The sequence below is a fragment of the Dromiciops gliroides genome, chromosome 4, assembly GCF_019393635.1.
Source record: "Dromiciops gliroides isolate mDroGli1 chromosome 4, mDroGli1.pri, whole genome shotgun sequence".
Taxonomy (NCBI): Eukaryota; Metazoa; Chordata; class Mammalia; order Microbiotheria; family Microbiotheriidae; genus Dromiciops; species Dromiciops gliroides.
The window spans coordinates 44,656,753-44,945,110 of NC_057864.1; the positions used below are offsets into that span (position 1 = coordinate 44,656,753).

Here is a 288,358-nt window from a genome sequence, read left to right on the forward strand (position 1 = left end):
TCATTCATTCATTCATTCATTCATTCATTCATTTACCTATCTATATTTATTCTTTTCTTCTTGGTACTGTTTTTCTTATTAGTGCAATATACAATTCAATTAACTTTTCTTTGCCTTTTCATTTTCTTTTTTGTTTGTTTTTAATAGTATTTTATTTTTCACAGTTACCATGTAAAGATAGTTTTCAGCATTCATTTTTGTAAGATTTTGAGTTCCAAATTTTTCTTGCTCCTTCTCTCTCCTCCCCCTTGCCAAAACCAGCAAACAATCTGATATAGGTTATACATTACAATCATGTTAAATATATTTCCACATTAGTCATGTTGTGAGAGAAGAATTAGAACAAGAAAGAAGAAACAACAACGAAGTGAAGATAGTATGCCTCAATCTGCATTCAGATTCCATAGTTCTTTTTCTGGATATAGAAGCATTCTCCATCATGAGTCTTTTGGAGTTTTCTTGGATCATTGCATTGCTAGGAAGAGCTAAGTCTATCACAGCTGATCATCACAAAATGTTGTCACTGTGTGTAATATTCTCTTGGTTCTGCTCACTTTACTCAGCATCAGTTCATGAAAGTTTTTCCAGATTTTTATGAAATCTGCCTGTTCATTTCTTACAGTAATAGTATTCCATTATATCATATACCACAAACTTATTCAGCCATTCCCCAACTGATGGGCATATCCCCTCAATTCCAATTCCTTGCCACCACAAAAAGAATAGCTCTAAATAGTTTTGTACATGTGGATCCTTTTCCCTTTTTCATGACCTCTTTGGGATATAGACCTAATAGTGGTATTGCTGGGTCAGAGGGTATGCACAGCTTTATAGCCTTTTGGGCATAGTTCCAAATTGCTCTCCAGAATGGTTGGATGAGTTCAGAACTCCACCAACAATGCACTAGTGTCCCAATTTCCTCACATCTTCTCCAACATTGATCTTTCCTTTTTTTTGTCATATTAGCCAATCTGATAGGTGTGAGGTGGTAACTCAGAGTAGTTTTAATTTGCATTTCTCTAATCCATAGTGATTGAGAACATTTTTTCATATTCACCTTTTCATTTTTATAACACAAACCCATTCAGAGCTCCAACTTTCCTTTGGATAGGTAGAAAAGCAAATGGTTTATGTGGCAATTCTTATGTTGAAAGTAAATGGGGGGGGCAGCTAAATGGCGTAGTGGATAAAGCACCGGCCCTGGATTCAGGAGTACCTGAGTTCAAATCCGGCCTCAGACACTTGACACTTACTAGCTGTGTGACCCTGGGCAAGTCACTTAACCCCCATTGCCCCGCAAAAAAAAAAAAAAAAAAGTAAATGGGAATCAAAATGACTAAAGATTATCCAGCTAAAGATGCACTAACCTCTGCTTGATCTTGAATCTTGGCAGATGTTACCTGTGATTCAGTTGTGAGAGCAAATGCTTTTTTTGTCATTAGTTTCATTTGAGATATAACTCAACCCAAGAACACCCAGGACAGGACCAGCATATCAATTTTTCTAAAAAATGATCATGTCCAGATAGGACTTTCTTCCCAGAGAGCTGAAATTCATTGTTGGTAACACTGGCTGTGTGACCCCAGGAGAGTTACTTAACTTCTGTCTGCCTCAATTTCCTAGTTTGTAAAATGGGGATAATAATAGTACCTGTCTCTCAGGGTTATTGTATCAAATGAGGTAAAAAGTGTTTTGTACAAAAAGCCCTATACAATTGCTAGCTATTATGAATGTTATAGTACAGTGGATAGAATGGTGGACCTGGAGTCAGGAAGATCTGAGGTTGAATCTTGCTTCAGCCATTAATAGCAAGTCATCTTTCTCTACCTCAGTTTCTTCATCTGTAAAATAACAGCACTTCCCACAAAGAGTTCTTGTGAAGACCCAATGAGATGAAATGCAAAGTGCTTTACAAATGCCAAAGCACTCTATAGATGCTAGCTATTGTTGCTAAGTTGGCCTGGTGCCTGGTAACTCTTTAAAATGTAACTTGCTGAGCAGAGGCCAGCTTTCATTGGTAAAGAGAATGTCCCAGTACATTTCTATGTCAGGTCTGGTCCAAATAAAACAAAAGCCACCCGTCAATAAGACTTCATGGCTTATCTACAGACCGATGTCTACAATTTAATCATTAATAACCAACCACTGGTATATTTGTTGAGATTGTAGCTTCCAAGGTCTTTTCAACCCAAAAATACTGACTAAAAGAGGGAAATATTTAATGAATTTGACTTGAGTCAAGCAATGAATGCAAAACTCTACTTTTTCCAGGTAAGCAACCTTGATAAAAAAAAAAAATCACTTCTGACCTTGCTAAACTTGAACTCAAAAGCAGGTTCTCTGAGTCTAAATTATGTGGGGATAAGTTTCTACTTTTACTTGTATAGAAAGGGTACAGTCCTACCCCAAAAGTTGATGTAATTTTTTTAAATAAAAAAAAATCCAGACATATTTGTTTCTATTACCTCCCCCATTTCAGTCTACAAATTGTCCCCCAAGAAAACGGCTCATTTATATAGTTGTAATTATCCTCATTTGGTCCCTCCCATTGCTAGTGAAGACCTTCCATCTATTCTGTGTATACAAAGTATACACATAGATGTCTGCATATTGTATCCTCCATTTGAATGGTTCTAATCTATTTGAATATGCCTCCTCACTGGGGGCAGGAACCAGGCTTTTGCTTTTCTTGGTGTCCCCAGTACTTAGAGCAGTGCCTGGAGCACCGAGAGCACTTACTAAATGTTTACTAACAACAATCCTATAAAGTAAGTAGCAGTAGAAACCCACATTTACAGATGAGGAAACAACAGCTGTACAAAGGAGTGGCTTGCCAAAGACCATAGATAATAAAGAATCAAAGCTAGATCCTAAGTCCTCTGATTCCAAGTGGATTGCTCAATCAACAAGTATTTATTGAATACTTTTTTGGGTACTCAGAGGGTCATACTATGAGCTAGAGGGGACTTTAAAAGTCAATTCCCTTGTTTTACAGAAAAGAAACTGAGGCTCAGGGAGGTTTGTGATCTCCCTATCCAAAGATAGGAAGTGCAAGGACCAGGATTCAACAAAAATATAAACTCCTAGAAACTGGACATCTTAAAACACCAGCAACTTAATAATAGTATCTTAAGTGTATATAGCACTTAACATAATGTATTTTCACATACACAGTTTTACATGCTACTAACAACAACCCCGTGTGGAAAAGACACACTAGGAATTATTGTCTTCACTCTACAGATATGGAAACTCAAGTTCAGCAAGCCATCAGTGACTTCTCCAAGGTCATATTGCTAGTAAATGGTGGTGCTAGGACTAATGGCTAGGTCTTCTGACTAGTCCACCATGCTACCTCTGACAGATGAAGTGTTGGGTTTTGTTCTAGGCACCCCATTTTAGCACAGATGTTGAAAAGCTGGAGAGGATACAGGAGAAGGCAACCAGAACAGTGATGGATCTTGACTTGAGTCCCTGCCGTATGGCCTAATAGATCTAGGAAAGGAAAAGACTGGAGGGCAAAGAGGGAATGACACTTTCCTAGAACATACATACAACACATTAGCTGTCTTCAAGTACCCAGAAGGCTATCCTAAAAAGTTGTTCTTGTTCTTCTCTTGTTCTGTTTGATTTCAAAGGGAAGAACTAGGAATAATGAGTAAAAATTGCAAAGAAGCAAAATTGATATGAGAAAAAAAACCCAGGTTTTCATAGGCAATCCCCTTTTTGTTTTCCTTTGCATATGGGAATATTTGTATGGGTTGTTCAATACAAAATAAAATTTGCCAAAGAACAATGGAGCTATTCCAAAATGGAATGAATCAGTTGTCTTGAGATGTCAGAAAATCATAGAGTTGGAAGGGGCCAATCTTCTTCAGCATCAGATAGGGAATAGAGTCTTTAAGTGACTTGCCCAGGGTCACACACAACTAGTATCTGAGGTAGCTTTTGAATCCAGGTCTTTCTGGTTCTAAGTTCAACATTCTATGCACTCTACCATCCTACTCTCTTGAGGGTCTTTGAGGAAAGCCTGGATGACAACTTTTGGTATGTCATGTAATGGGGAATCTATTTTTGCATGTAGATTGGATTAGTTTTCCACTTAATTTACAATGTATTTTCATGTTCATGACTTTACATTTCTTGGAATGACCCAGTGAAGGAGACAGAACCAGTATCAGTACCAGTACTTTACTTATGATTTTCCTTTTAATTCTGAAATTCTGTGATTCTATGATTTTATGAATAGCAGGGCGAATAGTACAACAGCTTTGCTAGTTGTTGCACTGGCCCATGGCCAGTAAACATCACTTTTCTGTTACACTTTTTCTCAGCCAAAGCAATTTTGATTATTATATATGGAAACTAACTAGTTCAGTGGGAAAAAGTGAACAATTCAGGGGAGCAAATTAGCCTTTTAGGCCCTTACTTTTTTGCTCATTAGCCTTTGTGTGCTATAAGAGTAATGGAGGAATTCACCTTCATCATGATTATCCAAAGGCTTCCATTTCTGTACTTAGAAACCTAACAAGAATAAAGGAGAATCGAGCGCAATGTGTTTGGAGAAAGAAGAAAGAAAGTACACAAAGTACAGCAATCATTATGATTTTTATAATGTGGACTATTCTGAAAAGTCATAAAAATGGAGAAAATTATTATTGGTTATGAAAAGAAAGTTTCACCTTCCTCGTCAGTTCAGCTGGTTTGGGCACAGTGGCGGGGGTGGTTGGCCATAAAAACTGCCCAGGTTTCCGCAGGTTTCCACTGTTTAGCAGCTGGTAAGTATACACAAAGTATACCCTTTGAGAGCCTAGCCAATGTTGAACAAAGGATATTTTTTTAAATATGGGAATTAACTGTGTTCCTAGTCCATTGATGTACTTTCTAAATGTTTCTCAAAGTAAAATAAACAGAATTTGATTAGGGCTTAATATCTATGAATGAACTCAATTCTCTCTTTTCAGTTGGAGAGGCTAGATCTAACAAGATGAAATGTAATGCATTTAAAATATCCAGCCTCTAAATGGAGTTTACATTATAGAAGGTGGGTAGAGCATAAACAGAGAGCTCCAGCACTCAATAGTTATATAAGTATATTGGGGAATTAAAGAACAGAGTGCAATGTGAGATCTAAGGGGAATGGTTGATACTGGTGGGGAGATGGCAGGGAAGGGAGAAATCAGGAATGGTTTCCTGGAGGAAAAGAATCTGAGTTGGGTTATAAATGATGAGTAAGGTGCCATGGTCCCCACCACTATCCAATTAGCCAGTGGGAATGGCAAGAGAGGAGACATAAAGGAGGGAGAGCACTGGACGTGCTCTTAGGACAGAGAGTAGTTTGGAGCATATTTCAGAGGGTGTAAGAAGTGAAAATGTGCATAATGTACAGAGTGGCATGGGACTTCTCCAGAATAAAAGACCTGAGTTCAAGTCTCACGTCTGGAATTTATTACCTATTTTATCTTGGGAACCCAGGCTTGAATTTTCTCTTCTGTAAAATGAAGGGATTAGCCCAGATGGTCTCTTTGGTCCCTTTAAAGCTCTACATTTGTGATCTGATGAATGTCAGTCAAAAGTTGTTGACCTTTATTCAGTAGGCAGCAGGTTGAGGCTTTGAGCAAAGAGGTGATAGGAGCAGATGTATTTACTGGAAAAATTATTCCGACTGGGCAGCTAGGTGGTACAGTGGATAGAGTGCCAGGCCTAAAGTCAGGAAGATTCATGTTTCTGAGTTCAAATCTGTCCTCAGACATGTCTTATGGGTGTGAACCTGGGCAAGTCACTTAACTCTGTTTGCTTCAGTTTCCTCACCTGTAAAATGATTGGAGAAGGAAATGGCAAACCACTCTGGTATCTTTGCCAAGAAAACCCCAAATGGTATTACAAAGAATTGGATGTGACGGACATGGCCAAACAACAAGATTTTTTTGATAGTATCATGAAGGATGGATTAGGGCAAGGGTAAAGTGAAGGCAGGTGTCCATACAGGTGGTTTCAAAGACTTGTATGAGAGTTTTAACGATGGAAATAGAGAAGAGGGGACAAATAAGAAAAGCTTTGGAGACAAAACTGACTGGAGTTCATAACTGATTACACACAAAGGGCAACAGAGATGGAAACTTTTAAAAAAACTCAAGAATCTGAACATGAGAGATAGTCTAAAATACTGAAGTCTGAATGAGGAACCAATTTGGAAGGTGAGATGAGAGAAAAGATAATATGGCACTGGATTTAAAATGGAAAGACCAGGAGAAAGAATCGCTAGATGGACAGAGTTCATATGAAAAGGACCTGGAGGTGTCAGTGATCCACAAGCTCAACATGGGTGAATCATATTATATAGAAACCAAAAAGATTCTGCTGCCTTCAGTTATGGTGAGAGGCCTATGGAGATGCTTGTGGTTGTTGTTTCAGTTGTGTCTAACTCTTCGTTACCTCACATGGGCTTTTCTTGGCAAAGATACTGGAAGAGTTGGCCATTTCCTTCTCCAGCTCATTTTTATGGATAAGGAAACTGAGGCAAACAGGGTTAAGTGATTTGCCCAGGGTCACACAGCTAGTAAGTATCAGAGGCTGGATTTTAACTCAGGAAGATGAGTCTTCCTGACTCCAGGCCTAGAACTTTATCCACTGCACCCCCTAGCATGGAGGTGCTAGACCCTCTTTAATTGGCCCTGGTCAGAACACTCTGGAAAATTGTTTGGTTCTAGTCACCACAGGGATCAAATGAAGAACATCTAGAGAAGGGCAATAATATGGTGAAAGGACTGGGCACATTGGACATGGCATAGAGAAGACTTGGGGATAACATGATAATAGTCTTCAAATATTTGACAGGCCGGCTGGCCATCATGTAGAAGAGGGGTTACACTTGGAGGGAAGAAATAAGAAAAATGGAAATTGCAGAAGGGCAGATTTAGGCTCTGTGTAAGGAAGAATTCCCAATGATCAGATTTATCTAAAAAGTAGTGTATTGGGGGGATACTGGGTTCCCTCTCAGCAGAGGTCTTTAGGCAAAGACTGAATGACCATTGGTCATGTATGTTCTCAGTAGAATCTTTTTTTTAGGTGTAAGTTACACACCCGATATCCTCTGACTGATTTTGGCTATATAGGGTTAGGGTAGATAGCTTCCAGTTGGCAGGTCTCCTGGGGACAGCTTTCAAGAAGACTAGATTTGAGTCAAGTTGGATTTGGGAGGCAAAGAAGGAAGAGTCCTTTCCTACCCTGGCATAATGGCTGAATCAGGGCCCTATGGACCCAAGACAGAACTAGCCAGACTCATACCAAAGGCCCCTGGTTGCCAGAGAGGTTGCTGTTATAGCCGCAGTAGAAGGATTGGACTTGAGACAAGGAAGGCACCCCCAGAAAATGTGATCTTCTTTAGATTTCACTGAGCTGTTTGACCTGACAATGCAGGTGAGGAGGTGAAATGTAAGCTGGCTAATTGAGCAGCTTTGCAAACACTTAGGTATTAGCCTTCAAACTGATCATATTAATATAAGTAGCTAGATTCTGTTGTAATAACTCCATGATCTTTATTACTAAAGCATTCCATTTTCTGGGTGGGAATAAACTGTTCTATACCTGATTTTGTACATTGGGTACCATTTTTTACCCCACCTATTATCCTGTTCCTTGGGAAAACCCTAGACTTTGAGCCCATATAATTAGCAATTCTATATATAGAGATACATCCGTGTGTGTGTGTGTGTGTGTGTGTGTGTGTGTGTGTGTGTGTGTGTGTGTGTTGCTCTGAGATCACCTGACTTTTCAGCAAGGGATTTAGGCTCCCTGTGCTTCATTCCAATCAACTTTCCTCGAGAAATCTGAGGTGGCATTCGAATGAAGCAAGGGGAACCTAATTTCCCTACTGAGAAGTCAGGCAACCTGAGCAATGAACCCAGCAGACAACCTAATGAATGGGTACAGAATAGGAAGAAGTGGGTACCATGAGCCTCTGGGAGTCTCACAAGAAGTTGCCTCTATACTCTCTGTCAGAACTCTCTAAATGTAAATTACTATGATTAATAATTATACCTTTATTGAAGTCATTAATAAAAAATGTTAAACAGTATCAGGATACTCACAGATTCCTGGAGCTCTTTACTGTAGAAATCTGCCTGGTTGATCTGAAACCTGGTTTGTTCATTCATCCAATAATGAATGCATCTAATTCTACTATCATCTAGCCCACATCTTCCTGTCTTCTCCACCAACAACATAAGAAACTTTGCCAAATGTTCTACTAAAAATGAGAAAACTATATCTAAAGAATTTCTGGATCAATAGGTTTAATAATCCCTTTAAAAGAGAAAACAAGGTTAATCTGGCGCAACCTTTTTTTGATGAAGCCATGCTGTTTCTTGGTGATAACTGCTTCCTTTTCTAGATGGTCACTAACCATCTTTTTAATAACACATTCCAACATTTTGCCAGGGATTTAAGTCAGGCTTACTGGCTTATCATTTACAACAGCCACCCTTTTTTCTCTTCTGAAAATCAGAACATATGTTCTTTTCCAATTCTGTAATTCCTGGCCTGTTCTCCAGGCTACTTTTGTACCTTGCTCCCTTCCTCCTTTCTTTCTTTTCTTCCCTTCTGCCTTTCTTTTCACCCTCCCTTTCTTTTCTCCCTTCTTCCCTCCCTCCCTTCCTTTTCCCCCTTTCTCCCTTCTTTCTTTCTTCCTCCCTTCTTCCTTCCTTTCTCTTTTCTTTCCCCCTTTTCTTCCTTCCTTCCTTCCTTCCTTCCTTCCTTCCTTCCTTCCTTCCTTCCTTCCTTCCTTCCTTCCTTCCTTCCTTCCTTCCTTCCTTCCTTCCTCCCATCCAGGCCTCCCCATCTCACCAAGGCTATTAATGCAGTCACTATTCACAGGCCTATTGTTGGTCCACAGAGAAGCTTTGACAAGATGTTGTTTTCTGATCAGGGCAACTTCATCCCTCCTTAGACAACCTATTGGCCCTGCACTCTCAAGGGGCTCACCATATTGGTGCTGGACTTACTGTGAATGCACTTGGTCCATTTTGGCCCTACTGCTGTTTAGAACGTTTGAGCTCAGATCCAGCCTCCCCAGTAGCAGGTGGGCTCCACCACCACCAAACCCAGGCTCCACACAGAGTGACAAGAGCTCAATAATTACATCTTCCAGTTCTTTCAGGTCCCCAAAGATGTTGCTCATCTGGGCCTGGTGACCTGAACTTACCAAGAGCAACCAGGGCCTCTATTTTATCTCCCTACTTATCTTGGCTATCACTTTTTTTCTACTAGCCATTTTCATGCTTGTTCTTGAGCACCCTTTGTCTTCTCTTAATCATTTGTGATCACTGTCCCACCAAACCATCAACATTCATTACCTACTTATAGGCTAGACACTGTGCTAGGCCTTGGAAGATACAAATATAAAAGTGAAAGGGCCTCAACCCTCAACAAACTTATGTTCTGTTCAGGGGATACCACATGTTCATAAGTAAATAGATGTATGGTGTCCCAAAACTCTTAGTGCAGTTTTAAGCTTTAATAGTTTAAAGCAATTAGTCTTAATGAGGTTTTAAGTTTTTAAAGCTTATTGGGAGTTGGGGTATATTAACAAAGGAGGGAATTAGGAAAGATCAATAAAAGGAGGTTGGGACAGCCAGGTGGCACAGTGGATAGAGTGCTAGGCTGGGGGAGTCTGGAAGACTCATCTTCCTGAGTTCAAATTCAGTCTCAATCACATACTAGCTGTGTGACCCTGGGCAAGTCACTTCACCCTGTTTGCCTCAGTTTCCTCACCTGTAAAATGAGCTGGAGAAGGAAATGGCAAACCACTCCAGTGTCTTTGCCAAGAAAACCCCAAATGAGGTCATGAGGAGTCAGACACGACCAAAACAAATAAACAACAACAACATAGAAGGTGATGGCATAGCTGAGCCTTTGGCAGGATCTAGGCTCCATGAATCCTGAAAGGATCTGGAGACAGATTTCATGGGGTTTTGTGGACTTAGATGGGGAAAAATGCCTATTTATGTTTACTAACCTGAAACTGAAACCTAGCATTCCCTTCATTTATTAAAAAAAAAATTCTTCTGAGAAGGGGCATAGGCTGCCCAAAGGGTCTATGACAAAAAAGGGTTAAGAACCTCTGCTTGAGGGGTTCTCAGAGGTGGAGTGATTGGGGATGGGCTTTGGGGGGCCATGTAAAGTATCAAGGTAGGAGATGGAATGTTGCCTAGGGAGAAAAATAGTTCAGTTGGGTTGTGGCAAAGAGTGCAAAAGGAGGAGAAGGAGTGGAATATGGGCTACTTATTACCTGTGTGTATTTGGGTCAGTCATTTAACTTTTCTGGGACTCAGTCAAGATGATCTCTGAGCTGACTCCCAGCTCTAATACCAAACTGTTTGGAGATTAGTTGTGAAATGCAAGTTAGTCATTGTGAGGTTCAAGCTTAAAAATGAGCTCAGAGAAAGAAGACTTGTATATGGACCTGAGAAGGGAGGACTGGACTCTGGTGGGTGGGTGGGTGGGGCCACTTACAAAATAAGCAGGATTTGAATAAGGCAGAGCAGAGGAAGACCAACATTCCAGGTAGAGAGAAATAACATAAACAGGCTGGGAGGCCTCTTAGACAGTGAGGCCAAGTGGGAATTAGCCTGTTGTAATATACTTATGTGTGGATAGTTTACTTTTAAAACAAGCCCTAGATCCTCTTATCTAATGGAAAGAAAGAAACATTTCACTTTACTGGTAAGGAATTTTGGATGGGGATGGGGTCGGGTGAGGAGGGAGTTAAGGGAGTAGGAGGAGGGTAGGAACTGGAACCATCCTGCTCCACATTCTCTGCCGCAATCTCCTGGTCTGGGGTGGCTCCAATCATCTGTGGCTGCTCCAGTTTTTCCGGGTGAGTCGTCCACGCACCTCATCAGGCTTCCTGATTCTTGGGCTGATACGGATGGGCAACGGTCAGAGCAGGCAGAGTCGGCAGGTGCACGGCTCTCTCTAGACCTCACACCTGGCCATTTGTCTATAAGGAGGTGCTCTCAGATGCTTGTTAGCTGGGTTTCACCGCGTTGGCCTCAGTTTCATCATCTGTAACACGAGCTGCAGAAGGAAATGGCAGACCCCTGCAGTGTCTCGGCCAAGAAAACCCCAAAGGGGTCATGGAGAGTCAGCCCCGACTAAACAATAAAACAGGGCTAACAACAGCACCGGCCCGAAGCTGCGGTGAGGCTCCAATGACGCGACAGATGCGGAGAGCCTGGCACCTGGTGAGCGCCCAGATCATCATTAGCCGTTGTTATTATTGTGAATACGCGTCCCAGTCACGACAGCCTGGTACAGACGCCGGCTATTCCGGGCCGGGAGGGCGGTCGCCAGGCTGGCCAGTCCCAGTCACTGAATCCATCAGGAAACATCGATGAGGCGCTCGCCATGTGGCCGGTGCTACAGGGACACAAGGAGGGGCAGGGCCTGCCCGCCAGGAGCTTCCCTTCGCACGGGGAGACCCGCGCATAAGCTACAGAGGGAACCGAGGAGGGTCATGCGGGGCTGCTAGCACGGGAAGGGGAGCTGGGGCGCGCTCTCCCCCACACTCCCCGGACGGGGCGGGGAGGAGAGCCTAAAGGACGGCCGGGGCGGGGCTGGGGCGGGGCGGGGGCGTGGCCGAGTCCCTCGTGACCGTCCCGTCCGCTGCCGGGGTGTTTGCTGAGCTCCGGTGGGGTCTAGAGGAGGAAGAGGAAGATGCCCCGGGAGGAGGAGAGGCCGCAGCTGTGCGGCCTGACCCTGGCCTTGGCCTGGACGCTGCTGCTGCTGAGCCTGCCCCGCGCCGGCCTCGGCGCCGCCCCCGGCCCGCTCACCGAGCCCTGCCCCTGCGAAGACCCGGCGCTGTGCCGGCCAGTGCGAGGCCGCCGCGACTTCGAGGTCAGCGCGGGGTCACGTGCCCCGCGGGGGGAGGGGCGCTCCATCCCGCCCAGACCCCGCCTTACAGAGGGGGAAACTGAGGCCCGGGCTGGAAGGGGCCCCAGAGGCCGCCAAGCCCAGTCCCCACCCCCGCCTTTGGCAGAGGGCGTGTTGAAGGCCTGGTGCCTACTCTCGAAACCAGTCTTTTCAGTCTGGAAATGAAGAAGCTGAGTCCCAGAAAGGGGAAGGGACTAAGGGCAGAAAGGGGCCCCAGGGACCCTGTGGGGGGCCCGGGCTTTCATTTTACAGACACAGCATCCCCGATTAGGGAAGGGACTTTGGAGTGGACACGTTAGGTCATCCAGTCCAGCCTCCTCCTTTCACATAAGAGGAGCCTGAGCCCCAGAGAGAGAAAGGCAATGATCACTCCCACCCCCTGGCTGAATTTGAACCCCGGTCTTGCCACTCCAAGCGCGTTCTCCCTGAGATCGATGGGGTGTTGGCTCAGAAATCCTCTCTAGTCTTTCTCAGCCTTCAGTCCCCACCTCCCCCCACCCCCAATCCCCAGGTGACAGGGGGGAGGGAGTCAGTACCCACTGGTGCTGATTCAGGGGGGCCGGAAAGGGTCAGTCATTTGGATTACGTCATGGGGCTGGTTTGTGTCTTCTCTCTGACAAGCTCCTGCCAACTGGGTTACCCTCCCAAGGAGGACCTGGTGTGGGTGCAGAACTCAGGCGGTCAGTTATAAGGCCCGGCCTCCCTGCCCCCTTCATTTGTCCTAAACTCTCCTAATCTGCTGTCCCAGTCGCCCCCCCCCCCTCCTTACCTCACCCCCGGCTTCATTCCGGCGTAAGCTTGGACAGCTCACCCTACAATCGGATTCCTCGTGTGCCCGGCTCTGGACCGAGACATCTGCCCTCATTGGTTAGGATGTTGATGGACTGGCCAGGCAGCCAGAGGACATTGTAGGGAATGGGTCCAAGGTTCAGGTCCCGGCTTGTGAATCTCAGCTTTGATGGGACCTTGAGTGAGAGACTGGACCCCTCCAGGCCCCCCAAGCCTCCTCATCCATAAAATGGGACCCTTGGACTAGGCCAGCTCCAAAGCCTAGGATCCTAATGTGTGTCTTTCTCTAAAACTCTGGAGGCTTGTACCAGGAATTTGTTATTCTCTCCGTGAGGTTGAGAGGCCAAGTCTGAAGGACAGCCTGGGGTAGAGATGCACTATGGCAGTAATCTAATATGACATTACCCAACATTGATTCTGTCAGTGGGCATTAAAATCACCTGTAAACAAAATTTTTATAACTTGCTTAAGAGACAAGAGTTGGTGAATGTTTAACTATTACTGGAAACACTGTAGTCTGGGAAGCACCGCTTTATTAAATACTAAGTGATCTTGATCTATACTGTCAATTTCCCAGATATCAACTCCTTCTGGGTAACTTTTCCAGGATACTAAAAGGCCACTGACCTGAAAGCACATTTCATTAGTTTAAGCAGCAGTTGCAGGCTTCCTGAAAAGGAATAATTAAAATAAATGAAATTTATGTTTATGGTAAATTACTCTTTCCTCTTATTAGGTTCTTCATTTGAAGCCTTTAGTACCAGAATTAGATTAGATGCTTCTCTTTTGTGTCATCCCTTCTCCTTCCAGGTTAAAATCAAAATCAGGCCATTTTTTAAAAGTTTTGTATTATAAATTATCAGCCATATCTTGTTCAGTTATGGGGACATTTTTACTCCGATTAAGGTGCTATCCCCAGGCTCCATCATGGCCTCGAGCTTTAGACAATCCTGAGTTTTGGTCACCAGAGTAAATACACACACATACATACATACAATATACGTTCGATTAATCAATTATAGCATTTTAAATAATTTTTAAGCTCCAAATAATCTCCTTCCCATTGAGAAGGCAAGCAATATGATATCAATTGGAGTATATACTTTTAGAGAAGGGAGCTCTGTAATTCAGGGGTGAGCCTAGCTGAATAAGGAAAAGCTAGCTGATCACCTGGTTGACCACAGAGCAATAAATTTTTACAGCCAAGCATCCTCAAAGATCTTCCACTGTCAGTGAAAAATTGTGGCCAGTTGAGGGAGTACTCACACCAGGGAAATCATAGATCCTAGAGGTATATATAAATTTAACCACTTAAGTGCATTCCCTGCAACGGACCTTAAAAAATGGTGCACTGTGATAGTTTCATTTAAGTTTGAATTACAATTTCTGTGCCTGTTCTCCTAATTTTCAAAAGGAAAAAAAGAAAGAGAACACACTATGTATGTAGCTTCCTATGGTAAACTTGAGTTCAATTCCTGGGGAAAATCTCGTTAAAAAGTTGCTTACTGAATATCTAGAAAAGGAAGCAATGATTACCAAGAGTCCACACAGCTTCATCCAGAGTGGGTCATGCCACACTAACCTTTATTCCATTTTTTGACAGGGTTATTAAACTAGCAGAACACGGTAGTGAAGGAGGGATGCTATCAGTATAGTTTACCTAGATGTTATCAAAAAATTTGATATTAAGGTTTCTCATACTATTCTAATAGGATAGATGGAAGGATATGAAGTAAATGATAATTCAAACTCAGTAGTCATTAAAGAAAGGGTTCATATGAAATGTGGTAGGTCTTCAGTGCAGTGTCCCTCAGATCTGTGTCTGTTCCTTTATTGTGTAAAGATTTTTATCAATGGCATGGATAAATACAGCATGCTCCTCAAATTGGTGGGAGACACAAACATGGGAGGGAAAGCTAACACACCAGATGACAGAATCCAAAAAGATCTTGGCAAATTAGAACCCTGGATTCAGATTAAATCCTAGAATCACATTAAATCCAACAAGGATAGAGGTAAAGTCTTGAGTCTATGAATTTGATCTTTTGAACTTCTGTAGAGAAAGGCAAAGATGTTAGATAAATTGACTGAAAAACATCTAGGGGTTGAATAGACTGAAAGCTCAATGTTAGTCATTCATGGGATGTAGCAGCCAAAAAAAAAAATCAATTATGGGCTACACTGAGAAAGTCATAACACACCAGAATAAGGAGTTGGTCAATGCTCTGGATTCTATCTTGGTGAGGCATTTGGAGTATTGTGTTTGGTTTGAATAATAAATTACTAAATTTAAATAATAATGTTTATTGATGGTTTTTTATACCACAATTTTAAAAGGACAATGACAAACTGGATCACATAAAGAAGAGCAACCTGTTTAGTAAAGGGCCTTCAGTCTCTGAGACTCAGTGGAAGGGATTGGGAATGCTTAGCCCAGGAAAGAGAAGACTTGGGGGTTGGGAGGTAGAAGTGGAAAGTGGCATGATAATAGTATTTGGAGGGCTGTCCATTGTTCAGTTGAGTAAACAGGGCCAGGCACTGTTGTTTGTGCTTCATTCTCGAAGAGGACCTATGTATGATGTCTAGGTGGTGCTTTGGATAGAGTGCTGGGCTTGAAGTCAGGAATATTCATCTTTGTGAGTTCAAACCTGACTTCCTCATCTGTAAAATGAGGTGGAGAAGGAAATGGCAAACATTCCAGTACCTTTGCCAAGAACACCCCAAATGGGGTCACAGAGAGTCGGATGCGACTGATATGACTGAACTGCTGTTTATGAGACAATAAAGTGTCTTAGGTAAGAAAGAGATGAGACTTGTTCTATTTTGGCCTCAGAAGATAAAACTAGAAGCAACAGGTAGACGTTGCAAAGATGCTCATCTGGACCAGATGATCCTCCACAATTAAACTTGTCCAGAGGTGGAATGGATTACAGTGGGAGGTGGCGGGTTTACCTCCTTGGAGGTCTTTGAGCTGAGGTTAGAACAACAGACTGTTGAGTATGTCACTCTGTGGGATCTTTTTAGGGATGAGTTGAAATAAGTGACTTTCCAAAATCTCTCCCTCTAAATTCTGTCATCTTGCCTTTTCTGTTGTTCTTGACAGGTTTTTGTCTTTGATGTTGGAGGAAAAGCCTGGAAGTCTTATGATTGGTCTCAGATCACAACAGTGGCAGTTTTTGGAAAGTATGACCCTGAACTTTTGTGTTTTGCCCATTCCAGAGGCTCCAGGGTAGTGCTTAAAGGTTAGTGACCAATATTATAGGGACTTGGGGGAGGGGGGTGGTGCATGGGAATCCATAGACAGGCTGTAAGAATCATAAACTGTTTCGACCTTTGGATAACTTTAAAATTTTTTCTCCTTGTGTCTTTAGAAATGTGTCTCACTTCTAGGTTTTCTTTCTTTATTCTTACTCTCTGATGTTTTCAATAATTATAAAAATTCTCCTAGGATACTGTCTGATTCATTTCACAAATTTGAATCCTTTTAAAGGGTTGTGTAACTCATTATATGATCCCAAGCACTGTGACTGTACCTAATTAATATGACAACCTTTGTCTAGGCTCTTAGCCCACAGTTTCTCTGTTTTTAAATTGTGCTTAGTGTCTGGATGGGTTATTTTGTAAATTAATGAGATATAGGCTCTATTCTTTTGGTATATCATTTCCCCATGTGGAGAACTCTCAAAGAGAAATAACTATTCCAGAATATTTGTGGTGTCCTTAAAGGACTTTGATCTCATAAGGTTCTAGAGAGTATAAAACAGATGCCATTAAGAAGTGGAACTACTTTTGGATAAATATATGTTTCTGACTTCCATCAACTGAAGCTGAGTGAAGTGAGCAGAATCAGGAGAACATTGTACAGGGTAACAGTTGCATTGTGTGATGATCAGTTGTGATAGACATAGTTCTTTTCAGCCATGCAATGATCTAAAACAGTGCCAAAGGACTCATGATGGAAAATGTGCTCCCCATCCAGAGAAACAACTGTGGAGTCTGAATGCAGATGGAGGCATCTTATTTTCACTTTTGTTTTTCTTTCTTGTGGTTTTTCCCTTTTGTTCTGATTCTTCTTTCACAACATGACTAATGTGGAAAATGTTTAACATCATTGTGCTGTATAACCCATGTCAGATTGCTTACCATCTTGGGGAGGGGGGAGGGAAGGAGAAAAATTTGGAACTCAAAATCTTACAGAAAAGGATGTTGAAAACTATGTTTACATGGAATAGGGAAAAAATAAAATACTATTAAGAGCAAAATAAGTAAGTATGTATATCTTCCATAGGCGATGTCCCCTTAAAGAATATCATTGAGCCTACTTTGAGAGAAGCCTGGATAATGAAACAACTCAAATTGGCCAAAAACCAACACATGGATGGAATTAATATAGACATAGAACAAGACGTTGAAGAGTCATCCCCTGAATATTACGCCTTGACAGCTTTAGTTAAAGAAACGACAGAAGCCTTCCATCGGGAAATTGAGGGATCACAGGTGAACACAAATCCTATTTTAATTTTTGAAATCCAATAATTACTCAGTCAAGCACAGACAGCCACCCCCTTTTGCAGGGTGATCTATAGAATCTCACCGTTAAAGTCTGACAAAGGAGGAAAGTTATTTTGGTCTGTGAGCAGTGAGAGTAGCAGGGGAAAATAAAGAGATGCCAGGTGCAGGGGCAGGGACATTGTGCCCGAGAGAGTACCAGGTTTGGCATTAGGAAGATCATGGGGGGATCCTGCCTCACATACCTACAAGAGGTGTTACCTGGCTGCATTTCTTGGAGATAAAAACTGGCTATGCTGCTTCCCTCACAAAATTGTCATGAGGTGAAATGAAAGGTGATCCAAGAAGCACATTTTTAGGCAAACCTTAAAACCTTATGTATGTGATGGTGATGATTGTTGTTGTTGATACCATGGCCAACTTATTTGTCAATGCACGTCAGAACCCTACCTGAGCTTAATGCCCCATAGGCGTCATTATGTACCAAGTGTTGATGGGACCCACTCTAGTGACGTTATTGCTGTTTTAAGGTTATCTCCTCCCTCACTGCACTGTCAACAACACCCAACTCAACTACAGCACCATCATAAACACTTTAGCAAGCCCCTGATATGGGCAAGGCCTGCTGGGGCCTATAAAGTATTGTGTCTTCTCCCTAAGGAGTTTACAGTTTGGTTGGGGGAATAGGACACACACTTTAAAATGTAACTAGGAATGCCAGGTAGATGAATGGGGCAAAGTCCTAAATATCAGAGCAAGTCATCCTTTCTATGCCCAGGATGCTCCAGTCTCATATTCAAGTTGAACCTTGAAGAAAAAATGGGTTTAAGTAAACTGAGTAGGAGGGGTGAAGTTCTAAGTGGAGGAAAACAGTATAACTGCCATAAAAATCACCGGCATTTCTGTAGTACTTTAAGGTTTGCTGGGAGCTTCAGAGATAGTATCTCACAACCACCCTGGGGGGTAGGAGCTATTATTATCCCCATTTCACACGAGGAAACTGAGGCAGACAGGTGAAGTGACTTGCCTGTGGTCACATAGCTAGTCTTCCTGACTCCACGTCCAGGACTCTGTGCACTATACCACCTAGAACTTGTGAACAAAGGCCTAGAGGTAGAAATACACTAATACACAGAGTACTGTGGGCAAGCCACTAACATTGGCTTGCACTGTGGGATTAGGTAGAGAGGTTGAGAGTGGAAGATTAGGTTAGATTAGGGGGAATTTACAACCCTGAGGATTTTTGGATCAGGACAGTGACTTCTCATAAAGCAGTATTTTAGGAGGGTTGTTACATAACTGTGTAGAATGTTGTGGAGTGGGGAGAGATTCCTAGCCTGGGGGCATCTGGTATCTCCACAGACTGTCAGCCCAAGGGCAGGACTATATGGTTTCCTCCTGGCTAGGTCATACTTTCCATGTCCGGGGTGCTCCAGTCTTGGACTGAAGTTGAACCATAAAAAAAGAACAGCTCTAAGTAAATAGTTGGTTGAAGTACATACTTTGTACTTAGTAAATGTTGAATGGAAGGGAATTGACCAAGGGGATGAAGTCACAGATCAAACTAGGAGACTTTCCCAAAAGTGACTTCTGACAATCTTATGAGGAAGATGCATCTTAAAAACACTGCTTTTCAGTTAATTTCTCATGAACAGTCTGATTTGAAACCTGAACTACATGTTGTAATTGTAAACTTCCTAGCAGGACAAGGGAATGTGCAGACCGGATCCTTTGCTGGGCTCATGTGTGTTTCTTGCCGACAGGTCACTTTTGATGTTGCTTGGTCTCCAAAGTGCATAGACAAGAGATGCTACGATTATAAAGGAATTGCAGACTCCTGTGATTTCCTCTTTGTGATGTCTTATGATGAACAAAGTCAGATCTGGACAGAGTGCATCGCAGCAGCCAATGCTCCCTATAACCAAACCTTAATGGGTAAGGATCTAGGAAAAGGTTACTCACCACCAATATTATTCCCAGTGCTTCAGATGCTGAGGGATCTTTTGGATTTTCTGATTCATCTGCATGTCCTTTCCATGTTAGTGCTTTCTCCAAATAGGTAGGCTGCTTTTTGCTATAAAATTTGTTAACTACCACATTGTCCTGAATGGGGACTGCTCCCTTTGCCCTTAAAATAAGATGATTTCAGATATTAAAGCTTTAATTGCACTAAGACTTTTGGGACACCTGTACAAGGTTAGGGACTATGTCTCCTCTCCCTTATAGCATAGCACTTTGTACATTCTGGTAACTTGGGAAATAATTGTTGAATAGAAACTGAATTGGCTTAAAATATAAAATTAGAGAATATTGTATTGGTAGTACACATAGTATTCAACCTGGCAAATAACCAAGTAATGGTCTAATTTCAAAAAAAGTATCACCTACACATATGAACAGAATTATATTTAGAATAGATATTTGGAGTATGCATGTTTTGGGCAGGTTCTGTGAATGAGTTGAATGGGCAGCAAATGGTGAAATGTTGTTAGTTTGATTTTCTAAGTGTAAAATCCATTTTAGTCATCTCATAAATTTGTTACCAAATCACTTCATTGGAGTTTGAACAAATTAGTAAAGTGGGGATAGTAGAACGTCTCAGTTAATTTTGAAAGCTGACAAGGGGCTTGAATAAGGCTCCCCGGAGGAGGTACTTATGGATGAGAAATCAACAGGGGAAAAGAAGGAGACATGCCCAGCTTAGGCAACACTGAGCAAAAGCCTGGAGAATCCAGTTTGTCTTGTTTGGCCGGAGGAGAGGCAGATTCATTTATCTTTCTCATGACACTATAGAAATCAGAGCCCAAGGGGGCCATCTACTAGTGGTCATCTAGTCCAGTCCCCTCATGGACAGATGAGGACACTGAGCCCAAACTAGAGGAAAGGACGTAGGTGAAGTTGCACAAGAAGCAAGCTGATGTGCAAGCCCGGACCTTCTGGTTGTAATTCTAAGGTTTTTCCCCATACCAGGTAGCCTTTCATTGGAAGTCTGCTGCTAGGCAAGAAGGGAATTGGTAATTCAAAGACTTAAGCTGTTCACACTCACATACACACACATTTATAAATTGGATGGGGCCTAGATTCACAATGAGATCATTTCCCAAAGATTCAGCTTACTAGCCTGATTGTGATACTTGAGAATGAAGACTACCAGAAGATGATGTCTTACAATTTGGTGGACAGGGTTTGTGTGCTTTCCTGGAATGTTTTATTCTTCTCAGCACATGTGTATTTTAGTTTATTTAAGTCAGTAGCCTGCAGTTTTTTGAGTAGACTAATGAAATTTAATCTCGTTTTAATGAACTTTTCTATTCAAAGAGAAGTTTTTTTAAAAAAAATGAGACAAGAAGGAATTGATCATTATTATGTAACTACATCTAAAAGGTCATATTAGACAAATACAGTATTATTAATTTACATATACAGTACCTCTTTTGACATCCTTAGGTTTGGAGAACTCATGGTTATAATGTCAAGATAGCATGGGTTTTATTGTGTCTTTTTCTTTTTAATTAGGATATGAAAGCTATCTCAAGATGAACATTGACCCTAAGAAACTTGTAATGGGTGTTCCCTGGTACGGCTATGACTATCCTTGTCTGAATTTATCTGAGGTAAGAGGAGTTCATTTCATATCAATTCCAAGTCATACTTCTTTCTATTCATACTGTCTCCTTTTTCTGTGTGCTTTCTTTCACAAAAAAAGTAAATAAAATTCAATGACTTTTCCACATAGGGTTTTAAACTGAGTAGTCTGAGTTTCTAGAGAACAGATCATGGCATCAGGTTTTTTACAAATCACCTGCACAAGGAGAAGGTTGGAGGAGGCTTGCTTAGACAGCTTGTCTGACAAAGATCTAGGGGTTTTGGTAGATTGCAAGGTCAGTAGACCTTGTGATATGGTAGCCAAATAAAACTAATTGATCATGTATTACATTAAGGGAGACAGAGATCCCAGAAATAAGGTGATGGTCCCGTTGTACCCTGCCCTGTTCAAACCATATCTGAGATAGTTTGTTCATTTCCAGATGCTCAGATGTTTAGGAAAGATATGGTTAAGCTAGAGGGCATCCAACATGAAGGGGAACTAAGATCAATTAGTCATTCACTAAACATTTATTAAGCCCCTGCTGTTTGTTGGGCATTGCACTAAGCATAGAGGAGATTTCCTCCCCGCAAAAAAAGTAAAAGAGCTTTAAGTTCACTTTATATGAGTATTGGTTGAAGGAACTGGAGTTGTTTGACCTAGAAAAGACTCAGAGGGGACATGTGAGTTGTTTTCAGTTCTGTGAAGAGAGAGTAGACTGGTTCTGCCAAGAGGCAGATTTAGGCAACTGTGTGTAAGTGGCATGGACCCTTGGGATCTATTCAGTTTCATTTTGGGGGGAAAAGAGTTGAAATACCAATTACATCTACCCCTAGACTCAGTATCAATCAGATTTCCAGGCTTATCTTTCTGGGAACTTCTATGGAGTTCAGAGTGATGAATGCTCAGGCTCTTGCTCATCATCAGGATCACATCTGCACCCTTCCCAAAGTGCCTTTCCGTGGAGCGCCATGTAGTGATGCTGCAGGCCGCCAGGTGACCTATAAAGCCATCATGGGTCAAGTGAGTAGTTCCATTTCTGGGAGCCAGTGGAACACTCAACAGCAAGCCCCTTATTATAATTACAAGGTGAGACATTTTAAGTCAGTAAACGTTATTTCTTAGAGTGTGTGTATGTGTGAGAATTTACAGGACATTTACATCAGTTATTTTAGTAGATGAAACATGATATCCATCTTCTTAAAGACACTAGAATCGAACTCTGGGCAAAAGAGGACTTTCAATTTCTTTGCTTAATAATTCAAGCTATTTGAAATAATAAAAAGACACTAAACATTATGATATTTGTCATTTTAAATGATGATCAAAAATTTATAGATCTTAGCTGCAATTGCTAGCCTTTTCTAATTGGCATAAAAGGGGCTGTCTTTGGACAGAACTGTTTCCATTAAGTTCCTCATTTGTACGTTGTTGGTTTTTTAACCCTTTAATCCCTTACTGTGCTTTTGCTTCATAGTATCAAATAGCTTCAGAGTTTCAGCTTGAATCTTGGTCAGATTCAAAGGAAGAAAAATTAAAGTTTTGCTTTTTAATCTACAGAATTAAGCTTTTTCCCTTTTAGTCATAAATTTTGCATATTGATTTATGATCTAATATCCAATATATGTGTATGTAAATATTTAAATGAATATAATTTATATATACACAAATATTCACAAATATATAGAAATAAATATTTCTATACATATGATATTAATACTTCTATAAATATTTTATGTAAAGCATATATATAATATGATTTTGTGATTTCTAAGGATTTTTAATCCTTAATATAAAGTATGGAACAATTCCACATAAATACAATCCAGGGTATGCTAAAGTGGTGCTGCTTTTTCTTTCAGCCATACCAGAAATTAGCATCCAAATGCATATTGTTCTCTAATTGTAGGAGGCTGTATACTTTATTCCTGTGCTACTGCAGATATTAAAAACATTGGGAAACACTTTTTCTTTTTGAAATTGCTTTTGAAGATACTTTACTAGATACCTACCATAGTCCCCTCCTCAAAACAAACAAACAACTAGTAGTCTCATTATTTTCCAATCAAAACCATCTTTCCTTGGTCTTCCCTTTCATTCTTAGCAATAATCTTTCTCTGCCCTACATATTTGGGGTAGCTAGGTGATGCAGTAGACAGCACTGGCCCTGAAGTTGGGAGGATCTGAGTTCAAATCTCACCTTAGACACTTAGTAGCTTTGTGACCCTGGGCAAGTCACTTAACCCCAATTGCCTTAAACATCTGGGACTATCTCCAGTGTTCTTGATGTATATCTCGCCACTGGACCCAGATGGCACTGGAGAAGAGAGTGAGGCTGGTGACTTTGCATAGCCCTGTCTCACTTAAATACGATTCACTGCAAGTCCTTTTTGAGAATGAAGGACAACAACATCACCCATATTTGAACCAGAAGCCTGAGAAGCTCTGAGACCCTGCTGGTGTTAAAAGGCGCTAAGAGATCCTGGTGGGGGCTGGGCAAAGTGGGAAAGGTGTCCCAGAGCCCCATTGAGGGAAATGGGAATGAGGAGGGGAAAATGTAGAGGTCCTTTGTGGACCATGTGTAATGACTGAAAGTTTGAATGACTGCCCATTAACAATGGTAGAACCACAAAATAACAGACCCTCTGATGATGGTGCCTTCTCTTTGGGTATTTAAAAAATGGAATTTGGTTTTATCTGTGACTTTATTTTGATGTTCCATATTTCTGTATTTGTGTAGGATGCTGATGGCCATTTTCACCAGGTGTGGTACGACAATCCAAAGAGCATTTCTTTAAAGGCAGCATTTGTAAGGGATTATGGTTTACGGGGCATTGGGATGTGGAATGGAAACTGTCTTGACTACTCTGGGGATGCAGTAGCCAAACAGCAAACTGAAGACATGTGGAGGGCTTTAAAGGTAAATGGGGAAAAGGACTAATGAAAAAATGCTGCTTAAGTATACAGTTCAAGAAGTCATTCTGTTTGCAGTTATACATCTTATTTCTTGAAAAGATAAATATATTCATTATGTTTTCTTTCCAAATATTTCTGTTCTGTTCTGAAACATTTTAATATTTGGTGTACTAATAGAACTAATTGGATTGTCAGCTTAATGCCTTTAAGTTGCTTTTCAAACATATATTTTGATAATTTAAGAAACACAAAAGTTGAGAGATGAGTCTATCTTTCAGTATGAAATAATCTTCTTTATTTTATAAGATGTTTTATCTGTCACTTAATAAACCGTTATTTTCATAATTTTATTATGTTCATGTCTTTTGTCCATGATATTAACATGTATGCTTACATATTTATAAACTATGCAAAAAGCTCTAAAACTTGTAAAGGGAAACCTAGTTTGCTTAGGACAAATTAAAAAAAAAAACAACACCTATTCTCTGAAAAGCAATTGATTCTGTAATTTTATTTGTCCAACAAACCTAATATTAAAATTGAGATCGATTGTCTTCTCCTTAGGGCCAATGCACTGTAAAAGGGAGGATGGGATATTGGCTCAGTGATTCTTCTCCCAAAGTAACACCTCAGTGCCCTGTGAGATTTGCTTTTGCTTCATCCCAACCTCTAGACAAGTGATTCTAAGATAGAAGATATTAGAGTTGGCCTAGGGAATTTAAAAAGAAAATCTTTTAGACTAGTATGGTAGTGTTTCCTAAATTTTCAGCTAAATTATGCTTTTGAGACAGATATTTTCAAGAAGAATTTTATTATTATTAAATTTACTATAGGGATAACTTAGTGGATAATCTGATATTATTCTTATGCTATTCTTGATGAAACAATTCTCCTAAGATCCTTTTCTGTGCATCTTTAATTTATTCATCAACAACCTTATTGCTTAGTTTTTTTTATAAATTTACAATATTTTCCCACGTTGGGATTTTGCTTTTAATTTTAACCTCATGACATTGGTTTATGAAGTGATGTTTCTCTTTCTAAAATACAGTAGTAGTTTAATGTTTTGAACTTTCCTAAAGCTTTAGCCAGGTTTCACTTCACTTTCTGCTTTTTCATATGGCAAATTATAAAGACAACAGCATTATGTCAAACTTATTATTTACATTTTTATAGCACTGGCTGTATTACTGTCTAGGGATATTACAAACCTGTTCTTTTGAACCTTGGACTCACATAAATCTAGTCTTTCTTAACTGTTTTTTGTGTGTTTTTTTTCCTGTAAATCAGAATAAAGCAGATAAAATTTGACCATCCTTTCTGAGCCTAGGTCATATGTAAGATCTCTGCTTCCAATTTACATGGTTGCTTATGGCAGAGGACCTGGAGCATCCAATCAAAAGGATGATGTTTCATATTCTATTTTCAATTACCGATGGTTTCTATGCTTCTAAAATATGTTAATAAGGCAGTTCTTGGATACTAATCCCAGGAGTTTCCTCTGAGTGCTCCAAATGGTAAACTCAATTTCCTGAGTCTTAGATTCTTAGGCTGCTGTTTAGTTAAAATAAAAGTATTATTCTTTTAATTATCAAGGTTACATTAAAAAAATCAATGCAGCCTTTTGTACCAAGACATGGTGGTTTGCTAAGACTAATAATGGACCTTTATTCTTAACTCTAGATGAATTATTTTTAAACCCAGCAATTTAATAATGAAATACTTTACTGTAAAATGAAGTCCAGTCATCTTGAAATACTCAAAAATAACTAAATAATCCCCTGAACAAATTACTTGACTTTTCACTGCCCTTTCTCTCTCTTCCTTCTTTCTCTTTCTCTTTTCTTTCTTCCTTTCTTCCTTCCTTCCTTCCTTTTCTTTCTTTCCCTTTCCTTTCCTTTCCTTTCCTTTCCTTTCCTTTCCTTTCCTTTCCTTTCCTTTCCTTTCCTTTCCTTTCCTTTCCTTTCCTTTCCTTTCCTTTCCTTTCCTTTCCTTTCCTTTCCTTTCCTTTCCTTTCCTTTCCTTTCCTTTCCTTTCCTTTCCTTTCCTTTCTTTTCCTTTCCTTCTCTCTCTCTTCCTTTCTTTTTCTTTCTCTTTTACCAAAGCTACTCTCAAAATTCATCTCCCAACTTGTCAAGGGGGTGTGATCTGTCTTAGTGGAAGGAATACCCACTCTGACAAAATCACAGATCCTCATAGTATTGAAGTATATTCTGCTTGAAATTTCATGAGTTACTTTATAAACTCAGTATGAAAAATAAAGGAATAGAAACACAAGGCTTATAAAGAAACACTGGCAAGAACAATGGATGGACAGTCTTCAAATAAGTCTAAAGAGTTGGAAAACTAAGACAGTTCTAAGTAAATACATTTGATTGTGAGCTTAAAGATGCCTTCATTTTCTTCTGTTCCAGTTCCATTTTTAATGTTCGTATGTCTGAAATTGCTTGTTTTCTCATCTGCAAAGAAGAATTGGAAACTGTAAAGGAAGGCTCCCAGATGAAATCTGGGCTGACATGATTTTAAGTACCTTTCAAAGATTAATTAAATCCCACATTGGTATTCTGAAGACAATCACAATAGTCATGCAATACAGTAGCTTCCATAATTAAGTAGCAGTTCCAATGGCCTTCTGTGTTCTCATCCCCTAATACACACCATTGACCTCTGTCTACTGCCTTTAGCTTCCAGGGGAAAAGAACTAGGTAGTTGAACAGCAAAATTTTACTATGATATTCATAGCTAGTTTTAGGCTTCACATGGCATAAAGAAATAATATTACATTTTACTAAAAAAAAAAATTTTACTCCCACAATGAAAGACCAGATACCAATTTTTTTATATTCTGTGCTCAAATTCCAAATTGAGATTTCACTAAATGACAATCTTATTATAATAATAATAATAATAATAATAATAATAAACATCCAATATTTAGATAAAGCTTGAAAGTTGATGGAATGATTTACATATGTTATCTCCTGCCCATTTAACATACCAGAAGGTAAGGATTTGTCATTGGAATTTACACTGGAATAAACGACCCCGAGTCCTATTGGAATGCTTTTTCTTGCCATAGAGATGGCATCCTCTAAGGCCCTGTCAGTTGATCAGAAGCTTGGGCTAGTACCACCATGTTGGAGAGGGTTCAAGTGTTGGCTTGGTGGTGAATACCGTCTAGTCAGAAGACCAGCCTTAGACAATTTAGAAACTAATTGCCAGGTTGGCCACGAGATGATAATCAATTTTTTCCCTCAACAAGTCCTGAAAAGAGGAGCTTTGATCTGCATCATGGAGGGAATATCCCCAAACCAGTGAAACCAGTAAAGTAATACAATGTTACTTAAAACTAGATAAAAAACACCTTTATTGTGGGGCTGCTACAAAGATCTTTATAAATAAATTTCTTGCTGAATCAATTTGGATTGTGGCTCATAATTATTTAAACTTTGAATTTCCCAAAGTACTTTGCTCACATTCTCCCCCATGAGGTACATGGTAGAAGTATTATCTGCATTTTACAGATGAAGAAACTGATGCTCACAGTGGTTGTGACTCGTCCTTTAGTGAGGCAGTATTGTATAGTAGATAGAGTGTCAGACTTATTAGAAAGTGTCCTTACTACCTGTGTGACCATGTGCAAGTCACGTAAGCCTTCTGAGTCTTAGTTTATTCATTGTAAAATGCAGATAATACAAGTATTACCTAGTTCACAGGGTAATTATGAGGCTCAAATGAAAATATCATATTTGGGCATTCTGTGAGTAAAAATCAGCCAAGATCTGAACCCAGGCCTTTTGACCCGAGGGCCAGTGCCCTCTTCCATACCACAGTGCATTTCATAATATTACAGCTGAACTCAGGCCAGATATTTATGGTTAAAATATTTATCTTCACTGGATGACCTCACTAGTCATGGTGATTGACAAATCATTGATTTGACCATATGAGTCAGTACTGATTCTAAAGAAAGCCCCGCGGCGAGAAAATCTAAGAAAAAAAAGGTGTTTTCTTGCCAGTTATATCCTGATACACATATGCCAGGATGAACTGGTTTGGGGTAACATCAAATAGAGACAAGTGTACCCTCATGTTCGGGGGTAGCTGGGTAGAGCACTAAGTCTGGAGTCTGGAAGACCTGAGTTCGAATCCAGCCTCAGATACTTCCTAGCTCTGTGACCCTGGGCAAGTCACTTCACCCTGTTGGCCTCAGTTTCCGCATCTGTAAAAACAGCCGGAGAAGGAAATGGCACTGCCGTGTCTTTGCCAAGACAATCCCAGATGAGGTCACAAAGAGTCCAATACAACTGAAACAACTGAACAACAACAAACACATGCTCAGTCCCTGCACTACTAGTCCTTGTTTTAATATTATATTTTTTAATTCTTTGGAGAGTGGTGAACTAAGTATGGTATACGTGACAATTCGATCTTGTGCGCTCAGAATAAGTCCCAAATCTCTACTTGGTAAAATTCCCCATGCAGAGTATGCTACAAACTTAAAAGTAGTAAAACTGCATTTCTTAAGGGAAAATAAAAGTCCTGCAGCTCGGAAGTTTCACTAACTAAGATGGGCTTTCTGCCTCAGTCTCTGCTAAATAGTGAGCTTTGACTGCTAGACTTTGATCTTTTTGGCCCCAAACTCCCCAAAATCAGCACTTGTTTGTTGGGGAAGAGTGAATCTTGCTAGATCACAAGATAATCAACCCTAAGTATCCTCATATTCTTATAATACAAAGCATGAAAATGTTTTAAGGAATTATTTATACTATGAATAAAACAAAATTACCTTAATTTCTATCATTAGTTTCATTTTGTCAGTGTCCAGTTTTCTTTTCAGTTGGTCGATTGCATGCTGTACTTCAGTGATCTGGATTATAAGATTATTCTGTGAAATAGACAAACACGCACATCTTTACTTATCCCAGAATCACAGAATTTAGAGCTAGAAAGGAACCTTTAGAGTCATTTAGCCCAGCCTTCCTCATTTACAGGCAAAGACAGGCTTAGAGATATCAAATAATTTGCCCAACATGCGAGTACAATGTGTCTATATGAATGACTCTTATTTATAATTAGTTGCTACAATCCTTGACAACTCTTATAATGCTCCTGTTGTCTCTGATTTTGGAATTCCTCCACATGTCCCACGGAACAGCTCACTTCCCTCTTTTTTTCTTCTTTGTTGCCAAAGTTAATACTATCTCCTCAAAAGAAATTGCATCTAAATTAATATTTGGGGTCATTTTTCAGGATTATTTCCATTGTTGACATGTAACAACATCTGATGTGATATGATGTATAAGTAAAAATGTCCACCAAGCCCTTAAATATGTGATTGGAATTCAGAGAAAATTCAGTTCTTGATATCTGGATTTGGGAATTGTCAACACAGATGATAATTGAAGTTAGGAGAGTTGATGAATCCTTACAGGGAGAACAGGGTAAAGAACTGAGGCTTGTGGAACACTGACATTTAAGTAGTAGTAGTAGCAGCCAGTAAAGAAGTGGAAAAGTGTTGGGGAAAAAAGTTTTAAGAGGAAGTGGTTGGTTAAGCTATCAAATGCTTGAGAAAGATCCAAAAGAATAAAGCCTGGGAAAGGCCATTTTATTTAACAAGTAGGAAGTCACTGACCTTTCTGAGGAAAGTTTCAGTTGCAGGGACATAAATCATATTCAATATAAATTACTAATTACGAATCACGTAGCTTTTTGTATAGTCTGAGATAAAATAACTAAAATAACTAATCAAGTAAATATGAAGCACCGTACTACCGGAAAACCTGCCACTGACCGTCACAGATTTTCAAGGACCTAAAATGTTGCTTACTGCCCTTAACAATTCTCCAAGACTAAACTAAGTTGAAGATAAATTGGCAACCTACATCCTTGGTGGGTATCTCCTATGTAGATGAAATCACAAAGCCTGACTAAAAAAATAACCCAAACCATAAGACATATGTAGCCATGAACTCTGTCTCTAGTTCTCTGTGTTAATTGGGATGTTCAACATTGAATCAAGCAGTTGAAAACAAAGTGATAAGATTTCTTAGGGAAAACTAGTAGTAGAGTCAAAGTCAGCAGACTTCATTGTTAGGACAGGGGGAAGTCTTTTGGGTTTTTGTTGTTGTTGGGTTTTGTTTTGTTTTTTGTGGGGCAATGAGGGTTAAGTGACTTGCCCAGGATCACACAGCTAGTAAGTGTCAAGTGTCTGAGGTCGGATTTGAACTCAGGTCCCCCCGAATCCAGGGCTGGTGCTTTATCCACTGTGCTACCTAGCTGCCCCCAAGTCTTTTGTTTTAAAGGGGAAAAGACAACTATGAGGAAAGTTGAGTGGAAATGTATGCCGAACTCTATCTTTTAAGCAATTATACAAGTGGGAAGCCTTGCTGTTCAGAAGTGCTAGGTGCCATAGGTTTTGTTTTTCAGTCACGTCTGACTCATTGTGACCCCATGGAACATAGCACACCAGGCCCTTCTATCCTCCCAGAGTCTGTTCAGGCTCATGCGCATTGCTTCCATGACACTCTCTATCCATCTCACCCTCTGCTATATCCTTGTCTTTTTGCCTTCAGTCCTTCCCAACATCAGGGTCTTTCCCACTGAGTCTCATCTTCTTGTTATGTGGCCAAAGTATTTAAGCCCCAGCTTCAGTATTTGCCCTCCCATTGAATAGTCGAAATTAATTTCTTTCAGTATTGACTGATTTGATCTCCTCACTGTCCAAGGGACTCTCAGAAGTCCTCTCCGGCACCACGATTCAAAAGCATTGATTCTGTAGCACTCAGCTTTTTGTATAGTCCAACTAACACCCATACATTGCTACTGGAAATATGTGGGGATATAATAATCAAGGCATCACAACTGAACTAACGGATGGCAATGTGTTCTGATCTTAGGTAACTTATCTGGAAAGAAATAGATTCCTAAGTTCTAACCTTGCAAACCCAAATTATAAAGCTATTATGAATGGAATTGTGCAGGAGTGGGCAGAAAGCTGGTCTTGGAGTCAGGAGGACCTGAATTCTAGTTCTGCCTCTTCATTCATACTACTTGGGTTAATACAGGCAAGTCTTTTAACCTCTCGGTGAAAAACTCTACATTACAGTTATCCACTAGTATTAGGAGAGGAGGCTTCCTCGTCAGGGTGTTCCCTACATCAATAAAATCACAGGTGTAAGCTAAAAAAGAAGGATTACCAAAATTAAAGCATCCAAAGGACTAATCATGAAATTGGATTGTACCACAAGAGAAAATGTAAGTGTTCTGGTTCAAGCTAATCAAAGTCAACAACTATTAATTAAGCACCTACTACATGCAGGTCACTGTGAAGATTCAGAGGACACAAGGGGGAAAATGATCCCGTCTCTGAAGGGCCTCCATTCTGCTGGGTGGAGTATAAGATAGAAGCCAGTGGCGCCCAATCCCTTACGGTGTTTTGCGGAGGTAGAGGGCACTTTTTGCTGGGGTAAACAAGGCAGGTTTCACATAGGAGACATTCCTTGAGTTGAGCCTTGAAGGAAAAGGGTTTTAACAGGCAGAGATAGGGAAGGAAGCCCAGGAATAAAGCATGGCCCTTGTGAATGCAGAGATGGGAGAAGATATCCATCAGCCCGGAACCTTGCCGATAAATGGAAGGAATGTGACCCAAGGCTGTAAAGGCAGACTGTGGCCACACTAAATCCCAGACTAAGGGGTCTGAATTTTATTCCATGGACAACAGGGAGGCCTGGGAGGTACTCGACTGGGAGTCACAGAGTTGTGCCTGTGTCCTAGGAAATGACTGACAGCTGTGCTAAGCCAGTATGGGGGGGGGGTAGTTATCAAGCTGCTCATTTAGTTGTCTCCTAAACACTTTTTAAAGGAGAATGACCATAAGGTTTGGGGACCATTTCCCCCTTGGTTCTATTGCTTTTTCTCCTGTATTCAGGATTCCTCCTCAGTGTGCAGGCCCTGTACCAAGGCAGGTGCTGGAGCCCATGCAGGAAAGGTATGGGCACAAAACCTGAATCATTTGGGGAAGGAAACCGTGTCAAACCAATAGTGTGAGCTCCCTGATGAGGCACTTTGTGGAGCCTGATCTGCCAGCTTCATTTCATGCCTGTACATGAGTGACTTCAGAACATTTCCTGGCTTCTAACCCCAACTCTCTTCTTGGGATTGTTTGCTTATTACACTTAACCTTCCTTGCACTTCCTTGTCTGTCTTAAACCTGACTCTGTATTACTGTTCTAGACTTAGACTGCTAAGATGGTGAATGTGCCCAGGTCATGATGCCTTGTCAATTCTCAAAGGGACTCACACCATCCAACCTGGATGCACTCACCATCTGAGACTGGCACTTCTGGCTATTAATCTTAGATCACCCGGATAAATTACACTAGTCCCTAGTCTTCACTAAGCTTTATTTAATGGAGGATATAACCTGGTGGACATCTGCTATAGGGAATGGATGGAAAGTGTCCTTACAGACAAAATCGAGGTAATCTGGACATTGGCTCATCCACTTTGGACTGTGAGATCCTCCCACTACCTTTCAATAGTTTATAAATACCAGACATGCTTATCCAGAGTGTCATCATTTATCCAGAAGACATCTTCATATACAAGTCAAAGCCTGGAAAGCATGTGCAGTTAGTTGTTCAAGGATGAAGCTGCCACAAGACCGACCATTTTAAAGCCAAACTAAAAAAATATTAGGAAAAAAGAGCCAAATTTAAGAAAATAAAAGCCAAAACTCGAAAAAATTCCAACAGAATAAATTAGGAATTCTTGGGCCATATTGCATTGAGACGGAGCTGCAGAAATCCTAATGCTAATCAGGGGCGCTGACCAATGAGTCACAGAATCACTGAGGTGGAAGGTACCTCAGGTCCTCTAAGATCGCTTCTCTCTGCACAAAAGCTGTCTCTACAATGGAACAGATAAGTGATCAATTAGCCTTTGATTGCTATCCTTCAGTGCTGAATCCCACTCTGCTTTTACTCAGCCCTAAATTGTTAGGGAGCTTTACGTCAGACCTAACTCTGCCTCGGCAATTTTCAATCAATTCACCAAGATTTTATTAAATGCCTACAATGCGCCGGGCACTTTGCTAGGTGCCACAGATGCTGTTTTTCAGTCATGTCTGATTTTTAGTGAGCCCGTGAACCATCGCCCTTCTATCCTCCCAGAGTCTGTGGGAGCTCATGTGCATTGCTTCCATGACACTCTCCATCCTTCTCACCCATTGCTAAACCCTTCTCTTTTGTCTTTAATGCTTCCCAAAATCAGGGTCTTTTCCATTGAGTCCCATCTTTTCATTACGTGGCCAAAGTATTTAAGCTTCAGCTTCAGTATTTGACCTTTCAGTAGATAGTCTCAATTAATTTCTTTCAGTCTTGGCTGATTTGATCTCCTCGCTGTCCAAGGGACTCTCAGAAGTCTTTTCCAGCACCACAATTCAAAAGCATTGATTCTGCAGCACTCAGCTTTACTTACAGTCCAACTAACCCCCATACATTACTACTGGAAAAAGGCATAGTTTTAATTATACAGACCTTTGTCCTCAAGGTGATGTCTCTGCTTCTCAGGATGCTGTCCAGATTTGCTAACAGCTTTCCTCCCAAGGAGTAAACATCTTTTAATTTCGTGGCTGCAGTCACCATCTACGGTGATCTTTGAGCCCAAGAATGCAAAATCTGATACTACTTCCATTTCTTCTCCCTCGTTTGCCAGGGAATGATGAGACCAGTCGCCACAGTCTTACTTTCGTTTGTTTGTTTTGTTTTAATGTTAAGCTTCAAGCCATAGAGACAGGGTGGTACAAAAGTTATGAAGGTGGGGGGGGGGCTAAGGTTTTAATAACTTTTTGAAAATTATTTTTCTTTATTTCCTATATATACTTACACACATGTATATATATATATATATATACTGTATAAGATGCTATGGTTTTGTAAATTAAAAACAAAAAGTAAAGGTATTATTAAATATTGAAACCCCTTCATGACTTCATCTCTTTTGGCCAACCCTACACAAAGGCAAAAACAAAACAATTCCTCCCATGAAGGAGCTTATATCCTCCTGGAAGTCTGGTTCCCACATACTGCTCATTCCCACATACTGCTGCCCCCTAGAGCCCAAAATAACAAATCCATTCCTCAGCCACACAATGTCTCTTCGAATGCTTGAAGACAGTGAGCATGTCCCTCTGAATCTTCTCTAGGTTTAATATCCCTAGTTCCTTCAACTGATCCTTATACTGTCTAATGTCAAGGCTTGGTCACCTTCACGTGGATGCTCCACACTTAGGAATGACCTCTATAAAATACAATACCCAGAACTGAACACAATAATGTCCAAACTATGCCTGGCATTTCTCTTCATCTCTATCACAAACTCTAGGATGGAATGAGTGGTCACGGTCACTTCTTTACAAGGTTCCCATCATTTCTACTGCTTCTGTTAGTTCTTCCAGAATAGAGTTTCTCCTCAGCAATTCCTCTATCTTTCAAAGGAAGATATTGTTTTTAAGGGAACTGAGAAATTTTTAGCTGCTCTGCCTTAGCCAGAGATCCAGTGGATGGCCAGAAAATTGAAGCCCTAATTCCCTACTAATACACATCTCCACATTAGGCTTTTAATTTTGTTTTTCAAACTCACCTATACTCTGCCTTGCTTGTCCATAGTAGATTCTGATAATACAATTCTCCTATTTCTACCTCTGACCTTCAATTTCTGGACATCTTCTGAATATACACATAGGATCCTGCCCTTCCTTACTCTGCTCCTGTGGACTCAAGTCTCGCCTTCAAGAGCCATATTCTAGTCCTGGGGCTTATCCCCCCAGGTCTCAGTCAGACCAGTGAGATCAAATCCTCTTCCTTGCTTTGGATCTCCAATTCCCTTTGCTGGCTGGCTGTCCTTAGGGTATTGCTCTATACATATCTGATGCCAAGGATGGTTGTTCTGGCTCCTTTCTTGGGTTTTATCTCTTGTCTTCTCTCCATTTCCCTATACATATATGTAGCCGCTCTCTGTGGTATCCAGCTTGGTGGGTCACCTTCAGGGGTCACCCAACAAAGAGAAGGGCTTTCAGAAATGGTGGTAATAGTTTACTATGGCAGCCCTCTTTGCCTCTAACATGCAGGTACACTGTGACCCTTGGGAATATCCTCAACTGGGGAAGTCTGTGGTCCTTTATCACCTTATTGCCTTCACTCACCACCTTTCAGCAACAGAGCTCACTTTGAGTCAACAAGTATTTATTAAGAGCTTATGCCAGGAATGGTACTAAGCCCTGGACTTGCAAAGAAAGGCAATGACACACTCTCTTCCCTTAAGAAGCTCACTCTCCAATGGGAAAGACAACATGCAAACAAGATCTATGCGGGGTAAACTGTTAGTCATCCCAAAGGGAAGGCACTACCACTAAGGAAGGCTAGAAAAGGACTCTTGCAGAAGGTGAGATTTCAGCTGAGACTCGAAGGAATTTGGGGAGGTGAGGACATAGAGAAAGGAAAGGGAAAGGTAGGGAATAAGTGCTTATCTAGTGCCTACTGTGTGCCAAGCACTTTATACACATCTCATTGATCCTCAAGACACCCCTGCAAGAGAGATGGTATGATTACTCCCATTATACAGTTGAGGAAACTGAGGCAAAGCAAGACTCAGTGAGCTGCCAAGGGTTACCCTGCTAGGGCCTGGGGTCTGATGTGAGCTCAGGAATTCCTGATTCCAGGCCCAAGGCCACCAGCTGCCTGGAGAAGAAGGAGATAGTTCCAGGTATGTGGAACAGCCATTGAAGAGGAATCAGGAGATGTAAGGTTGTTTTTAAGGAACAGCAAAGAGGCCAGTGTCACCAGACAATAGAGCACACCAATGGGATGAGGGTAGATGAGGATTGTAAAGGTAGGAAGGGTCAAGGTTATAAAGAAAGGCTTAAAAAGCCAAGCTTTTTTCCCCCTATTTGATCTTAGAGGTAAAAGAGACACCAGAGTTTACCGAATAGGGGCCATGGTCAGCCTGACTATTCAGAAACTCCCTTAGGCAGCTCTGAGGCTATTACAAAAGGCAAGGCATAAGGGGATGAGGTCATGCCCCAGAGGCACCTGTGTCACAGCACAAATTCAGAACCAAAGAGAAGGAGCCATCTGTGAGGCCTGGAACCATCACCTTAAAGGAGGACAACCTGTGGTCCTTAATAGGTGTGACCACTAGAATCAACACACCAAGTCAGAGGAAGGTCCGATGGGATAGATTCTGTGTCCAATGACATCTATCTTCTACTACACCATAGGGCAACAACATGTAAGCAGAAACATTCACAAACAGGAAGTTTTGAAAGGAAACCCCGTGTAGACTGGACTAAGGAGCTTCCAAGAATCTGTGATTCTGTTTCAATAAAACTAAATTTCACATGTAGAATCTTATTTTCCCATTGACCTACCTATTCCATGTCAGTCCAAATATAGGCTGTTCCCTAAAATGAGATCTCTTTGAAAGGAAAAATGATATGTGATATATACAGTAGAAAACAATATTTATGCTCTCCACCAAACTATACTCCAGTGTTTCACTGTGGCACTGAAGGGACCGTGGATTCTTGACAGCTATAATAGTATATGGTATAATATAATACCTTATCATCACCACTATGCTGGGAACTAGGGATGAATTTTTTAGGAATGGCAGCCCACGAAACAAATAAAAACGAAAAAAGACCCCTTACCCTGTGTACCTTCTTTCTCCTGCTGCAGTGTTAATGGCATAACAATAGAAAGGGGTGGGGAGAGGGGCAGAAGAGTGTTAAGAATCACATCATCTTCAAAACCACATATAAACATGAATGTAAAAGTTGGTCCTCTAAAGGAGAGATCTTTGCCCAATGACCAGTGAATTCACACACCACTGGAAGAACTGAGCTCCTGCAACAAGTCCATCTAATTGTACTGTTGTCCAGCCCACCCCTCTTCTTCTTCTGCAAGAATACCATGAGATCCCTTTATCAAGTGATTGTCTAAACTGTATTTTTACATTCTTCTCAATCGGGTTAGTCAGTCACGACATTTCTTGATGAAGCCATGCTCGCCTTGAGGTGCCACTGATCCTTTTTCTAGTTGTTGACTAATCATCTCTTGACTAAGAATTTCTAGAATTTTGCCAGGAATCCAAGTCAAACTTACTGGCCTATAATTTGCAAACTCCATGTTCTACCCCCTGTTAAAGATCAAGACAATATTTCCTTCTTTTCCGTCCTCTCTAATTATCTATGATCTTTTTGAATGTCATTGATAAGAGTTCATCTGGGCCAGCTGACTTGAATTATCCAGGGCAGCCAAGTATTCTTTTATGACCACCTTCGTTGAAGTTCTTTCACGTTCTAATTGTGTCCCACCCACCCCCATGCTTAAAATAGAGAACTGAGCCTCCTTCACTGTTAGGATTGAAATTGGGGTAAACTGAAGCACAGAGTTCTGAACATAATTTATGGACAAAGCATAAATTTGCTAATAAACAGGGTCTCAGCCCCCTCAGAAAAGCTAACACCCTGAATGAGGGGGACAGCTCTCTTATAGACAAAAGGAGGAGCATCCAGAATAGAAGGCAGCATCACAGATGGGGAAAATAGTATGATTGTTTATAAAGCTTATAGCATCATAGGCATGAGGAATATGACTGGCTGGAAATTGGGGATGAGGGCCTAGCAACACCCCCTGTCTCTAGGAAATGTCCATTTTTGAGTAGTGGCCAGACTACCTTGGATAACAGACCAGACTGCCTGGAGTCCACCTGCATGCTTCAAGGATAACAGATCTTCTTGTGGCAAGACTACAAGAGTGATTAGCAGGAGAACTGGACTTTTTAACTTAACTCAGATAAGGAGTGACTGACAGGAAAGCGGAATTTCCAAACTTAACTCTGAGACAAGTGAAATGTAACTTAGGCAGTTACAAACAAGTCGCCAGTGATACAGAACGAAATCAGTAACAAAATGGAATCAATCTGATTTTTCCAATTGTCATCACTGGCCTGAGGTTCATATTGGCAGGAATTCTCTCCCTTCTCAGGTCTATCTCCTGCCTTCCTTTAAGTCTCAGCTAAAATCCCATCTTCTATGACAAGCCTTTCTCCATCTCCCTTAAGATTAGTCTCTTCCCTCTGTTGATTATCTCCATTGTATCTTGTATCTACTTTGTTTGCATGTACTTGTTTTCATGTTATTTCCTCTAGACTGGGAACCCTCACAGCAGGGAGTGTCTTCTGTCTTTTCTTTGTATTTCCAGTACGTGGCACAGAGCGGGTACTTAATGAATGCTTATTGACTGGCTGACTTCAACTTCCCTCCACTATTCTTCAAAATACTTTTGCATCCCATGCTATCCAATATTGAAAACCCTGGTGTTAGCTTTGACTTTCTTCTCCCTCACTTCTCCAATTGTCAAGTCTGGCGGACTATGTCTCCAAATTATCTCCGATATCTATCTCCTCTTTGCTCTTCTCACTGCCATTCTCAAGTACAGGTCCTCATTATCAAACATCTGGAGTTCTCTGATAATAACTACTCCTGATAAAGTTTCCATTTCTACCCTTTCCCCCTCTAATCTGTCCTTTGTCCTGTACTAGACTAATCACCCTTATGGATGGCTCTGATCATGCTACTCGTACTGAAAACTCGTCACCGGTTCTCTAATATCTACCACGTAAAATTCAAACTCCTTCATCTGGCGCTCAAGGTCCTGTATGCTCCGACATTTCCTAATCTTTCCCATCCTACCTCATAACACTCCTCTTCATCACATCAGACACCAGTCAAACCGCGCTGCTTCCTGTCTGCCGACTCTTCCATGGATTTTCCCACCCATAGGCTTTTGACCATACTATTCCTGTGCCCGAAATGTCCTGTTCCTCCTAGACAGTTGAATTTGTATATATCTTTTAAAACCCAACTCAAATGCCACCTCCCCCATGAAACCCTCCCTGAGCCTCCCTGTTACACAACAATCTTTTTCTCCTTACATTTCAGTACTACTTTTTTATGCCCTTTTAATAAATATATCGTGGATTATTATGTTATTAATACATGTATTAATCCTCATGCTAGACTATAATACTCCACAAGAACACACACTAGTTATGTATCTTCCCCCCGGCGTTGAGCATAGCTCTCTACATATAGTAAGTGCATAACAAGTGTTTGTTGAATTGAAATGAATTCCTTCCTTCCGAGTCAAGGCTGGATCTTGGTTTGTGTCCCTTTTTCAAAGTGGATAGGCACTTTGGGAGGATAGGTCCCCTTCTCTTGATCTCAACAATCAGTTTTTATATACATAGCAGATGATATCCTTGTTCAGACAGAAGTGGGAATACATGGCAAGTCTGAGGATGTACAACTCTGTTAGGCATCTGTGAAGCCTGCATAATGGTTCTGAATGGCAAATCTGGCAATGGATATATAGAAGCAATGGGAAAGACTAAAGAAATGAGTACACAAAGTAGGTGGTAGGACTTTTTTTAAGGACCCCAACCTGGTTGACCAGAGGCCTAATGACTCCTCAGAGAGCACCGAGGTACAATGGAGTTTGTGCTGTGGCTATCCGATGACAGCCAAATCACAAGTAATAGTCTGTGTAATTCATTCCTATCTCCCCCGGCTGCCCATCCCACTCTGATAGCTCAAAGCATTAGGAAGTTTTTTCATGACACCAATCCTAAAATTTGCTCTTTGTACTCTTCATTCATTGCTTCTAGTTCTTTCCCTGTAGGTCAAGGAGAACAAGTCTGTTTCTCATGAGGCAATGTTATGGTTAGTGGAATAAATTAATAAATCACATTGTATAACAATTTAAAGTTTGCAAAGTGTTTCCCTCCCATCTGGCACACAGGTGGTGCTTAATAAGTTCTTTTGGCTGACTAACAACAACCCAGTGGAGTAAAGTAAGAAATCATTTATAAGGAACACAAACTAAGATCTATCCTTGGCTTACTGGGAAGAAGTTAATTTTGATTCAGCAAATATTTATTAAACAATTCATTTAATCCTTGGAATAGGTGTAAAAGAAACACATTCATGAGGAAGAGCCTTGCTAAGAATGTTTACTCCTGCTGTTGTCAATAATCATTATGAAAGGGGATAAAGGCATCAGACCACAACCTCCAATCTACTAAGAGTCAAAAATTCCATTTAGTGGAACTATGGGTTGAGCTAAGTGAAAAGAAACATTCAAAAATCAATTAAAATGTGGTGTTATCAGATCACAAACATGTCCCCAAGCAGGAATATTAGCAGTTCTAATGGACATACTCTTAAAAAACACACATCTGAAATAGAAAAATTACCAAAGGGGCATAAAATATTGTACCTTTGAATCTTCCATGTTGGCCAGATTCTTTGGCCGCATTTTGATTTCCCTAGCTTCTAGCTGCATGAGCAATTTTTTATAATAAAGTTCTAAATCTTCTTGAAGTTTAGTTAAAACTTCCTCCAATGAAGCTGTGATTTTCTTGGTTTCAAAATATTTTTTCTTCCAAGCTTCCTGGGCTATGAATAAAAGCAAAATTGGTATTTAATTTATCACAGAATCACATACTTTTAGAGCTTAACAGTTTAATAAAGGAGCTTATTTATAATTAGAATAATTGATCCACTTCTTGTTACAGATGAGGAAACTGAGGTACATAAAGCTTAAGTTTTTTGCCCATGCTCACACAGTAACAAAATTAGGACCAGAACCTGAGACTTCTGACTGAATCCTATGCTCATTTACCTATGTCATACAGTCCTTTCTCAAAATTTGCTATCACCAATAGCAAATACTAAAAATGGTCATTATATTGTAAGTTTTTTAATACTGATTTTTTCATAAGTTAGTTTGATGGCATTATCTATCTATCTTATCCCATGAAAGTAAAAGATATTACCCATTCCTGGGCAGAGGGGTTCATTAGAATTCATCACAGTTGACTGGCTGTGTCTGTTACTGGATTATCTTTTTGGAGGCTGGATCTTTTTTCCTTTGACATTGTTAATGGCCTATTTTTGTGAAGTTAACTGATTTGGCACTATGGTTTATCTAAGAGGAATGTTAAAAGTAAAAACCTCTATGATGAGTATTTTGGGGGTTCCATTTTATCATGGTATAAACACTGTTGAAGTGGATGGATATTCATATTTCCAAGATGGTGTTGTATTATTTTTTTTTTCCCTGTTTGTCTTCTATTTACTTTCTCACCAAGACTTAATAAGTTGGATCCCAGTAATAGTGCTTTATGTGGTATTATACTTAAAGGACTATTTGTTAAGGAATAGCCATTTCAGCATATGATAAGAACTTAAACAAATACTGTTGCTGATCCTTACATACATAATTTGTGCTCCTGGGACTTGGATAAACTTCTAGATACATAGGAGCAAGTATCTTACTACAATCTACTGTAAGTCTTTGACAAAAACTTTTTTCTTAAATTTTTGAGAGATAGGGTATTGCAATAAATAGAGAGTTGACTTTGGAGTCAGCAAGCCATGGGTTCAACTCTTTCCTCTGTGATCATGGGCAAGTCTCTTAACCTCTCTCAGGGACCCAGGCAGCTTTAAACGACAACAAGGTACAGAAAAGTTGCCAGTCAACCCCAGAGGAGAGAATTTCCACATCAAAAGTTTCAAAGAAATCAGTCCTAGACCCTACGTACTTTACCACCTCCTCCATTTTAAAATATAATTTCACTTTTTTAGAACCTTTGTGAGATTGCAAGAAGGAGATGTATTATCCACATTTTACAGAAGGGAAGAATGTTATAAAACAAAACATGTTTAAAGTCACATAACTATTTGGGAATTTAGAACCAGATCTCAAATGTTCTGTGAATTGAATTACATAAAGCAGTTTACTAGAAAATAGGTTTAGAGTAACATCTTCTACCATCTACTACAATAATCCCCAAATGGACCAAAAAGGTCATATCATTTTATATACTGTATATACTAGAAGCTGTCATTTTATATATTATATATATGTACATATGCATACATATTTATATGCAGAGAGGAGAGAGAAAGAAAGAAAGAAAGAAAGAAAGAAAGAAAGAAAGAAAGAAAGAAAGAAAGAAAGAAAGAAAGAAAGAAAGAAAGGAAGGAAGGAAGGAAGGAAGGAAGGAAGGAAGGAAGGAAGGAAGGAAGGAAGAAAGAAAGAAAAAGAAAGAAAGAAGCTAAGTTTCAAATCTGTGATTAAAGGAAACATTCTTAATTAAACATGGGATGGTGGTAAACAAAGCAAATAAAGTGGACAATTTTCATTACGTAAAACTGAAAAGCTTTTGTGGGAACATAATATAACTAGAATTAAAAGGGTAGTTAACTGGAAAAAATCAAACGGCAGGTATTTCTGACAAAATCCATTCCCCAAATAATAAATGGTGAAAAGATATTAACAGGCAGTTTACAAAAGAAGAAATGCAAGCTTTCCACAAAAAAGGAACAATAGGAAAAATATCTCCAAGTTATTAATTAGAACAAAGAAAACTCTCAGATTTCTCCTTAAACCCATCAGATTGGTAAAAAAAAGACAAAAGGTAAAAATGTCAAATTTTGGAAGGGCTTTGAGATGACAGTCATACGAATGTACTGTGGGTTGAGCTGTGATTTGTTCAAACAGTTTTGGAAAAACAATTTGTAATTCTATCTGAAGATTCACTAACTGCATCACACCCTTTAAACCAGCAATACCCCCCAGAAGGGCTATACTCCCAAAAGGTCAAAGACAAAGGCAAAGGGTCTATATGTACAAAAACATTTAAAGCTGCACTTTTTGTGATAGAAAAATATTAGAAACAAAGTGAATGTCCATCAGTAGGACTGCCTGAACAAATAATGAGAAGTGAAAACGATACAACATTATTGTGCTATAAGAAATGATGAATGTGAAAATCCAGAGAAATTTGGGAAGACTTGTGTGAACTGATGCAGATTTAAGTTTAGCAGGACCAGGAGAACAACTGATAGAGTGACTACAATAATGTACTGGAAAACAACTTGAAAGACTTCAGAGCTCTGATCAACGTAGTGACCAATTATGGCTTCAGAAAATTTGGGGTAAAGTATGGCTCTCACTTACCAGCAAGAACTAAAAGGATGTATTAGAGACACAAAATAAGTCCTATGTTTTCAGATATGGGGAATGTGATAATATGTTTTGTTTGTATTTGTTACAAGGGTGGGTAGACTATATTGGGGTAAAGGATGTGAGGCAGAGGGAAACTATGAGAAAAAAGAGAATTTAAAAAATTTAAAAAATTTAAAAGAGAAGAAACAAGGCAATTTTTACTACGTTGTTAAATTTAATATACTTTTTAAAAAACCTGTAGAGAGCAGATGTTTAAAACTTCATGCCAATCCTTCCCTCACCACCTCTTGTATGTGTATTTGAATGTTTCTGTTTGTAGATGATTATGTTCATAATAAAAGTCAACAAGTAGTTCTATGTTCTTTTCACAAGACCTTTTAGTGACAAACAAAACTATTAAATTTCTACATGAAAATAAAAATTCTAAAAAAATACATTGCACCTTCCTAACCTGAATGGAAACCTCAGTTTAAGGTTGATATTTATTGAATAGCCTTGTCTTCATAATATAGTAGAATGAAACAGATTTATAGAAACCTAGAACCAGAAAGGGCCTTAGAGATTATCTATTATACTCTTCATTTTATAAGTGAGGCAAATTACTTGCCCAATGGTGTAAAACTGACAAACGTGGCAAAGCAAGGCTATAAATAAAATTCAATATTTTTGTTAGTGGATACTATGTACAAGGGGACAGTGATATACACTGGGGCTATAAAGAAAACATTTACAATCCCTGGCCTCAGGGAACTTACATTGTATTGGTGTCTAGATTCTAGTCTAGACTCATTTCCAGTTACATGCAGCTGGTGGCACAGTGGATAGAACACTGGGCTTGGAATCAGGAAGATATGAGTTCAAAATTCAGCCTCAGACACTTATTAGCTGTGTGACCCTAGGGAAGTCACTTAACCTTTGTTTCCTTGAGTTCCCTCAACTATAAAATATGAATAATAATATCACCGACCTCCCAGGATTGCTGGCAGGCTCAAATGACATAATAATTGCAAAGCATTCAGCATAGTGTCTGACAAATAGTAAGAGCTATATCAATATTAGCTACATATATATATATATATATATACATACACACATATATGTGTATGTGTTATTACATACACATATGTGTGTGTATATATATCCATGCATGTGTGTATATATATCCATGCATATATGTATATATATAGTAGCTTTATTTCAAAGAGGAATTTTCAGAGAATTTCAGATTTGGAAAGGATCCCAGCAGCCAACTCATCCAATCCCTAGCTTTAAAAGAGTCCCCACTCAAAAAGAATACTTGATAAGAGGTCATCTCACATTTCCTTGAAGATTACGGGTGCTATGGGGGTTAGGAAAACCTCCCACTTCATAAGACGGCCCAGTTCACTTTGGGATGGTTCTAGTGTTTAGGCACTCTAGCCTAATCTTAGACATTCTACCCATTGCTCCTACACCCACCCCAGGGGAGTACGTGGTGTATTTCTGATCCCTCTTTCATAGTACAGCCCTTCAAATACTCAAAAACAGCTGCCATGTCTCTTCTCCCAGTTCTTCCATCCCATCCTTATGTAGGATGAACTTGATGCCATTCTAATTGTCCTTCTCTGAATATTCTCCAACTTATCAATGTCCTTTATATACCATGGTGTCCAGAACTCAATAAAGTTCAGGTGTGGCCTGACCAGGACAGAGCACAGGGGTGACCTCCCTATTCTTGAAAGCTATACCTCTCAATTCAGCCAAACATTGGATTCTCTTTAAGGGCTTCGATACCCCACTGTTGATCATAGTGAGCTTACAGCTCACTAAAACACCCAGATCTTTTTTTAACAACCATGATTACCTCATCTTCTACCTGTAAAGTTGGTTTCTTTGAGCCCAAATAGGAGATGTTACATCTCACATTCTGAGATTCTGCTCAGTGATCTAGCCTGTCAAGTGATTTTTGGATTCTGATTCTGTCTTCCAGGCTGTTAGTGCACTCACTGATGGGCATTGTTTCCACCTCTGGCACGGACGCTGTCTGTGCACCTGTGTCTAAATCACTGATAAACATGTCAGATGGCAGAGATCAAGAACAGATCCCTGGGGCATAAGATTAGACACCTTCTTGCCCAAGGTCACATTGAAAAGGCCTTTGCTGACTGCTTTGTCCACTAGAGAAACAAGACCATTGATTCCAAAAGTGGTACACTGACTTCTTAGGGAAAATTCTATTTTGAGGGCATTAGATTTTCACATATCACTTCCTGATGACAATTACAATATTCCCATATAACATATTTCTCATACTTTTAAAAATAAGATGAAAGATTTCATTTAACATTTATCACTAGCTTGTGGTTTGAATCTGGATTCATAAACCATTACTATGTAACGTTATTTTACTTTGAGTCTGTATTATCTCTTGGAAGGCTACTGAGAGAATGACATGGCAAAATATGAATATCATGTTTTATCTTAGACCCCAGTAGAAGAGGTGATGGGGTCAGGGGAGTACTTCTAAACTTCACTAGGTGCAACTATTTTAATCTTGTACCAAATGTTCTAATACTAAAAACAATGAAACACTAATTATAATTTATATTTATTTTAACAGTGCAAGCCTTAAATATTTTGTTTATATAGTTATAAGGTATCTAATAAGCTATACCACGGTATCTTTTCAGTTTGCTTTGTTCAAATAAAGTTTTAACTTTTTTCATCAGTTCTTCTCTTGTCTCTTCCAAATGACATCTTTCTTCCTTTACTTGCTTCATTTGTTGCATAATCTTGAATCCTAAGGAAACATAAACCACATTCATCAATCTCTAGAAGCTAAAGGAGGGCAAAATCTTCACCATTAGAAAAACAAACCACACCTTGACAGGTATTTTCTTTGTGACTGTACCATATTTACCTCCATGGCAAATGTTCCATCTCAGGTTCTGAACATGATATATGAAAAATAATACACCAAGGGAAGCTGAGAACCTTCCAGATGAATACATTTGCATTCATAGCATTAAGCACACATACTGAAAGTACATTCTAATTCTCTTCTTTAAAATGCATATATGCAACTACAAAGGCAATCACAAATTGAGACACTGTGTCTTGATGGCAAGTGGCCTTGCTTACATTTTTAAAATGAGTTAGTTACTTTAATAAATCTTGGGGTGGAAAATATCAGACTTTAAGGAAAATTAGATTTTAGCATCTATTTTTAATGTAGCAACATTATAGACTAATAATGGTTTATAATATGAATAGAATATTAAAAGGTCATTTCTTTGAGCTTCATTTCTTAGAATTAGTCACCCACATGATGGAATCTCACATTACTTACTCTCATTTTGTAACACAGAGGATTCAAGTATTCCTGGAGCGAAAGCAAGGAGTGGTAATGAAGGAGGAGCAGAAGGACCTGGGGGCTTCTCATAATCTTCATCACCTGACTGTAACCAAACAAAATGCACAGCAGGGGTCCTTTGTGAAATATTTGTCAAGAGAAAAAATTACTCATTAACAAATTACCCAAGTTGTTACTCAGATGCAAAATGTCTGTATTATTGCCCAGCTTCAGTCATGTTAAGTAGCTATGGTACAGGCCTATACATCGGGTATAGGCAGTACAGACAACATTCCAGAACACTTGTGATCCATTTGGCTTTCAGAGAGTGTACTTTAAAGGGAAATATGTTTCACATACACAGTTAGTTGTGTGACAGTCATTAGCCTCTTTGTGATGGTATTAAAACAGTTTGTTCTGAGGTAGGAGGGTGACCTCACAGCGTGCTGATACATGTAAAGCATCAAAGAGGAGACAAAACAGCCCGATGCCACAGCCTGTGTTGCATGTGCACCCCCAAGAACCTGCTTCTAACCATTTTCTTGCCCTCAATGACCAGATCCAAAAGTGCTGTCAGGGGTGGGAAGACTGGCTATCAACACTTAAAATGAATGAATTTCTTCTCTTGGATTATTTCCCTCTTACGCAAAGCAAATATATTAAAACCAACTACATTACTTCAAAATTACAGAATCAAGGAATCTTTGAAAGGTGTGACATTTGCTATTATAATGAATGCAAAATAAATCACTGTTGCAAATATACTAAAAACTGTCCCAGTTTCTGCAAACATCCTCCAAAATAAGTTGCCTCGCCAGACACTGTGTATTAACTGCATTATGCATTGACTTTTTTTCCTATGAGCTTGACAAACGTTACCACACATGATAACTTACACATATAAAGAATAAAAAAGGAATATATAACAAAACCATGAATCTCTATTTCATACAGGTTGTAATTTTTAAGCACATAACAAATCAACTCAGCAGGTTCTAAAACTGTGCTGCCTGTCTTTGCTTCCCCCTGAACCTCCTTCAGTTCCACCAATTTACTAATTGACAGTTTAAGTAAGGGTACTATTAAAAACATCTTCCTTCTTAGAAGAATTTATGTGGTAAGAGAAAACCATTTGAATTCATTCCCCTGGCCTTCTACTCCCTGGCAGGGTGAGTGTCATGCACCATGAATTACTCCACCATACATGTGCACCAAAATGAGGGATATACCTGCCTTGAATTCTACCTCCTGTGCCTAAAGGAAGGAGAACATTTAGGAGTAGAGTGGACTAGAAAAGAATTTATATTTCTTTGCTTTCAAACAAGGTCAAGATTGAACTGAATATCTTCTTTACAACTAAAATACCCCTTTGTAGTAACGAAGAAGAAAGGAAAACTGGAACAGAAAAGTTAAAATGGTCTTTTCAAAGTCATGTAGGTTTTGCAGTAAAGGTTAAAATAGAATCCACAGCTCTTAAGTGCCAATCTTGTGTATTATCCAGCTATACCATTATGATCCCTGATAAACATACCTCATTTAACTAAAACTGTTCAACACCATGATGTTTCAGATAAGTGCATTTTCCAGATAAATAAGGCTTATTTTTATTATTGCTGTTGTTAATTCTTTTTTTGGTTTTGATGGAATCTTCCTCAAACATGTTACACATTTCCATGCTTTTGGCATGGAAATATTATGGTATATTATTGGCATATTGAACACAATTTAACCTCTTCTTCATGCTCTAGTCATCATTAGGAAAATTATTATATTATGCTATATCATAAGAGTATGACCTTCTATATCACAGGAAATCAAAGAGACTATTAAAATGTAGATGGCTTAGATTGCCCTTTCTGTGGATTTTTCTATCATTTCCATTACTGTCAACAGGCTACCTGCCTTCTCTCAGATATACCCCTACTTTTCTGATTCTAATTTGCTATGCATTGAAATTAGGGAAGAACTAAAGACTTCCAGAAGAAACCAAGAAAACAAGCATTTTAAGTCAATAGTCTTAATTTTATGTCAAATCTTGCTATCTTTCAACTTTTTTCCTAACTCTGAGTTTACAGGTTTGTTTTAGGGGGTAAAGATTGCCAAAAATTTGAGTGTTATATAAGTGGAACAATGTTGTATTTGTCAATACAAAGAATTCTGCTGTCCTTTTGGGGTACATATACAGGTGATGCAGAGAACATGTCAAGTGAGATGACTACTGTCAACTTGTTCTCATTTCTTTCTTTTTCAATTTGATGGGAACAAGGAGAAGTGAAGAGCTAGAAATGAAATGAATGAAAGAAAGAAAGAGACTCCAACTGAGAAATGGTCAAAGGATATGAACAGGCAGTTTTCTGATGAAGAAATCAAAGCTATCTATTGCCATATGAAAAAATGCTCTAAATCACTATTGATTAGAGAGATGCAAATTAAAACAACTCTGAGGTGCCACCTGACACCTATCAGATTGGCTAATATGACAGAAAAGGAAAATAATAAATGTTGGAGAAGCTGTGGAAAAATTGGAACACTAATGTATTGTTGGTGGAGCTGTGAACTGATCCAACCATTCTGGAGAGCAATTTGGAATTATGCCCAAAGGGCTATAAAGCTGTGCATACGCTTTAACCCAGCAATACCACTTTTGGGTTTTTTCCCCAAAGAGATCATAAAAAAGGGAAAAGGAGCCACATGTACAAAAATATTTATAGCTGCTCTTTTTGTGGTGGCAAGGAATTGGAAATTGAGGGGATGTCCATCAACTGGGAAATGGCTGAACAAGTTGTGGTATATGAATGTAATGGAATTCTATTGTGCTGTAAGAAATGATGAGCAGGAAGAGTTCAGAGAAACCTGGAAGGACTTGCATGAACTGATGATGAGTGAGATGAGCAGAACCAGAAGAACATTATACACAGTATCATCAACATTATGTGTTGATCAACTGTGATAGACTAGATTCTTCTCACCAATCCAATGGTAGAAGAAAATTCCAAAGAACTCATGATGGAAAAGGCTCTCTAAATCCAGGGGGGAAAAAGGAACTGTGGAATATGGATGTTTATTGGACCATACTATTTCTCTTGTTTTTGGTGCTGTTGGTTTTCTGTTTTGAGGTTTTTCCTTTTTGCTCTGATTCTTCTCTTATAACATGACTAATGCAGAAGTATGTTTAATGTTATTATGTATATATAACCTATATCAGATTACCTGCTGTCTAGGGGAGGGAGAAAAATTTGAAATTGGAAATCTTATATAAACAAATGTTGAAAACTATTTCTACGTGTAACTGGAAAATAATAAAATGTTTTTATTTTAAAAAAAAAAGAGAGTGAGGGAAGGAAGGAAGGAAAGAAAGGGAGAAAAGAAAGAGTTAAATAAGAAAAGTGGGTCATTGAAAAATGTTTTTAAATGCCCAGAAAAGAATAGAAGGAAGGCCAGAAAGAATCATAAACAATCAGGAAATTATTGAAAGTAACATGTTAAATTTATTATATATTTTAAAGGAAAATCATATACATAAAAGTTTTAGTTTTCTCTACAATCCTCTATATTCTATTGGGTATTTGGAAGTCTTCATTTTAGTTTACTTTAAATTCTTACTTTAAAATAAGAATTTTTTAAACCAAAGAATAGCAGCTAATAATTTATTGACTTTCATGAGGATGATAATTTCATTCTCAGAAGCATATAGGAACAAAAAAAGGGAAAATTCCATTCTGGAACTGTCTTACCAACAAAGAAGTGCTGTCTGGTTGAGTAAAAATGATGGGAACCATGAGATATGACCACCACATTTTAGAATTTGGGATAGAGGGATGGAAAGTAGGTGCTACTTTGACAAGTGTCTTAGATTTGGGGGAAGAGGTCACAGAAAGTTTATAGAAAGGATGGGCAAGATTCAATAGACTAAAATTCCATAAGGGGAGTAAACCTAGAGGGGAAGAAAAGCTCCCAATAATGATATTCTGAAGACAATAAAGAGAAAAAATTACACTGAGGGAGAAAAGGGACAGCTGTACAAAAGAGACTGGTGTAGATCAACAGGGCGCCCCATGGATCATCAGCTTTAAAAACTGAATGGAGGGTGGAAGGTAACAGAACAAATACAAAATCAAGGCAGGGCAGTAATAGTGGTGCCAGGCATATGAAATCTGAGAACACTGAGGACAATAACAAGGAAAATAAGTGAGAACAAAAAGGGGTTTTAGAGCTCTACTAAGAAAAGGCCTAGGAGCAGAGCAGGGTTCGGACTGCTTTAGGGCAGATGCTATGATGATAATTGAATACAGAGGGAAAGAAGAATTGCCTATTATTTCACTTGGTAATCTTTGGATTGGAAAGGACAGGATGAAAATGCGAATAGCTTAGATGCAATTGCTAAGCTATTGTCAGGGATTTCTGAAAGACTAAGGAGAATGGAAGGCTGGCACAAAGAGGTGGATGAAAAAAGTGATGCATGTCCCAGCATTCTTGGAATAAAGATAACTGAAGGAGGAAACAGAGCAAACCTACTTAACTCCTATTTTTCTTCTGCTCTTCCTCTACTAGAGATAATGATCTTTCAGATGAAAAAAAAGAACAAAAATGGGTACAAAATAGCTTACAATCAATCAAGAAGCACCTAGGATGTACCGATCGCTGTACTAAGCTCTGGCTATACAGAGACAAAATTCAACAGTCCCTTCCCTTAAGGAGCTTACAGTCTATTCAGGGGAGACATGCACATGTATATACAAAATAAATAAAAAGTGAACACACAGTGATTGAGGAGGAAAGGCAGGCCCAGTAGGGATGAACAGGAGAGGCATATAGAAGGGAGCCATGAGGGACATTTTAAAGAAAAGTAAGGTTTCTAAATAGAAGGTGGAGAGCTGAGAACGCATCACAGGCACTGGGAGCAGCTCACCGGGGAGCCAGAAGATAGTGTTGTCTGTGAAGAATAGCAAAAGGCTAGTGTGGATGGACAATGGCGTGAAGGGGAGTGATGTGTGAGAAGCCCTAACAGCTCCGCGACAGCCTCCAGCCAGGTAGAGGGGTTAGTCCTTAATCCCAAGAGTCAGTGGGGGCCGTTGTAGTTTACTGAGTGGCTGAGTGACAAGTTCAGATGTATATTTAAGGAAAGTCACTTAAGCAGATTATGAGGGATAGACTGGAAAGAAAGAGAAACCAGAGGAAGTGGGACACATTAGGAGATAAGTAAAAGGATAATAAGATATTACTTAACTGACTTTAGTCATAATCACCTGGTCTGGATGAACTAAAATAACACCACCAAACCCTCAAAGCCTAACCCATCCCCCACGGTGGGGATGGCAAAGCAGAGAATTACAGCCAGGGTGATGGACATCAGGGACCTTGTGGACCCCAAAACTGCTACAGTAGTTACGAAAGTTTGCCCACAATCCTGCGACACTGGTGAACTGAGCTCCCAGCAAAATGACTGGCTGGGCAGCACCTCAGACAGCATGAAGCACCTGCTCTCAAGTCACAAATATAGTCTGGGCAGCTTAGGGTTGCAAATTTGTCCTTATCAGGACCATTGTCATAATCAGCTCTACAGGAGAAGAGTGGAATGTGCCCCTTGCTGTTCTCCTACTACAGGGAAAGACACACCAGAACTCACCAGAAACAGCAAGACTCCACCTGCTGGACACCACAAGTGAACACAAAGTGGACTGAAGGTTTGGACCCTCTTAGTACACGCCAGTCCTCTATCATAACAAAACTGGAAATGGATCAGACCAGTCATTGGTGAGGGCTTCATACGGCTGTTTATAAATGGCACTCTCACAAAGTAACATTATAAACCAACACAGAGCAGTCCTAAAGATGAACTTCATCCCTAAACCCAGATTAGATGAAATAAAAGCTGAAATCAAGCCGTTGTTAAAATCTGAAGAGGGAAAAGTTGAGAAAACTAATGTCATTGAAAACTTCTCAACACAAACTCTAGAAATTCTAATAATGAAAACGATGGCAAAAATCATACTCATGACTCAAATGATTTTCAGAGGAGATCGGCATACTAAGGGGGAAATTTCTCAAGAGTACTCTTTGCATTTTATAGAACGAATCCAGATAACAGACCAACTATTCCAGACCAGAGTCATTTAAAAATCTGGCGTCTGCAGTGACTCATTCTCCTATAACATGTGACAAAAGGTACAAGAACATTCCACGACCTGCACACGACAGAGATGCAGCAGCTGTTGCCATAGTAAGAACCATAAGAAGAGAGGGGGATCTATCAAGGAAAACCCCTAAGGACAGGTACCAGACACCACCAGGGCAGGAGAGGCTTGAGGAAGCTGCTGGAGGCCTGTGGACAGAGAGCGGAAGACCGAATCGATGTCTACCTGTTATATACAACAGAAAATCTGAAGGCCCTATTGCCCAATTAATGGCAAAAAAAATGTGTAACAGAATTCAGATAACAAAATCGATCAGAAACTCTGGATTCTCCTAACTAGACCGAAAGCCAGAGCGCGATACACAGTGAAAAGAATAAGTTAAGTCATTTAAATTAAATGAAGGCTGAGAAAAGGACCTAGGATTGGATAGTTAAGAGATCACTGGAAATTTTGGAGAAAGTGATCATTTCAGAAGCCAGATTGCAAGGGATTGAGAAGGAAGTGAGTAGAGAGGAAGCAGGGCAAAGACTGTAGATAATTTGTAGGCTATTTTCCCCCTGAGGGGTGGAAGAGAAAGAGAGACAGACAGATAGACAGAGACACACAGAGAGACACAGAGACACAGAAACAGACAAAGAGAGGGCACACACACAAATGTGGAGGGTTCATTCTTGGTGAGAAGAAAAGCCACTTCTTCAGAGACTGAAATAAAGGAATAGAGCATTGGGGGGGGGTGTAATGTTAAGGATTTTTTGAGATGATAAGTAGCAGAAAGGAGAGAACCCACAACAAGTGGTTTCTTTTTTCTCCATAATGTGGTCTCTGACCAAGAGAGTCAGGGCAGGATCATAGCATCCTGGAAGGCCACCTAGTCTAATCGCATCACTAGATGCCTAGACGGGTTCTATGACTTGCATAATCTCACACAGGCAGGAAATGATGGAGGAAGGTTTGAAACACGGTTCCTCTGACTTCAAGAGAGGAGAGAAGGTTGGCAATTGCTTATGCAGAAATTCCAACATAAACAACATAAAGTTGATTAGAGAAGAGTGAAAGGATTGCCTTCTGCTGGTAAATGCACTTGGAAGGAGTGAGGTCACAAATGCTTGTAGTGAACCTTGTCAGTACTAAGGTGTGATGACCTCCCATACTATTCAGCAGCACTGAGAACTGGAGCAAAGGCAGATGATGGCAACAATTCTGGTTTGGGATTTGGTAAGTCATGAAGATTTATGTTTAGCACAAAAAGAACAGAGTAACATTAAACTGGTTAGCAATAGGATGAAGCTTGGGAAGGGAGGAAAGCAGTGACGGCGCGAGTCACAGCCTGGAAAAGAACTGAGGAATGAGGCTGGGCCTGGAAGTCATGGTGAGGATGAGTGAGGCACAAGGGAAGATGAAAAAGAACACAAAATGGAAGGAACAGGAGATCACTCCACCATATTCTACCCTGGTCAAACCAAATGGGGAGTATCTTCTTCTGTTTTAGGCCTGATATTTTGGGAAGGAGATTAAGCAGCTGAAGAGTGCACAGAGAAGGGCAAAGGCTGGCAGAGAGCTACAAGACAATGACATATGCAAATCCATTGAAAACCATGGGGATGTTCAAACTGTCTTCAATAATCATTTCCGTGCAGATACTCATATATATATATATAGGTAGGTAGATAGATAGATAGATAGATATCTTTCCAGGTCTTGTTTCTCTCCTAATCTCTGGTTCTCCATCACCAATAGACTATTGAGCATTTTACACTGAATATCCCACAGGTATCTCAAACTCAACATGCCCCAAACAAAACTAGTTTGCTTTTCCCCCAAATTTCCCCTTCTTTCTAACTTCTCTCTTTCTGTACAAAGTACCAACAGCCTTCCATTCATTCAGGTTCACAGACTAAACTCCTCAGTCTGACTCACCTTACATAATCAATCGGTTGCCAAGTCTTACTATTTCTGTCTCCACAGCATCTCTTACATGTGGCCTGTTGTCTCCATTCACACAGACACTAGCCTAATTTGAGTCTTTATTACTTCTTGCCTGAACTATTACAATATGCTCCTAATTGGTCTTCCTGCCTCTGATCACTCCTCACTCCCACCTAGTATCTATGTAGCTGCCGAGTGATTTTTCTAAGACGTAGATGGATCTCGCCATGGTACCCCTCCATGAATGCCATTGCCTCCCTATGAACCACTAGGATGAAATATCATTTCGACATGATCTTTTGTTTGACACGTAAAGCCCTTTCACAAATTCATCCCTTTTTACTCGTCTAGTCTTATGCTGTACATTCATTCCTATCTTCCATGTACTCTACAGTCTCCTCATGTGGGACTGCCTGCTTTTCTTTGTGAATGACACCATCTTTCTACATATGGCTTTACACTTGATGCCCGGAACCCTGTCTCTGCTCATTTCTGGACCTGGCAATACCGGATTGCCCTTAAGTCTTAGTTTGAGCCCCACTTTTTCCAGGAGCCCATTCTTGATCCCTCTAAATGACAGTGCTCTTCCCACTGGGTTACTTTGTGTTTGGCTCATAAATGGTTTGTATGTGCCTACAGATGTACGGGTTCTCTCCCTGTCAGAACACAGATTCCTCGAAGTCACAGACCATTTCACTTCAATATCTGTATCCTCAGCACCTCATGGAGTGCCTGGTGCACAGAGGCTTACTGATTGATGTCATCTGGGTACAGGGTCATTCCTGGAAACAGTCTCCCTCTCTGCTCCTAGGCACAGACTGTACTTCAACACAGACTGATGATGTGAGCCTCCATCTGATGTGGATAAAACTGGCTCAACAGCAAGAGAAATGTATAGTCCCCCACTTACTTAATAGCCTTCTCAATGTCAGTTTATGTCATTTAAAAAAAAACACTACAGTATAATACCCCTGCAAATGCAAAGGATAAAATATGATATGTTTTAGTATCAGAAACTTTGCTAAAAGATGGAATATAATAATGACACAGACATTCATTTCATAAGATAGATACCCTTCTTGTCAAGCAGTATTGGGACATTCTCCTCCCTCTCTCCTCCCTATCCCCAAATATAAATGAAATAAACCATCCCTACTGAGCCACCCAAAAGTAAGACAGAAAGTATTCTTGCCTCTTTCCCTGCTGTGTATTACAAAGTGCTGGGACATGGGAAGCATGTAGCATGGTTGAATAAGCTAGAAATAATGTAGTTCAATTATTTCATAAACTTTAAAGAACATTATAAATGTCAGTTAATGTTGTCATTGTTGTTATTTTGTCTTGGGTCTGTAGCCCTCCCCTCCAGCCAAGCCACAGCCCACCTACAAAGATACATGCATGAAGTAGTAGCCTTGTCTCCCCTTTCTTCATTGCTACCATTCTGGACCAAGGCCAGGGAAAATCAAGACTTTTTTCCCTAAACCCACCAGAACCTAGCAGACTTTGTTGAAAGGAAATTTATCCTTTTATTTATTAATGACGATAACATTACATGGAATTCTTTGTAGCCACAAAAACTGACAGCCCAAGGTGAGTGATTTTCCCCTTGAACTAAGGATAAGACTGGTTTGAGCAAAGAATTCAAGAGGGATTTGGTGAGAATGGTTTTTACCTCTCTCTTTTCATTAGTACATGTTGTTTGTTTACTCCCAAATGCAGAATAGAGAATTCAGTTCATATTAATGATAATGAAATTAGAAGAGTTTTATTAGTAGAAACAGAAATTTTAATCTGCAATGCTGCACGAATTTTAACATGAGCACTGCAATAATCTGTCATATTTTAAAAAGTATTAAATCGTACCGTATCTTCCTTTCTTCTATTGGCATCAGTTATCTTGTCACCGTTTTCCCACGAGAATTGGCTGAAGGAAATAATATACATTTGTAAAGAGTTGTCAAAAAGTACTTCATTAATATCTTTTTTAATTTAAAAAAATCTGTTCTTTACAATTTTCAGTAAACATTTATGTATAATATAAATAAATGGACTTTGTTCAGAAACTTATGTATTCCTTACTCATGATCAACACAATAATAGTATGTGACATTTACATAGCATTTTAAGGCCCAAAGAGGGTTTTAATATATTATCTCTCATTAATTCAGTATTAACAGTCCAGAGTAAAATCAGATTTAATAAAGGTGTTATAGCTAAACCCAGATATGTATTAATAGCCACAACATGAAAAGAACAATGAACAATTTTATGAATGAGGCTTCTAGTCTTAATTCTATTGTTAAGGATAATCACTGAAGCACCTTTACCTTGATTATAAATGACAATGTATGAAATCATTGTCTGAACCTTGGAATCTGCTATGAAATTTGAGGGTTTGGGGTTGTTGTTTTTTTAAATTTATGGATGCTATGTTCTACTGGAAGAAGAAAAAATTAATTCAGACAAATGAGTAAAATTGAAAAGGACAAACAGCTTTTTAATAAAATTGCTAATTATTCCTCCTAGCTACAGAAACTTTTATATTACTAGGCTAACCCTAGTGACATGGGAAAACTAGAGCAGAAATAGTGTCCTTTACTATGAAGTTAACAATGAATCAGTATGAAGGTAAGTTTGACAAAAGTATATCTAAAAGGTTTTTTTTTTCTTCTCACATATTTGTCCTAGTTAGAATCTCTTTAAACAATATTCTTTACTTCTCTTGGATTAGTGCTGCTATAAAATGTATGATTAAAATGTATGACAATTACCTTTTTTTGTTTTGGGCATGTAAAATACGCTTATCGTCTAATGCTTCTAGAAATCCATACTTTCTTGCTGGGTATTTTTTAATCTTGTTGTCTTTTAGGCTGACTTTTTTTCCCCCAAAGTTCATACCAACCAATGTTGATTTTCAGTCACATGAAATAAAATTAAGAATAATTAGAATTTATTCAATACAATTTTGCCTATATCTCAGTCACATATGTACCATAACCCTGTCTAACCCATGTACAAGTTATGCATTTAAAGTATATCATATCAGACATATTCTCATATATATTTTCACTTTAAAAATCTCTTCTTGAATAGAATTTTACATTCTGGAAAAGTACAAAACTCAACTTTAAGGCCTTAACATTTTAAAAGATTCCATTAATGCCTACTTTGAGGCTTCTTAATGGAGGGGAAGTAACTCTGGGTTTTTTTGAGACCATGCCAATGAAGTAAAAACTCTGGTGGGTTTTAGCCATATAGGAAAGGTTTCAAAGATGATAGGTGAAATGTGCAAGTGTCTTGATATGTGTATCTTGTCTATGGATGAGTCTACCTGGTAATGAAAAAGTTCATCTCCATATGATGAAATATGAAATGAAATATTTGGCCTTGTCAACCCAAGAAATGGACAAAAACAAAGATAGCTGTTTCTGCAAAGATGAGAGAATGGCAGGAAAAGAACCAGAAATAAGAATCACAAAGTTCTTAGACCATTTCCACACATTATTATAACTAGTGGCACTATAAATGACCTTTGTCTAACCACCAATAAAATAGTATACTATAGGAAGAACCAAATATACTAGTTAGAGATGAAACAAGAATATGTAAAGAAGCTGGAACTAAATATAAGAATGGCTCACAAGTTCTTCTTGTAGAAATACATGAAGGAATCATGGCGTAGTGCAGAGTATCAGACTTGAAGTCAGGAGAATCAGTTACTTCAACTATAAAATTATAAAATGAATTATTATTGTGCGTCTAGAGGCAAAGAGAAACAACTTTTCATGGGCTACCTGCTTTTCTTGCTTTGCTGAACAACGGTGAACAAATGCATAAAGATCATTTCAGTTTACGTACCAACATTAATTGTAGAGGATAGAATTGAATAAAGGATGAATTAATTATAGAGGAAAGAATTTCATATAATCCTCCAAATAAATAAGTTTATATTTTAATAGGGTAAAATGATTGTGAAATTTGGCTAAGGAGGACAGTCAAAACCATCTTGGAAAATATTATTCAGTATAAAAGAAGTCAAAGATTAGATTATTCACAAGACTCCCACCTAAACATTATGACTACTTTTTTAAGTAATAGAGTTGGAATGTGTTGAATGCACTGAACACTTAATGATATTTGAAAAGCTGATTGTATTCTAACAGCTAGGAAGTGATTCATAGAGCAATCACTTCATAATCAGCTGCCACTATCAGTACAATCAGATCAATAGCTTGTTAGGACAAAGTCAAAGTGAACACCAAATTAAAAGAGAGAATAAAGATGAAAAAATGCGATGTGTAATTACATAAATTTTAACTCAACTTGTTTTTAAAAGTTGACAAAAGTAAAGATAGTCACTTCCTAGAGAAACTTAACCTATATAAAAATTGCTACCAAAAAAATAATGAAAAAGTTCAGAAACCAAAACAACTAGCAACCACTTGGTTGCCATAGATAACACTAGTTTAAAGTACAAGCTCACTTGCAAAATACTATAAGGTGTATGACAGAAGTGAAATCAAAATAAGAAAATAAAATATGACCAAGGGAAAATCACAACCCCCAAGTAAATAGAAAGACATATCAGAACCAACTTATTAGAACCATAGTTACACACTAACATGAGAATTTAAAAGAAATAGGATTATTTTTTAAAATGTAAAATATCCAGATTATTAACAACACCCAAAAGAACTTAAATAATCAAATTATAGAAAAGGAAATTGAACTAGCTATAAAGAAACTATCGAAGGAAAAACCCTTGGTCTAGATGGATTTACAGGAGAATTCTATCAAACTTTTAAATAATAATTAATACTAATACCATATAAATTATTCTCAAAATGTAAAAAGAAAATACCCTACCAAAATCCTCTTATTCGCCAAATACATTCCTAATTCCTAAAACGATGAAGGATAAAGCAAAGAAAGGGAATTATGGACCAGAATTATTAATAAATATCAATTCAAAATTTTAAAAATAAAATTCTAGCAAAAGGACTATAGAAATTTATCCAGAAAGTCATTCACTCTAATCAAGTTGCATTTCTATAAAGAATTTTCAACATTAGGAAAATAATATAATTAACCAAATTTAAAACTAAGTCATATGATTATATTAATAGATGCAGAAAAAGTTTTATCTAAGTACAACACCCATTTTTGCTTAAACAATAAAATCTACAAAGTTAAGCATAGAAGAATATTTTAATAGAAAAAGTATATAGAACCAAAAGCTAACATTATATGCAATAGTGAAACACTAGTTTTCCTAAAAAAAATAAGAGTAAAGCAAGGATGCCCATCTTTCCCTATTATTATTTGGCATGTGTATAGAAATGCTAACAATAGCAGGAAGACAAGAGAAAGAAATTAAATTCATTAACAAAGGCAAAGAGGAGACAAAAGCTATGCTTATTTGCTGATGATATGATGTTTTACTTAGGAAATCCTAAGGAATCAGCAAAGAATCTAAGACAATAGCTTCAGAAAAATTTCAGGCTACAAAGTAAAACCACAAGAATCAAGAGTATTTTTACATAGTCAAAACAAAATCTGGGAAGCAATATTAGAAAGGGAGGTAGCATTCAAAATAAGTACAAAATTAATATAACCTCTAGGACTCAATCCACCAAAGATTACATATACACAGTTACAAGGCACTCTTTAGAGAAAAAAAGAATAATTTAAGTATCATGGCTAGGCCTTGCCAATATAATAAAAAGGACAATACTGCCAAAATGACTTTATAGATTTAGTGTTATGCTAACCTAACTACCACAAGGCAACTTTACAAAGCTAAAAAATAAAATAACAACAAATTTACTTAGAGAAATGAAAGATCTAAAATGTCAAGGGAAATAATGAAAAAGGAAAAAATGAAGGGGCAATGGTAATCTCAGAGCTCATACTATGATATAAAGCAGGAATCATCAAATATATTTGGTACTTGTTAAAAAATAAACAAATAGATTAATGGAACAGACTAAATAAGGATCATCAGAAATAATCAATAGAATAACCAAGTGTTCAATAAATCTGAAAACATGAATTGCCCAGAAAAAAAATCCCTACTTGGCAAGAATTGCTGGGAAATTTGGAAAATGTCTAACAAAAATTTTGTTTAGACCAACATCTCACCATATTCCATAGAAAATTCAAAAGGAATACATGAAATGAATATTAAAGATCATATGAAAATTAGAAGAGAAGTAAAACTTTCACGTCTAAGAGTTCAAGGTGAGTTCTTAATCAAACAAGGTAAAGAAACAATTACAAAAGGTAAATTACATAAATTTGATTCCATGAAATTGAAATGCTTTTGCATGAATAAAACAAGTGCAACTTGGATAAGAAGGAAAGTGGCTGACTAGGAAAAAAAATCTTTGTTTCAAATACATCTAATAAGGATCTGATAAATAGACAACAGAAATATGGAACACCAAAAAAGTCATCTGAGAGACAAGTGGTTCAAGAATGTAAAAAACAACAACCCAGTTCTCGAAAGAAGATTTGCAAACTATTAATTAACATATGGAAGAATACTTCAAATCATTAATGCTAAGAGAAATGCAAACCAAAACAACTCTTGAGAGTTCACTGTATACCGACAAAATTGGCAAAGATGACAAAAGATAGGACTAGTCAGCGCTGGAGGGGTTGTGGAAAGAAAGGCACAATATTTGAAGTGTGTTACATATTGGTAGAATTGTAAATTGGTCCAACCAATCTGTAAAGCAATTTGTAATTAAGCAAAGAAAGTAATTTAAATGTCCATAAAGGTTAATTCAGATATTCCCAAGGAGGCCAATGACAAAATAGAGAGGTTCTGTATAGACCAAAATATATACAGCAAAAATCTGGGAAACTCTAAACCCCAAAGCTACCCTCAGCCACAGGACAAACAAAAAGTCCCAAGAAAAAAACCGTTGACATTAAAAATGAATAGGAGATTAAAAATTCCAGAGATTAAAAATTATTTGGGATTAAGTTATAAATATTACAATATATAACTAATCAATTCTAGATTGCCTTCTCTAGGAATTTAGTCAGAAAAGGGAGAAGATATATAGGATAATAGTTACTAAGGAAATAATGGATCAAGTGAGGGGTTTTTTTTGAGGATAGTGGAGACATGGGCATGTTTGTAGGCAGTAGAGAAGTAGTCAGTAGACGGAAAGACTGAAGCTGTGAGAGAATAGGGATGATAGAGGAAGCCTTCTGCTGGAGAAAATAGGATGGAAGGGGATCACTTGGGCATGTAGAAGGGTTAGCCTTGTAAAGAAAGGCCACCCCTTCATATGAAACAGGAATGAAAGAGGAGAGCATGGCAGGAGACATCTTAGAGATTTGAGATAAAAAGGGGAGAAGAGAGACCGCAGCAAATGGCCCCAATTTTTTCACGGAAATATAAGGCAAGGTTCTCAGCTGAGAGAGTGGTGGTAGGGGGGAGGCCATGCGAGGTTTGACTAAGGATGAAGAGATTTGGAAGAGCCTCCTTGGTGAGACAGTGAGTCAGTTAGGGAGGCACAAAATGACTACCTTGCTGCGGTGAGGGCCTGGTTGAGATTATGTCACATACATTTGTAGAGGATCTAGTCAGCACGGTTTTTAAAAAATTTCTCCAACTTTGTTCAGCACCACCTGTTTAAGAGCCAAGGAAGTGGATGGTGGAAGTAATCGCGGGGTAAAGCTTGGGAGAACAAGATTTTCGATAGCACAGGTAGGCAAAGGACCCCAAAGAAAAGATGTAGCCGTCCTCTTCTTTTGAAGCTAAGATGGCTCACGGGGGGATCAAGATAAGATAGAGAGGAGAATGTAACCAGGGTAGGCGTGAGGGGCTGCACAAGAACTGAAGGGTGGGGAGATAGGAAGTCATATTGAAAAGGAAGTTTGGGAGTTATAAGGCAGAGAGAGGTAGAAACATGGTGTTGAGATAAAGGAACATCAGAATCCATGAACGTGGAAGTGGTACATCTCTGGGTGATGATCAAGGGTATAACCATGCCTCGTGTGTAGCTGAGGTAGGAAAGAAGAGAAGGTCATAAGAAACTAGTAAGTTGAAAAACTGAGAGGGCTAAGGTGTTTGAGGGAGTTTCCTGTCTTCCAACTTCCCGACATGTCTATTTTTACCTAAATTGATCAATGAGCTCCGTGTTTATCAGTATCAGTCTCTTTAGAAAATCTCCCTTTTTGGGACATCCATCAATTGGGAAACGGCTAGACAAGCTGTGGTAATAGAATTATTATTGTGTTATAAAAAATGACAGGCAGATTTCAGAAAAACCTGGAAAGACTTACGTGAACTGATGCTCAGTGAAGTGAGCAGAACCAGAAGAACACTGTACACAAAAACAACAACACTGGGAGATGATCAACTATAAGTGACTTAGCTTTTCTTAGCAATACAATGATCCAAGACAATTCCAAAGGGCTCATGATGGAAAGTGCGATCCACATCCAGAGAAATAATTGATGGAATCTGAATGCAGACTGAAGAATAGTATTTTCCCTTTCTTTATTTTTTTCAAGTTTTTTTTTCTTTTGATCTGTTTCTTCTTTGACAACATGACTAATATGGAAATATGTTTTACATAAATGCACACATATAATCAATATTAAATTATTGTCTTAGGGAGAGGAAAGGTGAGGGAAAAATTTGGAACTCAAATCTTTTTTTTTTTTTTTGGTTTGGCAATTGGGGTTAAGTGACTTGCCCAAGGTCACACAGCCAGTAAGTATCAAGTGTCTGAGGCCGGATTTGAACTCAGGTCCTCCTGACTCCAGGGCCAGTGCTCTATCCACTGCGCCACCTAGCTGCCCCAGAACTCAAATCTTTTAATGAATGCTTAAAATTATCTTTACATGTAATTGGAAAAAATAAAATACTATTTATTTGGGTTTTTGGAGGTGATTGAAGTTAAATGACTTGCCCAGGGTCACACAGTTAGTAAGTGTCAAGTGTCTGAGGCTGGATTTGAACTCAGGTCCTCCTGAATCCAGGGCCGGTGCTTTATCCACTGCACCACCTAGTTGCCCCCAAAAATAAAATACTATTTAAAAGAAAAAGAAAATTTCTCCTTTTGCTCCTCATCAGAACCGTCTCTGTTTGCATCTTTAGAATTTCATTCTCAGAAGGTTCAATTCTATTATAGAACTTTAGGCCATGGAGTCTTATCAACTCCCTTCCTGAAAACTTTGAAATTTTTGTTATACAGAAATCTAAAGTGCCAGACAGAACTGAGATTCAAAAAGATTTCACCATGGGCTGATGATGGGTTAAGTAAGTAAAACAAGATAACGTTTCATGATGAAAATGATAAAGTTCTCTACCAGGGCACAAAACCCCAGCTGTACAAGGACAGAATACCAGAGATATGGCTAGACCATAGTTCATGTGAAAAGTATCTGGGTTATAATGAAAGGTCACTGAATCAACAATGTGATCAAGCAAGCAAAACAATATAACATCATTTTAAGTTGCATTGACAGAGACATAACATTCTCCTTGAGGGAGATTATTATAGTTCCACTGTACTTGGCCATTGTTAGAACATGTCTGGGGTATTGTGTTGCATTCTGGATGGTACGTTTTAGGTAAAGCAATAACAAATGGAGGGCCTTTGAGGAGGGCAATCAAGATGACAGTGAAGGAAGACAGACCCCTTGTCATGAGAGGATTGGTTGAAGCAACCCGAGATATTTAGTCTAGAAAAGAGAAGACTTGGTTGGAGAGAAGGGGATTTTAATGATATAAAGGGCAATTACTTGGAAGTTAGACTAGTCTTCATCAGCAGAACTAGAATGATAGCAGAAGCTAGGGAGAGACAAGTTTCAACACAATGGAAGGAAATCCTTCCTAACTACATGTCCCAAAGTAGAGGCGATGAGCCCGGTGTCACTGGCATCTTCAATCTGCATCCAGAGAATCACTTCACAATCATATGTTAGAACTTAACTGGGTTTGGACTAGAGGGTGTCTAAGGTCCCTTTTCAATCTGAGACCCTATAATTCTATTCTCTTTCCTCAGTTTAACTGGGCTAGACTGGAAAAGTGAATTAAATGATACCTCTTCTTTTGAGCAAAATGTGAGCACTGTTTCTTTGAGCCTGATCCTTGACACTGTTCCAAGGCAAAATAGTATTACAATCTTCCCAAATTTCATTGGGAGACATTTTTATACAGACTTTGGAAATGGCTGAATTGTTTCCGATTTCTGTATTTGCAAGACTTAAATCATCATACACATGAGACTCAACAGGTTCTTCTTCCTTATTCTTTTTACCTAACAGAAAAAATAACTTAATTAAAATGGCAAAGTTGAACTCATGATATTTTTAGAGATATTAGTCCCAGAGTAGTTTAAAATATGTGGTGAATGCAGACTATTTATCATATACTTTATTTCTTTAGAGGCTCTAATGAAGACTTGTCCTTATGGAAAAAACACTAAAAAACAAAATATAACAAAGGCAGTCCACATGAAAACATATACATATAGACATATATATATGTATATATAAACATATATATATATATGTCTATATGTATATGTCCTTGTCTTTAACCTGCTAAATGAAAACTAAAGATAATGGAAATATTTGATGCCTTTTTGTTGAAAAGAAAATAAGTAGGAATGGAAGGGAAGAAGGAACTAAGGAAGAAAACTAATAGATTGGGATCACATAAAATAAATTAGAAGAGAATTCAGAAGTTCATGTATCTTTCCATTACACATTCACAAGTCACAGAAAGATTTTTGGAATGATAAGAGGGTTTTTTATTTTGTTTGATTTTTTGTTTGTTTTTGTGAGGCAATTGGGGTTAAGTGACTTGCCCAAGGTCACACAGCTAGTGTCAAGTGTCTGAAGTCACATTTGAACTCAGGTCCTTCTGACTCCAAGGCCAGTGCTGACAAGAGCTTTTTTAACTTTTTCTGCACATGACCTCCCTGAAGGATCCGGTAATTCCCCCAATGTCAGGAATCACTCCTCCTGAGCCTCAAAAACCAAACAAGAAAAACAAACCATATAACATGCTAACAACAAGCATGGCAGGAGTTCCAGGATATCCAGAAAAGGAAAGGGCAGTCTCCAGTACTTTTCCTTGTTTTATGTAGAAGAGGTGTGAACAAAGTTATAAACATGTATTCAATTCAACACACATTAAGCACCAAATGTATGTTTAATAAATATGCAATTCATTGAGGGAGATACAGAATATACTAATTGAATTCAGTTTCAGGAATTCTGATAATCTCTAAAAATACAAAGACAAAAAGAAATAATCCTGGACTTCAAGAAGTTTATCTTCTACTTGTGTGGGGAGAAAAAAAACACATGGATGGATGAATGGATAAAGAAAAATACAGAAAATCCTATCTATGGAGGATATTTCTCCATATGTAGTTATATAAATATAAACTATATATTTATATGTGTGTGTGTATGTATGTATGTATGTATAAAATAAGTTTAAAATAATGGGATGGAAACTAACACCTAAGGAAATTGAGATTCTTCTAAGTGGTGGCACTTGACCTGAGCAGGATTAGAACGTGTCCCCTGACCTCACAACACCTCCAATACAGGAAGGAGAAAGATTAGAACCTTATCACAGTAGAAAGAACATGACAACAGTAACAAAGAATGTGTTTCTAACTAATAAGGAGGAACTTCTTAATAGAGGTATAATTGATAGGAATTTTGGGAAGTAATCCCTACACCATCCTAAAAGAGAAGGAGGGGACTGACTACTTACATAATCTATCATGTACCATAAACCATAGGAAAGCAGAATTCAGAGTTCATTGTTGGAAAAGGTAGCATATTGTAGCCTGAAAGTGTAAAAGAAGTTAGTTAAAGTCGGATCTACTGAGGAACAAAATTCTGGGGACAAAGTTGCAAATGACTGCTATGAAGAAAAGGGTTAGGGTTAGGGTTAGGGTTAGTTACTGAGACTAATGTGATTGTATCAGAAGCTCATAAATTAGCTCAGATTTTAAAAGGATATATACAGGGGTCAGAAATGAGGGGAAATAACCAAGGATTATTTTTTAAAGGGAGCACAAATAGTATGAGGAAGGCTAAACAAAGCCAAGTATGAGCTGAAGTTTATGATAAATGCTAAATACAACAACATAGTTACTTTAGCATTGCTGATGGAGGTAAAGGATATTTTCTTGATGTGATGGGAAGAATAAAACAAGAGAAAGAAAAGAAAATATTTAACTCTTCCTTTGATTCTGTTTTCTCTACCAAGGAAAATGGTCACCAAATTGAGGGGAAAAAAAGAAAAGGCAACAAGGGAATTAAAACCGAAGATTAGTGAGCAGCTCATAAGAGTTACACATAATTTCCATCAATGGGTTCGAGTTATTTGGCACAGATGTACTATATCCTAAGGTACTAAAAAACTTTATCTGTAATTTTTGAAATAACAAGGAGAAAGGAAAAGATGGCACAAGATTGGATAAAGGCAAAAGCACCAATTTTCAAAAAAGGGAAAGATAAATATTTTGACACCTAGACTGATGAACTTGATTTCAATCACTGGCACAATTGTAGAACAGATTGTTAAAAGGATTGTTTGTAACTACTTAGAAATAGAAGATGTTATTACTAAAATCATTAGTTTATTTAAAGATGAGCCATATCTGACTTGCCTAATTTCCTTTTTATTTTAAATACAATTACTAAACTTCAAAACTGGGAAAGCTGTAAACCTATTGGTATATATACTTTGCAGCAAAGCAGCTGGCAATTTCTCACTTTGTGAATATAGATGATGTGGATAAAGAAAATCCAGTTGGTTTTGAACTAGCTGAAAGCCCCAAGGAGTGAGATGTCAACCTGGAGGGAAAGCTCCCCTAGAATACAAAATGTTTCTATCCTTGGTCCTATTTTTGTAACGTTTTTATTAATGACCTAGATGAAGGCACGTATGGGATACTTATTGAAGAGACAGAAAACTGAGAGGTATAGTCAGTCAAAAAATATTTATTAATTATATACTATATGCCAGGTATGGTGCTAAGCCCTGGGGGTTCTGTGATGCCCTCAAGGAGAAAACAATATGCAAACAACTATGTACAAGCAGAATACACATAGGATAAATTGGAATAGTCTCAGAGGGAAGGTACCGGCAAACCAGGAAAAGCTTCTTGTAGAGGATGGAATGTTAATTGAGACCTGAAGGAAGCCAAGAGGCAGAAATGAAGAGATAATACAGCCATGAAGAACAAGCCACTCAAAGTGTCCAGAGCTGGGAGATAAGTGTGTTCTGTGCAGAGAACAGGGAGGAGAGTAGTGTCACTGGATCTCAGAGTACATGAAGGGTAGTGGGGTGAGAAGATGGAAAGGTGGGATGGAGTCAGGTTATAAAGAACTTTAAAGGCCAGAGATTTTATATTTGATCTTGGAGATAACAGGTAGCCGCTGAAGTTTATTGAAAAGGCAGGGTACCATGGTTAGACTTTCACTTTAAGAAGATCAATATGACAGCGAGGTGGAGGATAGATGTGAGTTGGGAGAGAATTGAAGCAGAGTGACCAACCAGCAAGCTACTGCAATCATCAAGGAGTGAGGGGATGGTGGCCTGCACCAGGCTGGGTGGGTGTCAGAGGAGAAAAGGGGGTGGATAAGAGAGGTCCTATACACCTGGAATGCCTGCCCTCCTGACCTCTTCCTCACTGCTTGTATCTCCCTTCTGAGAATATCTTCCATTTATACTGTATCTTGTATGGAAATAGTTGTTTGTATGTTGTCTCCCCCATTAGAGTGTAAGCTCCTTAAGAGTAGCTACTGTGATTTTGCCTCTTTGCATCCCCAGAACAGCATCAAGCCTGGTACCTAGTAAATGCTTAATAAAGGCTTATTGATTGACTGGCTGGAAGTTAGAGCGCTGCCAATTTGGTTCAGCCTCAGAAAAACCTTGTTAATAAACAGAACTGCTACAAAATAGAATAGGCTGCCTCAAGGAATAGTGAGTTCCTAATTCATGAAGGCATTTAAGTGGAAATTAAATTTGGATGTTTGAGATAGGATTTATAATTTGGGTAGAGACCAAACTAGGCAACCTTCCCACCCAACTCCAAAATTCTATGATTCTAGGAAGGAATAGGAAATCATTCTCAGTTAAAATGGAGATGGATTAAAACTGTAACCTTGCCAAACTAATTCCAAGAATAACAACATGGGGACATTTTTGTACATAATCAGCCTTAGGAGATTATCACTGGGAAATATCACCTCACAAAAAATGTCTCCCTCAACCATTGGTCATATTGTCTGAAATTCCACATTGGTCATTTATTCCATTGGCATAATAAGAAGCATCCCCTTTTAAATACCAGTGTCTCTAGAAGCAATTTTTAAAAATTAGGATTAGATCTGTTTTCTTGGATGTGATTCTGACCCTTGACCATGTTTTAAGATTTTAGGCTACAATTCTTCATCGACAGTATTGAAACATAACCCATAAAATTCCCAGATTCAGATATGAGACATGAAGTAAGTAGCATAGATGCATTTTCCTTTTTGATTTATGAAAAAATCTCAAAGTTAATCTCCCTTAACAATGTGTTCCTAAAAATTGAGGTTATATTAGTATTAAAAAACAAAAATATTGTGTATGTATAATTCCTGAGCTATTTTAGTAATTCTTGGCTGTATTACCTTAAATTTGCTTTTTTCCCTACCTAGTTGGAGTATTTCTGAAAACAACCTAAGATGTTCCAAACTGAATTGTATTTTTCGGTCAACATGAAAAGCTTTTTCAGGACTTTAGGTTTGCTTTGGTCTTGCCTTTAGGACTGTAGCCCTAAAAGGCTATAATCAACTTTTTTCCCCCACTATGGCATTTGAAATCACCTTCTTCCTGATTCTTGAGGGGAGGAGCTTTAGTAATATTTTCTAAAAGGCTTGGATCTTTTTCAGGTTTCTGGTTTGAAGAAGTTTTGCAACTATCTAGTTGCTGGGCAGCTTTATCATCCTCAGAAATATTAGAATTATTCTGCTGTATATCTCCCACAGTAGATGATGATGAAGAAGAATAAATATTTCCTAAGTGGTCCACTATGGGAAGCAAATATAATTCTGGTTGAAGAGCCTAAAACATATAGGAAATGGTTTAACAGAGAATAAATTTTAAAAAGATCTTTTTAAACAAAAGTTTCTAATTGTGTTACATACATATGGTGGCGCAAATGACTTGAGTTTCAGTTCTTTTTCTTGCTTTGTCTTTACCTAAAATATAAACATGAAAAATCAAACAAAACTTTCATGATTTCTCATTTATTTACCTTGAATTTTGCAAAGAACATATAGAGAACTAAACTGAATTTTAAAGCTAATAGCAAAACTGGATTGAAGATATTGTAGAATACAAGTTTATTATATGAGTGCATCAAATATAATTGAATTCATACATCTTTCAATTATGCAAATGTTAGTTTTCACATACTTCAGTAGAGTTCACCTATTGATAAAAGAGAGTTCTAATAGAGGGTGAGACTAAGGGAATAGTTTCATTTGACCAAATGTTACAGCAAAGAAATAGTTCAGTATACATAGCTAGAGAATTCACTGACTCTTTGTTCATCATTCCTAGTTAAAGATTTGAACGATGATTATTTTAATAGTTTTTCTTTATATTTTCTTTCTCTCAGAACCCAAATCTAGAGTAAATAATATGAAACAATTGAGTACAGGTATACATAATTACCATTTCTTTATATATTTGAATTTATTATGCCCGAAAGAAAAATAACTATAGGATTCTCCATTTGAATTTTCATTCATTCTCTTGACAGGCATTTAAGTGCCTATTATATGTCAGACACTAATTGTAGGTATTAATTTATTCTAACAAAAATATAATCTCAAAGAAAGAAAACCAAACACGTGAAAAAATGTTTCACATGACTAATAATTAGAGAAATCCAAAGTAAAGCAACTTTGATGTTCCATTTCACACCCATCAGATTGTCAAAGATGACAAAAGGGAAAATGACAAATGCTGGAGAGGCTTGAGGGGAAATGAGCGTGCTGATGCACTGCTGGTAAAACTGAATTGGTCCAGCTATTCTGGCAAGTAATTTGGGCCCACTCCTAAAAGTCACTCAATGTATGTATATCTTTTGCTCAATGATACCACTACAAGATATATATCCCAAAGAGATTAAAGAAAAATCTATTTAATATATGTAAATAAGTATTTATAGTAGTTCTTCTTTTGGTAGGAAAAAAGGAAATTAAGGGAATGCCCATCTATTAGGGAATGGTCAAACAAATGATAATGGAATATTATGCTATAAGAAAAGATCAATTGGAGAGCTTCAGAAAATTCATAGGAGTTGTCTGAACTGATGCAGAGTGAAGAGAGCAGAAACAGAAAACCCTGTAAGGAAATTATCTCTTCCATTGAGTAAAGTATGTGTATAGAAGAATTTAATATTTAAGTGGGGAAAGAAAAAAAGAAAAGAACTTTGTAACTCAAGTAATAGTGGTAATAGGTGCTTTTATTTTTAGTTAACTGTGAAAATGAAAAGTTATGACTAGCGAGGTCATATGTATATATAATATGTATAATGTATATATAATATGCCCTGCCATTAATCAATGAGTATGTATTTATTAAATACCTTGTTATTGTTTGTACTTAATTCTCTAAGAGGACTGTGACATCAGGGTGAGTTAGTGACTTGAAGTTAATTGGATTTAAGTGAGGGAGAACTGTGCAAATTCACCAACTTCACTCTCTCCTCCAGAGCCATCTGGGTCCTGTGGCAAGATATATATTGGGATTACTGGAGATGGCTCCAGAAGTTTAAGGCAATTAGAGTTAAGTGATTTGCCCAGGAACACACTGCTAGTAAGTGTCTGAGGTAAGATTTAAATTCAGGTCCTCCCGACTTCAGTTGGCCCTATTAAACATCTATTATGTGGTAGACACTAGGAATACAAAGCCAAAAATTAAACAATCCCTGTCCTCAAGGAGTTTAATATTTGTGTGACAAAGCACCTTTTGGACTTTGGACATGTATGAGCTGGCAGCAAAGACGATGACTGGGCATCTTGGACTTGGCTGTGTCTCTATTTTTTTTTCTATCCATTCATTTACATATGAAAACAGAAAAGACTTGAGAGTTTGAAAATTGGGGAATCTCCAGAGGAGCTTGGGAAGTATTAGGCAGATAACCATTCCCTAGACTAGTTTATAGCCTAGTCTTCAGATACTGATAATGGGAAATATATGGCATAGTGATGACAAACTGGGGTGAGGGCCTTGGCCAGAGTCCTAAGGCCAAACTAGGAGGAGGAGTCTAAAGAAAAGTCAGAGCTTAAGGGCTCTCCTGTGGGGAAATAAAATGTTAGTAGCCAGACTCTGAGGGAATAAGACATTGGAGAGCATCCCAGAGCATCCCAGAGCAAAGGTTTTTCTGACTCTTCCAAAGAGCCAGGGCTAGGGGGTGGGAGCAGGGAAGGGAAGGAGCCCAAGCTAATAGAGTGAGAGTTAGCTGTGGGTTTGGGCTGTGACTCACCGGGGGAGGCCAGGAGACCAGAGAAAATAGTCCTGCCCTGTACATAAATCCAAAGCAATGCAATGGTCTTGGCAGCAGCACGAGCTGCACCTCCACACAGAGGCCTGGTCGCCCATGCTCCCCGCACGTTCCTCTGGATGCACTACCCAAGTGTGTCCGCTCTTCCCACTGATGCTCTATTTGGTGGAGAGTGGGCTCCAGCGTCATGAAGGAAACATTACACGGCTAATTTTCTTACTATGCATTTTACAAACTAATTGGTCAGCAAGGATTTGCTAAGTGTTTACTATGAGTTGAACAATATGCTTCTACTGGGGATACAAAGAAGAAAAAACAGCTCCTGTTCTCAAGAACCTTCCATTCTAATTGGGAGCATATACACACAAACAGTAAATACAAAAGAACCTCAGCAGAGAAGGCCCTGGCAGCTGGGGCGACAGGGACAGGCCGCCTACAGAAGGGGACACTGGGGCGGCCTTAGAGGAAGCTAGGGAGGAGAAGTATTCCAGGGCTGAGGGACCATCAGTGCCAAGAACCAGGCGTGAGGGGTGGGGCACTGTGGAAGATGAAGAGTAAGTGGTCCAGTTGGACTAGGCCTGGGAGGGGTCAGTAAGAAGTCACCTTGGCAGCTGTGTAGAGAATGGACTGAAGTTGGGGTGACTTGAGGAGGGGAGGCCAATTAGGCAGCTGCTGCAATATGCCAGGTGGGAGGTGCTGAGGACCTGTATTAGTGCCCTTTCTGTGTGAATGGAGAGAAGGCATTTGCTTTGAACTACTTATGTCCTCTGGTTGACTCTTTTTTTTGGTAGGGCAATGAGGGTTAAGTGACTTGCCCAAGGTCACACAGCTAGTAAGTGTCAAGTGTCCGAGGCCAGATTTGAACTCAGGTCCTCCTGAATCCAGGGCCAGTGCTTTATCCACTGCACCACCTAGCTGGCCCTGGTTGAACAATTTCAATTTCAACAAAAGTATATAAAGAAGCTACCTGGGGGCAGCTAGGGTCAGTGGATGGAGCACTGGCCCTGGAGTCAGGAGGACCTGAGTTAGAATCCAGCCTCAGACACTCGACACTTACTAGCTGTGTGACCCTGGACAAGTAACTTAACCCCAATTGCCTCATGAAGAAGAAGAAGAAGAAGAAGAAGAAGAAGAAGAAGAAGAAGAAGAAGAAGAAGAAGAAGAAGCAGCAGCAGCTACCTGAACAATTCTATAAGTGGGAAAAGTTCCTCAATCAACCCGACAGAATTATAGGGTGTTGGCCATTGCATGGAAGCAATTAATGGGACACAAGGAAATTCTAGTGAGTGGTTGTTGTGACCTGTGTAAAAGGGATGATCTGGCCCTGGGCTGGAGCCTCTCAGGGTCCTTCTAGAAGTGGGCAAGCAATGGAGGAAGGGAGGAGCTCTTGAGTTTACTCTCCCATTTCCCTTGGCATCTCTTAAAAGAGGAGGCAGGGATTTATCTCTCCTACTGCTCTCCAGTGTCTCATACCAGAAGGATATGGCTAGATGACACCAACAGCAGAGTCAAAGCCATTTGCTGAGGTCAGAAGAAAAAGTCTTTGCTGTTTAGACATGTCAAGATTCAGGCGTGAGACTAAGAGAAGAGAACCAGAGAAGAGCCTGCTGATTTTAGGGTAAAGGTCTGACTATTTACCACCTCACCCTCATTCACCCTGCCTACCTCTACCCCCACCCCATGGCACAGCAGTACCCTAACCCGGGATTTCTGCTGAGCCCAAAGCTGGAAATGGTCAAGACCACAGCTAAGCATGAGTGGAAAGCATAACATTCTATATAAGAAACCACAAGGATACCACGAGAAGATGTAGGAGGCCTGGAAGCACTATGATGTGATAAACTTTGGCCACATGTATACCCAAAGCTTATGTCCTTCTGTGAACTCTAGACATGTCTGCTCTTCCCACTGACATGGTGCGTATTTTAGAAGAGCGTGCTTTGGGTTTCTGGGGGTATCGATATTCTATTTCCACATAACCCTGCATCAGAATCAACTTGGAGTTTAGAGACACTGCCCAGAATCCGCCAACACTAACACTGTGGAAGCGAGGAATTGTAAGCACAGAGAATTCTGTGAGGAAGGTGCTGGAAGGAGGCGAGCACGCCATTCTCCTTCTGTGAATGTGGGAGGACGCTGGCTTTGATGTGCCCCCTCCCAGATCCTCCCTTCAGATGCTACAATGGCAAACCACTGAACGGGAGCTGCTATTGCCTGTGAGCTGGAGAAAGACCCTACTTAACTAAGTTAACTGTGCAACTCCCCTGAAGTATTGCCCTCCGAAAGAGAAGGAAGTAACCTAATGGAAAAGTCATTCGTGCTTCTGTGCTCAGACACCTGGCACTGCCTGATGGGAAAGCAAAGAAACTGCCTCACTTGGGCCATTTTGCTTGAGCCCCCACAAACACTTAATATGGATTAGGGTCTCCTTCCTGCATTTATGGGAGTTTAAGGTTTCATTCAGCTTGGGAGAGTAACAAAGCTCCCCGAGAGGCTGCCTTCACATAGAATACAGGGAAACACATTTAACAAATTGTTGGAACAGAGATGATCAAAAAGGGGGGGTTTAGAGGAGCCCTTCACCAACCCGTGAGCTGCTGAAAGGAGAAGTAGGTGTAGGGGGCCACAAGGTAAATACCAATAAAGAAATACAAACAGGAATTTACACAGCATATACAAAAGGCAACCTCTTTTCTCCCTTTGTCCTGGACTAGTCTGAGGGACATCTCTCATCTGGGGAATTTTTACTTCAGGTTGGAAATTTTTTCCACACTCCTGCAAATCATGTTTGAGATGGCCAATGGATATGACTGCAGAGTGACAGAAAATGTTCGTGATCTCTGACAGGAGGAATCATTACTCTCATCGCTACACTAGAGGCTGGATATGTCTTCCATTTTTCCCAGACTAATCAGTTTCCCGAACCTCTATTTATGTCACTGGCATTAATTATGTATCAAGGGATAGGAGTTAATTTATTTTCTATAAAAGAGAACAGACAACACAACCGCAGAGGAGAAAACAAAAGGATGAAAAGGTAGTTTTTTGGATACAATATTAATTAGCTCTAGGTTCTTCTAGTACAGGTAGAACCCTTCCTGACTACAGAAATAGGAAGTGGCTTGTTTGTTTATATTCCTTTTCCCTCTTAGGAAGGAAGAGAGAAAGACCTCGGAGGAGTTGATAAGTTAGTAGAGTAGTTTTTCCCCACCCCAGAGGCATGGGAGAAGGGGTGCTTAAGGGAAGTCACAAATGGTTGTCTTTATCAACACAGCAAACACCCTAGCCTCAGAAGCTACAATTCAGTGATTTGGGAAGAGTTTGGAGGGGAAAAGGCAAAATGCCAAGGCACTGAGTACCAACCCCCATGCCACACAAATTCTGAATTTACTCTCTTGCGCTTCTCTTTTTGGTGTTTTTCTGTCCAGAATTCTTATCAGTATGATAATTTCAGTATTGGTTAATTCTGGGAAAGCATCTCTCTTCTCTAAGCTGATTCCAACTCAAGGTTAAATTAGCAAATGTCCTTGCTTTAAAACAACTATGTTTGCATAGCATAAGCAAGCACTTAATAAATGCTTATTGAATTGACTTAACTCTGAATACTTATTCAAGGAGAGTACATCTGTGGGAACTTGTAAACTACAGTTTTAAGAGTATAGGACCGGGGCAGCTAGATGGCGCAGTGGATAGAGCACCGGCCCTGGAGTCAGGAGGACCTGAGTTCAAATCTGGCCTCAGACACTTAACACTTACTAGCTGTGTGACCCTGGGCAAGTCACTTAACCCCAATTGCCTCACTAAAAAAAAAAAAAAAGAGTATAGGACCACAGAGGACCTTGAACCTATATATTCAGGGACCTAACGCTGAGTAAGAGTTGGGGAAGGAGGGAGTATAGTAGAAGCATTGTGTGTGTGTGTGTGTGTGTGTATAAAATATATGCGTAGTAAATCAAGATAACTTAAGGAAGAGGGGAGGTATCCACAACTGAAAGGATCAGGAAATGCCTCATGTAGAAGAGGGTGGTTTCTGAACTGTGCTTTGAAGAAAGTTAAGGATTTTAGGAGACAGAAGAACATTCCTGGCAAATCTGACAGAAATGCTTGACTGGAAGTTCTAGGTATGACAGCTTTCCATCTCCTATAAGAGCTGGGAAGCAAGAAAACCCTTCCAACTTCCTAAAGACCAACAAGGGGTTAAATGGACCCAGACTGCAGAAGGTAGGTTGGGCTCCAAGGCAAGCCTGGGATGGAAGCCTAAGGAAATCAGACCTTACTGTATCAAGCTGCTTTGTCCTGTTTCTCCTTGGGTAGTTTTCTTTTCTTTTTTTAAGGCTTTTCTCCCATTAGCCTTTTTCCTGTTGTGGTGTTATTGGGGATGGGAGTTATGGGAATAGGGTAGAAGATACAAGATTATATTAGTGGAAAGAGTAAAAGATTTGGAGTCAAAAGCAGGTTTAAATCTAGGCTCTACTTACCTATAGGAACCTGGTCAAGTAACTTTCTCTAGGCTTGAATTTCTTTATCTATGAAATGAAGGGACTGAAGAAAGCTTGGGTTCAGATCCTAGCTCTGCCGCTTATCTTACCTATGTAAACTAGACTAATTTAATTTTTTTAGTTTCCTCATCCATAAAATGAGGGGTGTTGAATTAGATAACTTCGAAGGTTCTTTCTATCTCTAAATCCAATAATTCAATGAATCTATGATGTCTGGTTTCCAGTCTTTGTCCCTCAACTCTTTACTACAATGAGTAAAGCACTGAAGATGCTATCAGCACACCCAACTTCAACTCCTGGTTCTGCTAGTCACTCTGTCTGAGACCAGAAGGGCAATTTAACCTCTCTGGGCCTCAGCCTCTTCACCGGCAAACTGAGAGAGTCAGATTAGGTGTCCCCAGGGTCCTTTCCAGCTACACGTCTGATGCTCCTGTTTCTAGACAAAAGGATTCCTTGGATCAATGCTGCATTCAGACTCCATTCAGTGAGGTGTAGCTCAGGAAGAAATAGCTGAAATACCCTTCCTTCAAAAACTCTAAAAATCAGGGGCAGCTAGGTGGCGCAATGGATAGAGCACCGGCTCTGGAGTCAGGAGTACCTGAGTTCAAATCCGGCCTCAGACACTTAACACTTACTAGCTGTGTGACACTGGCCAAGTCACTTAACCCCAACTGCCTCACTAAAACAAAAAACAAACAAACAAACAAAATCTCTAAAAATCATAACCTCTACTTAGAAAAATCACCACTATAAGTTGTTATTTTCAATTCATGTCTTCTTTTTGTTTCTAAGGAAATTCACATACACAAAGATACACACATGTCTGGCTCTTGTTCCCTAACAACGGGAAAAGTGGGGGCAATCAAATCTTTCTGATTCATACAATTTCTTAGTGATATTTCAAATTCATAAATTATCTCTATAGTTCTGATTATATGTCAAGTACAGTTCCAGTTGTAGATTAAGAAGTTGTATGAAGAAACAATTAGAATATGTGGCTTTTTTTAAAGTGAAAGAATAAAAACAGTGGGAAATAACTTACCACAGCTAAATTGTTTCCTATGCATTTCAAAAATAAAAATTTTTCTGCAACAGCCTCCTCGCCCAGGAACTCACCCAGCTGCTCCCTCAGGGCTTGTAAAGTAAGATGAGGTGATACCCTGAAACAGGACGACGCGTTACTCCATCTATAATATTAAACTTATGGGGGTTTTACATAACTAAAAAACTAATAAGGGGTTAGTTTCTGTCATATTGTTGAGGCTCTAGAATTACAGATTCACCAAAATCCATTTAGCTTAATACACTAACTTTGATGGTATCTCTTTTTAAGAGGAGTGCTGACTTGGTGAAATCGACATAGCTGTAATACAATAACCCAGAGTTACGATTCTGGGGCATACCTGCTCTTTCCTCAGGATGCTGGCATTCTACTATCATCCAAGAGTAGTAAAAGGAAAGCTCTCCCTACCTGGCATCTTGATATTCCCTTCAAAATGCCATTAGGCCAATGTCATCAACTTGTGCTGTCTGTCACTAAGGGTAAGTTCTCATTCATCCAGATTTCCTTCAGACCCATGTTTTCTTCATGCATCATTTTTTTCTCTGGTTTGGCCAAAATTTAGACTATGATTTGGCTCCATCTATGAAGTTCATCTACCCTCTGCAATGATATTCAAATCTATAATGGTCTCCTAATAATAATTAGAATTTATCAAACACCCCTAATACAAATATTTCCTGCCAACATGAAACAGAGGACAGAGGTGGTTATCTACAAATTTTAACCAAAAACCCCACATGGTTATTGTATAAATAATGAAGGTAATTTTATAAACCTCTGTTTTGCTCTGGCTGTGTTCTATTGAAAGGCTCTTCAGTAGATGCCTTCTAGAAATAGAAAAGACTGTTTCCTTTGTCATTTTAAGATAAAGGATTTTGTCCAATTTACACTATTTACAAAAAAAGCTAAACCCAGGCTGCAGAGAGAACTTGGTAACAACAAGTAAGTTATTATAGTGTCTAGACTTAGGTAACTGAATGAAGCAATGGAACATAAAATGAAGGTTCCCACTGGATCTGGGAGCTGGGAAGGCCTGGATTCAAATCTTGCCTCAGATACTTTCTAGATGTGGCTATGAATAAATCACTTAACTTCTCTTGTTTCACTTTGCTCATCTACAAAATGGGGATATTAATATCATTTACTGTGTGAGGGTTAAATTAGATAACCTAAGAGTATTTTGCAAATCTTAAGACTCTGTACAAATGTGAACTCTTACCATTATTACTATAATTAGGATCATAGACTTAGATCTAGAAAAGGCCTTAGAGGCCATAAAGTCCAATCTCTTCATTTTTCATATGAATAAACTGACGCTGAGAAAGGGTAAGTGACTTGGTCTTAGAAATTCCCCAAGCTTAATAAAGTTCTATACCTTCTTAGAACCCAAGGGAAATTTACTTATGGATAGAAGACATTAAAAAAAAATTCATCCACTCCAAAGCAACTTAGAGTAAATTAGCTACAATATTATGCTTTTAATCTGCCCTGAGGGTAGCTGTGCAAAAATAATCATTATAAATACTCATTAGTCTGGAAATCAGAAGGAGAAAGCATCAATGGAAAGCATTTGGGTGAAGGTCAATGGAGGGAAAAATGGAAGGAATTTCTTTTCACTGGAGTCTACTACAGACCCCCTAGACAGATAAAAGAAATAGATAAGGAGTTTGGTTAACATCACAAGTCCAGAAAAGAGGAATGATAAGAGTAGTGATGAGAAACTACATTTATTTTTTCATCTTCTGAGTTGTTCTTTCTGCCAAAAGAAAGAGAGCAGTTCAGAATTTCTTGACTACCTTCATGGAGAAGGACCAATAAAAAGAAATTCTATTTTGAATCCAATTCTCTCCAAATGATGAAATGATGGGAACAATGGGGAAGGTTTCCATTCTCTTCTGGAGTTTGTGATAGAGAAAAGGAAAGCCAAAAAGGCACTGTAGATCTTAAGAAAGCATATTTCAAATACTTCAATGAAAGAATAGATCCCATGGATTAAAATTCTTTAGGGGAAGCCAGTAGACAAGAGAGAGGATAAGTTAATTCTGGAGACACAAAAGGTAAATTCCAATAAGGAAGTGTTGTATGAAAGGAGAGAAGGTTAGCACTCCCCTTGATAAGGATGGAAGAGGTCCTAGTGGCCTTTACAACACATATACGGTTAAGGCATTGCCACCTACTCTGTGGCATCTAACCATGTTTTTGTATATATATATGTATATGTATAGAGATATAGAGATATAACCTATATCAGATTACCTGCTGTCTAGGGGAGGGGGGAGGGAGGGGAGGGAGGGAGAAAAATCTGAAATTGTAAAGCATGTATAAACAAAAGTTGAGAACTATCTTTACATGTAACGGAAAAAATAAAATATCTCATAAAAAAAATTCCAATAAGGAAGAAAAGGGGGAGTTGTTTGAAGTGTACATTGATACAGACAAATCCCACCAAATCAACTCAGATTTTTTAAATATATGTCCAGAAGAAAGAAAGGGTAGATAACAGATGCTCAATAAAGAAACATGAGGCAATACTGTTACCGAAAGTTCTGGATTCAGGAAAACCTGAGTTCAAATTTTGCCTCAGACACAAGACACTTACTAGCTGTGTGACCATGGGCAAGTCACTTAACCCTCACTGCCTGGCAAAGAAAAAAAGTTCCAAAGTTCTAAATTATCTAAGAAGGAAAAGTTAAGGCCAACAAAAAAGCTTTAAAATAAATTCTATTTCAGGGAACAAAAGGAGGTTCCAAGAAAGAACAAGGCAGCCACTTGAGGTGTATGGAGCAATGATAACTGATAAGGGAGTTGTTTGGTTTTTACTTTGCTCCTGTTTGTCAGTGAGAACAACTTTGGACTGAGGACAAAAATCAAAATGACTAATAGGGTGCTGATAATCAAAATGGAAAGAGTCAAAATAAGGTGCAAGAACACCTGCCTGCCTTTACAACAGTCACCTGGTCAAGACAAACTTCATCTGTGGTTACTGTAGGTTTCCCACTAATGTGATTGTTGAACCACAGTCAGGGTCATTTGAAAGATCTTGGAGAAGATCTGTGAACTAGAAGCCAGTGAACTTGACTTTGATTGCGGGGAAAATTCCATTACATATTATTAAAGAAATAGTAAACACTTGAAAAAGTTAGCAATAATTTCTTTTTTTCAAGTTGTTTTTCTTCATTTATTTCTTTTGTATGAATTTTTCTCCTTATTTTAAGTCATTATCTTTTTTTCCCCTGTAACTGAGGCTTTCCTTATACTGCTTTGATGCATCTATTCCTATATTCCCCATTTTTTCCCTGATCATATGCCTCATCCCAAATTCTGATTTTATTTAAATCACTTTCTTTGATTTTGTATGCCCCCCCTTTGCCCTCTGCCTAAGTGTGGTTCAAAACTTTTCCTACTCCTACCCTCCAAGTTCTTTATTCACGTGAGAAAACTGATTTCAGCAAGCTAGTATGGCTTTGTCAAGAACATATCATTTCAGATGAATAATTTCTCTTTTCAATTGAGTTATTAAATGATTAGATCAGAAGAAGGTTGTAAATATAATGTACCTAGATAGTGGAAAAGTGATAAAAGTAACTCATATTATTTTTGTGGAAAAGATAGTAAGATGTAGGCTAGACTACAATTAGAAAGAATTAGTTGAATGGCTAGATTTATGTCAGAGATCCCAGATCCCAGAGATCTGTGCTTGGCCCTTTGCTGTTTAAAATTTTTATCAATAATTTGGACAAATGCATAGATGGCATGTGTACAGAATTTGCTGATGACACAAAACCAGGAGGGTTAGTTAACACACTGCATGACAGAGTCAGGATGCACAAAGTCTTTTCTTGGAGAGGCAAGAATCTTGAGCTGAATCTAATAGGAGAAAATTTCATATGGATGAATATAAAATTTGACAGTTTGGTTCAAAACTCAAGAAGACGTGGTTATAGAGCAATTTGAAAAAATGGGGTGTTTTAATGATATGAATCAACAATGTGATAAGGTGGTCAGAAAAACTAATGCAATCTTGAGCTGCCTTGGGAGAGGAGGCAATAGCTCCTCTCTATACTGACTTGGTCAGAACACATCTGAAGAAATGAATTCAGTTCTAGAAACGAAAGTTTAGGAAGGAATCTGATAAACTAGAAGACATGTAGAAGAGGGTAACCACAATGGTAAAGAGTAAATAGTAAAAGCCTAGAGTTCATGCAATAGAAAGATCTTTTAAAGGAACTGGGGGCATTTAACCTGGTGAAGAAAAAATTCAGGGTAATACTAGCTGTCTTCAATTACTTGAACTCCTTCCATATAGAAGAAGGATTAGATCTATCCTGTTTGGCCCCAGCCAGTCAAACTAGGAACAATAGATACAAGTTGCAAAGAAGTAGATTTAGTCTGGAGAGAAGTGAAAACTTTCCCCAAATTATAGCTATCCAGAAGTGGAATGGACTATCTCAGATGATAGGGGGTTCTTCATCATTGGACTTTTGGCAAAACCCTCTAGGGTCAACTGTCAAATATGTTGTGGTGGATATTCTTTTGGGCTATGAGTTAAACTAAATCTCTGCTGATGGTGCCTTCCAATTCTGAAGTTATATAATCTTGGGATTACATAGAAGCAGCATGTAGTAGAAAAAAAGCACTTAGGAATCGAAAAGCCTAAGATCTAACATCATCTTTGCCATTGATTAGCCTAAGGTTAAATGAGCTCTTTAAGTCTCAATTTCTTCATCAATAAAGTGACATCTGTTATGCTAGGGTTGTTGTGAAGATCAAATTAAATAATGTGTGTAAAAACATTGAAAACTAGGCATATTTCACTTAACATCATTAACTGGTTCTAAGAAAATATATGGTTTAGGTGAGTGATGTTTCAGGAGGCAGTTTCATAGCAATATTATAAAGGGAAGAAATATTTTGGAGCCAAAATTCCGATTATAAAAAGCCAAGAAATGTTTATTTGTTTTTTTTTAAAAAGAGATCTAAAGGGGGCGGCTAGGTGGCACAGTGGATAAAGCACCGGCCCTGGATTCAGGAGTTCCTGAGTTCGAATCTGGCCTCAGACACTTGACACCTACTGGCTGTGTGACCCTGGGCAAGTCACTTAACCCCCATTGCCCCACAAAAAAAAAAAGAGAGAGAGAGAGAGAGATCTAAGACTTATATAAGGCTAGTCTAGGTAGGGAGCCTAAGACTAGAATAGCATAGGTTTGGAAAGGACTTCTTAGATACTTTAAGACATATGGAGGCTTGATGTACCATCATCAACTGGACCTTTGAGAATATTGAAATTGGGGTGGGGGGAGTAGAGGGTTTGGGAAGATATAACTTTATCTCCCAAGAATCTCAATTTCTAGTCTGGGACTATCAATTTATTGACCATTTCTGCATCTGAGCCAGGTAGGGTGGGTATAGTTCTTTAGTTTGAATCAAATTAAGCTATAGGATTCATTTTTACACTGCCCTTCAGTCTTGCAACCACACTCCCCCTTCTCTTGTCCACATCCCCACCAAGTCAATGACTTTAGCTTCTTAGGTGGTAGAAACACTTAGCTACAAATATCTCAAAAGATGTAGCGAGAGGTGACGACTCTTGAGTGAATTTGGATATTGATTCATGAGGAAAAAATTTCAAAAAACTGTCTATATATTGTGGGATTAGAGATGGGTAGAAAGAAGGTATGCTCTTTCTCCCCAAAGCAGTATAAAAGGACTCTGCTGAACTACCATATGAAAAAGGGGAAGAAAACTGTTTCTTTTCCCTTGTTTTTCATGTGTCTCAGGCTGTATAACATAATGGGAAAGATTACAGGATATTGAGTCAGAAGGCCTGAGTTCAAATCTTACCTCAGATACTTAATAGCTATGTGGCTATGGGCAAACCACTTAAACTTTCAATCTGTTTCTGTCCAATGGGGATGATACTCACAAAGTAATACATAAATATGATTAATATTTACTTGAAGTTTTTCTGCACTGATTAGAACTACCGCTATTAATAGTAAACCATTGATCAGGTCATTCTTTCTATGAAGTGCTTCATATCTGTATAGTAGTTGAATGGCACTAGGTTTGAGCTAAGTTCCTAAGGACATTATAATGGAGAACCCAACTTTAGGATGGGACTTACTGACAATGTATTAATGATGTTACAAAATGCCACTGGTCATATAGGAGGCAGGATATACCTATAAAGAACTAGAAAAATCTAACTAATAAAATGAGTTAGATTTTTTTTACTTCTAAATACCTATTTGCAGACTGCAATCCAGTGTTCTGATCTAAAGAACACAATTTTCTTTATTTTTTAATACTAGTCGTTTATTCTTACTTATAATCATTTACTTTGAAACTCTTTTTATCAAATAACTTTCTTAGGATAGAAATCTATACAGAGATAAAAATAAAATGAATTAATTTAGCTAGCAAACATTCCAGAAATTATTTGTATATTATTTGTATTTGTAGCTATCCCTACAAATTGATTCTAGGTCACCAAATACTCCAGGCACAGGCCGCTAAAGACTTCAAGACTTTCAAGGCTTCAAGTCTTGGCATATTCATGAAACCTTTAATAAGTAGCCCTTATGAATGAGCCCAAAATGCATGAAACCTGTCTACTATGGGTCCAGGCAAAGAACCATTGGGAAACCCTGACCATTAGCAACCCAGAATACTTGGAAAAAAATAACTGGTTAAGAAGCTGATTTCGGGGGCAGCTAGGTGGCGCAGTGGATAAAGCACCGGCCCTGGATTCAGGAGTTCCTGAGTTCAAATCTGGCCTCAGACACTTGACACTTACTGGCTGTGTGACCCTGGGCAAGTCACTTAAACCCCATTGCCCCGCAAAACAAACAAACAACAACAAAAAAAAAAATTAAAGAAAAAAAGAAGCTGATTTCAGATGAAGAATTTTGGATTTCTGGGTCATGGCTTAAAAAGATGTGCCCTTGGCCAAGAACTCAGTGTGCCTAAGCACCTGGCAAAACTGTATTTTCCTATTATCTTACAAATCTATTCAAAAAGCTTTTAAAATTAAAAAGACAAAGTGAAGGAGAAATGCTTAAGAATATCTACCAAGTTAGATATCATCAAAGTAGCTACGATATAAACAAAATAGTAACATTTGGAGCATCTGGAAATTCATGGGTGACGAAATCCAAGAAAGGAATCAGCAATGAGATTCATCATGGTATCAGAAGTCCATACAGAAATGCATAAAGGAAAGGTAACAAGTAGGATAACACGATAAGGTAAATTTGACTTCATATAGATCTCCGAGATTTGGTGGCACGAGACTCATGACTGAAATTACTCTGGAAGGGAATATCTATTAAAAAGAAGGGACAAGTAGACTGGGACGGTGATGATAAGATTATCTATATGTAGCTGTATAATGAGGAAGCCGAGGTTCAGAGAGGTTTTGCTTTGGCCACGGCCCCAAACTGAACTCATTCTCTTTTCCCCTAAACACCCCCCCCCTTTCCTATTTCTCTACCAGCATGTTTGTAGGCATCAGGAAACATAGTGGACAGGTGGCCATCCAGCCTCTGTTTGAACACCTCCAAGGAGGGGAGCCCCTCACCTCTCCAGCGAATCCATTCTACTTTCAGACAAATCTAATTGTTATGAAGTGTTTCCTGACATTGAACCTAAATTCATCTGTTTACAACTTCCTCCTGCTTTTCTTGGTTCTGCCTTTCAGAGCCAAGCAGGAAGTCTGGCCCATCTTCTATATTGCAACTCATTAATCAATCAATGATCATTTATTAAGCGTTACCATGTGCCAGGCACTGTGCTAAGCGCTGGTGATACAAAAAGGGGCAAAAGACAGTCCCTGCCCTCGAGAAGCTTGCCATCTAATGGGAGGAGGTAACATGCAAGCAATATATGGGATAAATTGTAATTGACAGGGGGAAAGAAACAGAATCAGGAAGAGCTGGTGAAGGCTTCCAGTAATAGAAGAGATTTGAGCTGGGACTTAAAGGAATCCAGGGCGGTCAGTAAGTGGATCAGAAGACAAAGAGAATTTCAGGCACGGGGTACAACCAGAGAAAAATACCTGGAGCAAAATGTCTTGTTTGTGGAATGGCCAGCAGACCAGTGTCATTGGATCAAAGAGTATATACGAAGGACTAAGTTGTAAGAATACTGGAAAGGCAGAAGGAGGGCAGGTTATGAAGGGTCCGAATGTCAAACAAAGAATTTTGTATTTAATTCTGGGTGCAACAGGGAGCCTGGCATGGTAGAACCTACACTTTAGGAAAATCACCTTCATAGCTGAATGGAGCATGGATTGGAGTGGGGAAAGACTTATGGCAGACAAACCCATCAGCAGGCTATTGAAATAATTCAGACAGGAGATGATGAGGGCCTGTACCAGGGTATGACAGTGCCAGAGGAGAGAAGGGGGCATATTCAAGAGATGTTGCAAAGGTGAAATCGCTAGGCCTTGACAACAGTTTGGATATTGGGGATAAGAGATAGTGAGGAGCCCAGGATGACTCCTAGATTGCAAGGAGGGACTGGGAGACTGAGGTGGCCCTTTACAGTAATAGGGAAGGTCAGGGTGGGGATGAGGAGAGTTCAGGTCAAAGACAGAGTTGCATTTTGGACTTGTCGAGTTTAAGATGTCTACTGGACATCCGGTTCAAGATGTCTGGAAGGCAGGTGGAGATGCAAGATTGGTGGTGAGCAGAGAGTTTCAGGCAGGATAGGCAGGCCTGAGAGTCATCAGCATAGAGATGATCATTAAATCCATGGAAGCTGATAAGATCACCAAGTGAAGTAGTATAGAGGGAGAAGAGAAGAGGCCCCAGGACAGAACCCCGAGGGGCACCGACACTTACAGGCAGCTAGCATGATCCCCCCTCCTCTGAGTCTTCTCTTCTCCAGGCTAAACATCCCCAATTCTTTAAACTGATCTTCATTGAAAATAGATTCCAAGCCCTTCACAATCCTGCCTGCCTTCCTCTGGACATTCTCCAGCTTATCAGTGTCCTTAAACCATGGTACCTAGAACTGAAGATGGTACTCCAAAGGAGATCTGATAAAGGCATAGCACAGTCGGACATTCACCTCCATATTCCTGAGGGCTATGCCCTTCTGAATGCCACCGAGACCACAGGAGCTTTTGGGTACCACATCAAAGTGCTGACTCACATTAGGTTTACAGTCCACTGAAACTCCTGGATCTTTTTCAAAACCATTACTGCCCTTTTATACTTGTAAAGCTGATAAGTTAATTTTGGGGGGGGTGCAACTACAAGACTACACTTATCCCTATTGAATTTAATCAAATAACCAATAATTTCACAAGACTTGTCAAGAGAAGAAACTGCCAGCCCACTTTTGATGATTCGTGTGAGCGTTAATGTACAGCCAGAAGAAGCCAGAAAGTGTGCATGAGTGTCAAGACTTGGGCAACAAACTAAGACCACAAATAGGCAAACAAGTTGTTTTCTTCAGCTTGTTATTACCATTGAAGGCAAGAGATGCAGAAGAGAAAAGTTGATTTGGGAGATAAATGGTTGGTTAAGGAGATGATGTTTGAGAGTGGAATATGAATTTCTTGATCATGGCTTAACATATTAGAAATGACAGACTCTTGGCCAAAGATAGACTACGCATAATAAAAGCTGATAAGATTATATCTGCCTGATGTCTTATAAATCTAATCAAAAGAGGTATAAATTAAAAAGGATGGGAAAGAAGGAAAATTGAATATTCACCCAGCTAGATACCAAATGTAAAAATTAGGGAAGAATCACTGTTGAGGCACCTAGAAGTTTATTGGAGGAAAAAAATCAAAGCAAGGAATCAATAAGATTCACAGTTTTAAATGTCTATACACAAATGCATGAAGTTTAAGCATTAAGAGGAACTAGAAATCCTTTAAAAAGAAGGCCAAGGGGCTAGGTGGTTCAGTGGATAAAGCACCGGCCCTGGATTCAGGAGGACCTGAGTTGAAATATGACCTCAGAAACTTGACACTTACTAGCTGTGTGACCCTGGGCAAGTCACTTAACCCTCACTGCCCTGCAAAAAAAAAAAAAAAAGGCCAAAAGTGATATTTCACAGTATAACTTAGGCCTGATGAAATGAGACCCATGGTTGGAATATAGCTCTGGAAGGGTATACCTTATTCAAAAGAAACAGAATAAGTAAAAGGGGTGGAGCTTGATAGCATCATTAAAAAGGTATATTCATAGAAGAAATCCAAGAACCAGGAGAAGGCATGGTGCAAAACTTTTGATAAAAATTCTCTCATGCTATTTTTCTGAAAAGATTGAGCTGTGGGTTAGATAAACATATAATCACATGGATTCAAAACTGATTGAATAGCTGGACTTAGTCACCAGGAATGGTTTGCCATCACACTGAAAGTAGGTGTTATGTGGAGGGCCCTCAGGGATCCAAGATTGACTGAGTGTTTTTAAACGGTGTTATCAGTGACCTGGGTAAAAGCCAAATGAGACATCATGCTTATCAAATCTTCAGATCACACAAAACTCACTACAAATCAAAAATGATACAAGAGAGCTAACGTGATCTTGACCTAATGGAATCAAGAGAGGCCTACTGACCAGGACTAGGGCTATGATGGACTTATTTTACTCTGGTTGGGTCAGCCTACATCTGGAATACTGTGTTCAGTTAAGAGAGACAGACTTTTGGATAGACACTGATGAGTTAGAGAGTGTCCAAGGGAATTCATGTCATAGGAAAATGGCTTGAAGTTACTAAGGATATTAACCTTAGGGAATAGAAGACTTGGGGATGACAAGGTGATTGTTGTCTAACTGAAGGGCTGTCAAAGGAATTAAGATTAGACTTGTTCTGTAGAGCTGTGGAAGAAAGGAAGCAGTGGGTTTGTTTTCCAATGAAAAGTTAGATGACAACTTTTTAGGTATGTTGCAGAGAGAATTCTTGGTCAGATACGACTTAAGATGAATGGCCTCTGAGCTCCGTTCCAACTGTGACATTCTGTGATCAATGGCTTTCCCTCATCCACAATAATTTTCAGGATCCAGGAATTGACTTTGTCTAATCTCTGTGTTGCCTGGACTTTTCAGAAAATTATACTCAACTTCTCACTTTTTCTCCAACATTGTTTCTGGAAAAAGATTTGTAGAAGGGATATGTCTGCCCATCCACCTCTTCCACTGGGAATTCCAGCGTCCATTATTATGAATGAATGAAAAGCATTTATTAAATACTTACTATATACAAAGCACTATGCTAAGCACTGGTTATAAACATAGAAAAGTGACAGTCCCTTCTCTCAAGGAAATCACATTCTAACAGGGTAGGCAGCACATAGAGGTTTCAGCTGAAGGGCACATGGAAAGGTCCAGTAGTCTTGGATACAGGGTCAAGGAAGATAGTTATGATCTTCTTGGTGTTATTTCCAATGATAAAACCATACTCATTTCTGATGTTGAATCACTAGACAGTGCCAAGAACTTGGGGAGCAAGACTTTTCTGAGTCTTCACAATTAAAGGCAGCCCATGATCCCCTAATGGCTCAATACAATAAATTTTTTCTATAATCACACCTTTTATCCTCTTTAACCCCTGGATGATGCTCACTCTCCGCTTCTGGATATTCCTTCCTCCCTGGGTTTTCATAAAACTACATTCCAGGTTTTCCTTCTGCCTGTCTAACTACTTCTTCTCAATGTCTTTTGTTAGATCATCATCCATGTCCTGCCCTCTAAACATGGGTATGCCCTAGGGTTCTGTCCTGGGCTCTATACTCTTCTTTCTTCCCATTCAGTGAGCCGTCTCACCAGATCCTGGTAGTCCAGTTATTAACTCTCTGTAAATGACTCCCAAATTTACACATGCAGCCCTCATCTCTCTCCCAAGCTGCAGTCTTACATCACCAACTACCTATTAAACTCTATCTACATGTGCCATAGGTTATCTCAAACTCAACATGTATAAAATGGAACTCATCATTTTTCCCCTTAATATAACCCTCCTCCAAATTTCCCTATTCTTGTCAAGGGTACTGTGATAGTAAGTTACTCACATTCACAACAGCCAAGTCATCCTTGACTCTTCATTCTCTTACTACCCATTCCATTTGTCACAGTAACCAGCTACCAAGTCTTATTCACTCTTTCTTCACAAAATCATTTGTAACCTTCCCCCTCTCTCTCTACTCGCATGACCCTCACTCTATTTCAGGGCCTCATGACCTCTCATTTGGATTATTATAACAGCTTCCTAATTGCCTTAGATTGTTCTCTCTCTCTCTCTCTCTCTCTCTCTCTCTCTCTCTCTCTCTCTCTCTCTCTCTCTCTCTCTCTCTGGCTGGACAATGAGGGTTAAGTGACTTGCCTAGGGTCACACAGCTAGTAAGTACCAAGTGTCTGAGACTGGATTTGAACTCAGATCTTCCTGAATCCAGGGCTGGTGCTTTATTCACTGCACCACCTAGCTGCTCCAGATTTTTCTTCTCTCAGATAGATCCTAAAACAGTTGCTAAATAATCTCCCTATACCACATCATTTTCCTGGTCAGCAGTTTCAGTGGCTCCCTATTGTCTCTGGAATAAAATATAAAACTCCTTTTTTTGATATTTAAAATGTATCTTTCCAGATTGGTCTCACATTATTCCCACTGTAGGTATTCCTTGGATAGGACATTCAATTAATTACCCACGTCCAAGCCAGTTGTTGCCCATGCTTCTCCCTTTTCACATTTGACAATACCTAGCTCCCTTCAAGGTTTATTTCAGGCCTTTTTGATCTCTCTAGTTGTTAGTCATCACCACTCCCCCGCTCCACAACTCCCCCCCCTCCCCCAGTCCCCTTAATCAATGTCTTTCTAGTTTGGTAGAATCTGTCAGGGCTTGTACTTTGCTAGTAGGGCTTCAAAAGGCTTCAATGGCTTATATCCATGCCAGGATAAGAAATCAGAACCCTTTAGTGGATACATTCTGTCCATGTTTCCCCCAACGTCCCCTTTCTCAAAAAGTATGATTTCCACCTCAGATTTTTCCCAGCCGCCACTGCATGCACCAATGTCTATTTGGCATAAAACTATCTGGGAGAAGCTGGAAGCTGCCTAGACTGATTTATATAGACCACAGTGGAGGCTGTTGCAAACTACAAATACATAACAACTGCTGCCAGACTTCATAGGAATCCTTATATAGTGGGCTGAACACTTCAAGTCTTTGCTTCAACTCTCAAGAAAGATGAAGGCTTACACCTTTTGTCCAGATACCATCACACAGAGATTAAGTCCCATGCTCTTTCAGCTATAATTTGGCAATTAACTGAAAATCCATTTTCTATTCTAGTGGTCACTACAAAGCAAAGTTTACCCAGAATTCAAGTTTCAGCCACAATAATGTCTGACTTTCACTGATTCTAGTAGAGCATGGGGATATCTTAACTGGTGATATCAGATAGAACACTTGGTCAGTTAAGAAAGCAGTAAAGCAGAAGACTGTGTTTAGGAGTCATCAACAATCTCCAAGCCCTGAGTCTGGCTAAAGAATTCAGCCAATAATTCTTTGCTCCACAACCCAGGTAGCCTCCCTGGAAGAAGAAATGCCACACCAGTTTTGTTAATTAGCTCTTTTTTTACTTCAACTGGGGACATGGACACAAAAAACACATATTTTTGTTGTTGTTAGGTTATTTGAAGTTGTATCTGACCCTGTGATCCCATTTGGGGTTTTCTTGGCAAAGATATTGGAGTGACTTGCCATTTCTTTCTCCAGCTCATTTGACAGATAAGGAAACTGAGGCAAACAGGGTTAAGTGACTTGCCCAGGGTCACATAGCTAGTGTCTGAGGACAGATTTAACTTCCTGATTCTTCCTATTCACTGTACCACCTAGCTGCCTGAAAGCAAAGTTTCTTAAACTGTGGGTTTCGACCCCCATATGGGGTCGAGTAACTAATGGGGGGGTGTCACAAAAAGTTTGGCAGTAAATGTTTGATTTGTATACCTATTTTATATTCCTATATGCACAGGGTTGTGTACAAATTTTTCAGGTGAAAAGGGGTGGAGAATAGAAAAAGTTTAAGAAGTCCTGCTCTAAAGCACATCTCACACTCTATATTTCATCTGTGAAAGAATATCTGAATTGTGATCTACTCCTATAGCTATGTTTCCTGTACTGTATTTTGCTTTATTTTGATTCAAGACTCTAGCTGCTCCTATGATTTCTCACTTCATCTGCAGAACTGCCTGGTTTCAACTAACAAGATGCCCCTCCCAGGATAAACTCTTTACTTCTAAACTAACCACCAAGCTGCTAAATCAAGCCTTAATTGACACTACCTCCTTTAGCCTTCCCTCCCCTCCGGTTGGATGGCAGGAGGGTGGAGCACCAAACTCCTCCCAGTGCCTTCCTTTAAGGAGGGCAATCATTGTTACTCAGCCCTGAGCATGTCGCATCTGCTTCTCAGCCTGGTTTCAGCTCCACGGAAGAAGACATCCTGTGGCTTTCCCCCACCCACCCCTTTCCTGCCTGTGTGTTGCTGCTCCCCTCCCCCCATTAGATTGTAAGTTCCATGAAGGGAGGGACTGTCTTTCCTTTTATCAACTGTATCCTCATGGCTTAGCACAATGCTTGCACATAGCAGGCATTGCTATGATTGCAAAAAATGACTATTGGACTGGATTGAATTTCAGGACATGGACAGCCTATCCACTCTTTGATCATTGTTATCTTCAGTAACCATAGATCCAACTTAATTTGGACCTATGTCTCATGTTGTTGTTGTTTATCCTTTTTCTCAAAGAGGACCAAGACATTGGGGTGATGTCATGATTTGCATTCAATTGGATTTAGGTGGGGGAAGGCTGTGCAAAGTCACCAACCTCACTCTGTCCTCCAGAGTCATCTGGGTCCACTGGTGATTATCTATATCTATCTATCTATCTATCTGTACAACTGAAGATAACCCTGGATATTTAAGGCAACTGGGATTAAGTGACTTTCCCATGGTCACACAGCTCATGTCTGAGGTGAGATTTGAAATCAGGTCCTCCCAAGTTAAGGGCCAGTGTTCCATCCACTGTACCATCGATGTCTCATAGAATTTCCTCAGTGGCCCCAAGTGCCTGCCACTACCCCAGGTTTAACACCAGCTACAGTGGATAAATACTCATCCTCGCCCTGTTTAAAGGTGAAGTACTCAGCACTAGTTGAGAGACCAAGGAAGGCTCAGTGGGTTCCAAAGTAAGTGCTGGAGGTAAACTTCACTTGTCACTACCTTGTGAGAGCTCCATCTACCTATCTATGAGTGTGGTATACTTCCCAGGAAAAATGCAAGCTTCTTGAAGGTCAGGGGCTATTTGTTTTTGTTTTGGTTGTTTCATATCCTTAATGCTTACTTAGCACTTAACAAATAATTAATGTTTAAAGAATCGAAAAAAATTTAACTGGCTTGATTAATGTTCATTGGTCTTCAGATGTTCTTAAGTGATTAACCTCTTAAATGTTTCACCACAGCAGCCCATCAAGGAGAAATTTATTGTCTGGGTTGTAGCACTATGAAAAGAACACCACCACTTCCTATGGCTCATGCCATACAGTTAAGCCAGGGACAAAGTCCAGACCATGGCAGGAGGTAGCCCACTTCCATTCTTAACTGAATGAAATTTTAGGAAAGGAAAAGGAAAGGGGAAGAGAAAAGGGAAAGGGGTAAAAGAAAGAAGAAAGGGGAAACAGGGAAACAGGGAAAGGGAAGGGGAAGAGAAAGGGAAAGGAAAGGAAAGGGAAAGACAATAAATCCCTTCAATGAACATATTTCTACATGACTTTCAAAATACTTGCCTTATAAATCCAGCTGAAATAAATTTACTGACTACTTCTATTGAAATGGTATTTAGCTTATAGTTCCATGATCCTTCAGGGACATAAAAAACATGAAGTTCCACCAACTGAATAAATTGAGAAGAGTTTGTCAGATAAAGGTATCTTAAACATTGAAAACACTTGAAATTATATTTAAATAAAACAAGTATGAATGTTGAAGAACTGAGATAATAATCAAAAGATCTGACATAAATATGTAATTTTCCAAACACAGACATCCTTTGAGCTAAATGGAAATAAAAAATGAAGAACTTTTAAAAAGTGTCCACATTATAAAGGGATTTTAACTACATGAAATTAAGATAATCCCCAACTCTCAAATGGTGCAAACTACAAAGATTGAAAGTTTCTTGTTTCAGACATTGGAACACATTTATTCAAATTAGCAATGTTACAAACAGTGGTTAGACTTACATATCTACGAACAACAGTCAATTTAACCCAAACACTACCTGAAATGGTACTATACTTTGGCTAAGTTATGGGTTGAAAAATCTCTAGAGTAGGAGTAGTTAACCCTTGATTTGTGGACTATCAAAGGGTTCACGGATAGATTTCAGAGGGCCTGTAAATTTAAAAAGTAATATTTTGATAACTGTATTTCAATATAATTGGTTTCCTTTGTAATCCTATGTATGTCCTTTTATGCATTTTGAAACATTATTCTGAGAAGTTCATCAGCTCTACCAGACTGGCAAAGGTGGTGCAGGATACACACACACACACACACACACACACACACACACACACACACACACACACAAACACACACACACACACAGAGTTAAGAACTCCTGCTCTAGAGGGCTGGGAATTTAAACATTTATGGCATTGTTTCTATGGGCAAATGGGTCCCCTGAATTGGAACGACTTATAAATGTTCTTCCTTTACCTTTAATCACTCAAGAAGAAAAGAAAATTTAGTAATTCCATAAACCTATATTGACCTTAATTTTGAGTATGTGGAAAAAAGTACACAGGAAAAGGAACTGAGGGTACCTTGGGGGAAAAGGTCATATAGAAGAAAAGAGTCTCAAAAGTAGCTTAAGGGACAATTATTGCTCTCCAGGGCACTTGAGAGAGCCCACTTTCATCCCTAGAACTGCAGATAGGGGTATTTAAAAGTTAAGTGGTGCCCATTAATACTCCTCCTTATTATGCCTATATTTCTATTGGTGTTTTGTTATGGCATAGTATGCATTTTGCTATGATATACTACTTATGACTATACATTGTATGCTATCTTGTGAAAAGATAGGATATTAAAATTACTATAAAACAATAATTCTTTAAAAAAAGACAAGTCTAATAGCAAGATTTTCATATGCCATACAGTGAAAATCAAAACATTTTTCAAGATTATTACCTAAGTACTAAAATTTTCAAAACCTTCAAATTTTGATTTGTACATAATTTCATATTTTTCTAGTAGTATTTGTTAATATTGTCCATGAGATAAAACCATGTTAAATGAAATAAATATGTGACACAAACACTTTTTCTAAATTAAATTAATTGCTCTAATACATTTGATGACAGTTGTGGCCAAATCCAAAATAAGTGTGTCTTATTATTTACAATATGTTCTATAAATGAATAGATAACCACTACAAGGAAACTATAGTTAATTCATACATCTTTGTAACTCAGAAGCAATTTTATATTGTAAATGAACAATATCAATTTTTCTGTGATAAGTTATCACAGACTATTTACATAATTTGTACTTGTCTTTAAAAAAAACACTGATTTAGACAAATGTTGACAAGCAGGTTTAAAAGGTTTTTCATATAAAAAGAATTTTTTACCTCAGATGAAGAAGGTCGACTTGGATTGAATGACGTAGTCATTGATGCCTGAGTAAGGTAATAATTACTTGGGATTGCTTCTTGGCACTCTTATTTTTCATTTAAGCATTACTTAATGGTAGGGGTCACAATACAGATCCTCTAGTAGACTTAATGATAGCATTCCATTCATCTTTTGTAGTCAAGTTATGTAAATGCCAGCTAAAAAGAAAAAAAAATGGAAGAAATTATAAAGAAGATGAATACAGAGAAGCCTGGAAAGGTTTACATAAACTGATACAAAGTAAGTACAGCCAAGAAAACCATATACACAATAACTACAAAAATGTAAACGTTTTCAACAACCACAACCACAAGACAATAAGAAATGAGTAATACAAAATTAGAAAGAACAAGCTTGATCTCAAAGAAGAGATAAATGAAGAAACCCATCCCACATTCCTTTGCAGAGATTGGAGGATAGGCCTACATTTGCATACATATTATATACATATATTGTCATTTTCAATATATTGACCACTTTTGCTGATTTTTATCTTCTCTCTCTTTTTAAATTTTTAAAAAAATATATGGCATGGGGGGCAGCTAGGTGTCGCAGTGGATAGAGCACCGGCCCTGGAGTCAGGAGTACCTGAGGTCAAATCCGGCCTCAGACACTTAACAATTACTAGCTGTGTGACCCTGGGCAAGTCACTTAACCCCAACTGCATCACTAATATATATATATATATATGGCTCTCTGGAACAGGTAAGTCGAAAAGATATAGAAAGAAATTCAAAACAAAAGATATTAATAAAATTATTTTAAAATAAAACTTTAAGGAACAGATTTTAAAGTTGGTTTAAAAGTAGAACTTTAGAATGAAGAAAAATAATCTATACTAAATGAAAAGTACTTAGTGGGTAGGGCTGTCAATTCCTATAGAGGGAAAGCATGCTCTTTACAATTATCATCAAATGATCTAATAAATTCTTTTTATGAGGGCATGATCAAGAATTGATTTAATATTCAGAGAAATTCATCTCCCCTGATTTTCAGCAAACAAATGAAAATGTACAATCTTTTACTTAAAATAGATTTTGTCAGTGGAAAATTTAAGTTTGTACAGATAACTATCTGGAATGATATTATCAGAATCTCAACACATGGATTTCTCCCCAGGCACGGATTCCTTTACATCTACAAAGAATGAATGAATGTTTCAGATGGGACTAACAACCCTGAATTTTGTCAGGATATAAGATCCCAGTTAATTCATGCTCACAGATAAGTCATTTGTCATCCTCGAAGGCAGTTACCAAGTAGCACTACACTCACCCAGTGTATTATTAATGATAAAGGAACCATATGGATGATTCTAAGAAGTTCTATTATGCACTTTGAACTGCTTGTACTACATTAGAAAAGTTAGTTAAGTTCTACATAACAATACTGCTGCCACAGTGGAATAGGGGATGGCCTTAAGAATTCCATTTTAAGGAGAGTAGTGACTGATTAACTTTCTTCTTCTTCTTCTTCTTCTTCTTCTTCTTCTTCTTCTTCTTCTTCTTCTTTTTCTTCTTCTTCTTCGCAATTGGGTTTAAGTGACTTGCCCAGGGTCACACAGCTAGTAAGTGTTAAGTATCTGAGGCCGGATTTGAACTCAGGTCCTCCTGACTCCAGGGCCAGTGTTCTATCCACTGCACCACCTAGCTACCCCAATTGATTAACTTCTTGGGGTATTATACAAACTCCTGAACTTGTCTAGCTTGATGTGACATAAATCATTGTGTGAATCAACTCACATCATCTTCCTATGTTAAAGTGCAAAATGCAATCATTTAAAAATGACAAATATCGGAATGTTGGAGAAACCACAGGAAAATAGGTACCATAAATTTGTATAGCAATTAGGGAAAGTTCCCCTAAGAATTAATAAACTGGGGGCAGTTAGGTGGCGCAGTGGATAGAGCACCAGCCCTGGATTCAGAAGGACCTGAGTTCAAATCCGGCCTCAGACACTTAACACTTACTAGCTGTGTGACCCTGGGCAAGTCACTTAACCCCAGTTGCCTCACCAAAACAAAACAAAACCAAAAAAAGAATTAATAAACTATACAGACCTTTTAAAAAGCAATACCACTATTATGCCTATATCCAAAGAGAAAGGACCAACATGTAAATATATAGCATATATATCAACATAATAAACGTAAATACATAATATATACACATATTTTCTGTATATCAACTCTTTTGGTGGTGGCAAAGAGGTAGAAACTAAGTGAGCATCCATTAATTGAGGAATGAATAAAGTATGGAACATAAATGTAATGGAAATGGTGAAATGAAAGCAGGGAAGATGACAGTCAACAAACATTAATAAGCACCTCATACATGCTCCGCACCATGATAAACTCTGGGGATACAAAGAAAGGCAAAAAGCATTCCCTATTCTCAAGGAGCTCACAGTCTAACAGGGGAGACAACATGAAAATAACTACATACAAAAGATATATACCAGCATGAGGAACAGCCCCAGGAACTGTCCAGGTCTGGAGATGCAGTTTCTACCTCCCATGAGTGTCGGGCAGAATTGGGGAATTATATGAACTTGATACAGAGTTAAGAGAGCAAAGCCAAGAGAACAACTTATAATAACATTGTAAAAGTGAACAGCTTTGAAAGACCTCAGAACTCTGACCCACGCAATGACTAACAGTGACTTCAGAAGACCAATGATGAAAGATGCTGACCAACCCTAGACAGAGAGAGGAAGGACTAAATATGCAGGAGACACATTTCTGGTTGTGACCAATGTGGAAAATGGTTTTGCCTGACCATGCACATTTGTTACAACGGTTTTGTTTTTCTTTTTCTCCTGAGGGTGAAGAAGCTTGAAGAGAAAAAATGCTTGTTAATTGAAAATAAATAAGTAAATAGATAGAAAAAATGCAAGTGTTCTAAATTATAAGACCTACTAATGGCTGCCTTTTATTACAGCACCTTAATGTGTGCATAGCACTTTACATGCATTCTGTCACTGATTTTTTTTAAAACAAACCTATGAGGTAGGTTCTGTTACCTGCAATACCTGTTTTATATAGGAAGAAACTGAGCCTCACAGAGGATTAGTGGTTTACCCAGGGTCACTCAGTTAACAAGTAGCAGAGGCAAGATTTAAACACAGTTCTTTCCTAATGCTTAAGTCCAGAGCTTTTTGTTCCCTTCAAATACCAGAGGACATGTACACTGTCCACTCTGTCCTGCCTCAGTAATCATTAAAAGTATGTAACATTTCTGGGGGCAGCTAGGTGGTGCAGTGGATAAAGCACAGGCTTTGGATTCAGGAGGACCTGAATTTAAATCTGGCCTCAGACACTTGAAAGGTACTAGCTGTGTGACCCTGGACAAGTCACTTAACCCTCATTGCCCTGCAAAAAAAAAAAAGTGTATAACATTTCCATGAATGTTTGCTTTCAAAAATACTACAGAAATTTAAAACCCTAAAACGTAGAGAATCTTATATAGGATTCTTCTTGAGCAGCACAAAACATACTAATAAAAATCTACATACATAAATTATATATATATGTATATACATGTGTAATATCATTTTATCAGTCTATCAACAAGTGTTTGGATGGTTGTATAGCATGGCACTGGGCATTTGTTAATGGGAGTAAAAGAATTCAAAAACAGTTCATCTCAAATGGAAAATGCATTGAGGCATCGACAAATAGAAAATCAGTTCAAAAGTGAAATGATTATGAAATGAGGTAGATTCTGTTTTGGGAGCAGACCATGTCTGAGAGAATATCCAATAGGAGCAAATCCCATTCTGTCTTGTGTGATTTTGATTCTGTGACCTGCATGAAGCTAACAAAGAGAGCATAATCACTTCTTTTAATTGCATGGGTTTCCATGTAGAAATGGGAGTGAATAAGTCTCCATTGCATGGAGAAAGATTATATACCAAGTCATATACACTTTCAGGGGTAGAACCATAGCCCTTCTGCTTCTCTATTCTGTGGTGCACCCAAAGTATCTAAGATCCCACTGCAAAAAGAGATTTTTTTAAAAGTCTCTATTTTTTTCAGAAGATAACGAACACTGCACCATAAAGGACTTTATTTTAAAAATCAGTGAAAGGGGTAGCTAGGTGGCGCAGTAGATAGAGCACCAGCCCTGAATTCAGGAGTACCTGGGTTCAAATCCGGCCTCAGACCCTTGACACTTACTAGCTGTGTGACCCTGGGCAAGTCACTTAATCCCAATTGCCTCACCAAAAAAAAAAAATCAGTGAAAATAGAAATTCAAAATTAAGTTTGATTTCGAGTCTTCAGCTGTCATTTGATACTTCATTCATTGGAAGTGGAATCCCAAATTCACACATTGGTGAAGGGGCCTTGTGCAGCAGCCCCACCTCCCCCCACAACCCCAACCACTCACTATCCTGTTTACAACCCAGTCCTTCTAGCCATAGTCCTGGGAAGCAACTCCTGTGGAGGAGACTCGACCTGGCAATTGCTCCTACAGGGTCTGCAGCCGCAGGTACTAAAGATGCAGAAAAGGAAGTTCTTGGCACCCAAGTCCTCGGCACTGACAAACAGTTCGACATCAGAAACTAATAGAATTTTAACGGTGGAAATGACATGAAAGAAGAGGCTTCACTGTCTGCTTTGCACTAAAAAGTGCTTAACAAGTGTTTTATTGATTTTTCTTCATTCATATCCTCATTAATTTTGTTTTTCTTCATTCAAATACCAATGAAAATATGCTATGAAGTTATGCTACAGTTTCACGCTATGGTATGTGACATCATTCGTATTATAATGAGGCCCTGTAATTAACTCCTTGAGCATGACCCAAGATAGGCCAATTTTGCACCAATTTCTATGCTCCTGAGTTATTATGATTCCAATGTCATTATGACTACATGACAATAAGGAAAATTATGTCAGTATGGCTATCTTTAGCTGGTGAATACTGGATTGCTATCATTCATACTAGTTTTGTAGGTAAATTCTTAGGAACATTTGTTGAACAAATCTGTTTACTTCTTTGTGTTTTACCTTTTTAACCTAGATTGTCTAATAAGAAGTAAAGTATAGGGGCAGCTAGGTGGCGCAGTGCATAGAGCACCGGTCCTGGAGTCAGGAGTACCTGAGTTCAAATCCCACCTCAGACACTTAACACTTACTAGCTGTGTGACCCTGGGCAAGTCACTTAACCCCAACTGCCTTACCAAAAAAAACCCCCCAAAACCAGCAAAACAAACAAAAAAAGAAGTAAAGTGTGTTTTCATGATTGAAATGGGTTATAAAACAAAATACTATTACTATAACATTATACAAAACTTGAATTAAATAAAACAATAAAATTTACATTTCTGCAAAATTGTGATTAGAAAGTAATATTTCAGTGTTTTAAAAATTTACAGTAAATACACTAAGAACCAAGTAATACATCAATTCTTCAACTAATTATACTTGAAATATCTCTAACTACTCACATTTGTAAAGTAAACTTAGAGCTAGACTATCCTAAAGGATAATAGGTTATTTTCAAGTATATTCTACATAGCAATCTATACTTTTCCATGAAGGAAACGACAAGCATTGATTCAGTCTATTTTGTGGAGTCAGTTTAATCATGTCTACTGTATGGAAAACTTAATCCAGAGGTTCTTAATCTTTTGGTGTGTCATGGATTCCCCCAACTCCCTTGGTAATATATTGAAGCCTATGGTTCCCTTTGCAGAATAATGTTTTTAAATACATAAAATAAGGGGCAGCTAGGTGGCGCAGTGGATAGAGCACCGGCCCTGGATTCAGGAGGACCTGAGTTAAAATCTGACCTCAGATACTTAACAATTACTAGCTGTGTGTGTGACCCTGGGCAAGTTACTTAACTCCCATTGTCTCACCAAAAATACATACATATATAAAATAGATCAGCTCACAAAGAAAACCAATCATATTGATGAAGAAACTAAGGACCACACAGGTGAAATGACCTACTCTAGGGCACACTTAGTTTATGGCACAGTTAGGGTTAGAATCCAGGTTTCTAGCTTCCCAAGTCCAGAATTCTTTCTATTCTACTACACGGCCTCCATGACTACTGAAACTTTACTGACCACTGACTCAAATACAAATGATTAAAACTTTTCGAAGGGAAGAAAAAAGTCCATAAAAAAGGTAATTAGTGAAAAACACAGTACAAATCACCCCTCCCCTCATATACACATTAAAAGAGCAATAAAGCAATGGAGTCAGAGGCCACTGTTAGGAACCTCATTTTCTGGAAATCCTTACAGAAAGGATTCAGGGATCTTAGAAGTCAGATGCTAACTCTGGGAGGAGAAAATCCAGTTAATTATTCCCCAGAGTTATTACAAGAGTTACAAGGGAATTGTCTACGGTTTTCCCAGTCACTGTTGGGATTTTAATGGTGGGAAAGATGGGTATTACATGTGATAAAAGACACTGACAAGCTGAACAGTGGCTAAGATGGTGATCCCCAAAGTCATGCCATCCAAAAGGGGTCAGTTCAAGAAACTGGGGGTATGAAGTTTGGAGAAGAAAAGACGTCTAAGCTGGATATAGCAGTTGTTTTCAAATTTTTGAAATGCTGTCCTGGGGAAAGGGATTAAATTTGTTCTGTTTGACCAAATAGTACAAAAGCAAGGTTCTTTTTTTAGGCTTGATATAAGGAAAAGCACACTAATGCTCAATGTTTCCCAGAAGTGAAATGGCAGCCCTTGGAGAGAGTAGGCTGCTCATCCTTGGAAATCTCCAAACATAGGCTAGATACCCACTTGTCCAATGTGTTGTTGACAGTTCTTGGTCAGCTTGACTTAGATAGATTCTGGGTCCCTTCCAACTCTGACAGTTTGGGAAATAGTGGTAGTGGTGGAGGAGGCAAGATTGGGGAAACCACACTGGCTGGCCAGTGGGGAACAGTGGCTAAACTCACAGGTATTAGACAACCTGGCCTTGCCTATATGATCTTGGGCTTGCCCGATCTGGTCCTTTCCCCCATTTGTAAAGTTAAGGAAGTTGGGTTAGCTGACCTCTACGGTCCCTTCATGCTGGGAAAGCCCAGTGGTTGGTTGGTAGCAGTGTACGATGGCTAAAGTATTGGGCCTGGATTTGAATTTGGCCTCTACTACCCTACTCCCTCACCTGCAACTCTTAGCTTTCCGGACTTCTTTTACAACTTGGCTCAAATCCCACCTATTCCAGGAAGCCTCCCCCTTCTCCCCCTCCCCAGGTGCCAAATCCTTCACCCCTCAGAGCCTCTCTCATCTACTCTTTACATATCTTGTGTCTACCTAATGGATAATCTTTTGTGATTCACTATATCCCCAGAATTTAGCATAATACTTAGCATACAGCATGAGCTTAATAAATGCTTAATGACAACTTGAATTTGGCCTCTGCCATTTACTCTCTGGGTCTCAGTTTCCTCATGTGAGGGGATAGGACTGGATCAGAGTTGCCAAACACACAGACCACAACAGTCCCAGATTAAAATGTAATTGGATAGAGCACCGGCCCTGGAGTCAGGAGTACCTGAGTTCAAATTCGGCCTCAGACACTTAACACTTACTAGCTGTGTGACCCTGGGCAAGTCACTTAACTCCAATTGCCTCACTAAAAAAAAAAAAAAAAGAAAAGAAAAAAATGTAGTTGGGAAATATTTAGCAAAATAGAAATACAATAAAACAAACATAATGTTTATAAGCGGTTATCTAAGGCAACTGCAGGGATCTTTACTAATGACTTCATTCTATTTGAGTTAGATGCCACTGGCCTAGAAGACTCCTTAGGTCCCTTCTTCTTCTTGAGAATTGGGGATAAGGGACAGTAAGGGGAAGCAGTGGGGTACAGTGGGAAAAGCACCGGCTTTGTTCTCAGAGCACCTGGGTTTGAAGCTGCCCTTTGCCACTTATCCTTGGTAGGTTGTTTCCTTTTGTGAAAATGAAGGTATTGTAGTAATGACCACACACTCTCTAAGGTCTCAGGTTCCTCCTGTAGCAAAAGTATTGACTGTTTACTGAATCTTGGTCTCCATTTATGTCAAAAAGTATTGGAGTGGGGGCAGCTAGGTGGCGCAGTGGACAGAGCACAGGCTCTGGACTCAGGAGGACCTGAATTCAAACCCAGCCTCAGACACTCAACAATTACTAGATGTGTGACCCTAGGCAAGTCGCTTAACCCCAAATGCCTCACCAAAAAAAAAAAAAAGTACTGGAGTAGTGACCACTCCATTCCTGTGCCTCAGTTTCCTCTTGTGTCAAAGGGGATATTGGAGTAATGACCACTTAGTCCCTGAGGCTCAGTTTCCTCTTGTGGAAAAGGGTATTGGAGCAGTGACCACTTCGTCCCTGAGGCTCAGTTTCCCCTCATGTCAAGGAGGGTGGTGGGGTAAGGAGCACTCGGTCCCGTGCCTCAGTTTCCCCCGGTGTCAGAGGGTACTGGAGGAAGGACCGCTTACGTCCTTCGTGTGCCTCAGTTTCCCCCGAGTAAAGAAGGGGCGGCCTGGGTGGCCTCCCAGGTGGCCGCCGGTCTAAGGTCGGGGGTCCCCCCAAGTCAGTCGGCGAGTGCCCCTCCCCCTTCCCCCGGGCCGGTCTTCTGGCGGGGGAAGAGAGGGGGGGATCCCGTCTGTGGGTCAGAGTCTGCCCGGGCTCTTACCGCTCCCCTCCCTCCCGGTCGCTCGCTCGCTCTCTCAGAAGGAAGGCTCAGGGGAGGAAGAGGAGGGGGTTGGGGCTTCGAGCCAGCCGCGCACACGCGCGCGCGCTCCCGAGGCGCGCCCGGCCCCACCGTCCGCCCGCGGCCCCTTGCAGCCAGCGCGCGCAGTTCCCGGAGCGGGGTGGGGGGTGGGGGGAGCTGCCGCAGAGGAGCAGGGGCGGGGTGGAGGAGAGTCCGGGAGGGGCGGTAGCGGGTGGAGGGCCCGGCGCATGCGCGCAGCGAGGGTGGCGGTACTTGGCGGAGCACCGGAAACTTAGAAACAAAGTTCCGAGCAGCGCCGCCCCCTCCCCCAGCGCCCCCCCCCTCGTCTGTCCCCCCTCCCGGCGCGCACACCCTCGGGTACTTATAGGCACCACACGCCCGGCACTCCACCAGACCCAGCGAGCGAGGGAGCGAGCGGACGTCTGCCCGACCACCCCGACCACCCACCACTCGCCGCTGACCACCGACTGCCGACCCCGGCTCCTTGCGCCATGTCCAGCAGCTCCAACGTCGTCGCCATGCGGAAGGTGGTGCAGCAGCTCCGGCTCGAGGCCGGGCTCCACCGCGTGAAGGTGAGCCCCCTCCCCAAATACCCACTGCAGCCCCGGGAGGGTCTCGGATCCCAAACGCCGAGACCTCATCCCTCCGCAGACCCCAAACCCCGAAGCCCCATGCCTCCAGAGACCCCAGACCCTGAGACCCCAGTCCCTCCAGAGACCCCCAACCCCGATATCCCAGCCCTCCAGCGACCCCAGCCCCTCAGAGACCCCAGCCCCAGGCCCCCGGGCGGCCTCAGCACACTTGGGTTAACAAGTGTCTGAGACTGCTCCAAATTTTCCCGGGGGTAGGGAGGGTACCCTTCCCCAGCCCCCCGACTCCGCGTCATTGTAAGGACCATCCTCCCGACTCTCGGACTTGGGAGATCCTGCCCGAAGTGACACCCGGGTGCGGTGGGTGGGGAGGACGGGGACAAAGACACTTTCGTGATTTTTTGAGCCTTGCCCCGCGCTCTTTTTGTTTCTGTCTCAGATTCCCATGTGCTGCCCTGTACGATGTCGCTTTCCCCTTCTTTTCCCTTGACCCGCCCCTTCTCTGCCTCCCCCCCACCCCGACAAACGTCTCTCCCCTACAAGAAACCTATTCCGAATCTCCTTTTGCCCCGTTTTTAATTGAGTTCAGCATGTATACTCTCTTCAGGTCTTAAGTTCTTCCTTCTCCTGAGAACAGGAAGAAAAACTTGAGCTGATCTTTTACAGGTTCCACTTTTTTTTTAAACTACCATTCTTGCTAAGGAAGGAGAAAAATGAAATTAACCCGCCCTAGTGAATCTTTGATTTGCTTTTTTTATGCAGGGGGTGGGGAAAGAAGGGTGGGAGTGAGAAAGAGAAAGAGGGATGTGTGTGTGGGGGGGGCACTAAGGAGATGAGAAAAAAAATTAAAAAGGCAGCCTTTTGGGACATGAAATAGTCAGCTTAGGCTAGGGGAAAAATAGCTTTCATGTATAGAACACTTTCTAGTTTACAAAACCTTTGTGCTGTCCACTCTGATGCAGTTGAGTGGATAGTAAGAAGTGTTCCCCACCTCTGAGCATTTTGACATGTGTGACCTTGGGCAAAGAATTTAACCTTTCTGGGTCTCAGTTTCCTTGTGGGTAAAACGGGGAGACTGGACTCAAGGACCTCTAAGAACCCTTCTGTGACCCTGATATTGCCCTTCCTAAGACTGAAACATTTATTCATTTAGGTCAATCCACCTTGCTACCCTGGGATAATCTTCAATTTGTAAACTGCCAGTCTATATGCCAACCATCTTTCAAGCTCTAGTTCAAATCCTCTCAAGAATTTGTCTTTGTTACATACTAACCATTTTCTAATCCAGCGCTTTATTTTATCAGGATGTAACAGGAAAGAGCTGAGGAAAACCTTCATTAAAATATTTTCATCACCTAACACTTTGTTGTCTATTTGTTATAAATAGGTTTCTCAAGCTGCTGCTGATCTGAAACAGTTTTGCCTGCAAAATGCCCAAAATGATCCCCTGCTGACTGGGGTATCCTCTAGTACTAATCCTTTCCGTCCCCAAAAAGTCTGTTCATTCCTGTAGCAAGATGATCTTAAGCTACTTGGGAAGGGTAAGTTACCTTAAAAGAAAAGGAAAAAAAAAAAACCCAAACAGTTCCATTTTTGAGTTTCCCAGATGTATCTACTTGTACCTTTTCCCAATGGGTTCCAGTTCTCTCTGCTGAATAATACAATATCTAATTACTCTTTAACTTAGCGGTGCTGCACTTCTATGTAGTTGTCTGGTAAGATGAATATTCTTTGGCTAAGCATACACTAAAAACTGGCCCAAGAAGACCATTACTAATTTTGGCTGGATGGAAATTAGTACAGCAAAATACCAACTTTTGAATTCATAACTTGTTGGATTTTCTGGAATTAACTGAGTTAATCAACTTGTTTGGATAGTGAGCCAGAGGATTAGAAAACTAATGATTAAAAGGTAAACAAAGAAACTTAATCACTTCATATAAAATATGTACATATAGGCATTTGCTAAATTATCTACAGAAAATGAAACTGCATTTAAAACTAAATGACCCTGACAATCCAATAGGAGTATCTTTTTATGCATTCTGATGCTTAAATGACAAAACCTGGTTTTTTGTTTTTGTTTTTTTTTTTTAGTTAACCTACAAATAGTTAGCCCAGAAGAAAATGTTATCAACTAAAATAGTAAAGGAAATAGTTCAATAGGATTAGTTAAAAGGAAAATAAGTAGCCTTGGGCTCTATTTGACTTTTCCTTGTGTAATGAGTGTTAACAGGTCCACCCTTTATAGAAATTCTGAAATCTTCAGTATTCTGGAAGTTGTTTCCTGAAAATACCATGTTCCAGTTGTACCCTCCCTAACTGCACTTTCTTTGTAATTTGGGAGTGTACAAACAGAAGCCCATGTAGGTATTCAAAAAGTAGCCACCACAACTGTGTAAGATGCTGCAGCACCAGTCTAAAGTATTTTTAATAGAAAAGGTTCTTTCCATTACTAGTTACAGGCATGTTCTACAATGAACATTGTGTTAGAATCTTGCTGCATTCACAAATCAGTGAAGAATGGGCACACACACAAGTTATTTGATTCTCACAACTCTTAGAGGCACTTGTCCATTATCATCCAGGTGAGACTCTGGCTATGAATTTTTAAAAGTTCACAGGACAGCAAAAGATAGAGCAGGAATTGGAATCCACGTCTTCCGATTCAGTACAAATACTCTACTATATTCCACATTTCTGGTGTGTCCTGAGATTGCTTGCTTTTATATAGTTATAATGTATGAATGTATTCCTCTTTAAGAATAATCGTTCTCCTGTGTAAACTTTTTCTTTTCAGATCTCCGAATCCAGTCTTCATTTGTGGATCTGTGACGTGATGTTCTGTGATGTGAATTGTGACCATTCAAAGGAGAGAGAATTCTAAAGCCTGCACAAATATTTAATCTATATGTGTAACAACAATGTGCCAAGTTAATCATCCAAATTTCAACTTGTGTCAGACTTTCTCATCTACCTCTCCGAAATTTCATTGATTTCTGTTTTGTACACTGGCAAGAATACAATAAAGTATTCAAATGAAAATCACATTTGTGTAGTTCTTTAAGGGTGGTTAATGGGTTTCAAAGAATCATGAGATAAAAATAAAATAAATGGGGGGGGGGGTAGAGATATAGGGTAAGCCTGGAATCAAATGGAGTACATTTATTTCAACGTACATAAACTTGATTCAGTTCATACAGGTGTCCTTTGAGTTATTTCTTTTTTAAAACTATTGCCAGCTCTCAGTACAAGGTGAAAGTTATCTTAAAAAATGAATATATAATATACTCTGACACACTTATTATTTCTACATAGAGCTGATAAATTTAAAGAATAATCAATCAGTGGAAGGATCATCATTGACAAATATATGGCTGAAAAGTGAGTGTGTCTTCCGAAAAGAGGTCTCTTCAGTCAAAAATAACTGACAAAAGTCCAAAACGTTCCCGGTCAGGTCCAATCCAGGACATACTTCTCAATACTTCATAAATGAAATTTCCTTCTACTTGTGTCCATTTCACGGGGCTAAAAATCCAAACAAACAAACAAATAGTTTAAGTAAAAGGCATAGGTACAAGGGCAAAAATGTATAGCTAATAAATAAATGAATATATAAAAATGTAATAAAATCTATAGCATATGCATGTATGAGAAAAGGTTTCCTATATTTATGTGGTGTTAGAACCTTAGCTGGGTGCTGTCTCAAAAGAAGCTTTCTGTTTACACATTAACTAAAAAATGAGGTTTAGTCTAAACCATGATAAGTCAGTCTTGTTAAAGCAAAAACTATAGCCCAAAATAAGCGTTCCTACTTGATTGTCAAGAAGAAACTATTTCAGATGACTACCTTACACACAATTTCCAAACTTTTCACAAGTATTTCTAGGGATCTTTGAAAGAAACTGGTCATAACTGAATTGTTTAATCCCTTCTCTATCCTTTTATCCTCTGCCATTTGGGCACAAGCACACCAGAAGTCAAGTTCAGATTCTAGAATGGACCTCATTCCTAAAGCTTAAAAATGACTTAGAAAAGGATTTCCTTTTTGTTTCATGAGGATTTTAAAACGGATTGATCAACTAGTATTATAGACATTGTAACACATACCTTATGAACCCATTCATATTCCCCAAATTTAGAATCAAAGGTTCCTTTTTGAAGAGATCTCAATTTTAAGGTAAAACGCGGTCCAAGTTCTTGAATTCCCACTTTCTTTTCACTCTTAAAAAGGTATCTTGAGCAATAATAATAATAATAAAAGGTTAATAAAATTACTTTTAAAATTCATCTTTAACTAGAATCTACCCACCCCAGCTCTCTTTTTCTTTCCATTTGACAAAGAGCAGAGCCTAAGAATCTCTGAGGTACTTGGAACCTCCTAAAAGGTCTTTTAGATGAATCCCTACCTGAATCATGAATCTTCCCTCTTAACATCTGCCACATGTAACCATCCAGTCTCCACGAGATATCTTTATGAGCAGAAACCTGCTCCTGAGGCAGTCCATTTCCATTTGTAGACAGCTTTAATTGTTTGAATTTCCCCTTAAATCTGGATTTCTGTAATTCCTACCCACTGGTCCTGGGTCTGCACTGGGGCCAAGCAAAATACATCAGATTCCTCTTCTATGTTCAATCCTTCCATGGCATCATGTTTTCCCTCCAGCACAGCTAGCTGCTCTTCCTGGACCCATTTCTCCCCATTCATGCCACTCTTGAAACATGGCATTTGGACCAGAAAACAGGATGACTCCAGATACTGACTAATGAAGATCCCTCATTCTAGACACTTGATTTACTGACCATAAAGGCTAGACTTTATCTTATTAAATTTAATCTTATTAGATTCCACCCATCACTCCTGTCGGACAAAATCTTTTGGAATCCTCATTGACTTAACCAAGAGACCTGTGAACTACTCCATTTCTAGCTTTTATGTCCTCTATATGAATACCATGTAGAGTGTCCATCTAAAAACTGAATGGGGCCAAGGGCAATTATGAAGCATGACACCAGAAACCTCCTTGAGTTTTCATAGGAATACATTAATTAGCACTGTGTTCAGTTGTCTGACTTATTTTCAATCTATCTTACCACCCTTTCTTCTAGCAAACAGTGCTCCATCTTGTGTATAAAGACCAGCAAACAGGTTAGCTGCTGAAGGGGAGGAATAGGTAAAAAGCCTGGAGAGGAAGGCTGTGGCTGGCCTCTGAAAAAGGGCTGTGGATGTCAAATTGGGGAGTTCCTATTTGATTCTAGAAGCTGCTGGAGAAAATGCTGCCCTCTGTATTTTTGGTATGTCACTCTGGCAGTTCTCTCTCTAATCTTTGATCTCTTCCTATCTATTGGCTCCTTCTCAGCTACCTGCAAATGTGTGCAGGACTCTGTCCTTAAAAAACCCTCCCTTGACTACTCCATTCCCTCAAGCTATTATCCTATAATGTTCCTTCCCTTCCACAACCAAACTCCTAGAAAAAACTGTCTGCACTAGCTGTGTCCACTTCCTCCTCTCGCCTACCCCTTCATTCAAACGAAAATGTTATCCCCAGAGTTACCAATGACCTTGACTGCCAAGTCTGATGATCTTTTTTCAACCTTCATTTGACACTGCTGATCACTCTGTCCTTGTGGATACTTTCTCCCCTCTGGGTTTGATGACACTGCTCTCTCTTGGTTCTCCTATCTGACTACTCCTTCTCAGGCCCCTTTGGCTGGTTGACCTCATAGGTTCCCATAAATTTAATTATCTCTATGCAGATAACTTTCAGGTCTAGAGTGCAACCTGAAGAGTCTCTGCTAAGCACCATTCTCATATCACCAAAACTGTCTAATGAACATTTAAACTCACCACGTGCAAGGAAGAACTCATCTTTCTCCTGAAACCCACTACACTTAAGAACTTCCCTATTTTTGTCAAGGTCTCCAATATCCTTCCAGTCACCCAGGTCCATAACATCAGTCATCCTTAACTCCTCTCACATATCCAGCTGACTGTCAACTCCTATCAATTTTGCCTCCATACCTCCCCTATTCGCTTTCTTCTCTTTAGTCACATTGCCATCCCCTAAGTTCAGGCCCTAATCACCTCTCCTAAACTATTAAAGAGGCCTCCTAATTAGTCACTGATACTCCTAAAGAATGTGTCTGATTGTGGACAAGCAGTACCCAGCTCCATAAATGCCAACATAGTTCCTTACAACTTCCAGGATTGTTACAAACTCCTATTCAGCATTTAAAGTCCTTTTTGATCTGGCCAACTTTTCAGTACTTCGTTGCATCTACAATCTCTCAAATGTGCAGCCTTGCTGTTCTTCACATGTATCTGCAATATATTCCTTCCTCACCCCTTTCTTACACTTTCCTTCAAAATCAGCTCAAGCACCACAGTTTATATGAGATCTTTCCTGTTCCCTCGCTTTCCTAGTGTCCCTCCAACCTGCCAAAGTTACCTTGTATTTACATTGTATACATCTTTTATCTATACATAGACTATATATACATGTGATATAAAGAGGAAATTGGAGCTATATAGATGTATCTAATTCATAGATGTGTATATAGATGTACACACACACATACACACACTAGAAGTAAGCAGAGACTTTTGTCTTTGTAGCTCCAGAACCTAGTATCTGACACCTAGAGGAACTTTATAAATGCTAGTTGGTTGACTGATTGGTGAGGTGAGAGTGTGGAAGCTAGGACAACACTTATGGCGCTGTTGCAATAGTTCAGGTAAAAAGGTGATGATTGTCTAAGCTAGGGTGGTGGCCAAGTGGAGAGAAAGGAAAGGATATAAGAGACATTGTGGAGGCAGATTCAGTGAGACTTGGCAAGTGATGGAGTGAGGGAATGAGGAGGCAACGATGACTCCAACATTGTGAACCTGCGTGACTAGAAGATGGGCCCCTTAAAAGAAGGAGGGGGAAGATAATGAGTACTGTTTTAGACATAATGATTTTGAAGATAACCCCAGAACATCTGATTAGAAATGTCCAAAAAGCAGCAGGTGATGAGAGGTGAGAACTCATAAGAAACTGGGGGCCAGATATATTACCTAGGAAGGACCCAAAAAGGAAAAGAAGGTAGAGTTAAATCAGCTAAAAAGATAAGCAAGACAAGGGAAACTGAAGAAAAAGGAAAGTGGATGTGACTAACAAGATGACATGGGCGAGATGAGGATGGTGACAATTCCAGAGTTTATTGTAAAGGCACAAGAACTCTATCACAGCAATTCAATAGAAGAGCTACTAGTGAGGCAGAAAAAGGACTCAAATCTTCAATATGAGCAAATATGGAGAGCAGAAGGAGTTTTGCATTGACATATATAGAATAGATATGTGATAATTCTATTTTTACCACAGCCAAATGACTTATCTATGCTCAAAATATAGAATGGTCTTCCTCAGAAAAATAAATCAAGGGGTTCAAGGAATACCATACCACATGATCAGAGAGTATGAAGGGATTTGTTAAAAATAAAAACAAGGGCGGGCTTCCATGTCAAGACAAAGAAAAAAGAATCTTAAGAAGCAGAAGACAAAGTTGCCTGGATAAAAGAAAGTAAGACAGAGGCAAAAGGAGAGAAGACATGATGCTAAGAAATGGCTGTGGGAATCTTCCAAGTTGGGAGGAAGGTGAACTCTCTGAGGAAGATGCAGCTGCTTATCTTCCAAACGATAACAGTGGAGATCTACCACAGGAACTACCACAAAAAACCATTCTGGAAGGACTGAGGCGAAAGAGAGGAGTGGTGGTCAATGACTTCCCACCAAGGGAACTGAAGCAGCCAGCTCTATGTTGGCCTGAAACAGCAACAGAAAGGTCCTTTCTGGTGCAGGCACATCCAAGATGGGGCAGCGACTTTCCCAAGACTTATTAATCCAGATAACTTACTAGTCACTTCTAGAGAATTCTATGGACACAAATAATACTGACATAGAGAATCTAGAAAGTATTGCTAAAGATGACAGTCTTGGGCAAGAACCTCAGTAACCTAAGTGTTGTTTTCATTACTGATCTTAGATCACAGGTAATTCCTTCTAAAGAAGATGGAAGATTTGAGAAATGAACCTTTCATTAAATACATGGTGCCAGCGAAGGGGATTTGGACTTCTTTACCACAGGTTAGAAAACAAGAAGACTAGCTCCTGGTCCAGGATGGAATTCACCTGACAATATACAGGAGGAATAAACACAAAAGGGTTTTAAAGCTGAAAATGAGGGATACAATGAAGAAACTATTTCTATATCTCTGATAAACTAGATACTATGTGAGATGGAGAAAAGCAACAGGCAATTCCCAGTAGTTCAAAGGAGAAGAAAATCCAAAGGAGCCAACAATAATACCAATGGTCTTAGCTGTCTAAAAATATGTGCAATATACAGGTAAGAAGCAAGAGAAACTAATGCCCCTAAAGAAGGATAATTTGACCATCAAGGCGCCAATGAGTGTTGGTGGAATGGCACTGATAACTGGTACGTGACTTTAAAGGCAAACCTTATTCTAAAGTTACAGGCAAGGTAAAAGGAATGAACTACAAGGTATGCTCTTAATTAGGAACTGCACTTGGCTAAAAGGTTAGTGAACATAGAAACAAAAACAACATGGTTATGGAAAGAAGGTGCAGGTGCGTAAGTTATTTTGCTTCAGTTTTTTCTTCCAAGAAAAATGATCTTTGGACTAGAAAATACAGAATAAAAATGACTAACAGGGAGCTGATATCCAAGATTTGTAGAGAGATAGTAAGACAATCCCTCTCTGCCCATGATGAGTTCATGTTTCCAGGCCAAGACAAACTAGATCTTTCAGCACTAAAATTGGCAGATGTGATTACTGAGCTATTTATCAGTGATCTTTGAAAGATCATGGAGAACAGGAGAGGCAAAACAGGATTAGAAAATGGCAAATGTTTCAATTTTCAAAAAAGAGGGTCCAAACTATAGAGCTGTGACTCTACCCTAAATTCCTGACCAAATTACAGACTATATATTTATTTATTAATAAAGAGCTAAAAATAAAAGCAGCCAGTATTACTTCATTAAGGAGAGGTCATGACAGAAAAACCCCATTTCCTTAACTGTCTGAGTTACTAGACTTGTAAATCAAGGGAATGCTTTCATTTACCTAAATTTTAGCAAAGTTTTTGAATAAATGTCCATCCTGTTTTGGAGGACAAGATGTATAAATGTAAGCAAGATGATACAAGATGATAACTTTTGAAAAGGCTACCTCAGCCCCTTTTCATTGGATGTCTTCACACAAGGACTGGATGACTACTTGTTGGGGATCTTACTAAGGTAAACCTTTGAAAAGGACAGTCTTTGAGCCCCCAATCCTGAGACCATTGGGATACTTGAAATATAATTAACATCAAAAAAGACAATGTATGTCAGGTCTTTTGTAACTGTGAAAGGCCATGTAAATATCAATTTTTATTAATATTCTTAAAGTACATAGATTCTAATTAAATTTCTTATTAATTCTATTATATAACTCAAATTTTTACCTGTGAAATCTGAAAAAGATGTAATCCCGCTGATTATGAAATGTTGCAACTTGCCTTCCAATAAACTGAGGATCATGGGGGAAGAGAGAAGCAAACATACGTCCAATGGAATGACCCAGTCTTGTTGTAAAATTATTCAGAATTACTTCAGGTGAATGTTGTGTGGGTTCTTTCCCTTTCCTCTGAAACAATTTTGCAGAATTACCACAAGATTAAGACAGCTAATATGGTTCTAGTCATAACTGCATAGCCTACACCAAGATTTCCTTAGTTTTCATCTTAAAATGATGCAAGAAAGCATTGTTCATTTCAATGTCAAATAGGAATTTATTCAAAATAGTTAAAATACATATTTTTAAAGAATAGCTTAGCAGATTAATTTAAGATCTGCAACTATCGATTTTAATACTCACTTCAGTCTAACTCCAGAGACGGAGACAAGGGGCACCCAGCACAAATATTTCTCCCAACTGCCTACAGATTAAAGAAGGTCCTTTCCATAGAAAGACAGGGCAATGCTCATTGTTAGATTAGACTGCCTTTATTTTTTTGAAATTTGGGACTAAATGAAATGTTATGCTTTCTAATACTTAATAAAATAAAAATATAATATTACAATTTGTACACTTCTAGAAATTAAAAAATGGAATGGGACCAATTAAAAAGCTGTTCTCTGGCCAAGAACAAAACAATTCATGCTTCAATAAGAACAGAAAAAAGTCTTCTGTAAGCATTGGTAGGAGGGATATAATTTAGAAATGTACATACTAATGCTTCAAGCAAAGAAATAAACAAAAAACTTACCTTGATCTCCTTGCGGAGGCGAACACTGCTCATTCTAAAGTGAGCTGTTGGACCATGAGGCAAATGACTTAAAACAAGTCCATCTGATTACAAAATTAAGAATGAATAGAAATCAAACTGATCCAAACACCACAATTTATGTAACTAGTATCCTAGATACTTAGATCAGTTATAATCTTTATCTTGTTTTCTTTTCATTTGGGGCTGAGAATAAGGAGAGACAATAAATGCTTGCTAATTGAAAAATTTTTTAAATTGGAAAAAAATACTCTAACCAACTCTAAATTTGTAGAAGCACAAGAAAAACTTGCTTTAATGACACATTCATTCTGAGATAAGATAAACACAACAACTCTAAGTCTGATCTTACCAAGTCATTTTTCCAGATACATAAAAGAAAAAAAACCTCAGGTTACACATTGGCATGTGGAAAGCCAATCTGAAAATACACATTTTTATCTACAAAGACTATAGAAGTCACTATCTTCCTGGTTCCACTCTTAGACCTTGTAGCCATTACTTCCAATTCCAGAGGGTACAGATACCATGATCATAAACAGGCATTTACCAAACACCTACTGTGTGCTATGATAATATGAATCTGGGGGTGTGGGGGAGCTCATTCCTGCAATGAATGAATTCTGATGTTGTTACATGGCTCATCAACTTCAGTGGGAGGTGACTGGTGCTCAGCAACCTAAGTCAAACTAGGAGTTGGCCATCTTCCTCATGTCCACTCTCTTCACTGAGAGCCTTCAAAAAAAAGCAATCACGTTTCCCCTGGACCTTCAGAGCCATTACAAGGTAATATGGGGCATTTTACACACACACACACACACACACACACACACCCACACACACACACCATATGTAAATGAGTTTGGGGAAGATGTTTTAAATCTCAACAATTCACACTATATAGGGAAAATATGGTTGATAGGAGGCTCAAGGGAGATAATCTATATAAAGTACTGCAAACTTTAACATGCCATATAAATTCCTGTTATTATTATAAACAGAAATAGGGAGAAAAATGAGCTTCATTTGTTGCTTTTTGAAGCAATAAAAAAAATGACAGCATTTGCCTTGAAACGGAATATTTTTCTAAGAGTTAAATATGGGTCTGGTGATGTATTGTATGTCTGCCATCCAAGGACTAGCCCAGCACAAGCGGGAGAGGCTCAGCATTGATTTAATGGCAGTGATGAATTTTTTGGTCACAACAACTCTCAAGGACCATCTCCTACACTTCAGAAGGGCTGTGATCTGTAGAGGGAGGTCCCACACCAACAAAATTGCAGAGCCTTGAAATACCAGAATTAACTAAACAAGTAACGTAGTTACTATGCTACATTCCACTCACAAGCCAAGTGAGGAAAATGAAAGTACCTGTGAGCACCCTGTCACAAAGTTGTTTTCAGTCTATTTTAGTTTCCTGAGTTATTAGAACAAGCGTGTAGCCAAATGTATTTAATTCATTACCCTGAAAACATCACTGTCCTATTAAAACAATAAAAATGAGACCTCAATGTTGCTTGGCTGCTTTTTGAAAAAGCACACTGCCTTAAGTATAAAAAAACGTTTCTTCATCATAGACTGAAAGTTAGAAAGGACTTTAGAGATTATCTAGTCTAGCCTCCTCATTTTACAGATGAAGAAACTGAGGCCCCAAATGGTCATCTGATTTGCCTAAAGTCTCAAAGGTCATTAAGTTGCAGAAGTGTGTTGTTTCATCTTGGCAGCCTGAAAAATAGCTCTGATCTTTTTTCTGAATCCTTAGTAATTTAATTCCAGTAATGTCAGTACATTACAGATAGGCTTCCTTAATGTCAGTAAAATTTGTCCTACTAATTTTTAGAAATAGATTTTATTTCTTCTTATTCCTAAATTTGGTGATAATCTGTAGAAGCATTAGAAAAACTCGCTTTAATGACACATTCATTTTGAGCTAAGATAAACATACTTTCTGGGCTTGGTAGCAACTAAAACATAAGAAGTAAGTTTTTTTTTCAGATTAAAAAAACAGGGTGAAGAAATGTACTTATTTTTCTTTGCCAAAGGATACTTGGTATTTTGCGATCTTCATTAATAACAATTAGATCCGTGAAATCTCGAGAGATACATTGGGGGATAATTCTTTTCAGAGCTAGTCCTCTTCTGTAATAAACATGTGAGTTTGGTATAACAGTGGACAGCTGTTCACAGAACCTCACTGTTCTCTGCAAAATAAAACTCTTATAACTCTTATATCTCTTATAATAAAGAATCACACAGTCAAGTCACACAACAGCACTACTACTTCATTATTCCACCACAGTTTTAGACTAGCAGTCCTAAAGACAGCCCTCCTTAACAACCTTAAAGTGAATTACCAGGATCTCATTATTGATCTTATTCACAAAGAAGAGGCTAAGTGTTAGAGCTAATGAATATTAAAAGTCAGGAAACTAAACAAACAGGGCCATTATCAGATATTTCAGCAAATATGTTTACCCCACGAGGTCTGTCTGATGTGGTAATAAGAATCTTGGGAGAAGTCTGTCTGTTGAAATGAGAAGCAAATTCATCTGTAGCTTCATCATAAGCAACCTAGGAATAAAGGATGCATGCATTTACAAAACTGTATAATGGCAGAGAGATGATAATCACCTAAAACACAGAATATAGTTTGATACCAAAAAAACCCCAAACAACAACAACAACAACAACAAATACCCAACAAGAAACCTAAAAAGGCTTGGCTGTTTAGATCGATTTATTTAAAAACACTCATTCATTTATTCTTTTCTCTCTATTCAATTCTGGATCCAGCTCAGTGTCTAACTGCAGTTTCTGCCAAGACAAATGCATCTAAGTATACTGATATGCAGTTCATATGGGTTAGCTCTATAGGTCAGCCACTCGACAATAAGCATTCCTCAATTTTCTTTTTTGAGAGACGGTAAACAAATGAATGGAAAACCTTTTTCTTTCTTTCTTTTTTTTGTGGGGCAATTAGGGTTAAGTGACTTGCCCAGAGTCACACAGAGAGTAAGTGTCAAGTGTCTGAGGCCGGATTTGAACTCAGGTCCTCCTGTATCCAGGGCCAGTGCTTTATCCACTGTCTTTCTTTTTTAAAAATAAACACTTGGAATGTGCCAAGCACGAAACTAAATGCTGAGGATACAAAAACAAAGTCCAAGACAGTCCCTGCTCTCAAAGACCTTCATTCCAGGGGGAGAGACAACACACCCAGGGGAGTAGTGACCAAGGAGGGGAAACCTTGTTCCAGAAAGTCGCAGGGGTGGGGAGTGAGGCCAAATAGGAATAGACTGACACACTCATCCAGGAACAATGGCAGAACTGAATTGATCTTGGTTCCAAAACTGGAGGCAGTGAGGATGTATACTGCAACCCTGGAGGACACAGCCAGAGAGAAGAGGGTGAAGTAAAGCATGGTGTGGGTTGGAGAGGTCATCCCTGTTTGGAAGAGCAGAAGTTCCTCTAAACCCCAGCTTGGTTTCTAAAATAGTAAGCAAGATGCTATGGAGGAGGTGGTGGGAGGGGAGAATTGAAGAGAGTAGGTCTTATTTAGGTAGGTCTGTACAGTTATCAACATGACGTCACCCACAAATGGAGTATCTGAAGGACCTCAACATTCATAGGGAAGCCCTTTTCCACTTGGATTTTGTGCTGGACTTCCATGGCAATGGAAAACACCTGTAGCAAGCTCACATCTCTTTTATGTCTTGCTCCATACTGATAGTTGGAAGTGATTTGTGGTGGTGTATTTTTCACAGACATTTCTATGATTTTATCATATGCATGGAAGATTGATCAACCAAATCAAATGTTTTGTTTTGGTTTTTATAATCAACAAAGGAGCACCCCAGGATCTTTTATTCTCTGTAATTTTCAATCAAAAATGTGACTGTAAAGATACTAGGCTGCCAGTCTTTGTCCTCTCCTTCCCAGAGACCTCCCAGTCAGACCCAGAACTAGGTCTCTGGTCTGTTTTCATGCCAAGGCCTTCTTTGCCCCGGACTCTGGACACCTTTCTTGGATCAGACCCATCCCCAATTGCCAGCACCTGCCACCTGACTGGACTTTCCCAGGTCACATCTTTCTCCGTTCCTGCCTGTTGTGACAAGGGCCTCCTGGAGCTCAGAGGACACATCACCTCTATTTGCCCCAAGGCTGGAAAATAAGGGAAGGCCTTGAAAAATCTCATCACCTATCTCCCTACCAATGGACTGCTCTGCAGTCACTGATCATCAGCTTCATCATGGCTATCTGCTACGTTTTCTTCTGTATTTGACAGAACACCAAGAACTATGAAGTAGAGTCTGCCAGCATAGAATGTTGGAGATACAATGACGGAGACAGAGATGCTGTGATGCAATGGAGAAAATTGCCACAGAAAACCTGGCTATGTCTTCCACATTTTGTCTGCTTGGTGTACCGTTTCATTTAACAATATATGTGGGGTGGGGCAGCTGGGTGGCACAGTGGATAGAGCACCGGCCCTGGAGTCAGGAGTACCTGAGTTCAAATCCTGCCTCAGACACTTAACACTTACTAGCTGTGTGACCCTGGGCAAGTCACTTAACCCCAATTGCCTCACACACACACAAAAAAAACCAATATATGTGGGGTTATCCACATTAAACTGGGTCTAATGCTGAGAGTTCTGCAAACATTTCTCCTCACTGCTTTGTACTGTTTCCCAAGGTAAGAGTCTTCATCTCCAACCTGTTTATATCCCCATTTCTGTGCTACCTGTGAAGCAGGTTCTCTCACAGCCTTGGAATCGACCTGGATTCCTCCCTTTCCCTCAGCCCCTTGACCACCAGGCACCAAGTTTGAGCAATTCTACTTTCACAAGACCTTTGAGTGGGAGCACTAGATGTAGAGTCCACGGATCTGGGTCTGACTCCTGCACTGTCAGTCATTTAACCTCAGAGAGCTTTGAGTGTAAAGGAGCAAGTTCTCTCTTCTAGCTTTAAACCTATATATAATTATGACCCTTTCACCTCAGACCACCACCAATCATGTGCAGGCTCTCTTCACCTTTTACCTGTAATAGCCTTGGATTTGCCTGCTCTCCAGTCCATCACCCACAAAGTTGGCAAAATTAGATCCCTAAAGCCCAGGCCCCACCATGGTGCCATCACGCTCAAGAACTTGCAGCAGCTTCTCATCAGAAGGCAAACCCTTCTGTTTGGCAATTAGCGCTCTTCATGAATTGACACAGGCTTTCCTTTGCAGACTTCTCATTGCTTCTCATCACCTCTCTGTTCCAAACTGGCCTCCAGCTAAGTCATTCCAACGCCTACCTTCATGTCTCTGCACCCTTTCCCAGAATGTTTCCCTCTTAATACCTCTGGTGGCCTCTTCCAGACTTAGCTCAAAGACATTTCCTACCCAAGATCTTTCCTGATCTCCCAGGTGTTACTGCTCTCCCTAACCCCAAGATTATTTTCTTCTCTGTGTCCATGGTGTGCCCTTCAAGGAGAGGGTAAACTCCATGACAGAGAATGGACTGTGTCACTTTTGACTTCCTACCATCTGGCTAAGTGGCTGAGCACTTTGCAAATATCTCATATGATCCTCCTAACAACTTTGCAGGTTGATAATCCAGTATTATCCCCATTTTACAAATGAGGAAACTGAGGCAAACTGAGGTGAAATGATTTGGCCAGGGTCACACAAGCTACTAAGTGTCTGTGGCCAGATTTGAACTCAGGTCTTCCTAACTCCATGACCAGAACGCTAACCACTGCACCACCTAGCTGCTATATTACCATTTAGGATCAAATATAAACAACTGTTTGGCATTTAAAATGTCATACGAGCTGGCCTTTCCTATTTTTCCACTCCACATTTCTCTAGTCCACCCATACTGGACTGCTTGCTTTTCCTCACACATAACAGTCCCTTCTCCTGTATCTGTGACTTTACCTTGGTTGTGCTTCATGCCCAGTATGGTGGCTCCTCCCTTCTGCTGGTTTCTTTTCCATATAAACTCAATTCAAGCACTGCTTTCTATGGAAGGCCTTCCCTGATTCCACTAGGATTCCAGGCCTTTCTCTCCCAGACTACTTTGCATCTGTTGTATATGTGTCTCATGTCCATTCATGCTCTTGCCCCCTTTGAATGCAAGACACTTGAAGAAAAGAATTGGTTTGCTTGTCTTTGTATCCCCAGTGCATAATGCCTGGTACATTGCAGACCCTTAATAAACACTTAGTGACTGCCTGAATATCTATGATCTTGTGGGAGGAAAAAATGGGCCCTAAAAGTAGTCAAAACTTCTTTCAGCAATTCAGAGGTTTTTAAATTTAGTATTTCAATAAAAAGTTGTTTTTCTGATAAAAATCTTACTAGATAGAAGTCCCCAAATAGATACAGAAGTTGAAAATAATCATTTTCAAAAGATATCAACCACAAAATATGTAAAAGTCACACCTGCATGGGTAATTTTGATTCTTACTACTACACACACAATGATACCTTTCAAATCTTTTAAACTTTTTATTGCAGAACTTCAAACTAGTGGTGACACACGTAGTTTTGTTTCTGTATAACCAAAATTCAATAGGATTTCCTCTTGGATATTGTATACTTAAGAAACACTGCCACAAATTAAATGAAAGCCTTAGACGTGGAGCCTCATGGTCTGAACACTAGGTATGCTTAAATGAAAGAGTATCATGTTTTCCCACTCCATTATCAGCTTCTATGCAAATAAAAGTCTTTGTGACTATGAAGCAAAAGCTTATACTTACTATAACTTCCTTAGGCTTGTTCTCATCTATAACATCGTTAACTAGATTCATTTGATCCTGGTTTCCAACACAAGTTTCAGTTCACTGTGAATCTTTATTCTTCAGACTCTATATTCTGAGCCTTCATATTTCTCTAGACATCAAAGTCCTTTGCAGCCTTTCTTCCAGCATCAGGTTTAACTACTCTGGTCACATGTAGGCTTCTTCTCAGCCATGTGGGGGCTGACACTCAACTCAAATGTCATTTTTATGTATTTTAGAGTTGGTATCTTTTGAAAATGATTATTTTTCAGGGGCAGCTAGGTGGTGTAGTGGATAAAGCACCAGCCCTGGATTCAGGAGGACCTGAGTTCAAATTTAGCCTCAAACACTTGACACTTACTAGTTGTGTGACCCTGGCTGAGCAAGTCACTTAACCCTCAATGTCCCAGGGGGAAAAAAAAAGATTATTTTTCAATGTGTATCTTTCTTTTGGGATTTATATCTAGTAAAATTTTATAAGAAAAATAACTTTTAAGTGAAATATTAGATTTTTTAAAATTTCTGAATTCTTAAAAGAAGTTTTAACAACTTTTGGGGTCCATTTTTTCCTCCCACAAGATTACAGATAATCAGGCAATCAACGAATACTACAACTACTGAAAACTTTCCCATCTCCTACCACCACACTGTCTTTCCCTACCTGCAGATACTGGCAGAAGAAAAGGGATCAGGCTTTCAAAATTTACTCGAATGTTCTTAGCACAAATTCCCTTTGTATCTCTTTCCCAAGAAGATCATCTATCCATCTAACAATCTCTCATCTTTTCCTCTTCACGTGTCAATCTTACTCTCTTCCCCTATAAAAATATTTAAATTTATTCACAAATCACTTTCACATAGAGGATAAAAAAAGGAACCACTTTCTAAAAGACTTTATGCTAAATTTATTAGACCACAGCTTTTAACAACATGTTTAAGCAATGTTTTAAAACACAAATTGAAATTAGTTTCACAATGGCTCTATATAGTAAGAGATCACATTACAAAAAAAGCCAAGGGTTTTCTACCAAACACAAACTAATGATATCTCAGCATAACAAAATGTGCAACTGCAAACATGGCATTACAAGACAAACATATATCTCAAATACAAGAAATGGGTTTTATTTGATTTTGAGAATAAAAATTTAATATCCCAGTTCATGAAAGGGAAGACCTGGTTTTGCTTTCTGCCCTTGACTCATTCTGACTGTGTGATCCTGAGCAAATCACCGAACCTTTCTTTGAAACACTCTAGGCCTATTAAGTCAGAGAGCAGCTGCTGATCTACATTAAGTAGAGGGGGTCTTCTCACCCAAGAATTCATTGTGCCAGTGAAATCAAAGTCCAGACACAAAGATAAAAGTAAAAGCCTCAAATCTCAATCCACAATACAATTTTAAGTACATAATAATCAAGAATGCTCAGACCTCAAAAAAATCCTACAAACGACATCAAAAAGTGAATGCAAACACTAAACGCTTTTAAAAAACAGAAATATGTGCTATAGCTAAGTCAATATTGAATATTTATTTATTAAATTATTAATATTTATTAAAATATCAAATAGAACAACCTGAATAATTGGGTCAACTGAATACCTTGAAAAGCATTTTGGTTTTTAAAACTGAGAGGTAGCAGAGTAAATCAAACCTCCCACACCTATTAGCTATATGACAACAAGAAAATTATTTAATCTGCCTGTACCTCAGTTTCCTGCTCTGTAAGGGTTCTATCACCTGCAGGAACTATCTCACAGAGTTGTGAAAATCAGTTAAGATAATTTAAGTAAAAGTGCATTGTAAATATAAAGAGCAATCAATATATAAATGCAAACTGTTACCTAATAAATAAAATACAAGGTGCAATTACCCAATTTTATGTAAAATTTCTAAAATTACCTCTTCATCATTAGGGTCGACTATTGTCTCATCATAAACTCTCTGATTTTCGATGGTCTTGGGTACTGGTTTTGGTGGTGCCTAGGTAAGAAAAAAAGTTTGGTTATCAAACATTAGACACACTTTACATACACATTTTTGTAATACTAATTTTGAAGGTGAAGGCAATTTAACTATGAAAGCAGTCCCCCCAACCCCCCAAAAAACCTATTATAGCTATTACTTTTATTTTACTTCCTCACTAGACTAAAAAGCAAAAACTCCAAATAAGAGACATTCTACCATCTTTATGGTAGTATAACCTCTGAAAGAAATACTAACAAAAATGAAAAGGATCATAACTTGGCAGCAGCAGTTTGGAAAAGAATCTAAGCTAGGATCTGGATAACTAATCACCAGTAAGACTTTTTTAAAAAGGCAAGAGAAAGGGGGGAAACCTTGTATAACTAATATCACTGAGCAAAGATTGCCCTAAGAAATACATAAAGAACTGAAACAGATACACAGACAACACCCAGATGCCAGTGATCAAAGGCCCACTTAGCAAGTGACTAGTAACTTCGACTCCCCAGGCCTCAGTTTACTCATCTGCCAAACGAAAGTCTCTCAGTTCCTTTCCAGGTGTACACTGTTTTTGGACAGTGACCTATGGCTGCATTTTGGCCTTTCTATGTATTTCCACTGCACAGCACAGTTCCTGGCACATAATAACAGCTTAATAACTGTTTGCTGATTAACTTCACCTTCACCCGTTCACTCCCTAGGTCCTTACAAACTGGCTTCTGTCCTACCCCCTTCTACTAGAACTGCTCTCCTTTGATGTAACCCAATCAAACAGAATGTCCTTTTCTGGGGAAGGGGGTGGAGAGTACTCATTCTCCTTGACCTTCCCAGGCAATTCAACACACTATTTCCATATACTCTTTCCTGTCTGACCACTGGCTCCGAGCTCCTAAGTATGAGCATTCACATCACATCACATCAAGTCAACAAGCATTTATTAAACATCTATAAATGTGCCAGGCCATGTGCTAAGGCCTGGGGATATACAGAAGGGCCAAAAACCAAACCAAACCAAACCAAACCAAAACCAGTTCCTACCCTCAAGTAGCTCAGTCAAATGGTGGGGACACTTTGCAAATAACTGCCATTCCTTAATCGGTAAGTGGTCAAGGAGCTCTTAAAAGAAAAACTGTAACCTATTAACAATCATATGAAAACTCCTGATAATAATCTGGTCTGATAATAAAAGACATGCAAATTAAAACTACTCTGAGGTTTCACCTTATACCTGGCAAATTGGTAAAAGTGACAAAAGATGGGAATAGTTAATGTTAGAGGGGATATGAAAAAACTGACACACTAATATGCTATTTATTGGTAGAGCTGTGAAATGGTCTGACTTTTTTTGCAAAGCAGTTTGGAATTATCTAAAAAAAAGGGACTAAAATGTTTATACTCTGACCCAAAGATACCATTGTAAGCCATGTGGTCAAAGTTCCTATATACAATATTCAAAGTAGCATGTTTGTGATTGCAAAAACTGAGAAACAAGAATGCCCATAGTTTGAGAAATGGCTAAAAACCATTGTGGGGTGCATGATGTTATAGAATAGTGCTGCTTTGTAAGAAATCATAACTATGGAGAATTCAGAAGCATGGGTGAATATATCAACTGATAAAGGGTGAAACAAGCAGATTAACAACGACTACAACAAAGAACATCAAAAACCCCAAACCGAGTCCTGTCCTTTTAGGGATCAAGTCTGTCCCTAAAGAAAACATAAAAAAATGCACTGCCACCTCCCTCATTTCTCTGGATGGGGTATTGCATGTAATGTTAGGCTATATTAATGCTTCTGTTTAACATGCTCTTCTACTTCACACCAGTCAGAATGAGCTTTTCAAAGCAGAGATTTAGTCATATCATTTGACTGCTCAACTATCTTCGATGAACTACAGACTAATGAGTAAAATTCATGCCTTTTACAATCTAAGTCTACTCTGTCTTTCCTATGTACCTCAGGTTTTTGTGAGAAGTGCTTTGTTAACTACAAAGGGAGAAAAACATGTATTACCATCTTTATTACTTCAAAGAATTCCTCTCTATGGATTCCATTCTACAGCTAAGTAAGACTGTCTGTCAAATGCTGGACTAACTTTCCCCTTGGGATAGTCGATGTCAGAATATTCTTCACTCCTTCCTCATTTGTTGAACTTCTACCCAGGCCAGTGCCATCTTGGAATTCACTCTTGGTCTGGACCCACTGTCTGTTGGCAAGTGCTCTCCTCTTAGAACAGGAGATTCTGGAAACTAGTTTTTAGAGCTAACACCTCAGAGCCAAGATGGCAGAGGAAAGGCAGTAAGCTCTCAGAATTTACAGCACCATCACTCCAAAAACCCTCCAAAAAACGCCATCAGACAATTCCTGGAACTCCTACCCATATTTTTAGGCCCAAATCAAAAGCCATCTCCTGCACCAAGGGACCTTTCCCCATGGCTATCACATAAGACTTGATTTTGTACCTGCTCTAGTAACTAGATCCATCAGGTAGTTAGTTACCTGTTTGGATTCCTGCCCCTCTTTGAGACTGTACACTTTTAAGAGGTACCACATCTATTACTTTTGAAGCTTCCCCAGTGGTCACAATTATTTAGTTCCTATTGTGTTCATAAGCATGTGTATTCAGTCTGTTGATTTGTCCTGAGTGAATGAAAGAAATCACAAAAAGTAAAAGACCATATTTACCTTGTCTCCAAGTGCCTCTCTCTCTTTTTTAAGCTTTTTCTTAGCTGCCAATTTTTCCTAAAGGATAAAAAAATAACAGTAACAAAACCCATTAATGAATAAAAAATTATATCAAAGACATGTACACTAAAAGTTATCAGATTATCTAAATAAAGCCCTGAAAATGATTTAAAGCCATCACTGTCAACTTAGCATTGTCTCTTAGCATTATTTTTAAAATACAGGTTACAACTCAAAATAATGACCACGAGTACAAGGCAAAGCATTGTTCAACTCATCCAATTAAAATTTAACAGTAATCCTTTACCAATTATCTCCTTTCTTTGATTCAGCGACACCCACCTTTCCTTTATTTAAATTCTGGAACTCCAATCATTCATCAATTTCCTACTATGAGTCAAGGAGTTTTTATTTTTTTCTTTACATTCAGAGCTTTTGTGCTCTTTTCCATTATGGAAGGTGACATGTACAACAGAAAGTGCTCTGGACTTAAGACCATTTGAAGCCCACTTCCAAGTCTTACAAGCTGGGTGACAAGGGCAAATGACTTGACCTCTCAGAGCCATGGTTTTGCCCTATGGATAACTGCTATAAAAAACACTTCCCAGGGATGTTGTGAGGGGCAAATGAGATCATGTATGTAAAGCAATTTACAGATCTGAAGTCCTATATAAATGTCTGCTGGTGGTGAAATGGTGAGTCATAAGATTTTCTGCAGTTACCTTCTTTCACTTTAAGTCAAAGTAGATAAAAATTCTGCGGAGAAGGCTTGGAATTCTAAATGTCACGAATTGTACTGTGCCTCTTAATTCATTGCTAACCTTTCTAGAGCTAGCTTCGGCAGATTTTGCTGAAGGAGAGCACATCAGAGAAGCAACAGTTCAGTTTCCTTTAAATTCTGTCCACATTTCAGTGTCAAGCACTTACCTAACGGTTAGCATAGGATCACAGATTTAGAGCAAGAAAAGGCTTTAGCATTCTAATCCAGTTCCTCATTCTATATCTTAGGAAGCTGAATTTCAGAGGTGGTGGCTTGCCTAGGGTCATAAAGGTTGTAAGTGACAGGACCTAGGTCTTCAGAGCCTTCAAATCTAGTACTTTTTCTGTTACAATCACCTAGTATCTCAACTAATGTCTCTGATTAGACCTGTTTCTAATTCCTCCTCTCCAATCCATTCTCTACAAAGCCGTTAGAAGAGGTTAAAAGAATGGGTCTTAAATCATAGATTTTGTCTCATATCTCTTCTCTTTACTAATACTTAGTACAGTAACTGGCATCTAGTAGGCATTTAATAACTTGCTGATTGATGCCATACTCCTTCCTTCTCAAGAAGCTCTGACTCCCTGTGGCCTCTAGAAGCAAACACAAACTCCTCAGTCTGGTACTTAAGGCCATTTAATTGTACTTAAGGTACATTTGGCTCTAGCCTACTTTTGCATGATTCCTTCACATTCCAATCCAATACAAAAATGTTCATTAAGCCCCTACTATGTGAAAGGTACAAAGACAAAATGAAAAACCAGTCCCTACCCTCAAGGAGCATACAGCATGGAATGGTGGATAAGAAGACCCATTTGAATCCAGCTTCCCATAGTCCCTATCTGTGACCTCATAGCTATTGCTTTGAATAAGGTAAAAAGGGAGAAGAAGCAATAGAAGACAGTATTATATATTAAAAACATATACTCCTATGAGGAAATCAAGGAAGGAAGGAAGAGGGGAAACATGGTAGAGAGAGCATCCAGGCTGATCTATGGAGTGACAAACAGAAGCTAATCTGTCATCAAAATATACTATATACTGCCTGGACAGAAAGCAAACAGATAAGGAATATGATAATAAGCCTGATACAAAGGCATGATATAGTAATGATGGGGACTTGAATCATCCAGACATCTACTGGAGCTATAGTTCTTTGCTGAAAGCAGAGCGGTTAAAAATCTCTCAACTTACCTTAATAACTTCAACCTTCAAAAGAATGAAAAGCAAATGAAGTTGACTACTGTGACCAACAGAGAAGAGCTGGTTGCTAGGGTGGAAATAGTTGGCACCTTGTAAGGAAATGCCCATTACCATTTAGAGTTTGTGATAGAGAAGAGAAAAGATAAGGCATAGTTTGGCACCCCCCTGGCTTCTGGGGAAATGGATGTGAAAGGGTGCAGAGGATGATTAGTTACTACCTCATGAACTAAAATTTGACAAGGGAAATCAGTTCAGGAGAGATGGGAAATTCTCAGTAATAAAATTCTCACAACTTAAAAGGGAAACAATTCCAATTAGGAAGAAAAATGGGAATTGTCTGTAGAACCTGATATGGATATACAGAGAACTCACCAAGCAACTTAGACTTTAAAAAGATATATAGGGGCAGCTAGGTGGTACAATGGATAGAGTACCAGCCTTGGAGTCAGGAGGAACTGAATTCAAATCCAGCCTCAGACACTTGACACTTACTAGCTGTGTGACCCTGGGCAAGTCACTTAACCCCAATTGCCTCACCAAAACAAAAAGATATATATACAAAAGACAGACAAAAGGTGATAAAGAATGAATACAAATTTGTGGCAGAGTACCATAAAAACGGTGTCAGGAGTGCTAAATTTCTGAATGACCTGAGGCTGGTGAAGAATGCTAGGCCAACAAAAAGGGTTTTGGTTTTTAAAAAGCTATATGAGGGAAAGAAAAGGAGCAAAGAAGAGATAAGGCTGCTACTTTCTGATAGGATTATAATTTATGATAGAAAGAAGGCTGCTATGTTATTACTATGAGACTGTTTTCTCTACCAAAGAAAATGAGCTAAGAACAGACAAGAATGGGAACTAAAGGGGCAGTAAGGGTATAGGGTAGTGAAGAGGATAGAGTGCTGGGCCTTAAGTCAGGAAGGCTCATCTTTCTGAGGTCAAATCTGGCCTTAGACTAGCTATGTGACCCTGGACAAGTCACTTAACCCTATCTGCTTCAGTTTCCCCATCTATAAAATGTGTTGGAAAAGGAAACAAAACTAATTCAGTATCTGTCAAGAAAACCCCAAATGGAGTCATAAAGAATTAGGTACAATCCTGAACAGAAGAAATAAGGGGATAATAAGATAATGCTTAATGCTCTTGATGAATTAGTCACCTGCCCAAGAAATAGTGGGAACAGAACTGAATTTGGAGTCAGAAAAAGGGAGAACACTCTAGTAGAGCATTCCAGGGATCTGTATGAAGCAGTACCATTTTAATCTTTTTAATTAATGACCTGGATAAAGGTTCATAGCATCCTTATCAAATCTGCAGAAGAAACACAGCTGTAAGAGATAGCAAACAGTGGTTGAAAATCAGTAACCAAAAAAACCTTGCTAGGCTAGCAAAGTGGTACTGAATAGGATGAAATATAAGGAGTTCAATTGATCAGTCAATTAACAAGCGTCTACTATTTGCCAAGCACTGTGATGGGAGCCTATAATATAAGTACAATGAATGAAAAAATCCTCACTCTGAAGCTTATAGTCTGATGAATTTTAAATACAAAGACTTATACTTCAGGTTCAAAAAGAAAAAGAAAAAAGAAGAAACCTCAAGATGGCAGAGGAATAGTTAGACAGTAATTTGTCTGAAAAAGATCTGAGGGTTTTAATGGCTGGCAAGCTCAATGTTAGTCAAAAGTGTGATATGGCAACCAAAAACACTAATGCACTTCTGGGCTCTATTAAAAGAGGAATAGCTTCTAGGGAAAAAAAAAAAAAGTGATGGTCCTGGTAGAATACTCCACTCTGGTCAAGCCATGTGTATTTAGTTCTGGACACCAGATTTTAGGGAAGGCACTGATAAACCAGACAGTCAAGAGCCCAGCAAAAGAGTGAAGGACCCCAAATCCATGCGAAAATAATCAGCTGAAGAACTTGGGGATTTTTAGTCTAGAAAGATGCTTGGCCTGATGGAAAGAATATCTGACCTAACAGTCAGACTATCTAACAGTGGAATGCATTGTTTCAGAAGTGGTGGTACAGACTATCTCCTAAACACTTGTCAGGTGCTTTTATTTCAGCTGCTTTGATGGCCTCCCCAGGTCCTTCCTGGTTCTAAAATTGGGATTCTCTAAGTATGAGGTTCACAACCTGAGCCTCAGTTTCCTCATCTTCAAACAGGGATAATGGTTCCCCAAAAGAGCTGTGGTAAAGCTCACATGAGAATGTGTAGGAAGCACTTTGTAAACTTTCAGGCGATATATGGCTGTCACCTATTATTTCTTTCTGCTGGTGAAATCTAACATGCAAAATGCACAAGCATACACAGCATTATTTCAAAAAGGAAAAGAGAAGGAGATCAAGAAAGTCTTCTGTAGGTGATACCAGGAACCGAGCCTTAAAGGAAGCCAGGGATCTATCTCAAGGGATAAAGATGGAGGGTAATACACGTAGGAGAAGGAAAGAAGCATTTATACGGTACCTACTATGTGCCAGGCGCTGTGCTAAGTGCTTTTACATATTTTATCTTCAGGGTCACAGAGCTAGTGTCTAAGGCCAAATTTGAACTCTTGTCTTCTGGACTGAAGGAGTCAGCAATCTATCCACTGGGCCACCCAGCTGCCTCTGAGAGCAATGAAAAGACACTGTGGATGGAGAACAAATATAAACCTGGAAATTGTGAAGGATCTTAGTGGCAACAGGAAGCCAGTAAACTTTTCTGACCTGGAGTGACAAGACCTGAAAGGAGAGACTGAAAGCTGGGTGCCCAATTAGGAGACTGTTGCAGAAGTCCAGGAGAGAGAAGGGACTATACATGGGTGGTAACCATGTAAATGAATAAAAGGGTTGAGATGCCATGGATGTGGAAAAGCCAAGACTTGCCAACTGCTTGCACATGAAGTATAAGGGAGAGGGAAGAGTGGAGGGTAACTTCTAAGTTACTTCAGGCCTAGACTACTGCAATAGCCTCCCCCAATTGTCTCCAGTCTTTCCACTCGGCTGTCAAACTGATGTTCCTATAGCATACTTCTAACCACATCGTTCTCCTATTCAATAAATTCCAGTGGTGCCCTCATTCCTCCAGGATCAAATACAAAAGCCCATTAGGCTTTTAAAGTCTGTCACGATCTAAAGCCCTTCCTACCTTTCCAATCTTCTTATACCTTACTGTCCTCCACATACTCCACAATCCGACGACACAGGCCTCCACTCCCAACTCAGAGCTTGTTCACTGGTTATCATCCCCATGCCTGACGCTCTCTTCATCTTTCAGCCCAAATCCAACCTGTTACAATGAGCCTTTCCCAATGTGCCCAGGTGAGATGATCTCCAGTTTATCCCATACATATCTTCTTTCGCATAAGTGTCTGCATGTTGTCTTCTGCATCAGACCACAAGGTTGTATGCTGTGGCTAAAGACTCTTTGCCTTTCTTTGTATCTCCAGAGTGTAGCACTGGGCCTGACCCACAGTAGATGCTTAATGTTTGAGATTACAAAACCAGGAGACTAGCAGGATGGTGCTACTTTATACAGAAATGGCATTTTGGAGAAAAACCAGGGTTAGAGGGAAAGATGAGTTCTATTTCAATGTTGTGATTTCCAGATACCACCCAGACATCCAGTTGGAAATACCCAAGAGGCATCTGTTGAAAGAGAAGTGGTCTCAATATACAGAACTGGTAGTCATATGCATGGAGATAACTGAAATAGGTACTTGGAATATGAATAAGAAAGTAAAACAGTCATGGCCAATGTGGGAATTTGTTTTGCTTAACTATGCACTTTGGTTCCAAGGGTGGTTTTGTTTTTGTTTTTGTTTTCATCAGAGGACTGGGACTAGGGTATACCACCACCATCAAAAAAGAGAACAGAAAGGCCAGAAGAAATCACAAACAGGACAGCTTTGAAAAGTTACTTGTTATATGTATTAAAGACTTAAAAATAAGTTACCTCTATATATAATAACAGAGACTCTCAGTTCCATGTACAATATTCTGCTATTCTCCAATGTACATGGAAACCGTGAAAATGAATGGGTCTCTGCCCTTAAAGAACTTATTATCTAGTCAAGAAAAATAACATACATATATAAGAAAAGCAAATCTTACATAATATTCAACTTCACGTACAATTCTCTCCTCTCCTGCTTGTGGAAATGCTCATTTTAACTTGTTTGCTAAAATTCAGAATCAAGAAAAGTAAAACAGTTCTTTGCCCTCATGAAACTTACAATTTAGCCATGGAAAACACTTACACATACGAGCACAAACAAAACCTGGGATTCTAAGAGGTAAAGGTAAAAAGGGAGAGAATTCCAGGCCTAGGAGACAGCCAATGCAGAGGTACAGTATCCTGTGTGAACAGGGGCTATCCATGGATTATAACGGAGTATCCTGTATGAACAACAGCAAGAAAGCCAGTCTGACTGAAACATAGTTTCCACGAAAGGCAATATATATGATATGGCTGGGAAAAAATAGCTGTGTCTAGGTTAGGAAAGGCTTTGAACACCAAACAAAGGGGTTCCTACTAGACCCCAGCAGTCAGCAGGCAATGGACCCCTAGAGTTTATGGAACAAGGGAGTAACACAATCAGTCCCACCTTCTGCCTCATCTGCTCTACACAAAGCACTGTGGGGCAAATAAAACAGATGTCGTCATGTCCTCCCTTTTACAGAGGAGGCATCTGCCCCCGGCCTCTGCGCGGTGGGAGCGGATCCCGAGGCGCCCGGAGGCCGCCAGGAAGCGTCCCGCAGCCCCAGGCGAAGCGGAGCCCCCCCGGCCCGGACGGACAACACCCGTCCCCAGAGAGACCGCGGGGAAGGGGAGAAGCCACCCCGGTTCCTAGGGAAAAGGACGGAGCCCGCCAGCCCGGGGCGTGGAAACCGGGCTTGGAGGGCTGGCTGGGAAACTTCTGGAAGAGCTCGTGAAAGAAATGGTCGGTGAACGTGGAAAGAGGGAGGGAGGCCCGGGGGCGGCCGACCCCAAAGGGCCTCTGGGTCAGTCGGGGGCCTTCGGACTGGGGTGGATCACAGGGAAGCCGGCAGGAGTCCGGGGGTCTCAGGCCTACCCGCCCCTCCCCCTCCGCCCGCCCCGGCCTCGGGCACCTTTCGCTGCTGCTGCTTCCAGCGCACGAACATGAAGTGGCGCCGCTGCTTGTTCTTGATCTCCGAGATGCTGAAGCCCGGCGGGAAGGCCGCGGGCCGCGGCTGGGGCTGCTCCGGCGCCCCGCTCCCTGTTGCTCCATCCTCGGGGGCCTCCCGAGGGGCCTCGGCCGGAGCTTTTCGCTTCGCGCCCCGTCGGTCCTCGCCTCCGCCGCCGGCGTCTCCGCTGCGAGCCATGCTTGGGCCTCCGGTGTGTGGATGCGCCCGCGTGTACTTCCGCTTCCGGCTCCAGCTGCACGTGCACTTCCGGGTCACCGACCTCGGCCCTGAAGCTTAGGGAAGAGAAAGAGGAGGAGGCACAGAGGGGGAGGGGAGGGGGAGGAGGCGAAGAAGAAGAAGGAGGGGAAGGGGAGGGGAGTGAGGAGAGAAATAAGAGGAAAAAAACAGGGAGTGGAGGGAGAGAAGAGAGGGAGAAAAGGAAGAGGTGGCAAAATGAGGAAGGAGGAGAGAAAGGGATAGGTGCAGGGGAAGAGAGGGAGTTAGGAGGAAGTAGAGAGAGGAGAAAGGGAAAGGAAGAAGGAGGGGGAAAGAAAGAGAGGGAGGCAGAGAAAAACGGTGGGGGAGGAAGGGAAAAGAGTCGAGAGGAGAATGGAAAATTGGGGAGAAGGAAGAGGGGAAAGGAAAGAGAAGAATGGAGAGAGGGGACGGGGTTAGAATAGAGAAAAGAAGGGGGTGGGAGGGAGGAGAGGGGAAAGAGAAGAGGGAGAGGAGAATGGAGAGAAGGGGAAGAAGAAGAAGAGGGGGAGGATTTAAAGTGGGGAGAAAAGAGTAGAGGGAGGGGGAGATGGGGAAAGGGATGAAGGAGACAGAAGGGAGGGAGGGAAGGAGAAAAAGGGAGAGGGGAGGAGGGGAAAAGGGTTAAGGGACAGGGAGGGAGAAGGAAAGAGGGGAGGGGTACAGGCTGAGATGGGAGAGAGGCAGGCTTTTCTGGGCAAGTCACAGCCTCCCTGGGGTCTTAGTTTTCTCCTTTATAATAAAAGTAGTGGTCTAGAATCTATACCATGACTCTGGATATCTTTAAGGTCCGCTTTCAACTATAAATATATGGTCCTGGGATCTCAGGCCATCTAGTCCAAATTCTATCCCTCAATCCCACCCCCCCAAAAAATCAAGAGCCATTTCCGGTACTGAGCCATCACCGGCACTGAGGATTCAAACGAAATGGAGTTGTCTCTGCCTTCTAAGTAAGTCTTCATAATCCATCTCTGACTTCTCTGACACATTCCATATTCCAAACAAAATCTTCTACTTGCTGTTTCCCAAATAGGGCATTCTTTTAATTAGACTATAAACTTCTTAAAGGTAGGGAATGTGCCTTTATCTTCCAGTTCTCTGCCCATCCATAACCCGTTAGTACCCTATTTATGTTCATTTGCTTGTTAGTTGTGTCATGGGGCACATCAAGGAATCTTCTTGAGAAACTAAACCAGAGGACAGATAGGCCTTAAAAGATAAGCAGAACCAGTTCCGACTGACTGAGCTAGCTTTGGGACCTCCACCCTTCATTCTGGTCTCCCTTACCCTTGGGGAGATAAATTTGGGTGTGGCTGCTGCCTTTGGGTCCAGAAGAGAGAGATGGCTTGAGAGATAGATGTGTAGCCTCCCCTCACCCAATTCCCCCAGCTACCACCAGTGGGGGATGGTCCTCCCTCACTAAAGGAACTTTCCAGTCAAATGGTCACACACACCGCCCCCCCCCCAATCAGTCCTCTATAAAAGTACCTGCCAGTCTCCTACTTGAGGAGATTGGTATCTCAAAGCCACATGCTTTGTGACATACCTCTCTCCCCATGAGATCCAAGGATTTCTTTCATAGTTTCCCTTCCCTTCCCTCCCTTCCCTCCCTTCCCTCCCCCTAAATAAACTACCATCTTATTCTAACTGCTTTTGTGTGCAAGAGGGTGTAATTCTTTAAAGAGGAATTCCTAAGGATCCCAAACCCCTACCCCTAACCCAAACCCCGCACCCCATTTTCCCCCCATGACAGTTGAATGAATGAATTTCCACAGCCATTTGAAAAAAAAGCTTTCTGCTGACCAAGCTAAAGAACATTGAACTTACTCCTTAATTGGAGGTCCTTTCTAGCCATTTCAACCATTTAAATTTTTTTCTGCCAATTGATTGCCTTTTCTATTACATTTCCAGTATCCAAGGTATATCCTAGAAACTCCCCTCCCCCCCAAAAAAAAATAAGCTCTGAGACATAGCATTAACTATGTACCTTTGAGTTACTATGGGAAAGTCAAATAACTTCATTTCCCTGAGGATCAGTTTCCTTACCTGACAATTAAAGCTTCTATACACCTGGAGTTGGAAAGGACCCTTACAGGTCATGGACTCCAGGGCTTCTTAAAGTTTTTCCACTTGCAACCCCTTTTTGCCCAAGAGATTTTTACATGACTCCAGGTAGATAGCAATATAATATAGGTATACATAACCATTTATTGTTGCCAATTTTTGTGACCCCATATTCAGTTGCATGACCCCATTTGGGGTCACCACCCACAGTTTAAGAATAAGCTTAGAGGGCGGCTAGGTGGCACAGCGGATAAAGCACCGGCCCTGGATTCAGGAGTACCTGAGTTCAAATCCGGCCTCAGACACTTGACACTTACTAGCTGTGTGACCCTGGGCAAGTCACTTAACCCCCATTGCCCCGCAAAAAAAAAAAAAAAAAAAAAAAAAAAGAATAAGCTTAGAGGGCAGCTAGATGGCACAATGGATAGAGTACTGGCCCTGGAGTCAGGAGTACCTGAGTTCAAATCCAGCCTCAGACACTTAACACTCACTAGCTGTGTGACCCTGGGCAAGTCACTTAACCTCAACTGCCTCACTAAAAAAAAAAAAAAAAAGAATAAACTTAGATCTAGTTCACTCAAACAGAAATGAAGGCTCACTAATCTGTACATAAGGATCCCTAAAAGGCAGCATGTTGACTTAGATTTCAAATGTAATGTTATCTGTGTTTTATTGCATCTTTATTTATCTTATTAAATATTTCCCAATTACATTTTGATCTGTCTCTGGCTCCTTTAGAAGGTGTAGTTAGAGTAGTCAGTCCTCTGCAGTATGTCTGACACCTCTGATCTAGACTAACCCTTTCAGTGGATAAAGACACTGAGGCTGAGAGAGGTGAAGTCACTTATTATCCGTGATCACACAGGTACTAAGTAGTAGATTAGGGATTTAAACCCAAGTCCTCCGACACCAGATTTCAGTGCTCTCCCCATTGTACCATACAGATGCATAAGGGTGAAGTCAAGAGGACCTGAGTTCAAATTTCACCCCAGACATTTACTAGCTGTGTGACCCTGGTCAAATCACTTAACCCCAATTGCCTTAAATATCCAGGGCCATCTCCAGTCCTCCTGATCTATATCTTGCCTTTGGACCCAGATGGCTCTGGAGGAGAGAGTGAGGTTGGTGATCTTGCATAGTCCTGCCTCACTCAAATCCAATTCACTACAAGTCATGACATCATCCCTGATGTCATGGTCCTATTCCAGAACTAAGGACAAGCAACAACAATGGATTCCAACAGATAATACCCATAGATACCATGGGCTCCTCACTTTTTTTGTTTGTTTGTTTCATGAACCTCTCCACTTTGGCAGCCTGATGAGACCCTTGGACCCATTTTCAATATCATGTTGTCAAATGCATAAAATGAAATACAGAGGATTCCAAAGGAAACCCTTTCTATCCAGGTATGTTCTGTAGACAGGAAGCCCTGAGTCTAATAACAACAGTAATTTCAAAGTAGTGATGAGTGTAAATGATATTCTGAGATATTTGCAACACCTATATTATGATCTGAAAATCTATGTGATTTCTGTTGGTGACAAAGGTTCAAGTGCTGCTAATACAGCTGTTTTTTTGCTTACATCTGTAACTGAAGGAAATGCTAACTTTTATTAGAAGTGAAAATAAAGACGTAACTTTTTCCCATCCAAGTTCACTAACCCCCAGAAATCTATCCAGAGCCTCCAGATTAAGAACTCCTGCCATAGAACTTGTCTGGTAGGGTTGTTGTGGGGCCCCAAACATTAGCTACTGTCAGTCCCTGCATATTTACTTTACATCTGACCTTTTGGGGGCTCTGGAACCCATCAAATAAGTTCCACAGTGTAAAGTACAAACAAGTTTCTGACCTAGATCTGCTACAGAAAATTTGATCCATTAGTGCCTGGAGTGTGTTCCTAACTGCCACAGAATAATTCTAAAGACACAGGATGAATCCTTTTCATGGGAATCAGGGTTAAACAATTTTTATGTTGGCAGGTTTACCAATTCACAAGCAACATGATGATAAATGTAGCTTTTGTCTAACTCTTTAAACTGTCAGGAAGTGGCAGAAGATTGAATTGTGCCATATAGTCTATTGACTACAATTACAAGAGTAGCCCAATTGATCTATGATGTGTTCCTGCTTCCCTGGAGGTATATTTCCTGAGCTTCTGTTAGTAGATAATAGTGGAAAAGACTCGTCTTACAATTAGCAGACCTGGATTTGAGTCCTGAAAAGTCACTTAACATCTCTGAGGTTTCCTCAGTTTCCTTACCTGTAAAACTAGGATAATAATTCTACCTGACTTGGGTTTGGGGGGTGTGTGTGTGTTTGAGAAGCACTTTGTAAATCTCAACTTGTTTTGTAAATGTTAGTTATTGTCATTATTATGTGTGTAAGTTGGTACTATTGTTATTTCCTGGAATTACTCTAAGTTAGGGGTCCAAAGACCTGAAGTCCACAGATCTCAAAGAGGTCAGTTAATAGATTTTAGGGGGTCCATGAAGGAAAGAGGTCAGCCAACAGATTTTAGAGTCCATTACTTTTAAAAAATATTTTGATAACAATTTTAATATAATTGACTTCCTTTGAAATCCTATGTATTTTATGTTCTGCATTTAAAAAATTATTCTGAGAAGGGGTCTATAGGTTTCAGCAGACTGCCAATGGAGTCCATGACCCAAACAGAGTTTAAAGAGCCCCTTCTCTAAGGAATTTTTGAGGGCTGTCATTTTATTTTCAAAGCACTGAAGAAGGTTTTTTGGCTCAGTATATGAAAGCAGTTTAATTTCGTAGATCAAAGGATTACAGAATCTTAGTTTTAAAAGGGAATTTGGGGATCATCTAATCTAACACCCACATTCTACAGATGAAGAAACCAAGGCTCAGAGAGAAAGTTCAAAGCCATACAGATAGTTAGGGACAGAGTCAGGATTTAAACCTAGGTCTTCTCATGCAAAATCCAATATTCTTTCTGATGGGTGTATGGGCTGTCAAGGAGGACTAACATGTCTGATGGGAGCTTTTGCTGAACCCTTTTCAGGGCTGCTCATTCATCTTTGGTGTCTACCTAGTGCTCAGCTCTTGCCTGTGCCTTGAAGAAGCAGTAGCATATTCGGCAGCCACAACCGAATGGACTGTCCCAACAGATAGGGCAGACCAAGTTAAGGGTAACCCATGGGTCTCAAGCTTGGTGAATTAAGGGGGTATCTACCCCAAACACATGAATATTTCCCCCAGCAGAATGGGTGGATGAGAACGATTTGTTCCAATGACCATGAAGGTGGCTGAAGCAGACACTGTGGAGTGTTTAGACCTTGGTCAGATATAGAAAACCCCAAGATCATCCGCTGTATCTTGTGTCATTGCTGGTCGTCTTGGCTTTTTGTCTTGCCGCTAGACTTTGATGACTCTGGAAGAGAGAGTGAGGCTGAGTGAGGATGACTTTGTGCACCTTTGCCTTACTTAAATCCAATTCATGCATGGATCGAGACATCACCCATGATGCCATTGGTCCTCTTCAAAAATGAAGGACAAACAACAACTCTGCTATACAATAAGGTTGGTTTCTTATATCTTTCTGAGGAAATATCTAAAAAATACTCAATCAAATACTGTCCACAGATATTCACAGTGTCAATAACAACCATGGAAAGAGAATGAACATAAGAATTTAAATGAATGATTATAATTGTTAGGAAGTTTTTCGTTCCATCAACTCTAGTGTTACTTCTTTTCAACTTCCATTCATTGCTCCAAATTCTGACTTTTAGAGCTAAGCAAAGTAAGTCTAAGCCCTCTTCCATGTGGCTAACGTTTAATATACTGAAGATGGCTCTCATGCTAGCCCTCTCCATTCCCTCTCCATTTCCAGGTCAAATATCACCTAAACATTCCTTCAACCAATCCTCATAGGTCATGATTGTATGACCTCAAGGACCTTTACCGTCCTGGTTATCTTTTTAAATGCTTTTCAGTTTATGAATGTTCTCCCTAAAATGTGGTACCCCCAAATGAACTTGGACAGTGTACAATGGGACAATCACTTTCCTAGTCTTAGAAACTACCAATATCTCTTAACTCTGCCTAAAATTGCACTGGCTTTGGGGGCTGCCATACTGCATGGTTGACTTAGGTTGAACTTTTGGATTACTAAAACCCCCAGATCTTTTTTAGATGAAATGGTGCTTATCTATATGGATCTTGGATTTCAGGGTAGAAGGGGCCTTAGAAGTCTAGACAAGTCTTTCATTTTATAGACAATCCCCCTAGGTCTCCTTAGCGATTTCATTGCTATCATCAATAAAAGCCAGACCACCTCATTGGATTTTCCTTACAGGCAGCAGTATTCTTCCCACTAATTGGGGGGAAATTATATTTGTAGTGGCAGATGGAAGACAGGTGATCTGCAAGGTCTTTTATCCTGGCAAAGGGGTCTTCAGAAAGACAGAAAACGACTGACCTATATAAAAGTTGATCTCAGTGGCTCAGGGTTATTAAACCAATGCATTGTGATCAGAAAGACAATAAAAACAATTGATGCCCTCTGTTTCCATGATGGGTCCTCTATATGGCATTCTGACTTCCAGCAACTAAGTGACTCCATTGAATTCTGAACTTTGCAAATCATCTAATTGTGCAGTGTTGTAATTTTCTTGTTGTAAGAGAAAGGTAAGGGGAACAATATCCAGGTATTTGAAGAGCTGTCACATGGAAAAAAAGAGGAATTTGATTTGTTCTTTCTGGCCCTAGAAGGTAAAATTGGGGTTAATGGATGGAATTTGTAATAAGACAATTTTAGGCCAGACATAAGTAAAAATATAAAGATTAGGGGAATCTATATTAAAAGCAGTATAGGCTGCCTCAGGAAGTGTGGGGTTCACACTAAGCAAAGGAGTGATAACTACTCTTTGGGTATGTCATTGAGAAGAGTCTTGTTCAGTGTATGGATTGGACTATGTGACTGAGATCTCTTTGAGCTCTGAATTCTGGGATACCTAGAGATTAAGTGCCCAAAGTCAAATCGGTAGTATAATAGGGGTCTGAGAACTATTTAGCATGGGATAAACTCTTATGGCCCTGATCTTTGAACTAGAAAGGGGACTTTAATCATCTCTGGGAATGTTTAAAGAAACACTTATAAGAGAGCTAACAGAGAAGAAAGAGTACAGAAATGACATCCTAACCCCACATGGAACCTAACTGGAAAAAATCAAATTGGAAAGTATCAATAGTACAGGGACAACAGCCACAGAAAAAACTGAAAGAAGGGCAGCCCTAAAGTGAGGAGAAGTTGAAGGGCCTTTGAAGGGCCTTGGCCAACATCTTGGAACTGAGGGCCCTATCTGAAGCTACTACTTACACTGCCTGTATTCAGAATACTGAGAGAGGCCCCCAAGAGGGTCTGTTCTTTTCCCAACTTCACCACTCCCTCATCCCTGTCTAGTAACAAACACTGTATTATAACTTCACTTTTTTTTAACCTAAATTTTTCCGGTGTCCTGATTTTGCTTCAAACAGAGAAAGGACAAGAGTGAGAGTGAGAGAGAGCGAGAGACAGAGACAGAGAGAGAGAGTGAGAGAGAGAGAGAGAGAGAGAGAGAGAGAGAGAGAGAGAGAAAGAGAGAGAGAGAGAGAGAGAGAGAAAGAGAGAGAGAGAGAGAGAGAGAGAGAGAGAGAGAGAGAGAGAGAGAGAGAGAGAGATAACAATTTTAAATTAGGGCTGAGAACCAGGCCTTTGTCTGAATGATGAGTTTTCTAACTGAGGGAGCTCTGAGCTATTATGAGTATCCTAATAACTTTTCATCTGATCTAAATTCCATAAAACCATGTGAACCTGAGGACCATCATATTGCCCCTAGGTTAAAAGTGAAGATGATAATTATGAGAGCCTATCACTGATTAAATCTCCAGAAGGAAAAGAGGTAGGATGGAGAGGGTGCGTCAAAGAAAAGATCACATCTTAAAACACCCACCAGGGAAGAAATAGGCAAGGCCTGGGAAAGATTCCACTCTGCCCTATCCAGAAGTATTGAAGGAACAGAAAGGATCTGTCACTGGCCAGCCAACTCTACTCTCTACAGGGACATCCAGCAGTGTTATAGCAGTGAGAAGCAGGGCCACCATTTGGACTCAGCCCACTATCTTTAAATTCAATACAATTTCCTTTGTCCCCTGGTGCTTTCCCATTATGCTGCCTCGTTGAAACTAACATAAGGCTTTACATTTATACCTATTCAAACTCAGCTTATTAAATGAATTCTCAAAGAAAACACCTCAGGACCAGCTGGATTTAAAACAAGTGAATTTTTTCAATCATTAAAAGAAAATTAGTTCCAAAATTACATAAGTGGATTGAAAAAATAATAATAGAAAAAGGATGAATCCTACCAAATTCCTTTTGTGATACAAATATGGTCTTGATAATTAAAATAAGGGAGAGATGAAACAGAAAGAAAACTATTACCCAATATCCCTAGTTTTCTCATATGTAAAAATGGTGGTGATAGGACTACCTACATTACAAAGTTCAATGCAATTCAGTAAACTTATTAAGTGCCTACTGTATACAAGGCATGATGCCTTACTTCAGGGGTCTGTGACCACATTGATTTGTGTACTTCTTCCAACAACATCAGTCTTAATCCATACTGTATGAGTAGTCTCTATCTGTTTTCTGAGGACTAGTTTAACCAAGAATGGAGATGTTCACTATCATTAGGCCGAAGATGATAAATTTGGCCATAGCAGTCCACGAAACAATGAACCTAAGTCCTATTCAATCCCTTCTAATTCTGTGGTGCCAATGGAAAAATAGTTATAAAAGTAGCAGAGGGTCCTAAGAATCACATGGACATTGGGAATGTAAGACAAATAGGCCTCACCATTATTGTACTTTAAGCCTAAGCTCTCCCTCACCAAGGACTCAAGTTGAGACTACACCTCCAGTTGGCAAGGTAATATTTTTTGTAATTAATGTTCTTGCTCTACCTTCTCAGTAAATTCTTTTTCTAAAAGCTATGTTTAATTGACAGTGGGAAGCATGCCAGTGGGGGTTCATGAGTTATGGTATTAGAAATATTAGTCTTGGAGGGCTACTTGATAAAACCTGGCCTTCCAATGAGAATTGGACAAGTAGCTCTGGAGGGGGTGCTATGCATTTAAATAATGAATTAATTTACAAAAGTTTGATTTATGGTGAATTGATTTCATAGAGTAAAATGCATTTTTGTACCCAAAGAATGATTTTCTGATCAAATATGGGGTGTCCCAAAAGTCTTAGTACAGGTTTAAGCCATTAAAGCTTAAAAGCTATTAACTAGAACGATTATTAAGCAATAAAAGCATAAGCATGTACTAAGACTTTGGGGGAACCCTATATTTACTAAGCACTTACTATACCCAAGGCACTAGGCTGGTCACTATATGGCTTATAAACAAACAACCCCCACCCCAAAGCCAAAGCCTTTACCCCCTAAGAGATATAATCTAATTGGGGAGGTAAGACAGAAACATGTGAAAAGTTCTCTAATATAATTTCTAGTTCTATCTAATACAAGTTCTAGTTCAAACAAAATGACACTCATCATGCCTGCAGCATATAGATCCAGAGTCCTAGTAAGAGTAAAGGAATATTGTATTTTCTTTCCATCAGTTACCAATAAAGGCAAACTTAGGAAGAATCTAGGTCCCCTATTACCTTAAGCTAGCTAAAAGTTCGCCTTGTAGTGCATTGACTTTACTGTTGCCTGTGGTCAGCTTCTCCAGCAAGTAGATTTAGGAATTAAGTGGACCCAGTGGACTTCTGCATTTGCCTTCACTGCCAGAATGCTCACAAATAAATTCAACCCTTAGCTACAAATACCCAGCAGTGTCTTCATGTCTCTTCTTTTCAGAGACCTTGTTGTTCAAGACTCATCTCAAATGTTACCGACTCCATGAAACTTTCCCTCATCCAGCTGTTCAAGTTGCTTAACTTTTTTTTGCCTCGGTTTCCTGAGTTGTAAAATGGGGATAATAATAGTCTCTATCTCCCAAGAGTCGTTGTTGGGAAGCTCAAATGAGATAAGATTTGTAAATTACTTAGCACAGTGCCTGGCACATAAGTAGGCTAAATAAATGCATATGCTCTCAGTTGTCCCTACTTTCTCCTTGAATTGCCTTGAATTCCCCAGTAGAATAGAAGCTCATTGAGGACTAAGACTGTTCAGTTTTCCCCCTTATATTCCCAGTTTCAAGCACTGAACATTGCAGAGTTAGAGTTTAATAAATATTTATTGAATCTAATAGAATTGAATATTTATTTGTCCCTTTGAACTGGTTTTTGGTGATTTTTTATTTTATATTTTTTGTTTTATAGATCTATTAACTTTATGAATGACCACAGAATATTTTTAGAAACAAATGAGACATAAAACCTTGTTTAATAAGGCATCATGCTTTAAAATTTTAAAATTTATTTTAGTTTTAATTTATGGAATAAAGCAAGCATTTCCATAACACTATTTTAAAAGGTGATTGATTAAACATGAAACAGCAAATCTGTTATGTACAACTTGCTATTCTTTTTAGATACATATTAAAGTTATCATAACACCCCTCCGCCCCAGAGATGGCTACCATTAGACAGAAATATGTAAAATCATTCCACATGTACTTCTATGTATATGAGGAAAAGTTGAAGGGCCTGGGCAGACATCTTGGAACGAATTCTTTGGAAGCAGATAACATCTTCCTTCATATGTCCTTTGTACTTAATTTGGCTACTTAAGCATCACCCTTGTCACCTGTAACTAGTCACATATACAATCATGTCCCAGGGACTTGACCACACTTGTTGGTAGAAGAATAAACTATCAACCCAGTTATTGTCTCATTGATGCATGATTTTTGCCTCTATGTTGATGCTCTCTCACCTCTAAGTAGAAATTCAATAGCTTAGAGGCATTGGTCATAACACTGTGGTGACTTTGTGTACTCAGAGATGATTCTGGATTCAATGCCCATATGATTCCCAATACTTTAATTCTACTTTTTATTGCTCTTATTAAAAAAGGTATTTTTAATCCTTTTTACATCCTTGAATGGGTACAATGCCCACTAATTATTGACTCCTGAATCACAGCGGCCAGGCTTAAAAAGAATCTTCTAAGACTTGGCAGCCCAGAATAGAATATTGACTCAGCAAAGCCTTTTAAGCATCAAGCATTGCCATAGGAAATATAGAAGGGATTGCTCCATGTCATCTCTGGCTCCCAGTTGTTGTTAAATCAACACTGGTTTGGCTTGTTTTGTTGTGGTGCCGAGAGCTCTACTCTGAGGTCAAGGAAAATTGTCACTGAAGCTACCTTTGCTAAATTCTAATAAAAAGAATGTTCACCATGAAAACAGAGAAGAGACCCATTAATCCTACATGACAACCAAACAGCACTCTACAGAGTTTCTATGATATTCAATTCAACTACCATTATTAAGTGCTTACCATATGCCATGCATGTAGTAAGTACTGGGAATATGAACATCAAACTAAACAGTCTCTGCCCTCAAGGAGCTTACATTCTAGGTTACTTGTCGATAAGTTGCTTTATAATTACCCTTAAGTCACTTCTTGTGTGACTATTTTATCTCTCCAACTAACCTACAAACCTTGCAAGAGCTTGGTCTCATCTTTTTATTTTGTGCATATTTTATACATTTCACATGTATTTTGCACATATTGCATATGTGCATCTTATGTGCAAAATTCCTCATTTTGCAGGTGAGGAATTGAGTCCCAGAGGTAACTGATTTAGCCAAAGTTACATTGCCAGTAAGTATCTGGGCCTGACTTCCAACATAACCCCTCAAATTTCTTCTCCCTGGAAATGGAGTGCAATCTACATTGCCTCCCTCCTAGACTATCTAGCACAGTGAACTCCACACCATGAAGGCTTGCTGATTTCTGACTAACTTACTGACTACATAGTTATTAAAAACATTTCATTCAAAAGGAATACATTTCAATAAGTTTATGGGAATGAAATTCAAACTAACCATCAAAGCTAGCAGGGCATTAATTATTCAGGGGAATGGAGGAGGCTCAATAAAAACTGATCAAAATACTAAACGTAGAACTTGTTTGAAGAAACCAGTGATCAAAATTTTAAATCAGAGAATCTTACAGTGTTGGAGTTAGGAAGGACATTTGAGACCACCTAGTCTAATCCCCTTGTTATGAAGAGGAAAGGAAGCGATTTACCCAAGGTCACACAACTAATAAGTCAAGGAATCATCCCACCCCCTCCCTAACTGACCCCCAGAAAAAAAATGTGAGTAAAGGCAGTTATTTTATGGTAGAGTTGGAGCTCTGCATAGATTGTATGCTCTCCATAAGGAGTTCATTCAGACCCCATCCACTCTGTGGTTTATTTTCAGCTATTAAACATCATTAGTGTTGTCTTGGTCTTGGCACCTTAGTCACTGTCATGACTTGGTAAATTCATGTAATGACCTGTAGAAGAAAGAGGTCTCTGTCAGTTCTTCCTTCTGTGGAACCTTGTGATCTAAAGCTGGAGACTAAAAAGTAAGAAAAATTCAAATATTTCTAATTTCAAAAACTTCAGAATGCTCTAAATGTATAATGATTCATTTTTCTTCTAACGTCCTCCTGCTGCACTAAGATAGATACAAGGAAGGAATTAACACCATTTTTCAGGGAGGGAAATCGAAACCTAGAAAGATTAAGTATCTTTATTGGTAGAAAAGAGTCAAAGACAGCTCTGGGATTAAAATTCAAGGTGCCTAAATCCTAGGCCAGTATTCTTCCACCCCAAGAGGTTGCAAGCTTTTAAATCAGAATCACTAGGCTAATTATTAATGTGAGTGAGTGTCCTAAAAGACCTGTGGAACCCAGCCATGGGCTGGCTCTATCTACATTTGAAAAGACCAGGAATGCAGTTAGGCTAGTGGTAGAGACAATGACCTTGCCCTCTCAGCCTAGCTCATTTCTGTGCTAGATTCTTTGCCCAGTTATCTTGGTGGGAGAAAGGGAAAGGCTTAGTTTGAAAACTGAGGAGCTCAGAAACATGAGTTGTTGGTATTTGTGCAAATAACGATTTCCAGGTCTATAGTCGAGCCTTCAGAGGTGAAAACTTGGGAGGTCTGTGGAGGGATTATTATCTTTGCTAGGAAAAGGAGTCCAAAGAAAAGACTAAGTTTGAGGGCATTAGCTAGCAGAGGTAACACAGCTCTTTGTTCTAAGGAGCTCTGCCCCAAGGAACGAGAATCTAATATTGGGGAAACGTGAGGCTTCAGTAAAGGAGAAGACTAGGGAAGCTTTTTGCTGGTCATACCTAGGACAAGGGTGTTCTGCCTTTTCTAAAAGAGCTGCACAAAGCCCATGGGTTTAAAGCTGAAAGAGTATGGCAGCACCCACTCTTCCTTTGAAGAAATAGTGGAGGATTTCAGCTTGATACTATATATCCAGCAGAGACTGTGTTCAGCTGTTCAGAGCCTGGCAGAGTAGCATTTGGAAAAGCAACATCTGGCATAGACTATAGTAAAGCAGCAACTGTGAGTCCAGCAGAGGAGCATCTGGTGGAATAGTGTCGAGCAGAAGATCATCTAGCAGCAAAGATAACATCTGGCTAAATAGAGTCCGGTGGTGCCTGAGACCAGCAGGGAACAGGCCTGGCATGAGCAGTGAGATGACATCTTTAGAAGACATTAGTGTCCCAAGAAGACATCAGCAGGCTTGTAGTCAGTCACTAGATGACAGAGGCAGTGCTAAAAGACATCAGAGGCCCCACAGCATCAGCAGTGTGAGTAGCGTCTCCACCTGTGTGCCTTGTATACTAATACTCCATGAAATGTGTCTTCTCTTGCCACTGATGCTGTTTGTATTCATGGGAGAATGCACCCTTGGTCTGAGGAGGAAAGGCTTTGTTGCTACTTTTATGATGCCATTTCAATAAATGCCTTTTCTTTAAACTAATGATGTCATCTGGCTTATTACTAAAAATAAACACATGAAGGGGAGCACATGAGTTATGATTTTAGGGATGTGGGTCCTTAAGAAAGCCACCTTGTTGTTTGGGAAGAGTACTGCAACATGCGTAAAGTAAATTAACTCTGGTTACTAAGTCCCTGTCTCTTAAACATGCAGTGTAAGTTCCCAAACAAAGCTCTTAGATACAGTATAAGGTGTTGGAGAGGGAATGGAGTCAGAAAACTGGGTCTGAATCCCGACGCCCAAATTCATATTAGTTGCGTGACCTTTGTTGTTGTTGTTGTGCTGATTAGTCATGTCTGACTCTTCCTGACCCCATTTGGGGTTTTCTTGGCAGATACTGGCATGGTTTGCCATTTCCTTCTCCAGCTAGTCAAGTCATTAAATCTCTCTGAGTCTTAGTTTCCTTATCTATCAAATGAATATCAAATATTTGTGCTACTTATGCCACAGGGTTTTTATGAAGAAAGAGCTTTATAAGCTGTAAGTCACTTTATAAATATAAATGATTATTTTTTAAGAGAAGTAATTACCTAAAGCTCAAATCAGAGTTGCCTTGGGAAGGAGTGAGTTTTCTTCTACCTAAAGTTTTAAAGGGAGACTGGATGACCACTTCTCATGGATGCTGTTAAAGGGATTCCCATTCAGATATTGATTAGACTTGTTGGCCTCTGAGGTCCTTTCCAATGCTAAAATTCTGGTGAACACAAGAATATTATTAGTGAACAAGAGGCAGATTCACCAACAGCTATTTATTTGGCTGGTTTAAACTGTCACTTTTTGCTGTGGACTAGTGATAGAATTTCAAACAAAGCTGAAGGGCAAAAATAATTGACAACATGTATTTGGCCAAAAACCCCAAAAAAACACCCTCCCACAACAACTGAGGTTTTCCTTTGGGCTTTTTTCTTCCTGATTTCTGTCAAGGGGTTTGAATAATCGAAGGTGGAAAAGGGTTATTCATGTCCATGTGTGATAAGGGAATGAAGAGATTTATTCAGAGCACCAGCTGAAAGACTGTTTTGGTGCTCAGAGTCCAGTGAGATTTGGTTCCTAGAATTTTCTGTGCTAGGAGAAAGGGGTAGACTCCAGATGTGTTCTGCACTCCAGCCATTCAAAGGAATGATGGACAGTTGGGCAGAAAAAAAAAAACAGAATTAGGAATTTTAGGAGTTATTTTTTTCTTTTTGTCTTTTGTGTAGATAAGAAATTATATCAAGGAAATAGAAACCAAAGCTAGCTAAAATTTAGTTGGGTTAGATATTAGGTAAATAGTGATCATTGAAATTAGGATGAAAACAACCTGAGGTATAAATGTGCTATTTTTGAAGTTATTCAAGATTTTCTTCTATGATCTCTTTGGGGAATGAATGAGGAGTGGGGAAGGGAGATAGATTTGGATTATATAACCTACCAGATAATATGAATTGTTCATTTCAGCCTAATATGGAATTTTAAAATTATTTGATCTATCTGTTTTTTAAAAGACTGTTTAATATCTTAACCCATATCTAATATAAATATTCTCTCTGCATTGTGAAATGAATTTGTAGTACAGTGCTAGATATGTCATAAAGATTCAAGATTAGTAAAAGAAAATGCAACAATAATTTTGTATAGCAGCATCAGTTCTCAAATATACCAAAAAAATCTGTATTTTCATCAGCTTGAGGGTATTCCTAGCCTCAGAACTCCCTCTTCTGAATTAGTTTGCAACCCATCCATGATTTGGTAGAAAAATATTAGGCAGCTGCTTAAGGCTTTGAAAAGTTAAGTAAATTGCCCAGGCTAACAATGAATTCGTATCAAAAGTCTATTTGAACCCAGAATTTCTTTATTCAGAGTTCTGTACCACTTTGCCTCTCAGTAATGATAACAGTAATTATTATCAATGAAAACCTTGTTGTAGAGAGTTAATTTTGAGACTTTTTTCTTACAAATGCCAATGTCCCTTAAAATGGATTATTACCTTAGCTGAAGTGACCCATTAAGTCTATATAGGGCTTCCATTAAAAAATCCATTCCTTCATTCATTCAAAAAATATAGAATACCTATTATATCTATACTAGGGACAAAAGGAGGCATAACACAAAGTCAAAGAATGCAAAGGAAGACAAGAATTATGCATAGAGAAATCAATATAAGAAGGTTCATGATACTCCCCAGTTTTCTTTGCCATTTATATGATTTCTTACATTACTCCACCAGAAATAGTTAACCTGTTTAAAAGACCCTACACCTTTTAAAAGACAATATCTCTTCTAGATAGTATGACACCTGTAGGTAATGGCCAATGGAGATCCTGGTGAGCTTCAGTAAACAAATATACATTTTCTTGAGAGATTTAATGGGATCTATCAAACACATGAACTATGATGAAGAATCAAGGGAAATTTCTAACTTAGTACTCACATACAAATATATCCAAATGATATCACAGAATCTCAGAGTTGTAAAACTATTGTAACCCAAACCTACCTGAACAAGAATTCCTAGAAGTGCTTCTCTAGCCTTTGTTTGATGACCTCCAAGGTAGTAGGTTGCAGGTAGCTCAAAGTACTTTTTTTTTTTTAGTGAGGCAATTGGGGTTAAGTGACTTGCCCAGGGTCACACAGCTAGTAAGTGTCAAGTATCTGAGGCCGGATTTGAACTCAGGTACTCCTGAATCCAGGGCCGGTGCTCTATCCACTGCGCCACCTAGCTGCCTCTCAAAGTACTTTTGAACAACTCTAATTGTTAGGAAGTTTCCCTTCTCCTAAATTTAAATTTTCCTTTCGTCCAACTACAATTGCTCATAATTCTGCCCACTGGGGCTAAGCAGAACAAATCTTATATATCTTCCTCATAGTAGGTCATTAAACACAGAAGGACAGCCTTACTTCCTTTTCTCTGCTGTCAGTTATCACTGTCTCATCCACCTCAAGAAGCAATCATTCCCTTTTTAATCCTCTTCTTTTTTCCAAATCTAGTAACCCCCAAAAGCCATTTTTATTGGTCTTGACAGCTCTGGCTTATTCTAAGCTTTTGCTCTTTTGATCCTATTCTTCAAATGTCAAGCCATACTTTTGTATTTATTCTCTGTTACCTGCCCTTGCTTTCAACTTCATTCAACATGTCAAAAAAATTTAAGTTGACTGGTCAGTTCCATATATAAACTCATCAGTGTCTTTAGCAAACTCTCATTTTTCCTCCTAGTTGGAATTATTTTTCTTTATGCCTTTAACATTTTATTCTTGAGAATTTCTCATTCATACTGTGCCTCTTTTTTCTTTATAATTTTGGTCAATGGGATCCTGGTCATCCTTTCTCTGAACCCTTTGAAATATACTCTACCAAAAATCTAAATTGTGTGTCATATTTCTTCTCCTCTATCATGAATTCTATGAGGAAATGGTCATTTCCCATAATAGTTTCCCTAATTTTTACCCAGCAACCAGTCCCTCTTTGTTAGTAAAAACCAGTCCTGGAATAGAATTTCCCCTTGTAGGTTCATGAGAGACTTTGCCACTTGCTATGCTGAATCTGGATAAACTCTAAGTAAAGTTAGTCTGGATGTTCTTAATAAAACTAGCATGATATGTTCTTTTTTTTTTTTTTTTTGTTTGTTTTTTGTTTTTAGTAAGGCAATTGGGGTTAAGTGACTTGCCCAGGGTCACACAGCTAGTAAGTGTTAAGTGTCTGAGGCCGGATTTGAACTCAGGTCCTCCTGAATCCAGGGCCAGTGCTCTATCCACTGCGCCATCTAGCTGCCCCGATATGTTCTTAATGAAGCTGTCTCTTTTTGATCAGTGCTTTCTTTCCTAGATGTCCACTAATGATTCCTTTAATAAGAGGTTTTTAAAAAGTTTTCCAGGAAACAAAGTCAAGCTCCCTGGCCTATAGTTGCTACATACTCAGTTTTTCCCCTTTTTGAAACTTGGAATATTTGCCTTTTAAAATTTCTATTGTACCTCTCCCAATCTCTGCAATTTAAAAAAATATTGATAGGGGCTCAACAGTCATATCTGCTCATTCTTATGGTACCCTGGGTTGTAGTTTTTCTTTGGCAAGTTATTTGAATGCATGAAGAGAAATGACCCACATTATTACTTTATACCTACTTGTCTTGGATAATACTTCTTTATTCTGTACAATAAAAATTAGAATTCTTAATAATAATTCTGAAAATATGATATAATTATTTCTGAAAGGAAGATGGCAGTGAATAGCTTTCCTTGGCCTTGTTGGGCCTATCTTAACACAAGGCCATGTAGACTTCTCAACTCTAAGAGAGACAGACACAGAGAGAGACATAGAGAGAGCCATACCCAGAGGAAAAAAGAGAGAAAAGGGAGAGGAGAGAGACACTTAATGAGTCAATTCCTAGGTTGCTTATCTGTTCTCCAGAAGATCAGTATGCTATCTACTGATGCTCATGATGGAAGTCTCCTTCTCAGTCCTTTGAACATGACTCAATAGGCAGCCACAAGTTTGAATCAAGGAAGTCTGGCTCTGTTCATAAACAGAAAGTGATCCCCCCAATCTGGTCAACCTGAGACTTTGGAGATCACTCTTTCATGAAACTCATTATTCTATTTTTTGTTGTTTTTTTCTTTTGAGTGAGGCAATTGGGGTTAAGTGACTTGCCCAGGGTCACACAGCTAGTAAGTGTTAAGTGTCTGAGGCTGGATTTGAACTCAGGTCCTCCTGACTCCAGGGCCGGTGCTCTATCCACTGTACCACCTAGCTGCCCCGAAACTCATTATTCTGGATGAAGGTGGAGTGGAAGTGTAGAAGAAAGAGGTACCAAACACCTTTCTCTTCAGCTAGAAGATAATTGGGTGTCGTCTGTTAATTATATCATATTTCTAAGGAGGGTTGAGCAAACAGACTCCAAACAAGTTAATGAATAATAAAAGATGCCAGTATTGCCTAGAGTTGTCACAATTCAGGCAATGATTATATGACAAATGAGTGATATAGAGAAATAAGTGCTATGAATACATGACTGGGAGAAAAGGTGTAGTTCAGGTCAGTCAAGGAAGGCTTTGAGGAAGTGAGAACTGATCTAGCCTTTACTGGCTTCTGATTAATTCAATAGATATGTGTTCTATGCTTACTTCAGGTAATGCAATGTGCCCTAACTGCAAGGAGATATATAAAGAATACAACTTTATTTCTTCCATCATGGAGTTTAGAGGTTAATAGGGGAGATAAGGTAGAGACAATAACAGATAGCATTTATATACAACTCTAAGGTTTTCAAAGCACGTTTCATATGTTATTTTCTTATATCCTTAGGACAAACCTTTAAGATAGATACTAATATTACCTGCACTTTCCAGATTAGGACACTGAAGCCGAAAGGTTAAGTGATTTACCCGAGGTCACACAGCATCTCAGAAAGGATTTGGACTCAGCTCTTTCTAACTCCAGGTCCACAATAGAGATAATATGAAAATATAATGAGAGATACAAAGTGCTAAAGGAATTTAGAGGAAGGAGAGATCCCATCCAACTGGGAGCATCCTGGAAGGCTTCATGAAGGGGGTGGCATTTGTGCTGAGTCTTAAAGGATTGTTCTGGAATTGAATAGGTAGAGCTGGGACAAGGCTATTCCAGGCAAAGGGGACAGCATGAACAAAGCATAGAGGAAGGAACATGAGGTACATATTGGCAAAACAGCAAGCAGCCTAGTAGAATGGTCCATGTAGCCCAGTGGGTGTCATGAGTATTGATTTCAACCTCACTGAAATGGAAAATTATCGTTAAACCTTTCAGCATCTTTGCCAGAGCCATCAGTTCAGCCAACAAGTTTTCAATTATAGTGGTACCTGGCTTTACACAATGGATGTGTTCTCAAAAAGTTTGGTTTAAATTAAATTGGGGCAAAATAATTCTATTTCATCATCAACAACAGCAACAACAGACACATAGCAACTTAAAGCTTGCGAATGGGTGGCTATTAAAGATATTACCATCTCCATTTAATAGATGAAGAAACTTGGGCATGTAGTCCCACAGCCAGAAAACATTAGGAGGTTTTGAATTGCACTAAGTTATTTGATATTTAAAGAAATGCTGATATAAAGAGGCAGCAAGATATAATGTATAGAGTGTAGGGTTTTAGTCAGATTCTGGATAATGTTCCCAGATTTGATAGTTACTCTTTATATGGTTTGGGTCAGGTCGTCTCATCTCCCTATGCCTCAGTGTCCTAATCTGTAAAACAAGGTTAGATTAGACGATTTACAAATTCTCTTCTAACCTTTGATCCTGTCCTAATCTGTAAAACAAGGTTAGATTAGACGATTTACAAATTCTCTTCTAACCTTTGATCCTATGATAATCCCCACGAATCTTTTCATACTGAGAATCGATTACTCCCTAATTTTCTTAAATTGTACATTGTGGGGTTTGAATGCCAGATTTTCTTAAAGTAGAACACACTTTTATGTGATAGGAGTAGTCTCTCCAAATTCTGCCCCCCTTTATAGCAGAGGCTTAGTTACTATTACTATGATTATTTTTATACACAGCCCTATTCACAAGATGCCAAAAACCTGTTTCCTGTTGTAAAACATCTAATTTAGTCATGTGCATTGCTCTTAGAATCAGTCACAATGAAAGGGTTAAGTGAAATGACCTTTAAGACCTTTGGAGTTCTAAAATTCTGCAACTAAATTCCATTCCCAAAGTCTAGAAGATGTCAATCTTCCTTATAAGCTTTCTACCCACAGAAAGTTTAACTTTAATTAATAACAACAGCTAGCATTTACATAGGATGTTAAAGTTTGTGAAACACTGTACAAATATGATCTCACTTGATCCTCACAAAAACCCTGGGAGGTAGGTGCTATTATTTTTCCCGTTTGAGAGATGAGGAAATTCAGGCAGACAGAGGTTAAGTGACTTAGGAAAGTCACATCTAGATAGAGCCTGAGGCTGGATTTGAAGTTAAGTTTTCTTAACTCGAAGTTCAGCATTTTATCCACTGGACCACCTACTTGCCTACATTTATTAACCACAAACTACTAAGTGCCTACTGGGTGCTCATGCACTCTGTTAGGTACTGGGATAAAAATACAGAATTGAAACATTCTTTCCCTTCAGGGAGCTAACAGACTACTGGGGAAGGGGGAGGGGAATAACATGTGCATGGGTAAGTTCTCTGAAGAGGGAGAGAGCATCAATTATTGGAGAGATCAGGGAAGGCGTCAAGAAAGAGGCAGCCCCTGAGCTAAGTCTTGGAGAGCGGTAAGAATCCCCATAGACAAGAAGTTAACTCATTAGATGAGAGGTGAAAGATGCAATTCCAATTTTATAGAACAATGAGAACAACTTTTATACAACAATGTGAACTAAAGCTGAAAAGGTAGGTTAGGGTCAGATTATGGAAGCCCTTACATGCCAAACTAAGGAGTGTGTATCTTATCCTAGAGAAAAGAGGGAACTATTGAAATATTTTGGAAGAAGGCATTAACATGGACTTGGGCATGGTGATTTTGGTAGCCATGTGAAGGATGGATTGAAAAGGGAAGAACCTGGAAATATGGAGACCAATTTGGAAGCTATTCAAATAGTCCAGATGAGAGGACATGAGTAGTTCTGTAAGTAAAAAGAATAGGACACATTAGAGATGTTAAGGAGGTGGAATCAATAGGGATTGGTAACTGATTGGACATGGGAATGAAGAAGGAAGAATCTAGGAAAGTTCTAAGATTTTAAACCTGCATGACTGAAAGAATGGTGGTATTCTTCACCAAAGTAGGGAAATTGGAGGAGATGTGGGTTTAGAAGCTAAGATAATGAATTCCATTTCTATAGATTGGGTTTGAGATGTTATTGGGATAGCTAGGGGAATATGCTCCACAGGCAATAAATGATGGCATACTAACTTTCTGGTGAGAGATTAGTGATGGAAATAAAAGATCACAGGAATGCAGATTTAGCGCTAGAATGGACCTCAAAGCTCTCTAGTCCAACCCCTTCACTTGACAGATGTGAAAGCTGAGGTCCTGGGAATTGAAGTGCCCAGACCAAGTCACGCTGTTAATAACCATGAGACTCAGGATTTGAATTCCAGTGCTCATCCCTGAGTGATATAGAAGTCACCTGAGTAGAGATGCTAATTGAACCTTAAAGAGTTGATATGTTCAATGAGGGAGGAGAGAATATATAGAAAGAAGAGAGCCTAGGATATAGCCTTAGGGGACGCTGCCTCTTAGGGGAAAGAAGATGAATGATGAGCCAGTGAAGGAGATTGAGGAAATGTAATCAAAAGGGTCTCAGTGACGATAAAAAATAAGCTTGAGAGGACTGAAGAAAAAGGAGAGATGGAAAATCTGTTGATTATTATGATAAAAGGAAATTTCAGAGTTCAGGATCATGTAGGAGGTGCGGTTTGGGATGATGGTGAAGTCTAAAGCATGATCACTCCTGTGTATGGTTAAGGGAGAGTGGAGATATAGGGCTTGAGAACTAAGTGTCATGAACTAAGAATCCACAACAATGTGTTTTGTTTGTTTGTTTTTTGCAGGGCAGTGAGGGTTAAGTGACTTGCCCAGGGTCACACAGCTAGTAAGTGTCAAGTGTCTGAGGCTGGATTTGAACTCAGGTCCTCCTGAATCCTGGGCCAGTGCTTTATTCACTGCGCCACCTAGCTGTCCCATAGAATCCACAACAATGTGAATACTGAATCCTTTCAATATGAGAGTTGGAGTTGGCATGGAGACGAGGAAGATTATAGGGCAATACTTAAATCCTTGAGAAAGGAAGGAGAATGACTTTGGAGTCAGAAGATGGCCACCAAAAAAGGATGCAGATGGAATTCTGTGGACAGATGCTGTGAACTTCAGAGTAAGAGAGGTCATGAAGTGAAGGCAGCAGAATGAAGTGACAAGTTGTAAGGAGTGTCACCAACTCTACTTTCTTGTCCAATGTATCTAGGGATATGAGAAGAGGAGCACCTAGTACAAAAGGGGTTGTCCAAGGATGAGGTGTCACATGGAGAAAGCCAGGCTTCTGTTAAATGCAAGAAGACAGAGGACAAGGTAGCTAGATAGATCTAAACACTGGGGATACCAATATGAGCACACTAGCAAATCTCTACTCTCAAGAAGCTTACATTCTAAAGGAGGAAGACAACATAAAAAGGGAACCAGGAAGGGGTTTTGTTTTGACCCAAAGGGCAGAAACAGGAGCAATGTATGGAAGCTGCAAAGGAACCAATTTAGATTTGATGTCAGGAATAACTTTCTCACTTTTGTTTGTTTGTTTGGTGAGGCAATTGGGGTTAAGTGACTTGCCTAGGGTCACACAGCCAGTAAGTGTTAAGTGTCTGAGGCCGGATTTGAACTCAGGTCCTCCTGAATCCGGGGCCAGTGCTCTATCCACTGCGCCACCTAGCTGCCCCAGAACTTCCTCACTTTTAAAGCTATCCCAAATTAGAATGGACTTGTTTTGTGTGGTGATAGCTTTCCTCTTCTTTAACTTTTTTATTTATTTATAATTTTCCCCAAGTTACATGTATAAACAAATTTTCATGTTGATTTTTTTTGATGGGGCAATGAGGGTTAAGTGACTTGCCCAGAGTCACACAGCTAGTAAATGTCAAGTGTCTGAGGCCAGATCTGAACTCAGGTCCTCCTGAATCCAGGGCTGGTGCCCTATCCACCGTCTCATCTAGCTGCCCCCTTTCACACTGATTTTTAAAACTTTGTGTTCCAAATTCTCTTCCTCCCTCCCTCCCCCCTTAAGAACTCAAGCAATTCAATATAAGTTATACATGTGCAGTCATGCAAAGCATTTCCACATTAATAAGGTTGTAAAAGAAAACAGACAAAAAACTTTAGAAAGAAAAACTAACAAAAAAATTATACTTCAATCTGTATTCAGATACCATAAATTCTTTCTCTATAGATGGATTGCATTTTTTGTAAGTCCTTCAGATAGCATCCTGCTCATCATTTCTTACAGCACGATAGTGTTCCATCCTAATCTCATCCCACAGTTTGTTCAGCCATTCCCCAATTGATGGGCATCACCTCAATTCTGGATAACCACCTTGATATGTAATAATGAAGATGCCTTTTGTATATTGGTTAGACTATATTACCAATCATCTTATTCTGGGATTCCTGAAGAATGGATTTCATCGATGGAAGCTAAACCCAATATGAATTGGGAGGACCAACTCTTGTGGGATAAGCCACCACCTTTCTGCTACTCTATAAAAGATAATAGACATACCTCTTTAGGCCCCCCCCCCTTCTCTACTTTTTTGCCTTTTTCTTTTTTCTACCTTTCTTTTGGAGAGTTCTTGAGAATATAGTTTGTAATGGCTTCATCTGGTAAGCCAATATGCTTATCCATTTGGCCAGAGAAGGGGATTCCTGGAAAATGTCATTCCACAACTCCTGGTTTGGTGGAGATGAGGTTTAGATTTCCTGGGAAACACTAGTCTCAAAGGCTGAGGGAAGCCTCAGGATGAGAAGGCTGCTGTGGTATAATAAAGTTAGGAATGGATCCCAGAGAAGAATTAAGGAGTGAACCTGGCTGTCCTGGGCACTTTCCTTAACATGGAATATCATATAAATATACAAGATGTCCCAAAAGTCTTAGGGCCGCTTTAAACTTTAATAGCTTATCTATATGTTTGTATGTATTTATATACATTATATGCATATATATGAATATATACACGAGAAAATAAGCATTTACATAACAGTAGAAAAATGATTGCACATGAAACTACAAATCTATTTTGTATAACTTGCTATTCCTTTTAAAGCTATCATGTAAATTTATTTCACCCCCTTTTCCTTCCCTCTGCCTTCTGCCCTAGAGATGTCTTCCATTTAATATAATTAGGTTTGTGTGTGGATGTGTATATATATATATATATACATATATATATATATACACATACATACACACACATATAATATAGTATATATTATTTTACATGTGTATATAAAATAATTCCATACATCTGTTTATCAGTTCTTTCTCTGATTGCAGATAGCATCTTCCTTCATATGTCTTTTGTTAAGTCAAAATGACTTAGTCACTCAAAGTTGTTCTTAAAACAATATTGCTATTACTGTGTAGTGTTTTCTTGGTTCTGCTCCATTTTCATTTCATTATTTCATGCAAATATTTCCATGTTTTTCTAAGATCATCGAGCTCATCATTTCTTATAGCACAGAAGTATTCCATCACAATCATATACCACAACTTGTTCAGCCATTCCCCAATTGACAGAAATCCCTGAAATTTCCAATTCTTTGCCACTACAAAGAGAGCTGCAGTAAATATTTTAGAACATATAGGTTCTTTTCCTTTTGTCCTAATTATCTTTGGAAATTTACCTAGTAGAGGCATTGCTGGGGCAAGAGGTATAGGCAGTTTAATAACTCTTTGGGCATAATTTCAGATTGCTCTCTAAAATGGTTGGATCATTTCACAGTTCTACCAACAGTGAATTAGTGTCCCAATTTTTCCACATAAATGCATTAGATAAAGATAAGTCTAACATTCAATCAGTGACTTTAGTACTGAGTGTTCTACTCAGAAAATAGAGCTTTCTTTTTTGAGTAGCTATTCAAAATATAGTTTCAGATCTGTACAGGCTCTTGTTGGAGACCTTACCATTAACCTGTCATCAATAGAATGTTCTGTTATTTTTTTTCTATGAATGGAGATGGGTTTGTCCTTGGGTGTATATTCACATGTTTATCTGGACAACCTTATGATGGATGCAATGTCCCATACCAGAGAACTATCAAGGTGGGATTAGAGATGTAGGCTTTGACCATTACTCAGGATCCGTGCAATAGTACAGCTCCATCCAAACTTTTGGTCCCACACCTTTGATGTATCAAGTAGTGTATTCCCATCAGCAGAACTAACTCACAGAGACTAGCAAATAATCACCCCATGACTTTTTGGGCCTAGAGACATTCTGTTCATTGATTGACACTGAAAGAAGTAGCTTGGTGTGGTGTGAGAGGTGCTAAACTTGGAATCAGGAAGAATCCAAATTCACACCTCACAGATGATACCAACTGTGTTAGCCTGGGCCTGAGCATGCTTGATCTCTAAGCCTCAGTGTCCTCATGTGGAAAATGGGAATAAATATCCATTGAATGTCTTCATAGTATTCTTTTGCTTGGAATACTCTCCCACCTCATTTTTCTTGTGGCTGCTTCTGTTTCTTTGAGTGTTACTAATAAAAACAATAACAGAGTATCACAATAAGATGCCACTATCTGGTTATAATGCATCGTACACAGAATATCTCATTTAATACAATTGCCTGTTCTTCAATCATGTACCTCAGGTTTGTGGTGAGGGGTAAGAATATAATATGTAGGAAGTTCTTTTCAATCTTTAAAAATCTATGTAAATACCAGTTATTATTTTGTAGGAATCTTGGGGGAAATTGAAATTTTTATGAAGACCTGAAAACATACAGGTATGAGGAGAGCCAGAAGAGTGGCATGTACTGTGCTAAGAACAGAGACAACAATTGCAGGAGGTGGGTGCTATTTCTAACCCCATTTTACAGTTGAGGAAACTGAGGCAGATAGAGGCTAAGTGACTTGCTCAGGGTCACATAGCTAGTGGCATTCCCATTTAACAGTTGAGAAAACTGAGGTAGATAGAGGTTAAGTGACTTGTCCAAGATTACACAGTATTACACCCATTTATAATTGGGGAATCCAAGGCAGACAAAGGGTAAGTAACTTGCCCAGGGTCACAAGCTAATATTATTCTTATTTTACAGTTGAGGAAACTGAGGCAGACAGAGGTTAAGTGTCTTGCCCACTGCCATACAGCTAGTAGTATCCCCATTTACAATTAGGGAATCTGAGGTAGAAAGAGTGACTTGCTTGCCCAGGGTCACACAGGTAGTATTATCCCATTTATAATTGGAGAATCTGAGGTAGACAGAAGTTAAGTGACTTGCCCAGAGTCACGTAGCTAGTAAGCATTAGAGGCCAAGCTTGAACTCGCTTCCTGACTCAAGGTCCTGTGCTCTATCCATTAGCTTCCTGGGTGTCATGGAAACCCATGTAGCAAAGAATTTCAAGGGCCCGAGGGTGATCCCACTTCCTCCATGAAGCTTTCCCTAACTATACCAGGCCACAATGATCTGTCCCTTTCCCGTACTTCAAGAGTACTTATTATCTTTGCTTTGGAACTTTAAGAACACAAGGAAATATATGACTAATGGTTACGATCATTTCCCAGCCTCCTGATCCCCCCTCCCCCCACCTCCACCCTCACCTAGATTCTACCAGTCACCCTAGGGTGGAGGCCACTAATGCTGAGTAGTGAATCACCAAATAAAATCCTTCTGGTAACATGCAGGACTCCTGGGGCTTACCGTCTATCTACCTTGCATCTTGCCATATAACCCTTAATGCCCCTCTGGCTCCTTCCAGCCATCCTATCACTAAATACTCTTATGTATATTGATTGTGTCTACCTGTTAGAACATGAGCTCCTTTAGAATAGGGCTTCTTCAGTTTTTTCCATTTGCCACCCCTTTTCTCCCAAGAAATTTTTGCATGACTCCGGGTATATAGGTATATTAAAATAGGTATAAAAATCAAACATTTGCTTCCAAGTTTTTTGTGACCCCCACATCCAGTTACACAACCCCTCTATGGAGTTGAGACCCATAGTTTAAGACGCTAGGCTTTAGAGTAGGAACTGTCTTGCTTTTTCATTTGTGACTCCGACACTTAGCGCAGTGCTTGGCATATTACTTAATAAATGCTTTTTCATTCATTCTTAGCTAGTTTGATAGACTTATTTATGCAATTTTGTTTTTTTCAATGCCCCTTCCCTTTCCAGTTAAAAGCTTTCTTGATGTGATTTAAGATATTCTAGGAAAATACAGTTTCACTAGTCTTTATTAGGTGCCTGCCTGTTGTCTTCCAGTTTCCTTCTTAAATGCCCTTGGGATTGCTTTGCTTAATTGGGTTTCTTGCCAAGCTTTCCATAAGCTTGCTTTTCCCTCCACTGCGTCTCACTATTTTATGTGTCTCTTAATCTTCCAACATCCTCATTTGTAAGATTTTACAAACGAGTTTATATTCTAAATTGGTGTTGCCCTTGGCTGCCATATCTCTCTGCTTGGCAAGGAGATTAAGTGTTTGCTGGCTGCCAGTAATTTTTAGGCTTTTTTTGGTCTCCTTGTTAAGGCAATTGATTTATATCAATTAAACTTCCTTTGGAAGGATTACTAGTCTTTGTCGATGTCTGTTTTTAAAATCTATTTCTCATTTTTTTTTGGTCAGCAACATCTTGTTTAAGCAGTTCAGCCTGGGGTCACCTCAACAGTTCACAATATCTTCTACTCATTTTTATCCTTTCTTCTAATTTGATATTGACTTTTGCCTTTGGTCTAATAAATTAGTAGTCTGACTCAATAAGGACATTTGATTTGGAAATGATTCTCATATCAGTAACTGATCAATTCCTGTCTATTAATATGTAGCCAATTTTATTTTTGATGATTTTTTGAAGGGGGCATTTGTAATATCCACTGCCTCCCCAGGCTTTTGAAAAAGTACACTTGATATATTCCTGTGAGGCTTCTGTACAGTCAGTCTGTCAGCCTTTGGCCCCTCCTGTTTCTTATTCCCCAACAATGCTTTCCAACATGCTATTCACAATTCTATTTTGTGCTCACCTTTATACTGGATGGACAATCCACAGAGCTGGTCCACAAGTACATGCACCATGGAAAGATGATGAGCTGAGCCTGTAACTGAAGAGCATGAGGAAGATGGGCCGGGGAGCTTTGGGGACACAGTACTTGTAATGATCACAAACCTCTCTTTGGAACAAAGGTCTCTCTTCTTAATATTCTTTTTTAAATTTTTAAATTTTTAAAATTTTTAATTTTTTGCGGGGCAATGGGGGTTAAGTGACTTGCCCAGGGTCACACAGCTAGTAAGTGTCAAGTGTCTGAGGCCAAATTTGAACTCAGGTCCTCCTGAATCTAGGGCTGGTACTTTATCCACTGTACCACCTAGCTGCCTCCTTTTCTTAATATTCTAATGGGATATTATTATATTCAAGATTTACAGTGTGCTTTATCTACATTATCTCATTTGAGCTTTACAACAATCCCTATGGCCAGTGCTGTTATGATTCCAATTTTACAGGCAATAAAGATGAGTCTGAGGGAGGTTAATAACTTACCACAGCTGGGAAGGGTCAAAGGCAAGATTTAAACTGAGGTTGTCTTGACTGCAAGTCTAGTACTCTATCCATTGTATCACCTAGCTGCCAAGAAGCAACCCATACTCTCCACTTGTTCCTACCCAATGCCAAGAGAACGAGAGGAAGACCCCTAGCATGTTGTCTGCACCTTACATGGAGTATTTTGGGGGAAGATGTAGAGGGACCAGTTGGGCAGGATGAAAAAGTGGGGATGAATTGTGATCAGCTTTATCAGGGGGACCACCCCCATCCATGAGGTCACACATCCTTTGAAGGCATCCCAAGGATGATTAGGGCCACTGCATCTCTGGCCAAGAATCGAACTCTAGCCCTAACTCTAAGCCCAATTCCTATGCAGGGAAGATAGGGGAATTTTGGCCATTAATCTCAGATCTCCAAACAGCCTCCACAGTTGCTTTCAAAAGGGAATCACCAGCTGCCACTTCAAATGTCTTCTTCTTTTGACTCTTGGAGGATGACTTGTCATCTTCTGGACCTGGACTGACATCTCCAGTTCCTTCTTTTTATCTCTAGTGCCTTGCACGCAAGAGGTGCTTGATAAAGTCATGTGCATTGATTGATCACCATTTCTGGAAGTGCAAGAATCTGCTTTCTCTTTAGAAACTTGATGTCTCCTTTCTCTGGGAAAGGAGATCGTCATCACTTTGTGCTAATCTTCTTTCACTTGAGTCATGCTCACATACCCTTCGGTCCTTCTGCCATAGGCCAAGATTCTTTTCAGTTTCTTCAGATCATTTCTCTTTGATTTTAATCTTCTACTCTATCTTCCATTTTTCTTTTCTCTAGAAATATTTCAATCTTCCCGATAACCTGGTGAGTGAAAAAATATTCTTTTAGTCCTTTATTTTCTCTTTTAAGAGGAAGGGGACCCTGCCTTTTGAACACAGATAACCATTTCTTTGGAATGGTAAAAAGACATTGTCCACTCTGTATAAAATGCTGCTTTTTCTCCACCCTCACTGGATGCATGGTCTTCAGTCATTCCTGTTAGCAGTTCTTGTGGCCAATTCCTTGGGAGAATTCTCATTCCTGCTGCTGTCACCCAAGACATTATCTTCCTTAACTTATAAATAGACAGACCATTATAATAATTTCCTAACTGATAGATCCAGTGTGTCCAATTAACTTATAAAGAATTTCAGCGAAAATTTCTTAAATTACTTTAATGCTAATAAGTAATAGATGTTCAGGAAGAATTTGAAATGATTTAATTGGAAGTGGTCTTCCCAAAGTTTTGTTCAAAATGGAAGACACTGCCTCTGCAAAGAGTCTGAGGACTCCTGGAGTGTTGTTGTTGTTGTTGTTGTTTGAATGTCAGGTGAATGAGTTTTAACCACTAATGGCAATAGATAACTTATGGCAGATCGTATTTTCAAATAAATTTTATTCAGAGTTTAATACAGCAAATGCTTTTCCAACTTCAGAGTAAAAGCTAAAGAAATGTCAGTTGTTACCATCACAGTACCTTGCTTATTATAGACAACAGATATTGATTCTTGATATTGATAATAGGTCAATGATGCTGCAGTTATTGACCCTAACCCTAAGCTCTCCCTCTACTTTTGAATCTTTTGATCTCATTCTCTAATTTGTTCCTCTGTCTGACCCCCTGGCTCAGTTGCCTCTGTGGACTCTGGATTTGACCTCAGAAAAACTTACCAGCTGCTTCTTTGGCTCTTGGCTTGGCCTACACCCTTTCTGCCCAAGGCCTACTCACTCCCACTGGGCCTGTTAATCACCCACTAATCCATGTAGACAGGACCAGGCCCAGGGTCTGATTCTCACTAGGCCCAGCTCAGATTTCTTGGAGGCCTCCTAGGGATTTGGCCCAGAGCCTATTTCTGTGGCCACAATCAAGAGTCAGGTTCTCAGTGGGCATTCAATAATAAACTGGTAACAAAAGTGCCAATCTCTAGCAACCTTTCTACATGACAAAGGTGACAATTGGGAGACTTGTGAATGGCTTATTAGTTGCCTGATTATCTAACCTTTATTAAATGACCAATGTGCGTAAGGAGGCCAAGAATAAAACCAGTTTAGCACTGCATGAACCCTTACATGGACAGACAGGCTCAGACAAGAAGATGATTTTTTCTGAGTCTCTTAAATTAAGAGTTAGTTCCCTGGGGAGTCATTGATACATCATGAAATAGTAAGCCCAGAAAATAAACTGACTGACATTATAGTTACTTGGTTCCGTGTTACATTTAATTCCTCAAGCTAGGTGAGGCAACTTTGCTTTGCATAAGTGTGTATTTGGCTACTTTTGAAATTCTGCTCTGAGGTCTTAATCAGGACTCATTCCCAGAGCCCAGCCCCCAAGTGGTTTCTGTCAACCTTGAAAATACATATCCCCCCCTTTCCTGCCACCTCCCACAATCTCCCACACCCCTATTCATCTTTCATCCCTCTCATCTTTCTGGCTACCTATTTAGCCTTTAGGCATATTAGTTGGGGTAGAGCTAATAGTTGCCCTCGTTTCTATCCCTGGTACTTTATCTTTATTTGTGTTTTTCTTCCTATTTTCCCTATTAAATTGATATTTTCTCTGGCACAGTCTCCTCATGTGCATCATTTATAAATACCTTGTTATTTCAACCACTGTACAATGTAGGACATTTAGTCTGTGCACATGTAGGACATTTCGTAAAGGTTGTAAGCAGAGTGGAAAGTATATGAGTTAGAGAAAGGCCAAGGCAAAACTGAATTCTGACTTCTAGAGAATTGTCTTCCATGTGAGTGGTAGTCATTCATTCATTCAAGTTTCCTTTGTGTTCCCACCATGTGAAAGCTGGTGTTTAACCTCCCTGGATCTTGGTTTCCTGGAAATTCAAAAAAGCTTGGAAATCTCTGCCCTAAAGTAGCTTATGTTCTAGAGGAAGAGATAACAAATATTGCGAATAGTAGCTAAGAAGAGGTGTTTTGATTTGGGAAGTCACAAGGAAAATGTGTGGAGTCAGAAAGTAATTGGTATGTCCTTTCTAAGAATGGGTAGAGTTGACTTGTTTATTGTTCCTTTAATAAAAGGTAGAAAGTGGGGTGGTATGTGCTCAGTAGCTTTACAGAAAGATGTCCGGAGTGCAGTTTGGTGATTATGGGGGTGCCTAGATACGGTGGACTCCTACTGATAAGAGAGAAAGGTCAAGGAACCAGGAGAGGAGCTAGAGAATAGTTGGAAGCAGAGAGTGGGACAAGAGAACATGGCAGGAAGATCATAGGATCAGAGATTTACTGCTGAATGGGACCTTGGAGGTCCCTGAATCCAACCCCCTCATTTTACAGATGAGGAAACTGAGGAATAGAGAGGTTAGGTGACTTGCCCATGGACATTCAGTTAATAAGTGTTTAATATAAGATTTGGACCCATGGTTTCTTAATTCCAAGTCCAGTACTCTATTTAGGCCAAATGAAGCCCTGAATGGGCAAGTCTTTCCCAAGATCACCCATTCTAGCAGAAGAGTTAGAATATAAGTTCAGAGCTTCTGGTTTCAGTAGTCTTTCCACTATAACTCAGAATGGATACTCACTAATGATGGTCTGGCTTTTGGAATCGTTTTGGCCAATCAACAATTTATCAACCAATTAATAAATATTTACAAAGTACCTACGATGTGCTAAGCTCTGTGCAAATTACTGATCCTAAAATATGGATTTTTAGAAAGGCTTTTTTTCTCTTTTTCAAGGGGATAGAAGTCAGGATAGTCTAGCAGAATTCCTTCTCAGTTGGTAGACAGGAGTGGGGATGGTCAGGGGGGTGGCATCATACATTAAAAAAATAAGATTTCCTTTATGTACAAAGATACAAAGGAGTTTGAAAGTGATACAAGTGTCATGGCATATTTTGAATTGGAGTTTCTGTATCTTTCTTAAAATATGAGTTTCTTGAAGGAAGGGACTATTCCTTTTTGTCTTGGACAAAAGTTCCTACATTGATACCTGGCACATAGTAGGTGCTTAATATTTGTTCAATTGAATTGAATCATCCACTACATGCTAAGGACACTCACTTTGATAAATGTCCTATTTGTTTTAATATCACTAAAAATTCAAATTGCTTAGTGCCATCCTTTGTTTTTTAAACAATAGATCTGAGCACTTCTCTTTTATTATTATTTTTTATTACTGTTATCTTGGAAACAGTGCTGGGCTCAGAGCAAAAAAACACACCCTACAATTCAAGACCTTTTTTCAGTACTTCTTAGCTGTGTGACTTCAGGCAAGTCATTTAACCTCTTTTAAACTCAGTTTCCTCATTTGTAAAATAAGGCTAATAATACCCCTTAGGAATCTTGTTAGGATCCAGTGAAATAGTATGTACAGATTGTTCTGAAAAACTTAAAGTGCTACATAAACATGAGCTAATATTATTGTTACTATTATTTTTGTTAGTTAAACTATTTCCTATATGTTGTCGGCTCTTCTTGGTCTATTGTGTCTATTGACAATGATACATAACCTCATACAGATGATTTTACTTGGATTCAAAATAATAGAACACTCAAAAATTGAACAAATGATAATCTGCAATATAAACAAAACTTGAGCAAATTTTCCTGGGTGTCCCATAGCATCTCAAATTAAACCTGAGTACAACCTTGTTTTTCCTCTAAACTACCCCAGTTCTTCTGAAGGCAACCTTATGCTTCTAGTCATTTTCTCCTTCAACCCCTAGATGTAGTTATTTGCCAAACCTTATTGATTCTACCTCCAAAACATCTTTTACCCCCAATGGGGGTTAAGTGACTTGCCCGCTATCACACAGTTAGTAAGTGTCTGAGGCCAGATTTGAATTTATGTCCTCCTGACTCCAGGGCTAGTGCTCTATCCACTGCACCACCTAGCTACTCCCACTTCAAACTGTCTCTTGAACGAGTTCAGACCTTTATGACCTCCTACCTGGATTAGCCTTCTAACTGGTCACCTAATTTTCAACCTCTCCTTCCTCTAAGATATCCTTCACATAATGCCAAATCAATATTTCTAATGCACAAGTTTCACCATATTGCTCCCTCACTCAAGAACCTTTCTGGCTCAGGGCAGCTAGGTGGCACAGTGGATAAAGCACTGGCCCTGGATTCAGGAGGACCTGAGTCCAAATCTGACATCAGACACTTGATACTTACTAGCTGTGTGACCCTGGGTAGGTTACTTAACTCTCATTGCTTGGCAAAAAAAAAAAAAAAAAAAAAAGAACCGTCCTGGCTCCCTATTGTCACTAGGATAAAATACCAACCATTTGAAGTCTTCCATCACAATCTGGCTCCTATCTGTACATCCAAACTTATTTTGTCTTACCCCACTTTGCTTTCTACATGCCAGCCATATTGGTCTTCTAGCCATTCTCCAAACTCAACATTCCATTCCCATTGCTTTGCTTTTGTATGGGTTCTCCTTGCCTGGAATACATTGTTTCCTCACCTTAGACTATGAGAATCTCAAGTGTCTTCCAGGCTCGGCTCAAGTGGCATCTTCTCTAAAAAGTCTTTTATGATCCCAAGAGTTCTTAGTGTTTTCTCCTCCATTGTACTTACTTATTTGTGTGTATGTGGATATACTCTCAGGAAAAGGCAGGATTTTTAAGGGAAGGGACTATTTTTGTCATTGTTTGCCCAGAACCTGGCAAAATGAACTACACATTGTTAATTGTTATTACATATTTCTGAATTGAATTGAGTTGAGGCATCTGTGGGTCAGACAACTTGGGGATGGTGACATTTGCTGAGACAATTGTCTTTTCCATTTACAACTTCTGAAATGTAGTCTAGTGAAAATAGCAATGGATTTGGAGTGATAAAACATGGGTTCAAATTGCTGGCTGCCACTTATTACCTGTGTGACCCTGGGCAAGTCACTTAATCTCTTTGGGCCTCAGGTTCCTCATTTGTAAAATGAGGAAATGGGAGAGTTGATTTCCAAGGTCTCCTCCAGGTCTAAATGTATGGCCTTATGACTACTGGCTTCTGAAAGTCTGACCTTTGTCTACTATTGGCTCACTTCTACTTTTTCTCCAAGGTATGATATTTGCATAATTATAATGTTCAGGGGAATTAATTATCACATGTGAATTTCAATTAATTTTATAGCTAGAATTTATAATATGGGATTTCCTTTCTAAGAATGGGATTTTCTTTCTCCACCTCTGCCAACCTTTGGAAATATTTTTCACACCATTGTGAAATTTTAAGTATGAGATGGGAGTCAATAAACAGGAAATGACATCAAAGTGGGAAGAAATGGAAAGACTTACTTGCCTCCTTATTCTAACCACCCTCGCTGCTCCCACCTTTACCAGGCTGGGTTTTGTGAGAGAATGGGGAAAGGTGAGAAAGAGGGAAAATAGGAGACAGGAACAGGATAGATTAGGGTAGAGGGGTGAAGAATGAGGAAAACCAAGAATACTCTTTAATAGTTTGCTCCCATTTAAAATTGAAGAATGGAATTAAAGTCACGTAAAGAAAAATCAAAGTGCCTTCCTCCACTTCCCTGTTTGCCTCATGATCTTCACACTTCTTAAATACTTCAATTAGCCTGCAATAACACTGATGTGTGTACCCCCTTCAACAATGCAAATAACAACCCAACTATGACTGTCCATGTCTTGCAACTTGGTCCTCTATTTCTCTTGACATTGTGTGTGTTCTGCTATCTAACTTAGACTGTCCACCCATTATCAATCATTTTTGTAACATAAGAATTGGCCATCTTCTCCAACAGCCCATCACTCTGATGATATTATTTGGGCTACTTCATTTATGCAATTCATCATTTGTTGTGTGTTGCATTCTTCTCACACTCACCATGTATTTCTCCATTAACCTTCGGTTTACCCTCAACTATAATTCTTCAGAGACCTTTTGCTTCTATGACCCATAGTCATTCAGCATCCCTGCAAGAATACTATTGTTAAAAAGACAGTCCTTGGGGCAGCTAGGTGGTGCAGTGGATAGAGCACTGGCCCTAGATTCAGGAGTACCTGAGTTCAAATCCGGCCTCAGACACTTGACACTTACTAGCTGTGTGACCCTGGGCAAGTCACTTAATCCCAATTGCCTCACTAAAAAAATAAAATAAATAAACAAATAAAGATACTCTTTTGTTTTCATGGAGAAGCCTGGGCTAATTAAAATTATAATTACCCAAAAGAAATCCAGCCCACTTTTCTCCTCTTGTTTAACTCTGAGCCCACCTTTGTGTTATATACATGCACAGAATACACATTCATATATATATGAATACACACATGTATGTATATGCACATGCACACATATACACACATATTCACACACACATATACATAATCTCTCAGCTCTGAGTATTCTCTCTGGCTGTCCCTCATGCCTAGAATGCTCTCCCTTCTTCACTCTGCCTATTGACCTAACTGTCTTCTTTTAAATCCTAACTTAAATCCCATCTTCTACAGGAAAACTTCCCCAACTAAGAGGGCTTAGTTCCAATGGTTTTTCCTCTGTTGTTTGCATGTTGTTTCTTCCATTAGATTGTAAGTTCTTTGAGTGCAGGGACTATCTTTTTCCTTTATTTGTATCCTGAGATGTTATCACAATCCTTGGCACAGAGTAGGTACTTTATGTTTCTTGATTGACTGATTGATTGATATAGAATCCATCCCAAAAGTTTTAGTGCAATTTTTCATTGCTATCTACATTAAGACTTTTTTTGTGCACAGCCTATATATACAGCCTGATCAATTTTATGTTGTCCCTTTGAAACAATGCGTATTATAGATGGGACAATAGATATTTTTCACCCACTTGATTTTTCCTGAGTAGTGTGAAGCCAAACTCTTTTGAGTAATTCTGGATGTCCTTCAGGAGATGTTTTTTTCTTTTGGGGGGGGTGGTCTTCAGGATAATCTGATACTTAAACAAGAAAATCTGGAGGGAATTCCTCTTGCATTTGGATTCTCTATTGTGTATCCTCCATAATGATGGGCTTCTGTCTTCCTGTTTTTTTCATTATTTGATAGCAATAACGAAAAAACTACCCAATAAAGTTTTCTGATCTTCTCTCTCTCAATGCAGCATGTTAAAGGATCAAGTCAGGTTTTCTGAAAGAGGGGAGGATTGCAGAGATATGGAAAAGATCTTGGGCCTTGTTATTGGGGTGGGGGGAAGCAACTGAAAGATTATAATTATAAATAATTCCTGACCCACATGCCTACCATCACATGTCTACAAAATATTTGTGAAAGAAATCTATACACACTGAGGCTATCCTTGAGAAAGGTTTAAAAAGGAAACAGGCAGGCTTTATTCACAAGATAATAAGATAATAGGATTTGGGAGCTAAAAGAGACCTTAGAAGGAACCTCATCCAACCATCTCATTTTACAGATGAGGAAATTGAAATCCAGAGAAAGTAAAGGACTCATTCAAAATCAGATAGTTAAATGTCAGAGGCAGGATTTGAACTTCTTTCCTTGAATTCTTTTTGTTTGTTTTTTTAAGTGAGGCAACTGGGGTCAAGTGACTTGCCCAGGGTCACACAGCTAGCGAGTGCCAAGTGTCTGAGGTCAGATCTGAACTCAGGTACTCCTGACTCCAGGGCCGGCGCTCTATCCATTGCGCCATCTAGCTGCCCCTTTCCTCTAATTCTTAACCAATCATCTTTCCATTACAACATTAGCACTGGAAAGACCTTAAAGGATGCTAAGCCTTTTTCTCTAATCTCCCTCAGGGTTCCATTATGTGTTCTGTCATTGGTTTTCTTCCCAATCTCCTTTATGTTCTGTTGGATGAATTTTGTTGTTCCTCTCCCCAGTCCCCAACCCTCCCACTTCCTTGGGTTTCTGTCGAAACAGATAGCAAATAATAAAAGCTACCTGACTTTGAAAGATCTGGGAAATATTTCAAAAGGTGGGGGATGGAACTGGAAAGGTCATGAAACCAGCCTGTCCTCATTCCCAGCAAATCATTTCCTTTTCTGGTAACTCCTTTACTACTTACAAATAGAGGAGGGTCAACTTTTTCTCAGGAGCAAGAAAACAGAGTTCATGAAGGTATTCCACAGCAGACAATATATAGAGGGTATAAAATCCCACTATATTTATGTTTGGTTTGGTTTTCCTATTAAAATATATCACCTTAAAGTCTCTTCAATAAAATGCCTTCTGTTCCTACATGAAAACCATACTAGATTTTATCAGACATATAGTTTTATTCTATGATGACACAATGGCAGATTCAAGATAGAGATATTTGTCCCTAATGTCCTCTTTCAAAGGATAGCCTATAGCTATTGGTCATGGTAACTTGGCTGCCCATAGTAAAACATGTGACTACTAATACTTGCTATTATCATTATCATTATTGTCATTAATACTTTGAGTTGTGCATTACCCAGGGAACTGCCAGAGGGAATTTGCCAAGAGGAGAATTGATGATTCCTAACATTTACAATTAGCCTTTTTCTGTGACCCATTCCTAATGTCTTCTATGGATCCAGAGTGGGTAGTTGGTGGACACACCACTAAACTTCTATGATATTTATTTTTTTAATCTATATTACATTTCACTTTTTCTTTGTGATTTTTTATATCATCCTTTCTTTGAGGTCATTTTAACACCTTTTCTGTCTTCAGTGATGATCATTGGGCATGGATTTAGTGAACTAGGAAGGTGAGTCTTTGCTTATGGGACCTAAGAGAGAGGGCTACAGGTTGGGGAAAAGTTAGTATGGGCTGATTAGTTTTACATCAGCTTACTTTTCAGCCATTTTGACTGACTGATACAATTATTAATCATTTTATTCATTCCAATTGACTAAGAAGGGGAAGGAAACAGGTAGCTAGAGCTAAGCTATGTTTTGCTTTTTGGGTATTGCTTTAGTTAATGTCCACGCTTTGATGTCTAGGTTTCCATATTTGCTGTCATTTCTTTGATGTCATAGATAATTTTCCCTCGTAACCTTACATCCTCATAACTTTGCTTCCCTGGGGCAAACAGAGATGTCATGTTCCTGGCTGACTGATGAAACATTCAGGTTTGCCTGACCCACCCTCGGAAGGCTGCACCACCCAGGACACTATGAAAATGAACTTGCCACTTACTACAAGCTGAATGTCTTCAGTGCTGGGCTGAGTTGAAAGCTGAACTTGCAATACACAATGGAATCCAGAAGACCAGACTGCAAAGAGTCTGCGGTGGATCTTCTAGAAGTAAGTTTTCAGCTAGAATATTATTTTTATTTTATGAAGGATTAAAAATGAAAAGTGTAACCATTAAAAAGAAATCTTCTTCATTGTGGGTTTAGGTGGGCTTTTAAAAAAATATGAAGCTTAAGCCATGGAAACATGAAGTCATTAAAACTCAGGAGTGGACCATCAAAGGGTAATCATTGATAGGTACCTTTTTATTTTCTTATTCTTAGAGCTTCTTCTTTGCTGAGGTCTCACAGCAAGTTCACCTTACTGAATTAAAGGAAAACATTCACTTTTTAGACTTCCTCCCTAATATGTGGTTTCCCAGCAGGTGACCAGGAGAACGGGGTGGGATTTAGCATTTTGGAGAAGTTCAAGAAGGATTAACCAATGCAGAAATGAATCATTGCTTTTGGCTTTTTCTCTAATCATAGACTATCTTATTTTTAATGTATTTAGCTGGCTCTCAGGGTAAATTACCCCTGTTGCTTTTTATTAAGAAGGAGAGAACTTTCAATGGAGAATGCTGCCATATATCTTTGTAAAAACACATATTAAAGCAAGGGGCATATTAGGCGCATTATACCAAGAATTAAGCTCAGTATAAAAGTTTTATATATAATACATGCCCTTCTGAAAAGAGTTCTGTGGAGGACTTGGCTAGCGTGAATATCAGCAGGAGGTATATTTCTTTATGTTCTGAATTTGCAGTTGTTTTTGTGTATTAAATTGTTTTTAGTCCCTAAAGGGTTTTTTGGTTATTTTCATCTTTTCAGACTGAACCTTTTATATAGAAGGCAGAAAGACTCTAACATAATAATAATAATGATGATAATGATAATAATCGTCTATATTTATGTAGTGATGAACTCTGAGGGACTCCAAAAGTACTTGTAAAGTTGGTCTTATTAAATTTCAGATTATTTCTGTGATCTGAAGTAGAACTTCTCCCTTTGAGGAGTACTTATAGCTATAAAGTATATAGATAAAGACATATAGTTATAGTGGTGGTTATTCATATAGGTACAGGCATAGGCAAAGGCATTGACATAAGTATAGATATAGGTATAGATACAGATTTTTTTTTTGACCAGACTCTCCATTTCACTGACATATGGTACTCCCAAAGAAGACACTCTCCAATCAAATGCAGATCAATGCCTTCCCTGCAATTCAAATTCTTGGATTGTTTCCTGGGGAAACTAAGTGACTTATCCAGTGTGTGATGTGTTAGGGGAAGTGTGTGAATTCAGGTCTTCCTGACTGGGCTTGTGATTTCCTTGATATGGTGAACTCTCAGATAAGGAAACTCCCTCTGCCAATGTAGGTTGGCTTCTTCTCTGAAATTTATAGTAATAAAGAGTTGACTTGATAACTGAGTAACTTCCCCCTGAGTCACTCAGCTAGTACAAGTCAGAGGTGGGTATTGAGGCCAAGGAAACCACGCCAGTATCTTTGCCAAGAAAACCCCAAATGGGTTCCAAAAGAGTTGGACATGACTGAAAAATGACTGAATGACCGAACTGAAATATGAGGTCAGCTCTCTAACAACTACTCCACACTTTATTCTGTAAGTTCATGGATGTAGGGAGTTCTCAGTAAGGAAATTGCTTCTACCAATGTAGATTGGCAACTATTCTACAGGTTAGAGAATTGGTGATTGTGTTAAGAGGTTAAGTAACTTATCCAGGGTTGTGTTTCTAGTGAGTTAGATCATAGGATAATGAATTTCAAGCTGAAAGGGACCTCAGAGATAATTTAGCCCAACCTCCTCATTTAATAGATGAGGAATTGAGGCCCAGAGAAATTGTGACATCACAAAGATCACACAGCTAGTAGGTGGTAGAGGTGTGTTATGGAGGGTTAGAGACAGGTTAACATGATTTCCTAACTCTGAGGTTGGGTCTTAATCCCTTAAGCCCCATTGCCTGTCACACACACACACACACACACACACCCCTCTTACCCAGGCAGTGTGAGCAAGGAGACACTAAGATAAACACTATGGAATTGCAAAGGCAACGCTAACCTCTGATCCAGTTCCACAAACCTTCTGCCAGAATTCTGTCTCTTTAAAGTTTGTAATTGGTGTTCTTGGATTTTGGCTTCCTCTTCTCCAAATGTACTTGCAGGAAATGGAATTAAAGATGGGTCTAGGGGGACATGATGTGATGTCTCCATTAGCCCTTTTCTATTCCCTGCTTTTTCTCCTTTCTCTTTGACAGAGAGGGTCAGAAATGGCATCAAATAAACATAGGACAGAGCACCCAATTTGGGCTAAGGCCAGGCTTGGTGGAGAGGTTGTTATTATCCCCATTTTGTACTTTAGGAAGCCAAGATTTCTGAGTGCCAATGAATTATCCAGGGTTACATTGTCAGAGGCAATGGGAAGAGAAGGTCTAGCTATTATACTATGCCATAAAAAACAAGTAAAACAGACTCATACTTTCATGTCATGGGGTTGAAGTGTGTTATGGGATTTTATTTTATAACAACTTAAATCTAGTATATAAATCTCTCTCAGATCCATGAGACATTTCTGCTGTTACTCAGGCTGGGTTCACTTAAGGCAAGCATTTCTAAATTGTAGTATGTTGCTTGGGTCAAATTGTCTTTTCTCTCCTTTGTACCCTTAGGAATCTTAGAATCACTGAATTTTCTCTCTGAAAGAGTCTTTAAAGACCATCTGAGACAAGCTTTTTTTTTTTTTTTTTTTTTTTGCAGAGTTACAGAGGGGTTAAGTGACCTGGCCAGGGTCTCACAGCTGATTGATAGCTAGCTGTCTGAACTATCAAACTAGAAAGAGTGTTAAAGATTAGGAAATAGAGGAGCAGAAGAATCTGCCCACTAATGACCAACCAATAGACTCTGTTGTCTGTGCAATTTTTCCTCAATACAAACTTCTTCTTCTTTGTTGTTGTTGTTGTTGAGAAAAGAGGGGAAGTAGAAATCATACATACAACTGTGGAATGACCTCAACATTCAACACTTATTAGGTATCTATCATGTGTAAGGTTTTATGCTAAGTGCTGAGAGTCTCAAGCAAATGAAAGGAAGGAAGGAAGGAAGGAAGGAAGGAAGGAAGGAAGGAAGGAAGGAAGGAAGGAAGGAAGGAAGGAAGGAAGGAAGAAAGAAAGGAAGGAAGGAAGGAAGGAAGGAAGGAAGGAAGGAAGGAAGGAAGGAAGGAAGGAAGGAAGGAAGAAAGAAAGAAAGAAAGAAAGAAAGAAAGAAAGAAAGAAAGAAAGAAAGAAAGAGAAAGTACTTGACCTTGAGGAGCTTCTGTTCTGATTCTGTTAAGATACTTTTGCATACATTCCAATGAATCTCAGAATTTGGGACACAGAAGAGACATGCCAAGGCTAATCTCCCTTCAGTATGATAGTTTCTTAGTAATAGAAGATCATCTATTCCCAGTAAGTTGTTCCCACTAATCCTTCTTTTCTCTGGGCATGTTTACATGCTCAGCTCCTTCCACTGATTCCCAACTTCTCTATTTCTGTTGAGAAACATTCTTCTAATTTCCTAGCTTTGTAGCTCCAAGTCAGCTTGGACATCTTGCTCTCTCTCCTTCATGCTGCATATCTAGTCAGTTGCCACAAAGTCTTACTGGTTTCCCCTCCGCTAACACATTCATTATTCTAGTTCAATTTCTCATCACCTTTTTCAGGATTATTACAACCATCTCCTAGTTGGGCTTTCTATTTCAAGCCTTTCCCCTTTTGAATCCATCCTGTAAGCAGCTGTCAATAGGATATTCCTAAAATATGAGTTTGATTATATCACTCACTCCCCAACCCTGCTCAAAACTCTGTCTATTGCCTTCCAGATAAAATACAATTTCCTTTGTTGGATACTTAAAGTCTTTCATAATAGATTTCCAACCTACCTTTCTGGGCTTATTGTCTATTAGTCTCTCATAAGCTTTGCTTTACAGGCAAGTCGGTCTTCCTGTGGTTTCCTGTATGTGACATTCCAGTTGCTGTCTCCATACCTTTGCCTAGTCTATCCCCATAGTTGGGAATGTACTTCCACCTTTTAGAAACTCTGACATCCTTCAAAACCCAGCTCAGGTGCCATGAAGTCTTTCTGATTCCTCATTGTAGCATCTCTCTTTCAGAAATTAAATCTATTTTTCTATATTTTGTATATTTACTTGTAAGTACATTTCCTCCTAATAGAATGTAAGCTCCCTGAAGGCAGACACTGTTTTGTTTTGTCTTAGTATTCCTAGCATCTAACAGTGCCTGGTACATAGATAGGCTCATAGTAAATGATGTCACTGCTTTATTCTTTGCCAAACCTTTTGTTTCTTATGGTATGGCCCATACGTGGTTTGAATATCACCTGGAAAAAAAAGATAGCTCTGTTCTTAGAGGAAATGAGTCCTTTCTCCATTATACTTTCATGACTTCCCTTGTAAAGTCATGTTGATTGTTCACCTCAAATTGTAAAGAATGTAAAAAAACAAACAAACAAACAAATCCCAAAAACCTGAGCAGAAAGGCAAGGAAGCGATTCAGTCTAGCTTTGAAATTCAAAAGCAAGATGATGAATTCATGGGAAAATCTGATGGGAAAATAGTTTCAACTACTTCTCTTATTTAGGAATGCTGACCTTATATTCCCTTAACTGGTGTCCTGAATGGAGCCTGGCTTGGAAACTTCTTTGCATGGCTCTAAAGGCGATGAATCAACCACATAGGTCAGTACAAACTCTAAGCCACTCAATCAATCAGACAATAAATACATGCAGTTACAATGCACCATGCACCATACTAAGCACTGGAAATACAAAAAAAGGCAAAAGACAATGCTAGCTACCAAGGAACTCACACAGTCTAATGGGGGAGATGACATGCAAACAACTAGGTAAAAACAAACTATGTACAAGATAAATTGCAAATAATCAATAGAGGGAAGGCACTAGCATTAAGGGGGATCAAAGGGATTTTATATGGTACTTGAAGGATACCAGATAAATTAGGTGGCAGAGATGAAGAAAGCATTGGGGACAGCCAATAACCATTCCCAGGAGGAAGTCAGTGTCACTGAATCATAGAATACCTGAAAGTAAGACATAAAAAGACTGGAAAGTGAGGGAGGTGGTGCAGTTCATGAAAGGCTTTGAAGCCAAATGGAGGATTTTATATTTTATATTTGATCCCAGAGGTGATCGAATATAAACTCCCATTGGAGTTTATTGAGTAGGGGGATGGCAGGGTCAGACATATACTTTAGGAAGATTACTTTGACAGCTGAACAAAGGATGGATCTGAGGCTTGAGGCAGGGAGACCAAGTAACTGGTTCTTGTAATAGTCTAGGCATGAGATGATGAGGGCATGCACCTGGGGAGTGGCAGTGAAAAGGTTGTGTATGCAAGAAATATTACAAAGGTAAAATCAATAGGACTTGGCAACAGATTGGATATGGGGAGTGAGAGCAAATAAGGACTCACAGAGGGCACCTAGATTGGTAACCTGCGTGACAAGGAGGATGATGTCATCTTCCACAATAATAGAGAAGGAGGATTTTGGAAGAAAGATAATAAGTTCAGTTTTGGACATGCTACATTTAAGACGTCTATGGGACATCTTGTCTAATAGGCAGATGGAGATGCCAGGGAATTTGCCTTCACTTCTTGGTAGAATTCTAGAACATTATTAAAGAGATGGTTAATGAATATGTAGAAAAGGAAAGGGGAAATCTTTATTAAGAATGAATAGTGCTAGACTAAATTAATTTCCTCTTTTGATAGGGTTCCTAGATTGAAAGAACAGGGCCATGTTATACTTACAGTTTATCTAGAATGTCTTTGAACATTTGAGCAAAGCAATTGACAAAGTCTCTCAGGTGATCCTATTGCAGAAGATGAAGGGATGTGTTAGACCAGGTGTATGCTGGCCCCAATGCAAGTTTAGGATTTGAATCAATGAGTTAAAAAACCAAAACAAAACCCCCCAAACAACCAACCTCTTACTAAATACCAATATTGAGCAAGGAAACATATAGACACATGAAGTTCTCTAGGTTCCCACACATGGATGGGGACACGCCCAGGTTGATAACAGCCTATATGGGAATAAACAGTTTGTCAAGTCTTAAAAGCTATATATCCTCATAGATCCTGGCTTATATAGGATTTACCCAAAAGCTCCTCTTAATGCCTTTAGCCTAGCTTCCTTTCTTCCAGGTCTCCATGACTAAGGGCTATGCATGCACTTTAAATTATTGATGACATTCTGCCTAGTCAGCCCTTTAAGGTCCAAAGCCTGGGCAAAGATGAATAATGACTAAGATAGCTAGACAATTAGGTAAATACGAAATTGGTTGAATTATTGGACCCAAAGAGCTATCGTTAGTGATTCAATGTCAACTTGGCGGAATGTCTCTTCCTAGTGCTTCATCTGGTGCTTATTCACATTTTTTTGATCAATGATTTGGATAAAGGAATAGATAGCATGCTTGCCAAAGGAGAGATGTCTAAGACTACAGATGAGAGCATCAGGAATAAATGGAAATCAGAGCTGGAAAGGATCTTATGGGTCATCTAGTCCAATCCCCTCATTTCATAAATATGGCACTTCAGGCCTAAAAAGTGATACGGGTCTGGTCCCAGCAGCAATAAGTGATAGAACAGATTAGAATCCAGGTCTTTTGACTCCAAACCCAGCACTCTTACCACTGGACCAAATTGCCTCTAGATCTTGACAGTCAAGAATCCTGGGCCAAATTGGACAAATTCAGTTCCATAGAGATAAATATGAAGATACAGAATCACAGGATTATAGAACTTAAGAGTTGGAAGGCAGTCATCTAGTCTAATCCATACATGGACCCTTCCTCCAAAATACCTGATTGTAGTCAACTACCCTTTTATTAATGATGTCTAAGGAAGGACAATCTGTTACCCTTGTTTGCAAAAGCAAATCATTAGCCTTTTGGACAGCTCAATTTGTGTGTAGATAATTCTTAAAGATTTCTAGACAGGAGAAGTAGGCTTGTAAGTGGGTAGTTCCTGAGGTTCTTTCTCTTAGTCACATTTTTGCAGCCTTAACAAGGTTAGAGTTTTTTATGCTTTTGGTATTTTCTTTTCTTTCAAGAACTTGTATATTAATCTCACAAAACCTTCATGTTATCTACAATGCAGAACAGATATGTGTATATATTTCCACAGAAAGCTAGATAAATACATATCTACCTGTAGAGATAGGTAGGTATATAGCTAGATATCTATACAGTTAAAGATAGATGAATAAAATGGATGGATGAGTGGATGGATAGATGGGTGGATGGATGGATTGATAGGTAGGTTGGTGGATGGATGGATAGATAGACAGACAGGTAGATAGATAGATAGACAGACAGACAGACAGATAGATAGATAGATAGATAGATAGATAGATAGATAGATAGATAGATAGATAGATAGATAGATTAATTGATCTATTCTGGACGCTTTTCCTTATCTTTATTCTCTTTTGTGCCATTTCTGCATCCTCTATAAGAATCCAAGGAACTGTGATGTTGGGTCCAAACGTGATGGCTCTTTTATCCTTGAGGGAAAAAGTTTGTTTAAAAAATATATATTTTTTGCAAATCTTTCCCATTTTTCTTGTTTTTATTTCTCTTTCCATTTTCATATTTGAATATCACTGGGATAATTTTGCTTATCTTACAATTTATATGTTAGCCATAATGGGAACTGCAGAAACTGGAAAAAGGCTCTTTGAAGAATTAATATTCTAAGACTATGTTGCCTTTGTTAGCTACCTCTTTCTGTTATGCAAGTAAGTTATTTGCTGACTAAGACACTTTCCAGCATCTTTTGGTTCATTTGGTTGATTAGATTTCTGAATGAAATGATTATGGTTGATATCCATATTAGTTCTATTGTCTATTTCCCATATTTTAGTTTCCAGTACTTAAACAATTAAGAGTTTAATTTTAACTGTACATTCTAAGTCCTTTTCTCATAATTATTATATCTTGTGTGTGAGTTTTTATTTTTACAAATTCTGGGTGTAATTTTGATGAGTTCATTGTCTGATGGTACCTAAAACAGTTGATTCAAGTATAACTCCCTTATTGATAACAAAACTTTCTTTCTCTGTTAAAATCTAGTCCATTTTTATGACATCATTTTTTGATTTCCATGTTCATTGCCTACCAGTTCCATTTTAACTGGAAGTGTTTATGATATGGAAACTTGAGGCTTCCATCAGTTTTCTGTCTTTGGTCTTTTTCATTTCTTTTTCTTAAAATAAATATATTTCTTCCTATGCTCACCTTTTCTCACCTTTATACTAAAGTCATCAAAGCTCAGAGTGCACAGTTATTTGATTTTGAAGTTCTCATTGAGCTCTTTGTAGAATTTCTCTTCATCCTCAGCAACTGACAGTAGTGCACAAGCTGTCGACATTTTTATTGTAGTCTTTTTCAGTCAGTTAGTCAATAAACATTTGTTATGTGCCTACTATGAGCCAGGAACTAAGCTAAGCACAGGAAACTCAAAGAAAGACAAACATTAGTTCCTGCTGTCAGGGAGTTTGCAGACTAATGGAAAAGACAACATACAGCCAGCTACATCTAAACAAACTATACACACGATTAACTAGAAATAATCAATAAAGAGAAGGCACTAGAATTAAGAGGGATTGGGAAAGGTTTCCTATAAAATGTGAGATTTTTAGCTAGATTTTGAAGGGATCCAGAGAAGTCAGGAGAGAGATGAAGAGGGAGAGGATTCCAGGTATAGTAGACAGCCAGTGAAACTGCCCATAGTTGGGAGATGGAGTTTCTTGTTCAAGGAACAGCTAATACTTATCATTAATATTATACTATGTGATAACCCAATGTCACATAACATGAAGTTTCTGGGCATGTGATCAAACCCATTCCACTAACTCTTTTCTTAGCCTCTACGTATGAGCCACCCTTCCATTTAGCTACAAGTTCTTTCTTTTGGTTCTATTTATAATAAGAATGTTAATGTTAATATGATCCAACTTCTAAAATATGTCTGCTCGTTGATCTTTGGAAAACTCAAATTATCATAAGTCATTTGGCTTCAAGAGGCTGATGATGGTTGTGGTTGACAATGGCAGAGATGTCAGGGGTGGGTTGGCAGCGTGCCCTAGAATTCCAGGTTCAGAATTGCTGCCAGGGCTATGTGAATATGGTATAGACATCTGTGTGGGGCATGGCAGATACCCAGGGAATAGAGGTGCACGTGGAGAATCAAAATGTCTCTAGGAGACCACCTTGGCCCTTCGGGTCCTCTCAGGGAGCAATGGTTATCATACGGTGCTAAAGGAGAGGTGTGTCAATGTGCTTATCCTGGGAGCAGCAAGCCATGAAGAGTGAGGTAGCTGAGGTTATAGCAAGAACCTCTGCTAGGCTTCCTGTATTTGCTGAGTGTCACTTCATCAGGGGGCAATCTACAGCAGGGAGCTTTAAAACTTTTTTTAGCTTCTTGGACCCCTTCATCACTTTGGTGGAACCTATGGACCCCTTCACAGAACTGTGTTTTTAAATGCATAAAATGAAATACATAGGATTTTAAAGAAAATAGATTTTATTGAAATTTTATTTTACTGAAATACTGTTAGCAAAATATGAAAACACAGAATCCACAGATGCCCTGAGATCTATTAAAGTGTCCCTCGACCCCAAGTTAAGAAGGTTTGATCTATAGCAGCAGTTTTCAAACATTTGGTCTTAGGACACTTTTATATTCTTTAAAATCATTGAAGATCTCTTTCACCACAAAAAACTTTGGTTTGTGTGGGCTATATTTATAAATATTTACCCCAACAGAAATAAAAACCTTTTAACTATTTCAAAAAATAGTTGTGACTCTATGGACCCATTGGAAAGATCTTGTTGACCCCTAGGAAGATGCTGGACCAAACTTTGAGAACTACTGATCTATAGTATGGGAAGGGAAGAGAATGTGTCAGGCATCATGATAAGTGGTGCATTTTTTTGTTTTGTTTTATTTTACAAATATGATCTCATTTGATGCTCATAACAAAAATGAGAGGTAGGTGCTATTATTATTGCCATTTTACAGTTGAAGAAACTACATCTGCCCAGGGTCAGTTCAGCCATTTTTTAGTTGTGTTCAACTTTTCATGATCCATTTGGGTTTTGCTCTTTTTGTTTTGTTTTGTTTTTTGGCAAAGATAATGGAGTGGTTTGCCATTTTCTTCTACAGTACATTTGACAGATGAAGAAACTAAGGAAAATAGGTTAAGTGACTTGCCCAGGGTCACACAGCTAGTAAGTCTCTGAGGCCAGATTTGAATTCAAATCTTCCTGACTCAAGCCTCTATCCACCACTCTGCCTCTATGGCACCCAGGTCTTCCCATAATCTCTGTTTACATCAGTATGGGAACATAACCCCAAATCGTACCAGTTGCAGAAACTACTTTAACCCAAGGATCTTACATTTGTAGCAACAATGGTCAAACTGAAGTTTGTGGATGGTCTAAAGTCTTTGTTATTCTTGGTATCCCCTACTTACAGGAAGGGAGGTGGCAGTATGGGTAGAGAACTGGGCCTGGAATCAGGAAGAACTAAGTTCAGACATGGTCTCAGACATTTAGTAGGTATAACTGTAAAATGGGGATAATAATAACATTTACCTCTCAGGGTTGTTTGGAGGATCAAATGAGATAGGAGTTGTAAAGTACTTAGCTCAGTGCCTGATACAGAGTAGGTGCTTAATTAATGCTTGCTTCCTTCTTACCACTTCTAATTATCTTCTATGTGTTTGTACATATTTGGTAAATAATCATATGTATTTGTAGAATATAGCTATAGCTATAGAATATAAGCTTCTTGAAGGCAGAGACTCATTTTTGTCCTTATTTCCCTTTTAACTAGTACCAGTGCATGGCATATAATAAATGTTTTCTGATTGATTCAGATATGGTTTGGATTATATGAACCCTAAGGTCCTTTTCCACCTTGAAATTCTATGATTCTCTGGAGATTGTTGTGTTTCCAGAAGAGTCCTGAAGGGTGTAGGACGCCAGGATGACAACTACTCTAGAGCAAGGAGCACAGATGAGAAAGGTTTTCTTCCCTACCCTCTGTAATAGAGCCTTTTTCAAGAAGGCTCATGTAGACTGGGACTCTAAGCTCACACTGGTTGGAGAACTAAGATGAATGAATCATTTTTGAAACGGGCGGGGGGGGGGGGCAAATCTCTATACTTAACATCACCAGCAAGCGCTTATTAATCACTTACTGTGTTCCAGGCACTAGAAATATGAAGACAAAAGATAGAAACTCCCTGCTTTCAATGAGCTTATTATTATTCAGTGAGGTCTATTTGTAGGTATTACATTTCTCTAATGTGTTATCAATGAATATTTTGTAATGCCCTGTGATTATTGTTCTTCTTAAAAGATTTTTCTTTGTATTGCTTTTTGTCAAGGTGCTAGAATATGAGGTTATTTTGAATCTTGTTTATTCTTTGCCAATATTTTTAGTGTGAGAATTTTCCCCAAATTAGCCATAATACAAGGACTCTGGTCTAATTAGATCAGAAATTGAAGCAATAAAAAAAATGAGCCTCTCAATGTAAACAAACAGTAAGACAGACTGTGGAAAATGGATTTTTAAATTAAAGCTATTCTTCTGCATTTCTATTTCCATAAGAACGTCCAGACACTTTTAATAGAACAATGTTTTGGGGTTTTCAGTACACAAAATGGATTACAGCTGAAAGCTGACACAATGTTCTTTGGAGCAAAATTGGGATTATTCAGGGTTTGATTGAATGTCTTGTAATGTGAAATGCCCTTAAGGCTTTCAAAAGTCTCTCTCACAGTCAACAAAATAGATAACCGGAAAGAAATGGCTTTATTGGAAGAACCTTTAAATTAAAAGTGGAGAGGAATGGAACTAAAGGGAGTGAGTTTCCTCTCCTGACTCCACAGGGTGTCCCATCTGGAGCTGCTGAAGGGAAAGAACTCTGCATCCATTGTTCTCAAAGACTGTGTCGACACATTCTCCCGCCTCTCTTGCTGTGCATCAAAGATCATAAGATCATAGATATTGTAACTTGATATTTCAAAGGCTACCAAATTCAACCCCTTCCTTTTACAATAGGAAACTGAGGTTCAAAGGAAGTAAAATCACTTGTCCAGGATTATATGGCTAGGGAGGACTAAACTCAGGTTTTCCTGACTCCTTACTCTAGCTTTCTCTCTGCTACACCATAATCAATCGATCTGCTGATTAATAAGCTTTTATTTAGCACCTACTATGTGCCAAGGCAATTCAGATACAAATTCAAAAATGAAATGATCCCTGCCTTGAGGAGGTTATATTCTAGTAGAGGAGACATATATAAGATTTTGCAAAATATGTACAAGCTAATAGTGGGATTGGGGCAAGGCCCTCTTCTCTCTCTGTGTGTGGGGGAATCTGGAAAGGAGGTGATGCTTCAGCTGAGTTTTGAAGGAAACAGTGGTTCCAGTCGGGTGAGGTGAGGAGGAATTACATCTGATCATTTATGACAGATAGTCTTACTTCCCTCTTAAAGGTCAGTGAATTATATTTATCCTTTGTCGATTTTGGAGTGCCAGCAGTACAATATTAAAAATACAAATGACATCTATTATTGCCATGGAGATTGATCTCACCCTACTCATTATATAGGAATTATCCCAAGATTTCTCCAGGGAAAAAGCAGAAGCAGAACTGGGATTACATATGAAGTCTTATCTGTTACTTCCTCCAGCATCCCATTGCTGGAAGTTCCTAGGATTCCTACGGAGCAATTACTCAATCAGCCAATATTTATTAAGCAGCTGCTATGTGCAGAGCCCTGGATTGGGCTTTGGGGAGGATGCAGAGTTGGATATGCCCTCATGGAGTTTACAGTCTACCTGAAAGAGAAGATTAATTAATTAACACATTCATTAACACACATAGTTATCATGAAAGATATTACACACCAGGTACATTAGATAGAGAATCCAAGTGTTATTGAGTATTATGTGAGGTCTGAGGAAGAAGATCTTTATCTTCTTAGAGAATCAGTCAACCAGCATTTATAAAGAGACCATGGTGTATACCTACACTGTGTTAATTGCTGGGAATATGAAGACAAAAGCAAGACAGTGTCTGTCCTCAAGAGGCTTTTGTTCTACTGGGATGGGGCAGAGATTCCAACACAACATCACTGGATCATATACTTGGAGCTGGAATAGGCCCCAGAAAGCATCTAGGTCCAACCCCATTTACTTTGCAGAAAGAAAGGTGAGGCTTGGGGGAGGTTCTGGACTAGAGTTAGATGGTAATGTCAGTGTCCTCGGGCTCCAGACCCAGGCTTCCTTTTGCTTTATTATGTTGCCTCCTTCACAGATGAGAAAAGATAATGCACATATGATTTTTAATGGGAGGGAGGGGCACTGAATAACCAGGGGAATCAGGAAGAAGATGGTATTTGAGTTGAGGGAGCTAGGGGGTCCATGGAGGAGAGAAGGAAGAGCCCTTCAGGTATGGGAAACAACCTATACAAAGACCAAGAAATGGGTGGTGGAATGTCACAGAAAAAGAGTAGAATTTTTTTTAGTCTGTTTTGGCTAGATTTTACAATGCACGAGAACCATTAGTTTGTAATCATCCGGGAAGGGTGAGATGGAATCATACTGGAAAAGGCTTTAAGCAGTCCCCTCCACAGAAGAGTTTAGCTTTGACTCTAGGAGTAGGAGAGAGAATAAGAAATGCAAAGTTGTTCTGTCTATTCTCTTTGTCCTTCCTGTGAGTCAGCTGCCAGGATCTCAGGATCTCTTATTCAAACACAATAGAAAAAAGAGTTTCATTGAACCTCAGTGGAATTCCCAGTATCCTGTGTTGTTAACCTTCTTTTAATTTGTCTTTTATAAATAAAATATGGCACACATTGTTCTTGGTTCCAAAGAGTTTCCCATAATCTCCCTTCCATGTAGTTGAAATAAAATGAATGGCAGCTGGATATGAGAAAGAGGAAGAACTGAAAGAATTGGGAAGAATCACTATGATTGGAGCTGTGTCTTTGTGCATCTGCTGCTACAAAAATCAGGGATATTATACATATCATGGTATAACATGTTCTCTATAAATGTATGTATACATAGTGTACATATTCCTTATACTTCCTCCCCACTAACCACTCATGGAGGTCAACATAGATGGTCCAGGGACCTGCACCAGGATATCAGTGGCTCTGACTCTATTTTCTTCTATCTCTCTTCAAGGAAGGCCTATTTCTGCTGATTTTCCTCCATTCATTATTTGTGATGAATGAGGGAATAATAAGAGCTCCCACTTACATTAAGAGGAATGAGGAAGGGGACCCAAAGGTGGCATGGGTTGGAAATGACGATGGAGTAATGTGGTAGCCTCATTCTGGTCAAGACAAGACTCTCCTTTCAGAGCCCAGGGTACCAGGGGCAGCGTTTCTCGTTCTAGTGGGAAAAGAATGAAGAGGGTGAAGATGACAAGTCTGATGGTCTTAATAGGTAGGTGATATTAAGTTAAATCAGTAAGTGCCTGCTGTATTCCAGGCTAAATGTTAGGATACAAAGAAAGGTAAAAACAGTCCATGCCCTCAAGGAGCTCACAATCTAGTGGTCTGTGATAGCCTAATTATGCCCATTTCATTTTAACTCAGGGAGAGGAAGTGATTTGTTTTTTCAGGACCATTCAACTAGTAAGTATCTGAGGTAGGATTTGAACCCAGGTTTCCCTAATTTCTAAGTTCCACTATATCTGGTTATCTCTTGTACAGGAAGCAGTAGAATAGATAATATTTTTTCAGGGCATTGAGGGTTAAGTGACTTGCCCAAGGTCACACAGCTAGTAAGTGTCAAGTGTCTGAGGCTGGATTTGAACTCAGGTCCTCCTGAATCCAGGTCCAGTGCTTTATCCACTGTACCACCTAGCTGCCCTGGAATAGACAATTTCCAATAGTAGGTGGTCAGAGAAATCTCTCATCTGTGGTTTGGGAGTCTTTTCTATGATTATTCTTCTAACCACCTCTTTAATTAATTATTTTTCACTTGAGGTCGGTATTAAAATACATTTTCATCCCCTGACCACATACCTATTTGGTGATAGAAGTGAATTAGCCCAGGATTGTGCTGTGAGACAGGGTGATGAACCTAGCCCACAGTGAACATTTCACTGTGGGTTTTCTAGTGGATAGATAATAGATAAACTACATGTGCAATAAGGACAAGTTGACTGGACAAGCAAACCCTAGTACTGCAGATCCTATGCACATAGGCTATTTCTCCTCTAATTTCCTTAGCAAATGCTGTCAACACTTTTATAGCTGAGACCGCTAATAAGATATTGATGGGCCAGAGGAAGGAAGCCTTTAGTTTTTGCCATTAACAACTGCCGACAAAGCATTTAAAACCTCCCCAGTTAGGTGTAAAATTAGTAGCAAAATTGGCTTCCTACTGAAACAAGTTTAACACTTGAAAAAGTTGTTCAATTTCCATAGCGGTAAAAATGTGCACTCTTTAAAAAAACATTGCTTTAAAAAAAATGCCCTCTCTTAAATGAGATCCACTGGGAGTTTGGGGTTCAGACCTGTGATTTCATCAGTCTGAGGAAGTCATAGGGAGGAAACTCCCCCTCTTCCAATGCAGAACAGACCTCCCCCCTACAACTTTATGGTCTCTGAGAATTGCCTGGGTCACCGAGACTTTATGTAATCTGTGCAGGATCACACGTTTCTCCTGTTCAAGAGTGAAGGATGAACAACAACAATAGCCAGAGTGCTTCAGAGGAAGGATTTGAACCCAGATCTTCTTGACTGATTTGCTTCTCTTTGATAATTTTACGTGAGGTAAAATCCACACCTAGAAGGAACCTCTAATGTGACCTTCTAATTAGTATAAATAGCTTTGGTCATGTCGAACGTGAGTCACTGCTTCCATTTTAGTGAAGAAGTAGAGGTCTAATCCACTTCTGCCCAACACTGCCCCCTTGTGTAATAAGTTCTCTCCCCCTCTAATTAGCCTATCTTCTTAGTCATGAATTTCATGTCAGACCATGGAATTGTGTTGCCTCAAGAAAGTGCTGATGAATACTAGTAGTACAGGTTGGATAAGTATGGTGAGGCTGCATTATGGAAGAGCAACCAAATAAGAAGATTGGACTTGATTAGTAAGAGACTTATTCTATACTTTTAAGTTGTGAATGACACAATTAAAATAGGTTTTTAGGATTTTTACACATAGCAGGACGCACAAAGATGGAAGGGGAGAGACTATAGGTAGAAAGATTAGTTAGGAATCTATTTTACAGTAAGGCAGTTGGGAAAAGGTAAGGGAACAAAAGGAAGGGAGATTCTGAAGGAAGACTTGATAAGGCTCTGTCTATGACTATGGTGGATAAAGTAGAAGGAAAACTATGGATGATTCCAAAATTTAGAACCTGGAGGATGTTGGGAAAAATGTGGAGAGATTAAGAGAAATGATGATGTCAGGGAGGGAAGTCCATTTCTGGAGGGAGACTGATGACTTCATTTCAGGTATGTAGAAGAGATCCATAGGATATGTAAATGAAAATGCTGAGAAACACTTGGAATTGCAACTTTGTTGTTCAGTTATGTCTGATTCTTCATGACCCCATTGGGGGTTTTCTTGGCAAAGATACTGGAGTGGTTTGCCATTTCCTTCTCCAGCTCATTTTACAGATGAGGAAACTGAGGCAAATAGAGTTAAGTGACTTACCCAAGATCACACAGTTAGTAAGTATCTGAGGACAGATTTGAACTCAGGAAGATGAGTCTTCCTGACTCCAGGCCTGGCACTCAATTTACGGCACCACCCAGTTGCCCTGATAGAATTACAATACAGGGACTCAAGTGGAGGTTGAGTAATAAGTGAAAATGGTACTAGTTAATGACATGAAAGAGGTTAAGTTATTTGAGGAGTGAAGGAAAGGAATGAAAGACAGAAGGGAAAACAGACAGATAGAGACAGAGACAGAAACAGATTGAGAGATAGGGACAGAGAGAGAGAGAGAGAAGAGAGAGAGAAGAGAAGAGAGAGAAGAGAAGGGGAAAGGTCAGACCTCTATCCCTTAGAGTTTGTGTTTATTTCTTGACCGCAGAGGTTCTATCCCAAGAGTTGGGTGGGATAATATGTCCTTTACTCTCTTTCTCAATTTAGAACGAGTTCGCTCCGTGGCTACTTGAATCAGTCACACAACTTACTTTACCTCAATTTGTCTATCTTGAAACTCAGGATGACACTTTTCAAGCTACAATTGCCTCAGTGTGGGGACTGAGGGACTATCTAAATGTAAATTAAGTTAACCAGGAGTAAATGAAAGAGCCCAAGAAACTATGTGCTTTCCCCCTAAGTAAATGTGGTTTTGTATTTTCACCTCATGGACTAAGCTAAATTAAACTTTCTGCTTGAAGTCTCCTCAGTTATCTTCTTCTTGTCCCAAATTGCTCTGTTCTGTGTGTGTGTGTGTGTGTGTGTGTGTGTGTGTATGTGTCTGAGGTTGTATCCAAAGGACCATGAGTTCTAAACCAATCTAGAGTTTTAAAAAAACATCATAAACACAGGCCTCCTTTTTAGGCCAAATAAGCCCTTGGCGATAACCAAATGGGGATCAGATGATCTTGTGCCTGGAGACCCGAGAGGTGAGAGGAAATTCACTTGGGCGAATCACAGTTTTTGTGCTGGTCAAAACCTGAAGTGAGAATTGAGAAAGGGCTGGCTTCCTTGCAAAACCACAGGAAAGTGCTCTCTCCCCACTCTCAAAGGAAAGGAGAATGTTTTTGCACAGCTCTGTTTTTTGAGAAATGTTTCAGACCTGGTAATGCTGTCATAAAACTCTTACATGGATGGTCCTTTAGCACAGTCTAACACCTGAAGGTTTTCAAGTCTTCTTGCTAGTCTGGGGGGGTACCTATTACCATTGCTGTTGCAAGCTGGGATTAGATCTGTTACTGTTGGGGGGACCTGCTCAACTTCAACCTAAAGTTGTTTTTTAGGGGGGAAGATCAAAGGATGAACCTGCTGATAAGTGCAGCCTAAGCAAGCAGAGTGCAGAAAATGGAAATCTTTGGGGTAATCTAGCTAAACCCCCCTTTCCTGGTTGTTGTTGTTCAGTCATTTTAGTCATGTCCAACTCTTTGTGACTCTATTTGGAGGTTTTCTTGGCAAAGATACCTGAGTGGTTTGTCATTTCCTTCTCCAGCTCATTTTGCATATGAGAAAACTGAGGCAAATAGGGTTAGGTGACTTACCCAGGTTCACATAGCTAATAAGTGTCTGAGGCCAGATTTAAGCTCAGGAAGGTAACTCTTCCTGACTTCAGGCCTGGTACTCTATCCACTGAGCCACCTAACTGCACATCTTCTTGTAGGGAAGGCCCATTAAAGTGAATGAATAGTGGGATTGGGGATCAGGGAAAGTTTCAAGGAAGAAGGAAGGAGAGAAGATGGAAAGGGCACTGTGGCTTCTGGGATCCCAAGGTTTATGATGCTTAATGCCTATATGACTATGCCTATATTGGAAGTCTCTCAGCCTCTTGGGTCTCAGTTTCTCTATCTGTAAAATGAGGAGGTGGGACTACATGGTCTCTAAAGACCCTTCTTGTCCTAGATCTGCGATTGGCTGAGCTAAACTGGGCCTTGAAAGAAGAGGAGTTTCAACAGAAAAAGATGGGGATGAACTGGCTTAGAGCAAGTCCCAATACATTCATATCCATCCCCTTTGGCTGCAACAGCCTATGTGGAGAGGAGAGTGAAATCCTTCTTCCTGCCGCTGTTCATCTCCCATAAGACCCTCCTATCATCCGAGCGAAAGAACAATCACTAGATGAAGCCCCCAACCCCAGTGTATGGACTCTACGCATAAATCCGGGAAAATGTTCCTTCTTCACTGCTGGTCTTGAGCTTGTGGTCAGCAGGGGGCGCACTGACCTTTACATTCTGAGCGGCTGCCTGGCCGCTGCGGGCCTTTTAAGAGAATGTCCTAGACCCGGGGAGAGAAATAAGCACCTTACAATAGACACTTAAGCCTGCCCACACGGATGGCTGTGTTTTTGAAAAATAATGTACCCACTCTGGTAGCGGTGTTTTTGTTTTTTGGGTTTTTTTTTAAAGAATCCCTGGCTCCGTGTAAGCGCCCACTCCTCCACGAGACCTCATCTGCTCTCTCCCCTCTCCCCTCTCCCTCCTGGGGGCTGGTGCCCTACCCCCGCCCTGTAGTTGTCTTGCGTTGGCTCTGTCTGCGGTGTGCATCTTATTCCCCCGGATTGAATGTAAGCCCCTCCCCCCGTTTATTTCCCCAGCCCCTAACACAATACATGGCCCAAGGAGGTCACTTAATAAATGTATGTTGAGTGACTGAAGTTCTACTTGACCAGAACGAGGAGATGTTTCCCTAGGGAGGGGGTCTTTTTCACCACACTCTGGGTTCTGCCACTTTCTTTTGGGGGGAAGGAAATGGGCAGTCCTGAAAACGATTGGGATGCATCCACCCTGCCCCCTTCCCTCCTTCCATACTTCTCATCCAGACAAGACCAAAACAACCAAATGATTTGATCAATTCAGTCAAATGACTGATTGAGATGATGGGGTTAACACAACAAAAAGAAAAACAGCCACCTTAGGTTTCTGGCCTTATGGGAACTGACTGATCAAGAGTTGGTTTGGCAGTAGATGATTGATTTGGTTTTATGTTTGTATCTCCATACATGAGCACAGTGCTTAACACAAAGAAGGAATGGGAAATAAATATTTATGGATTGACTGAAAAAAAAATGGTTTGGAAGGCCTGTGTAGACAGGACTAGAGTGAGGAAACACAGTCTGGATGGTAGAGACCCCGGGACTAGGAACAAGGAGACCTGAGTTCTCATCCAGGATCTCTTTGTTGTATAACAATACTATCAGGCAATCCCATTAGCCCCTTGGATCCTAAATTCCTTTTTTTTTTTTTTTGGTAAAAATGTTATCTAAGTAGTGACCCTCTATAGTAAAAAAGAATATTAGGGGTTATCTAGTCTAGTGGGGTCAAACTCAAACAGAAACAGGAGCCACTTATAGGTACATAAGGATCCCCTGTGGGGCCACATATTGACTTAATTTTAAAATGCGATGTTATCTAGGATTTATTGTAATTTTATTTATTTTGTTAAATACTTTCCAATTCCATTTCAATCTGATTCAGCCTGTGGGCAGGCCATATGTGTGACATCTGTGATCTAGCCCAACTGCTGTGTGAGGGCCCCGTCTTACAGGTTCCTGAGATGATTAAGCCAAGGAATGGAAATATGAGCAAATCCAAAAAAAGGAGCTCACTGTACAAATGGATGGTATTTACAAGACTAAGATGGTCTCTAGAATCTTCAGCCTCCCTCCAGTTCCATTTACTACAGGAGGTCTACACTGTTCTCCCTAGGTGCTAATGCCTGCCCACCCTATACTATATATTTCCCTTATGCATATATTTAGTTACTTATCTACAGAAATGTTGATTCTTCCTGCCCACCTCCAAATAGAATATAAGCTACTTCAAGATAGAGACTTTGTATGCCATGGTGTGTTAGACTTGGAGTCTGGAAGACTTGTGTTCAAATCTTGCCTCAAACATGTACTACCTGTGTGACTGAGCAAGTCACTGCTTCCGTTTCCTCATTTGGAAAAATGATTTGGTTGGATTCTCACGACTGTAAAGTGCCTTCTGAATCTAAATTCGTGATCCTATGTATTTACTTACATGTGTACATTTTGTTTTGTTGATAGAAACTCCTCGAGAATTCCTCAAGGGTCTATTTGAATAGTTAATAGCTATCATTTATATGATACTTTAAGATTTGCAAAGTAATTCTTGGATGCTATCTCTTTTGATCCTCATACTAACCCTGTAAGGTTTTTCTTGTTCAATCATTTCAGTCATGTCTGACTCTTCATGACCCCATTTGGGGTTTTCTTGGCAAAGATACTGGAGAAGTTTGTCATTTCCTTTTCCAGTTCATTTTATAGATGAGGCCAACAGGGTTAAGTGGCTTGCCCAGGGTCACACAATGAGTGTCTGAGGTCAGATTTGAACTCAGGAAGATAGATGAGTTTTTCTAAATCCAGGCCTAGCACTCTCTCCACTGCATCAAACCTATAAGGTAGGTGCTATTATCATCTCCATTGTACAGTTGAGGAAACTGAGGCAAAGAGGGATTAAGTGACCAGTTCAGGGTCACATAGCTTGTGTCTGAAGTCACATCTGAACTCAGATCTTACTGACTCCAAGTCCAGGGTTCTAGCCACTGCACTACTTAGCTGTATTTTGTTTTTGACTCTGTATTCCCAATGCCTGCCACATATAAAGTACTTCATAAATATTCAAATGGCTGAAAGAATGGTAGCCCATACTTTAGGAGATCTGTGATTTCATCAATATGGAGAAGTCCTTTGTTGGCACAACTCCTAATCTATCCACATCTTCTCATTCTGTGTGATTCTAGTCTGTCATCTCCCATGGATCACCCACAATGTGCTAAAAGATTTCTCTGGGTTTTTCATTGAGTACAAGGGCAAAACTTGTGTTGTCCATTGGTTACTCAGCCCCCCCCCCCCTTGGAGCTGAGATTTTTTTTCATTGACATCCCTTCAGATACTTTTTGCATGGCAGTCATCAGTGGAAAGATATATGGATTCATGGCCATGTAAAAAAAGACTCACCCACAGAGAATAACAATAAAAAAGTAGCACCATCCGGCATGTGTAAAACTATGTTTTTGCTGTTTGTATTCCCTCGGTGGCAAGGAGAAGCTGGCATATATTCTCTGTCGTCTACCATATGAAAGCAAAGTGTCAGACATGATCCTTCAAGTGGAACTCACATGAGGCGCACATCCCCCTTGCTCTGAAAGACAATCTCTAACCCACCCATCCCCTGTCTCATCTGTACTCTGAAAGGTAACTTTCTATCAAGAGTTCTTACATAATAACACTTTAAGAGGAAAAAAATGAAAAATAAAAAAATAATTTAATGTACACATGGTTCAAAATAAAGACAAGGCCATTTGGACACGAAACAAATGTTTTCATTGCATTGTATTTCAAAAAGTGGTTAAAAATGTTCAGTTCATCTATTTTCCCTGGTGACATCAATTAATGTGACAGGTGGTGCCACTTTTATGAAAAAAATGAAAATGAATTTTAAAGGCATGCTATTTTTAAATAAAAATCTTTTTCTTTCTTTTTTTTTTTAAACCAACTCATTCTTCTATTATAAAAAGCAGCCTTATTGACATCAATTTCCGTGGTTGCTTATCTCAGTTGGTAGGAGTGTGGCTCTAATGAGGCCGAGGGACTCAGTTGGACCCCTGTGTGGACCAGTTAGCTTTGCTTTGTTCCATGATCACTGACTAAGCTGGCAAATTCTGACTGCTCATTGGAAGGGGAGCTGGGCAACAGGATATAGATAGATTAGAACAAATCCATCACCACCCACTGAAGAAAAGACTGGAAGCTCAGATCCCACCAAAGGTTGGTCAATGGTTTCATCTTCATACCTGAAGCCCTGCACATTCAGAGAAAGAGTTAGTATTTATGTAGCATTTTGTAATAGATAGATAGCCCAGATTTATGAGGACATAGCTTTGTTTTGTATTCTCTGAAGATCATAATTTAGACCTAGAAGGGATTATGAAAATATTGAATCTACCTTCTCTTGTTTTATAGCAGAGGAACTGAAAGTCAGGGAGATGAAGGAACTAGATAGCTAGGTGGTTGCAGTCAATAGAATGCCAGGCCTGGAGTCAGGAAGACCTGAGTTCAAATCCAGCCTCAGACACTAATGAACTGGGTGACTTTGGGCCAGTCACTTAATATCTGCCTCAATTTTCCTGACTGTCAAGTGAGAATAATAATATCACCTACTTTCCAGAGTTGTTATAAGGATCGAATGAGATAATATTTGTAAAGTGCTTAGCCCATAGTAGATGTTATATAAATGCTAATGATTATTGGTAAGTGGCTTGCCATGAGTGACAGTGTAATTGTATGAGGTGGATTTGAACCCATTTTCCTATACTACAATTCCGGTTCTCTATCCACTATGTCATCTGTGGTGAGAATAAATACCTAGGACTAAAATTGATGGAAATGCCATGAATTGTCACTCAACTGTATTGGCATGAGAGCTATGCAGGACCACAAAGAGACAACCATGGTCAGACTACCACCATGCAATGCACCATAGGAAGGGGTTACCTTGCATTGTGATGGGCTCTCTCTCTGTGTCTTCTTCATGTCTGAAGGTTGGACTGGGGCCATGGGGGCTTAGAAAGCTGAAGAGATCTGGTGGCTCCCAGCTAAAGGAGAAGTAGAGTTGGCTGACTGGGGTCAGTTGGCAAGAATGGCCTGAAAGCTGTTTGGATAAGATAGTTGTGCCTGCACCATTAACTTGTGAGCTCTTGGCTTTTGGAGCTGGAGCAGATGTTGTTGAGGTGGTTCTATTATTTTGTTCCCCGTGAAACTTTGGCTGTAGGATTTGGGAAGAGAAATTTCAGATATGGGCCAAGAACACAGGAGATGGCTGATTCAGGAGGACAGGAGATGACTGACCCAGGATGCAAGTAAATTCAACAAACATTAACTGAGTAACCATTTTGTACAAGGCAATGTACTAAGGGTAGATGAAAAATAATACTTGGGTCCTTAAGAAGCATATAGTTTGGTAGATAAACTGTAAGGGGGATCCTGAATCAGGTGGGAATATATACCAGATGATTTCTAAGGCCCCTTGTAGGCTTGTTGTTGTTGCTGCTGTTGTTGTGGTTGTTATTGAGTTTTTTCAGTCATGTCCAATTCTTCAAGACTCCATTTTGGGATTTTCTTGGCAAAGATACTAGAGTGGTTTGCCATTTCCTTCTCTAGCTCATTTGCAGATGGGGAAACTGAGGCAAAATAGTGAAGTGACTTGCCTAGGGTCACACAGCTAGTAAGTGTCTGAGGCCAGATTTGAACTCAGGAAGTTGTCTTCCTGCCATTTGGCCCATCACACTGTCCACTGTACCACCAAGCTGCCTTATAGGCTCATAGTATCATAAATTTAGAGCTCAAAAGGACCTTAGAAGCCATTGATTTCAATCTTCCAGTGTTACTGATGAGAAGACTGAGATCGAGAGAAATCAAATGACTTGTCCAAGGCCACATAATTAGTTCAATATCTGAGGCAGGATTTAAATCCAGGTCTTTTTGACTTCTGTGCGCTTACAAATGCATCATGTTGACTCTCGACTTTAAGATTCTCTAACTTGTTGGAAATGGAAGACACCTGAAGTCACTCCTCCAATATATATTCCTTTCAGAACAACATTTGCTGAAAAGGGTTCTACATTGGAACCCTTATCCAGTGGCTGATTATGGCATGGAGGTGGGTCACACTGGGTGCTCCAAGGCTATGTGAACTGAAGCTCTGTCAGATCCAACCAGCCTGGAAAAGCTTTGAGGATAGGTCTACTGTAAGTTGGTGCCTGAGGACCATCTTAGTTAAGTTTGGGAAGTACGGTTGCAGAATGAGTTAGAAAGGGGTTGAAATCTGCATTGGTGAGGTTCTCACAGGGTCTTCCTCACAAATGCAGATAGATTGGGATCTGCATCATTGGAGGAAAACCCTTGTCAAAATGGGCTTATGGATTCCTGGAAGGTATTTGAGTTCTCTAAGACTGGCCAAGGCTCATGACCTCTTGTCTTTGAGAGCCCAGGGTCAGCTCCACACCAAACATAATTTAACCATAATAAATATCACTTATTGTGCAGAACTTTAATATTGTGGTGATCTCAAGGGTTGTTAAGGTGTGTAGGGCTGTTTAATGCTCCCCTAAGTGAGCCGGTAATGTTGTGTGTGTGTGTGTGTGTGTGTGTGTGTGTGTGTGTGTGTGTGTGTGTGTGTAGCTTTTCTGTCTCCCTCCACCCCTCCTGCCAGCTAGCCTTGCTCAGCTGTTGTTCCTGCATCCTGGCACCCCCTTCCAATTTGCTGCCTTATTTTGCAAACAGTTGTCTGGGTAAGGGGCTGAGGAAGACTTGGAACACTATTAAAATGCAAAGGCTTGGGGACAGCTGTTTCAGCCACTTCTGGGGCCTTTTTCATTTAGTTTCTAGTTAATGGCTGGGTTCCAAGGTGGCCAAGGTTCTGGAAGGCTGACTTCTGAATAAGAAGGGTAATATTATATCAGCCTTAACAGTAAGGACAAGAACCTGAAGAGTCTTTCTTTTTGTTGTTGCTGCCCTTCTCCTACTCTTACTTCTTTAGGAATGGGGTGGCTCATGGGTCTCATTCTCTAAAGCACTGATGAGCCATGTGGAACTCTGTATGGTAGGCATAGTAAAAATAGATAGATAGATAGATAGATAGATAGATAGATAGATAGATAGATAGATACATAGATACATAGATACATAGATGATAGATAGATAGATAGATAGATAGATAGATAGATAGATAGATAGATAGATAGATAGATAGATAGATGATAGAGAGATAGAGAGATGATAGATAAATAGATAGATGATAGAGAGATAGAGAGATAGATAGATGATAGATAAATAGATAGATAGATGATAGATAGATAGATGATAGATGATAGATAGATAGATAGATAGATGATAGAGAGATAGAGAGATGATAGATAAATAGATGATAGAGAGATAGAGAGATAGATAGATGATAGATAAATAGATAGATAGATGATAGATAGATAGATAGATGATAGATGATAGATAGATGATAGATAGATGATAGATAGATAGATAGATAAACACAGACAGAAAAGAGACAGAGAGACAGAGACAGAGACAGAGAGAGAGGTAACAAAACCAGTCATAATGCTACCCTTAGGCCAACCTTCTTTGCTACTTTGATAGAAATTGCCAGAATTTTTATAGCTGACTTTCCTCCCCTCTGACAATCTAAGAAGGAGTTTACAATCTAGATAATGAAATTAAATGTCAGCAGCAGTATGAACTGCTTCTACTTGGCCTGGTCTAATGAATGGAAAGACTCCTACAATAGGAATCAGAGGATTTGAGTCTTGGTCCTCATTCTGCCATGAATTAGCTCTGGTACCTTGGAGAAGTAACTTTTCTGGAACTCAGACTCTATCTCTGTCTCTGTCTGTATCTCCCAATATGGATATGGATATGTAGAGAGATGTAGATACGGATATGTAGGGAGATATGGATAGACATTTATCTATATCTGTAAATATAAATATAGATATAGAGATAGACATAGATATATAAATAGAGATAGAGAAAGCTACAGATAGAGATAGAGATAAATATAGATAGCTACAGATATAGATAGATGGATATAGATATAAATATATAGAGATATATAGAGATATATTGATATAGATAGATAACTACAGATAGAGGTAGATGAATATTGATAGATATATAGATAGCTATAGCTATAGGTATATAAATAGATAGAGATAGCTACAGATATGGATAGATAGAGATAAATGGACAGAGAGATTATAGACACATAGCTATACAGATAGCTACAGATATAGATATGTATAGCTATGTATAGAAATCTACATCTCTACATCTCTATATTATAGGATTATAGACCGAGAACTGGAAGGCACTTTAGAAATCATCTAAGATCATAAATTTAGACCTGCAGAGGACCGCAAGAGCCATTTAGTCCCCCCCCCCCATTTTATAGACAAAGAAACAGAGGACCAGGGATGGAAAGTGATTTGCCCAAGGTCACACAAGTGGCGTGTTCCACATCTGGAATTTGAACATGTGTTTTGCTCTAGAGACAAAGCTTCCATTACACCATACCTAACCTCACTGCATTGGTGCTGGACCTGATAATCTTTAAGATTCTTTGAGATCCCTCTAACATCCCCTAATAATAAGGTTGTCTGAGAAAATATTATCCCCTGCTTTACAAGTGAATAAAGGAGAAGGAAACATTTTTACAGCATAGCAACCCTAAGAGGTAGGTGCTGTGATGAGCCCTGTTTTACAGTTAAGGAAACTGAGGCAGACAGAGGTTCTGAGACTAGTTAAGTGTTGTGCCTAAGGTGATAGATCTTTTGACTACTACTTCTGTGCTCTGTATTTTCATTGTTTAAGAAATTGTTCTTAGACTTATTATACCTCAAGCTTTGCCTATAATGTGCTCCAAGCAAACTGGTAGATATTAATTTCCACAGAATCATAATTGCTCTCAGACCTTGCACTCTCAGCAAAGGGATTCGGTGGTTCTGTCTCAGCTTGAAGTCACCTTACAGTCAGGAGGTTGTGGACAGCAGCATTCTCTTTGGCTGAATAGCATCTGTGCATATGAGCACGCATACATTCACATATGTGTATATCACTACATTCTAGACCGTGCTTGCTCTTAAGGCCCCTGTTCTCCCATCTGTGAACTAAAGGGGTTAGACTAGCTGACCTCTCAGGTTCTTAATCACTATAAAATCCTATGTGCCTGGACCAGTGTTATTGCTACTGCTAGACTTACTCAGAATTGTAGGACTTGGGCTTTCATTATTGCTAATCATGACCATGACTTCTGCTTACCATTCAGTTTCTTTCTTCCCCAGCCTCATCCCCAAGGTCTAGCAAACAGGGGCTAGAGTTCTACTTCCCGAAGCTTGCCTGTGTGTCTTTAGTAGAATTGGACTCAGGGAACAGGAAGAAAAGGCCTCCAGGGCCAATAATAGTATTGTACATAGTGCTCCTTCCCTTCCCATACGACTGAGCTTTTTAGGTTTGATGAACATTGTGGGTATGGGTCAGCATGCAATCAAAACTATAGCTCATGAGCTCCCACCGATGTGCTCACTTTTACCAAATCAACTAGAAATGACATAGCAGTTCAGAGCAGAAGAGAGAAGATGAGAGGAAAAGAAGCCACCCTCTACCACCATGGACACATATGGAACACTTTCCTGAATATTTTCTTATAATCAGCAGTGGAGGTCATGCATTCAGAGAATGTGTGGAATAAGGGAATATGGAGAGGGCACACACATAGAGATCTAACATGACCCAGGGAACACAGAGGGAGGGTACACCTACAGGAACACATGTGGCCTGGATATACGTATGATCGAATGAGAGGCGATTCACATTTTTACTGCCAGAGAACTGCTGATGTCTTCTTTTGTTTTTGTTTTTGATTTTGATTTTTTGCAGGGCAATGAGGGTTAAGTGACTTGCCCAGGGTCACACAGCTAGTAAGTGTCAAGTGTCTGAGGTCAGATTTGAACTCAGGTCCACCCGAATCCAGGGCCGGTGCTTTATTCATTGTGCCACCTAGCTGCTTTCTGCTAGGAAATTTTGTCTCCCCCTCAGCCCACTGGGTTATCTTTGTATTAGACCCTGCAGATACACTGGACATCTCTGCTGACTTTGTGGTCACTAAGCTCTCCATGATGCTTAGAGTTAGCAAAATCTTTTTAAACACTTGCCAAATCCCTATTTGTCAGTCTGCTTCCCCAAAATTCTACCCAACAAAACCAAACAAAAGGGGGCTGGGACAGGGAGGTTCCCCTCAATACCTATAATGGTTCATAATTTGACATGCACATGAACCTATGGACAAGAACAAAATAGGCCTGTATGTGACTCTTTTCTATATTCTTGCCTTCACTATTCATATCTGCTAGTGACAAAGTTGTTGACTTTAGTGTTACAGTCTGGCTAAGCCAAACCTTGACTTTGCTATTGTAGGGACAGCTTACTCAGTTCCACTGAGGTGACCACATACTAGGTCTCCAGGCTATAAAAGTTCCTACAGAGGGTAATCACCAAGCAAATGCCTCTTAGTCCTATGGACCAGATTGTATTTACAGGAACAAAGCCCAGTGGAGAGTTGAATAAATTAACTAGACATTTCAGCTTTACAAATCAACTATTAAACTAAAAAAGGTAGGTGGTTTTTTCCCCTGTGGATTAATTAAGACAAGCTGCCTGTTGTTATCAAATCCTTATAAATACTTCCAGAGAATAAAGACCCTATTTGTGTAATTCTCTGCATCTCATCTGGTATAATGGGTGGTAGAGTCAGGAAGTCATAGATTCAAGTCTTGTATCTAATAGATATTGGCTGTATGACCCTGGGTAAGTCACTTAACCTTTTAGTGAAACTCTCTAAGGCTAGAAATTGCAGAACAACATTTGGTGACTGGGTCAGTATAAGGCTCAAATAAAATAAAGTGCCTTGCATTCTTTGTGGCCCCATTTGGGGTTTTCTTGGCAAAGAAACAGGAGTGGTTTACCATTTCATTTTACAGATGAGGAAACTGAGGCAAAAGGGTTAAGTGACTTGCCCAGGATCATATAACTAGTAAATGTCTGAGGCCATATTTGAACTCAGGAAGATGAGTCTTCCTGCCTCCAGGCCCAGCACTCTATCCACTGAAACACCTAGCTGAAATAGCTGAAATAATATGACTGCTTTGTAAGTAACCAATTATTTCCTATCTTAGAAAAGAAATCCTTTTATTCCTTCCTTCCTTCTTTCCTTCATTTTCTCCTTTTCCCTCCTCCCTCCATTCCTTCTTTCCTTTCTTCCTTCCTTCCTTCCTTCCTTCCTTCCTTCCTTCCTTCCTTCCTTCCTTCCTTCCTTTGTTCCCTCCCTCCTTCCTTCCTCCCTTCTTTCCTTCATTTTCTCCTTTTCCCTCCTCCCTCCATTCCTCCTTTCCTTCCTTCCTTGTGCTTCAGGGCTCACCATGCCTGATATCTTCCAATTCCATTTGGAAGAATTAATTCTTTCTAGACAGGAATGAGTAATGTAGGAAGCCTATAAATATTTGACCTCATAGGCTCATGAATCTAGGGCTGTAGGAGATCTCAGAGGCCACATAGTCCAACTCCCTTATTTTTTGCAGATTTGCCTAGGTTGGTTAAGTGATAAGATTTGAAGCCCAGTTCTCTGACCCCAGAGCAAGTCCTCATTGCACTGTCCCATGTCCTTTCATTTCTTGACTCCAAATCATTTTTTTTGCAACATAATTTTATCCATCTATCCCTGGGCCCATTTCTAAATATGAAGTCACTAGGTATCAAGGAATAGACAGACAATTTGACCTGGCAATGGTACAACCACCCCCACCAATAACAGAAATAATATTGTTCACTTGTTCTGTAAATATCTGGTATGGACCTAGTTTTCACTTTGTCTCCTCTATTAGAATTTAAACTCCTTGAGGGAAGGAACGGTTTTTGCCGTTTTTCATAGCCCTGGTGCTTCGCACAGTGTAATGTAAATGCTTATGGATTCATTCACAACACTTTATGATTTCATAATGTTTTAGAGGTTATAAAAATGCTTTCACATACATTATCTCATTTATTCCTCTTGCTATCCCTTCTAGAGAGGCAGGGAAGGAATTCTCAAAATCTACTCTTCAAACAAGTAAACTGAGGCTTAGGCATGCTAACTGGCTCGCCCACGGTCGCATGCCTAGCAAATAGCAGAGCTGAGATCTAGCAGCATCCAGGCTTTCTGACTCCTAGCATGGAGCTCTGTTTTTCCATTTTATGAGAAACATGACTAAGTCTTGTCTGACTCACTGCATGTAAGCCTTAGTCTCTAATGTGCTATTAATCCCTAAAGCACCATCCCTGCCACGAGACCTTGGCAGTCTTTTTTTTTCTTCCAGCAAAGGGCTTGGGTAGTTAGTTATGTCTCTGCTTGAAATCACCAACACAGTCGGCAGCCACTGACCATTTTTGCTATCTCCAGAGCCACCTTGTTTTACTCGGGCAGGATTTTTGCAGCTTTCTTTCATTCCCCACCCCCACCTTCCATCTCAGAACTTCTAGGCAAAGCTTTAGAGGTGAAGGAAGTGCCTATCACACCCATCAGAGATGCCGATGGGTCCAAGCCATTCTTGGCCACTGATCTGGTGCAGACCGAAATAGTTTAGCATCCAACTCGGCAGGAGCAGCCTGTGGGCTTCTTGGTTGCCATTAGAGAGGCAGCATCTCTCTGCAGTGTTTATGCGGCAGGGCATCAGCTATTAAGCATGTAGTGTTTGCTAAGTAGGTAATAATGAGATCCTGGGGACTGGGGGGAAGTTAGCAAATGCTTGGAACTAGAACTCATTGGAAAAAAATGTTTCCTTCAGTCCCTGTCACCGCCAGTGACCGTGACTCCCCTGTGGGCCTTCTTCTTTACCCTTTGCTTCCAACATAAACATTTCACGTGTCATGCTCACCATGCAGCTGTTGGGCAGTATCTCATAAAAATTAAGATGGCTGTGTGGTTGGTCTCGTTCAGTTTGTTTTGGGGTTTTAAAAGGCTTAATGATGTCTTTTATTTTTCCAACACAGTTATTTCTAGATGTGGCTCTACATACTCCCTTCCACCCCAAGAAATTCCTGGTAACAAAGGAAAACAGTTAAACAAAAGCAAACAACACAGTGCCACTGTCTAATTGTATACACAATATTCCACAATCTTAGTTCCCCCATTCTCTAGTGAAAGGAGAATGGTGTATTAACTCATTTCTTCTCTGAGTCCAATATTGGTCATTGTGATTTAGAATGGAAACTCCTTAAAGGCAGGGATGGTTTCATTTATGTCATGCCTGGATATAGTAACAGACTGGAATGTAGTAGGCACTTAATAAATGCTTATTGGTTAACTGATAATTGCACACCCTTTGGTTTTGTTTTAGTGCTTCAAAAATGTTATTGTACTCACTGTTGTTTTCTTCATTCTACTAACTTCACTCCATATCATTCCTATAAGCATTCTTATATTTCTCTGCATTCCTCATATGGCTCATTTCTGATGGAGCAATACTATTTCAATAGACTCACATGATATGATTTGTTTGTCCATCCCCCAATCCATGCACACCTACTTGTTTCTGTTTCCCCCACTAACTGCAGTTCTATACCTATTCACCCAGAGTCTTACCACCAGGCATCCCCTTTTCCCAATTTCCTAGTCTGCTTGGTGTTTAGATGCCAGAAGGACATCTTTCTCAAGGGTTATGGGTTCTGACCCTTCCAGGCTTCTACTGTGTGGTAGACAAGGCTACCCATACTCACTGGCATCTCTGTAATCATAGCATTCTGAAGATCTCTGGGTCTTGCCGTCTGACCTCCTCCTCCTACCACTGCAAGGATCACCAGGTCTTTGTGTCTGTCCTGTAGTTAAACACTCCTGGAGGCATTACCTCTTCCAATAAGAATGGGAACTCTTTGAGAGGAAGGACTGGCTCTCTTTCCTATTTGTTTACATTCTGTATTCTCATGATCAATATTGGAGGAAATAATACCCCACCTTGCTTTCAGCATCTAGCACCAGTGTTTGGCACAGAGTAAACAATTACTAAATTCTCTTTCAGTCCATTCTGTGGTCTAGTTCATAGTTTTAAAAATCAATTCAACCCAATCCAACAAGCATTGATTAATCTTGAAGGAAGCCTCCAATATATATATATATATATATGCACTTGGTACCATGCTAGGGACTGACTCCATAAGGACAACACACAAAAGAGCTCCTGCCCTTTGTGGGAGGGGTTGAATTCTTCTGATAGGATGCACTATTTATATTTAACAGTCATTGTAAGATTATTTGGGTGATGCTAATCACTAGGAAGACTTCAGTAGGAGGTGGAACCAATGTTGGGTCTTGAATGAAGCTAAGGATCCCAGGAAGTGGAGATGAGAAAGGAGTAAATCCTGAGGGAGAGACAGCCTGGACTGAGGATCCATGGACCCCATGGGTCCATTTCAGAGGATCTGTAAACTTTGGTGTGAAAAGAATTACACCTTGATTTCAATATACTTGGTTTCCTATGTAATACAATGTATTTTATTTTATACATTTAAAAACCTTATTCTAAGAAGGGATGAATAGGCTTGACCACACTGTCAAAAAGGGTCCATGACAAAAACTAGGTTAAGAATTCCTGGCCTGGGCCAAGACATAGACACAGGAGATGGAATGCTGAGTTCAGGGAATAGTAGTAGTCCAGTTTGGCTGGAGTAGAGATGACATGCAAGGGAGTAATGTGAAATAGCTTTGGAAAGGGAGGCTGGAGCTGGAATGTGAAGGTCTTTAAATAGAAAGCTAAGTAGGTTGTGCTTTATTCCAGGGGCAATTGGGGGCAGCAGATTCTTGAGCAGAGGAGTAAAATGGTCAGACTTGTGTTTTAGGATGAATAGGTCCTAAAGGACTGGGTAGGTAGGACTTGGGGTGCATCTTGTATTTTTACTTATTTCATGAGTTACCATAGTCCAAAAAAAATCATTCTGCTGATAAACATCTTCAACCTTAACTAGTCTGGTCAGAAAGAGACTAGTCCATAGTCCAACATTTGGTCAATAATACTCAAAACCCTTCCAGTTCAGTAGATCCACCCAGAGCTGCTCTCCTCTTGGAAAGCCTTCAAGTGCCATGGGACAGTTCCATATTCTAGTGAGGCATCAAAGGAACATGTGTTGAAAAACATGGTCAAGAATTACACAAGATGGGAAGACAGAATTTTTGACGAGTAATCACACCAATGAATTCACTGCTCTTTTAAAGAATGAATTCAAATTATTATATGAGTAGGCATCAAATAATATTCTTACTTTACATTTTTATAGTGATCCAAGGTGTTTTAAAGTGCTTTTGCATACACGAGATCTTCTTTTCCTTGTCAGTAAGATGGAGAAATGTGGGCTGGATGACAGTGAACATAAGTGGATTCATCACTGGTGGAACAACTGTCCCCAAAGTGTGTTGATTAATGGATCAATGTCAACTGACAATGTCCCACTCACAAATGTTCTCAAGCACAATCACTACCAAATTACAAATTTTCTTATTCCTCCCAGGTACTTTCCTCTCCCGTGCTGATTCCTGGTGGCTTAGAATTATGCCAGTCACATATTGACATCTGCCAAGGCACCCTCCTCATTGTTCTCCAAATGCCGATTTTGCTGTGTGGGAGGACACCAGAGCTCAAAATTTCACATAAAACATAGGGATTAAAACACTAGTAGGATGTGCCTGTCTTTGCCAGTCCCTCTTTCTATATTTTCACAAATGTACATGTGAGCCAGCTACTCTAGGGGCTTCAAAACTAGATACTCCTCCCCCCTCTTTCCCACCTCAATCCCCCCATTCTTCCATCCTCTCCATCCCCTTTGCTCCTGCCTCTTTCTTTCTCTCCCTCCCTCTTTTTTTCTCTTCTGTTTCTCTCTTTGTCTGTCTCCCCTCCCACCATTTCTTTCCCTCTTCTGAATCTGCTTCTCTCCCAATTTCTTTTGCCTTTTCTACCTCACTCACTAAAAAGGGCTCCCTGCTCTGTTATGTCCACAACCAAAGCTGGATCTCCCAACCAACATTGCCATTTATTTAGTCCCCAGCATCAAAGAAATTGCTAAATATGTGCTTATAGCCTGGGTAGCTAGTGAGCAGTTGAGCAGAGTTGCTCAGAGACCCTGAGGGGCTCCCACATATACATCAGCTAGCTTATTCTTCTCAGGATTCTCAACCTTAATATCTCCCTTAAAACCAAAATTTCTAGCCCTGTTCAAAATTTTTAATCAGTGAATTAGATGACTATGTAGAAGGCATGTTTCTCAAATTTACAGCCAACACAAAGCTGGGAGGAACAGCCTTATGATAGATGGCAGAATTAAGATTTGAAAGGATTTTGACAGGCTGGGTTGAGTGTCTGAGACAAATGAGATTCAATTAAATTCAGTTAAGTGTAAAGTCTTGCATTCAGGTTTTTAAAAAAAAGCAACTAATGGTGGAAGTACAAGACAGGAGAGACCTGGTTTAAGCAATTTATTCAACTTAATTAAAAAATGTTTATTGAGCACAGATTATGTTCAAGGCTCTGTGGGAGATACAAAAATGATTAAGAAATGGTCCCTTTAGACTTGGATGAACTGATGCAGAATGCAGTAAGCAGAACCAGGAGAACAATATAAACAATGACTACGACATGATAAATGAAAAGAACAAAAACCAGAAACTCAACTGCTGTGTCACTATAATGCAAAGAAACTCAGAGCTGGAGAAGGTGAAGAAGGGAATACACCTTTTATTAAGCACTATGTACTAGGAATTGTGCTAAACACTTTACAAATAATATCTCATTTTATCTTCACAGTAACCCTGGGAGGTAGGTGTTATTATTACCTTCATTTAACAGTGGAGGAAACTGAGGCAGACAAAGGTTAGGTGAATTGCTTAGGGTCCCACAGCTAGTAAGTGTCTAAAGCTATTTTTGAAGTCAGGTCTTCTTGACTCCAGGTCTAGTGTTCTATCTATTCAATATGACACTTAGCTTCTTCCTTTTTTTCCAAAGGTGAGGAATTATGGGTATGGACTATTATATACACCATAAGATTTAATTAAAAGAAATTGGAAGTTTTGATCTACAGAAGACACTAGAACAGCAGCAAAGCAATAGGTGGGTAGATAGTGTCTAAATTTAGATCAGCAGTGAAAAGAAAAAAAATAAAGGAAAATGGGAAGAAGGGGGTGACTGAATTTTGTATTAGACATCCTCATTTACCACAGCTGAAGGCAGGTAGGGTTTGCATTAAGCCTTTGGCAGGAATCTGCTAAAGGTAGAATAAACACACCTGAGTACCAGGACAAATAGGCTAAATGCAAACTAAATTCATGAGCACTTGGGTAAGAGTAGCATCAGATATCTTGAGAACGGACAGGAAAACTCCAGAAGAAAGACAAAATACTTACAGATGCCTGGTCTAGTAAACAGACTTTGCAAAGAGGGAATTTACCATTACAACGGGTTGTAAGGGTTAGCAGAAAGAACTATAGAGAAATGGGGACTTTGCTGTTTTAGCAACGATGGAAGGCCAAGGAGAATATTCCAGTTACTTTCAGGCATTGTGCTAATTTTGGGTTTTTATATCCACTAAATGTCCTTAAAATATGATTCAGTTTACCTGCAATGGTAAAATGGACAGGAGGAACACACCCTCTAGTTTATTGGGGGGGGGGCGGGGCGGTGTGTGACAAATTCATTGAAAGATTGGAAGATTGAAGAACTTCAACAGGAAAACACAGAAGGGGGAAAAGTAATCTAAAGAGACAGAGGAATCCTACTCCATGTCAAGTGTTTGGAGGATGGAAGAATGTAACTGACACAAAGATGGTAGAGAAAAAAATGGACCACTGAATATTTGGAGCTCTGTGGAACTGGATCCTCTGAAGAAAAATCACCTTCATGTGCTCCAAGGAAGATGATAAGGAGTACAAGAGTCACCAGGAGAGAAAGGTCAGCTAGCCAAAGAGAGATGACTAAAGTTGTAGTAGTTGGTAAGTCACTATTGGGGGAGTTTGAAGCATCCATGATTTGACTTGAACAACTGGGAAGTAAGTCATCTTCCTTGCAGGGATAGGTAACACTTTGGATGACAGGATGTGTACCCTTCTCCTCAAAAGCTGATTGTGATCCCAATATAGATAGAGGGACTGGACCTGTAGTTTCATTTATATCGAGAATTTCCAGATAAGGAAACTCCCTCTACCCATGCTGGTCAACACTTTCTCTGTAGCTTATTGTCTTGCCAAAAGCTTAGAACACTCCTGAGTTCAGCCTGAAGCAAATTAAAGTGTAATTGGGAAATATTTAACCAAATAAATAAAAATACAATAAAATATAGATGATATTTTCTGTAAAATGAAGTCAATATGTGGCCTGCAGGGATCCTTGTGTACCAGCTGAGTGGCTCCTGCTTCTATTTGAGTTGGACATCATTAGCCAAGATCATTAAGAGGTTAAATTAACTGTCTTGCCTAAGGTCCCAGATATTAGATGACTAATGGCAGAATTAAAACCTAGGTCTTTCCTGTTCTTTAATTCAAATATATAAAGTGAAATTTGCTAGGGTAAAGTGTAATATTATACACCTGTGTTTAAAAGTCCATTTGTCCAAGCATGGAATGGGGGGTGGGGAGGGATGATAGCATAGCTAGAAAATAAAAGAACATAGTTTCAGTGTTAGAAAGGCCCTTAGAGGCCATCTTATCTGACCTGAATTGATCTAAGAATTTCTTTCACAACCTATTCAAGAAAAGGTTACAAAAGCTTCCAGTGAACCTGCTTTCCTTGAAGATCACGTGAACAAGTGGTATTGGTAGGCTTTCGTAAATTATCAATTTCACATGAGCCAGCAGTGTTACATGGGAACAAGAAAACCATTCTTATCTTTTTTGGGGGGAAGGGGATGGGAATTTGGATCAACTATTTCACCAATATAGGAAACTCCTAATGGGCACATTCCCTCCACCAAAACAGATTACATTTCATCTGTAGATTAAACCTTAGGTATCAGAGGTAGTGAGGTGAGGGTTCAATGATGTGCCTATGTTTAAATATCTGAAATGTGTCAGGTGCTAGGCTTGAACCTAGAACTTCTTGACTTCAACGTCATCTCTCCATCTGCCACACCATGCTGCCGCTTGATGTTAGACTAGATTAATGGTGTGGTATGCAGTCTAAGGTAGGGAATGGAGTGGGGGTAATATCCAGCTCTTCTTTGTCCTGGGTCTGATGACAAGAAGAGCATTGTGTTCAGTTGGGAGTGCTACTTTTTAGGAAGGACAGTGATAAGTTCAACTGGGTCATAAAGGATCTTGAGATCATTTTAGAAGAGGATTGGTAGGAGGAATTGGAGATGATAAGGCTTAAGGAGAGAAAACTTAGGTGGTCTATATATGGTGGCTGACTCCCAATATCTGAAGGAGGGCCTTTATCATGGAAGAAGGATTAGACTTTGTCTTTTTGGCTCCAAATTTCAGAATTGACAATAATGGATGGAAGTTGCCAAAGAAAATTTTGACTCAGTTTAAGTTCAAGTTTCTGTTGATTGCAACTTTCATGTAACATAATTGATCTCTCTCTCTCTCTCTCTCTCTCTCTCTCTCTCTCTCTCTCTTTCTCACTCTCTCTGTCTCTCGTGTGTGTGTGTGTGTGTGTGTGTGTAAAAGTATTATTGAAAAGGTACTGAACTCCTTTCACAGTTCATCCAGTAATAATAAAATTAACTAAGATTTATGTAGTACTTACTATGTGCCAGGTACTGTGCTAAGTGTTTTATACAATTATTATCTAATTTGATCCTCTCAACAACCCTGGGAAGTAAGGACTTTTATTATCCTCCTTTAATAAATAAGGAAATTTAGGCAAACAGAGGTTAAGTGACTTGCCCAGGGTCACACAGCTAAGTAAATATCTGAGGACAAATTTGAACTTAGGTCTTCTTGATTCTAAGCTTGGCACCCTATCCACTGCACCAGCTACCTTGCTCCTAAGTAAAAGCTGGATAGTAACCTGAGGAGGGCATTCCATATTTATTTAGAGAATAGACCAGATGATCTCCCTTGAAAGTCTGGGAGGCCTATGAATCTATGATTCTCGAAGGGTATAAGATAAATACACAAATAAATACAATTCAATATGTGTGATAAGTCAGGTAAAACTAAAATGCTCTGCAGATTTCAGGGGAGGAGGAGATCACGTCTTCCAGAGTAACTCAGGAAAGGTTCCATAGAGTAGGTGATGTCTGAGCTGGATCATGGAGGCAGGAGAACAGGGACAAGAGTACCCCAGAGGAGAAGAGACATGAACACAATCTGCAGGTGAGAAAGCAAGGGAACTACTTAGACTACATTGAGCGGTCTAGTTCTATTAGACTATATGGTATGTGGAGGAGAGTAATTAGGAGTTAGGGCTGGAAAGGCATCTTGTAAATAACCAGGTCATGGAGATGATAAATGTTAAGCTAGAGGGTTTAGAAATAATTTAGCAAGGAGCAGCTAGGTGGCGCAGTGGATAGAGCACCGGCCCTGGATTCAGGAGGACCTGAGTTCAAATTCGACCTCAGACACTTTACACACTTACTAGCTGTGTGACCTTGGGCAAGTCACAACCCCAATTGCCTCACCCAAAAAAAAAAAAAAAGAAAGAAAGAATTTAGCAGCCAATAAGGAGCCAGGAAAAGCAAAGCTTTGGAGTAGAGGAATGTCATGGTAGGATCTATATTTTAGAAAGATTGATTTGGAAGTAAAAAAGAGAATAAGTTTTGGGGGGGGTGTCAGTAAGATGTTTTAGTAGATCCCAAACTTCATATGAGACAATAGTATCTAAAACCAAGAATCAGTGCAATCTTAGGCTGCATTATTATAAGTTTGTATTTTATAAGTTTATAGGTTTAATTTCCAATGTCACTGCTATTCTGACCCTATTCAACAGGAAGAATAAGGATGTGTGCCCTTCCACACTCATCCTGAGGTTATGGAACCTTGGTCTGGTGAGAAAAAGTGCTTGGAGAAATGCCAAACCCTGTGAAGTACTTAGTTAGTGGACAACTTTCTGTTCTCCAGCTCTACTCTGGGTAGCCATGCTGACTTCTTATCTAAACAGTATGAATTATTGTGCAGTTACCTAATCATAATTAGCACTTGAGTCCTCACCAGTGGCAAACCCCACATCTCTCTCCTGGCCTTTCCTGATTTCACTGAACTCTTATCATATAATCTTGACATAATGGAGTCACCTCACCACAGGAAGAGATAAACATATTTAGATACTATATAAAGCATTTTACTTATGGAATACAATCAATGAAGGCAACAAAACAATACATAATAAAAACATCTACCATGTGGCTTTATGCCAATAACCTCTCCCAGACCCAAACAGCCACCTACCCATGGTACATAGATAGTTATAAACCCAGAAGTTCTAATAAATGAGCAATTCAGTTTTCTTAGGCTTTGTGTCTATTTCTCCTACAAGCAGGATAGACATTATAATTTAATTGGCAACTTATGTCTGATTCACAAATCCAGGAGGGCTGGTCATCAGGTGAAGACTCTTCCCTGGATCTCTGGACTGATGACCTCTTACCCATGTAGAGGTAAAGCCTAGCACTTTGGTTCTTGTATGAACCAAAATTACCAATAACCAGTGACTTTCTATTCAGTGTTCTGACACTAGAAGGATCTCCAAATGCTTCTCACTTGATGAGCTAGATTATCTTAGTGCAGGACAAATGGATTCAGTGACTGGTCCCAACAAATGGTATTCCCCTCTTTGACCTTGAGATCTTAAGTCCATGGGACCTTCTCTTCCGGTACATCAGGTCATTTCTTGTTACATACTTTCTGATTTCCCCATTAGGTTTAAGATCCACCTTTCCATGCAATGTGTGGAGGGAGGGTTGGGATAAGGAGGTTTTGGGGGAATGCAATAGACTGTCCACCTCAAGGAAGATGTTAGTCCTACTGTACAATGCATGGCTCAGACCCCATCTAGAGGACTGTGTGCAGTTCTGGCCACTACATTTTAAGAAGGACATCGCAAAACTCTAGTGCATAAGAGGATGACTAGCATGTTGCTGGATCTAGAAAAAAGTCATATAAGGTCTGATTGAAGGGGTTGTGGACATTGAATCTGGGAAAGAAATAACAGGAAATTATAGCTACATTAAAATATTCAAAAGTCTGTCATGTGGAAGCAGGAGTTCTTAACCTGGATCCTTGTTTTTGTTTTTAATATTTTAATAGTTGTATTTCAATATAATTGGTTTCCTTTTAATGCTATTTATTTTATTTTATACATCTAAAGACAACATTCTGAGAAAGGATCCATTGGGCTTTACTAGATTGTCAAGAGGCAGGGCACAAAAAAAGTTAACTTCTGGCCCAGGAAGGCAGATACAGGGTAGAAATGTTAGGAAGACAGATTTTGTCTTAATTCATAGGAACAAGGCCTTTCTAACAAGTGGAACTGTTCACAGGATGGAATGTAGCTATTTGAAAAAGTAGTGAGTTCCTCATGTTGGGAAATTTTTGAGCCGAGGCTAGAAGTTCCTATTGCAAATAACATTGCTGAGAGAATTTGGACAGAGAAGAGGACCTTTTTCCTAAAAAAGTAATTATTCCAAGGGTCATAGAAAGGTTTATGTTACCCTTTGTAGGCCTTAATCCTTGGTGGTTTTTTTCCTGACTGATGGTTTGGTGGACAAAGGCAGTGTGGCATAATTACAGAGCCAGGACAGTGTTGGTTCAATTCCACATCTGATGTGTGTTGGCTGTGTGACCCTGGGCAAGTCATTAACCTTTCAGTGTTCTAGGCAACTGTCAAAGACTTTGGGAGGGTGTCTATCTGTATTGGGAAAGGGGATTTCATTTTCTGGGAGTTCTCTAGATCAATGAAATCACAAGTCCAACCCTCATCCTTATGTTGTTGGTGTGTAGTCATTCAGTTATGTCTGACCATTTGTGAGCCTGTGGACCATATTGTACATGGGATTATCTTTGCAAAGATACTGATGTGGTTTCCTATTTCCTTCTCCTTTGAATTAAGATAAATGGAGGTTAAGTGACTTTCCCAGGGTGACACTGCCAGTAAGTGTTTGGAGCTGAACTATAACTCATGAAGATGAGTCTTCCTGACTCCAGGCCCAGCATTCTATCCATTGTACCCCCTAGCTACCCTATCCTACCTACCCACATTTATTTTCCACTTCTACCCAACATGCCTTCTGCATCCCCATCAGACTGGTCTCTTGGCTGTCGCCCATAATGCCCACGTTTATTCAAAATCTGTGCTTATACATTGTTTTTCTTGCTTAAGACATAATTCAGATCACTCTAAACCTCTCCAAATCTTACTAAACCTGGAAGGCTAAGGAAAAATCCTACCTGCTTCTTGAATTGTCTCCAAATTATTCTAGCCCACACTGGGCTCTCTTTTCTTTGGAGTCCAATGGCATTTATAATCAATAGAACACAATTAAGCACTTAATTAGTCTCTAATTGTTTAATGAGTCATGTCTCTCCAACTGAATTGTTGGCTCCTTAAAGGCAGGACTATATCTAATTTTCCTTTATATCTCCCATAGTGCTTAGCACAATGCTAGATGGAGAATAAATACTTCATAAATATTATATGGAATCAAAATTTGGAAAGGGGTCTCAAAGGCCACAAAATCCAACCCACACTTGGACAACAAAAACCTCTATAATATCTCTGAAAAGTGGCCAGCCACCTTCCTCTAGAAAAACTCTAGTGATGGAAAAACCACACTATCCTGCAAGGTAGTTCATTTCACTTTTGGAGAGCTGTAATTGTTAGGAAGATTTTCTATAAATTGAATCAAAATTTCTTTCCCTGTAACTCCCACCCATTACTTGATTCCTGTTCCTTTGGAGTCACTAGGAGAAATCTTGTCATCCCATATTCCACACTACAGCCTTCTATATACAGCTGTCACATCAATCCTAAGACTTCTTTTTTCTTTAAGAAAAGCACCTTCAGTTCCTCCAAATTTCAGACTGTGAGTAATGGATAGAAGTTGCAAGGGCAAATTTCAACTAGATTTAAGGAAAATCTTTTTAAGAATTTGAACTTTCAAGAGATCTAATGAGAATATTTTGAAAGAAACTGAGTTCTTAGTCTTGGTATGGACCTATCCTTAATTAGCTTCTTCAGGACCTTTTCAATATTCCTACTCAAATATGGGGTCCAGAACTGAACACATCATTCAACATGGCACAATGGGATTATCTTCATACCGAACTCAACCCTTCTCTTAAGGTTACCTAAGATTGCATCAGCTTTTTTAGTTACCATTGTCATACTACTGACTCCTGGTGAATTTATATAATCCTAAAAACCCCTAGATATTTTTCACAGGAACTTTTATTTATCCATGTAACCTCCATGGCATACTGACATAATTGATTCCTTAAACCCAGGTGCAGGATTTTACATTTCTCTCTATTAAATCCTGGTAACCCTATCAAAAGATCAAATAAAGTTCATCAGTTATGACCTGTGTTTGATGACATCATACTGTCTATTCTTTGATGCTTACAAGCCATTTTATTTTATTTTATTTTATTTTGTGGAGCAATGAGGGTTAAGTGACTTGCCCAGGGTCACACAGCTAGTAAGAGTCAAGTGTCTGAGGCCGGATTTGAACTCAAGTCCTCCTGAATCCAGGGCTGGTGCTTTATCTACTGCACCACCTAGCTGCCCCCTACAAGCCATTTTTAAAAATAACATTCTAAAATTTTGAACAGGAGAAGCAGACGCGGATGAATTGTGATCTCTTATCATTGGGGTGAGTGCCTTCACTGATAAGATTACAAATCAATTGTAATAGAATTGTAGTAGGAATTGAAGTCAACGTCACTAGTTTAAGGTTTGAAGAGTCTACCTTATTCCATTTTTTGAAAAATGGGACAGCATTCTCTAATTACCATTCCCATAGCACCTGTCCTGCCCTGCCCTCCATTATAATTCACAGGTTTCTGAAAGTGGCTTGACAACCACAACCACCAGTTCTTTTATCATCTCAGGACATAGGACATCAGACCCTAGTGATTGGGTTTCCATTCTATCATCCATTTTTCTCTTTTCCTTTCCCAGATTAAAGGTTATTTCTGTAGAACTGTAGATTTAGAACTGGAAGAGATTTTAGAAACCATCTAATTCAGGGATTCTTACTCTGGGGTGTATGCATGACCTTTTAAAAATCTGCTAATTGTATTTTTTTGTTGTTGCAGGGCAATGAGGGTTAAGTGACTTGCCCAGAGTCACACAGCTAGTTGAGTGTCAAGTGTCTGAGGCCGGATTTGAACTCAGGTCCTCCTGAATCCAAGGCCAGTGCTTTATCCACTGCGCCACCTAGCTGCCCCCGCTAATTGTATTTCAATATAACTAGATTCTTTTGCAATTCTATATATATAACATTACCAAGACTGTATAGATTTTTTTTTCTGACCAAACTTTTTTGGGGGCCATTTTGGAGGCATTAATCTATGTAAAGATATTTAGGGGTATAGCATGAAAGATATCTTTATTTTAAAACTGAGTATAGACCTCCTTTCTAATCCAAAACCCTCATCTTACAAATGAGGAAACTGAGACCAAGAGAAGTTAAATGACTTGACCATAGTCACATATCTAGTAAATGTCAGAGGCAAGGCATGAATGGAGGTCTTCCTGACTCTGAGGTCAGCTCTCTGTCCACTACCAGGAGTTCCTAACTTTTGTTTTGCATCAGCTGGTGAAGACTATAGACCCTTTCTAAGAATAATGTTTTTAAAGTGGTAAGAGAAAATATAGATGATTACAAAGGAAGCATATTATATTGAAATGCAGTTATCAAACTATTTTTAAAAAGCACAATTTCATGGATCCCAGGTTGAAACTCCATGATGATTATACCATGCTGGGTCTTTCTCCTTTATTAATAGTGGTATTTTATATCCAACTCTCTATTCATTGTCATGCTGCCTCTTTGGGAGATGATTGATTTAGATCACAATACAATGCGATGGACATAATTAAAATGTTTATTGATGTATTTTGTTTTCCCATCTACTCTGTAGATATCTTGTATCCACTTAGTTGATTACCTGTTGTCTCCTCCGTGAGAATGCAAACTTCTTGAGGGCAGGGACTGTCCTTTTGCCTTTCTTTGAATCCTCAGCACTCAGAACAGTTCCTGGTACACAGTAAGCACTTATTGCTTAGCCTGACAAACACCCAAATACCCAGACTCCACCAAAACACATTCTTTGAAAAGAGTTAAGCATCTGATAAGACAAGTCACTTTCCATTTTTGTCATTTACTTTTTTAAAAATCATAAAAGTATTTTGTTATTTTCCAGTTACATGTAAAGATAGTTTTCAATATTGGTTTTTTAATTTTTTTTTTTTGGTGAGGCATTTGGGGTTAAGTGACTTGCCCAAGGTCACACAGCTAGTAAGTGTTAAGTGTCTGAGGCTGGATTTGAACTCAGGTCCTCCTGACTCCAGGGCCGGTGCTCTATCCACTGCGCCACCTAGCTGCCCCCAATATTGGTTTTTTATAAGGCATTTACTCTTTATTAAACAGAAGGAAGCAGGTTTGTTTCATCTCCATATATCAAAGATTTGCGATCTCAAAGGACTTCCCTCTATCACAAAGCAGATTGTGACCTCCCTTAATCTTAATGATTTCATCTTAGAGAGAGCTGCCTGAGTCATAGAGTGGGTACATGAATGGCCCAGTGACACTCTGCCCCTCTGGGTCATAGGTAGGACATGAACCTAGATCTTAGTGACTCTGAAGTCAGCTTTCTGTTCATCAAACCACACTGTTTTAACTTTAAGCATTTGGCACCTACATGCTCAATTCCATTGGACTGGAGTGGTATTGTCTTTCTTCATTTGCATTGTTGTAGTATTGTGTGTGTGTGTGTGTGTGTGTGTGTGTGTGTGTATACACATAGTTCTTTTGGTTTCACTTTTTTCATTCTACATACAAGTCACTCCTAGGCATAATCTTTCATTCATTCCCCCAAAAGACAGGGAAGATTATCATCTCTGCATTATAGATAAGTTTGATAAAATTCTTAAGTGTCCCCCCTGATGGTTTCTTTGGTGATATCATATAGCCCCTTCTTACCTGTTCCCCATCATCTGAGGAGTAAATTTGACTTACACAATTGCTCCATCAATATCCAATCAATTCTTATACAAACATGGATGAAGTTGCTGCAAGAGATGTAGGAGTGTCAGAATAGAATTCCTCATGTCGAAAACATTCTTCCAGCCAGAATTCATGTACATAGATACCTTGTTGTTTACTTTCATTTTCATATCTCGAACATGTTTGAAAATCAAACAAAATGGTCAGACTACTCTCTGGTTACTGCAGCTGCTATATTATCAATTAAAATAAATGCTGTGACCCAAGTATAGTTCTGACTTTAAGACATTGATGCCCCAAACCATAAGATTTTCAAGCTGGAAGAGACCTTGGTGATCATCAAGATCAACCAATTCAGGTCAGTCAATAAATATTTCTAGAGAAAGAAGATGGCACATATAGCCAGACATCTGTGTGTGTTTCTTCTGCCAAGTACAAAACCAATTCAATGTGTTATTTTCAGAACTCTCCTGTATCTCTGTATCTCCCACAAACCTTTCTTCTGTTTTCTCCCATGCATTGAAGAAAATGATTCAATGACTCTCTTTTTTACTTTCCTCCCATTTTTTGGTACTTGAAACAGTGGTTATGATACCTGCCTTCATATTTTCTCTTCCTTCCCTTTACCCATATTTGCTCTCAGAAAAAGATATGGAATGCTCCTTGATTCTATTTTGGCTACCCCCAAGGGCATCATCATTACTTTGCTTGTAACTCTAGCCCCTAGAAGTATTTTGAATTCTGAAATTTCCTTCTTTGAACATAATCTCCTCTCCTCCCATGTCTTCCTTTGCCTCACTCATTCTAAACCTCTTCTTTGGCCACATAGCAACCTCTCATTTCATTTGCCTGGCATATATTCCCTCATCCTTTCAATTGTACAAAATCCTTCCTTCCTTCCTTCCTTCCTTCCTTCCTTCCTTCCTTCCTTCCTTCCTTCCTTCCTTCCTTCCTTCCTTCCTTCCTTCCTTCCTTCCTTCCTTCCTTCCTTCCTTCTTTCCTTCCTTCCTTCCTTCCTTTCATCCTTCCTTCCTTCTGCCATTTTGGAGATATAACTTTGTGTAAAGCTCTGTTGATGTTTTAGGATACAACATCAAAAAGCCTATCTTTGTTTTCAGAGTATTTGTGTATTTTCCCCTTCATTCCCAAAATATTTGCTAAGAAAGAAAGGAAAAAAACCAAAAAAATAAATGTAAGTTGTTATGAGTACAAATAGTCTTCCTCTTTCTTCTTCCTATGAACTTATTTCTCTCTGTTCTTGTTAGGTCATGGGCTTTGTAATAACATTTGGTTTGATGGCAAAAATTGCTTTCAGGTAAAATTGGGGCAAGACCTGAGACACAAAATAGAAATTGTGTTGTGAATATTCTTTAATGTAAAAGAATAAGGAAGAGAAACACTAAACAATGAAGTGAAAATATTTCCAAATGAGGTTTATTTTTTGCCCATTTATAACACATAAATTGAGGAGGAGGAGGTCAGGTATTGCCACTAGCATAAGCCCCTTCTCTGGCTTCTAGATTTACCCTTGGCTCAGGGACCCACATGCCCTGTGGCCTCACATGAACCAGATCGACCCCAGAATTTGACCCCAAGAGGACCCTCGTTTTTCTTTTGGCTTATTCCTTGTACCACCATTCTCTTCCCTTGGAGTTTGTTCTAGGGCATTGCCAAGTATCATTTAGGTAGTGTAAAAGGTACAATATTCCTTTAAAATTTCTGTTTTATTTTTTTTTTAAGGAACAGTTTAATAATTAAAAGGTCTTGGGTGTAGATTTATTCAAATATGAAGGGGAGGATCTTATTTTCCACATCACCCAATAGTTTTGGAAACAGCTTCAGTTACCAAAAACTAATCAGAAGTTGTTTGTGTTTGCTAATGAAGGTGTCAATGATCAGCCCATGCTCTCCATGAAGACGTGCCTTTCTGATTCCCAACCCAGACTCTTGCCCTGTAAACCCATCAAAATTAGCAGGAACACCCTTACCCAAGCACCATTATATAGAGCTAGCAGCTGGTTTAGTTTGCACTTGAGAGCTCATCTTACCTTGTTTTGAAAGTTAGCATTGTTAAAGTTAGCACATGTATAGTCTATATCTGATTGTTTACTGCCTGGGGGTGGGGGTAGGGGAGGAGTGAAGGAGAGAGAGAATTTGGAATTCAAAATTTAAATAAAAATGTTTATTATCAAAAGTTAGCACTGATCAGTCTACTGTTTTTCCCATGAGAAACAAGAGTAAACTACCCTCTCTTACCACACCACTTCATACATACACATGTGAAGTGGAAAGGGACCAGAACATTGGCAAACTCCTTCTAAACAGTGGCCACACTCTGACACAGATGCTGCTTTTGGATGACATAGCCCTGGCAAATGGTTTCAATCCAATCCTCTTTCTTGGTACCATTATAACAGACTTTTTAGTCACAAAGTGATATCTTCCCAAAATTTCGAAACCTTATAGAAAAAAAAATGCAGTCTCAGTGAATGCCTCTTTCTCTGTGTCCTTCAATAACCAACGAGTGAACTATTTCTTGAATATGGCAGAAGTGAAAAAAAAATTGCCTAATGAAATAGATGGAATTGTGGAATAAGGATAAGGCTGACACAGTTGGCTAGAAAGAAGGCTCCACCTTATAAGACCATAAAATTCTGAGGCAGATATGGTTGGTCCTAGATAATCCCAGCACAGAAAGCAGTCCCAAGTGAAAATCGAATCAAATCAACGACTATTTACTGGCTGCCTGTGCAAATTTCAGATGTCAACCACCCCCTAGAACAGAAGCATTCAGATATACTCCAAATAACACAGATTAAAACCAGTATTTAGGATCTAACCTGCTTACAATTTGCAGGATCAAATGCTGAAATGGGTGCTGGAAGCCATCTAGATTAATACCCTCTTTGTCATGTTATTGTTAAGTCATTTTTTGGTCATATCTGACTCTTCCTGACCCCATTTGGGGTTTTACTTGGAAGAGGTACCAATTGGTTTACCATTTCCTTCTCCAGCTCATTTTTCAAATGAGGAAACCAAAGCAAGCAGGGTTAAATGACTTTTCTTTTGTCACACAGCTAGTAAGTGTCTGAGGCCGGATTTGAACTCAGGAAGATGAGTCCTACTGACTCTAGACCCAGTTTTTAAAGATGAAAAAACTGAGGCTCAGAGAGGGTTAAGCCAAGGTCACACAAATAGTAAATATCAGACTTGGGATTTGAATGTAAGTGGTTTGACTCCAATCTTTTCACTCCACCAGAGATATACACACAAACATGCACATGTTCCTAGGCTCTGTTGGATGCTTCCTAGCATGAAGTCCTCCAACTTCCCAGCAGGAGAAAGGGTCTTTGCTATTTGCTATTCTGCTATTCTGCTCACCACAGTAAATTTTTTTAGCTAACACAGCCCTAACCACACCCTACCAAGTCATTACTCTGTACTTGCTCTATTAATAACTGTCCCAGTGTCCACCAGCCCCACCACTGCTAAAGTCATATCAGGCACTTGCATAACAAGAGAATTTGCAAAGACCTTATCTAAGTTTCTAGTGAAGAATGTGTTTGTAGCTTCCCCTTTTTCTTAGAGCAGTAGTTCCTTCCTTAGCATTCTTCTCCAGATTCCTCTAATTCTTCAGCAAAGTTAAGCCTGAGCAGGTTATTATACCAGGCTATGTCAGCAAGTTCAGTTCAATTCAACAAACATTACTTAGTCCCTACAGAGTACAGGAGACTACAAGTGGCTCTACACTGCACTGACATTGATTGAGAAGTAGATATTTCAGTTGAGTATTTTAAAAATTTATTATGACTCTTCACGGAAAGGACTAGTTGTTTAAGTTTATGTAGACATGGCCTTAATTTCTTGTTCAGCGATTAAAAACATCTACTTAGTAGTGGATAGTGGTGGGTAGGGAGCTGGTTTGCCAATCAAGGTTGACCCAGTTTCAAGTCCCATATCTGACACATACTTATTATGTGATCCTGGGAAAATGACTTAACTTCTCGGTACCCTAGACAATTCTCTAAGATTATCAATTACAAAATAATAGCTGACCTACATTAGTAATTGAAGAATCTTCACCCAGGAACTTCCTATATCAATGAAATTACAAAAACAAAAAAGGACTATGAAGCAAAAACAGCAAAAAGATTCGCACTCCAGTCCTAAAAACAAAACATTAAAAACTAGTTCAAATAGCACTTACTTATTTTTCCCATAATATTTGCTCTAAATCAGGGCTCATGACCTTGCTTTTATAGTTTGATATCTAAATATTTTGATTTTTATATGTAGTTTAATGTCAAAGAATTGGTTTCTTTTGAAATCTTATACATTTTGTTTTATGTACTTAAAAATATATTCTGAGGCATCCATAGGTTTAGTGAGACTAAAGGGGTCCATGACATGAAAATGTTTAGTAATCCTCTGTGGAAACACATAGAACAAACAAAAGAGCTTTTCAGGTGGGACAAAGAAAGTTAGGAGTAACTGAGAAGAGTAAAAGAAGCAGAGGAGGTGAGTCAGAAGAGAGAACCGACAGTAGACAGGAGAGAGGGAAGTTGGATTGGTCTTGGATGTCTTATTCTCTCTACCTAAGGCAAGGGAATTATGCTAGGGGTTTAAAAGGAAAGGGAGGGGAGAGTTCTATGGCATGCATGAATCACTCCCTCTAGATTAACCTTGTCATTGGCCTTGTCCCAGATACCAAGTGCACGATCTGCTTCTGACTTCAATTTTTCCTTTATTTGTTTTGGTATACACATACTTACATGCAATTGGATTTTGATTAGAGGGCTGGGGGAGATTGAATGAATAAGTAGAGAAGATCGTTTCTTGAAAGTGTTTACAAATGCCTCCTTTTTGGCTCACCAAGGAATTAGGGAATTAAGTCTAACAGAGCAGAAACAGACAAAACTCTTTCCACTGTTGTTAGGAGCCTGCCTGCTTAGCCGTCCTTGGCAATATCATAATTTTTGATTGACATCTCATTACCTTTAGCTATTTGGAGTGAGGACATATAATAAAGTGTTCCTTGACTGTTTAGTGCCAACCAAAACAATAGGCCTTAGAAAGGCTGTCAGCAATGGATCATGTGACTGTAATGAGGGGACAGCTTTCTGTTGTTAGCAGGATTGGACCTTCACAATTAAAAATTACACCCCTTAAAAAGGAAAAGGGACAGCACCCATTGGTCCTCAGATCTGACACAGCATTTTGAATGTTGTTTGATGTCAAATACACAATTTCATGCACAAACTCCCCTGCCCGACTGCCCCCCAACCCAGGCCTCAAGGGGAACTAAGGAGCTGACTATAGAAATTCTTTTAGGTAAAAAGTCAATTGCAAATGACCTGGGACTGGTGAAACTGAAGGAGTAGGAAAGACCAAGAATGGACTTTGACTCTCTGCTCATCACTTTCTTCTCTGGAGGAGCTGTGAACAGTGTTCTTCTGCTCTCCATTTTCTCTCTATTCTCTGGTGGTCACAGGAGAGAAAGAATCTTTCGCCACTCCTTTCTGGCATCCACCTTAGAAGAAGTAACTGTGTTGCCTTGCCTGCAAAAGAGGAAAAACAAATAGCAAAAACCTCTTTCTCTGTCTGGGAGGTTGGCCTCACGCCAAGGTATAATGCAACAGGACCCAGGAATATGTCTGTATGTATTTGTAGGCATGTAGCTAATCATTCTAGTGAGTGGGGAAATCAGTGGATAAAAAAGCAAAGTTGCTAATAATCTGGTTCTTGTGCATTCATTTCTTTTAGATTAGTGCTAAGAATGACAGTGTTTGTTTATGTGTCATTTTTGATTGGTGTGCAGATTTGTACAAGGGCAGATCTTTTCCCCAAAGTCAATGTACTTTTAAAGAGCCTTTCTTCTTCTCTCTTGAGCTAAGTTGTCTGTTTATTAAATGGGGTTCAGGCCAGTAACAGATTATTCACTTGCTTATAAAAGGCCCCACAAGGAAGCCAGTCATGCCCCCAAATCACTTCCCCAAAGAATGATGCTAAGAATATCCACCAATCATTGCCATAGCTACAAAGCATGGGACAGCTTGTACATCATGCACATCCATCAGTTGTTCTCCATGTCTAGAATGCTTTCTCATCCTATCTCTTCCTCTTACAATCCCTTGTCTCCTTCCAAACTTTTCTCAAGCATGACCATCGACATAAGGTTTTTCCCCATTCCATAACCCCCACCTACAAATATATCCCCCATCCCAATTACTTTGTATTTATTTTCTATAAACTGACAATGAATACATGTTGTCTCCTCCTCCCCCAACCCTAACAGATATGTCACTTAATGGCAGGAACAGTCCCATTTTTTTGTCTTTTTAACTCCAGAACCTAGCACAATGCCTGGCTCATAGTAGGTACTTTATAAATGCTTGTTAATTGGTTACTCTAAACAAATGATTATCAATAGCATCATCTTTGAAGATAAAAGATATGGAAATATCTATTCTTCCTCAAAACCATACATAGAAAGTTAAATAGTAAGGTAATGTGATAATTTTTTTTTAAAGACACATGTTCTAGAATTGCCATCCCTTTCAAGGCAGTAATCTAAGGAAACTATAAACTTATATTGACAATGCTATAATTCAATATATTGTTCTAATTCTTCTGGAATTGCTTTCAGAGTCTGTGGTATGTCTTTTCAGATAACATTAATGGTGAAAAACCTTTTGAGGATGGATTTGAATTTTGGAAACAGTGCAGTATCACTTGGAATCAAATTTGCTGAGAAATCTGATTAGTGGGGTTAAAACATATAGTCTATTTTTATTTTTATTTTTTTATTTTTTTTTTTAGTGAGGCAATTGGGGTTAAGTGACTTGCCCAGGGTCACACAGCTAGTAAGTGTTAAGTGTCTGAGGCCAGATTTGAACTCAGGTCCTCCTGAATCCAGGGCCGGTGCTCTATCCACTGCGCCACCTAGCTGCCCCTAGTCTATTTTTATTAAATCTATTAGTGGCTAGTTAGGTGGCACAGTGGATAGAGCACTGGGCACAGAATTAGAAAGAGTCATCTTTGTACATTCAAATCTGGCCCAGACACTTGCAAGTCACATAATTCTGTTTGTCCCACTTTTCCTCATCTGTAAATTGGAGAAGGAAATGGCAAACTATTCCAATAATCCTACCAAGAAAACCTCAAATGGGGTCATGAAGAGTTGGGCACAACTGAAAAACAACAACAAATTAGTGGCTGAGAGTAAATGAAAATGTATTTGAATTTTCATCAAAATATTTAGATTTAATATAACCCACAGCAGAAAGGCAGGCTTAGCCAATATTTTATTTTACTGGTATTTATAATTGACTGATGGATTCTTTAGCTAACAAAGTGTTAATTTTCATAACAGAAGGTTAAACTAAAGCCTGGCTTGTGAATTTGCTCATTGTTCTTCCCTGCTGTTATCTATTGTTATTTGGCCATTAAAAAAAAAAGAACTCAAAGAACATAAACAGTTTTATCTAATTTTATCTTCACAATAATTCAAAAGATTCCAAGACCAGTACTAGCACATAATTGTATATGTAGAAAAGATGAAAAACAAAGATGTAAAGTGATTTTTTTTTCCCAAGGTCATACAGCAAGTCAGTGGCAGGGCAGAGCAGAGAACAGTCTACTCATAAATATCTTTGCTTTTTCTATATCTATAAAAAGTAAATTGACTAGGAATAATGTCATAATTCTCTAGACACTCTTGAATCAAGGTGACCAGACAACTTAGTAAAAATCACTAAAGTTAATAAAGTTTTTAATTATTGTTAGCTCTGGAGGACATTTCAGAAATCTCTTTGCTGTTGGTTAAAGCAACATTAACTAACTCAGGACAACTGAGGCTAGGTCCAAAGGGGTGACATTAAAGTTCCTCTTCCCTATGAAGCATCCACCTGCATAGTGTCCTGTCAGACTTCTTCAATTACCCTAGTGGTCTCCCTGCAACCTAAATCCACCCCACCAGGGTCCTGTAGCCTTCATGCTTTATTGCTGGGGCTGCTTTCTGGAGTCAGAGGGTGTCCCTTGGCTTGAGTACTTAGAATCAGTATGGGAGTGTGATGAAATAATGGATTTAGCAGATACTCAAAGACCCACCTGTAGATTAATCTATACTGATTGAATCAAGTGAGAGTGATTGACTGCTGATTAAGCCTACTTCAAGTTAATTGGATTGTATCAATCACACCTGGCTATCCCTTAAGAAGGTATTGTTCTCAGAAACTAGACTGTGAACTCAACTTGAGAACACCTTCAAAGACAATAGATTTGGATGATGCCAACCAATCACCTTGAAGCAGTATGTAAGGACCGCCTCTGTTCCAGACCTATAAAAAGCTTCCACAAACAGCTTGCAAAGGGGGTTCCTGATTAAAGCAGGCTCGTGGAGGAGGACTTCAGGAAGAACCCAACCAGGCTGGAACTCTAGGCTAGACTCGAGCTGAAGCTTCTGATTTAAGGCGACCACAATTTAGATTTTAAACATCACAAGAGGAAGGGAGAAGAATTAAGTTAATAGGCATAAGGCTTTCAACACTACCTGACACCCCACCCCCAAATACACATTCATTTGTAAAAATGTAGCATAGTAATTATGCATTTCATCATTGCTGTTTAGGAAGTAGATGCTTTTGCAATATAGGCTTAAAGTGGCCTGCCCTTAGCTAGGGCCCAATGTCCCACTCTAGTTCTTTGGAGAAAGATGGGTAGCAAAGAAATACATATAATATGTGGGTTACTAGAAAAAGGTTACTCAGTCTCATCAGTGACAGCCAATGTTCTTGTAGGTTATAGATGGACCCTGTAGGCTTTAGGTCATCTTAACTAATATCTATTTATTTGAGAAATAGGGAAACTGAGGCAGAGAGGGGTGACTCGATCTGCCCAATATTACAACTGCTAGCTTGGGCTAGTAACTGGACTAGGCTTGGGACAACTGGATTCTAATCTTGGCTCTGTCATTTTTTTTTTAAGTGAGGCAATTGGGGTTAAGTGACTTGCCCAGGGTCAACACAGTTAGTACGTGTTAAGTGTCTGAGGTTGGATTTGAACTCAGGTCCTCCTGACTCCAGGGCCAGTGCTCTATCCACTGCGCCACCTAGCTGCCCCAAGCTCTGTCAGTTTCAATGGTCCTAGCTCCAAACGGATGTCCTTGTGAAGCAAGTGGCGAAGGCTGCCTGATCTTTGGTTGTTTTATGTCTGAATTGTAAGCAGGAGCAGGGCCTTGAACAGAGTAGACATGCATTAAATATTTGCTGAAGGAAAGTGGATGAATGATCAAGTGTTGTGTAGGCAGATGGTTATTTCTTACAGGGTTTGAAAAGAGTCTGCAATAAAGAATTTCCTCTATTAGGAGGAAAGAAATTGAAGTTGGCAAGAGAAGAATCTAGTCCTAATTGCCCATTGTGATAGAGCATCTGATAGAACGGACCCCTGCTGTGCGAAGGTGACCCTGGGCTGAGCTCTCAAAACCTTTGCTGGCAGAGTGCAAGGTCTACCAAGTCCCACCAAGCTGGATGGGCTTCAAACATGGGCCCAGTAACAATGAGAGGGACCGTCTGATGAAACATTCTAAAATCCCTGGGGTATGTAGGACCTATAGAATTAATTAAGCCTCAAAGTAGGACTTAATTTAAACTAGCCCATTCAGAAAGGTATGTCTTTTAGCTTTATTGCCCTCCAGGGAAAGAGACTCCCCAATCTCATTGCCATTGCTACATAATCAACTACAATCCAAGACAGTATGTGATTCCATTGAAAGAGTGGTGGGTAGGGAAGAAGAAAATTCTATGTCTAAATGAGAAAAGGAAAATGTAGAAGTGAAGGGAAAGGAAATGGGGAGGACTGGGCGAATAAAGAAAGAAAAGAAAGGAGAGAAGAAAAAGGGAGAAGTGGAGAGAAAAGGAAAGAGAAAAGAGTATTGGAAGGAGGGAGGAAGGCAAGAAGGGGATGGTGGAAAGTTGCTGAATGACAATAAAGTTCACTCCATCCTGGCCAGATCCTAGTTGCTAGAATCCCTGAACTTCAAGGCTGCCATCCTTCCTTTCCAATATTTTAAGTTTATGGTCATTTTCTATACTCCTGCCTTCTAGGCACCCTGGTCTCCCATTTCCTCATCCTCCTCAACTCCCATAACCTCTGCCTCCAGTGTAGCCCAACTATACACATACTTTAGATCTAAACTATAGAATTTTCCCCAAGTACCAAAGTTTCTAGTTATGGTCTGACATTAGTATTGTTTAGTATTTCAAAATCTCTTCCATTTGTTCACTCATTTGTGTTCATGGTAGCTCTCAGTCATTGTAAGTCCTTACCAAATTATTGGAGTGTGGTAAAGAAGATGAAAACAAATGACTATTTTAAAATACTCATGAATTCTTATTTGTAATAATGAAAGAAATCTCTTCAATAACTAAGTAGCCTCACTAAGGACAAAGAAAAAGAATCTAGTTTCTATTGGACTTTGGACATGTCCGTCAGTCTCATTTAGCCATTTGGAGGATGTCTCCTCACAATAACCCTGAAAGGCAGATGGATGAGGAAATGGAAGCAGAGGTTAAGTAACTTGCCCAGAATCACACAGTTGGTGTGTCTGAGGCTGGAGTAGAACTCAGGTCTTCCCATTTCCAGGTCCACTACTCCACCTACTTACTTTTCAACAACTTTATTCTTTCCATTAATCTATCTTTTAGTTGGTCACAAGCAGCCAAAGAGCAAAAATGAGCAACTTGTCAGCCTGGACCACAAGGCTGCGTTCTGCATTGTGCAGATGAACCAGAAGGTTATTCATTGAGGGATGAACTAAATAAAAGTTTTAGCTGATAGAATTCAGGACCTGTTTTATGTGGTCCTGCAAGGGACCGCCAGTGAGGCCAGAATGTGGAGACCTCTAGATAAATTCAAGATTGGTTTGAGGACTGAAACCTGGAGACCCAGATCAGGAAGAGCATTTTCCTTTGGAGAGTTTGCTTAACAATGGAGAAGATAGTTGTTTTTTTCCCCTAGGCCATGGTCATTGGGTCATCTCCTCCCTATTGACTTGTCCGTCCTGTGGTGGAGGCATTAATGAGAAGTGAATTATCCCCCCAAATAATCAAAGGACCTGGTTAAATTAGAATACTGGAAAATCAGTTGAATCACTGAGAGTTGACTTCCTCCCATGGCAAATTAATTGTTTTCTACATTTTTAATTATATGTAATAATACAAAATAGCAAAACGAGCTCTATTTTCTTGGAAAGTGATATGTTGTAAGTATTGAGAAAATAATATTTTATTTGATGGTTTTATAATTGAGGTATCCTCCTAGACTCTTAGAAGGTAAATAAAGCACAGATAAATTCTAAGGACAGTAGGAATTCCCATAGGTCTGCAATGTTCTGAGTTACCTCTGATTAAGACTGATTGCAATTCTGGTAGTGCAGAATCAAACCCCTAAATGCAAGATAGATGTACTTATTTTGAGTACAAATGAGTCCTCCTGCTCTCCGAGTCTGGAATGGGCTGCGGTTCAGGTCTCCAATGCAAGTCCAGTGTTTCTTGTAGTATCTTTGGGAAACACACCATTTGGCATGATCATGGTGGGAGCTAAAAGTAGATTGTCCTGGGATTCTAATGCCATTAATGTTATATACATGGTATGGAAGAGAACAGTTTGACGAAAGCTTAGGCTGCCAAGTTTCTACAAGCAAATTGGTCTGCAGCTGTTGAGCCATCCAAGCCACGTAGATATCTATGAGTTAGAAGAAGGAAAAAAAAAACCTTGAAATTGATATTTCTGACCTTAGATAATAGCCTAAGGAATAATTTCATAGACTGAAAATAAAGAATGTGATACATTTCCTCAACACTCCTCTCTCTGGGATGCAGTTCACATAATATGGTTGAAAACATGTTCAGTGTCATAAAAATGGAGAGGAAGGAACAGACCCGACTCCAAAGAGATCTTTGGCAGCAATTATAGCTAGCATTTATGTAGCACTCTGAGATTTGCCAAGTACCTTACAAATGTTATCTCATTTTATCCTGATAATAACCCAGGGAAGTAGGTGCTATTGCTATCTCTGCTTTATAGATGGAAAAACTAAAGCAGACAGAGGTTAAGTGACTTGCCCAGGGACATGCACCTAGTAAGTGTCTGAGGTTAGATTTGAACTCAGGCCTTCCTCACTTCAGTTCTAGTGTTCTTTTCACTTTTTGGCACCTAGCTACCTCTGTACCACCTCAGGAGTAGTCATTAGGCAATAGGCTGCTTGCTGCGGGGAGAAAACAAATATTCTGACAAGGTAAAACAAGTTTACTTATTCCTTTCTCATCTCTGCCTCTTAAAATCACTAGCTCCCCTCAATTAACAGCTCAGGTGTCATCTCCTGTCAGTCAGTCAGCTAGCATTTATTAAGTACCTACTTTGTGCTGGGTAAAGAATCTTCATTCCTCTAATTGTTTGTGTTCTTCCTCCTAACTGAAACTGCTTTGCATTTCTCTTTTCTACTTTGTCTACATATTAGAGTAGAACATATAGAATGGATATTTTAGTCTACATTTTTAATTACATATTCCCCTTGGCATCTCCTCTCCCCTCTCTTCTTCCTGCCTATCAACTGCTGTAAGGGGCTTAGTGGAAAATCTCCTCTGATCCAACAGAAGTGGGTCTAACCCACCAAAGCTAGTGTTTATCCTTTCGTGATCATTTTTCTTACCATCAACAAAATAAGGAGATTTTGCAAAGTGGAGGAAATTTTGGCCTTGGACGGACTGAAGTCTGGAGAGACGCCGGCGAGGAATCCTGGGGAGTCGGAAGCCGGCACACTTTTGGGGAAGATAGTTGAGTTCTGGGTGAAAGATGGAGGGGATGGAGCAGCTGTAGACATTCGGAATGCAGCTTAATAGTTGGGAATCTGGGTAGGATAATAGACAAAAACTTCATTAAAAGGCACAAATCTTGTCATGAATTTTAAAAGGCTAATTTATTTCACTTTCAGTTCTCTTCTCTATCTTCCACTTCTCAGTAGCCATTAGATGGAATTCCTTATCTATTCCAATTAAAGAATTGATTGGTTTTGGTGAGACTAATTGAGCCTAAACAACACAGAAGAAAGATTGATTGGAAGCCAGTGTCAGTGAGGGAAATTTAAGAGTATAAGATTTAGAACTAGGAGGGAACTTTAGTTAGTTATTGTTGTTCAGTCTTGTCTTACTCTTTGTGACCCTATTTGGGGTTTTCTTGGCAAAGATACTAGAATGGTTTGCCATTTTCTCCTCCAGCTCATTTTATAGGTGAGGAAACTGAGGCAAACAGAGTTAAATGACTTGTCTAAGATCATATAGGCAGTAAGTATCTGAGGCAGAATTCGAACTCAGGTCTCCCTGACTCCAGGCTCAGAACTCTATCCACAGTGCCACCTAGCTGCCAGGAGAGAACTTAGAGATCATCTATTCTCACCCTTTCCCTTTACAATTAAGGAAACTGAAGTCCTCAAAGGTTAATGGACTGCTCCAAAAGGCACAGCTGAGATTTGACTCCAGATTTTCTCCAAATTCAGTGCTCTTTTCATTGTACCACTTGTAGACAGGTGATAGTATATGGGACTTGGAGCCAGAAAGACCTAAGTTGATATCCTGTCTCAAAGGACCATGGATAACTCACTTGAGTTTCCTTATCTGCATAATGCTCATGATTCTGACCTCAAATGAGATAATAGATGTAAAGTACTCGGTAACCTTTACGATGAAATATAAATGTTAGTTGTTATTATTGTAAGAGAGGTATTCTAATCCTGTTTATACAGCTAACACTCCGGATAAGTCTCTTCTCACTTTCTGTTTTTGTTATGTTAATTAACAGGCAGAGACAAGGGAATAGCAAACTTTCAACATGATCATGCTATATTACTGCCAAAACTAAGCAGGAATCACTGTAGCATCAGCTACAGAAATTAAAAAACACTCCAAAGGAGTTCCAAGGGATTAAAATCCTGACGTTCTGGGCTCCTAGAATCAGAGCTGCAAGGGCTTTTAGAGTTTCCTCTCTTTTCACAGAGGAGAGAACAGAGACCAAAGAGGTAAGATTATTTGTCCAAGGTCACACGGCTAAGTGGATGGGACAGCTGGGGTTAGAGCCCAATGCCTTCGACTCTATATCTAACAGTATATCTATGGCAGCCTGCTGCCTGTCCCATGCAATGCACTGCATCGCTTTGCAGAACTCTCTACTGGGGGTAGAAGGAGAGAAAGGGAGAGACAGAGAGAGAGACAGAGAGAGAGACACACAGAGAGACAGAGAGACAGAGAACGACAGAGATACAGAGAGATAGCGAGAGAAAGAGAGATAGAGACACAGAGAGACAGAAAGAGACAAACAGAGACAGAGACACAGAGAGACAGAGACAGAGACAGACAGAGAGGGGGGAAGGGAGACAGAGACAGAGATATAGGAATACAGAAAAAGAGGGACATAAAAGGAGGGAGGAAGGGATAAGGAAAGAATAGGGAAGGAGAAAGAGGAAAAAAGGGAGAGAGGCAGAGGGAGATGATAGAGATAGAATGATGATGGAAATAGATGATAGAGATAGATGATGGATGGATGGATATAGAATGGTTTTCTTTAGATGTCTCTAAGACATCTGGACTATCTATAAAAGAGACTGCTGGAACATCATGATAGTGAAACAATCATTACATTTTAAAAGTGAAAGTGATCCAAGAAATAACAGTCCAACACCCTCATTTTATGGCTTATGTAAAGACACAAAAGAATCTATGATTTTCTCAATGTGGGGAGCTCCCTGTTCTGGAAACTTCTCACCAGCACAGATCACAACCCATCCAACAGTCCATAGGTGAGTCTGGAGGCACACAGACATACAGCAAGCCTACATAGAATAGGTGCTGGTGTGTTAGTCTGGCAGAACATCCCCTTTCTCTAAGAGAAGCAACAGCATACACGACTTTCCCTGAGATGGGCCAGAAAGAATGCACTCCAAAGGTCTGGAAGCTCTCTGGGCCTATGCATGTAGACATTAAATGACTTACCCAAAGTCTCACTGTTAGTATGAGGTAGCATTTGCTTTGTTTTGGTTTTTGTTTGTTTTTTGCAGGGCAAAGAAGGTTAAGTGACTTGCCCAGGGTCACACAGCCAATTAAGTGTCAAGTGTCTGAGACTGGATTTGAACTCAGGTCCTCCTGAATCCAAGGCCAGTGCTTTATTCACTGCGCCGCCTAGCTGCCCCCATGAGGCAGCATTTGAACCCAGGTTGATGCCTAACTATAATACCAGCATTCTATCCACTATACTGAACTGCTCCATTTTAAAGGTAAGGAGACTAAACCCCTAAGAAGTTAAGTTATTTGTCCAATATCACAATAATAACTAACCTGGGGGCAGCTAGGTGGAGCAGTAGATAAAGCACTAGCCCTGGATTCAGGAGGACCTGAGTTCAAATCTGGCCTCAGACACTTGACACTTACTAGCTGTGTGACCCTAGGCAAGTCACTTAACCCCAATTGCCCTGAAGGAAAAAAAAAAAGAGGATTTGATCCCAGGTCTCTCAGGACTTCCAGTTTGTTTCTCTTTTTAGGATTTTCTGCTTCTTCCAAGTTTAGTTCCTTTTCTAAGATATTAGGAGTACTACTGTGGCTGTCTAGGCTTATGTGTAGTGACATTTTATTCTGTATCCCATTCACTTTTCTCTGTTAAATTTCTTCCTTCTTTTTTCCTCTGTTATTATTTCGCCTCAAGATGTTATTTTTTGGAGCAGAAGTCAATCATAGATTCTACTTTCATTTCAGGATCCCTTAGTTAAAGGAAGGGAACACTTCCCTGTTACATTAACTCATTAAAGAAGAATTTATATCCCAAAGTTCTTAGGCAGGTCATATTTCCTTCTTCCTTTCCTTAGGGCTTCACTGGTATAAGACTACAAAGTTAATTTCCCCCAGAGAACAACACACTTGAACCAGTTGGGTGGAAACACTGTAGCAAAGTACCTTATCCACATCAGAACCCACTATGCCCCATATTACCTATTTCTACAAATTGGCTGTAGTTGTAAGTTATGCAGATACCAACTTGTCCATTTTTTTTCCCGGTAGATGGATAACTATAGCCTTCTTCAGGAAGAGGAGGAAACCGGGGAATTGTGTGAATCAGCCAGAATCCCTGTGATTTATCCCAAAGCAAGAAACCTGTCAAAGATAAGGTTAATAGAGATAAATTAGAAAACCCTAGTTCTTTCTGTCTGTGATTCTGCCTTTGACAGTCTGCCTCTGTCTTCACCTCTCTGTCTTTCTAGGTTTTTGTCTCTCTTTCTTTTAACAAACGCACCCCAAAGCTGAAACCTTCAAACAAAGCTGATCATGGACCAGCTTTAGGCTAATGGTTCATTGGGATAATAAGTACTTTCCCCTCTCCTTTAGCACTGTCTGTCAGAAAAAACGAGCTCATGACACGCTTTCAGGTTTCAAAAAATAATAATAATCCATGCTTGAATCACTTTGTCTATGGCTTAGAGAGCTAGCAACCCCAGAGAAGGAAGGCGGCCAGACTCCCTAAGAAGATTTAAAAGGGTTCCCATGTTGAAACCACAGGGAGGGTTTGTTTTGGCAGAATGGAGTTTACTAACTTGGAACCTGACCTCGTTAAAGAAGGAAAGGAAGCTCAAGTGAGTGTCTTCCCTGCCCAACTGTTTCCAAAATCCTGAGAAAAAAGCCAAAGGGAAATGTGTTTCCAAGGAAAATTACGTGGAGGAAAAAGGGTCCTTGGCAATTTGTGTCTATGTGTTTGTACCTAAATATAATTAAGCTCATGTGTGTGGTAGGGGGAGTTGCCCAATCATTCCAAGGCACAAAAGGAGACAAAAAGGCAAATGGGGAGCAGTGCTAAGTGCTTCATCCAAGGGAATTGGATGAAGGGAACTGTGCATAAAATCTCTAGAAAGAAAATAAGAAAAATCCAGGAAAGAAGAACATGGATCTCTCTCCATAATCTTAGGAAAATAAGGCTTTCCATAGACATGTGTAAGAGCCCTTGTGTGTTAATAAATCCATGTCAGTGGTTTCTTTTATGTGATTGGAGCTATTACTCTCACAACTAAATGTGCAAACAATCAGAATGCTTTCATGTTTGCTTTAATAGAATAATGGAAGCCTGCCTACTTGTAAACCAGTAACTCAATTTCAGAGAATGCACATTTGCAAGAGGAAAAAAAAGTGGATCAAGAAAGCAACCTGGCTGGTGAAGGGCCTTGCATCTATGTCATATGAAGATAGATGGAAGACACTGGGGTTGCTTAGCCTGGAGAAGACTCAGGGGGAAGGTGATGGCTATCTTCAAATATGGGAAGCTCTGCTATATGTCTTGCTTGGCCCCAGAGAGTGGAATGAGGAGTTATGGGTAGAAGTTACAAAGAAGAAAATTTGGGATCAAAGTTTAACAGAATCTTCCTCATAATTAGAGCAGTCCAAAAGTGGAATGGGCTGCTTCAGGAGAAGAGTGGGTTCTCCCTCTTTGGGAGTCTCCAAGTGGAGACTAGTTGGTTTTTTATTGGATATGCTACAACCAAGATTTCTTTTATGTATCATTTGGACCAGATGGCTGCTAAGGTCCCTTCTCACTCTCAAATTCTATGATTCTGCAGACTCTGGGTGGAAATGTGAAGGTGGAAGGCCACACTAAACAGTGGAAAGTGGGCTAGATTTGGAGATGGTTCTGTCATGTTCTACCTGTGATCTCTCCTTGTTGGGCCTCAGTTTCCTCATTTGTAAAATGAAGGGTTGGGATTGTATGACCGTTGAGATTCCTTATAGCTCTAAATCTCTCTTGTGGCTTGTGTTGAAATGGAAAATGCTTGGCCAGATGCCCAAATTAACATTGCATAGTGAAGCTGGCTGCCTCCCAATATGTACCTCCACCTGGATGGAATGTAGTGCCCTGCCAAGGCATCATCACCTCCTAGCCCGCATGTCATTGAACTTGGGGATAGGGTCTCTCCATTTGACCACTGACTCCCTCCTCTTCTTGCCTCCCTTTCCCAATAGGGCAGGTGTTGCTTTATGTACCACCACCACCCGCCCCTGCCCCAGAAGGTTGCTGGTTTTAAAATTGCTGGCACAGGTCTTTGAGTTCTCAGTGGGAAGGTGTTCTAGGAATCTCAAAGGATAAATAAAGAGATAAGTTTGTGGGTGAGTTTCATCTCTGACAGAAGCCACAGACTTGGGGTTATTGCCGTACCTTTTGTGTGCCCTTGCTTCCAGTTGTAATCCGAAGAATGAGGGACATTATCGTTATATATCAGGTAGGCAGTGCTGTTGTTCTGCAAAAACACATTATATTTGGTTAAGACAGTCAATCTTCTGTGGCACAGCAGATGGCTTTGCTACCTGCATGGTGTGGAATGCAGAGTTTTCCTGAACACTCTAGAGATTTCATCCTTGCCCTTAAGAGGCAACTTGTATAGTAATTAGAGCCTTTTACAATCTTCTGTAAAAGGCCAAAGGGAACTATCCTGCTTCTGCCTTGGCATGGCCTTGTTACACTCAAGAGAGAAAGCTTGGGGCAGTGGGGGCAGTAATGGGCTTGGAGTCCATCAGCCAACAAACATTTATTAATTTTTACTAAAGGCCAGTTGCTATGCTACATGACAGGGATAGAAAGAAAAAAAACAAAAACAGTCCCTGCCCTCAATCAATCAATCGATTTTTATAAAGTGCCTACTAAGTGCCAGGCACTGTGAGGAATGCTTTACAAATATTATCTCCTGTGATCCTCACAACAATTCTGAGAGTTGGGCATTATTGTGATTCCCATTTTACAGTTGAGGAAACTGAGGCAGACAATGGTTAAGTAACTTGCCCATGGTCATGCTGCTAGTAAGCATCTGAGACTAGATTTGAACTTGGGGCTTTCTGATTCCAGGCACAGAAATCTGCTATTGTTGTTGTCTTTGTTGTCTTCATTGGTGGTGGTGGTTGTTGTTGAAGGAATCCAGGGATCTCAATAGGCAGAAGTGAGGAGGAAGAGAATTTCAGGCAGGGGACAGTCAGAAAAAAGGCAAGAAGACAGGACATAGAACCTTGTATATAATGGGTGGAACAAGGTCATTATCAAAGCATTTAGACCTGGCCTTAGCCACGGACTAGCTGTGTGGCCATGGGTGAGTCACTTTACTTTTTTTCAACCTCAGTTTCCTCATTTGTGAATAATGGTAGCACCTGCCTCACTGGTTATTGTGAAGATAAAATGAGATCATGTAGGTGAAGCACTGTACAAACATGCTAGATGAATGTTAGCTCCTATTTTGATCCTTATCATTGTTGTCAAGTGGTTTGACTGCTCCACACCCTGATACATGAGGGAGGGATTCTTCCCTTCACTCCTCTCTCTTGTTGTTTTGTTTTTCCTGTTTGAGACTAAGATTTGTCATTGAGCAACCAGAACATACAATAAAACCATGGCTGAATATCTGTTCAGAAAACGAAGCAGGAAAAAAGACCTAGGATGATGCTTGGCTTTTTCCCACTGATCATATAGGTGTGCTATGGATAAAGAGCTTGGAGAGCGAGGTAATCACCGACGTATGATCACTTTTGCACGACTGCCTGCTCTGGGAAGACAATATTGGGCTTTGCCCTTTCTCTTATGTCACTTTAGAGAGTAGTCCTTTTCTCTCTATACTGAACAGGAAATCCTCATTAGGTACTCCTTTCAAGCAATTCGGTTCAGCAAACATCAGTCAAAATGTCTATGGTCCAGTCCAGTCCAATCCAATCCAGTCCAATCCAATCCATTCCCATCCAACCTAAATCCCAGAGGCATTTATTAAGCATTGGCTATGTGACAGGTACTATGCTAAACTGAAGATACAAAGTCAATACCAAAAGTAGTTCTTGTCCCCAAGGACCTTACATTCTACTAGTGAGGTGAGATTTGCCACACATAAATGGATGAGTTTATATATGAGAAGGGAAATAGCATGTACAACAAGTAGGGAGAAAAGGAAAGCATCATAGCTAGAAAACTGGAAAGGACCTCAGAGGCTATCAAGTCAATCTCACTTTACAAATGAGGAAACTGAGACAGACAGGGTTTAAGTAAATTGCCTGGGGTCAAAAAGCTAGGAAATATCTGAGGCAGGATTTGAACTCTATTTCTTTCTGACTTCAAAATCAGTATCTATCCATCATACTATCTAGCTGTTGCTATAGTGGAGATTCCATCCTCAATGACACTCAAATCAATTGATATTTCTGCTTTAGGAGACCATTGCCTAATCCATTTCCTGTAGGAAGCTGAGGCGTTCACAGCACTGCGTTAGGGGAGGGAAAGGGAATAATCCTTGCCTTTTTGAAGGTTACAGTTTAATAGTAGGATAAGACTAGATAATTACATTATGTGGTAAATGCATTACAGAAGTAATACGAAGGGCTTGGTAGCGTAGTGGGGTTATCCCTGGGAGGATGAATGGGGAAGAGCCTGAAGCTCAAAGCCTAGTACCACACGTGCTTGCTGGGATGACCATGCTCAAGCCAATGCCCATGGAGTCCCCATGAGATAGTCTTGCTAAATGGAGTTGTTTCAGGAAAGATGGTGACTGGACTCAGGGAACAGGTTGCATTGCATTTGAATTGAGCTTTAAAAGATGGTTAAAAATTCAACTGGAAAAGTAGAGAAGAAAGGATGTTTTTTCATTTTGTTAGGAGGCCATTGCCATCATCCAGGGAATGGTAATGAGCACCTGTCCTCAGGGTGATGGCTGTCAATATAATGCTGGATGGAACACCACCCCAAATAGCATTTCCCATTGAGATGGGAGCGTTTCTCCTAAACTCTCTCTTTGGTTCATTTTTCATTGGCTTATCACCTTTTTTAGCTTGATATTTTCCTGCCTGGAAAAACAGTGAAATTGTATGCATAACATTTCATTTCCTTGCATGAATCTCCCCATTAAATAAATACCACCGCATTTTCAAAACAGCCAGGGGAGTCTCTAAGGCCAAGTTCGTGAGGTTGTGATTCTGAGGACTGTTGCTTGCTACGTTTCAGGGATTTTTATCTTATATTTTTTATTCTGTTTCAAACATCATCGACATTCAGGTAGGCACCAATGATGTGCTTTTAGATATGACTAACAGAGATGATTTCCATAAATCTTTCTTACAGGCAGCTCCCCACCTAATGAGTCAAAGAACAATGACTAAAAGCCGTGCTTTCATCTTATGAAGTAGGGAGGGAGGCAGGAAGGATGCAATTGTCGCCCAATTCTACTAGAACAGTTTAATTTCTTTACCAAATTCAACTTCTCTCTTTCATCAGGGCAGGGGATCTTATCTTCTTTTGTGTCATGGACCTCTTTGGCACGCCTCTAATGAAGCCTATGGACCCCTTCTCAGAATCATATTTTAACTACATAAATAAAATACAAAGGATTATAAAGGAGGCCAATTTTATTGAAATACAGTAATCAAAATATTTTTAAAAGGTCATAGGGGGAAGCTAGGTGGTACAGTGGATAAAGCAAGGGCCCTAGATTCGGGAGGACCTGAATTCAAATTCAGCCTCAGACACTTGACACTTACTAGCTGTGTGACCCTGGATAAGTCACTTAACCCTCATTACCCCCCAAACAAACAAAGAAACAAAAGGTCATAGACCATAGGTCAAGAATCCCTGCTTTAGGGAATACCCCATCTTGACAAAACAGACCATAACAGAAGCTTAAGGGTCTTTGTGATGAAATGTAAGCTCTTCAAAGACAGGGATGGTTTCATTTTTGTCTTTGCATCCCCAACATCTAGCACAGTACCTGACACAGTCATTTCTTAACAAATGTTTATTGACTGATTGAATCATAAGCTGAGTTGTTTTCCCTCAAGTTATCTCTAATACAATTAAATTCAATAACCACATTTAAAGTGGAGGCAACATTACACAGTGGGCAGGGTGTTGGACTCAGTCAGGAAGACTGGGTTCAGATCCCACCCTAGGCACATTGCCTATATGATCTTGGGCAAGCCACTTCCTCTTTTGCTTTGGGCCTCAGTTTCTTTTCCTATATAATAAAAGGGTTGGACCAGCTGATCTCTAGGTTCCCTGTAATTCTATGATCATAAGGACCAAAGATATTCCAGGCACTAGGATGATGATGATCTTGAAGGTCCTCCTCCGATTCTCTAGATCTGACATTCCATGATCCTAAGGACACATGGTATGGCAAGCAGTGGGGAAAGCTCCTGGGGACTACAAAAGCAAAAAAAAAAATGAAGCATTCTCTATCCTGAAGGTATTTCTATATTGTTTTTGATGGCTCCAGGTCTCCCTAGGATAATCAGCTGGCTAGGAGTGTATTCAAAAGAGCCAGGAAGTGGCATTTGATATGGAAAGTCAAGGCACTTAGAATGAAAGATCTTCCTTCTTAGGGTTGATCTAAAGGCCTTATTCTGTCTGAGAGGACCGATTCCACAAATAAAGACTCAGGTTTGGTATCTTGGAATCAAAGGGCTGTCCTGCTGACAGGCGAGCCTCAGGGGAACTGACTGCACTCACAGGTAGCACAATCTCCTGAGCGGACATGGATATTTTCTTTGAGTTTTGTATTTCGTGGTGTTCTTCTCTGTTTTGGCAGTAGGAGGCTGAGGCAGAGCTCCACATTCCTAAGACTAGGACATAGGATTGTGTGCCACTGGATAGTGGTTGACTTGTGGTCAGCTTCCTCCTATCTGGTTGGAGGCCAGGCTTTTGTCACTGAACAGCAGATGGTGAATGAGGACATTTGGAGGAAGGCCATGCTGGAGCAGCAGCTCAACTTAAGAACCAACTACCTATGTCCATAGAGTTTGTACACAAATGTCTAGGGCACGGGGTCTTAACCTTTTTTGTGCCACAGACCCCTCTGACAAAAGCTTTCAACCCTTTCTCAAAAGAATATTTTCAAATTCTAAAAACTAAAATACACAGGATTACAAAAGAAACCAATTATGTTGAAATAAAGACATATATGTGTGTGTGTGTGTGTGTGTGTGTGTGTGTGTGTGTGTGTGTATATATGTTTAAAGTGATGGACCCCAAATTAAGAACTCCTGGTTAGATAAGTAGTGTCAATTCAATTGAATTCAAGCCTCTTGAGGGTAAAGACTGTTTCATTTTGTTTTTGTCTCCCCCAGTGCCTAGAATAATGCCTTGCATATAGGAAAGGCTTAAGAAATGCTTGTTGAGGGGGGCAGCTAGGTGGCACAGTGGATAAAGCACCAACCCTGGATTCAGGAGGGCCTGAGTTCAAATCTGGCCTCAGACACTTGACACTTACTAGCTGTATGACCCTGGGCAAGTCACTTAACCCTTGTTGCCCTATCCCCCCCAAAATGCTTGTTGAATGGAATGAAATTTCATCTGTTAGGTCAATCTCAGGGTCCTTACTGACTGGAAGAAAGAGAGAGAAGAGGAAATGCCTTAAAAGGAATACCTCTTCCAGGTATTCAGTGAGGGTTACTCCTCTCTCTGGCTTGGTGACACATTCATCTGTTCTCTGCACTCCAGACCTCAGGCAGCTCACCAAGATAGCCCAGCACTAAAAGAAGGATTATGTTTCTATACTGGACCTATGATTTCATTAGTTCAGGGAACTCCCAGGTGAGGATACTCCCTCTACCAAGGTAGATAGGTACCCATTCTACACTGATACTCTTAGTTGCTTGGAGCATTGAGGGGTTAAGAGACTTGCCTAGCATCACATTCATTGGTTTAGTAGGTATCAGAAAGGAGGCTTGAACCCAAAATCAAGGAATCACAGAATCTTAGAGTTGCAGGGGACCTAAACAATGGTCTAATTCCAACCTATGCACAAAAGGCATGCCTAATATAACATAATCTGAGTCTTCCAGACTCGGGCCAGATCTCTATTGATTGTATCACACTTGCCTCTCACATATAGCCCTTTAAGATTTACAGAGTACATTCTGCAAAATCTTGTAAAGTAGGAAGTTTAAATATGATTGGAAGCTGAGTCTCAGAGAAATGATGTGACTTATGATTCATCCCGGTTGTTAGATTTGTGAGTGTCAGAGCCAAGACTAAAGTCCAGGCCTTCAAGATTGATTCTCTTTCCAAGATAACATCATTCCCAAAGACTCCCCTGGAGAACACATACATAATGGGTGGTCTGTAGGGTTGAGACACAGAGAGAATAAGGCTCAGAAATATTTGAATGTAGCTGCCAGGTGGCTTTGTCATAACAAAATCCTTATGATCTCCTTTCTCCCATCCTCCAAAACTCCTAGAAAAACAGAATCCTGAAGACTAGTCTCAAGAGCTAGCTCTGGATGTCCTGCTAGTCTTTGCTGTTAAGTACTGGCACAGGTCATCATCAGTGTGTGAGAGAGAAGCTGCTGCAACTAGGGTAACTGAATGAAATTGCTGCCCTGCCTGCTTTGTTGTGCTAACACAGAATGCTTAGAGCATGGTGGTTACAAATCTGAGGTGGCAAATTCAATCTCCATTCTGGTCATTTTGTTTAATTCATTCTACAGCTCATTAACTCCCTATCTTGACATACTACAATTGCATAGTTAACAATAATTAGCATTTATATAGTGCTTTGAGGTTTGCAAAATGCTGTAGTAATAGTAACTAATATTAATGTATTGCTTATGATGTGCTAGGCACAATGCTAAGCACCTTACAATTATTATCTCATTTTACCCTTATAAAAACCCAGGGAGGTAGGTGCTATTATTAAACCCATTTTACAGATGAGGAAACTGATACAAACAAGGGTTAAGTGACTTGCCCAGGGTAATACAATTTGAATTCAAGTCTTTCTGACTCCAAGCCCATTACTCTATCCTCTGTTCTACCTTGCTTTATATACTTTAATGGATTTGATCCTTAAAACAACCCTGGGGGCAGCTAGGTGATGCAGTGAATAAAGCACCAGTTCTGTATTCAGGAGGACCTGAGTTCAAATCCAGCCTCAAACACTTGACATTTACTAGCTGTGTGACCCTGGGCAAGTCACTTAACCCTCATTGCCCTGAAAAAACAAAACAAAACAAAACAAAACAACCCTGGAAGGTAGGTAGGTGCTATTATTATCTCCATTTTACAGTTAGGGAAACTGAGGCTAATAGAAGTTAAGTGACTTGCTCAGGTTCACACAGGTAGTAGGTATCTGAGGCAGGATTCAAATTCAGATTGTCCTGATTCCAAATCCTACGTGCTATATACACTGTGCCAACCAGTTTCTACATAGGACAGTTATCTGAAGAAGGTTCATGAATGAGTCAGCCCATATTCATCACCACTAATGAAGAAAACAACCCATGGTTCATATCACTGATAGGGGCACAGTCCTATAGTTTTATATTTGTGTTCAAGAAGTATTTTTCTTCTTTTTCTACTAGAAAAATGTATATCACAATATAAATACAAAGTAAATAGTAATAGCTTTGCCGGCAGACTGGTTTACTTAGAGAATTGTCTCAACCCATGCCTAGAGGTGCCATGGACAGGGTATTTAATCTAACTAAAACCTAGTCTTGCTATGTAGCATGACAAGCTGGTTCTTAAGGTCTTTCATCAGCGTGTCCCCAAGAGTTGTCCTTGTCCTTTCTAGTCTTCTCTCTGGTTTTCAGAGGTTGGCACACAGCTGCCTAGTTCATGGCTCTGATTTAAATTGATTTTGTTGCTTAAATGAGCCAGGCTAATCTCATGCTATTCCCCATTGTGTACTCTACAATCTAGCCAAACTGCACTACTTCCTGCCATCTCCCATTCTGTGCCTTTGATGCTGCTACTCCCTGGGCTCAGACTGTGTCTCTACCTTGCTGAAATCACTCTCTTTCTACAAAACCCACCTCAGCCCCTGCCTCGACCAGAAAACCTGTCCCCATTGATTGATCCCTACAGCTAAATGGGATTCCCTCCACGAAGGCACATCAGCTCATTCTGTGAAATTTAGTTGCCTAGGCAACTGAAGGGTTAAGAGATCTGCCCACAGGCACCAAGCCAAAGTCAGAGAAAAGACTTGATCCTAGGCCTTCTTTCTTCCAAGGCCAGCTTTCTATCCATTAAACCAAACTTGCTCTACCTACTTAACCTTGGGTAAATCACATCACTTGCATGAGCCCAGTTTCCTCATCTGTAAAATGAGAAGATTGAGCAAGATGGTCTCTGAAGTCCTTTCCAGCTCTGGTTCTACTGTCCTGTAACCTTCCCCCCCCCATCTACTACCCTGTGCTGTTGGACTTGAACCCCTCCCTCACCCCCACACACACCTCCTTTGCCAGAGAATAAATCATAACCCTCCTGAAGACATGGTATGACTGGGCACATTAAAAAGCTGAATGAATAAGTGAATGATCCCAAGTCCCATGGGTACTTTCATCTTCATCATCATCTTACAAGAAGATGTCCACACTTGGCTCACCTTGGCTTCCCATGCTTCATGAAGTTGCTGGAATGTTCTTCCCAAGACACTCTGGGTCATATTGACCAGCCCCTCACTCCTACGCCAGCTTTTAGTTGTAGCATCCAGGTACATGTACTCCAACCCATTCCTTTCACTTTTCTGTTTTCTATTCTGGGGTAACTTGTAAAAAACAAACCTGAAAAAGGAAAAGATCCAAGGTTCAACTCAGATTCCCTCTCTTCTATGATCCATGCCTTCCTGCAGTTGAAAATATTCTACTACTCTCAAATTTTCTTAGAGTACTTTGTCTGAATTTTTCATTGGTCAAAGAGGCAGGATGGAACAAGGGATAGGTTATTGGATCAGAAGTCAAGAGAATGACCCTGGGAAAATAACTTAACCTCTCTTGGACTCGGTTTCCCTTCTATGAAATGGAGGGGAATAACAGCACTTACTTCACATGGTTATTTTGAGGGTCAACTTATATACTTCATGTAAGTTTTCAGTCATATTGGACTCTTTGTGACCCCATTTGGGATTTTCTTGACAAAGATACTAGAATAGTTTGCCATTTCCTTCTCCAGCTCATTTTACAGAAAAGGAAACTGAGGCAAACAGGGTTAAGTGACTTGCCCACGACTAGTTAATATCTGAGGCCAGATTTGAACTCAGGAAGATGTCTTCCTGACTCCAAGCCACTCTATCTACTGTACCACCCTCCATAAACCTTGAAAGTTATATGTGTTACCATAATGACCATATATCATTCTTACCTATGTATATATATGCCAGTCAGTCTATCAATTAGCATTTATTAAGCACTTACTATATGCCAGCCCCTGTGCTAAGCATTTTACAAGTATTTTTTATTTGACTCTCACAGCAACCCTGGGAGGTAGGTACTATTATTATTCCCATTTGATAGCTGAAGAAATTGAGGCAAAGAGATTAAGTGACTTGTCCAGGGTCACCCAGTTAGGAAATGTTTGAAGTCAGATTTGAACTCGGGTCTTCAAATGCCCAGAGGTGTGCTAGAACCTGCTCAGGGAGGATTGTTAAATTTTCAATGTGAGTGTTTATACCTTGGAAATCAGCAAATGTTATAAACAGGAGTTGATTTATTGTGTTATTAACTGCTTAGACTTTAGAAAGTGATGGAGAAAATGTTAATAATTCATATTAAATTTTTTAAAATGTGAACGTGTTTTCAGGGAGCCAGTTGTTAAACATTTACCAGCATAGCCCTGAAAAATACCTTATTTTTGTCATTGAATGAAAGCATGAGGATTTAGGTTAGGTGGCACAATGAATGGAGTGCCAGGCTTTGAATCAGGGACACTCCTCTTCCTGAATTCAGGAACTTACTAGCTGTGTGACCCTGGGCGAATCACTTCACCCTGTTTGCCTCAGTTTCTTCATCTATAAAATGGGTTAGAGAAGGAAATGGCAAACCAGTCCAGTATCTCTGCCAAGAAAATCCCAGATGGGGTCACGGAGAGTTGGACACAAAATGACATCAGCTCATTTTCCATAAGTTCACTGTAAACATCCTTGGTACCTCTCCAGTAGCAGACAAATCAACAAGACTGATGAGTACCGCATCCTATTTGGATGTTACTCTGATTTCCTTTTCTAGGTCTCTATATTGTGAAAGCTTTTCGTTCCATGTAGTTTAGATATCATCCGTGTTTGCTGCAGAGACATCCATTAAAATATCCCCAGCTTTTTATGGATCAATGTCATGCATGTGATTGTGGGCAACAATTTGGTCTTCAATGGTGCTCTTATTCTAGTGCAGTTTATTTGCTGATTTCACCAGGATATGACAAAAACTAACATTTATAAACGCTTTAAGGTTTGCAAAGCCCTGCATATATACTACTATCTCCTTTATCTCATTTAGCCAGGCTATGACTGCAAATGATAGATGGAGCAGCAGTTATTTAAGGCCTTATGACTGAAGGGATAGAAATAAGCAACTTTCTCTTGAGATGCTAAGGTCTCTTCTTGTAAAGGACCTTCAGGGCTTCTCTATAATTACCTCATCAGAAGATAAAAAATATGGTGGCTTCCCCACCCTATGTCTATAATATATTCTTATTCTCCTCCACACCCATATTACCAAATTCCTCTCACTTCCTGCTCTCTTTTAAAATTTCTTTCACATAGGCAATAATGTTCTTTTTGGCTCCAGGCTCTAATCTCGAACTCTTTGTAGTATTCACCTCCACTCCCCTCCTCAACCGTTCTGAGCTTAACGAGGGCATGTGATATATCCAAGAGTCCAACAAGACTTCTCTGTCTCTCCAGAGCATGACTATTTTTTCTTAACAAATGTCAGCTTCAGAACTATGCAGAGCAAGGATGGTAGGCAGGAAGATGCTATCACCACACCCTCCCTTCTCGGTATGTTTGAGAACAGCTGTGCCTTGCAAGGTCTAATGGCCTGCGTGTGCTCAAGGATGGCAACAAGTCTCTCTCCTGGACAGGAGATGGTATACAACTTTTTTAAAGTTAAATTTTATTTTTTTATTAAAATGCCTTTATTTTTCTCTCTGCTACCTCTCCCTCCCTGAAAAAATAAAGGGCAATGAAACCCTTGTAAGAAATCCACATCATGAAGCATTCCCAGATCGATCATGTTCTAAAATGCATCTTATTCTGCATATTGAGTCTATAACTCCTCTGTCAGGAGGTGGGCAATAGTCTTCATTAATGGCCATCTAGAATCAATAATGGAACACAACTGGAAAGATTGCTTCTCCCCACCTTATAAATTTATCATCCCCTCTGTCCTGGAGGACTCTAGGACCTGAGAGAAACAAACAGCCTTCTGGCCCAATTCCAGTGTCATTGTGCCTGCAGGTTGAGGGGTTTTCTTTGTTTGTTTTGTTTTGTTTTAATAATTGAGAGGACTCATTGCACGGATCTACCATCAAGAGTGTTTGACCTGGGTTCCATGAACTTTTAAAAAAATTGGGGAGCAGCTAGGTAGTGCAGTGGATAAAGCACTGGCCCTGGATTCAGGAGGACCTGAGTCCAAATCCGGCCTCAGACACTTGACACTTACTAGCTGTGTGACTCTGGGCAAGTCACTTAACCCTCATTGCCCCACAAAAAAAAAAAAGAAAAAAATTGGTAACTATTGAATAGAATTTAGTTTCCTTTTTAATCCTATGTATTTTGTTTTATGCATTGAAAAACATTCTGAGAAGAATTCTGTAGGCTTCTCTAGACTTCCAACAGGATCAATGACAAACAAAGGCTAAGAACCCCATTGGAGATAGATTTCTGCCTCCCCATAGCCTTCCAAGTTGCCCAGAACAGCACAGGTATACGCTATATGCTGAAAGATAGTCCAACTACCTCAAGATCTGCCAGGAAGCCCCGACTCCTAGGCCTATCGAATGAAGCCTCCAAGACTCTGTGGGTGCAAAGGGAAGGGGGATCACTTTTCATTTTGGAAAGTATTTCTGAAACTCTCCCTGCCCCCACTCTTGTCTCCCCCTTCCAGGGTAAACAGTTTGGTGGAAAGAACACCAGATTTGGATTCAGAACACTTGTTCCAAGGTCAAATCATGGCGTTGTTACTTATAATCTGTGTGACTTTGGGCAAATCTAACCTCCCTGGGGTCCAGGTTCCTCAAAGGTAAAATTTGTAGCATGGACTAGACGGTATCTAAAGTTATCTCCTGCTCTAAATCCATGATATTGTGACCAATAATATAGGGAGTTGGAAATCTGGTGACCCCCATGTCTTCCTGGAGTTGGGACCAACTGGTACTTAGGCAGAGCATTTGGATGCTTGAGGAAGGAGAAAAAGAAGTGACATTTTTGTTTCCCAACCCTGATATCTGTAGATTCCACTGCTCCAGTAAATTACATCCTATAGGTCCATATGTTGTCTAAGCAGACCTTTCCCTAAAGGGAAAGACCCTGAAAGCAGGATTTTGCCCCATCAGGGTCTCATAATCCATGGAGACATTTGTCTGTTGTGCATTTAGCTAAAGGCAGGGGAGTAACTTCTGGCATCTTTGTTTTGGGAGAGCCAGTGGGAATGAAGGAAGTGAAATTTAAATTAGTAGCACTTTGCATAAATCATGGGCAGGAATAGGGGTTGGTTAAAAAATGACTTGGCTAAGAGTCAAGATCATGGGTACAGAGCTGGTCTTTAGGGGTCTTCTAGTCTAGAGAATCTAAACTTTTTGTTTGTTTGTTTCCTGGATTCTTTGGGCAGTCTGGTAAAGCCTAAGGACTCCTCAGAATCATGGCTTTGAATGCATAGAATAAAATACATAGAATGACAGAGGGGAACAATTATATTGGAATACAGTTATCAAATGATTAAATTTTTTTAAAAAATCATGGACACCAGATTAAGTCACCAGTTGTTTTACTACAACAGTAGTAGTTAGTGGAGTATCCAGTATATTGTCAGTGCTTAATAAATGACTTTTGAGTAATGATAATAATAATAATAAAATTTCAATAAGATTCGCAAGGTATTGTACACACATTATTTAATTTAATTATTTGGGTTCAAATCTTAACTTGTATCCTCACTACCTCTTTAACTTTGGGCAAGTCATAAAATCTTTCTTGGTGTTAGTTCTTCATCTGTAAAATATGAAAGGTCTAACCTTGATGTTTTCTAAGGTCCCTTTGAACTCTCAATCTATGATCCTTTGAACCACGAGCCTCAATTAGAAAGAGTCAAAGAGTGATCAGAGCTTTCTGAGAACCCATGATGATTTTGCAATATGAACTAAGCAGTCCTATATCCTATCACCTTGGAACGTCATCCGTGTCAATGACATGCCATTCAGCTGCAGCGGTCACTCTTATAGACCAAGGTTATTCAAATACTGCACTAGGGAGTAGGCCATCATGTTAATTTTTCCCATTTTTCTTGGGAAAAGCCTATTTTTCCACATTGAGAGGAAAACTTTTTCTCTACCTTCCTCAGACTCCTTGAATGGGAGCCTGGGAGGACCCTGGTGAGCAAAACAAGCAAAAGCCTTAATAAAACTATTTGGGCTTCTCATTATACTTCTCAGCCACCTCTGAGAGGTGTAGACCAGGATCAGAAGTTGTAGAGTTGGCCCTGTGCCCAGGGATAGCAATTCTCTCTTAGTACCATCCATTCCTGTTCAGTGTACAAAAATTTCAATTCAGGTGAACTCTTTGTCCTCTAGAGGGTAGAGTGGAGGATGGGAGGAAGAGGAGAGAATGAACCCCAAGAATTCCACAGTCAATCATTTCATCTGCCCGTCAGCCCAGTGCCTTTGATTTGCGAAAGCCAACCTAAGAATGTTCTTTACCTACCAATCGACAGCATCACCATCTTCATTTCTGCAAGAAATTCGGGCTGCCCCTGGGAGCACACAGGAGCCCAGAAAGAGCACAGTGAAGCCCGCGCTTAATAATCTCGCTGTCATTTTCTGTCTGCCTCCTCTAGGAAATGCCAGTAAGGACAACTCTTAAAAAGACGATTGGGCGTCTAAAATGTATTTCTTCTGAGACCCGTTGACTCCACCGTTTGATTCAGTTTCATCACGCAGTCCAAGATCTCTGCCCTTTCAGAATGGGCTGGATCTGGGAGAATAATGTGGTCTCACCACAAGTACAATCAAAGGGACTTAGGATGCGATTTTCCTGGGTTGTTTGCCTGCCTTGGAAAGTCATCAAAAAGCTTGGATAAGAAGGGAAATATAGTTAACCCTTGAGGGCAAACTTTCTGCAGTGTGGAGGATTGGGCCTTTCAAGCCAAGAAATATATATTGAGCTCAATATTCCTTTCCTGATTCCTCTCCCACCCTCCCACCCCTAACCTAGTCTGAACTTGTTTTTTATGAGAGACATAATATACATACACAGGCACACAGATTTCTTGCCAGATGTAAAATGATCATTTCAAGGAGTTGGGGAATGAGACCTGTGATTTCACTGGGGTAGGAAACTTCTTAATGAGGAAGCTCCCTATACCAATGCAATCAGCAAATTTTCTGAAACTTACTTTCTTACAAAAGAGCACATAGACCTGAGAGGTAAAATGTTTTGTGTGAGGTATGAGTCAAAGGCGAGACTTGAACCTTGTTCTTTCAGATTTTATAGTCAGCTCTCTCTCACCTTTCTAAAGTGGTAATAAAGGTAAATAGATGAGTCCAATTTTGTATAATGAAGATCACCTGTCCTTTTCCCTTCTGGAAGTAAACGATCATTTATTGGTAAGTAAGATTAAGGGAAGAAACTTTTTATCTGACAGCAAAGAAAAGGGTTAAAACAAAGTAAGAGACAACATAAAACTATGGTATTGACATGTCCTCTCCACCTCCCAGACTTAGCCATTCAAAGTGTAGTTTTAGCTTAAAGAACTACAGATAGCCAATCAGCTCTGATAGGGAACAAGTAAACAATGCTGAACTTCCACCCTTCCATGCAAATAATAAAAAACAAACAAACCCTCACCAATAGGTGTTCTGTCCAAAGTATTAATTCACATCACTCCTGAAACAATCTGAAGACTAAGTGAAAATGTCCCAGTACTATGAGTATGAAAAGGTAAGAATTACCTTATTGCTTTGAGGAGGTGAGAGGAGAGAAAAAGTAGAGACATAGAAACCATTGCCCTGAATGATGTGGGTTTGAAAAAGTGATTTTCCATCAGAAATCTAGGTGTAGAGGGAAACAATGCAGGGAGTAGTAAAGTCTCAGTTTCACTGGCTCTGAGGCAGTACTGGGGATGTGGGTGAAGATTAGAATCGCTATGAAGATTAGAAACCTTTCTTGAGTCTAGACTCTTGGCATCAATCCTTAAGTAAATCTGCATCAGAACTGAGGGTTCAAGGAGTTGCCTCAGCTTCCCAGGATTCTTCAGGACAAGGTATGATCTCAAGCCTGGTTCCCTTTGAAGGCTGCTGCAAAAGATAAAATAATATCTACGTTAGTCAGGCAAACACCTTTGGGTTTGGCTCAAGCTAGACCCTGCAAACAATAGCCAGCAGTTCCTTCACCTGTTGCATCATTTTCCAAACCAATGGGCCCCATAAGTCTTCCCGATGACCCCATGTGTGTAGGTCTTATATGATTTGGGCACATTCCAAAATTTTGATGGCTCTCAAGCTTTTTGGAAATTTTGATGCTTTGTGTTTAATTTCATTTCACATTTCCCTTCTGTCTTTTTAAAGGAGCTACATTGTTGATGCTTATTTTTTTTAAATGAAAGTTAATTAAATGTTATTTTGGTTTGAAAACTTTGAGCATTTATTGATTCCTCCTGAAGTCACTGAAAATTGCTAGGATTGAGAAGCACAGGTGTTTTTAGTGAATGGGACTATCATATACCCTGGGGCCCAGGATATATATCTGTTTATTTCAGTGGAGTATCAAACAGATTCTAATTTTTTTAATCTTATTATTGATATATCTTCCAATCCTAGGATGCATAACATCTATGTTGGCATGCCATACTTACAAGAAATTTTGTTCCTTTTGTATATGTTTCAAGAGTTGCCAAGATTTTCGTATTGAGTCTAGTGTCATGTGGAGGAGTTTTGGGGGCCAGAGAAATTCATGAAGCAATCAACTCCATTCAATTCAATTAAAGCCAGAACCTTGGTGGGGTGGCATTCACATTTAGGGGGTAAGGCATGGATGATGGTCCAGCAAAGGCGATTGGGAAGGAGTAGTTGGACAAACAGGAGAGAACAGTATCACAAAAGCCAAGGGAGAAGGGATTATCCAAGAAGCAGGGAATCAAGTATGTCAACTGCTTCAGTGAGGTGAAGAAGAGTAAGAATTCAGAAAAGGCCATCTGTTTTAGCATTGGAGAGATTATTGGTAATCCTGAAAAACAGTTTCAGTTGAGTGGTGAGATTGCAAGCCAAATTGCAAAAGGTTGAGAAGTAAGTGACTAAAGCCTTGAGGGCCTGTGAGCTATATCAGTTGGGATTATACCCATTTTTTGAAATCATGGATCCTTGGAGCATTGAAATGTGAAGGGTTTCCATGAATATCCATGTCTCCTACTATTGCTGAGTAGATCAGAGACCTCAGCAGCTGTCTGGTTAAACACATATCTGGCCAGAAGCCCCTTCTGCAATATTATTGGCAAGTAGTCATTCAGCCTTCTTTTGAAGACTATGATACAGAACCCATGCTTTTCTAGTAGCCATACTGAACAATTGATTATTGGGAATTTTACCTTCCATGCAACCCAAATCTGACTCTACAACTCACATTAATTCCTTCTAGTTCTGCCCTCTGTGGCCAAGCAGAATCTAATCAGTCAATCAACAACAGCAATTAAGCAGTTACAGTGCTGCAATGGTGGAATAGAAGAGGAATTTGATGATTAAAGAAATCAACCATAAATTCAGATTTGCCTTAGATTTTACTATTAGCCACAGAATATTTTGGAGGTGATCAGAGGTTTCATATGTGAATTTTAAATGTTTGGCATCTATATGGAATGGTGTAGACAAATTCATATGATAGGGATTTTCCATCTCCCTCTCAATTCTGTATTTCTTTTGAACCCTGATAAACTTGCTACTCTGGCAAAATACTGTGTCTCCTGCCCAATTTGACATATTCCAGAAAAAGAAACCATGTGTTCATGGGTCCTTAGTTACCTGTAGTGAATTAGGAAAAGCTATTTTGTAACAAGAAAGAACCCAGGGCATATGGCTTCCATCACACTACTACTACACTCTCATGATTTAGTAGATTTTGATCTGGGAGTATAACAGTCATTCTATTGCTCAGACCCTACTTCTTGGTCCCAATGCTGTAGCCTTCTTTTCATGATGTTTCATTTATCTACTTTTATTTAATGTCATAATTTAAACACACAGTTTAATTAGCTTAGAAAATGTATAGTCAAAGAAGAAGTATAAGATGCATGCAACACAGTTTACACATTCCATTTAATTCCAAGATCTAGCCCCTCCTAAGGCACAAACACCTTTTAGGGTGGAATCTGTTTCTTTGCTCATGCTTCTCTCTGTCCCTGGAAGTTCATCACTGAAATAAGGAGATCTCAAATGTCTTAGAGACTAATTCTTATCCTTATGTTGCTACCTGACCATCATAAAGTCTAGCATCAGTAGTGACAGAGCTATAAACACACTTCATTGCTGATGTCACTCTGTCTCTCTCATGCATATGGAATCAGCTCTCTCTTGTTTCTCTATCCACATTGGCGTGAAAAGACAAATGAGCAAATGAAACCACCCCATAAGTATGTCAGCACCCTGGCTAAGGGGCTGGAATGTCTTGGTCACACTTATCTTAAGAAACTCTTGGACTTTCTAGTTTGTTTGTATCTGTTCTGTTCATTTCTTCAAGAGTAGTTCTAGTAATCTGGATTGAATTTGTGGGGCATGTCTTTGTTTTCTCCCCAGAAACTCTAGAACAGTGTTGCTCTATTTAGGGTCTGCGGACTCCACTTCTGTTGATACAAGGAAGATAGAAAACCAAAAGCTACAAGTATACTGAGTAACAAGTAAAAGAATGGTTGTAATAGGCCAAAGGAAAGGACTGCTACAGTTGGTGAGGACCATGAAAAAAAGGTGAAGGAGAAAACATCAGGGTGATGAATGAAAAAGATCTTGCAAAATTCAGTCAGATGTTGAAGAGATTATTGGAAAATATTTTGAGATGAGAATTCTGAATCAACCCTCATCAAATCAGTAAAGTGGAAATAAGGATAGAGGTAAGATTTCATAAAGGAGGGCAACCAGAATGGCAAAGGACCCTGAGCTCATGTCAAAAGAGGATCAGGTGAAGTAACTGGGGTTGTTAAGCTTGAGGAAAAGGAGACTTCGTTGTCTAAAGGCTGTCATGGGGAAGAGGGAGAAGACTTGTTCTGCTTAGACTCAGTCGTTAAAACTAGGAACAGTAAATGGGTAGAAGTTGCAAAGGAGCTACTTCCAATTTGATGAGTGGAAGACCCAAAGTGGAATGGACCACCTTGAGCAGAAGTAAGGTCAATGATGATGGCCACCTGTTGGATATACTGTTGGGGGTGGGGGATCTTTTTCATGTAAGGATTGGATTAGATTGACATGGAGGTCCCTGCTACCTCTGAGTTGCTGTGATTCTAAGATGCTACTTCCTGCAGCATGGGAATGGAAGCTAGAGGACCCAGGTTGGTAGCCTACCTTTGCTCTTTTCCAAATTGATCGAGTCAGTTGAAAGCTTTGTTCCTCAGTTTCATCATTAGTAAGGTGAAGAATTTGAACCAGCTCATACCACTTACATTTCTAAAAGCCTGCAGTTCTGTGCCAAATTCAAAAATCGAATCCAACACACATATCCTAAGTAGTGACTACAGAAATGGTGTTTTGGTGACCTGATTCCAATGAGTTCTAAGCAATGACTAGTCCTGGATAATGTACTTTCTCTTGATCTTGCTCATGCAGAAGTTACTCTTCAAGTTAATTTAGTGTTCCCTGAATTTTAGGGAAGCAGTGGAGCTAAACTTTTGTTCTGTTATGAAGCAGCAGGGAAATGTGGATGGGTGAATAAAGTTATCCTTCAAATATGCTTCAAATATACTTAATTCCCCACCACTCAGACACTTAAAGAGAACCTACCTAAAAGCCTGAATCAGCTACAAAATCAATATTTTAAAAGACTCCAGGATCAAGGAGAGACAACATGGCACAGGGGAAAGACCACTGAAAGTGAAGGCAGGTGCTGATGTTAGTCATCTGCATGAGTGTCAGCCATGGTTTAACTACCTTTGGACCCTCCTAGACTCAAGTTCAAATTGTGGGGAATTTCAAAGGTAAATCCTTGATCTGATTTACTTTGCCCCCACTCAGTTAAAAGCCTGGGAACATTTGGAATGATTTCAAACTTCCGTATTTGGTTATTTATCATGCTAACAGGCCCAAGAAAATAAGTTTTGAAAATGATGAATGGATTTCTTTGCTTAAAAAATGTAATTGGGACAGAAGTAAATTGTAAAGCAATAGAAAGCAATCATAGTCTATATTTCTAAATGAGTACAATGTCATTCTACTTTTCTCCATTTGATTTTTAACTCTAACCCTAATGATAGTTTGTGAAAAATATAAGCAGTCTTAATAAACATAAACAATTTTTTCCCTTCCCTTCCCTTCCCTTCCCTTCCCTTCCCTTCCCTTCCCTTCCCTTCCCTTCCCTTCCCTTCCCTTCCCTTCCCTTCCCTTCCCTTCCCTTCCCTTCCCTTCCCTTCCCTTCCCTTCCCTTCCCTTCCCTTCCCTTCCCTTCCCTTCCCTTCCCTTCCCTTCCCTTCCCTTCCCTTCCCTTCCCTTCCCTTCCCTTCCCTTCCCTTCCCTTCCCTTCCCTTCCCTTCCCTTCCCTTCCCTTCCCTTCCCTTCCCTTCCCTTCCCTTCCCTTCCCTTCCCTTCCCTTCCCTTCCCTTCCCTTCCCTTCCCTTCCCTTCCCTTCCCTTCCCTTCCCTTCCCTTCCCTTCCTTCCTGTTTCTCTCCTGTTTCTCTCCTGTCTCTATGCCTCTATCACTTAATGTCTCTTTTGTCTGTCTCTACCTTTCTCACTCTTTCTCTATTTGACTCTGTCTTTTCCTTTTTCTGTCTCTATCTCTCTATGTCTTCCTGGTTTCTGCCTCTTTATTTATCTCCATCTCTTTTTGTTTCTCTTTGTCTTTCTGAATATGGAATGAGTTGGTTTAGAGAGTGCAGTTTAGACAACCTTGGCACCCTAGCTTACAAACTGTTCAAGTATCTGCAGCCTGTCTCTCTTGGTCATGGTCTCCACATAGTTCCTAGCTTGCTTGTCTCCATCACTACTCGTCACTCACAATCACAACCATCTCTTGCAGAGACATCCATTCATTCTCCATCTTATTACTATCTTTTTTCAACCCCAGAAGTCCCCCTTCCCAATGAATAGCTGTGCTCTGAGTACATGGCTTTGTTCCAGGCATTCTGGAAAATGTAGTCCTTCTCCATCTCATACACGACAGTTACATGGGGATGATAATGTGTGTACTGCCTATCTCACCTTGACTGTGATAAAAGTGCTTATTAAACTTCAAAGCACTATTGAAATGTGAGCTCTTCAGATTAGGAGGAAGATCAGGGTGAGAGTGGTGGTATGGAGGGCATTTCCTTAGAGGCCACTAGGGGGTGACAAAGTTCACCCTAAGGAAGACCTAAATTCAAATCCAGCCTGAGACACTTCCTAGCAGTGTGAACCTGCTCCTCATTTGTAAAGCAGCAGCAGCAGCAGCAGCAGCAGCAGCAGCAGCAGAAGAAGAAGAAGAAGAAGAAGAAGAAGAAGAAGAAGAAGAAGGAGAAGAAGGAGGAGGAGGAAGAAGAAGAAGGAGAAGAAGGAGGAGGAGGAAGAAGAAGAAGGAGGAGGAGGAGGCGGAGGAGGAGGAGGAGTAAATAGCTATCTCCCTGGGTTGTTGTGAGATTTGATGAGATAATTTTTGTAAAGTGCTTTGGAAAGCTTAAAGTGCCATACGAGTGCTAGCTATTATTTTCCTCCATCCACTACTAGGTATGGGGTGCTTCTTTTCCCTCTGTTCATTCACTGCAGTTATATTTGTTTCACCCATAGATTCATTGGAAATGAAGTGTCCAGTATTCATTTTAACAAAATTCCATCCTAAGAAAACAACCTACATCTTAGTATTGAGTTATGCTGAAAAGAAATTTAGAATTTATCTAGTGTCTGGCTTCTTAGCATGTGAACTTATTTTAAAAATATTTTGATAACTATATCTCAATATAATTGGCTTCCTTCAAAATCCTTTGTATTTTATTTTATGCATTTAAAAATATTATTCTAAGAAGGGGTCCATAGGCTTCATCAGACTGCAAGGGGAGTCCATAGCACGAAAAGGGTTAAGAACCTCTGACCTAGTCATTTATTATTAAAAATAATAGCTTACATTTATCTAGTGCTGGCCATTTCCAAAAGCCTTTACAAACACTCTCATTTGTTCCCCAGAACAATCCTGTGAACTTGAATGATATTGTATGGGCCTTATTATCACCCGGATTTTACAGATGAAGAAACTTAGATTCAGAGAAGTAAAACACTGCATTTTGCCTATGGTCCCATAGCCACTGGGGTTTGAACCCAAGTTTCTCCTCACTCTAACCCACCTTTTACTCCTCCATGATGAACAAAGGGTCATGGGGGTCTGATGAGTTGTCCCATGATATCCTATGGAATTTACTATATTAGGGTTAATCCTGTTATAGCAGAGGTTGAGGCTGAGAATTCAGTGTTGTTGTTTTTTTTTTCCTGAGTCCTCCTTCTCTGATGCCATGACTAGCATGGTGAGGACCAGCAGACAAATCAGCATTCCAGTCTGTTTCTTTATGATTTCCTCTCCCTGGGTAACAACGGGCAGAGAAATGGCAATAATTGAGTACCTGTAGTTCCTGCTATGTTTAAAGTTCACTATTCAATATGTAACAGGCCATTCTTTCTCCCTGCTGTAATTAATGCAGATGTGCTGTTATCCTGCTCATGAAACATTGGTTAGGCAAAATCCCTTTATGGCCTCATGTCTGCAGGTACAATAACTCAGGGCAGCTCCCCCTTCCCAGGTGGGTTAAGGCAATGTTCCATGTTGTATGATTTTGGGGGTATTTGTGCTCTCGTTTACTAAATGCAGTAGATGTGGGCCAAATCAGGAGATACAACTGCCCTCTTGGCTACAATTTTTTGACCCATCATTGTTGTTCCTGGTGTTATTTATTTGATTGTTATTTATATTAAAATTCACTAAAGCACTAATAACTTAGGATATTGACTTAGAGCTGAAAGAGACTTTGGTACTACTATAGTCCAACCCCCTCCATTTGCAGATAAGGAAACCCAGGGCCTTGCAAAGTGAAAGAACCGGTCCATTATCTTGCAGGCATAAACCTGTAGGGTTGGGATCTGAACCAAGGACCATTAGCTTTGGGTTCAGCATTTTCTCACAGCTCCTTGCTACTAAGCATTTTCCTGTAAACTGCCAATATTCTCTGCAGCTGGAATGTATTCTTATCCCTTATCCAGAGGCACGTTGGTGGCACGGTGGATGGAGCTCTAGGCCTGGAGTCAGGAAAAAACCAGGTGTTCAAATATAGGCTCAGACTCTTCCTAGCTGTGTGACTCTGAGTAAGTCACTTAACCTCTGTGTACCTCAGTTTCCTCAACTGTAAAAGGGAGATTATAAGAGCACCTACCATGAAGGGCGGTTGTAAAGATGTAATGAGGTAAAGAGCTCAGCAAAGCTTAAATGCTAGCCACTAAGATTATCTTCATTTTAGAGATGAGAACTCTGAGGCAGGCACTCAACAGACCCTTCCGAAATTCATGAAAGAGCCGGAGAGGGGAAACTGGTTTTTGAACTCTCAGTGCAGTTTGCTCTCGGACATATTCTGCCATCATCACGTGGCTATTTATGCAGGTGTGAAGTGTTCTAAAGACAACAGCCCCAAATTCTCCCATAGGTGTTTTTTAGACAGCTTTGTAAGTGCGTGTTTTCATACTGCTGCCGAGAGATAGGGATGAATGAGAGGGAAAGATAGTCTTTTTAGATTGAGCTGCAATTCCACTCCTGCTATTTTATCAAAATGTGTGGCAGTTTCCCCCTATCTCCCCAAACAATTTTCCCTCGATTTTCCTCAGGCTTTCAGAAAAACAAATCCCAAACAAACCACATTTATTAATATCAGAAAAATGCAAAACCGAATATGAAGATTGAGGTATTCCCCTCTGTCAGTTGACAGGGGAGTAGACGCTGGGAAGTGTCTAACATAGCAAACAAAACAAACAACAAAATGAACCCGTCAGAGGCTGAGTGAAAGGAAGCCAGCCAGGAAGAGGAAAAAGAAGAAATGGGTATTCTGCCTGGGTAGAGACAAGGGTATTCCAACCATCTAAGTCCTCTCCAAATAGCTCCGTACCTGTTGCTGTTTCTGGTGGAGAATTCTATAAGGGTTTGAATTTGATCAGAATCATTTTGAGCTCATGAGTAAGAGACCATTTGTTTCCCTAGCAGAACTGAGGCAGAGACAATAAAAACCAATAGAAGCATTTGTGGGAGTTGTTTTTCATGAGAAACATAAGCTTGGGACTAAGTCAATGATGCATTCTCGCTTATGTCTGTGGCTGAAATAATACTAATGCTGTATCTCTACTGTGTTTTAGGGAAAGGGTTGGAGACCAGGCCATGATTTCTTTGGCATGAGGACTCCTAGATGGAGAAACTCTTAACCAATACAGGCAGGCTCATTCTCTGTAGTTTATAGTCTTATTGCCTTACCCAGGTCATCAAGGTTAAATGACTGGCCAAGGTCACAGAGTCAGTGTGAGTCAAAGGCAGAACAAGAACTCAGCTCTTGCTTCAAGACTACTTCTCATTTGACTTCAGACACTTACTATCTGTGTGACTCTGGGCAAGTCATTTAAGCCCAACTGTCTCAAAAAAAAGACTAGTTTTCTATCCATTCCCCCACTCTTACCCCCACATACATACCACAGGAGGAAAATTTTCAGTCAATACTCAAATTTTCACTTTTCCTCTTGATATTAATAAATATTGCTTGGTTGGGGGTTGTTTTTCTGAAAGCCTGAGGAAAACTGGGGAGAAATGGTTTGGGGAAAAGGCAGGGGGGATGGTTGCATATTTTGATGAAATTGGATGAAATGCTTTCACATGACAACCTCATGTATCCAGTTGTGTGAGTATTCATCCCATTTTACAGAAGATGATGCTGAGGTTTGAGGATGTTAAAGTAACTTGCAGAGTTGAAATTCCAACTCAAATCTCTCCAAACTCCAAATCCAGTATTCTTTTTACTTACGTTGTGTAGTTATACCATCCTCCTAAGCAACCCATGCAGATTTTATGTTCCCCATCAGTGCCTGTTTACCTGGGTAACTCTTGTCCACATCTTCCCTAAATCACCTCCATTCCAGGGGACTGCCTCTAGTTCTTCTCATAGTGTGTGGAAGCTAGTGGAACAAGCAAACTTTGTCCATTGGTCATCCCTGGATTTGGCTGTATTATTAACCCATCTTTTTTTTTTCCTGACCATACATTTCTCTGGTGGTTTTGTCTTTTGAACAGCGTGTCCTCTGTAATTCCTCATTTTAATGGGCTGCAGCCTGCTCACGCCCTCCAAACAATTCTCCATTGCCCTTGGTGTGATCTTTGCCTTCAATTCTTGGGACACCATGGTATCTGATGACTCATTGTCATACATCACTTGTAGAATATTGGTGCTAAAGAAGCTGACCCTTTGAAGTCTGGGGTCCTTACAAGCACCATGAAATTTCCCAAAGATATCCACCTTGCTCCCCTCTCTCTGCTCCATTTTAGGCCCAGTTTCTGGTCCATTTCATTAGTTCACATGCATCTGATTATCATTTCTATGCTGATGATGCCTATCTATATATTTAGCCCATGTTGCTCTCCTGAGCACCACCTTAGTCCAGCTTGGACTTAAAATGTCCAAACCGACTCATTATCTTTTATCCCAACTTCCCCCCTCTAGTGCCCTTCCCAAGGGCATCACCATACTTCTCATCACCTAGCTTCACCAACTTGCTGTCATCCTCCCTCTCACTGCCCTATCCGGTCAGTTGCCAAATCATTCTCCTTTCACATTTCTTGTTTGTAATCCTCTTCTCTCCATTCTTGTAGTCATAACCCTGGTTCAGTCCCTGATCACTTCTCAATCGGACTATTGTAATGACCTTTTTATTGGACTCTCTACCTCAAGTCTCTCCCCACTCCAATGCAACTTCACATGGCTGCCAAAAGAATCTGTCTAAAATGTGGGTGTGATCATGTTATTGCTCAATAAAATCCAGTGGCATCATATAACTTCAGGATCAAATATAGACTCCTCTGGAATTTAAAGTCCTTCACAGTCTTCCTCCATTTTACCTTTCCAGTCTTATTAGACAGTTCAGCCCTTCGTGGACACTACAGTCCCACCAAACCGGCCTTTTTACTGTTCTACCCTTTATGCTGGCTTTCCCCATGCTGGGAATACACACAGAGTAGGTGCTTAAAAATATTTGTTGATTGATTAGTTAATTATAGATAAGAGGTAGGTGGTGGAGTGGAAAGAATGCAGGACTCAGAGGCAGAAAGACCTGAGTTTGAATCCTGCTGTGACCCTGAGCAAGTCATTCAACTTCTCTCAGCCTCTGTTCCCTCAGGTATAAAATGGAAATAAGAAATAGCACCCTATCTCCCAGGGTTGTTGTGAGTACCCAGTGAGTTAACATATGTAAAGCATTTTGCAAACCTTATAAATGCTAGCTATTATTTTAATTGTTTTTTTCTTAAATGATCTGTCTGAAATATATGAAATGATTGATGGATGAGCTTTATCGATGTCCATGCATCCAAATGAATATCTTTTCCCCTCCCTTACAGTGTAGATGGTTAGTCTGAAATCTTTTGAGTGATTATCAAGGATGGTGCTGGTGTTATAAAAACAAGAGATTAAGCACTTCCTGTTCTCAAGGAGTGTATGCCCTATGGGCAGCAAGGGAAAACATGATATATAATTAAAATTCTGCCAGTCTTTGTTATGATAGGTAGATAGATAGATGGATGGATAGACAGATATACACATACATGTATACATAAAATTAATCAGATATCTCTTTATGTATGTATATGCATATGTATGTATACACACACACACACACACACACACACACACACACACACACACACACACACCCCTACCTGACTGCAGCCAGACCAACCATTGCTTTGTAGTCTTAGCTGGTTGACAGACTGAGGCAAGGCAATGTGGCCACCAAAGGTTCTCCATCTTGGTAAGTGGAAAGAATCATGAATTTGGAGACAGAGAACTTGAGTCTCAGCCCCAGCTCTGTTACTTAGATACTGACCCTGTGAACTTGGGTGTCACTTTTCCTCTCTGTGCCTCAGTTTCCTCACCTGTAAAATGAGTAGGTTGGACCAGATGACTTCTAAAGTCATTTCCAAGTCTCAGTCTATTATTCTAAAGTATGACTAGACCAGTTCTACTGCTAAACTTACAGATACAACCTGTTTCACCTAACAAATGGCTTAATAATTCTTCAATTGGCCCAAAGATACCACCCACTCACCTATTTTTCAGACTAGAGAAATAAAAATCCATCATCTATATTAAACATCCATAAGAAAAATGTCTGCTTTCTGCAGGGAGCTTTTCTTCAGTCTGGGCTTTACTTCTGAAGAGTCTAGAGACTCTTTCCTGTCTTCTTTTTACTACAATTTCTGATGTTTCATTCCTTTGGGCTTACAGGCATTGCTGGAGAAATAGAATTGTGTCCTCAGGGAGACATGGTAAAGACTCTGTGCTAGTGTTCAATCAGTCAAACAACAGGCATCTATTGAAACATTTACTATATGCCATGTACTGTGCTAAGCACTAGGGATACAGTTGTGAAAGGGAGACAGTCCCTGCCCTCAAGGAACTTACATTCTCCTGGGGTAGGAGGAGTATAACATGTGACACAGATAAATAAAGGAAGGATATGTGCAGCTAGGTGGTACAGTGGATAGAGCACCGGACTTGGATTCAGGAGGACCTGAGTTCAAATGTGACCTCAGACACTTACTAGCTGTGTGACCCTAGGCAAGTCACTTAACCCCCATTGCCCCACCAAAAAAAAAAAAAGAAAGATAGAAAAAGAAAAGCAAAAGACATTCCCTGCCCCCAAGGAACTCATAATCTAATGGAGGGAAGATAACACATGAAAAGAAGTCAGCATTAGGTGGGAAATATTGAAATGGCTGCCCTGGGATGCCTCCTTAAATATAGGATCTGGAAGGAGCTCTCTACTAGTCTCCTTTCACTCTCTCCAATGAGAGCAAGGAGGGGCCCCAAGGGAAGGAAGGGACTGAGGAAGTGTGAGTTTCAGTGCTGATGTGATCATGCAGGAAGATGTTTATGGGGACAATGATGATGAAGTCCAGGAAAGCAATCATTTGGGAAATGAAGAGAGATATAAGTATATATGCATAATAAAGACAAAATAAAGTACATGGTAATTAAGAGGAAAATGGAAATAAGGATTTATGTAGCACTTCCTATGTGCCAGGCACTTTCTAAATATTATCTCATTTGTTCCTCACAACTGTGAGCTAGGTGCTATTATTATTCTCATTTTGGAGTTGAAGAAACAGGGGCAGACATAGGTAAAATTGGATTTGAACTCAAGTTTTCCAGACTCCAGACCTAGTGTATTTTGCCCTGCATCACACCAGCAGTTGGAGGGAATCAGGATATACTTCATGTAGAAGACAGTACTTGAGCTGAATTTCAAAGGAAGTGAGGGATTCTTCAAGTCAGAGGAAGGTGAGGTTGCCTGCCTGGAATGGCCAATGGTCCGTGCAAAGTATCATGTCTGAGGAAGAGTCAAAAGGCTAGTTGGACTGAACTGTAGAATGTGGGAAAGAGAGTAATATACAGTGGGGCTACAAAGGTAGGTGGGATCAGCTTGTGAAGAGCTTTAAAAAACAAACAGAAGAATATGTGAACAATAATTAATAATAACTAATATTTTGGGGAGATTCAGAAGTTCCCTCCTTCCAAAGTCCTGGCTTTTAGAGATCCAGTTTCTTCTTCATAATAAAATTGCATTGAATCTCTTCATCTTGGGCAAAAACCATCTTGGGCAAGGAATCTAGGGCAGGGAAGCTCATTGTGTTCTACTCAAGCTTTGCTGGAGACAGATCTGTTTGTCTAGATAGGAAAGCCTTTCCATCCAGGGAGAGGTCACTCATTCTCCCCCCACACACTCCCCCCCCCCCCATACATACTCCCATTGAAAAGGAAGACATTCTAGGCTGCAGATAATCTCTCTGTACAGGGATCAATTCTTTGTCCCATTCATTGACCACCTACTCTTTCAAGGGTATATAAGTGCTGTACCCCACCACCATGATAGTCTTTGGAATGAGAGAGATATCCAATGACCATCCTTTTATTAATAACCTGCTGGTCTTATTAATAAAATGATTAAGTTACTCAGAAACTATGTGTTTCATATTTTTAAATTGCCACAGTTATGGCAACCATGAAGGGATAAGAGCCTTTTCACTCCAGATTCTTTAACTTTTCTTTTCTTTTTTTAACCTTTTTTTTCTTTTTTTCCCTCCTTTTTTTCCTTTTTTTTCTCTCCCCCCCCCTTTTTTACAATCCAGATTCTTAACAAGGAAATCCCCTTAATTGTGTCCTTTCTCCAAAAAGAGAGTTAGGACTCTAGCTGTGAGCTGAGTCTCCTTTTTACCAGTAAGTGGATTTTATCTGGAGCAACACATATGTGCCTGTATGTCTGTCCCTATCTACGTGTTTCAACTACAGCCTTTGGTGAACTTTTTACTCTCAACAGTAAGAGGTGGTCTCTTCAGCACAGGTACAGCACCAAGATGATTGATATTGTGGACAAATGTATCTTTGGAGAGGCTGCCTGGAAGATTTGGACTTCTGTGAGATTGGCCTGTGACATTACAGTCTTATTTCAAGCATGGTTCAAATTCTTTTGAAGGAGAATTCAGGTAGAAGAGCCCTAGAGTTCTGTCAGGAACTGTGTGTGTGAGAGAGGAAGAGGCGTGTTTAAGTAAAGGTGTAGTGGTATGTAAGCCTGCCCAAGAGGATCTAGAGAAGCCCTATTCTGAGGAGATTCAGTAAGAGGTGTGTCAGGTAAAGTGAAGAGAGATATTAAAGAAAACTACCAAAATAATTTTTGCTGGCAGGTGAAGTGAGTGTGCTGTTGCACAGGGCTCAATATCAAGAACTAAAGTCATTGTGGAAGCTCATTAAATGTTCTTGTCTGTCCTTGTTGGGGTCTCTATTTATGTGGGGTTTTCTAAGATTATGTGGTTAAGTAAAGGAACTGAAAAAAGGCAGTGTGAAACATGCCCTGAATTAGTTTCGAAGGTGAAATCAGAGAAAGTATTACTCTGGGTAAAAATGGCATTTTTTTTTCTTTGATGGGGCTTTAACTTGGAGTTCCAAGTGGATAAAATCTAGACTGAGCAGCTTGAAGATAGCAAGGGCTGATGAGGGAAAGCTAAAAGAGTTTTTGTCACTCCAAAGTTAGATGGATTCAGGTTTAATTAAAGCCCAAAGCTGAAGTTTGTAGATTATGTTTAAATTAAATCTAGAAAACTCTTTCCCCCTTACCCTACCTCAAATATATCTGACGCCAGGGCAATGTGTTTAAAATGGCAAAAAAAAACCAAAACATTTTTCCCCTTGCAAGACACTTTGATCAGGACTGTTTTACCATAGCCTTAAATGTAATCACTTTAGGATTTCAGTGATTTGTTTAAAATGTACCAACCTTGTAAAAGATGTTTTTAATAAGTAATGTTGGTGAAGGGTGTGAAAGAAATACAGCTCTCTTGATTTGTAAGTTATGAAGTGTTAACTCTCTTCAGATTCTATAAGGTAAAGAGCAGCAGGATAAAAAGGAGGTTAAGCATTATCTATTGGGTTGAAATTAACTCCATAATTTGGGAAAGTAGGGCTTTGGTAAGACATTGGCTTAACAGTAGTATGTGCAGTCTGGGATACGGATGAAATGTAAAGTGAGGTAGTCTGAGTAATGGGTTTGAAAGATTTAGAAGGAGAAATAAAGGAATATGGAAAGTAGAAAAAGTAGAAAGCAGAAAAGGTTTAGGGACAAATAGGAGGACACACCCTGCATACAGGAGGTGGCCAGTATCTAGCCCCCATGCTCTCAGCCCCTCTTGTTCCCTTGTGCTCTGGGTGACCTTGGGCTAGCTTCAGATGGTTGAAGAATGTTGAGAGGGTTTGAGGAAGTCTGACTTTGTTTTAAGTAGAAAGATTGAGAATGAAAACTTTGTACCTTGATTTGAGAGGCAATAGATAAAATTAAAGATTACATGTGTTCTAAGCCCCTCTTGTTCCACTTAGCAGTTTCTGTTATGGGGGAAGGAGGAATCTGATAAGAACAGTTTCCTAAGTGTGATAGGATTGATTATATTTAAAATCTGTTATATACTACCACTTGTAAAATCTTTTGTAGTGGATTAGCTGGGAATCCCATAATATGAAATGCTTGGAATAAATAGCCTTTGTGTAAAATGTAATACAAAAATAATTGAAATTACAAATTAAGGTTCTATATGATAACATTTCAGAAACAGATCCAGGTGTAATTGAATTTATTCTGGTCTCATTTAAGTGAAATTTATTGTTATGCTATATCAGGAAACTTGTTAGCTGTGGGGTTTTAAGCTATGTTACCCAAGTTGTGTAATTTGTAATATATATAAAGATAATTCCTAACATTAATTTGATAGTTTATTGTATTAAGAGATACTGTTTGGGGGCAGCTAGGTGGCGCAGTGGATAGAGCACCAGCCTTGGAGTCAGGAGGACCTGAGTTCAAATCTAGCCTCAGACACTTAACACTTACTAGCTGTGTGTCCCTGGGCAAGTCACTTAACCCCAATTGCCTAAACCCCCCCTCCCAAAAAAGAAATACTGTTTGGATGTGAATTCCTCTTTAATTTTGTGGGGTTTTGGATTTGACTGTTAAAAGACTAATATAAAAATAAACTAAATAATCAGTAGCACATTAGAGACTGAGTTAGAAAGGCAGGATTTCAAGATTTCAGGATCTAGTCCCATTGTTGGATGGTTAAAGTGCAGTGATTTGGCTTCTATTAAGAACTAGAAATTGTAAAGAAAATGATTTTTAGAAATTAGTGTGCAACCTACTTTAGTCCAGGAGTAAGGTTAGATCATCATTTGATTAATCATGTCTACCTACCTTTTAGCATATTGAATCTAACACTACATAAAAATTGGATATGGTAAAGATATTGCTTATTGTGATTATTATACAAAATCTTAAATGTTTCCTTGTATTATTCAATTATCTAATTATTATTTTAATTCAACTATGTCATTAATTCTATGAAAGCTCTGGAGTTTTTTTGCCTGTCAGCACTAAACCAAATTCTTTAGGTCCTTTTGTCTGGGCCAGGAAAAAAAAAAGCAGCAGGTTAACTTAGTGTTAAGATAGTTTAGCCAAGTTCATTTTAAAGTAACCTAATGATAACAGGAGTGATTTCAACCTGTTTGTAAAACTTTATATGTATTTCCCAGTATATGACAGCCTGGAAATTTCCAGAGGAATGGGAATTACAAGTTGAATGCTTAAGGCAACTCCTTATATCTGATATCTCAAAGGTAAAGGAAGCAGGGGATTCCATTTCTTTAAAGAAGCAGAGCAAAAGCTTTTTAAAGAAAAAGATAAATATATGAATCTATGGATAATAATCTTTTTTTCTTTTAAAGTGCTAAGAGTATTGGGCCTTAGAAATTAAAATGTTACCATTAGCAATTATACATCCAGATTTGATTTGATTTAAGCCAAAATCTGTCCTAAAGGAAATAAGAACAGGGTCTGAAAGTACTCTCCTATCAGGATTATTATGGTAAATTAGGATCTAACACAAAAAGACATTTGTTATTTGGCTTTAAGAAATTTATTATCCATATGGCCCCAAGAAAATTCTATTTCCCTTAGTTTACTGTTCTGTAAAGGGATAATAATAATAGAACCCACCTCTCAGAATTGTTGTGAGGATCACGTGATAAAATTGAAATGAATTTTTCATTGTAGAACAGGGATGTGGAATTTGTACGCACCGGGTATGGAAAGGATATGGTCAAAGTTCTCCACATCCAACGAGATGGCAAATACCATACCATTAAGGAAGTAGCAGCCTCGGTCCAACTCACTTTGAGGACCAAGAAAGATTACCTCTATGGAGACAACTCTGACATCATCCCCACAGACACTATCAAGAACACTGTCCATGTTCTGGCAAAATTCAAAGGGGTAAGTGGGTCTGCTTTGTGTTTTGGGATATTCCATCTTGCTTTGACTTCTTTGCTCACTTGGGGTATTCATGACTTAGTATTTAGTGCCTTGAATAAGTCTCAGAAGATTTCCTTCTTTTCTTTCCCTCTCTTTCCCTCTCTTTCTTTCTTTTTCTTTCTTTCTCTTTCTTTCTCTTTCTCTCTCTTTCTCTCTCTCTCTTTCTCTCTTTCTCCTTTTCTCCCTTTCTCCCTTCCTTCCTTCCTTCCTTCCTTCCTTCCCTGTTCTCTCTTTCTTTCTTTCCTTCTTTCTTTCTTTCTTTCTCTCTCCCTCCCCCCCCCCACTTCCAGAATAAAATTCTTTGTGAATAAAAGAGAAATGGGCTGCCTTGGGAGCTAATAGGTTCCTCTTTATTGAAGGCCATAGATTTAGATCTGAAAGGAATCTCAGAGGCCATTTAATCGAACTCCCTCCTTTTACAGATGAGAAACTGAGGCCCAGAGAGGCGGAACCTGCCAAAATTCAAGCAGGTGACAAGTTTCTAGGTTGGGATTTGAAAAAAGGTCCCCTAACTCCAAATCCAGCATCCTTTCCCCTGTGTTGCCCTGGGATGGCTACTTGTTGGGGACATCATGAAGGGAATCAGGCAAAGGCTGGACAAGATCCTTTCCAACCCTTAGATTATGTTGTTCTGCGTGACGTTTGGGGTAGATAACAGTGCTGTTCTTTCCAGAATCCCTTCCAATCAGCTCACATTTTTTTTTTTTTTAGTGAGGCAATTGGGGTTAAGTGACTTGCCCAGGGTCACACAGCTAGTAAGTGTTAAGTGTCTGAGGCCGGATTTGAACTCAGGTACTCCTGACTCCAGGGCCGGTGCTCTATCCACTGCACCATCTAGCTGCCCCCCCCCCCCCCCCCCCGCTCACATTTTTTTGAGAGTAAGCGCTCCAAGCAGCTCTGTCAAGAATCCCTCCAAATCCTCTTTTGATTTCTGACATTTTGTATTTTCCGAAGGCCATTACCCTTCCCTCCTCTATCTCTAACTCTTGCCTTCAGACTAAAAGAATACTTAAGGTACTCTCCTCCAATTCTCCCATTCTTTGTTCCAATTGTTAAACCCTCCTATCTCTCATTGCCATTAATTACCCATAAACTGCAAGCAGCCATGCCCAGCGCTAGATGAACTGGGGTTACAATGGAAAGAGACCTGAACTTGGAATTGAAAGACCAGGTGTTGAATCTCAGCCCACACCGCTTAGCAGCAATGTCACACTTGGGTAATTCACAACCTTTCTGAGCCTCAGCCTCCAGTGTAATGGCACAGGGTGGTTTGGTGGAAGTATTCTGTAGCTAAGCTGCAAATCATCCTACAAAACATGAGCTATTTGTACTTGAAGAGCACACTTGTCCGCTTGCCGTCAGAAGGACAGGTATTTTGAGTTGTTTTCCTACCCATCCATCTCCACACTTTGTCCCTCAGAATGGGTTGCTGAGGGGGTGTTACAGAAGCTCAAGGGAGAGTTCTTTTTTAAAAACAGGACAGATTCTCATCTGTTAAAGATGTTTTATTAACCATTCTTGGCAGCTCCAAAGACTGCAAGCTCTGTGGGAGAAGGCTGAGGCCCAATTACAGGAGAGGCAAAGGAGCCTTGGAGATGGAGACAGAACACAAGGGATAGTCCTGGCAGTTTTACTAATTAGCTGTTTGTTCGTGGCACAATTCACTTCATCTCACTAAACCTCCATTTTCTCCTCCATAAAAAGGGGGTGGTAAGGCTTAAACCTTACAGGATCATCGTCAGGAAATACTCAATAGTCAAATTCTCAAGTTAATTTAGATGTTCATAGCAATGTGGCATACAATACAGGGACTTCGTTAGAAAGACCTGGGTTCAAGTCTTACTTTATCTAGATACTGACTAGCTGTATGATGGCGAGCAGTGGGGTGTTACAGTAGATGGAGTGCCAGGCCTGGAGTTGGGAAGACTCATCTTCATGAATTCAAATCTGGTCTCAGTCATGTACTAGCTGTGTGACCCTGGAAAAGTCACTTCACCTTATTCTCCTCAGTTTCCTCATCTGTAAAAATGAGTTGGAGGAGGAAATGCCAAACCCCTCCAGTATCTTTGCCAAGAAAACCTCAAATGAGGTCACAAAGAGTCAGACATGACTAAAATGTCGGAACAATAAAAGCTATATAATCTTGGCCTCAGTTTCTTCAACTATAAAATAGAGTTGAACTCAATGTCCCAGAAGGTTCCTTCTCCCTCTAAATCTAAGATCCTGTAATGCATGAAGCCGATTTAAACTATGTGACTCTAGACTATATCAGGAAATGGTTTATAAATCATAAATTTAGAGCTGAAACGGGCCCTAGAGATCATCTACTTCTACCCTCCCTCATTTAAAATATAGTTTTGTCATTATTATGAGCTTCACTTTATTTTATAAAGAAAGAGCCCGATTTTCAAGGAGACTGACTTGCTCATGATCACAATGTAGAAAGTAATACGAGGGAGATTTGAACCCAGGTCCTCTGACTCCAGAGCCAATGGTACTTTCCACTGTGCCACCATGTGAGTTCCTATGGGTTATTATGACCGTGAATTTGCTCTCCTTCCAAAGTCTCTTCCAAGGATGTTTGCATGACTCTCAGAAAGCTGTAGTTCCTTAATATAGACTGTTAATGGTGGCAGCTCTTTGGTTAGTTATTGTTGTTGTGGTGTACCTGGGACCAAGTGTTCATGTCATCTGGTGTTTTGCTTCTCTTTGCAGATCAGAACCATAGAGACCTTTGCCATGGATATTTGTGAACACTTCCTTTCTTCATTTAACCACGTTACTCGAGCCAAAGTCTATATTGAACAGGTTCCCTGGAAACGTTTAGAAAAGGTCAGTCCAATAAGTTGTATTTCCCAATTTATGTCCCTAAAAGTACCTGTGTTATCCAGGCTCGTTCATCACCTGCTCCATCTTGGCCACTGGTGATTGCCTCCTTTTTATGACTTGGTATTTGTGTATTTATTTTGTACCTATTTATATACATATGGTCTGTATAGGCTTGCTTGATAGAATGTGAGCTCCTTGAAGATGGGGACTGCTTCATTCTTGCCTCTTCATTCCCAGTGCTTAGCACAGCTTCTGGCACTTAGGAAAGACATGTGGAAGGATGTTAAAGATTTACTGGATCTTTTTCTCATTTTCAGAATGGAGTGGAACACGTACATGCCTTTATCAATACTCCCACCGGAACTCACTTCTGTGAAGTCGAGCAGTGTAGAAATGGTGAGAAAGAGCTTATCAATCCATCCATTTTGTATTGTGGCAGCATTTCTTCCCCCCCCAACCCCAGACTCTTCTCTTCCTAACAGTGAGACCAGGCATGGAGGAAGCAGAAGGTTACCTTCACTTGAGATGGAAACTTAAACTCTAGCTCGGGGTTCTGTTAAAGGAGCACTTACCTCACAGAATCCCCAAATCTCAGGGTTGGGAGGGACCTTAGAGACCATGTGGACCAACTCAATCTAAGACAGAATCCCCATTATGACCTATTCAATGAATAGTCTTCTAGCCTCTTATGGTAGATCTCCAGTGAACAAGAACCCGCCATTCTACTTTTGCACAGCTCTAATTATTAGGAATTATATTTCTTTATATAAATACTAGATTTGTCTCTTGGTTACTTTTTTTGTGGGGCAATGAGAGTTAAGTGACTTGCCCAGGGTCACACAAGTAGTAAGGGTCAAGTGTTTGAGGCTGGATTTGAACTCAGGTCCTCCTGAATCCAGGACTGGTGCTTTATCTACTGCACCACCTAGATGCACCCCAACAAACACCTTGGTTACTTTTAACTGCTGTTCCTAATCCTTCCTTTCTGGATCCAAGCAGAATAAGTGTATCTCCTCCCCAAGGATAGCTTTAGCCAATAGCTGAGAAAAGAATGGAAGGTTTTAAAGCACTGTCCCTTGAATTGTCTTCATTTTGGGTAAGGCTTTCAGGAAACCAATAAAGATCCATAGCCTTCCTTGGTTCCATGTAATAGCAGTTCTAGAATAGTGTTTCTTGACCATGGAAACCATGGATATGGGGAAGTTTATATATTTGAAGGATCCATAATCAATCTATATCTATCTATCTATCATCTATCCAGCCAGCCATCTATCCAAAATATCTCTATCTATATTATATATAATCTATTATATATTCACATAAATCTTCGGATCTATTTATCTACAAGATACATACATATATACATATATATATACACACACACTCATATGTATTTGGGGTACAGGGATAGGGATTGGGCCTATCATTTCATTGATATAAGCACCTCTCAGATAAGGAAACTGTCAATGCAAGTTGACACTTTCTCTACAATTTCTATTCTTATTAGTGAGTCACCTAGATCACTAAGAGGTTAAGTGACTTGGCCAAGGCCACACAGCCAGGACATATCGGGGAAGGGCTTAAACTTGTGTTTTCCTCCTCTGAAACTAGCTCTCTATACACAACACCACATAGCCTCTCACTAAGTATACTCATAGAGACCAGCAAACATGTAATTTCTGTTTTCATAACACCTCTCATATATATCACCTTTTCTCTCCTCACATAGCCACCACCCTACTTTAGGTCTTCATTACCTCTCACCTGGTTAATTTCATATCCTCTGATGAGTTTCCCTGTCTCATTATCTTTTCCCTCTTCAATCTATCCTCCACCCAGCTGACAAAGTACAGGTCCCAAAGTCACATCACAACCCTACCCAATAAGCCCCAGAGGTTCCCTGCTACTTGTAGGGTCAGATGTAAACTCTTCTTTTTGACTTTTAAAGCTTTTTACAACCTGCCCTCTTCTTAACTCTCTCCACATGCTGTGCCACCCAGTCATTGATATTAAATTAAATTCAGTTAAACAGCTACAAGGATAATTGCATAATTCCTGCTGTTTATCCAAAAATTTGCAAGTTAAATACAGAAAATGATTAATTACAACAACCTGGACCTCATTATAACTGATAAAAAGGAAAGCAAATATTAGTAAACAATTCTCCAAACTGTTAGTCTTCTACATTAGCAGACTGTGTCCTTGAAAATCTCTAGCGTCTCAGACACCCTTTTACGTACTCACTTGCTGTGCTAAGTGACAGAAAACAGCTGATGCCTTCTTCACATATGGCCAACAGTTAGAGAAGCCCAGGTACCTAAGAAGTGCTCAATGATAACTGGCTAAGTTGGGTTAAAAAGACCTCTCTGGGGTTTGTGGTCACATGATAACAACACTCTACTGAGGATGTTTGTAGAGAAAAGAGGAAATATTCTTTCTGATGATTTCAAATCCTCTTTATTTCTTCATCAGCTTGAAGCATCTGCCTTACTGGAAGGGGAAGTTCTTCTTTATCAGAATTATTATCATTTGAAACTGAAGTTCCAGTAATTGATGGGATACTTAGCAAGTCTTCACTTTATCCCAACAGGCTATTGAAATCCAGAGCTCAAGTGGGGTTGAGAGTGGGGTGGACAACAAAGGCCAACATTTATTAAAAAAAGAAAATGGACAGTTCTTTGCTTCCCTTGGTTGGACTCACTGGACATGGGAAGGAATCAGTTTTTTCCTGTGCTCCTTTGGTAAGCAGTGTGGGAGGAACATTAAGATCTAGGCATTTGGGTGGCCTTCCACCTCAGTGTGAGTAAATAGCAAGAAACAGAAGGCAGTTTAGATTTCATTGAGAGAAAAATTGTGTCTAGTACAAGGAGAGGTGTGTGTGTGTGTGTGTGTGTGTGTGTGTGTGTGTGTGTGTGTGTGTGTGTTATGAAAGAGAGCCATTTGGAGAGGAGAGACAGAGAGACAGAGAGACAGAAAGAGATAGAATTCACCTCTACTCTACTCTGGGTCAGACCAGGTCTGACATATTGTGTTCAGTTGTGGGCAACATATTTTAGTAAGCACATAGACAAGTTAGAATTTATCTGGGATAGGGTAGAGAAGTGAAATAGTTCTCCATAAGGCTTGATGTGAAGAACTGGGGTTTTTTGACGTGAAGAAGAGATGATGGTGGGGAGCAGGATCAGCAGCAATCAATCCATCAGTAATCAATATGCCAGGGGCTAGACCAGGTGTTGGAGGTTCAAAGATGAAATAAAGCAGTCCTCGCTCTCTAGGAGCTTTCAAAGAGGAGAGACAGAATAGACGCCCATAAGTACACATGGAATATATAGTAAAAATATAGTAAAATTAAATACAAATTTTTTTTTGGAGGGGAGGGAAGCACTAGCAGCTGGTGGGGATGAGAAAAGGAGGTGATATTGAACAGAGTTTTGAAGGATAAAATGGTTCAATACTTGCAAAGTGCTTTGCAAATTTTAAAAGCACTATATAAATATTAATTACAAAAATGAAGGTAATTATTTCCCCAATAATCATCATTATCATCATAACTATTGTTATTGTTGAAACCAAGGATTCTATGATGTGGAAGTGAGGAGCTGAGGATGACACCAAGGTTACAAATGTGAGTGACTAGAGAGATGGGACGTTTGAAAGGGGGGTGGTTTAGGGGGAAAGATAATGACTTCATCAATGGAGTTCTTTAAGCAGAGATTAGATGGAACACATATCTGGTGTGTGGTAAAGGGAATTCATGTTTCAATTGGGAGTTGTAAAGGGTGATCTCTGGGATCTTTTCCAACATTGAGATTCTCTGAGACTGAGCCATCTGTTATCCCCAGAATGAAAATTATCTTTCTTAAAATCACACTTAGGAGATACTATAAAAAGATATTAACGTAAGGCAAAATATGATCACTCAAATGAGCAATGATATCTAACATTTATAGAATCAGTCATTGTTATTGTTCGTTCTCCATTCTTAAAGAGGACCAATGCTATCGGAAGGATGATGCCTTAGGGGCAGATAGGTGGCACAGTGGATAAAGCACTGGCCCTGGATTCAGGAGGATCTGAGTTTAAATTCAGACTCAGACACTTGTTGGTTGTGTGACCCTGGGCAAGTCATTTAACCCACATTGCCCTGCCCCTCAAAAAACAAAAACAAAAACAAGAAGGATGATGACTTGCAAATGAATTAGATTTGAGCAAAGCAGGGCTGTGCAAAGTCGTCAGCCTCACTCTCTCCTCCAGAGTCATGGGAATCCAGTTGCAAGACATAGGTCAGGATGATTGGCAATGGCCCTGGAGGCAGTCGGAGGCCTTGGCCTTTTTAAGCTAAGGTCTTTCCCAGGTTTCAATTTGTCTGAGTCATTAAAGAATAGGTAAGAATTGAGGCAAGGGGCAGCTAGGTGGCGCAGTGGAAAAAGCACTGGCCCTGGATTCAGGAGTACCTGAGTTCAAATCCGGCCTCAGACACTTGACACTTACTAGCTGTGTGACCGTGGGCAAGTCACTTAACCCCCATTGCCCCGTTAAAAAAAAAAAGAATTGAGGCAAAAAATGACCTTCTCTGTCAAAATACGTTAGTTAAGTGCCTACTATGGGTCAGGCACTGTGTTAAGTATTGGGGATATAAAAAGAGTCAAAAGACAGTCCCTGCCCTTTAGGAGCTCCCAGTCTAATGGGGGAGGCAAGAAGCCAATAAACATGTACAAACAAGCTATAAACAGGATAAATTGGAAATAATTAATTGGAAGAGGATTCCTGTAGATGTTGCTGTTAATGTTTGTCCTTCATTTTCAAAGAGGACCAAGACATTGAGGTGAAGTCATGACTTGCACTGAATTGGATTTAAGTGAGGCAGGGTTGTGCAAGGTCACCAATTTTACTCTCTCCTCCAGAGCCATCTTCGTTCAGTGGCAAGATATACACCAAGATGACTGGAGATGGCCATGGATGTTTAAGACAATTGGGGTTAAGTGACTTGCCCAGGGTCACACAGTGAGTAAGTGTCTGAGGTGAAATTTGAACTCAGATCCTCCTAACTTCACTGCTAGTGCTCTATCCATTGCACCACCTAGCTATCCCTTGTTGAGATTTTAGCTGGGACTTGAAATAAGCCAGGGAAGGAAGTAGACAGAGATGAGAAAGAAGAGCATGAGAAACAGCCAGAGAAAATGCCTGGACCTGAGCGATGGAGTTTCTTGTTCATGGCCAGAAGGCCAGGGTCACTGGTTTGAAGAGTATGAGGTGGGTTCTAAGGTGCAAGAAGACTGGATAAGTAGGAGGGAGCCGTGGTATGAAGGGCTTTGAAGGTGAAATGGAGAATTGTGTATATGCTCCTGGAGGAGATAGGGAGCCACAGAGGTTCACGGAGTTTATTGCTTTAAGATTTGTAAAGCACTTTATATTCCTTATTCCATTTGATCCTCATAGCAATTTTGGGAGGCGGGTGCTTTTATTATCTCTCCTTTTCAGGAGAGGAAAATGAGAAACTAAGGGATTTCCTTAGGGTCACATAACTAAGAAGTATCTGAAGTAGGATTTTCACTTGAGTCTTCCTGATTCCAGGACCAACATGCCATCCCCCTAAACAATATTGCCTCTTAACCTACTGATGAACATCAACAAAACATAGTACATACCTGCATTGGGTACACTGAGGGAAATGCAAAGGTGTACACAATTGGATCCCTATCCTTAAATGGCTTTCAACCCAGGAATGGAGATATGAAAATACTTATTGAGATTCAAGGAAGAAAAAAAATATTTTATGATAAGTCATTTAAAATATCAAAACCTGGGGCTTTGGGTGGTCATTGTGACACATACATTATTATTCTTTAAGGTCAGACTTATTCAGCTGACAACAGGGAGTCACTGAAAAGTTTTGAACAAAGGAGGGAAATGAGCCTATCCATAGGTGTGAATAGAGTGTGGGCAGGTTGTGCTGAAACCCCTGGGCATATCCAACCTACACTTCATGCATGCCTATGATTACATCTGAACATAGAGAAGACAACTCTGGAAAAGGAGTGGATGGAGAAATAAGAACCAAAGAACCCAGTTATTAGTCTGTAGCAATAGTCTGGGCACAAGGTTACAAAAGTCTGAACCAGGGTTGTGGCAAGACTAGAAAGGATGAATACCAGGGATGCTGCTGGGATCAGATTGGCAGGACTTGTTGATTGATTGGATTTGAAAAAGAAGAGGCTTTGTGTATAAGAGACTGAGTGAAGGAGGATGACAGAGATAAAAGAGAAGTAAATTTGGAGCCTGGTGAGAAGTTCAATTTTGGAGTTCAGTGTTGAGTTTGAGGTTCAGAGAAATGAGAAAACAGGGATTGGGGCTGAAAATATAAATTTGGGAGCCGTCTCTGGAGATGGGGAGGAATTTCATGAGTAGCACCTGAAGTCCCTCTCCATCTGGGTTTCCTTCCAGGAGCCACCCCAGGTTCTAGATTTTCTGTGGGTCAGAACGCTCTCTAAACCATAGCTCATGAGTCCCTCCCTATGGGGTTATTAGTGGGTCAGAACACTCTCTAAACCATAGCTCATGAGTCCCTCCCTATGGGGTTATTAATCAGTCAGGGCTTACATTTAATTGACAACAGTGATATTTAATTTAAAAAAGTATAAAAATCACCAACTAGTCCTCTCATAATCTTTGAACTCCCTCTCCCACATATTCACACACACCTGGTGGAAAGAGCAATGTGCTTAAGGAACATACATAAGGTACACTACATGACTGATACTTGTGTAGACATAACTCACTTCCAATACTGCAAAACTGTCCATTTAAAAATATTTTATTTATGGCTTTTGCTTTTATGCCAGTTACTTCTGCCCCCTTCCAAACTGAATCCTCCCTTGCAACAAAGAAAAAAAATAAACTCTCCAAGACAGAAGCCATGTCTGACAATGTATATGCAGTCGTCTGTCAATCTTTAAACTTTTTTTGTGGGCCAAAGAGGGTTAAGTGACTTGCCCAGGGTCACACTGCTAATAAGTGTCAAGTGTCTGAGGCTGGATTTGAACTCAGGTCCTCCTGAATACAGAGCCAGTGCTTTATCCACTTTGCCACCTAACTGCCTCCTGTAAACATTTTTTAAGGGTGCATTATATGCCAGGCACCCTGCTAAAGGCTGGCAATGTAAAGAATGTAAAGACTCCCTCTACCTCCAAAATCAAACACTCACTGTCCTCAAAGAGCTTACACTCTGTTAATAGACAGCACATGCATATCTAAATGTGCACAAATTATACTCAAATAGATCTGTGACCTCAGGGTTGTGACAGTTTCCCCAACGATGCAGACTGTAACCTGTCCATGAGAGACTGTCTGTAACTTTGTAGCCGGGTCTATATAACATCCAACCTTAGTGTCTCATTGTGGTGTAGAGGTAGCCCTGGGTTCTCTGAGGAAATGCCAGAGAAGCATAAGATCCATCAAACTCCACCATGCTGGAGTACCTCTACTATTGCCCAAGAAAGCGACTAAGTTGCTTTCCAAGAACAACTCAGAATAGAGAGACTCATCATTTGGTGATGAAAAAAATAACCATGATAACCAATGAAACAAAAAATACGAAATATCTAAAATCAATGCAGACATACCTCAGATATATCGAGAGGTTGGTTCCAGACCACAATAGAACAAATATCACAATAAAGCTCGTCACATGAATTTTGTGGCTTCCTAGTGCTTATAAAAGTTATGTTTACACTATACTGTAGTCTATTAAGTATGCAATAGTACTATATCTAAAAATATATGTATCTTAATTAAAAATACTTCATTGCTAAAAAGAAAATGAGCTTTCAGCAAGTTATAATCTTTTTGTTAGTGGAGTCTTTTGCCCCGATGTTGATGGCTGCTGACTGATTAGGGTGGTGGTTGCTGAAGGTTGGGGTGGCTGTGGCAAAAATTTCTTTAAAAAAGACAATAGTGGGGCAGCTAGGTGGTGCAGTGGATAAAGCACCAGCCCTGGATTCAGGAGTTCCTGAGTTCAAATCCGGCCTCAGACACTTGACACTTACTATCTGTGTGACCTTGGGCAAGTCACTTAAGCCCCATTGCCCCGCAAAAAAAAAAAAAAAGACAATAGTGAAGTTTGCCAAATTGATTGACTCTTCCCTTCACTTGAACATTTAGAGGCTATTGTGAGGTTATTAATTGACCTAATTTCAATATTGTAGTGTCTCAGGAAATAGGGAGGCCAGAGGAGAGGGAGGAAGATGGGGGAACGACCAATTATTGGTGGAGCAGTCAGAACACATACAACAGTTATTGATTAATTTGCTATCTTATATGGTCATAGTTTGTTGCATCCCCAAACAATTACAATAGTCTCATCAAAGATCATTGATTGCAGATCATCAGAGTATAATAATAATAATGAAAAAGTTTGACATATTGCAAGAATTACCAAAATGTGACACAGAGACACAAATGTAAGCATGGTGTTGAAAAAAAATTGGTGCTGATAGAATTGCTTGATGCAGAGTTGCCACAAACCTTCCATTTGTTAAAAAAAATCAGTCAATGGAGTGAAGCACAGTAAAATGAGATGTACCTGTACAGAGTCATGGGGTAGGGTGGACTGCAGGAGCTGGGGGTGAAGGATGGGGATTCACAAAAGGTCTTATGTAGAAGGTGATGCATGGGCTGAGATTTTTAAGGAAGTAGGAGATTCTAAGGCGTGGAGATGAAGAGGATGTATATTCCAGAAATAAGGGACTACCAAATACAAAGGTACAGAGCTAAGGATGGAGGGTCACACTTGAAGAACAACCAAAAAAGCTAGTTTGGCTGTATTGTAGAGTATGGGAAGGGGAATGATGTCAAATAAAGTTGGAAAGGTAGGTTGGGGATGTATTGTGAAGGGCTTGGAAAGCCAAAGAGAAGAGTATGTTTCTATCTGAGGCCATAGGGAGATACTGGAATTTCTTGAGCAGGGGAGTAACATGGTCAGAACTATTTTTTAGGGAAATCTCTTTAAAAGCTGTATGTAGAATGGACTGGAGCCTTAGTGATTTCCCACACACACACACACACACACACACACTTCTCTGTCTTTGAAGAAAGATATATTTTATGCTCTCTTCTTTGGGACCTTATACATTCTTAGTATTTCTCAGGGTCCAACTTTTGTTTAGTGATCTGTTCATTTATATTGTTATAGGTGTTCTACTTGGTATAATTATTATAGTAGATATCATATTTTTCTCCTCTGATATTGACCATGTGTACTTGGGACAGTCCTTTAACCTCTATGTGTCCAAGGACAATCCCTCAGACTTATCTGTTAAGTCACAGTTGGGTCGAGATCTCTTTTTGTGGAGGAAGTTCCCACATTGGGAGCTTGTGACCCTGATGAAATCATAGATCTTTCTGCTATCTCTGTTTTAATGATACTGTCACTTCCTTACCTTATAGAAAACACAAACCCCTGCCTATGACTTCAATCAAGACTGTCTTACTTAAATAACAAAGGCAATTTACATCTCTGACATCCATGGAGAAACTGCTAACAATGGTGCTGCCTAGCGTTATGCCCATAGGCATGTAGAGAGTGTGGGTTGGATGTGTGCTGGCATACAGACACAGGAAGGAATTGTGGTTTCATTGGGGTGGGGAAGTCACACTCCATGCATGCCTAGGATTATGCCACAGACCAACTGGGTGTTTGCCCAATGATCTGCAGAATAACTTGGTTGCCATGTCTTGGTTGGTGAGGAAAAGCATAGAAATGTTTCCCATGAAAATTGTGTCTGAAGGCATCATGAACATCACTCATGGGTTAATTTGTGGCCTTTAGATTCCACTCCTACAGGTGGATTCTATTCTTACTCTTCCTTCCTTCTCTAAGGTCACCAGGGAGTCCCTCCTTTCATGTAATGGTGCTTTTTTCAGTCTTCATTGGACCCTTCTGCAGCACTGAGTTCTGATGATTCCTTCATGCTGTGTCATACATAGTTCCTTCTTGTATACCTTACACTTGGAAAATAATAGTTTGCATTTATATTTCAATTCATGGTTTATTATAAATTAATTAGCAAAAATCTTAAGGACCTATTATGTGGCAGGCATCATTCTTAGATCTGGGGATACAAGTGCAAAGAATGAAACAATTACTACTCTTGAAGAGCTTCAGTTCTTTTTTCTTTTTTGGCTGGGCAATTGGGGTTAAGTGACTTGCCCAGGGTCACACAGCTAGTAAGTGTTAAGTGTCTGAGGCCGGATTTGAACTCAGGTCCTCCTGAATCCAGGGCTGGTGCTCTATCCACTGTGCCACCTAACTGCCCCATGAAGAGCTTCAGTTCTAGGGGGCAGCTAGGTGGAGCAGTGGATAAAACACTGGCCCTGGATTCAGGAGGACCTGAGTTCAAATCCGGCCTCAGACACTTAACATTTACTAGCTGTGTGACCCTGGGCAATTAGCTTAACCCTCATTGCCCCACCAGAAAAAAAAGTATAGAGTGGAAGAGCTTCAGTTCTTATTGGGAAGACAACCAGTACCTATGTAGTTATATATAGAATAAAGATAAAAGTAAAACAAAAAGGTAGTTTGGAAGGGAGACACTGGCAATTAGGGACATCAGGAACGGCTTTGTGAAGACAGTGGTACATTAGTTGTAGCTTGAAGGAAGAGTTGGATTCCTCTGTCAAAGTGAAGAGGTAGTGTAGTCTAGGCATAAGGCAATGCTAGTGCAAAGGCACAGAGAGGAGAGACAGAGGGTTGTGTGTGAGGAACAAAAAGAAGGCCAATAAGCCTGGATCAAAGACTGTGGGAGGAAGAGTAACAGACAATGAGGCTAGAAAGAGAGGCTGGAGCTGGGTTATAAAAGAATAGAAATCTTCTCCATGAAGTGGAGTCAGACTAACACTTTTTTAGTACAAAGCTGAGGTTATGGTCACCATGCCTAGCTAGAAAGTTAACAAAAGCCAGGAGGGCATGGCTTAGAAAATTCATCATAATACATTATATCCCTCATTGTAAGCCTGGTTCTGCAAAATCCAGTTGAGGGAATCTGTTCCTTCCCCCTAAATCTAAAGGACCAATGACAAAGCTAGAGCACCAAAGTAAGCTTTGCTCCCAAGATTCTCTGCAATTGGAACCTAAATAAGCTAGGATCTAGAACCAAAGCTCAGTAAGTAAGGCATGTCTATTGTCCTCAGCCTCTCCTTCCCATTCAAGTTGCTGCCTTAGGTATGCATATCTGCCAACAACAAAACCTGACTGGTGAAACACTCATTCATCTAGTCTACTTAATCTCCAAAAACTGTCTCAGGAGATTACAGGTTCACCATCATTAGATGGCATCAAGTAAAGGTTGAATGACCATTTGTCTGACAGAAGGGATGCCTGCTTAGGTATGGGTTGGACTAGATGGATTACAAAATCATAGATTTCAAGCTGGGATGGAGTTTCCATCTGGTTCAAACCCCTCATTTATTTATTTATTTTTAGTGAGGCAATTGGGGTTAAGTGACTTGCCCAGGGTCACACAGCTAGTAAGTGTTAAGTGTCTGAGGCCGGATTTGAACTCAGGTACTCCTGACTCCAGGGCCGGTGCTCTATCCACTGCACCACCTAGCCGCCCGAAACCCCTCATTTTATGGAGGAGAAAACTGAGACCCAAAATGGGGAAATGACCAGCTCATGATTATGCATATAATAAGCAGTTGAGACTGCTCCAGGTCCCCTTGATCCTACACCCAAGACTCTTTCCCACTGTGCTGAGTTCCCTTCCAACTCTAGGCTCTGTGATTGGATGATTTGCACTTGATGTGATATTTTTAAAATTTCATCCAACTGTAAGTAGAACGAGCTGATCACATGGGTTCTCTTGGTTCTGACAAAGCTCCCCAATGTAAAGTCTAGGCCTGCCTCCAACACTGGCACAGAACTGACAATACACATGGGAATACTTGTCCTCCTTGGTTCTATTGGAACCTTCCCTTTATAGATACATTATGAAAATGGAGACAGTAGTTGCATATTTTAATCCATTTTGGCTTCAATTTTGCACAGAAATAAATGGCTTATGTTCCCAGAGACAATTAACTATTACCGCATTTTTGGCAGAATGAGCCTTCATGACTCTGGCACTCTTATCTTTCTATGAAAACTCTTTTCGTGTGTGTGTGTGTGTGTGTGTGTGTGTGTGTGTGTGTGTTAACTTGTCTTGGCAGACATAAAGAACCCCAGATAAAATCAGAGAGTTTATTTTATCTTCTCTATTGGCAGCATCCCAACTCTCAGTACAATGACTGAGTTGGAGCCTTTTTAGTCTACAGACCCACCAATGAAAATATTATGCTTCACACACTCAAAGAATATTCAAATTTATGCAAAAAAGAAGCAACTCACCAAAAAAGATTGTCCTTTTCTGGGTTACATTTCCATGAAACCACTTAATCAGCTTTTCAGGTTTCCCTCAATGATTGTGGAGTAATGCATGGGGATTGAAAGGGGGAGGGGAGAAGAGGGGAAAGAGTTTTTAGAAATTCAACTTTCCTGCAAAATAATTTTCCCTAGCTTTTGGTATTCCTCCTACATACTCATTAACCTACCAGACTGCAATTTCTTTCCCAAAGAATCATATACCCTACCCTTTAGTTCTCTTAAGGAAAGGAACTCACTGAGAATTAATAGAAAACAAACCCATTTCCTTACCTACACATCAGGTGTCACAAAGCACAAAGCTTTCCCTGAGACATAAAAAAGTTCTGTCATGAGGAAATATAATAGCTTCCACACTTAATACCCTTGAAGAAGGTACATATAGTAGGGAGTGGGATATTTTAAAGACTACATTTAATCAGTCTAGTCAAAGATTTTTCAGGGGGAGAGGGAAGAGAGAATTTGTAAAATATTAAGGCAGGGGTAGATAGTTCAAAGATCCTTTACTGGGTGAGAATTAGCCTGGTTCACAGTGAGTTGAGGAAAGAGTATTGAATTCAGGCAAGAGAAAAGCTCCCTTGGTGGACTTCGGTGTAGAGATGGTAGGTATCATTTGGATGGAAGTAAGTTGAGTGAGCATTTGCATAGAAGCAAATGACAAGGGTAATTGAATTGCACTGGTGTTTATAAATGCCTTTCCTTCCCAATACATTATGATATACTTTATAGTCTATTATAAGCAAGAGATAGGCAGATGGTGCTCTTCTCCTCTTCTCATCTCAAATTCCAACCTGGTTCTACCCTTTACATCTAAGCAAAACTAGTCCAATCTGCCTTCCACATGACAACCCATCAAATACTCAAAGATAGCCATCATGTCATTCCTCCCCAAGGACAAATATTCCTAGTCCCTGCAACTAGTACTTGTATCACATGGCTTCAAGTGCTTCAACCACCCCAGTAACCCTCCTTTGTACATACTCTAGTTTGTCAATGTCCTGCATGGAATCAGAATCACAGAATATTACAGTTTGGAAGAGACACGAGCACCCAGTTAACTCAATCTATATCCACAAGGAATCCCCACTAGAACATAACAGTCAAGCAGTCATCTTGCATCTGCTTCAATATCTCTATTGAGGGAGAACTCATTATCTCCCAAGGGAACCCATTATGTTTTGGGTTAACTCAAATTATTAGAATGTTTTCCTAAAATGTGAAACCTTGTCAAAAATGACTTTCAGGTCTTGTCTCATCAGAATAGAGCACAGCAAAACTATTTTCCCCTTGTTCCAGATTCGTTTCCTCAGTAACATGGTCTAATATCACCTCAACTCTTTTTGATGTCATAACATAACACTTTAGACACACATTGAACTTGCAGTCTAATAAAACACTAAGCCCTTTTTTTATTTTTAAAATTTTTTCAATTAAGCATTTATTTTCTCTCTTTCCTACCTTCCTATCTCCCATTAGAGAAATAAAGAAAAACAAAACTCATATAACAACTATGTATAGTTGAGTAAAACAAATTCCTACATTGACCATGACCAAAAATTTATGTTTCATTCTGTTCCCTGAATCTATAGTCTTTCTGTCGTGTGGTGGGTAACATTCTTCATCACTGATCCTCTGGAATCATGGTTGGTCAGTGCATGGATCAGAGATCTTAAATCTTTCCAAGTTTTTCTTCCTTACAATGTCATTGTTAAGTGGCATCTTGTGTGGCCATCAATCCCTTACCCAGCCCTGCTACAGTTGAAATTTTAAACCCAAGTGAACAAATGTACATTTTTTCTAGTAATTTTCACTTTACTTGACTTGACTCAATCATTGTAGCCCATGGAAATATTAATGGATCTTGCTTCTTGAAACCAATGTGTTTCAGACTTCAGTATTGCTTTCAGAATTGTCTTGCCTACAAATTTGATGAACATGACAACTGTTCCCTCATCCAAGAAATTGATAAAAATGTTGAACCAGAAGGGGTCCAGGACAGAGCCCTGTATTCCTTGCTGCTCTTACTCTCCTTTCTTAATTGTGGATTGCAATACATGTTTGAGATTAAAAATAAATCCATTCTTTCCGGTCTTGTTTAGACTGGAATACTATACTGAACACTGCAGATACTAATACATATTTAATGAACCAACATTTCACTGGTCATTGTTCTCTATCGGATATAACAGAGAGGAATGTGAAATAGTAATTATTTCACTTTTACTGAAATTCAGCTACTCCTGAATGCAGAGCAATGTCTATTGAACCACTTCAATTAAAACTATGTAGGGAGTATAAATCACTGTGCTATTAAAATCTGTAACTAGAATTTAGCTGGGGTCTATGAGCTTTTTATGTTTTGCACCTAGTGAGTACTTAAGTAAATGTTTGCTGATGGTCTTCAGAAAAGGCTACTTAAAATTCAATAAAGCTAAAATGATGGGACCGTTCATTTTGTAACTCAATCCAGTCACCTTTGCCTATGGTGGGAATTTAGTCAAGGACCTACTTAGCCTGAAGAGAACTACTTTCTGAATTACTTTCTTCTGCAATCCCAATAGCATTTTGGAAATAAGTGGTTTATCTCAAAGAATCAAAGTTGCCTGGGCCAGCTAAGCTTTTTAGATCCACAGACTTGAGAGTTAATGGGACTTGTGGGCATTGAGTGAAGATGGGAGAGTAGTAGAGGTATTTCTTTAGGTGAAATAATATTCATTAAATCATAGTCCTTTGGGTAAGTAGACCTTGCTATTACTTTACCATCTTGGTTCCACACCCTGATTTGGGTAGTCCTAAAACAAGGATGTAACAATGTCACTTCTCTGTTTAAGAACTTTCAGTGGCTTCCTCAAACCCAGGTCCCCTGATTTCAAAACCCAAGTCTTCTGATTTCTACTTCAGTTTTCTTTCCACTTACCAAACTGCCTACACTGGAATCACTTGGTAATGGGGAGAAAACCTTCTGAAATGCATGCATTAAGAGACTATGTATGAGGGCAGCTAGGTGGCGCAGTGGATAGAGCACCAGCCCTGGAGTCAGGAGGACCTGGGTTCAAATCCGGCCTCAGACGCTTAACACTTACTAGCTGTGTGACCCTGGGCAAGTCACTTAACCCCAACTGCCTCACCAAAATAAAAAAAAATTAAAAAGAGACTATGGATGATAGAAAAATGATAGAGACATGGGTTTTCAAAAAATTTTATACGATCAGTGCAGGAATTTGTTTTGCTTGACTATATGTACTTGTAACAAGGTTTATTTTTCTTGATTCCTTTACTGATGGATAAGAGGATGTGTGAAGGAGAGAAGGCAGATCTGAAAATAAAATAAAATGTAATTGTAAAAAGGGATTATAGATGGGGCAGCTAGGTGGCGCAGTGGATAGAGCACCAGCCCTGGAGTCAGGAGTACCCGAGTTCAAATCCAGCTTCAGACACTTAACACTTACTAGCTGTGTGACTCTGAGCAAGTCACTTAACCCCAATTGCCTCACTAAAAAAAAAAAAAAAAGGGATTATGGAGAGTGGTGTATACACACACACACACACACACACACACACACGCACACACGCACACACGCACACACGCACACACACAGATATAAAAGAACCTTCAACATCACCCTAATGTCTCTAGGATAAAATGCAAACCCCTTTCTGTGGTATTGACAGCTCTCCAGGATCAAGCCACAGCCTATCTTTTCAGGCTGATTAAACATTACTCTGCCTCATACGTGTTACATTTCAGACAAACTGATGTATGTATTTTTGGTTCATGACATCTCATATCTCACCTCCCTGCCTTTGCAAAGTCTGTCCCCCACCCACCCACTCATTCCTGGAATAGAGTCCTCCCTCATCTCTGACTCTTAGAAGGTCTAGCTTCCTTCAAGCCTCTCCTTAACTGCCTATATTTTCTAGGCACTGTGCTAGCCACAGTGAAATAGTCCCTGCCCTCTAAGAGCTTATATTCTAATGAGAAAACAGAATCTGCCTCTTTACACATATAGAAACAAGCTATAAGGCAATACAGGGCAAGAGGGAAGGCATTAGCAGCTAAGAGACCAGGCAAAGCTTGAGCCTTGAGGGGTTCCAGGAGGTGATAATAAGGAGCAACAGCATTCCACTCATGGGGGACAGTCAATACAAAGTGCTACCTCTCACAAAGTACTTTTCCCATCCCTTCCTGGCATCCTTATTGTTAGTGGCTTATTTTAGAATATATTTTGTATTCACTTTTCTGTATATATGCTGTTTCCCCACTCCTTAGCCCCCAATAGAATGTAAGTTCATTGTTCCATACAAAAATGAACAGAAAATACATAGCTGAGTTTGGCTGAAATGTGATATGAACGAGAGAGAGAGAGTCATGTTTAATCAGCCTGAAAAGATAGGCTGAAACCATATTCTGGAAGGATTTGTGGCTCTAGCTCCTAGCACAATG

General features: G+C 39.7%; 6 protein-coding genes and 1 non-coding gene across 9 annotated transcripts in view; 4 read left to right on the forward strand and 3 right to left on the reverse strand.

Moving 5' to 3' along the window:
• Positions 1-11,649: 11,649 nt before the first annotated feature.
• Positions 11,650-24,082, forward strand: CTBS (chitobiase). The gene is made up of 7 exons (XM_043999672.1): positions 11,650-11,895; positions 15,824-15,962; positions 17,009-17,217; positions 18,993-19,164; positions 20,746-20,843; positions 21,743-21,904; positions 23,556-24,082. The coding sequence occupies exons 1-7, from the start codon at positions 11,716-11,718 to the stop codon at positions 23,754-23,756; spliced, it is 1,161 nt and encodes a 386-aa protein (XP_043855607.1). The 5' UTR covers positions 11,650-11,715; the 3' UTR covers positions 23,757-24,082.
• Positions 24,083-25,791: 1,709 nt separating this feature from the next.
• On the reverse strand, positions 25,792-103,816 carry SPATA1 (spermatogenesis associated 1). Its single transcript, XM_043962584.1, is given in 15 exon segments — positions 25,792-26,190; positions 28,521-28,619; positions 40,075-40,253; positions 45,485-45,610; positions 45,693-45,758; positions 46,160-46,268; positions 56,086-56,146; positions 56,994-57,096; positions 64,293-64,508; positions 69,094-69,331; positions 69,415-69,468; positions 77,325-77,442; positions 93,148-93,254; positions 94,998-95,198; positions 103,680-103,816. Coding segments are annotated over 14 exon segments (1,620 nt in total). The 5' UTR covers positions 95,040-95,198; positions 103,680-103,816; the 3' UTR covers positions 25,792-26,088.
• On the forward strand, positions 79,421-79,548 carry LOC122727153. The gene has a single exon (XR_006353102.1). It is a non-coding gene; the product is annotated as a U6atac minor spliceosomal RNA (small nuclear RNA).
• A 168-nt stretch (positions 103,817-103,984) lies between the features above and the next one.
• On the forward strand, positions 103,985-107,356 carry GNG5 (G protein subunit gamma 5). Its single transcript, XM_044005006.1, has 3 exons — positions 103,985-104,290; positions 105,696-105,849; positions 107,109-107,356. The coding sequence occupies exons 1-2, from the start codon at positions 104,210-104,212 to the stop codon at positions 105,819-105,821; spliced, it is 207 nt and encodes a 68-aa protein (XP_043860941.1). The 5' UTR covers positions 103,985-104,209; the 3' UTR covers positions 105,822-105,849; positions 107,109-107,356.
• RPF1 (ribosome production factor 1 homolog) lies at positions 106,708-133,429 on the reverse strand. The gene is made up of 9 exons (XM_044005005.1): positions 133,119-133,429; positions 126,061-126,117; positions 123,311-123,391; positions 117,115-117,210; positions 116,687-116,840; positions 114,622-114,704; positions 113,818-113,999; positions 108,419-108,545; positions 106,708-107,836 (listed from the first exon to the last, which is right to left on the reverse strand). Exons 1-9 carry the CDS (start codon positions 133,350-133,352, stop codon positions 107,795-107,797), a joined length of 1,056 nt encoding a protein of 351 aa, XP_043860940.1. The 5' UTR covers positions 133,353-133,429; the 3' UTR covers positions 106,708-107,794.
• Positions 133,430-222,717: 89,288 nt separating this feature from the next.
• On the reverse strand, positions 222,718-250,376 carry DNASE2B (deoxyribonuclease 2 beta). 2 transcript variants are annotated; one of them, XM_043999328.1, is made up of 7 exons: positions 250,080-250,376; positions 244,773-244,950; positions 236,585-236,666; positions 234,379-234,540; positions 231,057-231,254; positions 229,746-230,089; positions 222,718-223,905 (listed from the first exon to the last, which is right to left on the reverse strand). In XM_043999328.1, the coding sequence occupies exons 1-6, from the start codon at positions 250,190-250,192 to the stop codon at positions 229,752-229,754; spliced, it is 1,071 nt and encodes a 356-aa protein (XP_043855263.1). In that variant the 5' UTR covers positions 250,193-250,376; the 3' UTR covers positions 222,718-223,905; positions 229,746-229,751. The 2 variants fall into 2 exon arrangements, with proteins under 2 accessions (XP_043855263.1, XP_043855262.1); XM_043999327.1 differs by lacking the exon at positions 222,718-223,905 and having other exon boundaries at positions 229,591-230,089.
• An 831-nt stretch (positions 250,377-251,207) lies between these two features.
• LOC122726250 (uricase) overlaps positions 251,208-288,358 on the forward strand; it is a 47,834-nt gene continuing 10,683 nt past the window's right edge. Inside the window, exons 1-4 of one of the 2 annotated variants that reach the window (XM_043963859.1) lie at positions 251,208-251,315; positions 268,413-268,631; positions 271,386-271,502; positions 271,817-271,895. In XM_043963859.1, the coding sequence (XP_043819794.1) occupies positions 251,289-251,315; positions 268,413-268,631; positions 271,386-271,502; positions 271,817-271,895 (442 nt within the window). In that variant the 5' untranslated portion in view covers positions 251,208-251,288. Of the gene's footprint in view, positions 251,316-251,485; positions 251,638-268,412; positions 268,632-271,385; positions 271,503-271,816; positions 271,896-288,358 lie in introns of those variants that run through there. The other variant, XM_043963860.1, reaches the window with a different exon arrangement.

Bases quoted from the DNA above. Each gene is read 5' to 3' on its own strand.
- CTBS (XM_043999672.1), top strand. From the start codon at position 11,716: ATGCCCCGGGAGGAGGAGAGGCCGCAGCTGTGCGGCCTGACCCTGGCC. The intron at 11,896-15,823 runs GTCAGCGCGGGG...TGTTCTTGACAG, and splicing joins GAGGCCGCCGCGACTTCGAG to GTTTTTGTCTTTGATGTTGG. The intron at 21,905-23,555 runs GTGAGACATTTT...GTATTTGTGTAG, and splicing joins CCCCTTATTATAATTACAAG to GATGCTGATGGCCATTTTCA.
- GNG5 (XM_044005006.1), top strand. From the start codon at position 104,210: ATGTCCAGCAGCTCCAACGTCGTCGCCATGCGGAAGGTGGTGCAGCAG. The intron at 104,291-105,695 runs GTGAGCCCCCTC...TGTTATAAATAG, and splicing joins CCGGGCTCCACCGCGTGAAG to GTTTCTCAAGCTGCTGCTGA.
- RPF1 (XM_044005005.1), bottom strand. From the start codon at position 133,352: ATGGCTCGCAGCGGAGACGCCGGCGGCGGAGGCGAGGACCGACGGGGC. The intron at 123,392-126,060 runs GTAAATATGGTC...TTTCTTACCTAG, and splicing joins GAGAGGCACTTGGAGACAAG to GCACCACCAAAACCAGTACC. The intron at 116,841-117,114 runs GTAAACATATTT...TTTATTTTGCAG, and splicing joins CATCAGACAGACCTCGTGGG to AGAACAGTGAGGTTCTGTGA.
- DNASE2B (XM_043999328.1), bottom strand. From the start codon at position 250,192: ATGACAGCGAGATTATTAAGCGCGGGCTTCACTGTGCTCTTTCTGGGC. The intron at 236,667-244,772 runs GTGAGCCAAGTG...GTGTTTTTGCAG, and splicing joins ATGAAGCATGGGAAGCCAAG to AACAACAGCACTGCCTACCT. The intron at 230,090-231,056 runs GTAAGAAAAATG...TCTAACTCATAG, and splicing joins ATCTCCTTATTTTGTTGATG to ATATCTACGTGGCTTGGATG.